The sequence below is a fragment of the Choloepus didactylus genome, chromosome 4, assembly GCF_015220235.1.
Source record: "Choloepus didactylus isolate mChoDid1 chromosome 4, mChoDid1.pri, whole genome shotgun sequence".
In the NCBI taxonomy this organism is placed as follows: Eukaryota; Metazoa; Chordata; class Mammalia; order Pilosa; family Megalonychidae; genus Choloepus; species Choloepus didactylus.
This window is the reverse complement of record NC_051310.1, coordinates 71,165,515-71,373,680: the sequence shown is the minus strand read 5'-3', so window position 1 is coordinate 71,373,680 and position 208,166 is coordinate 71,165,515. Positions and strand designations below refer to the sequence as shown.

General features: G+C 39.6%; 3 long non-coding RNA genes, 45 other non-coding genes and 2 pseudogenes across 48 annotated transcripts; 49 read left to right on the top strand and 1 right to left on the bottom strand.

Moving 5' to 3' along the window:
• The first annotated feature begins 34,308 nt into the window (after positions 1-34,308).
• On the top strand, positions 34,309-34,388 carry LOC119533618. Its single transcript, XR_005216740.1, has one exon. It is a non-coding gene; the product is annotated as a small nucleolar RNA SNORD115 (small nucleolar RNA).
• Positions 34,389-54,145: 19,757 nt separating this feature from the next.
• Positions 54,146-54,223, top strand: LOC119533626. Its single transcript, XR_005216748.1, has one exon. It is a non-coding gene; the product is annotated as a small nucleolar RNA SNORD115 (small nucleolar RNA).
• A 5,148-nt stretch (positions 54,224-59,371) lies between these two features.
• On the top strand, positions 59,372-63,036 carry LOC119530859. The gene is made up of 4 exons (XR_005216153.1): positions 59,372-59,503; positions 59,792-59,917; positions 61,111-61,238; positions 62,907-63,036. It is a non-coding gene; the product is annotated as an uncharacterized LOC119530859 (long non-coding RNA).
• On the top strand, positions 59,556-59,634 carry LOC119533583. The gene has a single exon (XR_005216707.1). It is a non-coding gene; the product is annotated as a small nucleolar RNA SNORD115 (small nucleolar RNA).
• On the top strand, positions 61,290-61,367 carry LOC119533602. The gene has a single exon (XR_005216725.1). It is a non-coding gene; the product is annotated as a small nucleolar RNA SNORD115 (small nucleolar RNA).
• A 48-nt stretch (positions 63,037-63,084) lies between the features above and the next one.
• LOC119533600 lies at positions 63,085-63,163 on the top strand. Its single transcript, XR_005216723.1, has one exon. It is a non-coding gene; the product is annotated as a small nucleolar RNA SNORD115 (small nucleolar RNA).
• A 4,949-nt stretch (positions 63,164-68,112) lies between these two features.
• LOC119533587 lies at positions 68,113-68,191 on the top strand. The gene has a single exon (XR_005216711.1). It is a non-coding gene; the product is annotated as a small nucleolar RNA SNORD115 (small nucleolar RNA).
• Positions 68,192-70,410: 2,219 nt separating this feature from the next.
• Positions 70,411-70,489, top strand: LOC119533577. Its single transcript, XR_005216701.1, has one exon. It is a non-coding gene; the product is annotated as a small nucleolar RNA SNORD115 (small nucleolar RNA).
• Positions 70,490-71,541: 1,052 nt separating this feature from the next.
• LOC119533627 lies at positions 71,542-71,617 on the top strand. The gene has a single exon (XR_005216749.1). It is a non-coding gene; the product is annotated as a small nucleolar RNA SNORD115 (small nucleolar RNA).
• A 12,089-nt stretch (positions 71,618-83,706) lies between these two features.
• On the top strand, positions 83,707-90,832 carry LOC119533232. Its single transcript, XR_005216610.1, has 7 exons — positions 83,707-83,730; positions 84,443-84,513; positions 85,735-85,859; positions 86,217-86,256; positions 88,562-88,688; positions 89,060-89,099; positions 90,785-90,832. It is a non-coding gene; the product is annotated as an uncharacterized LOC119533232 (long non-coding RNA).
• LOC119533576 lies at positions 85,911-85,989 on the top strand. Its single transcript, XR_005216700.1, has one exon. It is a non-coding gene; the product is annotated as a small nucleolar RNA SNORD115 (small nucleolar RNA).
• LOC119533607 lies at positions 87,005-87,083 on the top strand. The gene has a single exon (XR_005216730.1). It is a non-coding gene; the product is annotated as a small nucleolar RNA SNORD115 (small nucleolar RNA).
• Positions 88,739-88,817, top strand: LOC119533582. Its single transcript, XR_005216706.1, has one exon. It is a non-coding gene; the product is annotated as a small nucleolar RNA SNORD115 (small nucleolar RNA).
• LOC119533595 lies at positions 90,478-90,556 on the top strand. The gene has a single exon (XR_005216718.1). It is a non-coding gene; the product is annotated as a small nucleolar RNA SNORD115 (small nucleolar RNA).
• An 8,062-nt stretch (positions 90,833-98,894) lies between the features above and the next one.
• LOC119533585 lies at positions 98,895-98,973 on the top strand. The gene has a single exon (XR_005216709.1). It is a non-coding gene; the product is annotated as a small nucleolar RNA SNORD115 (small nucleolar RNA).
• A 404-nt stretch (positions 98,974-99,377) lies between these two features.
• On the top strand, positions 99,378-159,618 carry LOC119531511. Its single transcript, XR_005216321.1, has 46 exons — positions 99,378-99,579; positions 100,746-100,844; positions 101,923-101,962; positions 104,622-104,714; positions 105,794-106,611; positions 106,778-106,872; positions 107,228-107,317; positions 108,065-108,191; positions 108,410-108,472; positions 109,688-109,968; positions 110,190-110,229; positions 110,587-110,676; positions 111,424-111,550; positions 111,769-111,831; positions 113,012-113,149; positions 113,434-113,532; positions 114,742-114,869; positions 115,088-115,150; positions 116,498-116,633; positions 118,752-118,876; positions 119,249-119,288; positions 120,140-120,212; positions 127,933-127,972; positions 129,663-129,725; positions 130,919-130,979; positions 132,686-132,798; positions 133,157-133,219; positions 136,171-136,298; positions 136,657-136,719; positions 139,686-139,802; positions 140,021-140,207; positions 141,743-141,859; positions 145,261-145,388; positions 145,769-145,809; positions 147,040-147,319; positions 147,484-147,574; positions 148,789-148,916; positions 149,286-149,324; positions 151,048-151,087; positions 152,253-152,377; positions 152,735-152,797; positions 153,932-153,971; positions 154,309-154,416; positions 155,193-155,321; positions 155,680-155,741; positions 156,539-159,618. It is a non-coding gene; the product is annotated as an uncharacterized LOC119531511 (long non-coding RNA).
• On the top strand, positions 100,496-100,574 carry LOC119533593. Its single transcript, XR_005216716.1, has one exon. It is a non-coding gene; the product is annotated as a small nucleolar RNA SNORD115 (small nucleolar RNA).
• LOC119533591 lies at positions 101,618-101,696 on the top strand. Its single transcript, XR_005216714.1, has one exon. It is a non-coding gene; the product is annotated as a small nucleolar RNA SNORD115 (small nucleolar RNA).
• Positions 104,764-104,842, top strand: LOC119533581. The gene has a single exon (XR_005216705.1). It is a non-coding gene; the product is annotated as a small nucleolar RNA SNORD115 (small nucleolar RNA).
• On the top strand, positions 106,513-106,591 carry LOC119533623. Its single transcript, XR_005216745.1, has one exon. It is a non-coding gene; the product is annotated as a small nucleolar RNA SNORD115 (small nucleolar RNA).
• Positions 108,243-108,321, top strand: LOC119533580. Its single transcript, XR_005216704.1, has one exon. It is a non-coding gene; the product is annotated as a small nucleolar RNA SNORD115 (small nucleolar RNA).
• LOC119533622 lies at positions 109,870-109,946 on the top strand. Its single transcript, XR_005216744.1, has one exon. It is a non-coding gene; the product is annotated as a small nucleolar RNA SNORD115 (small nucleolar RNA).
• Positions 111,602-111,680, top strand: LOC119533579. Its single transcript, XR_005216703.1, has one exon. It is a non-coding gene; the product is annotated as a small nucleolar RNA SNORD115 (small nucleolar RNA).
• Positions 113,185-113,263, top strand: LOC119533578. The gene has a single exon (XR_005216702.1). It is a non-coding gene; the product is annotated as a small nucleolar RNA SNORD115 (small nucleolar RNA).
• Positions 114,921-114,999, top strand: LOC119533584. Its single transcript, XR_005216708.1, has one exon. It is a non-coding gene; the product is annotated as a small nucleolar RNA SNORD115 (small nucleolar RNA).
• Positions 116,680-116,758, top strand: LOC119533615. Its single transcript, XR_005216738.1, has one exon. It is a non-coding gene; the product is annotated as a small nucleolar RNA SNORD115 (small nucleolar RNA).
• On the top strand, positions 118,929-119,006 carry LOC119533592. The gene has a single exon (XR_005216715.1). It is a non-coding gene; the product is annotated as a small nucleolar RNA SNORD115 (small nucleolar RNA).
• Positions 119,847-119,923, top strand: LOC119533619. Its single transcript, XR_005216741.1, has one exon. It is a non-coding gene; the product is annotated as a small nucleolar RNA SNORD115 (small nucleolar RNA).
• LOC119533601 lies at positions 127,612-127,690 on the top strand. Its single transcript, XR_005216724.1, has one exon. It is a non-coding gene; the product is annotated as a small nucleolar RNA SNORD115 (small nucleolar RNA).
• Positions 129,356-129,434, top strand: LOC119533597. Its single transcript, XR_005216720.1, has one exon. It is a non-coding gene; the product is annotated as a small nucleolar RNA SNORD115 (small nucleolar RNA).
• Positions 131,101-131,179, top strand: LOC119533603. Its single transcript, XR_005216726.1, has one exon. It is a non-coding gene; the product is annotated as a small nucleolar RNA SNORD115 (small nucleolar RNA).
• On the top strand, positions 132,850-132,928 carry LOC119533608. Its single transcript, XR_005216731.1, has one exon. It is a non-coding gene; the product is annotated as a small nucleolar RNA SNORD115 (small nucleolar RNA).
• LOC119533612 lies at positions 134,600-134,678 on the top strand. The gene has a single exon (XR_005216735.1). It is a non-coding gene; the product is annotated as a small nucleolar RNA SNORD115 (small nucleolar RNA).
• On the top strand, positions 136,350-136,428 carry LOC119533594. The gene has a single exon (XR_005216717.1). It is a non-coding gene; the product is annotated as a small nucleolar RNA SNORD115 (small nucleolar RNA).
• On the top strand, positions 138,124-138,202 carry LOC119533599. The gene has a single exon (XR_005216722.1). It is a non-coding gene; the product is annotated as a small nucleolar RNA SNORD115 (small nucleolar RNA).
• On the top strand, positions 139,854-139,932 carry LOC119533596. The gene has a single exon (XR_005216719.1). It is a non-coding gene; the product is annotated as a small nucleolar RNA SNORD115 (small nucleolar RNA).
• LOC119533611 lies at positions 141,490-141,568 on the top strand. Its single transcript, XR_005216734.1, has one exon. It is a non-coding gene; the product is annotated as a small nucleolar RNA SNORD115 (small nucleolar RNA).
• LOC119533590 lies at positions 145,440-145,518 on the top strand. Its single transcript, XR_005216713.1, has one exon. It is a non-coding gene; the product is annotated as a small nucleolar RNA SNORD115 (small nucleolar RNA).
• On the top strand, positions 147,217-147,299 carry LOC119533616 (annotated as a pseudogene).
• Positions 148,968-149,046, top strand: LOC119533574. Its single transcript, XR_005216698.1, has one exon. It is a non-coding gene; the product is annotated as a small nucleolar RNA SNORD115 (small nucleolar RNA).
• Positions 150,739-150,817, top strand: LOC119533605. The gene has a single exon (XR_005216728.1). It is a non-coding gene; the product is annotated as a small nucleolar RNA SNORD115 (small nucleolar RNA).
• LOC119533589 lies at positions 152,429-152,507 on the top strand. Its single transcript, XR_005216712.1, has one exon. It is a non-coding gene; the product is annotated as a small nucleolar RNA SNORD115 (small nucleolar RNA).
• On the top strand, positions 153,614-153,691 carry LOC119533606. The gene has a single exon (XR_005216729.1). It is a non-coding gene; the product is annotated as a small nucleolar RNA SNORD115 (small nucleolar RNA).
• On the top strand, positions 155,373-155,451 carry LOC119533573. The gene has a single exon (XR_005216697.1). It is a non-coding gene; the product is annotated as a small nucleolar RNA SNORD115 (small nucleolar RNA).
• A 10,045-nt stretch (positions 159,619-169,663) lies between the features above and the next one.
• LOC119532684 lies at positions 169,664-170,281 on the bottom strand (annotated as a pseudogene).
• A 3,273-nt stretch (positions 170,282-173,554) lies between these two features.
• On the top strand, positions 173,555-173,632 carry LOC119533604. The gene has a single exon (XR_005216727.1). It is a non-coding gene; the product is annotated as a small nucleolar RNA SNORD115 (small nucleolar RNA).
• A 5,943-nt stretch (positions 173,633-179,575) lies between these two features.
• Positions 179,576-179,651, top strand: LOC119533621. Its single transcript, XR_005216743.1, has one exon. It is a non-coding gene; the product is annotated as a small nucleolar RNA SNORD115 (small nucleolar RNA).
• Positions 179,652-181,335: 1,684 nt separating this feature from the next.
• On the top strand, positions 181,336-181,412 carry LOC119533624. The gene has a single exon (XR_005216746.1). It is a non-coding gene; the product is annotated as a small nucleolar RNA SNORD115 (small nucleolar RNA).
• Positions 181,413-183,097: 1,685 nt separating this feature from the next.
• Positions 183,098-183,175, top strand: LOC119533629. Its single transcript, XR_005216750.1, has one exon. It is a non-coding gene; the product is annotated as a small nucleolar RNA SNORD115 (small nucleolar RNA).
• Positions 183,176-186,357: 3,182 nt separating this feature from the next.
• On the top strand, positions 186,358-186,435 carry LOC119533610. The gene has a single exon (XR_005216733.1). It is a non-coding gene; the product is annotated as a small nucleolar RNA SNORD115 (small nucleolar RNA).
• Positions 186,436-208,166: the final 21,731 nt, after the last annotated feature.

The window sequence follows — 208,166 nt, the reverse complement described above, 5'->3', positions numbered from 1 at the left end:
TCAAATATGTTAGAGAAATCAAACCCTTCTTTTTCTCCCTCTGAAGTCTTATGAAAATTGTATTTTTAAAATCATATTACAAAATTCAGAATTTACGAAAGGGTATCCTATGAAAGTAATCTGCCTTCTCAATTCTGTTCTCCCTGGCCACCTGTTTCCCCATCCCTAGAGGCAACTAGTGTTAGCAGTTTCTTGTTTTTCCTTTCACATGTGCACATGTGGACACACACATATATACGACTAAATGTGTGTATTGGTGTATAGGTAATTACATCTCCATATACTTTTATGTTGTTTTATAACTTTCTTTTACATACTTATGTGATATAGAAATATTTAGTATTTCTAGCAGACTTTCATATCTGTATGTTAGTAGCTTCCTTATTATTTTAATGTTTTATATTTATATATAGGTAAAATTTAAATAGAGTTGAGCAGTACATAAATATTAAATATTTCTTAAAGTATTCCCATATAACTACTGCCTTATTGAAGAGATAGACTCTTTTTATCACTTGAGAACTTATCTTCCTGCCTTCTTCCAGCCAAGCCTAATTCCCAGATGCAACAATATTCAGATTTCTATCACCATAGATTCGTTTTGCCGATTGTAATATAAATGGCATTGCATGTCATGTTTCTGGTTTCTTCTACTCATCATAATTATATTGAGATTTATCCATATTTTTCCCTATATCACTAGATTTTAAAATTTTCTTTTTAATTGCCAAGTCATATTCCATTGAATGGACATACAATATTTTATTTATCCATTCTTCTATTGGTGGACACTGGTTGCTTCCAGTTTTTAGCTATTTTGATTATGTTAGCAGATCTTTTATGTAATTACTTATAAATGGAATTTCTTGATCATAAATTAGATGTTTATTTTTATAAGAAATTGCTGAAGAGTCTTTTAAAAAGGTGGAAATTTTTCACAATCTAAATCAGCATTGTATGACATTTTCAATTACTATACATTAGCACCAGAATTTGAAATTGTCAGTATCTAAAATCATATCCATTTAAGTGGATGTGAGGTGTATGTTACTGTGACTTCAGTTTGCCTGTTGTGTACTTATGAAATTAAGCAATTATTCATGTGATTATTGGCCAGGTGTAAGTCTTCTTTAGTAAAATTTCTCTTTAAAATTTTTCCAAACTTTTAACTTTTTATTTTGAAATAATTTTAGATTTACAGGAAAGTTTCAGAAATAGTGCAGGGTTCTTGTATATTCTTTACTCAGCTTTCCAGAAGTTAATATCATATATAACCATTATTATAGCATTTTTACATATAATAATTGAAACAAGGAAGTTGACATCAATATAATACTACTAACTGATCTGAAGGCCCTATTCAAATTTTGCCAATTGTCCAACTGATGTCCTGTTATTCTAGTTCAGGATCCTATTTACGATCTCACATTGCATTATTTGTCAAGTCTCCTTTTGACACCTCCAATCTTGGAGAGTTCTTCAGTCTTTTTTTATGTTGCATAATCTTGCCACATTTGAGGAATACTAAACAATGATTTTGTGTGATGTTCCTCAATTTGGATTTTGTCTGATATTTTCTCTTGATTAGATCAAGGCTATGCACTTTTGATAAAAAGATCAGATCAATAAAATTGTGCCCTTCTCAGTGGATCATATCAGGGGTACATGATGTTGATATGTTTTATGACCGTTGATGTTAAATATGATCACTTGGTTCAGGTGGTGTCTACCAGGTTTGTCTGCTACAGAGTTACTGTTATCTCTTTATAATTAATAAGCACTTTGTGGGGAGATAACTTTGAGATTCACAAATATTTTCTTTCTCATCATATAGTCACTCATTAATTTTAGCATTCATTGATGATTCTTGCTGAAGCAATTTTTCTATGGTGTTTGCCTAATGATGATTTTCTATTTCTTGGACACTTTCTGTATTTATTCTCTGGAATTCTACTGTAAGAAAGAACTATCCCTTTCTCTCCATTTGTTTGTGTTAATTTGCATCAGTATGGACTTAGAAGTATTTACTTTGTTCTATGAGTCATTATACTACTCAATCATTACTTTTATTTCTCATATTGTCCTGGATTTGACCATTGGGATGTTCTTTTAGTTTGCCCTTATATTCTTTGGACCTGTTTCCATAATTTTTTTGAGTGGTTCCTTACTTTTTGGCTCCACAAGATGTGCCAGGCTTATCTTGTATTTTCCTTCCCCAAGCCTGGGGCCATTTCTTCAAGGAACTCTGTTTTTTTGTTTTTCATTTGTTTGGGTTTTTTTTTTTTTTTTCCTAAATAGCATTTAGAGACAAGATCTGAATGTTAGATGTGCTCATTGTTACTAGAGTGTCCTTGCTTCTAGGCCCTGTCAGCAGACAGAGCTGGGAAATACGGTGGGTTTATTCACACTCACACACATGCGCACATATATGTTTATTTCTCTGTCCATCTTACATACACTAAACAGCATGAGTTCATACGGATACTTCGGATTACCATGAAATACCACCGGGCTTATGTTAGCCTCCCCCCTTTTCTTACGTATAACTCCTTTCTCCAACAGTGAAAGACCTACCTTTCATTATCTGCAATATGTTTTCTTGTTTCTTTAATCCCATGTACATGTAAAGCAGTTTCAGACATGCTAACCTGTACTCCTTTGAAAAACAAAATCACTGACTTGAGTACAATATTTAAATATAGTTCTTTTTATTCTTTATCCTTATAGTATCCTGTCAACATACTGTTTTCCAAACTTACTTAAGTAAGTTGTTTTTCTTTTCCTACACCCTGAAGTATGGTTATCTTACTCTTTGTAATAAAATCAGACATTTTTGTTACTGTTTATATTCCATTTTGGGTTCACCTGTATCATGGTTGATTTTAATTAGTTGCTCTGGTTCTAAGGATCAGAGCTGGGAGACGTTTCACCCCGTAATCACCCGATTATACTGTTCTGATTCCTCCCTTCCTTCCACCCTATTGTCACCCAACCGCTGGAGGTAACTCCTCTCATTAGTTTCTGGCTTATCTTTTCTGTGTTTCTTATTCACAAATGAGCACATACACGTATATTTTATCATATCCACTTCTTACATGAATGGCGACATTCTGTAGATGCTCATTTGCAGTTTGTCTTTTCCACTTAGTATACCCTAGAAATTACTCCGTCTAGATTCAAAGAGATCTTCCTCATTTGTTTTTGCTTGGTCCTCAACCCTGTAGATGCATCACAGTTCATTCAACCACTGTGCTCTATGGGAATCATTTCTGATTCTTTCAAATTGCAGGCAATTGTAATTGGGTTGTTTACTCTCTGTTCATTTGTAAGGGTTCTTTATGTTTTTGGGATACACATTTCTTGCTCAATATGTATTGCAAATATTTCTCCCAGTAAGTAGCTTGTCTTTTCTTTCCTTCTTTCCTCTTTTTTAAAATGGCTATGTGGTCCAAAGTGTTAACAACCTGAGTTTTCTAATAGCCCGAATCCTTAACTACTGCTGTTTATTTGTTTACTTTTGCTTTTGTAAAAAAAAAACTGAGGTGAAATTCACATAACATAAAATTAGCCATTTTAAAACGTATATTCAGTGACATTTAGCACATTTACAATACTGTGTTACTACCTTTATCTAGTTCCACCACATTTTCATTACTCCGAAAGAAAACCCCATACCCAGTAAGCAATCAGTTCCCAACCTCCCCACCTTTTCATTTTTAATGGTGTCTTTTGTTAAGGCATTTTTCATTTTGATGAAGTGTATCAATTTTACTTATTTTTTAGTGCCTATTTTGAATGCAAATATTGGCTTGCTCCACATTTCTGAATATATTTTTCTGTTTCTTCTAGAAAATTTGTTTATCACTTTTGTACATAAGTCTATGATTCATCTCAAATCACTTTTTATTCATGATGTGATTAAGGGAGATTCATTTGTTATGCATTTTTCCAGTTGTTCCAGAACCATTTCTGGGGGAAAAAAAAAAAACTGTTTTTCTATTGATTTACTTTGTTGCCTTTGTTGAAAATAAATTGACCATATAAGTTTGGATCTATTTTGAATGTTCTACTCTATTCATCTGTTTTTTCCCCTTTTATGCCATTCTTTTTTTTTTAAATTCAGTTTTATTGAGATATATTCACATACCATACAGTCATCCATGGTGTACAATCAACTGTTCACAATACCGTCATATAGTTGTGCATTCATCATCTCAATTAATTTTTGAACATTTTCCTTACACCAGAAAAAATAAAAATAAAAAGTAAAAGTATAAAAAGAACACCTAAGGCATCCCTGCCATCCCACCCTATTTATCATTTAGTTTTTGTACCTATTTTTCTACTCATCTGTCCATACACTGGATAAAGGGAGTGTCAGCCACAAGGTTTTCACAATCACACCATCACCCCATGTAAGCTACATTGTTATATAATCGTCTTCAAGAGTCATGGCTACTGGATTGCAGTTTGATAGTTTTAAGTATTTACTTCTAGCTATTCCAGTACACTAAAACCTAAAAAGGGATATCTATATAATGTGTAAGAATGCCCTCCAGAGAGACATCTCAACTCCATTTGAGATCTCTCAGCCACTGAAACTTTATTTCCTTTCGTTTCCCTCTTTTGGTCAAGAAGATGTTCTCAGTCCCCCAATGCCAGGTCTGGGCTCATCCCCAGGAGTCATATTCTCTGTTGCCAGGGAGATTTACACCCCTGGGAGTCAGGTCCCACGTAGCAGGGGAGGGCAGTGAGTTCACCTGCCGAGTTTATGTCATCCTTTTTTATCTGAAGCTTCATAGTAAATCTTGAAATAAAGTAGTGTGAGTCCTTCAACTTTGCTCTTCTATATCATGTTTTTGTTGTTTCTTTTTTCTTTTTTCTTTTTTTTAACTATTCTAGTTCCTTTTATTTTCATTTACCTTTTAAAATCAACTTGCCAGTTCTCTGAAAAAGAAACCCTACTGTGATATTGATTGTGATTACATTGAACCAATAGATAAATTTAGGGAGAATTGACATTTTGACAAGGTGGAGTCTTCTGATCTATGAAAAAGATGTGTTTTTCCATATCTTAGGCCATCTTTAATTTATCACAGAACTCTTCTTTAGTTTCCAATATTGAAACATACATTGTTAACCATTCATCCCTTTGATTTATGGTTTTTGATACCAATGTAAATGAAGATTTTAAAATTTTATTTTCCACATTTTATTGCTTTTATACAAAATACAACTGTTTTTGCTATATTGAGCTTCTGTCCTGGGGCCCTGCAAAGGTAACATATTAGATCTTGCATTTATTGTGTTTGTTCCTTTTGTTTTTCTACATAAGCAATTGCATCATCTGTTAATAAGGTTTTATGACCTCTTTTTGACTCACTATGACATTTTCTTGCGTTATTGCATTACTTGGGGCTCCTGGGACAATTCTGAACAGAGTGGTGCAAGTGAATATCCTTGCCTTTCTCTCAGTCTTAGGAGAAAAGCATCCAGTTTCTCACCATTAAATAAGATATTAGCTGTCTGTTCTTTGTAGATGCCCTTTACCAGATTGAGCAAGTTTTCTTCTAGTCCTAGTTTGCTAATATTTTTATAATAAATATATATTATATTTATTAAATGCTTTGCCTACAATATTGAGATAATCATGTTTTTCCCCCCTTTATTCTCTTACTATGGCTAATTGCATTGATTAATTTTTTTATTGTGAACCTAACATTTTCTTCCTGAGATAAACTCCATTTGGTCATTATATCCTTTTTATAGTCATAAGTCAATTTCCTACTAGTTATTTAAGGATTTTTGCATCTATGTTCATGATGACTGTTAACCTATGATTTTCTTTTCTTTAAAATTTTTGTCAGATTTTGGTATCAGGGTTTTACTGGCTTCATAAAACAAATTGAGTAATGTTCCATCTTCCTCTGTTTTGCTAGTATTTCTTCCTGGAATGTTCTTTTTAGCATTTGTCCGTGAAATGATCTGGGCCTGGAGTTTCCTTTGTGATAAGATTTTAAATAATCTCTATTTAATTATAAGGATTTTTCAAAGTTACTGTTTCATATAATGTTAGTTTTAGTAAGTTGTGTTTTTAAAGGAGTTAGTCCATGTCATTAGCCTTGTCAAAATTCATTGGTATAAAAATCTACATAAGGTTTCCTTTTTATCCTCGTGATGTCTCTAAGATCAGTAGAGATATTACCTTTGGATTGCTGATAAGGTAATATCATTTTTCCCTAGATCAACTTTTTCCAAGTTTTTTCCATTTTTAAAATTTCATTTAGAAGAGCCAGTATTTACTTTGCTGATTGTCTCTATTGTTGGCTTCTTGTATTATTCATTTCTGATCTTATCTGTATTTCCTTATTTCTTTGTACCTTGGTTTTAATATGCTCTTCTGTGGTAGCTTTTTTTTTCCTTTAAATTCATTTTATTGAGACATACTCACATACCATGCAGTCATACAAAACAAATCATACATTCAGTTGTTCACTGTGGTAGCTTTTTAAGGTTGAAATTTATATTATTGATTGTAAACCTTTCTGGTTTTCTACTTTAAGCATTCAAGGTGTTAATTTTTTCTCCACGCCATGTGTTAACTGGATCCAACAAATTTTAATATGTTGTTTTCATTATCATTCAGCTCAAATGTTTTATTTCCTTTGGTATTTATTTTGGCCTATTGTTTATAAGTGGCTTGATTAATTTTCAAATAGTTGGACATTTTTTTCAGTAACTTATTGTTATTGATTTCTATTTTAACTGTGTTATAGTTAAAAGAGTATTCTGTATCATTTCAATTTTCCATTCTTATGAATCTCAGGTTATGATCTAGCATATGGTCTAACTTGGTGAAAGTTCCACATGCACTTGATATGTGTTTTTGGCAGTTACTGAGTATAATCTGTAAATGTTGGTCAATGCAAAGTATTTGATAGTGTTCAGATTTTCTATATCTTTAGCCATTTTTTCTTGTTCTGTCAGTTACTAAGTAGTGTTAAGATTTTCTGCTTGTGATTGTGAATTTATTTCTCTCTCAGTTGCTTGTCATGCATTTAAAGATTGCATGAATTTGTTCTTTTCCAATTTTGACATGACAGCCATTTATTTTGGGTAATATTTCTTGTCTTGAGTCTCCTCTGTCTGATATTAGAATAGTAATACTAGCTTAATTGTGTTTACTCTGTCCCTGGTATATGTCTTTCTAACCTTGTATTTTTAATTTGTTTGCATCTTTATATTTAAAGTGTTTCTGTTTTAGACAGCGTATGGTTTGGTCTTGTATTTTGATCCAGTTTGACAGTCAATTCCTTTCAATGGGAGTTTTTGGTCCATTATATTAAATATAATTATTTATACGATTAAATTTATGCCTACTATCTTTTTATTTCTTTTCTATTTGTCCTATCTAGCTTGTTCCTTTATTCTTCCTTTACTTCACATTTTTGGGTTAATTGAATCATTTTTTTTTTTTTTTTTTTTTTTTGGTATTCTGTATTTTAGCTATTTCTGTGTATTTTTGTTTAGGGGGTTCCTTATGGATTATAACATGAAACTTTAATTTATCACAATTGTGCACTTTATGTAAATATTGTGCACTTCATGTAAAATGTTAAAAACTTGCAGTTTTGTCCTCATTGTCATGTCATTTTACATATGCATATGGTATAAATATTTCCATTCCACATTTAGTAGTCTTTTAAATAAAGAGGATTAATACACATTTTTATATTTACCCACATATTACCATACTACCATTTCTACTTTTTGTTCTTTTCTGTATCCACCTTTGTCTCTTTCCCTCTGGCCTGAAGAACTAGACCATTCCTTGTAGTGGAGTTGTGGTAAGAATGTGTTCTCTCTTCTTTCATTTGTCTGAAAGTAGATTTTGTCTTCATTTTGAGAATATAAAATTCTATGTTGACATTTTGTCTTCTTTCATCACCTTAAATATGATGACCCATTGTTTTCTGGCCTCCATTGTTTCTGATGAGAAGTCAGCCATCTTTGTATCATCATTTGCATGTATTTAATATATACATTTTCCCCTATATCTACTTTAAACATTTTGTCTGTATTTTTGTATTTGGGTGCAGTTTTCTTTGTATTTCTCTTTGGTGTTCACTGAATGTCTTGATATGTAGGGTGATGTTCTTCCTGGTATTTGGGATATTTTAAGCCTCATTTTTCTTGCAGTATTTTTTCTGTTTCTCTTTTTTTCCTCCCTCCCTCTCTCTCTTTATCTCTCTCTGTCCTTTCATTCTGGACTAAATTATATTCTATATTAGAATGCTTTCTATTGCTGTAAAGATCACTGATGTTTTGCTCATTTTTTAATCTTTTTTTCCCTGTGTTCTCCCAATTGGATGATTTCTATTGAGCTGTCTTATGGTTAATACACCATTTCTTCTGTTGCTTCCAGTTTTACTTTAAAATTTTCATTTTAGTTATTGTCCTTTTCCAAACTAGACTTTCATTTGGTTCATTTTTATAATTTCCATTTCTTTGTTTATATCCTGTATCTGTTCACTCATTATGAGCCTCTTTGCTTTGAATTAACTAAACATATATTTAACGTCCTTATCTGCTAGTCCAACATCTGAGCTATCTTAGGATATGTTTCTATTGACATACAAGTATTTGGAATCTCAGAAGAAGAAAAGAGAGTGAGGCAGAAAAAATATTTTTAGAAATAGGTTGGTTAATTTAAAAGACTATTTTTAATCTTCTCTTTCAATATTTGAAATCAAACTATAATATGGGATATTGGGATTGTAACATAACTGTAACGTGTCTTACAACAATAATACACAGGATGGACAAGGAGGAACACAGATGAGGCAAGGATAAATGTAACTAGTGCATAATTCTTGTATTTTACATGAATGGGTACTTTATTAATTCTAAGTAGGCTATGATTAATTAAAGATGCCTATTATAACCCTAGAACAATCACTGAAAAGTGCAGAGAAATATAGGTAAAAAAACTAATAGCTGAATTAAAATGTAATAATAAAAAACATGCTGTATTAACTCAAAAGAATGCAGGAAAGGAACAAAAATACAGGCACAAATAGAAAATAAACAGCAAAATGGTAGACTTAATCTAACCATGTTAATAATTACTTTAACTGTACTCTTAATTTTACTTGCCTTGATTGGTCATGTACTTGGTCAAGTATTTTAAAGATCCTTTTGACTTCTGAAGTTTTCTTTAAATCCCATGGATTTTGTGCAATTTTGCTTTATAAAGTTTGTTGCTGTGTTATTTATTCTTCATGGGTTCAAATCAAGTTTATCTTCTTGTGGATTTTTTTTTTTTGATCACTTTAGAATGACCATATTTTTCTGATCTAATATTTGTTTATTCTCAAATGGCTCTTTTTTTGTAAAACATTTAGATATGTTTTTTTTAATATAAGGCTTTTTGAAATTGATATTATCCTTTTATTCTTATTATATGATAGTGTTGTTTATATTTTCCTTTATTTTATTTATATCATTTTATAATTCTCTGGGTTTTTAAAAGATGCTTTTCACTATTTCATGTGATTTGGATCTTTTTTTACATAGCTTGTGTTTCTCTCTTCCATTCCATTCATTTGAAACATATATGGCATGTGTTTTTGTAAGTTTAGGTTACTTACATGTCTTTAAATAATATGATGAAGCCAATATTGTTTTTTTATTTCTTCAACTCCTTAGAGGTTTCTTTGTTTGAAAGAAGAAAATAACTCATCACTATGGTTACCTTTTTCATGTAATAAAATAATTAATGGTTATAGTAATGAATGTTATTATTTATTGAATGCTTCCATAAAATTGGTAGATATTCTGTGCTGAAGTATTTGTAAACCTTGTATTTAAAATCATTTCCAATTATCCTGTGACATATGTAATATAATGTTATTAATTTTGCATATAAAATATATGCTATATGCATGCGTGTGTGTGTTTGTGCGTGTGCTCCTATATAATGAGGTTAATCATATTCTCTGCCTTAAATTGTTCATTTGAGTATTAAGTGACTCGGTAAAGTGGCTTGGAGTAGGTTTGGAACATAACAATAACTGTAGTCATCATAATAATTGGTTTAGGCAATATTTGAACCCAGGTGTATCTTACTGCAGACCTGTGTGGTTAACCATTATGCTTTGATGCTTTCCACAGTCTAGCCACACTTAGTTGGCATAATCTGGAGTTTCAATCCCATGGTCACATATTACATTTGAATGACTAGATTAAATTACAAAATATATACAAATACAGTAGATTATGTCATCATTGAACTTATTTCATGGTCACATTATGTTTTGCAGCAATAAATACTATAGAATCAACAATTAATTACATAACAAACATAAATTGGTGGTCACCTTTTGCTTCATGGTAACAAGTTCATGTCATTCTTTATCTTTTTTCATTGACATTATTATTTTCTCAAGAAGAATTATTCAAGAAGCACTCAAAAAATGTAATTCCTCAATCTTTGTGCTATTGGCCCTTCTTTGCTTTTCCCTAGAATTACTTTGGTCAGTCAGATCTCTTAGTACTAAGTAAAAGATAACACAAAGTGTGTTAAAGGGAAAATGAAGGGATTCAAAAACTTCCATGACTGTGATGGGCCTGACTTCATACTCAGTGGCATCCAGTATCTGCAGAAAAGTCCCTGGCCTTTTGTTCCCTTCCATCTCTTAGTCCTACTTTTCTCTTTTTCACTTAATTCTGCAGTCATTTTTATCTCCATATGATTGCCAAAAGGACCATTTGCAGCCTGGGGATTAAGTTCTTATGTTTAAAATCTCAGTTAAAAGTAAACGTTTCTCTCTTGTTTCCATATAGAAGTCCAAGTCTGAGTGGATGGGCTTGTTTTGGGTAACTAAGTGTCTTAGTTTGCCAGGGCTACTGTAATAGTTCCACAGACCAGTTGTCTTAAACAATACGAATTTGTTTTCTCATGGTTTTGAAGGTTAGAAGTCTGAAATCAATGCATCAGATTGAAGTCTATATAGCTTTCTGGTGGTGGCTTGTGGTTCTCCATAGCTCATTCTGCCTGCCTCACATGGCCATTTCTCTCTCCATCTTTCTCCTCACCCCCGTGTCACATTTCCTCCGCTGGGGAGTGAGAACTTTAACAGGTCTTTGTGGGGGGTGTTATTCAATCCATAACACTGAGACATTCACTGACCCAGGAATGGGAACTCTGGGTAGCCCTGTCTTAACTCCACTGGAGACTTGGGACCACATGTACATCAGCTGCACTGGAGTGTCATGGTCGGCTGGAAGAGAATGTCCTTACAGAGACAGGAAAAGGGAGTTGCATACAGGCAGCTATAAACCATCACTGGTTTGCTAAGTATTGTAATGTGAGTCTTTATCCCATATGTCATATAAATAATTATCATCAGCTTATATTCTTAAAGGATCCTGCCTATAATCAATAACATAAGCCTTGTGGACAGCAGCAAAGTCTTTCCCCTGAAGTGAGTTCATTGGTCAATTTGACCAGCTGTTCCTGTTTTACTTTTGTGGTAGAGCTCAGTTCTCTAAGTACCTTAGAATTTGCAAGATAACAGTGGTGGAGCATTCTTCCATTGGGACAATTATGGTTTAGATATTGTATCAGGGTTTCAGGGAATTGCTGTTTCTTGTTGGTTAGGTTGTAGGTTTCTAATTTGCTTATGGAATTCCCTTGAAGTGCCCGGCTGCCAGACAGTTTGATCGAGGCCCCATTTCTAATCATGGTACTTGAATTGGGACGCCACCTTTAAAGAAAAGGACATGTTTCCTTCCTTCTTGGCTTCAGGCTGCAGAAGTGCATTTTAAAGCATTTGTCTTCTTCCTGAGGCATTTTACTTCCTTCCTGAGGTGATAACCTCCTGGATGGACAGTTTTAAGGGTGTGTGGTACAGCTGAAGGTATTGGAAAGGGTCTCTCCCATCTCACTCTAGCTTGGGAAGAATACAGCTATTGCAAATTTTCTAGCTTCCAACCATCTGACCTCTAGGTCCTTATGTTTTGTCTGTAAGCAGAAAAGCCTTCCTCAGAGCCGCAGGCTGTTCCTTGCTTCCATAAAGGCAGCTTAGAATGGCACTTAAAATGGCATTTAATTTCTTTGTGGCAGCACAGGTGAAAATAGCCCCTGCACCATTAACCTCATGACATTTTGGATAAAGACTGAAGACTCCAGGCCTTGGATACACAAAATGCTATTTTAGTATTCTCATATCTCACAACAACTGACAGTTGCCCAGTGTTGGTGGAGGTGTTTTCAGTGTTAAAACACTACAACTCAGATCTAGTACGTCACACTACTTACATTGGCAACACCCATCTTATTGAGGCATCAAGTTTGCTATTATTCACTGCTCTTTTTTTTCCCCAAGTGAAAGTAATCAGCTCAGGATCCCTTAAAAAAAGGAAATTTGATGTCTTGTATTGGGGAAATTGGGGGAAAGTAGGCCCACCAAAGTGGTTAAACAATGTAATTGAGACTTTATCTGTCTCCATTTCCCAGCACTTCTCCCTTAGGTCTGCTTTTCAATCCTGCCTCACATTCTCCTGTCCAGTTTAGGCTAACATGAGAAGTCCAGTATCAATCCCTGGGTGACTTGTGTAGCAGTGCTTGCATGCTGTGCACACACCTGTAGCAAAGGAAGGGGCAGCTTGGTTGACAGCCCTACCAGGTCCACGAGGAATATGCTGGAACTTCCTCAAAGGAAAGAGAGGAGTGAGGAAGGGAAAGTGTGCTAGATGCAAAAATTATTGAAGTTTACCTTTCATTCCTTTCCACTGAATTATGTGTAAGCCTTCTCCTGCCCTAATCTCAGCTCTGCCTCCCTCCCCTCCTCCAACAGCCTGTCCTTCACCTCAGCTGTGCCTTTTTCAAGACAGTTGTGTGAGGGAGTATATAAAATTAAATGAGCATTTCTCTTCCTAAAATTTGTTAAAATAAGCATAAGGACCAAATTTGAGAAGGAAACTCCCTCTCTGATATAGAAATAGGCCTTTAGCCTGTATACAGATGGAAGGGGATCATCCAGTTGAATGAAAATAGTTCCAGTGAAGGAGAACACTGGTGGCCATCCCAATTCTCTAATTGCAGTTGCAGTGCGGATTTCTTCATTTAAGTCTCAGGCATATAACTATGTATAAATACACTATTACCAGCTCTCAACTGGATAGGCCACAGGGGAAACAGTAGCAGCTGTGTGTTTTATTTACACAATTAAAACTGGCAATCCTGGGTATTTTCTGTCTCTGTTTCCTCACCGGAGATTTCTACTCAATAGAGGGATACCTGGTGTGAGATAGTAGGAACTGTCTTCAGCATGTTGCAGACTTTTCAGGGAGGGACTGAATTTCCTCTCCCCTCACACAGAGAATAGTCAGATGCATCATTAACAAAGTTAAAAGTATAAATTAAGGGGGAAAATGAGAAAAAAAATTCTGTTTTCTAAATACAACTTCAGGAAAAAGTTGTATTGTCAGTCTTAGAACCAGTTTGTAATTTCATCCCATTTTTCATTTTCATTTTAATCACTGTCAAATTTCCTTTCAACCCTGATAAGCTATGAATTCCTTGAGATTGTCTTTTTATATTCTGATAGCAGTGCTTCACATACTTTCTGATTCATGGCATGTACTCAATAAATTCAATTTCAAAGCTTGGAATGTTTTATTGAATGACTGAAGAATGGGAAATTATATATATTATATACACAGCCACATGCATGTGTATATATACATATATGAACTATATATAAAAATCTATACATAGATTTTTGTATCTATCTTATATATAAGCCATCCATTCCTTTAGTGCTATGAGTTTTATTGAGTGTGAGCAAATGTGTAAAGCCCAAAGATAGAGTGAAGGAAGAGTCTTGAAAGTGAGTATCAGAAATGCAGATGGATGTCATATGGAGGGTAGAAGGGCACTGACCTATTCATAGCCACTGTCAGCACTGTACTGACTTTCCATAGAGCATCCCGGAGTCATGTTCTTCATGTTGTGTTTGGCAAGGCCTAGCACAGAGAAGATGCTACAGCAGTGTTTGCCTATTGAATGAATCACCAAAAGCATGAATGACTGAATGAATGGGCAAGAAGAACGTTCTCTACCTTTCATGGGAGTTTCTTATAGCTATGACCTCCAAGAAAGAGGGAATCATCTGGAGAGACTCCATAGCTAACATTGTGAGATTTAACTTTTGAGGTCACAATGGATCTGTTTGTTTTTTTTGACATACCATCAATGAAGACCATTATAAATATTAGACTGTTTTGCTTCTGTTGGCATCATCTCTTCACTTTGAGGAACTCTTTGTTGTTTGATTTATCTTCTATATTGATTGAGCAAATAGATGCACAAGTAAATGTGGTAATACCAACAATCCTATCATTGCCATTTAATGAGGCCTTGTTATATGCCAGCCACATGCTACACTGCATCTGTGTCGTCTTTCTCATATGCATCTACATGTGTGCATGGGACTTAGACCATTTAAATAAAGAGAAAATCTAATGCTTAAAGATAAAGCCGGGTGCCTTATGACATACATTGACCTAGTGAAAAACCCACTTACCTCTAAAGCCTCTGAGCAGAATCCCTAATACAATAAAATAAAAGCTTAACCCTCACACACTCTTCCCTGCCTGCTTTCCTCTGCTTTTCATTCTTAATCCTGACTGGGAGGTGTTAGGCATTAATTATTGCAATCCATTTCTGTGTGTAGTATCTGGACACTCAAATAGAACCTCCCAAATTAAAAAAAAAAAACTAAAAATAAAAATAAAATATAGAATAGCTTCTTGTATATTATTGAACAGCCAAAGACAAGATGAAGGGTACAAAAGCAGGGAATGTGCCACTTAATGAAATCATGTTCAGGGAAGAAAAATACTAGGGTGAAAACAATGTAAGAATTATAACAACAGACACTATTTTGTAGCACCCAGTCTATTCTAGCCCCCATGGTTGCTGCTTTATGTGATTCTATATAATGTTTACATCAAACCTAAAAATAGATATTTTTATTATTATTTCTTCCATTTAAAGTAAGAGAAAGCCAAGGCAAATAGTAAGTGGCACATGTATTATTCTAACTCTGAACTTCTAGACACAAAGCCCATGTTCTAGGATGCCACTCTATGTACCAACATGCAGTATATTTTCAATTCATCCACTCACCCTAAAAAACTATTTGCAGAGCACGCAGTATGAGGTAGGAACATTCTAGGCAGTTAGGAAACACCTGTAAGGAAGATAGCAATAATGTAAACAGAATACTTGGGTAGTTACAACCCTATACTCATTAAGGAAATGAGTAGACTGTCTGGGTTCAAATTCTCATTCACCCTGCTTTCCTTCCTGTGTCTGTGCTGTGGATCTAGAGTGGAAGCTGTCTACATTTCATGCAATTGTCTACTCAATCTAAAAGTCTTGGGTAGGTGTCCTTCCAAAGACCATCTGCTTTTGAGGAGTTCCTAAGATTCCTCTGCTCGAAGTGTCCAGTAATGATTCCAGAATGTTTTATGCCTCTTTGATTGCAAGACACTCCAAGAATCAACTTCTTGGAATTTTACTTCTGTACTAGTTAACAGTACCTGTCAGGATCCTTTCCATAGAAGTTTGAGGGCTGTAGATCATGTAAGGATTGCTTAGAAGGATGTTGAGGAGAGGCTGCTTGGACCTCTCGATAATAAGACTGAATGAATTGCATGAGTCACTTGCAATATTTGACCATGACAGCTTGCATTAGTGTAGAGTCTGGAAGCAGAGGTGATATTCCTAGACATGGGGTTCCCAGAAGAAGCTGAACTCATTAAAGCACATGGTAATAACTTAGGCCATGGGAGTTTGAGAGACTCTTGAGAATTCTGCCAATTTGAGTGTCATGGTTTCCGTTTATCCTTTCTATCTTCCTGAAGATGGGGGCAGTATGGACAGTAGGGTTACTGTATGACTGGCAGAGATTTTCAGAGCTCTTTAATGACAGTTCCAGTAAAATACTTATGCCTGGTACTATAGAGATAGTTTGGGAATACAAAATTAGGTAATTTTTTGCCACTGATAGAGCTGGAAATCTCCAGCACAACTTTAGTACATCCCTCAAATAAGCAAACAGTTATAAGACATATTCAAAATCAAATACAGAAGTTATCTGTGAAATCCATTTGAAGTGTTCAGAGGGACCTTGAAATTTGTGCTCTTATCCATGCCCCACCTTTACAGTTTTACCAATTTGTTACAGTAGCCAATTTGTTCTTGATTGGGTATGTAAATTTGTGTTAAATTTTTGCAAGTTGCTGTTTGAGGTCCTCTGGAACAACCAAGCAGCTATCCTGAGAGTTCCAGAGATAATTCTCATGGAATTTACCTGCAGATTTCTCCCGATGCATCTTTACTGACTTTAAAGCCAATTGCTGGCATTCTAACACCCTTTGAACCTCTTGAAATATTTAATATCTTGGATGTCATGAGGCTACAATCTTAGTGAGTTCTGCCTGCTGGGGCATCCTCTTTAGCCTCTCTATTATCCACTTTTTAATGAGAGCTTACTTTTATAATAGCTACTACCTCTTTAGAGAGCTTCAGATCACCCAAGCGTTATTTAATTTGCTGACTATTCTTGAGATTCCTGCTGAGATCAAGAACCCAAAAGTTTTGTTCCCAAAACATTCCAAAATCATGGATTAAACTCAAAGCATAACTACTATTAGTGGTTATAATTGGTACACCTTCTCTCTTTTTTAAAGGATCAGCTCTGGAAAGTGCAGTGAGTTCTGCCATCTGGGCAGATGTTGCCTCTGGCAACAGCATACACCATCTGATATTCTCTTGGTTCAGTCTTAAACTGTAGCTCACAAACAAAAAAAGATTAAATCTGGAAGTAAAGGGGTTTCTGAAACATCGATTCAAGGCATAGATAGTTCATAAGCAGAAGTTAGACAGTCAAGTTTAGACCATATTGGAAAAAATGAGTAGCAGGTTTCAAAGTATTACAGTAATGAATAGATATCTGTGAGGTAAAGGGATTTCATAAGAGGTCAAGCCTACATACTGAGAGAAGTATGTGTTTTCAGTAAACAGCAAAGATTATCAAGCATGAAGGACCTTCGGGTTTAAAGGAAACCCTGAAATCAAGCCAGCAGAATCCTCCACTAATATAGCTGCGGTGGCAATTGCCACTAGATCAAGAGAGAAACTTTTGTAACTTGTTGCTCTCTAATGCTTCTCATGAAGTTGAGTTAGAACACAAAGGATTTGTTCATATTACTTATACACAAATAAGAAAGATTTAATGATAATTAGGCAGGCCCAAAGAGGGAGGTTGTTGAAGGGCTAATTTTTTTATTCAATTTTATTGCAATATATTCACATACCATACAGTCATCCAAAGAGTACAATCAGTTGTTCACAGTACCATCATATAGTTGTGCATTCATCACCCCAAACAATTTTTTGAACATTTTCCTTGTACCAGAAAAAGTGAAAATAAGAATAAAAAATAAAAGTAAAGAACACCCAAAATACCCCCACCCTATTTTTCATTTAGTGTTCTGTCCCCATTTTTCTACTCATCCATCCATACACTGGATAAAGGGAGTGTGATCCACAAGGTTTTCACAATCACACTGTCACCCCTTGTAAGCTACATTGCTATACAATCATCTTCAAGAGTCAAGGCTGCTGGGTTGCAGTTTGATAGTTTCAGGTATTTACTTCTAGCTATTCCAATACATTAAAACCTAAGAGATGTTATCTATATAGTGCATGAGAATGCCCACCAGAGTTACCTCTTGACTCCATTTGAAATCTCTCAGCCACTGAAACTTTATTTCCTTTCATTTCGCATCCCCATTTTGGTCAAGAAAATAGTCTCAATCCCATGATGTTGGAACCAGATTCATCCCAAGAGTCATATCCTGCATTGCCAGGGAGATTTACACCCCAGGGAGTCAGGTCCCATGTAGGGGGGAGGGCAGCGAGATCACCTGCTGAGGTGGCTTAATTAGAGAGAGAGAGAGAGGGCCACATCGAGCAACAAAGAGGCACTCAGGGGGAGACTCTTAGGCACAATTATATGCAGGTTTAGTGAAGGGCTAATTTTAACCAACAAAGGTTTGTTCCTGTTTAGGTTCTCAGAGAAGAAGTTTGGTTACCAAAGATTGAGTTAAGTCAGAGAAATAGGGCAATTTCAGAAAATTTGGGAGCCCATTGCTTGCCATAGCCAATAAGACCTGGAATCCTCTTAACTGTCTCTTAGTTATAGCCTAGAAAAGTTTTTAATGGCTTGTAATCTATCAAAAGTGGCCCAAATCATGCCCTGAGTAATGAACTTTACTTTGACAAAATTCTTAACTTTTCTTTGGAAATTTTATGCCCTTTCTGAGCTACAACAGAAAGTAGATACATGGAATCAGTCTTAGAGCTCACTTCATCTTTAAAATGCAACCATGGATCACCATCCACATATGGAATAAGAGGAGACTCACAGGGAAATTGAGGGTCCTTGAGGTCCTTGTGAAAAGTAGGTAAATCCTTGAGACATAAGGTCCAAGTATGTTGTTAACTTGCTAGGAAAAGGCAGACACGTATTGACTATATTGATCCAAAGGGAAACAAAAAACAAAAACAGAATACAAATCTACAATTGTATAATATACAGCTTCAAGGAGGCAATTTCGAATGTGGTAATGAAGAGAAGAAGGGAATGCCTGTTCTCTTTATGACTCTGAGACCCCCAAGAAATCTATCTCTCTGCCAACTGGGTGTTTGTACTTAGAGGGTAGAAGCATTACAGGGACTGGTACAAGGTTTTTGGTTTTTTTTTTAATCCTTCCAAGGGTCCAGATTTTAGACAATTCTGTACAAGTTTGGGTAGCAGTGTAGATGGATAAATCTGAAACTTCATGGTTTCATCCTCAATTATCCTACCTATATTAGTAGAAATTTTGTCACAAAACTGTTCAGCACTTCCTTGAGATACTTGATTTGGGCTTGATTTAGATACAAAGATACTGGTAAGTCAATATCCAAGTTAGCCAAGGCCTCTTTATGAGTAGGGGAGTCCACAGGGATTTCAAGGATGAGCTCATCCAGAGAGCATTTAACTGCAATTCCAGTGGCAATAAATCCTTCTCTATCAGTCGACTGGAAAGAGGAAGGAATATAACAAAGTCCAAGTGCGACTGCAGTGTGCAGGGACATAGAAAATGCCTGAGGATTATTGGAGAAACCTACCACCTGTGTAATTTGTTGTCTCTGAGAAACAGGTTGTTTAATGGTGGTAAAAATTCTCAAGATTGTCCTTGAATATTTAGAGAAATTTTTCCTAGTGACTTTAAGGGTAAAATTAGGTGCTTGCTATCCACTGGAAGCATCTTGATTGGTTATGTTTGTTTGTTTTTTCTTCAAATTCTTCTAATGCAAGACAATTATTTTTCCAATATCCTTTATCAAGAGATCCCCTCATTCTGGGTTAAATGTTTAATGATAATGGGGCTGTGGCCCATTCTAGTCTTTTTCATGCATATTAAATGCTCTCTTTGTGGCTTAAGCTCATTTATTATAAAATGAGGAGAGATGTTACTGGGCTCACATCTGTTTCAAGATCTACTTCTGAATGCTGTCCGGAAGTGTTAAAGATCCATTTTCTTATGTCTCTAATGGACATATCCTTCGTTGGATTGCAGAACTGAATTAGAATCCAATCTATTTTCATGGGAAAAACTTTAGGGATAACTTCCAAAAGACCTTGTCCAACATCTAGAGATCTGGGAACCTGGGATTATAACTTCCTAAAGATATTCTGTAATTCTCTATAATTTTTTTCCATGCTATGCTTTGAAGTCCCATATCTATACAAACTACTTCATCTTTTAGTGGAAACCTCAGATGCAAAATAAAAAGTGCATGAAAACACAACAGGATGACCTCAGTGGTGACATAAAAGACCCCAAATTTCATAGGAAACCAAAAGTTTTTAGAAAAAGTAGATGATTTATTCAAGGAACTCTTACTCCTAGGAGACAAAATCTCAGTATTTGGGAAGCTCAGTAAAAAGAAATTGGAGTTCAAACCCAACTTAAGACTGACTGAACACACCAATGCAGTCAGAGAGACCCCTGACCAGGGGCTAAAGGGATTCCTGAGGAGGACACCGTTTCTGTGTTGGGAAATTGGACATAGGCTGCAAGGAGGACTCCATCTTTGTTGGATCTTGGTGTGATCTCCAAGATTGTTGAATGCTGGCTTCCTCAAAATGCCACCTAAATTGACCTTTTTCTTTTTCATTATTAATAGACTTTTTTGGGGGGACAGGTAGATTTACAGCAAAATTGAGCAGGAAGTACAGCGTTCCCATACACAACCTCCTGCCCTCCCCACTGTTTCCCCTCCTATTAATATCTTGCTTTAGTGTGATACATTTGTTACAGTTGATGAACCAATACATGATTGTTATCTACAGCCCAAAGTTTACATTAATATTCACTTTTTCATATGTTGTAGTTATATGGGTTTTGACAAATGCATAATGTCAAATATCTGCCATTACAGTATCACACAGAAAAGTTTCACTGCCCTAAAAATACCCTGTGTTCCACCTACCCATCCCTCTCCCCAAACCTGTGGCAACCACTATTTTTATTGTCTCTTAAGTTTTGCCTTTTCTAGAATGTCATATAGTTGGAATTAGGTAGTGTACAGCTGTTTCAGACTGGCTTCTATCAGCAATATGCATCTAAGATTCTAATAGTATGTTGATAAGACACAGCTGAGTTTATTCTCACTGTGGTAAGGAAGAACAATCCCAAAAAGATCTTAGTAGCATCTATTTTTAAAATTCAATTTTATTGAGATATATTCACACACCATATAATCCATCCAAAGACTATAATCAGTGGCTCACAGTATCATCATATAATTGTGCATTCATCGCCACAATCAATTTTAGAACATTTTCATTATTTCAAAATACAGAAAAAAATAAAGATAAAAAATAACACCCAAAATATCCTATCCCTCTATCCCCCTTATTATTTATATTTTTGTCTGCCCATACACTGGATAAAGACAGTGTCAGTCACAAGGTTTTCACAATCACATGGTCACACCTTAAGAGCTATATAGTTATACATTCATTATCAAGAATGAAGTGTACAGGATTACAGTTCAACAGATTCAGGTATTTCCTTCTAGTTATTCTAATACATTAGAAACTAAAAAGGAGTATCTATATAATACATAAGAATAACCTCCAGATCTCTACTCTTTTCAAAATCTCTTAGCCACTGAAACTTTATTTTGTTTCATTTCTTTTCCCCCTTTTGGTCAAGGAGGCTTTCTCAATCCCATGATGCCAGAGCCAGGCTCATCACTGGGGGTCATGTCCCACATTCCAGGGAGATTTACACCCCTAGGAGTCATGTCCCACGTAGGAGTGGGGGAGGGTAGTGAGTGTTGTTTATTTGTGGTGTTGGCTGAGAGAGAGGCCACATCTAAGAACAAAAGGAGTTCTTTGGGGGTGACACTTAGGCACAATTATAAGTAGGCTTAGCTTCTCTTTTGCAGGAATAAGTTTCATAAGGCCAAGCCCCAAGATCGAGGGCTTGACTTATTAAATTGGGAGTCCCTAAAGCTTGCAAGAATATCAGGAATTCCCCAGGTGAGGAAGTTTAATATTTGCACATTTCCCCAGTTCCTCAAGGGGACTTTTCAAATACTTTTTTTTTTATTTTCTGCCCCAAATACTCTGGGACATAATCTAATATATTAACCCGTACAGAATAACAAGATCTAATTTCCATTCTAGGTTCCATGTACTTATGTTGTTTAAATAAACTGACCATACAGGTTAAATTAGATAATGTGCTACAGAGAATATAGATTTTGTACCAAATAAGCATCTCTCAAATAACTGTTACAACTCAAGAATACATGTGACTGCTGCAAAAGCTTACAGTCTAGGAATTTTATAAGTTTACGAGCATCTTAAAGACAGAAGGGCAAAGTTGGAATACTTATGAGACTTTGAAGTCTTGTTTAAGGTGGGAATTTGCTGAGGCTTGATTAGGATTGGGTAATGATCATGACAAAATAATTGAGAGTTTGCAGACATAGTGAAGTGAGGATTTTGAGGTGAAGGATTCAAAAAGTCTTGGGATATAAACTGTTGTTTTCTACTGATGAGTCGATGCACTTTTTAGAAAGGTCCTGTAATGAATAAGTTTATTTGCAACTACCTTCTTGCTGAGCAAAGGTTTCCTGTAATAGTAATGTTATATTAATGAAGATAGTAGAAAATTTAAATTATGTTAAAGGAGACAAACTATGTGGGTGTACATGATTTTGTTTCTCACATGTGTCAGTATCACCCTGTTTCTCAACCTCTCCAATAGTTGACTGTTGTTCATGGAAGATGCCCACAGAATGGCCTGTACAACTGGCCCTGGCCACGTCCCCTCTCTGTCACCACTACTCACTGTTCCAGGAACCAGGAGGTCTGCTCCCGCACCAGATTCTCTCCTGATCTCAAGCACCTTCCACCAGAGAGCTGAATGCTTATCCCCAGTCCTCCAGCAGATCTCAAATTAGGCCTTTCCTTCTGACATGTCAGTATCTACAACATTGCTCTATATCCCTTCCCATGAATTTTAGCATGTAGCATCATCTAACATAAAGTATGTTGTGTTTTCTTAATGAATGCCTGTCTCCTTGCATTAGAGTGTAAACATGCTGAGGATAGGGATTCTTGCCCAAGTCTTTTACTGCCCTGACTGAAAGAAATAAAAATTTATTCACATCTGAAAATTAAAAGTTAAGTTAACTTCAGTGTCTTGTCTGGTAAGGGAGAAGCTGCAAGAGAAAAACAGCTGAATTTTGCTAGAGAGGCAACATTATATAGAACCTTGGGTAAGGATGAAAATTAGATTAAATTTATAATAAGGAATATTTTTATTAGATCAAAGCAAAATGGAGCTGATTGGCAGTGTCAGGTTAGTTCAAATAATATTTGCTGATTGGGGCTTTAACTTAAAACCAAGTTTGAACAGTTTTGCAGTGGTCTGTCCTCCACGCGGGAGTAGAATTTGTGACTTATTCTGTATACGTGGCTCATGCCCTTCAGGCAAGAGTGGCATTTTTCTCCATCACCACCAAAGCCTAGAAAATCACAGTGAACATAAAAGTGGGAACATAAAACACTTTGCATGGTAATCTAGCTACTCTCTTTGTCCTTATACATGATTACAATTTTTCATAATTTAAAAATTTAAAAATACTTTTGAAGAATAAATTATTGCACATCATTTAAAAATATTAATGAAATAAGCAAATTCTAAAACACAACAAATGATAAAGTCACAAAAATAATTAGAAAATATAAATAGTCCTATATCTGCTAAAGACATTGAATTCATAATTATAAAGCAAATAATACTTCTGGCCCAAATATTCTAACTAGTGAAATTCTCCAAATGTTTAAAGATAAAAAAATGAAATTAACTTTACAAAATTCTTTTTAGGAAATAAAAAATGAGAGGACATTTATCAAATCATTTTATAAGAATAGCTTAATTCTAGTAACTGACGATAACACTATAAAAATGCAACGTATAGAGCATGGGTGCTATGAATATAGATGCAAATATCCTAAACACAATACTAGTAAATCAAATTAAGTGAAATATTTGAAAAAATATATAATGGCTCACAACCATGAGAGGTGTACTTCAGAAATGAAAGAAAATTATTTATTTGTTTATTTAATACTCAAAAAACCATTCAAGACTTCTGGTTTCACTTCCACCATTTGAGAAGCTTGGAAGACATCACCTTTTTCCTTAAAACAAGGTAAAGCTGGATGAACTGAGGGTCAGTGATTTCCTTAGCCATGTCAGAGAGCCAAAGCTTCAGGGAAAACTGCCACCCTAAAATCTGTGGCCATAGCCTAATCCAGAGAGATCCTGCCGAGGTCTGCTCAGCTGGAGCAGAGGCTGGAGGAGGTATAAGCTGGGAGGAACATGTAAATGGTAGTTCTGATGAGTAGTTGGACTGAGTGTGGACTAGTGCAAACGTGCTGAACTCTTGGGGAGCACAGTCATAAGGGGCTGCCACACTTTTGTAGACTTTACCTTCAAGAACCCTGCAAATTTCTCAGGGTGAAGAGTTGAGAATCTTCCGCTGATGGTTCTGGCTGGTGAGAAGAGTAAGAACTGTGAGACAAACCCCGAGTGCTCTCCAAAGCAAGGGGAAAGAATTTTGTGGGAATTTTGTGGGTAATTTTGTGGGAGGCCTCTCTCAGCTGGGGGGAAGGCATTCCTACAAGTCCAGTCTCCTCTATGCTTCCTGTTTTACCAATAAGAAAAAGAAAATAAAAGAGAAAGGTGTATAGAGATTTATTCAGAAGATTATTTAACAGGTCTCCACACCTCACCACCTGATCAGCAGGGGTCCAGTACAATAACAATGGATTAGAGCTGATAGAGCTGCAGGACACTTACTTTCTTTGAAGAAGAATACTTAGGGCAGTTAAAAGTCAAGAAGGGAGACCAAACCAAGACAGTAGGGGATTTCAAGCTTCTGGCTTGTATATAATGGCAAACAGTAAGCATAGCTCAGCTCCTAGCCAGGTTACCATAAATCCTCACAACAGAGGCCTTTTAACCTCAGTTCCCAATATCCTACTAATACCTCAACAAAAAATTACCCTGCATGCCATATGATGAGAGAAAAAGACAGTCTGAAGAGACAAAGCAATCAGCAGAACCAGAATCAGCTAGGACACAGAAGCTGGAAATATCATATAGAGAATTTAAAATAACTATAACATGTTAAGGGCTCTAACAGAAAAAGTAGGCACTATGCAAGAACAGATGGGTTATGGTAGCAGAGATATGGAAAGTCAAAAGGAAATTCTAGAAATAAAAATACCATAATGTAAATGAATAATATTGTCAATGGCCTCATTAGTAGACTCAACACAGCCAGGGAAAGAATCAGTGAGCTTAAAGATAGGTGAATAGAAATTTTGCACACTGAAATGCAAAGAGAAAAAAAAATTAATAGAACAGAACATAACACCCAACAACTGTGGAACAATTTCAAAAGGGGTGACATAGATGTGACTGGAATACCAGAAGAAGAAAGAGAATATGGAACAGAAATAGTCCAAGTTATAATGGGCAAGAACTTTCCAAAATTAATGGCAGACACTGGATCTGTCCAGGCAGTCCAGAGAATATCTAGCAGGATAAATGAAAAAACAAAACAAAACAAAACAAAACACAAAAAAAGACAACAAAACAACAAAAACAAAACCCAAGCCATATCGTATTCAGACTGCAGGAAACCAAAGGCAAAGAGAAAATCCTGGAAGAAGCTATAGAGGAATAAGGATAAGAGTTACAGTGGACTTTCTTGTCTGAAACTGTGAAAACAAAAAAGCAAGTAGAGTGAAATATTTAAAGTGTTGAATTGGGTAAAAAAAAAACCTACCTAGAAATCTATATTCAGCAAAATTATCCTTCCAAAGTAGAGGAAAAATAAACTTTCTCATACAATCCATAAATGAGGGAATTCATTGCTACCAGATCTACTTGACAAGAAATGTTAAAAGTTCTTCAGGCAGAAGGAAATTACAGAGGTCATAAATTTGTATCTCCATCTATAAAGAAAAGAAAAAATTGAAGAATGAATAAATGAAAGTAAAATAAAATATATTTCCCTTATTCATAAATAACCTAAAAATTTGTTGTTTAAGGTAATGATACTAACAATGTATTGGGTGATTATAGCACATGGATAAGTAAAATGATGACAACAATATCCACAAGAGATGGGAGGGAGAAATTGGCAATACTCTGTGTCCTAGTCTGCCAGGCTGCTATGACAAATACCACACAATGGCGGGATTGGGAATATATTGGCTCACAGTTTTGAGGCTAGAAGTCTCAACACTAGATATTGGCAAGGCTTGCTTTCTCTCTGATGACTACAGAGTTCTGGTACTGTCTGCTGGCAATCCTTGTGGCTCCCTCACTTTTTGGTCACATGGAAATGTTCTCTCCTTTTTTTCTAAGTTCCTGCTTACTTTCAGCTTCTCCCTGTGTACTTCTCTGATCCTGGCTTCCAGGTTCTTCTCTGTATAAGACCTCCAGTAATCTTGGATAAGGCTCATCTGCTTCAGTTACCCACACCTTAGTTCCTATTTACAATAGGTTTGCACCCACAGAGAATTGGATTAAGATTAAGAACCTGTCTAAATTGAGGTACATATTTCAATCTACCTACACTCTGTTATTAAACATCTGCTGTATACACTTATTGTTATTTGAAAGTAGTTTAGATTAATTAAAAATGTATGTGTAAATTTTAGGGCAGCCATTAAACATTTTTAAAAGGAAGTATGATTTGATATGCCCAGAGAGGTTATAAAATCGAATCATATAAACTAGAACCTGAGAATTCAGTAAAATAGAAGGGGAAGAGTGAAGAAATCAACAATAATGAAATGACTATAAAACAGTTACAAACATGGTAGACACTTATCCCACTATTTCATTAATTGTTTAAATGTGAATGGTCTAAAAGCACCAGTTAAAATCCAGATTTTCACAAGGGATAAAGAAACAAGACCTGGCTATTTGATGTCTACAAGAAACTGACTTTGAACTTAAAGATTTAGATTGGTTGAAAGTAAAGGAATGGAGTAAGATAAATCATGCTAATACTAATCAAAAGACAGCCAAATTACCTATACTGACTTCAGACAAATGGACTTCAGAACAAGGAATATTATCTGGCATAAAGAGGGGCATTACATAATGTTAAAGGGTTACTTCTCAAAGAAGGCATAATAATCCTAAATGTGTATTCACCTAACAAAAGAGTGTCAAAATACATGAGGCAAAAAAGGGCTGTAACTGAAAGGAGAAATAGGTAAATCATTATTATTGTGAACCTACATACCCCTCTGTCAGTAACTTATATGTCAAGCAGGCAGAAAAAAGAAAGTATGTAGATGACTTGAACAGCATTATTAATTAACTTGATCTTACTAACCCTTATAGAATACTTCAACAATATCAGAGTGCACACTCTTATCAAGCGTGCATGGAATGTTCACTAAGAGAGATCATGCACTGTGCCATAAAACACATCTTAACAAATTATGAGAAAACTATGTTCTCAGACAACAATGAAACAACAATAAAAATTAATAACAGGAAGATATAGTTAGGAAATATTTGGAGATTAAATAATGCACTTCTAAATAATAGAAAAGTCAAGAAGATAGCATTAGAGAAATTAAAAATTATTTTGAACTAGGCCCAAATGAAAATATCACAATTTGTGGGATGCAGCTAAAGCTGTGCTTACAGGGAAATATTTAGCATTAAATGAATTTATAAGTAAAGGGAAAAGCTCTAAAATCAATCATCTAAGCTTCTACCTTAGAAAACAAACTGTAAAACTAAAGTAAACTGAAGAAAATAAATAATAAAATGTGATTAGAAATCAATGAAACTGAAAACAGGAAAGCAATAGACAAAATCAATTAAAAAAAAAAAAAGCTGGTAATTTAAAGAGATCAGTAATATGGATAAACCTCCAGAAAGGCTAACCAAGAAAAAAGATAGAAGACATATATGTCCAATATCATAATAAAGAAAGGGTCTTCAATACTTTCCCAAAGGTCATTAAAAGAATAATAGCATAATATTAGAACAACTGTAGACCCACACATTTGATAACTTAGATGAAGTGAACCAATTTCTTGAAAGACTCAAACTACCAACACTCACACCAGGAGAAATAGATAACCTGAATAGCCCTATATCTAGAAAAAAATGAATGAATGATTGATAACATTACAAAAAGAAAGCTCCAGGTCCAGACCGTTTTATTGATGAGTTATACCAAATATTTAAGGGATAAATAATACCAACCCTCCACCATTGCTTCCAGAAAATAGAATCAAAGGTAAACACTACCTAACTCATTGTATTAGGCCATTATAACCCTAACAACCAAACCGGATAAAGATATTACAAAAAAGGAAAACTACAGATGTATATTTCTCATGAACGCTGATACAAAGATCCTCAACAAAATATTAGCAAATTCAGTCCAACAATGAACAGAAAAAGACACACATCACAACTGAGTGATAAATATTCCAGATATGCAAGGCCATTTCAACATTCAAAAACCAATCAATTTAATCCACTGCTTCACCAGGTTAAAGAAAAACAATCATATTATTATATCTATTGATGCAGAAAAAGCATTTGACAAAATCCAACAACAATTCATGATAAAAACAATCAGCAAACTATGATTATAGGGAAACTTTCTCATCTTGATAAAGAACATCTGCAGAAGAAAAACCCTACAGCTAACATTATACCTAGTGGTTTGAGGCTGTATGCTAAAATCACGATCAAGGCAAGGAGGTCTTCTTGCATCACTTCTATTAAACGTCTCCTGGAGTTCATAATGAGTGTAGCCAGGTCACAGCATACAAGAGGTCCAAAGGGAATTCAAAGAAAGAACAGACTTTTCAATAAATGGTGAAAGAATGAAAGGATTTCCATATGTAAAACAAACAAAAAATAGTGAACCTAGAAACTCACCTTACACCTTTTGCAAAAAATAGGTCAAATTAGATTATGAAACAAAATATACAATGAAAAACTATGGAACTTCTGGAAGAAAATGTAGGAGAAAATCTATGTGACTCTGGGTTTTTTGATAAGTTTGTAGATGTAGCACTAAAAGCACAATCCATGAAAGAAAAAATTGGTAAGTTTTGCTTTATTAAAATTTAAAACTTCTGCCTTGAAAAAGACATTGTTAAGAATGAAAAGACATTTCACAGTCTGAGAAAATATTTGCAAAACACATATCTGAAAAAGATTTCTATCCAAATATACAAAAACTCTTAAATATCAACAAGAAAATAAATAAAATTAAAATTAAAAAATAAATTAAAAAATAGGGAAAAGATATGAACAGACACCTCACAAAAGAAGATATAAAGAGACCAATAAGCATATCTAAAGATGTTCAACATTACTTGTCATTATGGAAACAGAAATTTAAAAACAAGCTATGACTACACAACCTAAAAGAATGGTTAAAATATAAAGAACTGAAAATGTCAGTTGCTGGTGGGGATGCAAATCAACAGAAACGCTCATTCATTGATGGTGGGAATGCAAAATGGTACCATCACTTTGGAAGACAGTTGGGCAGTCTTTTATAGTGAATAATATTGTCTTTCCATATATCCAGCAATTCCTAGGTATTTACCCACTGATTTGAAGAATGAAATCCATACAAAATCCATCATGTGAATGTTTATAGCAGCTTTATTCATAATTGCCTAAAACTGGAAGTAACTAAGATGTCCTTCAATACATGAACGGATAAACTATTATATCAATAACAATGGGTTAATATTCAGTAATATAAAAGAATGAGCTGTCAAGCCACACAAAAGCATAGATATATCTTGCATGCATATTGCCAAGTGAAAGTTGCCATTCTGAAATGGCTACATATATTATGATTCCATTTATATGACTTTCTGGAAAAGACAAAACTATAGAGGCAGCAAAAATATAGCGGTTTTCAGGGGCTTAAGGGGATGACGATTGAATAGATAAGACATAGTGACTCTATTCTGAACGATATTGTAATGGTGACTACATGACTGTGCAATTTGTCACAACCCACAGAACTTTACAACACAAATTTTAAATACAAATGTTAAATGCCATTTAGGAGATTAGGGAATACCAGGAAAGAATTCAAAAGGAACCATACGTAAGCACTGTACTCTACTTGATAAAGCTTTTGCCCATGGGTGTATGGATTAACAATTCCAAAACCACTATACATGTATACCAGAATTGAATGATTAGTGAAATGGACGGCATATAGTGTAAGCTAGATTTCTCACTGTTGGAGTGGAAGATAACAGACAAGACAGGGGAGAAAGCTAGAATGATCCATGTAAGAATGGATTAGATTTGAAAACATCAGTATGAACTCATTTAGCATAATATGCATATAAGTGGTTACATGTAGAAATATTTGTAGATATATGTATGTACGTAGTTATTGTAGACACATATATTTCCTTCCTCTGTTGACTCTTCACTAGCAACAAGCACACTTAGCATCTAATACTAAACTAAGCACACTTAGTTTCTAATACCGTTCTCCAATAAAATGGGCTCCTAGAAGAATGGCTGATTCTAGAAGTGGAGCAGGAAATGTAAAAGATGAGCCTGAAGCATTTTGCAGAGCCAAAAAGTAAGGAAGTACTTAAAAAAAAAAAAAAAAAAAAAAAAAACCACCACTTGATGGGAGTATGACAAAGGGACACAGGAACCAACTAAAACAGCTCCCAGTTGTGAAAGCTGGAATAGTGTGAGCAACAAAACAAATAGCATATTGGATTATAACCCAAAGTATAAAATAAATACCTATGAATTCATACTCATACAAATAACTGAATAAATAAATAAATAGTGGATAATGGACAAATTTCTTGTACAGACAAATTCCAAATTATCTTGCAGATACTTCCCTTCTTAGGAGGTGCAGCATAGCTAGGGGTGTGTGTAGTGACTTACTTCCCAAGACAACAGTGTAGAAATGGCAGGCAGTGGGGAAGGGAAATGTCACCTTGTAATGGAGAAACTTGAAACAAACTACATCAGCCAGGTAATCAAGGTTAGCATCGACAATGACAAATCATGTTGAAGATATATGTCCTTGATATGATGTGATGGCAGTGGCCCTTTATTTCTATGATCTTTCTCCCAAAAACCCATAATTCTACTATAATCATGAGAAAATCATCTGACAAATCTCAATTGAGAGACACTGTGCTAAATACCCAATCAATTGTCCTCAAAACTATCAAGGTCATCAAAAACAAGAGAAGTCTGAAAAAGTGTCACAGCCAAGAGGAGTGTACATAGATATGGTGACTAAATGTAATGTGGGATTCTGTATAGAATCCTGGAACAGTAATAAATTAAATAAAAACCATGAAAATCTGAAAAGAGTATATACTTTAGTTAATAATAATGTATCACTATTAGTTCATGAAATATGACAAATGCACCATGGCAATGTAAGATGTTAATAATAGAGGAAACTGGTAATGGGATATTTGGGAAATCTCTAAACTATCTTTGCAAATTTTCTGTAAATTTGAAACTATTCTAAAATAAAAAGTTTATTTAAAAATGAATTAAAAATCATTCAATATAATTCACCACAGTAACACAAGAAAGGAGAAAAATCATATGATCATCTCAAAAAATAAAAAAAATGCAGTTGATAAATACAAAACATATTCCTAATAAATTGCTGGGAACTAGGAATTGAAGGTAATTCTTTAATGAGGTAAAGAGTATTTACAAAAGAATTATATTGCAAACATTATTGATAATGGAGATATCAAAAGTTTTCCCCCTGAGGTTGGGAATAAGACAGGAATTTTCTGTCAATATTTCTGTTTGACACTATATTGGAGCTCCTAATCAGTGCAATGAATCATGGAAAGGGAAGAAAAAATGTATAAGGATTAGAAAAGTTTAAATTCCATTGCTCACAGACAACAGAATAGCACAAATACAAATAATCCAAAATAATCTGAGCATGATTTAGCAAACTTGCTGGATTAAAAGCAAATAAACACATTGAAATAATAAGTGAAAAATGGAATTTAAAAAAGATTACCTTTTCATGAACATCAGAAACATCAATTGCATAGGAACATAAATAAAATATGTGGAAAAGGTCTATATTCAATATTACAAACATGTATCAAAAGGAAATAAATAATACCTTACAAATGGAAGGATACAATATATTAAAAGATTGGCAGAGTCAATAACATAGATGTTAATTCTCCCTCAAATTCATTTAAAAATTAAATGCAATAACATTCCAAATCCAAATCACATAAGGCTTTTTGGACATTTCATCTGGTTTCTAGAATTATATAGGATGCAAAGAGCCAAGCAGAGCCTAGAGAATCTTGGTGAAGAGGAGCAAAGTTGCATGAGTTATCTGTCCAAATTTCAAAATAAGATTGCAGTAGTTAGGACCATTACTGACAAAAAATAGAAAACTTGCCCAGTGAAAAATAACTCCACAAACCCTTAAAGTGCCACTGCTGCATAGTGAGGAAAGGAAGGTCTGTTCAGCATTTTCCTAGATCTATTGGATATCAATATGGAAAAAATGGAGTCCTGTTTCAAACCATCCAAAGAAATCATTTCTAGAAGTAATGCATATGTATGCAGGACAGGCAAAACAAAAAAAGTTTCTTGAACATTACATGAGTGTCATCATAATTTTGGAGAAGGGGAAAAATTAAAATAAAATGCCACTATCACTAACCATAAAGGAAACTATTAATAAACTAGTTTCTATCAAAATAAAAGTTTTATTCATCAAAATTTATGTTAAATGAAGGACCATTATACAAAAGACATAATAAACTTTTTTTTTTTTTTGCCCCCATTTTTCTACTCACTCATCCATACACCAGACAAAGGGGAGTGTAGTCCATATGGCTTTCCCAATCACATTGTCACCCCTCATAAGCTACATTTTTATACAGTCATCTTCAAGATGCATGGGTTCTGGGTTGTAGGACATAATAAACTTTTACATGTCAAAATGTGAAAGATAAGACATTTAAAGAACTACTTCACAAGATGTGGTATCCAAAAGGCCAATAAGAAAATGAAAAGTTACTCAGTGTCATTAGTCACAAGAGATATATTAGTTCAAACAATAATTAGATAAAATCAATACCCACCAGGATATCTAAAATTAAAGCATCTAAATATGTTTGTATTTAGAATACTGTCAGTACTTACTAACACTCAATGGCAGCAGTGTGTTTCCAGGTGTATTTACAAAAAAGCAACCATTTTTGCCTAAAATAAATATACACAAATGCTTCTAGCAACACCATTTCTAACAGTAAAAAACAAGGGAAACAAGCAAAACGTCTATCAAGAGTTTAAGGGACAAGTACGCCTTGGAATATGTACACAGTGAAGCCCCAGATACCTCCTGGGTAAATGAAAATGGAGAGGCTAACATACCAGTGGAGAAATGCAAGAAGAGCTGTCATCAGTAGTTTCTCTTTCCCTGGGATCCTCAATCTCAGTCTGGGCAGGAGGCCGACTAGCCAAGCTTTGCATTTGCAGAGGACATCTGGAGAATGGGTGAATGACCACATACAGAAATTTTGGGGGCTGAACCAACAAACATGACACTGATTTACCAAATTCTGGGTTGCAATATGGTGGGATAATAAGTACCTAGGCAAAATGGAGTAGAGCTAAATTGAAGAATCCTGTAGATCAGTATTCATCCACAGTATTCACAGCTGAGTGGAAAAAGGAATCTGCATTTGCAACAGGTAAGAAAAACAAGCAGAATGAGAATTACCAAAAGTAAAAATTAGTCTCAATCCTCCTCAAACATTATAAAGAGAAACAATTCCTAATAGACCCTTGGACTAGTGAAGACTGGCCTATAAGTTATTTATCTTCATTCTCTCTGGGAAATGGTTATTATTATGTGTGACCCACAGAGATGATAGGATCCTTGTGAGAAAAACTTTATTGAAAAATTTACTTTAAAACCTTACTTGAACTTTGCTTTGATCGAAAGTTGAGAAATTCTGTGATTCATTGGTATCATCTCCATGGTACAATATTTGGTTGGATCATGTGGCTTCATTATTTCATTTTGAGATTTATATGCTATTAATGATGCCAATTGTTTCTGCTCTGGCTTCCAGGAAGATATAGCCAAGAGCTGCCTAAGTTTAAGGTTTTGTTTCTGTATGAAGGCCGCTGACAGGTTTTGAGGTCATGGTATCTTGTTTGCTATGGCTTTACTGTACTTGGAGAACAACTGGTCTGTAGTCAAAGGACTGGCCATTTTTTTTTTTAAGAAAGAACAATCAATATCTCTCTTGCAGAAATCATAGTAACAACACATGAGTAGTGTGCACACAAGAAAAATAGTTCTTATCTTGGACTATTGCCCTAATTCTATCTACAAAGACAAAGTCAAATGGAGAAGAGACTCTTTATCCTACAGTCCCTGGGCTCCCAGTTAACCAGTGCACCATGCACTGAATCTACCAAACCTCCAATTCACTTTGGGATCATGGTTTAGGGATGCCATCTCCAGTAAAAGATTTCAGGACAACAGGGTTGTAAATGTGTGGAGTGCCATGATTTGAATGAATGATAAAAATTTATCTTGCTTGAGGAAATGTGATGACATAAAAATCATTCTCATTAGGATTATGCTAAGGTGCAACCCAGATGACAGTGGAGGGTTCTTGGCTCCATTAAAGTAAAAATGCCATTCAAGGGCTTCAGATAATAAATCCCTTTTGGGAAATTGTAATGAAGGCTCAGGGAGGTCCCTGATAAAGCTACTTCTGGCCCTAGGTTCAGAGCATGCTACCTGAAATGGCTGAGAATTTTCCAAATCATCAATTTCTTGTTTCTTTGTGCTTAAAATTCTGTTTTCAGCTTATCTCTTCCACTGTCTCCTCAAATATTCTTCCTAACCCTTTACTCTTCTCTTCTTCTGGGAAACCTATGATTCTCATATTTGTACACTTTGTGTTATCCATCATTTCCCTAAGATCCAATTCAAATTTTTCCATCTTTTTCTTCATTTGTTCTTTCCTGTGTTCAAATTCAGTTGCCTGTCCTCTAGTTTGCTTATTCTTTTTTCTACCTCTTCAAATCTGTTGTGTGTGTCTCTAGTATATTTTTAATTTGATCTATAGTATCTTTCATTTCTGTAATATCTGCTATTTTTCTATTTATTCTTTCAAATTCTTCTTTATGCTCTGCAAGTGTCTTCTTGTTATCTGTTATTTCTTTAGCCATCTCATTGGAGTTATTTAGATTTGTTTGAACATCTTTGATTAGTTGTTCCAAATTCTGTGTCTCCTCTGGCTTATTATTTTGATCATTTGGGTTGGCCATATCCTCTTGCCTCTTTATGTGCCATGTAATTTTTTTTTTCTGATTTCTCAGCATTTGATTATCATGATAAGGTTATTTTGAAAGTAGGTTTCCCTCACTCATTTAAGACTTTGTTATTGCTTGTGTTTGACACTTGACACCAGGGTGGTGTGTCATGCATGTGGTGCAACCCTTCTCTGAAGTCTGCCAAAGGCTGTGCTGGAAAGCACCTTGCCAGCCTGCACTTTTCCAGTCTTCTCAGCAGATGGTGCTGTTGGGCTACCTCATCCCCACAACCCCACCTCTCCCTGACTGCAGCATCCCACTGGGCAGGGTCCCAAGCAGGTACTAATCCAGTCAAGGCCACAGGCCCTTGTGAGTGCTGGAAGCTGCTGGCCCTGGGATTGGGGTGTGGGTACTGCGCACCTCAGCAAAGTCAGCATGTCAGCACAATGGGTCTAGTGATTCCCAGACTCCTGTGTGAAAAGAATCTTGACTGTGGGACTGAGATGTTCAACTTCCCCACCAGCTGCCAGCCCAGAAGGGCAATACTTTTTGCTGGCCCACACAGCCCAGGCCAGAGTGCACCTTCTGGTCTCAGATGTGAGGGGAAGGCACCTGGCATTGCAATGCAGTTCCCTTGCCCCACCTCTCCACTTGTGCACAAAGTGAATACCTGGGCCCTCATGGAAAATGTTCAAGGCAGCAGGATCCAGAGTGTCTCTCACTGGACAATTGATTGCACTTCTCTGTGCCCCTCCTCTCCTGCCAAGGGGAGGACTTTCCAGTCTCCCCCAGTACCAGGCACTCTCAGTGGCCTGTCTCAGGCTGGGCGGTTGGCACTGGGCACCACAGCAGGGTCTCTGTTTGTAGATAAAATGAGTTTGTTTGTTCCCAGCTTCCCCCACTGGAATTCTAGGCACTGTGTGAGTGGGGGGGGGGGGGTTAACTCCTACAGTTGGCATCCAAAGTAGGGATGTGCTGCTTTTCCACTGCCTGATTTTGCTGGTATGCCATGGCAGGACTTGGGAAGGCCATGAATGAGTACACTCACCCCACTTTCTCAGTCATAGTTTCTCTGCTTTTTCATCCAGGTTTTCCTTATATAATGCAGCAGTCCTTCTCTGGTCACCCGAAGCCAGGAACTGCTGCTTTGGTCATTTTCTGTCTATTCTCTAGTGTATTTTTAATTTCATCTATTGTGCCTTTCATTCCCATAAGATCTGTTCTTTTCCTTTCTATGTTTTCAAATTCTTCTTTATGCTCAGCCAGTGTCTTCTTTATCTCTTTAGTCATCTCACTGAATTTGTTTAGGAGATTTGCTTAAACATCTTTGATTAGTTTTCCAGGTTTTGCATCTCCTCCAACTTTTTGATTTGCTCCTTTGACTGGGCCATACAAATCTTTCTCTGTCTTCAAATGGCTTATTATTTATTTTTTGCTGATATCCAGACATCAAATTATTTTAGTGACTTTATTCTGAAGGTAAAAATTCTCTCTCGTCAAATTTTTTGTGTTGATTGTGTTGTGCTCCTTCTTGACACTTGGGTCATCAGTATTCATCAGCCTGGGCTGGGCCAGGGACCATGAAGGGGTCACACACCAACCTAAAATTGCCTAAAAGCCTTTAATTGTATCCTCCAAGGGTGCACTTTCCTGGCCTGCCCAATGTATGTCCCTATTCACCATTTTAGAGGTCTATTCAGAGTTGCACTTTCCTCACCTGCCCGCAGATTGCACTCTTTGGAAACCTATTCCCCTCAGCCCTCAGAAGGCTGAGAAGCTCCCTGATGACTCCTGACAGTGGAGTTGGGGAGCCACACTGGGCAGATATAAACCACTGGTGGTGCCAGCAGAGCAAGTTCATGGGCCAAAAAATGGCATAGTGCTAGATAATGTCCCATCCCATCCTTGGGGGAGTGGACCTCCACTGCCCTTTCAGTCTGGAGCTGCCCACCTGCCAGGGATTGGAGAACCAGACACTTTCTGTTATACCTGCCTTTTCCTGGGTGTTGCAGAGCACTTCCCCTGATCTCTAGATTCCCAGATTCATTGTTGCTGACAGTTTCTGCAGTATTCCTAGTCGTTTTTCTGGGAAAAAAGTGAGCTCAGCCTCTCCCTAATCAGCCATCTTGGTTCTTCCAGCTTGTAAATTTTACTGATGTCTGGGCATCTGATTATCTTGTTGAGTTAACTCTGAAGGCCAGTTTGTCCCTCTTGTCTATGGTTTTATTGTTGATTGGCTTTTCATTAAGGCTCTTCTTTGACACCTGATCCAACTTACTCTGGACCTTCAGGAGAGCCCATGTTTAACTGCTCATATTTTCTGAGCTCTTCTTTATCTGTTTCTCACCCTATATATGCAGTGCAATTTTTTTTGAAATTTAAATTGCAAATTTTATTAAGAAATATTGACATACCGTATAATCCATCCAAAATATATAATAAATGTCTCACAGTATCATCACTTAGTTGTGTATCATCACTATCAATTTTAAAACATTTTCATTATTCCATAAAGAGAAATAATGTATAGACATAAACAAAGGAAACCTAAAACAATGCATACTCTTTATCCCCCTCCCATTATGACCCTAGTATTGATGTGGTACATTTCTTACTGTTGATGAAAGAATATTAAAATACTACTGTTAACTGTAGTCCATAGTTTGCAATAGGTACTTTTCCCCCTATACCACTCTGTTATTAACTATTTGCACAAAGGTTGTACATTTGTAGTAGTTCATGAAGAACATATTTATATGTGTATTGTTAACGATAAGCATCAACCACCACAAGTTTCACTGTGTTATACAATCCCATATTTTAACCTCTACCTTTCCTTCTGGTGACCTACGTAACTCTAGCAATACTTTTCAACCATATTCACCTACATTTCAGCGCTATTACTTATAATCCAAATAACAAGCTACCGTCTCTGCTATCCATTTCCAAACATTGAAGTTCAACCATGTTAAAAATTCTGTAAAAATAAAGCAACTGCTCTGCATTCTCTAGCCCTGTTCTATCTCTTGGTAACCTATAGTCTTTAAGTTTTATGACTATGAGTTTACCTATTCTAGTAGTTCATATTAGTGAAATTATACAGTGTGTGTCCTTTTGTGTCTGACTTATTTCACTCAGCATTATGTCCTTGAGGTTTATCCATGTTGTCAATTGTTTCAGGACTCCATTCCTTCTTACTGCTGAGTAATATTGCATTGCATGTATATACCAATTTTGTTTATCCATTCATCAGTTGATGGACACTTGGATTGTTTCTACCTTTTGGCAATTGTGAAAATGCTGCTATGAACATTGGTGTACAAATGTTTGTTCATGTCACTGTTTTCAGATCTTCTGGGAATATACCAAGTAGCAGAATTGCTAGGTCATAGGGCAATTCAATATTTAGTTTTCTGAAGAAGCACCAAACCATCTAACATAGAGGCTGTACCATTTTACATTCCCACTAGCAGTGAATAAGTGTTCCATTTCTCTGCCTCCTCTCCAACACTTGTAGTTTCCTGTTTGTTTAATAAGGGCCATTCTAATTGGTGTGAGATGATATCTCATTGTGGTTTTGATTTGCATTTCCCTAATAGCTAATGTAAAGGAGCATCTTTTCATGCGCCTTTTGCCACCTGTATTTCCTCTTTGGAAAAATGTCTATTCATATCTTTTGTCCATTGTATAATTGGTTTTTTTTTTTTTGTCTTTTTATTGTTTAGCTGTAGGATTTCCTTATATATTCTGGATATCTAACCCTAATCAAATATATGGTGTTTTGGTATGCTAAAGCTGCTATTATGCAAAATACTAGAAATGAATTGGCTTTTATAAAGGGGATTTATTTGGTTACAAATTTACAGTTCCAGGCTATAAAAGTAGCCAAACTAAGGCATCAACAATAGGATACCTTCACTGAATAAAGGCCAATGGCATTTGGATCATATCTGTCAGCTGGGAAGGCACATGGCTGGTATCTGCTTGCCCTTTGCTCCCAGATTCTGGTTTCAAAATGGCATTCTCCAAAATGTCTTTGGGCTTATGTTTCTCTTAGCTTCACTCTCTCAGCTCCTGTGCACTCACTTGTTCACTCAGAGTGTTTCTCTCTAAGCATCTGAGAGTCCTCTCTTAGCTTCTCATGGGCAAACTCTGGGCTTCATCTCTTAGCTTAGCATCCCAAATGTCCATCTGTCTGCATCTCCAAGTGTCTCCAAGCATCTGGGTCTGTGTCAGCTCTTAACTTCTCCTGGGGGCAAACTCTGGATTACATATCTTAGCTTCTCTCCAAAATGTCTCTCTCATAACTTCTCCTGGGGGCAAACTCTGGATTACATATCTTAGCTTCTCTCCAAAATGTCTCTCTCAGCTTCTCTGAGCTCCTTCTCTCTGTGAGCTCTCTTAAAAGACTCTAGTAAACTAATCAAGACCCATCCTGAATGGGTGGGTTCACATCTCCATGGAAATAATTTAATGAAAGGCCTCACCCCCACTTGGGTGAGCCACATCTCCATGGAAACATTCAAAGGGTCCCACTTCACAAGATTGGATTCAAGGGTCATGGCTCTTCTGGGGTCCTTAATTTCAACATGTTCCTACCATACCCCAAGAAAGTTAACAAACCATATCCAAACAGCTTCAAATCAGCACATGTGGTTACCAAATATTATCTTCCATTAAGTTGGCTGCCTTTTCACCCTTTTGGAAAAGTCCTTTGAAGCAGAGAAGTATTCAGTCTTTAGGAGATCCCATTTATCTATTCTTTCTTTCATTGCTTGTGCTTTGGGTGTAAGAGCTAAGAAGATACCTTCTATCACTAGGTCTGGAAGATATTTTTCTGTATTTTCTTCCAGCAGTCTTATAATACTGGCTCTCAAAATTAAGTCTTTGATCCACCTTGAGTTAATTTTTTGTATAAGGTGTGAGATAGGGGTCCTTTTTCATTCTATTGGCTATCCAGCTCTCTCAACATTATTATTGAAAAGATTATTCTGTACCAGTTTAGTGGATTTGAGGGCCTTGTGAAAAATCAATGGACCATAGGCCTGGGGGTCTATTTTTGAATTCTTGAGTCAATTCTATTGTTTAATATGTCTATCTTTATGCCAGTCCCATGCTGTTTTGATTTCTGTAGCTTTGTAATATGCTTTAAAGTCAAGAAGCATGAGTCCTCCAACTTCCTTTTCCTTTTTCAAGATAGTTTGACATTCTTGGGTATGGTAGGATCATGCTGGAAGCAATGTAGTTATTTTAGGTTATTTTTTTTTTTCTTATTCCTTTGTTTTATTGGGGTTTGTTAATTTTCTTGGGGCATAGTAGGGACATGTTGGAAGCAATACAGTTATTTTAGATTAATAGTTTTTGTTATTCCTTTGTTTTGTTTTGTTTGAATTGGTTTTTTTAAATTTTTTGATAGAGTAAAAAAAGCTATTGCATTAAAAATTAGCTTCAATGTAGTTATCTTAGGTTATTTGGTTTTTCTTTTACCTTTGATGATGGTTTGTTAATTTTGGGGGGTATGGTAGGAACATGTTGGAAGCAATGTAGTTATTTTAGATTATTTGTTTTTTGTTATTCCTTTGTTTGGATATGGTTTATTAACTTTCTTGGGGTATGGTAGGAACATGTTGAAAGCAAAGTAGTTATTTTAGGTTATTTGTTTTTCTTAATCCTTTGCTTTGTTTTGCTTAAAACGTGTGTGTGTGTGTGTGTGTGTGTGTGTGTGTGTGTGTGTGTGTGTGTTTGCTGTTTGCTTGTTTTAATTTTTTGCTAAAGTTAAAAATTTTTAAAAAAGATAGTTTAGGTTATTCAGGGCCCCTTACCTTTCCAGGTGTATTTTATAACTGGCTTTTCCATTTCTGAAAAGTAGGCTGGTCTTGCATTGAGTATGTTAATTTGGTTTTGCATTGAATATGTTGATCAATTTGTGTAGAATTGACATCATAATGAAATTTAGTCTTCCTATCCATGAACACAGAATGTCTTTCCACTTCTTTATGTGTTCTTTTAGCAATGTTTTGTAGTTTTCTGTGTACAGGTGCTTCATATCCTTGTTTGAGTTTATTCCTAGATAATTGACTCTTTTAGTTGCTATTGAGAATGAAATTTTTTTTTCTAAATTATGTCCTCAGACAGCTCTTTACTAGTGTAGAGAAACACTACTGATTTTTGTGCATTGACCTTCTATCCTGCCACTTTGCTGAACTTTTTTTTATTAACTCAAGTAGTTTTGTTGTAGTTTTTTTCAGGATTTTCCAAGTATAGGATCATGTCATCTGCAAATAATGTGAGTTTGGCTTCTTCCTTTCCAATTTGCATGCCTTTATTTCTTTTTCTTGTCTAATTGTTCTAGCTAGAACTTCTAACAAAGTGTTGAATAATGGTGGTGACATGGGCATCCTTGTCTTGTTCCTGATTTTAGAGGGAAGGTTTCCAGTCTCAGTGTTGAGTATGATGTTAACTGTGGGGTTTTCACATATTACCTTTATCATGTTGAGGAAATTTCCTTTGATTCCCACCTTTTGAAATGTTTTTATCAAGGAAGGATGCTGATTTTTGTGACTTTTCTGCATCAATTGAGATGATCAGGTGGTTTTTCCCTTTCAATTTGTTAATGTGTTGTATTACATTAATTGATTATCTTATGTTGAACTGCCCTTGCATACCTGTGATAAAACCCACTTAGTTGTGGTGTATAATTCTTTTAATGTGCCATTGGATTCGATTTGCAAGTATTTTGATGAAGTATACAAAAATCTATACATACATATATATTTTTGTATACTTCCCTATACAAAAATCTTCTCTCCATATATAAATAGACATTTTCACCAACACTGCTCCCTATATGCCTTTGCTCTATATATCCCATGCCTATCTCCAGACAATGACATCTAATCTACACCAACTAATAAAAGGTAATTGAGAATACACATTTTTAAATGCTCTCAAAAAGTGTAAGAGTATTCCTTTGGATTTTCAAAAGAAGTCTATATTTTCAGACTTAAATTTAATAGTTTTAAAGTATTCTTAGTCTAATTCCTGTTTTATCAATTAGGAAACTGAGAGTCATCTTACAAGTTAAGTGGTATGACCACATTTACAATCAGCAAATCAGAAAAATCAGGCAAGTATTTTCATTTTCTGACTTCTAGTGTTTCAGAAAGAATGCCATACCATAAACCTGTGTTATCCATTTGAAATAGAGTGAAAGAAATGGTAGTATGGAAAAGGATGTGATACCAAGTATGTTTTCTCCTTCATAATGTCACCATTCTGCAATGTCTGTTTATTCCTCTCTGAAATATGGAATTAAAAATAATTTAATATAGGGTTGTGTCTTATGATGACTGTAATGATAATAAAGCCAAACTTATATTCAATGGTCACTATATGGCTTAAAAAATGCATCTTCATATAATATTATGGAACCTTTCTCCATATTCTCTCTCCTTTCTTTGTTTCTCTGTTGGTAGGGCTTCTTTAGTATCTCAAGTAGGGCAGGTCTTTTATTAGCAAAATCTCTCAGCATTTGTCTGTGAAAAATTTAAGCTATCCCTCAAATTTGAAGGAGAGCTTTGCTGGATAAAGTATTCTTGGTTGGCAATTTTTCTCTCTCAGAATTTTAAATATGTCATGCCACTGCCTTCTCGCCTCCATGGTTGCTGAGTAGTCACTGCTTAGTCTTATGTTGTTTCCTTTGTATGTGGTGAATTGCTTTTCTCTTGCTGCTTTCAGAACTTGCTCCTTCTCTTCAGTATTTGATAGTCTGTTCAGAATATGTCTCAGAGTGGGTTTATTTGGATTTATTCTATTTGGAGTTCACTGGGAATTTACGCTTTGTGTATTTATGTTGTGTAGAAGGTTTGGGAAATTTTCCCCAACAATTTCTTTGAATACTGTTTCTAGACCTTTACCCTTATCTTCCCCTTCTGGGACACCAATAAGTCTTATATTTGGACTTTTTATATTATCTATCATATCCCTGAGATCCATTTTTTTCCCCATTCTTTCTTTTGTTCTTTCATTTTCTGTTTTGTCATACTCCAGGTCACTGATTCATTGTTCAGCTCCCTCTAGTCTTGTACTATGAGTATCCAGAATCTTTTTAATTTGGTTGACAGTTTCTTTTATTTCCAGAAGATCATCTATTTTTTATTTACTCTTGCAATTTCTTCTTTATGCTCTTCTAGGCTCTTCTTCATGTCTTATATCCTGTGCCATGCTCTTCTTCATGTCCTTTGTATCCTGTGCCGTGCTCTCATTGTTTGTCTTTAGTTCTTTGATTAATTACTCCAAGTACTACATCTCCTCTGATCTTTTGATTTGGGTGCTCAGGTTTGGGTTATCCATATCATCTGGTTTTTCATATGCTTTAAGATTTTCTGTTGTTTTTGGCCTCTTGGCATTTGCTTAACTTGATAGGGTTCTTTTAGGATATGTATGTGAGTTCAAAGACTTCTCTCTAATTTGTCAGATCTACAGCTTTGTAGCATACACTTTCTCTAACAAAACAGCAGGTGGCATCTGCAAGCCACCTATTCCCCTCAAGCCAGTTCTCCCCAAATTTGTCTTTGTGGTGTGTGTGGGTCTGATTCTTGTGGGGTACAATTGGTTCACCAGTTTTGCATGTGTAGTTGGTGCTGTCTGCCCTGAATATGGGGTGTGTGTCTGAGCAGTTAGGTGGTGAGGGTGGGTTTTACAATCAAACCTCCCATGTGTTCCTGGAGGTTTAAGGCTGTTCCAAGAGTCTAAACCTTCAGTTTGGTCTCACCACAGATTGTCTCTGCTGACCCACAAGTCCTTGGTATTGGCGTATGGTCCCTGGGATTTCTGAGTGGGTCCCTCTTCCAAGCTATGCCCTTCTAGGGCCTCTGCTGAGGGAAGGTTGTGCTACATCACAAGTGTGCACCAACCCTCAAGGGAAGTTCTGGGCTGCCAGGCCATGTAGGGGCATTCCCAGCCTGCTGAAGGGATGGCTGAATGGGGCATGTTAATTTCCCTTTTTTCACACCACTCTGCCTTCCTAGCTCTGGGACAATTAGCTGCAGGTGTGTGAAAGGCTATTGTCCACACCAGATATTGTGGCTGTGCGCACATTGCTGGAAACACTTCCCATCACACTGGGCTTTTTGGCACAGCTCTGGGCTGTGGTGCCAGAGCTGGGCAGGAGCATTCCCAGCCCACCAGGAAGATGGCTGTAAGGGGCATGGTTTTTTCCCCTTTTGGCTAACCTCTGCCTTCCTAGCTCTGAGAGGATTAGCAGTGGGTGCATGAAATGCTATCATCCACACCAGATATTGAGACATACTCACAGGTTGTGGAGATGCCATTCCTGTGCACTTCCCTGTGTGGTTCTCATTGCCATATCTGCAGCCATTTTTGGGTTTTTAAAAAGAACTGGTCTGACTCCAAACAACAACCCACGTTTTCCCCACACTGCAGTGTGGCTGCCGGATATTCAGCAGGCTTATTCACTTGTTTCAGAATGCAGACTCCCAGTTTCACCAAGTGCATGGTCCCCGTGGATTTAGCAGACCTTGTCCAGCTGGTGCATCATGAACTGGAGTTCTGGGTGACTTTCTAGCTTTTATCTAGTATTTTTCATGGAGGTGTTTTTTTGCCCTGTCTCTCCTAACTGCCGTCTTCTGGAAGTCAGGACATTACTTTTGACTCCATTGAAAAAAAAAGATTATAAAATGATACTATTAATAACTGTATGCCAATAAATTAGATAACCTAGATGAAAGGTACAAATTCATAGAAGCATACAAACTACCAACATGGACCATTTTTTAAAAGTGTCTGGAATGTCCTATGTCTGGTTCTCATTGATGGTTTCTAATTCTTTAATCTTTTCCTTTGCCTGGGCTATTACTTCCTGTCTCTGCAATTTTATAAAACCTTTTGTTGAAACCTGGACATTTTGATGTTTTAATGATACTTTAATTTCCCTCTCAGGACTGCCTTTGCTGCATCCCATAAGTTTTGACGTGTTGGAGTTTCATTGTCATTTGCTTCAAGAGATTTACTAATTTCTCATGTAATTTCTTCCTTGGCCTGCTGTTTAAAAGTGTATTGCTCAGCCTCTTATATTTGTGAATTTTCTGGACTTCTACCTTTCATTTATTTCCAACTTTATTCCATTATGATCTGGAAAAGTGTTTTGTATAATATCAACATTTTTAAATTTATTAAGACTTGCTTTGTTACTCAACATGTGGTCTATCCTGGAGAATGATCCATGTGCACTTGAAAAAATCATGTAGCCTGCTGTTGTGTGGTGTAGTGCCATTTGCTTTTTCAAACTTTATAATTCTTCATTATGATTGCCCAGTGCATTTTTTATATCCTTCATCTCTTTTGCCATATCTTACCTCAGCTTGTTGATTTGATGTTTGAATTGATTTAGCATGTTTGTTTGAACATGTTTAATTGGTTGTTTCAACTCCTGTATCTCATTTGAAGTATTAATTGGTTCCTTTGACTGGGCCATATCTTCATTTTTCCTAGCGTGCTTTGTAATTTTTTGTTGGTGTCTAGGCATTGGTTTCCTGATTACTTTATTCTAGAGGTAGTTTTCACTCTTTTATTTTGGGTTTTCTTGTTGGTTGGCTTTGTTTATGGATCATTCTCAAGGATAGACCTCATGTTGGGTCACAAATCAAGTCTCAATAAATTTAAATTTATTTTTCTTTGGTGTTCAGTTCAATTTATTCTAGACCTCTAAAATAGCTACTGTTTAACTGTTGAGAATTTTTTAGCTCTTCTTATTTTGGTTCTTGCCTTGTATCTCTTATTGGCCAGTTGTCAGATTAGCTCTGCCCCTCAGTCTTCCCCTATAATAACCATGTGTGCACAACAGCCTGCTTCTAGGAGGGTAGGTACTGGGAAATACAGCAACTTCTCTGTGTGTGGGTAAAACAAGTCTGCTTGCTCCCAGTGATGTTCCTTTTTTCACAAGCCAGCAAGCCCTGGGTTTGTTTTAGACCACTGATTTAACTGCTGGGTCATCCTTATTTCTTAATTTAAGAAGAGCCAGTTTCATGGGCAGGAGGTGTAGACCAGTTCCACGGGGTCTGGGATAATGTCTAGAGAAGTTTTAAAAGTCCTAAAATTCCCTTACACCTTCCTGTCTGCCCAGCAAGTGGTGCTGTTTGGTGACTTCATTGTCCTCAGAGTTGTTTTCCTTCTGGATCCAAGGTTGTGTCTGACCAGGCAAGGCTGAATTTCCTCTTGCAGCTCAGCTGTGTCTGGCTGGAATGGATTAAATTACCCCTTAGATCCCAGGTGAATCTGGCTGAGTGGAGCTAAATTACTTCTTAGAGCCCATCTGAGTTTTGCTTGGTGGGGCTCTATTATCTCTTAGAGCCCAAGTGAGTCTGGTTGGATGGTTCTGAATTGCCTACTGGTGCCCTCTCTGACTGGGCAGAGCTGAACCTGTGAGTTTCCTGCACCCTCACTTTATTGCATAAAGTCTGATTCAAGGTGGAGCTGTGTCCCCCTTCCCTCTGTAGCAGAGGACTCCCCCAGATGCAGCAGTATTCAGTCATCACCCAGGCAAGTGTAAAGCCACTGACTACTATGTTCCTAAAGGGTGGTGGAAGGGCTTTCAGAGTCAGGGCTAGAAATGGCCTCTGCCTATGTTTTCTCAGACTCTTTATCCATCGCTGATCTGGGCCTGGAAGTGTCTTCTCTTATTCCACTGATGTCAAAACTATGGGGATGTGTCTTACTGCTCTGAGAGATTTTTTTAGTCTGTGTTCCTGATGGGAAATGAGAGGAATCCTAATTGCTGGTTCTGTGTTACTTTTGCACTGCATGAGACTGAGTGCAGTGTAGAGGAGAGGAACTGTCAATCTGGAATGGAGTTTTCTTACCTTATATCTGTCTTCTTCAATTTGGCATCTGTAGGGCCATTCTACCATCAGTTCTGTTTTCCAGAATTCAGAACAAATCAGGGTCATCTCACTTTTTTGCTGAATATCTGTGGAGAAGTTTTCAACAGCTGTTTACATCACCTGTTGATGACATCAGCTGCATCACTTAAGTTTTGACATGTTGTTGCCTCATTTTAATTTGTCTTAAGATGTTTACTGATTTATCTTGTACTTTCTTCCTTGATTCATTGGTTGTTTAAAAGTGTGTTGTTTAGCCTCCTTATATATTTTTTATTTTCCTGCCTGTTATTGATTTACAACTGCATTCCATTATGATCTGAGAAGGTGTTTTGTATAATTCTGATCTTTTAAAATTTATTGAGACTTGCTTTGTGACCCAACATGTCTGTCCTTGAGAATGATTCATGAGCACTTGAGAAAAATGTGTATCCTGCTGTTGTGGGGTGCAATGTTCTGTAAATGTCTGTTAAGTCTAGTTCATTTACCATGCTATTCAATATCTGTTTCCTTATTGATCCTCTGTCTCAATGTTCTATCTATGATGAGAGTGGTGTATTAGTCTCCAACTATTACCATAGAGGTGTCTACTTCTCCCTTCAATGCTGTCAGTGTTTGCTTCATGTATTTTGGGACACTCTAGCTTGGAGTGAATATTTGATTGTTATGTCTTCTTGATGAATTGTCCCTTTTATTAATACATAGTGTCCCTTTTCTTTTTTAATTGTTTTACATTTGAAGTCTAATTTGTTTGATATTGGTATAGCTTCTGCTGCTCTTTTCTGGTGGTTTTTTGCATGAACTATCTTTATCAACCTTCCCTTTCAACCTGTTTTTGTCTTTGTGTCTAAAGTGAGTTTGTGGTACACAGTATATAGATGGGTTCTGTTTTCTAATGCATTCTGCCAGTATATGTCTTTTTATTGGGGAGTTAAATCCATTAACATTTGATGTTATTAATGTAAGGGCAGCACTTTCTTATTCCATATTGTCTTCTGGATTTTAAATATCATATCTTATTGTTTTCTCTTTTTGCCCTTACTGATAATCTTCATTTCTACACCCTCCTCCAAAACTATCTCTTCTGTCTTTTCCTATCTGCCTGTACCTCTCCCTTTAATATATAGTATAGAGAAGGTCTCTTTTTGACAGCCCCTCTCAATTTGATTGTCTCAAAATGTTTTAAGCTCTTCCTCATTTTGGTTGGCAGATTTTCTCTTTCAGTAACTAAAATATATCATACCACTGCCTTCTTGCCTCCATGGTTTCTGCTGAGAAATCCAAACATAGTCTTATTGAGCTTCTCTTGTGTGTGATGGATTGCTTTTCTCTTGCTGCTTTCAGAATTCTCTCATTGTCTTTGCCATTGGACATCTGTTTGGTAAGTGTCTTGGAATGCCTCTATTATGGACCTATTCAGGGGTATTCTGTGCTCTTGGATCTGAATTTTATGTCTTTTATAAGAGTTGGGAAATTTTCAGTGATTATTTCTTCTATTATTCTTTCTGCCCCCTTTCCTTTCTCTTCTCCTTCTGGGACACCCATAACATGTATATTCATGTGCTTCATGTTGTCATTCAATTCCCTGAGACCCTGCTCATATTTTTCCATTCTTTCCCTATGTGTTGTTTTGTGTTTAGTATTTCAGATGTCCTGTCTTCTAGGTTACTAGTCCTTTCTTCTGCCTCTTCAAATCTCCTGTTGTATGTTTCCATTGTATTTTTCATCTCTTCTTTTGTCCCTGTCATTCCCATATGTTCTGCAATTCATTTTTAATTCATTTTTTAAATTGAGATTGTTCACATACCATACAACTATCCAAAGATCCAAAGTGTACAATCAATTGCCCATGGTACCATCATACAGATGTGCATCCATCACAATGAATTTTTCTCAATTTTGAAAACATTTTCATTACTCCAGAAAAGAAATAAAGACAAAAAAAAAGGAAACTCAAATCCTTCCATATCCCTAACCCCACCCCCTCCATTGTGGATTCATAGTTTTGGTGTAGTACATTTGTTACTGTTGATGAAAGAATGCTAAAATACTACTAACTGTATTATATAGTTTGCAATAAGTATATATTTTTTGTATATGCCCCTCTATTATCAACTTCTAGTTATAGTGTCATACATTTGTTTTAGTTCATGAGAGACATTTCTAATATTTGTACAGTTAATCACAGACATTGTCCACCACAAGATTCACTGTTTTATACATTCCTATCTTTTAACCTCCAACTTTCCTTCTGGTGACATACATGACTCTGAGCTTACCCTTTCCACCACCTTCACACACCATTCAGCACTGTTAGTTATTTCTACAACATGCTAACATCACCTCTGTCCATTTCCAAATGTTTAAGTTCACCCTAGTTGAACATTCTGCTCATAATAAGCAACTGCTCCCCATTCTTTAGCTTCATTCTATATCCTGGTAACTTATATTTCATGTCTATGAGTTTACATATTATGATTAATTCGTATCAGTGAGATCCTGCAATATTTGTCCTTATGTGTCTGTCTTATTTCACTCAATATAGTGTCCTCAAGATTTCTTCATCAATCCATTTTTTAAGATGGTTTTCTTCACACACCATACATTCTGTCCTAAGTAAACAACCGTTGGTTCCCTGTATAGTCATGTATTTATGTATTCAGCACCATTGCCACTATCTATATATGGACATCTCCATTTCTTCTACAAAGAAGGAGGAAGAGTCAAAGAAGGCAGGGAGACAAAAGAAAAAGAAAAGAGAGAGAGAGAAAAAAAACATTACAGCTAGCAAGCAATGAAAGGAAAGATAGCATTAACCTAAAGTAGAATAAAGAGTCAGGCAACATCACCAATGCCAGGAGTTCCATACCCTTCCCCATTCCCGCCATATGCATTTAGCTTAGGTATATTGCCTTTGTTATATTAAATAAAGCATAACACAATGTTTCTGTTAATTAAAGTCTCTAGTTTGCATTGATTGCATTTTCCCCCAATCCCACCATATTTTTAACACCTTGCAATGTTGACATTCATTTGTTCTACCTCATGTAAAAATATATTTGTACCTTTTATTACAGTTGTTGAGCACCCTATGTTTCACTGAGATATACAGTCCCAGTCTTTATCTTTTGCCTTTCATTCTGGTGTCCCACATGGTCCTAACCTTCCTCTTTCAACCATACTCACAGTCATCTTTGTTCAGTGTACTTACATTGCTGTGCTACTATCTCCCAAAATTGCTTTCGAAACCTCTCACTCCTGTTTTTTTCCTTTCCATCTGCAGTGCTTCCTTTAGTGTTTCCTGTAGGGCAGGTATCTTGTTCACAAACTCTGTCATTGTCTGTTTGTTAGAGAATATATTAAGCTCTCCTTCATATTTGAAGGACAGTTTTGCCAGATATAGGATTCTTGGTTGGTTGTTTTTCTCTTTCAGTATCTTAAATATATCACCCACTTCCTTCTTTCCTCCATGGTTTCTATTTTAATTCATTTTTATTGATATATATTCACATACCCTACAGTCATCCACAGTGTAAATCAATTGTTCACAGTAGCATCATATAGTTAGGCATTCATCACCAAAATAAAGTTTTGAACATTTTCATTACTCCAAAAACTAAAGTAAAAATTAAAAATTAAAAAAAACAAGAATAAAAATACAAATAAATAAGAAAACCCAAAACATCTAATCACCCATACAACCTTTTATTCATTTAATTTTTGTTCCCATTTTTCTACTCATCTGTCCATACACTGGATAAAGGGAGTGTGAGCCACAAGGTTTTCACAATCTCACAGTCACACTGTGTAAGCTACACAGTTATACAATCATCTTCAAAAATCAAGGTTACTGGGTTGCAGTTCAACAGTTTTGGGTATTTCCTTCTAGCTATTCAAATACTCTAAAAATTAAAAAGGGATATCTATATAATGCATAAGAATAACCTCCAGAATGACCTCTTAAATCTTTTTGAAATTTCTCATCCACTGAAACTTTATTTTGCTTCATTTCTCTTCCCCCTTTTGATCAAGAAGTCTTTCTCAATCCCACAATGTTGGGTCCAGGCTCATCTCCAAGAGTCATGTCCCATTTTTCCAGGGACATTTACACCCCTGGGTTTCATGTCCCATGTAGGGAGGAGGGTAGTGAATTTACCTGCTTAGTGGGCTTAGAGAGAGAGAGATACCACTTCTGAGCAACAAAAGGCATTCTTTGGAAGTGACACTTAAGCACAATTATAAGTAGGCTTAGCCTCTCCTTTGCAGTAACAAGCTTCATAAGGGCAAGCCCCAAGATCAAGGGCTCTGCCTTCTAAATTGGTTGTCCCCAATGCTTGTGAGAATATCGGTAATTCCCCAGGTGGGGAAGTTCAATATTTCCACATTTTCTGCTAGGCTTTCACAGGATCTTTGCAAATACATTTTAATTCTCTGCCCAAATTGCTTTGGGATATATGGGGTTTTCATACTAACCTGTACAAACCAACTAGATTTCACTCCTTATTCAAAGTTCCATGTATTCATGGTGTTTGAGTAAACTGACCATACAAGTTAAATTACCTGGTGTGATACAGAAAATATAGATTTTGCACCAAGTAAATATACCTTCCTTTCTTCTCACACAAAATTTGAAGTTTTAAAACAAAGTCAATATCTTCCTTTACCCTTTAGTCTGTCTTGCCTTAGTCCTAACTGGATCTGCTTCATTCGTATCTCTAATTGAATTCTGAACTCTTTTTTTTCTTTTTTTAACAGTTGATGTATGGGATAATACTGACATTCATGGCTGCCAAATTCTTGTTCCAAGTCTCAGGTGTCACACAGATACTTGAAATTCTAAGGACAGATGAGGGTATACAAAAGAACTCAGCATCTCAGAATTTAGAGATAACCATTACAACTCAAGAATAGATGTGACAGTTGTAAGAGCTTACAATCTAGAGACCTTTACAGTAAACCTTTCCCTGATAACCTGTGCTCTAAGAGTCAATTCTCAGAGTTTATACATTATAGTTAGTCCATATTAGTGAGGTATTATTAGGTATGTCTTTTTGTTTCTGCTGTACTTCACTCAAAATGTTGTCCTCAAGATCCATTCATCTAGTTATGTTTCTCACAACTTCATTCCTTCTTCATCTGCTCAATATTCTATAGTATGCAAACACCACAGTTCACCATTCTGTTCATCAGTCAATGTACCCTTAGGCCACCTCTATCCATTGTGAATCATGAATATTGCTGCCATAAACACCACTGTGAAAATGTCCATTCACATCCCTGCTGTCAGTTCTTTCAAGCATATACCTGATAAATGATGTTGTGGGATCTTATGACAACCCCATACTTAGCTTCTTGTGGAACCACCACACTGCACTCCAGATGGGCTGTACCATCCTATTTCCTCAGAAGCAGTGAATAGGTACCTCCCTCTCTCTATGTTTTCTAAAGCACTTGTATCCCTCTGTTTATTTTTCCCCTGAAATTTTATTTAGATATATTCACATACCATACAGTCATCCATGGTGTACCACCAACTATTCAGAGTATCATCATATAGTTGTTCATCCATCACCACAATCATCCCTTGAACACATTTATTGCTCCAAAAATATTAAAATAAGAATAATAAAAAAATAAAAATAAAATAAAATGATTAAAAATAAAAGTGTCAAACACCACCACCACCACCACCACCACCACCACCAGTAATCCCATACCATTCCCTTATATCCCCATCTTATAGATATGTAGCTTTGGAATATTGATTTGTTGCAGTTAATGGAAGCATATTACAATATTCTGTTAACTGTATATTCTAGATTTCCTTGATTATATTTTTCCCCAATACCATCCCATCTCACACTTTGCAAAGTTGACATTCATTTGTTCTCCCACATGTAAAAACATCTTTATATTTATACATTTAGTCACCATCACTGACCACTCTCAATTTCACTAAGTTATACAGTCCTAGTATTTATCTTCTATCTTTCCTTCTGGAGTCATACATGTCCCTAGCCTTCCTCTTTCAACTTTACTCACAGTCATCTTTGTTCAATGTGCTTACAATATTGTGCAACCATCACACAGTATTGTGCTATCCATTTCTGGATCTATACAATCAATCCTGTTGAACATTCTATACTCCTTCAGCATCAAATGTCTGATCTCCACCCTCTTTCTATCTCCTGATAACCTGTGTTCACAGTGGTAACTCTCAAAGTTTGCCTATTAATGTTAGTTCATGTTAGTGAGACCTACAGTACTTGTCCTTTTGTTTTTGGCTAATTTCAATCAACATAAAATCCTCAAGTTTCATCCACCATGTTACATGCTCTGTGACTTTATTCTGTGTTATAGCTGCATAATACTCCATCGTATGTATATACCACAGTTTTTTATCCACTCATCTGTTGATGGACATTTGGGCTGTTTCTTTCTCTTGGCAATTGTGAATAATGCCACTGTAGACATCATTTACAAATGTCCATTTGTGTCTTAGCTTCCAGTTCCCCTGAGTAAATACATAGTAATGGAATTGCTGGATTATATATCAGTTATATACTTAGTTTCCTGAGGTATTGCCACAGTCCATCCCAGAGTGGCTGAACCATTCTACATTCCCACCAACAGTGAATAAGTGTGACTCTTTCTCCACATCCTCTCCAGCACTTGCAATTTTCTGTTTTCTTTTAATCATGACCATTCTAGTAGATGGGAGATAATATCTCATTGTGGTTTTGATTTGAATTTCCCTAATTTCCAGTGAAGTTGAGCATTTTCTCATATGTTTTTGAGCCATTTGTATTTCCTCTTCAGAAAAGTGTCTGCCCATGTCTTTTACCCATTTTACCCAGAACAAACACTGGGCTATCATCTCCAAAGTGTCAGCAAAAGTCTGCTTTCAGTGGCCATCTCCAAAATGTCTCTCTCAGCTGCTCTGAGGTTCTTCTGTTTCTGTGCTCTTTGATAGGAATCCAGTGATTAAATCATGATCCACTCTGAATGGGCAGGGCCCATATCTCCATGGAAGTAATCCAATCATACATTTCAGTCACAGTTGATTGAATCACATCTCCATGGAAACAATCAAATGATTCCAACCTAATCAACACTAATATGTCTGCCCCCACAAGACTGCATTAAATAATATGGCTTTTGGTGGGATATAATATATCCAAACTAGCACAGGGTCAATGATGAGGATTTATCCTGTTGAAGACAGATGATAACATAAAATCAAGCTTACTAGAATTATGATGATGCTGAGGGGCAATTAAGGTGCCTTGTTTGGGGATCCTTAATTTTCATTCTAGTATAGTGATTAGTATTGAGACATGAGAAGAATTGTGGTAAATTTGATTTTCCCTGCCTACCTGTATATTTTTATGGAAGCCATGCTTTTTCTGCTTGAAGCTTGCCTTCTCTATTCCATTTTTCCTAGCAGTATGTTCTAAGTCTGAGGCCAATCAAAAGCAGTAGTCTTTGACTACTATTTTTAACTAAATTCTTACAAGGATAAATGTTAGCTAGTGAACCCTAACAATTAAGCACTTACTTAACTAGTTCGAATAACATGAAAGGCATGATCAGAGGTTGTTCTAAATTTGAATAAGAATAATTGAGGAGCTCATCTTGACTCATTTGTTAACTTGATGGGATTTGGATTTGAGGAGGTATTCAACCCATTTGTATGCCCAGGGGAATACTCCTCAATATCAGTTCCTTGGTGGGGTCTAAGTTATTGTCAATTCAACACGTATTTCAATAAATTCCTGTACTTGAGGGAAGCTGGCTTATATGACAGAAAATACCAAGATTACCAATGTATAAATGGAGGAGAAAAGAGATAGCAGAATATAGCCCCAAAGTACCATGTCATGTAAGTCACTTCCCATTATGGAAAGAGCATGGTAAGATTTATGCTGGTTGGTCAACAAATATCATAGAGACCAGTTAATTGAAGAATTCAGCAAGATGAATCACAATACAGCTTGAAGCTTTCAAAATTGATTAGGAGTTCTTTTATTTTTTTATTTTTGCAAGAACAATTTTCTTTTATTGAAATACAGGGAAAAAACATTAAGACATGACAGGATTCAGGGTTAACTTCTCTCCTGAGCATGATTTTGGGTCCGATATAATGGAGAATTGTACTGACCTTAGCATTTTTGTTCTATCAGAATAGTATGTGAAGTAGTTGGTGCATTGTAAACAATCAAATCTTGAAACAAGAGGACTCATGCTTCCATGAAATTCCTGCATTTCTTGGGACATATTTCAAGGACTTATGGAATATTGCACCAAATTTGTATGCAACATTACAGGCATAGATTCCAGATATGAAAATTTTTGCAAAATGCCTAGTATGAGAGAGACAGAAGTTGCTGGCATAGAGAGGAGTGGAAGTTACTTAGTCCTGCCAGAGCAACTAATAAAAAAAAACCAGGAACAACTAGTAAAAGATCTAGAATAACTGCTGGGAGATGATGGCTACTGTTCACACATTGTGCAGCAATCTGAATTGGGAGAAATGCCTGAGATCACAGCACAAAATCTGAAAGTAAAACTGTGGACATGATTTGAGAACCCCCTCTCTCACAGCAGCCTGAACTTCAAAACCTTGTGGTGCTACAGAGCAGCACTCTCTGAACAAGCAAATATACCCCAGCCCAGCTCCAACTGGGGATTTAATGTTAACCACTCAATACAAACTATGAATCCCCAACAAGCAGAGGTTTTTGGTGATGACTGACCCTGGAGAGTCAGGGGAAGTATCTGTCTTGGGATGGGGAGCCCAGAGGGTAGGGTGCTATCTCTGGCCAATGGGTGAATCTGGGGGCCATAGACTGATCCTGAAATGGACTTTCTGTCCCTTTCTCTCTCTCTGAAGCTGGGTGGCTCAGTGGAGAAAGCTTCAGCCATTTTCAGCTAGCAGTGTTCTGCAGTAGAGAAAGCCTCAGCTATTTTAAACTTACAGCACTCTGACCCAGACAAGGGTGGAGGTAGCAGAGTCAGAGAAAAAAAGAATCTCTTTATATTCAAATGACCTCTCTCTCTAGGGGGCATATCTTCCTAAGAGAAAAGAGGTGGGGCCCAGCTCTACTACTCACCTTCCATTCAGAACCAGACCCCTGGGGGAAAACAGCCACCGGTCACACCTCCATAGTCTGGAGTGACAGGCTGACAGGTGCCACCTGCTGTGCAAAAAAGCCCAGGGTGTGTCAATCCTCTAAGATACACCATCAGGGAAGCTGGATACTGAATATTTCTTCCTTTTGGAACCTGAGCCTGTTCTCATCTGGGAAAACCTGATTAGGGTGGCCAAGGAGGGCAGATGCCTAGACAACAGAAAACTACAACATGCACTAAGAAAAATGAAGTTATGGCTGAGTCAAAGGAACAAACTTACACTTCAACTGAGATACAGGAATTTAAACAAGTTATGCTAAATCAATTCAAAAAGTTTAGAGAAGATATGGCAAAAGAGATACAGGCTATAAAGGAAACACGGCATACATAAGGCAGAAACAGAGTTTGAAAAAACAGCTGGCAGAATCTATGGAAATGAAAGGCACAGCACAAGAGATGAAAGACATAATGGAAACATACAACAGCAGATCTCAAGAGGCAGAAGAAAGCACTCAGGAACTGCAGAACAAGGCACCTGAAAGCCTACATACAAAAGGACAGATAGAGAAAAGAATGGAAAAATATGAGCAACATCTCTGGGAACTAAAGGACAAAACAAAATACAGGAATGTACATATCATTGGTTCCCAGAAGGAGAAGAGAAGGGAAAAGGGGCAGAAGCAATAATAGAGGAAATAGTCAATGAAAATTTCCCATCTGTTATGAGAGACATAAAATTCCCATCTCTTAGGAGAGACATAAAATTACAGACCCAAGAAGCACAGCATAATCCAAACATAATAGCAGCAAGAGAAAAGCAATCCGTCACATACAAAGGAAGCTTAATAAGATGATGTGTGGATTTCTCATCAGAAACCATGAAGGCAAGAAGGAAGTGGTGTGATAAGTTTAAGATACTGAAAGAGAAAAACCACCAACCAAGAATCCTATATCTGGCAAAACCGTCCTTCAAATATGAAGAGAGTTCAAAATGTTCTCTGACAAACAAACAATGACAGAGTTTGTGAACAAGATACCTGCTCTACAGGAAATACTAAATGGAGCACTATAGACTGATAGAAAAAGACAGGAGTGAGAGGTTTGGAACACAATTTTGGATGATGGTACAACAGCAATGTAAGTACACTGAACAAAGATGACTGTGAGTATGGTTGAAAGAGGAAGGTTAGGACCATGTGGGACACCAGAAAGGAAGAGGAAAGATAAAGACTGGGACTGGATAACTCAGTGAAACCTAGAGTGTTAAACAATTGTGATAAAATGTACAAATATGTTTTTTCATGAGGGAGAACAAATGAATGTCAACCTTCAAGGTGTTAAAAATAGGGAGGTATTGGGGGGAAAATACAGTCAAGGTAAGCTAGAGATTATAATTAACAGAATTATTGTATTATGCTTCCTTTAATGTGACAAAGACAATATACCAAGGTAAATGCAGATAAGAGGGGAGCATAGGGCAGGGGTGTGAGACACTTGGCATTGGTGGTGTTGTCTGAGTCTTTATTCTACTTTGATCTAAGGTTATCTTTCCTTTTGCTGCTTCCTAGCTATCATGTTGTTGTTGTTTTCTCTTGTTTTTCTTTTTCTTTTGCCTGTCTACCTTCTTTGATTCTTCCTCCTGCTTTGTGGAAGAAATGTAGATGTCCTTATGTAGATAGTGGTGAGGGTGGTTAACACATAATTATGTGATGGTACAGGGAACCATAGATTGTTTACTTAGGATGGAATGTATGGGAAATGAACAAAACCATCTTAAAAAAATGGGTTGATGAGGAAACCTTGAGGGCAATATACTGAGTGAAAAAAGCCAGACACATAAGGACAAATATTGCAGGGTCTCACTGATTGGAACTAATCATAATATGTAAACTCATAGACATGAAATATAAGTTACCAATGTATAGAACAAGGCTAAAGAATGGGGAGTGGTTGCTTAGTATGAGCAGAACATTCAACTAGGTTGAACTTAAGTGTTTGGAAATGAACAGAGGTGACAGTAGCATGTGTGAGAATATCTAACAGTGCTGAATGGTGCATGAATGGGATGGAAAGGGTAAGCTCAGTGTCACATATGTCACCAGAAGGAAAGTTGGAGGTTAAAAGATGGAAATATATAAAACAGTGAACCTTGTGGTGGGCAATGTCCAAGATTAACCATACAAATATTAGAAATCTCTTCCATGAACTAGAACAAATGTATGATGCTACAACTAGAAGTTAATAATAGAGGGGCATATAGGAAAGAAATATATACCTATTCCAAACTATATACTATAGTTAGTAGTATTTCAATGTTCTTTCGTAAACAGTAACAAATATACTACACCAATACTATGTGTCAACAATGGAGGAGGGTGGTTAGGGGTATGGGAGGATTTGAGTTTCCTTTTTTTTCTGGCTTTGTTTCTTTTCTGGAGTAATGAAAATGTTCTAAAAATTGAACAAAAATTAATTGTGGTGATGGATGCACAGCTGAATGATGGTCCTGGGGCCAACTGATTGTAAACTTTGGATCTTTGGATTAACTGTATGGTGTGAGAACATCACAACTAAAAAAAATGTCTATTATGAGAGTTCAGTTGAATTCACAATGCCATATTAATATTGCATGACCCTTGAGAATATAGGTTGATGATATCAAGGGATGAGCTAATGGAATATGAAATAAAAAGTAACATATACAGAATATAGAACAAGTTATAGTCTCCCCTTCAACTTCACTGACAATGGTGTAAACCCTACTAAGGTGTCCCATTAGAAGAGACACTGTGGTGGCTCATAGCACCATAAATTGAGGAAAATAGTTTCTGTAGCCTGGCAAATGATCACATTTCCAAATGGGGGCAGATCAAGAGCTTCTGTGAAATTCCTATCAATACCTGGCCTAGGTTTCAGGATCAGGGCACGAGCCATGCACAGAATGATACTGGAGATACTGCTCCTGACTTTGTCGGGTTGGCAAAATCCCTAATGTGAGATTCCTGATGCATCCCCAATGCCAATATTCCACCTGCTTCACCCAGGTACATATTGGCTGGGGGGATGATGTGATGGCCTGGAGTTACATGAAAACTCTATGCACCCTTTAATGCAAGAAACCTGTCATGTCCTCCACTTGGTGTGTCAATATCCAGGGCCTCGACCCGATTATGTGGGTCTCTTTACAAGAGGGACAAGTTAGTCCATGACATTTTGGAAGGCAGAAGCAACACCCTGGAGGGCCTTGGTCCATCTTTAACTTAGGTCTTACTGATGTTGCCCTAGATGGAGAGCCTGTGGAAATGCAACAGTAGATACCTGACCTGTGCCAATGATATTCCCTCTTTGTATGTACTGCGACAAATTAGAAGAACTCCAATGTGATGTCACACAAGATTTTCAGGAAGGAATCTCTGGTAAGCATTTGCTATGGGAAAGGGACTGTATGAGTGGAGAGACTCCAGGCCTGGGTCGATGATGAGAACTGATCTTGTTGAAGACAGATGATGACATAAAAGTCATGCTCAATAGGATTACGCTGAGGCCCAGATCTCGGAGATGAAACAGGTGCAGGAATTCAGGATCCTTCGTTTTAACTGTAGTGCAGGGATTGGGATTGAGACATGGGAAACATTGTGGCAAATTTGATTTTCTGCAGACTACTGGTATATTTCTACTGAAGCCATCCATTTTGCTACTTACAGCTGCCTTCCATGTTCAAGTTTTCCTAGGCAGGTGATAAAATCTGTGCTCAATACCCAACAGTGGTCTTGTCAGATGTGTCTTTCGGAGGGAGGAGCTGTGGAAGGATGACCTCTCCATAATGGAAGGTGAGTGATTTATTTTTGACTAAGGTGTTGCACATGGGGTTGTTTGCTAGTGAAGCCTTCACCTGAGGCTTCTACTTGGTGTTTGAATAATATGATTGGCAGGACCAGAGTTTGTTCAAAATGTGAATTTGAATTCTTGAGGCAAACCTTCTGAGTAACCCTTGATACATTCGTAAACTTTTTAGGCTTTGTATTGGAGGAGGTATTCACAGCTTCTTGTAAGCCCAAGGAAATATTTCTCCTTATAAATCCCTTGCTGAAGCCTAACGTACTCCCCATTCATTGCATATTTAGATTGATTTGGTGTTTGGCATCAATGCTAATTCCCAGCTGATGGGAAGTTGTTCTATAGGAGAGGAAAAGCAAGGGAGATATGGCATGGTTTACATGGAGGAGTAGAGCGATAGCAGAATTTCATCTCACAGGTACTGTGATCCTTAAGTCCTTCCCCTTCCAGGAATAGCATGGCAAGACGTATGCGAGTTGGCCATCAAATTTCACAGAGAACCACTGATTGAACTGCACAGGCAAAATGAGTCCCAATAGAGCATTCCTTTCTGAGAATCGATGGTACACGATTTTGATGTTTTCATGAGAACCGTTTCCTTTTCCCGAAATTAGAGGGACACCACATTAAGTCATTTCATGTGAAGGTTGAACTTCTCTCCTGAGCATCTTTTTCATCTGACTTGGCAGATCCCAGCCTCCTGGTTCCATCTGGCTGGTTTGAGTAGCTGGTGGTGCATCATGCACACTGAAACTTCAAAATATGGTCATGTGCTGTGCTTCTCTGACATTCTTGTATTTCCTTGGGCCATGGTTCAGGAAAGTTGCCCCCAAATTGCATGCAACCTTATTGGATACCCAAGCCCAGAGCTGTAAGGATTTGCAAAGTCCCTAATATGAGAGTACTGTTGCATTCCCACTGCCAACATTACCCTTGTCTGACCCAGGTGGAGACAGATGAAGGATATCAAGGATTGTTCTGATGTTATGTGAAACCACCTGGAATGCACTCTAAATACATAACCTGTTATGTTTTCCTCTTTGGGTTCTCTGACCCATAGTCTGAAACCTTTTAATATGTTCTATAAGAGAGTTACCATGGTGGTCCATGTCATAAGAGAATACAGGAGCAGTGCAAAGGCAATAGTACTGTTCAGTTTAACCACTGTCTACCCATGTTGTTGTAGATGAGGACCCTGTAGTAATGCAACTGAAGACACCCATTGCAGAGTTGATTCCATCTCCCCATCATAATGCAAGGATGTTGTAGAACTCCAATACCATGGAAGCCCAGGCTTGCAGGAAGGAGTCCCTGGTAAGCATTTGGAGGTCAATGGGAAAGTATGAGTGGAGAGAGGCCTGGCTTGGGTTGATGATGAGAATGGATGTTGTTGAAGACAGATGATGACATAAAAATCATGCTCAATAGGATAACACTGAGCCCTGTTATAGGTGATGGGCTGAGCCACCCAGGTGTAGGAATGAGGTGTCCTTCATTTTGATTCTCTTACACTTATCAGGTTTGTGATACTATAATAAGAAAGACTGTGGCAAATTTGAGTTTCCCATGCATACTGGGACGTTTCTATGGAAGTCAAACATTCTGGTAGTTGAAGTCTGCCCTCATTCCTCTGTTTGCCATAACAGTGTGGTACCAGTCTTTGCTCAATTCGTTGCAGATTTGTGCCTGGTGTCTTTCTGAGGGGATAGCCAAGGAAATTGTAGCAGGCCATGAATGGAAAGTGAGTGAATTATTGTGAATGACCTGTTGCCAGTTGAATGTGAGCTGGTGAACCCTACCCCTTAGGCCCCTGTTGTGTCATATTTCCATAACCTGTATTCATCATCAAAGGTTTGTCCTGAATGCAAGTTTGAATAATTGAGGACTTCCTCTTGTGGAACCTCAAATTCCTGCTGGACTTGATAAGATTGAGGTTTGAGGAACTTTAGGCACCACTTTGTATGAACATGGGGATATGCCTAAGTAGCAAGTTATGGCTGATGTCCAGTTTCTTCTCAGTTCATTAAAATTTTGAACTGAGTTGCTGATTTTGTGGGTCAATGAATATTTCCATCTTGGGAGACATTGTAATATACATGAGAGAATGTCAGTGTTCCAAAGCCAATTCTGTGTGAAACCTGGCATTACATTCATGGATGAGGAAATGTATAGCAAAGTTGCTACCTCCAACGTTAAAGAGATTTCATTCTCTTATTCTTAGGGAAAGAATAGTTGATTACTTGTGAGCTCTGCTATTCAAATGTCTATGAGAACATCTGATTCAAGTGTGTCCCCTACTTGAGTCCCACAATGGCTTTATCTCTCATAAGGCCTTTAGACTGTTCTTGGCATCTTCATGAGAAACACTGCTTTCTCTGAAGTTACATGAAAATTACACTGAAACATATCAACTTACAGGGTTACCTTCTCTCTTGTTCTGTTTTTTTTTTTTGTCTGAAGAAATGAACAAGTTTAATGAGCACTCTCTTATTTTTCCTTTTATGTGGTCTTGGAGAATTCGTGTAGCCAAGCAAATACTCATGTCTCTGATAGGGGGCAGATCAATGGCTTCTGTGAAATTCCAATCAGTACCTGGTCTGTTTTTCAGGAACAAAGCATGACATATTCACCAAATGTTATTGCAGGTGTCTGTCCAGACTTTTGTGATTTGGCAAAATCGCTAATATGATTATTTCTGATGCATTTTCAATGCCAGTTTTCCACTTGATTCACATGTGTGCTTATTGGCTGGAAAACAATGGGATGGCCTGCTGTTATATGAAAATTCTCTATACATCTACTCTAAAGCTAAAAATTTGTCATGACCTCCACTTGGTGTTTCCTGATCCATGAGCTCAACACAATTAATGGGTCAGATACAAGGAGGACCAAGTTGGTACATGACAAGTTGGAAGGCAGGAGCAGCACCCACTGGAGAGCCTTGGTCCAAATTTAACCTCATTCTTATCCATGTTGTCCTAGACATGGACCCTGTGGACTGCAGTGGCAGATACCTGATGTGTGGCAATTTCATGATCTCTTTGAATGTACTACAGTGAATTAGAACTACAATGTTATGTCATCCAAGGCTTCAGGAATGGGACTCTGGTAAGCATTTGCCATGGTAAAGATACTGTATGAATCGAGAGACTCCTGGCTTGGGTCAATGATGAGACCATATCTTCTGGAAGACAAATGATGACATAAAAATAATGCTTAACAGGATTACACTGAGGCACAGAACTTGAAGATGACACGGGTGCAGGAATTCAGGATTGTTCATTTTCATTCTTCTTTTTTTGTTTTGTTTTTCTGTTTTTTGTTTTTAAATTAAAATTTTATTGAGATTGTTCAGATACCATACAACTATCCAAAGATCCAAAGTGTACAATCAATTGCCCACAGCACCACCATACAGCTGTGCATCCATCAACACAATTGTTTTTTTTTCAATTTTTAGAACATTTTCACTACTCCAGAAAAGAAACAAAGACAAAAAAAAAAGGAAACTCACATCCTCCCATACCCCTAACCACACCCCCCCTCCATTATTTATTCATAGTTTTGGTATAGTACATTTATTACTGTTGATGAAAGAATGTTAAAATACTACTAACTGTAGTATATAGTTTGCAATAGGTATATATTTTTTTCCCTATATGCCTCTCTATTATTAACCTCTAGTTATAGTGACATACATTTGTTCTAGTTCCTGAGAGAGATTTCTACTATTTGTAGAGTTAATCATGGACATTGTCCACCACAAGAGTCACTGTTTTATACATTCCCATCTTTTAATCTCCAGCTTTCCTTCTGGTGACATGCATGACTCTGAGATTACCCTTTCCACCACCTTCACACACCTTTTGGTACTGTTAGTTATTCTCATTATATGCTACCATCCCTGCTGTCCATTTCCAAATATTTAAGTTCACCCTAGTTGAACATTCTGCTCACAATAAGCAACTGCTCCCCATTCTTTAGCCTCATTCTATATCTTGGTAACTTATATTTCATGTCTATGAGTTTACATATTATAATTAGTTCATACAGTGAGACCCTGCAATATTTGCCTTTGTGTGTCTGTCTTATTTCACTCAATATAGTGCCCTCAAGATTTCTTCATCAACCCATTTCTTTTAAGATTCTTTTGTTCAAACACTATATATTCTGTCCTAAGTAAACAATTGTTGGTTCCCCATATAGTCACGTATTTATGTATTGAGCACCACTGCCACTCTCTATATAAGGACGTTTCTTCCACAAAGATGGAGGAAGAGTCAAAGAAGGCAGAGAGGCAAAAGAAAAAGGCAAGAGAAAGAGAGAAAAACAAACAAGCAAACAAAAAAAAAAACTTGATAGCTAGAAGGTGACAAAAGGAAAGACAGCATTAACCTAAAGTAGAATAAAGAGTCAGACAACATCACCAATGCCTGGAGTCCCATACCCTTCCCCTATTCCCCACCCCCCATATGCATTTAGCTTTGGTGTATTGCTTTTGTTACATTAAAGGAAGCATAATACAATGTTTCTGTTAATTCTAGCCTCTAGTTTGCATTGATTGTATTTCCCCCCTCCAATCCCACCCTATTTTTAACACCTTGCAATGTTGACATTCATTTGTTCTACCTCACGTAAAAACATATTTGTACCTTTTATTACAATTGTTGAGCATCCTAGGTTTCCCTGAGTTACACAGTCCTAGTCTTTATCATTCGTCTTTTGTTCTGGTGTCCCACATGATCCCAGCCTTCCTCTTTCAACCATATTCACAGTCATCTTTGTTCAGTGTACTTATGTTGCTGTACTACTATCTCCCAAAATTGTTTTCCAAACCTCTCACTCCTGTCTTTTCCTTCCTGTCTGCAGTGCTTCCTTTAGTGTTTCCTGTAGAACAGGTTTCTTGTTCACAAACTTGGTCATTGTCTGTTTGTCAGAGGATATTTTGAGCTTTCCCTCATATCTGAAGGACGGTTTTGCCAGATATAGGATTCTTGGTTGGTGGTTTTTCTCTTTCAGTATCTTAAATATATCACCCCACTTCCTTCTTGCCTCCATGTTTTCTATTGAGAAATCCACACGTAGTCTTATCAAGCTCCCTTTGTATGTGAATAGATCGTTTCTCTCTTGCTGCTTTCAGGTTTCTCTCTTTATCTTTGATATTTGATAACCAGATTGTTAAGTGTCTTGGCATAGGCCTATTCAGATCTATTCTGTTTGAGGTAAACTGCACTTCTTGGATCTGTAATTTTATGTCTTTCATAAGAGATGGGAAATTTTCATTGATTATTTCCTCTATTATTGCTTCTGCCCCTTTTCCCTTCTCTTCTCCTTCTGGGCACCAATGACACGTAAATTCTTGCTTTTCATTTTGTCTTTAAGTTCCCGGAGACGTTGCTTATATTTTTCCATTCTTTTCTCTATCTGTTCTTTTGTGTGTAGGCTTTCAGGTGCCTTGTTCTCCAATTCCTGAGTGTTTTCTTCTGCCTTTTGATATCTGCTGTTGTATGTTTCCAGTGTGTCTTTCATCTCTTGTGATGTGCCTTTCATTTCCATAGATTCTGCCAGTTGGTTTTTTGAACTTTCAATTTCTACCTTATGTACATCCTGTGTTTTCATTATATGGTTCATCTCTTTTGCCATATCTTCCCTAAACTTTTTGAATTGACTTACTATTAGTTGTTCCAATTCCTACATCACAGTTGAAGTGCAAGTTTGTTCCCCTGACCGAGCCATAACCTCATTTTTCTTGGTGTAGTTTGTAGTTTTCTGTTGTCTAGGCATGGTTTCCTTGGTTACCCCAATCAGGCCTCCCCAGACCAGAATGGGCTAAGATCCCAGAAGGAAGAAATATTCAGTATCCGGTTTCCCTGAGGGTGTGTTTTAGAAAATTGCTCCACCCTCTGATGCCTCCCATCACTGTGCTTTTCTGCCCAGCAGGTGGCACCTGTTAGCCTATAATTCTTGACTGGTGTGAGTTCTGAATGAAAGGCAGGTAGTAGAGCTGGGCCCCACCCCTTTCCTCTTAGAGAAGATAGACGCCCTAGGGGGAGGTCATTAATATTTCAATGGTCTCTCTCTGCCTGTGCTACACCCTTGTCTGGGTCACAGAAGTGGGAACTGAAAATGGCTGAGGCTTTCTCCACTGAGTCGAAAAAGGAACAGAGCTAGTCCAAGGTGACCCTCCAGCTCTCCAAGGTTAGTGGTCACCCAAAGCCTCTGTCTATTTGTTGGGGATTTGTACCTCGTAGTCAGCAGTTCACACTTGCTAATTAAAACCCCAGTTGGAGCTCTTGCTGGGAGAAAGCTTCTGTCTGGCACCATGAGGCTTTGTAACTTGGGCTGTGGGGGAGGGGTCTCCCGATTTGGAGCCACAGGTTTTACTTACAGATTTTATGCTGTGATCTCGGGCATTCCTCCCAATTCAGGTTGGTGTATGATGAGTGGACGGTCACATTTGTCCCCCTGCAGTTATTCTGGATTATTTACTAGTTGTTTCTGGTTTTTTTTTAGTTGTTCCAGGGGGACTACTTAGCTTCCACTCCTCCCTATGCCACCGTCTTAGATCCTCCCTCTGTTCATTTTCATTCTAGTGCAGGGATTGGGACTGAGACCTGGGAAATGTGGAGAACTGGATTTTCTGTGGCCTACCTGTATACTTCTAATCCATTTGCTACTTACAGCCTGCCTTCTGTGTTCAGTTTTTCCTAGCTGGGTGGTAACAATCTGTGCTCAATCCCCAACAGTCGTCTTTCCACCTGTGTATTTCAGAGGGAAGAGCAGAAGGATGATCTCTCCATAATGGGAGGTGAGCAATGTATTTTTGACTGAGCTATTGCAAATGGGGTTGTTAGCTGCAAACCCTACATCTGAAGCCCCCTATTTCAGTGTATGAATAATGTAAATTGTATTGTCAATATTTGTTCTGAATGTGAGCTTTAATTCTTCAGGTGTTCCTCTTGAGGAACACTTGATTCATTTATAAACTTAGGCTACAGATTGTAGGAGGTATTCACAGCCCTCTGGAGGCCCAAGTAAATATTCCTCCATATCAATCCCTTGGTGAAGCCCAATATAGTTGCCAGACATCACACATTTAGATCGATTTCTGGTGTTTTAGTGAGATGCTAATTTCCAAGCAGTGGGACACTGGTCTTAAGGAGAGGAGAAGCCAGGATGACCTATGTACTTCTACATGAACTACGGCTTGGTGTACATTCAGGAAGAATGACAGCAGAATTTTATACAACAGAAACCGTGATCCTTATGTCCCTTCACCCTACTGGAAGAGCACGGCAAGACTTATACCAGTTGGTCATCAAAATTCCCAAGACCCACTAATTGAAGTGTTGAGGCACAATGGGTCCTAATAGCAATTTGTCTTCTCAAAATCAAAGGCATATGGTTTTGGTGTTTTCATGAAAACTATTTCCTTTTCCTGAAATTAGGAGGATACCACATTAAGATTTTCAGGATCCAGGTTTATCTTCTGCCCTGAATATCTATGTGGGTCTCATATGACAGAGAACATTACTGACCTCAGCTGTGTGTTCCAAATAACTGGTTTGGGTAGCTGGTTGTGCATTATGCACACTCCAACAACAGATTATGGGTATGTGAGCATGTCTCTGACATTTCCGAGTTTCCTTGGACCATGGGTCAGGGAAGTTGCACCAAAATTTCATGTGACCTTATTGGATTCACAAGTCCAGATGTGGAAGGATTTGCAAAGTACGGTTGCATTCCTGATGCCAACATTGCCTTGTTTGACTGTTGTGAACGTAGGTGAAGGATATCACAGTGTTGGCCTGGTGTTTTCTGTAACCACAGGGAATTCACTCTAAATACAGAAGCTGTTATAGTCTCCCCATTGGGTTCACTGAACAATGCTCTGAAGCCTATTAATGTGTCCCATTAGGAGAATGACCACAGTGGTCCATGACATGGGGCAGCACACACATTAGAGCACTGTTCAAAGTTTAACCACAGTCTGACCCATGTTCTCATAGATGAGGAACCTTTTGAAATGCAGCAGAAGACACCCATCCTGGAGTTGTTTGTATCACCTCATGATAATTCAAGAAAGTAGTAGAATTCAAATTCCATGGAAACTCAGGCTTGCAGGAAGGAGAATCTGGTAAGCATTTGGAGATCAATGGGAATGTATGAGTGGAGAGATTCCCGGCTGGGGTCGATGATGATAACTGATCTTGTTGAAGACAGATGATGACATAAAAATCATGCTCAATAGGATTATGCTGAGGCCCAGACTTTGGACAAGAAATGGGTGCAGGAATTTGGGATCCTTCACTTTCATTCTAATGCATGGATTTGGATTGAGACATGGGGAACATTGTAGCAAATTTGATTATCTGCAGCCTCCCTGTGTATTTCTACTGAAGACATCCGTTTCACTAAATATAGCCTAACTTCCATGTTCAGTTTTTCCTGACCTGCTGGTAAAATATCCACTTAATCCAAAACCATGGACCTTTCACTTGTGTCTTTCAGGGGGAAGAGCTGTGGAGGACTGATCTCTCCATAATGAGAGGTGAGTGATTTATTGTTGACTAAACTCTTGCAAATGGGATTGTTAGCTAGTGAACCCTGCATGTGAAGCCCCTACTTCAGTGTTTGAATAACGTGAATGGGAGTCTCAGAGTTTGTTCTGAATATCAATTTGAATACTTGAGGCATTGCTCTTGAGAAACTCTTGATAGATTTTAAACATTTTAGACTAGGAATTTGAAGAGGTATTTGCAGCTCTCTGTAGGCCCAAGGGAATATTCTTCCCTATCAATCCCTTAGTGAAGTCCACAGTAGTCTCCATTCATCACATCCTGGTGTTTTGTCATCAAGGCTAATTATCAACTGGTGGGACAAGGTCTATAGGTGAAGAAAAGCTAGGATTTTCCATGGCCTACCTGTAACTTCTACAGAAGCCATCCATTTCACTACTTACAGTCTGCTTCCATGTCCAAGTTTCCTAGCTGGGTGTTAAAATTCTGTGCTCATTTGACAACAGTCATCCTTTCACCTGTGTCTTTCAGAGGGAAGAACTGTGGAAGGGTGACCTCTCCATAAAGGGAGGTGAGCCATTTATTTTTGACCCAGCTGTCACAAATGGGATTGTTAGTTCATGAACCCTATACTGGAGACCCTACTTCAGTGTTTGAATAACATCAATGGCGGGGTCACAGTTTGTTTTGAATGTGAGTTTGAATACTTGAGGCACTGCTCTTGAGGAACCCTTGATCCACTATGAACATTTTATGCTAGGATTGTTGGAGATACTTGCATCTCTGTAAGCCCAAGGAAATATTCCTCTATATCAATCCCTTGGTGAAGCCCATAGTAGTCCCCATTCATCACATGTATAGATAGAATTGTGGTGATTTGATGTCAATGCTAATATTCAACAAATGGGCACTGGTCAATAGGAGAGGAAAATCCAGGATCACCTATGTCTTTCTGCATGAAATATGGCATGGTTTACATGGAGTAATAGAGTGATAGCAGAATTCCTCCCACAGGTACCGTGATACTTATGTACCTTCCATATCCAGGATGAGCACGGCAAGACTTCTGCCAGTTTCTCATCAAATTTTGCAAAACCCACTAATTGAATTGTTCAGGCAAAATGAGTCCCAATAGGGAATTCTCTTCTCAAAATTGATGGCACTCGGTTTTGTTGTTTTCGTGAGAACCATTTCCTTTTCCTGAAATTAGAGGGACACCACATTAAGACATTTCAGGACCCAGGTGTAACTTCCCTCCTGAGCGTCTCAAGTGGGTACTACATGACAGAGACATCACTGAGCCCAGCCTTTGTGTTTTCAAACAACTGCTTTCTGTAGCTGTTGTTGCATTATGCACATTCCAACTTCAACTTATGGGCAGTGGCTCTTCTTGGCAGATATTCGTGTGTTTCCCTGAGCCATGGTTCAGGAAAGTTGCTACAAACTGCATACAACCTTATTGGATTCACAAGTCCACATGTGGAAGGATTTGCAAAGTCTCTGTTAGGAGAGTACAGTTGCATTCCCACTGCTAACATGACCATTGTCTGACTCTTGTGAATAGAGGTGAAGATATCCCGGGGTTGGCCTGAGGTTTTCTGTAACCACAGGGAATGTACTCTAAATACAGGACCTGTTATGCTTTCCCCTTTGGGTTTATGACCAATGGTCTGAAGACTATTAATCTGTCCCATTAGGAGAGGAACCACAGTGTTTCATGGCATAGGGGCAGCACAACCGTTAGAGCACTGTAAAATGTTTAACCACTGTCTGATCGCTGCTCTCTTAGATGAGGACCGTTTTGTAATGCAACTCAAGATACCAATCCCAGAGGCAATTGTATCAGCCCACCATAATAAATAAAGCAGTAGATCTCAAATTCCATGGGAAATCAGACTTGGAGGAAGGAGTGCCTGGTAAGCATTTGGAAATCATTGGGAATGTATGAATGGAGAGAGGACTGTCTTGGGTCGATGATGAGAACTGATCTTGTTGAAGACAGATGATGACATAAAAATCATGCTCAATAGGATTACGCTGAGGCCCAGACCTTGGACATGAAATGGGTGCAGGAATTTGGGATCATTTGTTTTCATTGTTGTGCAGGCATTGGGGTTGAGAAATGGGAAACATTATGGCAGTTGTTTTTTTCCTGTGGCCTACCTGAACTTCTACTGAAGCCATTCATTTCACGACTTAGAGCTTGCCTTCCCTGTTTGATTTTTCCTAGGCCGGTGGTAAAAGTCTGGGCTCAATCCAAAACAGTTGACTTTTCACCTGTGTCTTTCAGAAGGAAGTGCTGTGGAAGGATGACTTCTCCATAACGGGAGGTGAGCCCTTTATTTTTGACTGATCTATTGCAGTTGGGATTATTAGATAGTGAACACTACATCTGAAGTCCCTACTTCAGTGTTTGAGTTATGTGAATGGCAGGGTCAGAGTTTGTTTGAATGTGAGTTTGAATTCTTGAGGTGCTCCTGCTGAGGAATCATTTATCCATTTATAAACTTTTTAGGGTGGGGGTTTTAGGATGTATTCACAGCTCTTTGTAGGCCCAAGGAAATATTCCTCATCATCAATCCCTTGGTAACACCTGAATATGAGTTTTAGTAACTGAGTACTTCTTCTTGAAGGATTTCGACTTCATGCTGGACTTGATAAAATTGGGATTCGAGGGGCTTTGAGCACCAATTTGTATGTCTGTGGGAGTATGTCTCAATAACAGTTCATGGCTGATGCCCAATTTCTTCTCAATTCATTAAACATTTTAACTGATCTGCTGGTGTTTGTAGGTCAGCCTGATTAATGTCTCTTTACAAGAGGGACCAAGTTGGTCCATGAGAGTTTACAAGGCAGTAGCAGCACCCACTGGTGAGTGTTTTCTCAGCTTTAACCTCTGTCTTATCCATCTTCTCCTAGACTGGGCCCCTCTGAAATGCAATGGCAGATACCTGACCTGTGCCAATTGTATGACCTCTTTATATGTACTGCAATGAATTAGAACTCCAATGCAATGTCACCTAGGGCTTTCAGGAAGGGGCCTCCAGTAAGCATTTGCTATGGTAAAGGATCTGTATGAGCGGAGAGAATCCCAACTTAGGTCAATTTTGAGAATTTATCTTTTAGAAGACAGATGATGACATTAAAATCATGCTGACGATTACACAGATGCCCATACATTGGACATGATCCTGGTACAGGAATTTGAGAGCCATCATTTTAATTCTAGTGCATGGATTGTGACTGAGACAAGGAGGACACTGTGGCATATTTGATATTCTGTGGCCTACCTGTATATTTCTACAGAAGGCATCCATTTTACTACCTGCAGCCGATCTTCCATGTTCAGTTTTCCCTAGTTGGCTGGTAAAACCTGTGCTCAATCCAAAACCATTGGCTTTTCACTTTTGTCTTTCAGAAGGAAGTTTTATAGAAGGATGACTTCTCCACAATTGGAGGAGAACCATGTATTTTCGATTGAAGTGTTGCAATGGGATTGTTAGGTAGTGAACCTGCACCTGGAAACCCTACTTCAGTGTTTTGAATAACATGAGTGGCAGGGTCAGAATTTGTTCTGAATGTGAGTTTGAATTCTTTAGGCATTCATCTTGAGGAACAATTAATCCATTTATAAACTTTTTAGTGTGGGGATTGTATGAGGTATTTGCAGAACATTGTAGGCTCAAGAAAATATTCCCCAACATACATCCCTTGGTGATGCCTTGAATATGATTTTTTAAAGACATTTTTATTCATGCATCATACATTCCATCCTAAGTAAGCAATCAATGGTTCCCTGTATAATCATGTTGTTATGCATTCACCACCACCAACACTATCTATATAAGGACATTTCCATTTCTTCCATAAAGAAAGAGGAAGAGTCAAAAAAGTAGAAAGACAAAAGAAAAAGAAAGAAAAAATGCAGCTAAAATGCAACAAAAGATAAAATTAAAATAATGCACAATAAATAATGCCAGAGATAGTACCTGCTCCTCAGACAACATCAATGCCAAGAATACCATACCCCTCCCTTATATCCCCCTTATATAGGCATTTGGCTTTGATATATTGCCTTTGTTACATTAAAGGTAGCATAATACAATGTTTCTGTTAACTATAGTCTCTAGTTTTCATTGATTGTATTTTCCCCCTAATACCACCCTATTTTTAACACCTTGCAAGGTTGACATTCATTTGTTCTCTCTCCTGTAAAAACATATTTGTACATTTTATCACAATTGTTGAACACTCTAGGTTTCACTGAGTTATACAGTCCCAGTCTGTATCTTTTGTCTTCCTTTCTGGTGTCCTACATGCTCCTAACCTTCCTCTTTCAACCATACTCACAGTCATCTTTGTTCAGTGTACTTACATTGCTGTGCTGCCAATCACCCAAAATTGTGTTCCAAACCTGCCACTCTTGTCTTTTCCTATCTGTCTGTAGTTCTCCTTTTAGTATTTCCTGTAGAGCAGGAATCTTGTTCACAAACTCTGTTTGTTTGTCAGAGAATATTTTAAACTCTCCTTCATATTTGAAGGACAGCTTTGCCAGATATAAAATTCTTGATTGGCAGTTTTTCTCTTTCAGTATCTTAAATATATCACACAACTGCCTTCCTGCCTCCATGGTTTCTGCTGAGAAATCCACACATAGTCTTACTCATCTTCCCTTGTGTGTGATGGATTGTTTTCTCTTGCTTTCAGTGTTCTCTATTTGTCTTTCACCTTGGATAATCTGATTATTAAGTGTTTTGGTATAGGTCTATTCAGATCTATTCTGTTTGGGGTACTCTGCACTTCTTGGATCTGTAACTTTATGTCTTTCATAAGAGATGGTAAGTTTTCAGTGATTATTTCCTCGATTATTGCTTCTGCCCCATTTCCCTTCTCTTCTCCTTCAGGGACACCCATGACACATACATTCATGCACTTCATGTTGTCATTCAATTCCCTGAAATGTTGCTCATATTTTTCCATTCTTTTCCCTATCTGTTATTTTGTGTGTAAGATTTCAGGTGTCTTGTTCTCCAGTTCCTGAGTGTTTTCTTCTGCCTCTTGAGATCTGCTGTTGTATGTCTCCATTGTGTTTTTCATCTCTTGTGTTGTGCCTTTCATTTCCATAGGTTATGCCAGTGTTTTTTCAAACTTTCAAGTTCTTTTTTATGTTTTCCAATGTTTTCTTTATACCCTTCATATCTTTTGCCCTATCTTCTCTCAACTCATTGAATTGGTTTTTGAATTGATTTAGGATATTTATTTGAAGATCTTGTGTTAGTTCTTTCAATTCCTGTATCTCAGCTGAAGTGTAAATTTGTTCCTTTGACTAGGCCATATCTTCATTTTCCCTAGTGTGATTTGTAGTTTTCTGTTGTCTAGGCACCTGGTTTCCTTGACTACATCAATTAGATTTTCCCAGACCAGATGGGCCCAGGTCTCAGGAGGAGGCTGTGTTCAGTATTAGGTTTTCCTGAGGGTGCATCCAAGAAGATTGACAGATTTTCCTGTTAGGCCTCTATAAGCTGTGCTTTTCCTATCCTGTCCAGCAGGTGGTACTTCTCAGCCCTGCAGCTCCCCATGGGTGTAAAGAGGTGTGGACCCTTTAATTCTCAGCAGACTCTGTCCTGGCCAGAGACTGAGGGTGTCAGAAGCCAAGCTTAATTTGTTTCTAGTTTGATTGTTTCTCTCCTGACCCTGGGGCCTGAGTTCTGAAAGGAGGGCAGCCACTTGAGCTGGGCCCTGCCTCCCTCCTTTTAGGGAAGTTACAGTCCCTAGGGAGTTATCTTCTACACTTGAATTACTCCTTTGTCTCTCTGACTCTGTCAACTCCACCCTACCCTGGGTCAGCAGCCAAGAACCGAAAATGCCTGAGGCTCTCTCCACTGAGCCACTCAGACTGAGAGAGAAAAAAGGGAGAAAGAGAAAAAGCCCCTTTTCAGAGCCAGTCCCCAGCCCCCCAGTCTCGTACATCAGCCAGAGATAGTACCTGCTCCTCTGTATTCCCTTTCCTGGGACACAGCTGTTCTCCAGCACTCTAAGCTCAGCTGTCTCCCAAAGCCCTACTTCTTGTCTACTGGACCTCAGGGTAGTTTTCTGCTTGTTAGGGGCTTATCTGTTTGTAGCTTGTATTCAGTAGTCCACATTTGTTAATTAAAACTGCAGTTGGAGCTTGGTTGAGTTATATTTGCTTGCTCCCGGGAGGGACTGCTTCTTTCTCCCACAGCAAAGTTTTGCAGCTCAGCCTGCCAGTGGGGGTGGGGCACAGGTTCTGCAGTTTTTACTTACAGCTTTATGTTGTGATCTCAGCCATTCCACCCATTCCTGACTGGTGTACAATGTGTGAACAGTGACGGTTGTCCCCCAACATTTGTTCCAGACTCCTTACTAGTTGTTCCTGGCTATTTACTAGTTGCTCTAGAGGACTAACTAAATTCCACACCACTCTATGCTGCCATCTTGCCCCCTGAATATGATTTTTAGTAACTGAGTACTGATTCTTGAAAGGTCTTGAATTCTTGCTGGACTTGATAAGATTAGGATTCAAGGGGCCTTGATGACCAATTTGTATTTCCATGGGGATATGCCTCAATAGAAATTCATGGCTTGTCCCGGCCGGCGGGACGTTCAACGGAGGCTCCGAGTCCTGTGAGGGAGGAATGGTATGGGACAAGAGACACGAGGAATGACAGCAAGACAGGTTTCTGATCAAGCTGCAAAACTTTATTGAAGAGGCAGGGTATATATACCCTAAGGTAGAGGGAGTGGCTAGTACGAACGGGTGGCGGCCTAGGATTGGCTGCTGCTGTTGCTAGGGCGGATGGCAGATGTAAGGCTAGCACAGGATTGGTGGCTACTGTTGCTGGGATAGAAGGCAGGTAGTAAAGCTAGCACTCTAGATGTGAATCTTAGGCGCAAACGGCTATCACTTCCATAGAAGGCTGAGGGTAACTTAAACTGCTATTGCATCAGCCCCAGCTGTCATGTTGCATATCTCCGGCATCGCTGAGGGTGGATTTTATACATGCTACCTTAATTGTCCCCAACATCTCCTCCCTTTGTTTTTCAAAAGGATGGAGGAAGAATGCTGATCGAGCACTCTTTTGGCATTAACCTGCTGGGGGAAATAGAGGCCTCATTCCCCAAGTTGTTTGTGGCTCTGTTTTTCTGGGGAGGGGAGATTTTGGCAGAGCAAAACCCCTATGCAAATGAGGCATATTTCTCAAGGAGCTCGAAAATGGCCTTTAATTGCTTTGGCCCTCCTTTGCAGTGCTTTGCCTCGCACCCAGCGGTACCAATCATAGCATACGCTAGAAGCATATTTTCAAGTTATATGCTGCTCCCGTAGGAGGGGGTTTCTTACCCATAAGGGTGGGTAGCAGTCAGATGATCTGGATCCAAACCCTGGTCAGCGAGGTGAAGCCGGTGATAATGCACTTGAATAGGCTTGCTTAGGGCAGAGTCAATTTGATCCTTAACTAGCTGTATTATTCTTTTTATGGCCCAAGGAGCAAAAGATATTATAAGGAGTATGGTTACTAAGGGGCCTAATATAGGGAGGAGGTAAGGGAGGATTCCATTAAGCCCCCAGGAGATACCCCTTGGGTTTCTCGCTCACGTTTGCGATTTTCAATTCCTTCCCTAAGTTTGGTCATAGAATCCTTAACTATGCCAGAATGGTCAGCGTAAAAGCAACATTCCTCGCTCAGCGCAGCACAAAGCCCTCCTTGCTTAAGGAAAAGCAGATCTAAGCCTCTCCTGTTTTGGAGAACAACCTCCAATAGGGACGTAAGGGATTTTTCAAGATGGGTAATGGAAGTTTCAATGCGGGCTAAATCTTCGTCTATAGCAGCTCTTAGGTGGGAGAAGCCTTGGTTTTGGAGAACGATAGAGGCAATTCCGGTGCCTAGGCCAGTAATACCTAAAAGAGAAGCAATAGTAACAACCGTAACAAGTTCTCTTTTCTTTCTCAGCGTGGCTGGAGATTGCACGACCAAGTGGTGATAAAGGTCTTCCTCTGTATGAAAGAGGACATGGGGTAACACAGCCACTAAGAGGCACATTTCCCCTGTTTCAATTAGGGCTTTTGCTGATACGCAAGGAGTAAGCCCCGTAGAAGAGCACAGCCATTTTGCCCCTGTTGGGGGGATATAGAATTTACCAGGCGATGGAAAGGACGACTGTGCACAGACTGTTTTTAAGGAGGCAGAAATATTACCAATACAATGCCCAGAGTGAAGAACGGATTGCATAGTGAGACCGATTTTTCTTGCATTCCAAGGGCATTGGGAAGGATTGTCTTCATTAGAAGTATTAAATGTAACATTAAGAGCTATAGCATCATAATAAGGAGGCTTGGCAGAGAAACACAGCCAACAACTACGAGTAAAATTAGGCTGGGAGGAGTTTAGAGAGAGAAAGGTGGCTTGGAGTAGTGGCCAAAGCGGGCTGTCAAATGATATGGACGGGCTTGAGGACGACAATATTGGGATGTTAATAAAAGGGGGAGTAGTGGGGTGGATTTTGGAAAGATTTTTGCTTGGCGTGCTCGGGATAGGAGGGGTAGCTGGAGGCGTGGGTTCTATATTTGGTCCAATGGCAGAAGGTTTTTGCTGTACTGCTTCCTTCTTTATTAGAATAAGGCTTCCTGGGTCGGTCCCTTTCATGTAAATCTTAAAGCCCCAAGTTCGACCGAGGAGCCAAGAGGGATCAGCAGGGAGCTGCACGGTGAGATTTAAATGTGAACAGCTACCTGTAGGTGCAATGTGGTGATGACTTCCATAGATACCCCAGGTAATGGGTTCTTCAGGTGGTTTGCAGTTCAAGGGGGCCCATTTTAGAGTTAGGTAATGATCAGTGGCGTAAGGCTTCCAATGAGTGGCTAATGTTTCACACCCCCAGTATGCACAATAGTACTGGTTGGGAGTATTGCAATATTGTTTTCTGGGGTTGGAGGCCGGGCACATGTAATATTGGGCTTTGTTAAGGCATGGTGTGCCGTCTGAACATTTAATTAGATCACTGGCATAAACAAGGAAGGAGGGGCATCCTGCTGTAACTTGGGTTTGTATAACTGTGGAATCTTCCCATCGTGCTAAGGTCCATTTCCAAGGCTGATGGGGGTTGGAGTTGCCGAAGGTGGCATGCACACTTTGCAGGAGAAAATATAAGGCGGCAACTTTAAATGGCAGTAGGCATAACAAAGCCATACTAATAGAGGCTATAGGTTCTTCCCTGTTAAGGGAGACAAGCTAGCAAAGTAATACACCCTACAATGCACAAATATGCTATAGCAAGCAGGAATCTTTCTAACAGATTCCAATCCTTTGGGGCAACAGTTGCTAATCCGGCTGCAAACAGCAAAGCCAGAAGACCAATTAAGAAAAGCCAATAGTAATTTAAGTGGTAATTCATGTGATTAGTGATGGAATAAACCTGTAAGCAGGACTTCTTTTCACTTCCGGTTGTGTGCGGACTGGTTGTCTCCGGATGGGTTATAGCAGGAGTTATTGATGCGCTGGAAGAGAAAAGAAAGACATTTTTCTCAGGGAGAGGCTTCTACCCTGGAAAGGTTATTATTAAGAGGAGGGGAAGGAAGTGTTTCAGGGGTTTGTTTCGGCAATGAAGAATTAATGTGTTTTATCAGCCGTTCTGGAAGCCAGCGAGGGCCTTCCCTCTTTTGATCATATATGCAAGCAGAGCCTCGTCCCCAAATAATCACGGGGTCAGGCCCATTCCATTCTGACGTTAAGGGGTCACGCCACATAACAGTGGCTTGTTGCGTTTGCGTTTTGGGATGCCAATGTCTGTCAGCTGCAGATTGTCCTTCATCATCCAGAGTTAGGAAGTTAAGAACAAAAAGAGCGTGATGTAAAAGGTCTCGAGGTCGTTGTTTGGTGAGATTGAGAGTACTTTCGGCTAAACGGCACAGGGCATTTTTTAAGGTGCGATGTGCTCGTTCTACCATTCCTTGCCCCTGGGGGTTATACGGTATTCCCGTGATATGCTTAATTTGTAATTGTTGACAGAAGGTTTGAAAATTTTTTCCAGTATATCCAGGCCCATTGTCTGTTTTAATGATTTTAGGTTGGCCTAAAATAGCGAAGCAGTGTAGCAAATGAGAAATAACATGCTTCGAAGCTTCTCCTGTTTGCAAACTAGCTTGAATAAATCCACTATATGTGTCAACGCAAACATGAATATATTTAAGTTGCCCAAAACCGGCAAAATGGGTGACGTCCATTTGCCAGATTTCATTTGGAATGAGTCCTTTTGGATTAACTCCCAAATGAGGGACTGGCAGTTGGGTTACACAGTTTTTACAGGTTTTAACAATTTCCCTTGCTTGTTCCCTCGTAATATTGAATTTTAAGCGAAGGGTGTTTGCATTTAGGTGGTGTTGAGCATGGGCTTGAGAAGCTAAAGTTAGAGAATTAGAAAAATTGGGACATATTAATTGGGTGGCAGCATCTGCCATTGCATTGCCTTCCGTTAGAGGGCCTGGCAGGTGCTGGTGGGCACGGAGGTGTCCTATAAAAAAGGGACGCTGTCGTTTAAGAATTAGTTTTTGTAACCTTGAGAATAAGGGCACTGCATTGGTGGATGGTTTGATAAACGGAGTTGTTTCTAATAGCAGTACAGACTGAGCTATATACGCGCTATCAGTATACAAATTAAAAGGTTGGTCTTGGAGATGGGAAAAGACCTGCAGGACTGCATAGAGCTCCACAAGTTGAGCGGAGGTATAGGGAGAGGGCATGGAAAATGCCTGGCCTTGGATGACATATGCTGCGGTCCCATTTGCTGAACCGTCAGTAAAGACTAAAACAGCAGGGTTTATTGGTTTTGTTTTGGTGACCTTTGGGAAGGTAAATTGATGGATTTTAGCGAATTGGATTAACGGATCGCTGGGATAATGGCTATTAATATCACCCAGAAACGAAGAGCATGCGATAGCCCATTCGTCGTCGGTTTGGAAAAGCCAATGGATTTGATCTTGGGTGTACGGGACGATAAGGGAATCAGGGTCTTTTCCAAACAGCTGGCGACTAGTTTGTCGGCCTTTAGTTATAAGCGCAGCTATAAGAGAAATATACGGTGAGAGCACCTTTGTTGGAGTAGCAGGGAGGTGAACCCAGAGCAATGGGTGACCTCGCCCGTTTGGCTGTTTTAAATTAGATTGCCAGAAGACACCTGTAGGTGTGTGGGTTGTGGCAAGAACGATAAAGACTAAAGGCTGGTGGTAGCTTATTTGATAGCAAATTTGATTTTGAATAGCCTGATTTATGATGGTAAGCGCCTGCATTGCTTCTGGAGTTAGGTTTCTGGGAGAGGAGGGGTTTGCGTCTCATTTTAGAATATTATTGAGCGGCACAAGAGTTTCAGTGGGTAGCTTTAGATAAGGGCGAAGCCATTGAATATCTCCCAAAAGTTTTTGGAAGTCATTCAATGTTAAGAGATGGGAGATTCGCAGTTGAATGCGGGGTGCTAAAACTTGCTGGTGCCAAAGTTCGAATCCTAGATAGGAAAAGGGATCTGAAGTTTGTATCTTATTAGGGGCTATTTGAAGACCTTTTGCTGTTAGATGTTTAAGAAGGCTCTGAAAGCAAGAATGCAGTTTAGATATGTCCTGGCCTGCTAATAGAACATCATCCATATAATGGAGAATATAAATTTGTGGCCATAGTTGTCTGACAGGGTTAACGGCGTCAGCAACAAATTTTTGACATAAAGTTGGACTGTTGGCCATGCCTTGCGGTAAAACCTTCCATTGAAATTGAGGCATAGGGCCTTGAAAATTAATTTGGGGGACACTAAAGGCAAAATATTGTCTATCTTCCGGGTGAAGGGGGATGGAGAAAAAACAATCTTTTAAATCTATAACTATCTTGTGAAAATTAATAGGGATAGCAACCAGTGAAGGGAGGCCAGGTTGCAGTGCTCCCATAGGTACCATAGCTTTGTTTACAGCTCGCAAATCTTGCAACAATCTCCATTTACCTGATTTCTTTTTTATGACAAAAATAGGAGTGTTCCAAGGGGACTGAGTAGGTTCAATGTGTCCGGCATTAAGCTGTTCCTGTACTAACTTTATAGCCGCTAGGGTCTTTTCCTGAGTCAGAGGCCATTGATCAACCCACACTGGTTCCGTAAATTTCCAGGAAATTTTTTCAGCATGGGGTACAGGAATGTCAATGGCCATTAGGATAAATTTTGGGAGAATCCAAGTCCTGTTCTAGCTATATTAGGTGTTACAGAGATGGGCAGTTTTATCCCTTGATTAGTCTTGCCCAGGCCTTTGCCAGGGAGAAAATTCATTTTAAGCATTTGAGTAGTGACGGTATCACTAGGGCTGCACATAAAAACCTTCATTTGAGTTAAGATATCTCTACCCCATAGATTAGCGGGGATATGGGGGATAACATATGGTATAACTGTACCAGTGTTTCCTTCCTCATCCTCCCATTTTAGGGTTTGTGAACTTTGTAAAGGATTTGTGGTTTCGCCTATTCCTTGTAAGTAGGTGGCAGCGGCTGTAAGAGGCCAGGATTTAGGCCAGTGATTTGAGGATATAATTGTGGCATCAGCCCCTGTGTCTAAAATACCTTCGAATGATTTACCATTTAATTTTAATTGTAAGATGGGCCGATTATGGGATATTGGCTGTGCCCAAAAGATATCGGAAGATCCAGGGGCCTCTGTAGGGCGCTGGAGTTTTTTGAAGTTCGAGTTGACATGCTGAACGGGGAGTATTATAAGTTGCGCTATTCGAGTGCCAGAAGGAATAGAGATAATATTGTTTGAGGTGGCTGCGATTATTTGTATTTCACCTCTAAAGTCATTATTTAGCACACCTGGGGTGATCTGAACTCCACGCAGGGTGAGACTAGCTCTTCCTAGAATGAGACCAAAGGTATTAGGGGGTAAAGGTCCATAGACTCCTGTTGGTATGAGGAGAGGACTGTTTTCTGGGGTTAATATTGATTCGGTGGCGGTACAGAGGTCCATTCCTGCGCTCCCTGCTGTTGCTCTCCATAAGTCTGAGATATAGCAGTGTGGTTTATGATTGGGAGCGCAGGTACTGCGACTGGGGATGGCTGAACAAACCGTACTGCCCCTGGGTTCGTTCTGGTCGGGGCCTGGGGCCGGCCCCATTGGAAGTTTCCCTGAGGCTTAGGCTTAAGGGGTTGGCCGTTTATGTCTGTCTGAGAATGGCATTCAGACGCCCAGTGAAACCCTCTTTTACAGCGGGGACAAAGAGAGGGTGGCAATAGGGGTTGGTTGATAGTGGGTAAGGGGGAATTAATTCGCAGCACAGGACAATTTTTTGAGAAATGACCAGGTTGCTTACAGTTATAGCATGTTGGGGGCTTTGCTTGTGCCGTAAAATTTTTATGCTGCGCTGCAAAATTTTGAAGAGCGGCACCAATAGCTATTCCAAGGGTTTGAGTGGGCCCGATGCCAGAACAAAGCTTTATGTAATTATTAAGGCTAGTATTACGAAAGGGACGGATTGCTGCTTGGCAGGCAGCGTTAGCATTCTCATAGGCCAGGTGTTTAATAAAATCACTTTCGTTTTCGCTAGCCCCAAATAAGCGCTCAGCCATGTTTTGCAGGCGGCTAAGGAAATCAGTATACGGCTCATCAGGCCCCTGTCTTAATTTAGCAAGAGAGGCAGTGGCGGCGCCCTTTTGCGGAAGTTTTTTCCATGCTCTAAGCGCGGCCGTTTGTATTTGTGCTAAGAGACCTGGGGGGAATTGAGCCTGCTTATCACTTTGATGGTAGGGACTTTGACCTAAAAATTTATTTAAGGTCCAAGTTTTAGAAGTGGCCTTACGGGCATTGCGGGTGGCATATTTTTTACAATGCTCCTCATAATCAGATTTCCATAACAGGAAATCACCGCCAGACAAGGCAGCTCTGGCTAGCTGGAACCAATCGTTAGGAATAAGTTCCTTTTCACTAAGGCTCTCCAGCAGGGCGAGCGTGAAGGGAGCGGTAGCGCCATAATCACTCACTGCCTTTTTTAATTTCTCTAGATATGTTAGACTAAGTTTTTTATATTTAGCAGTTGAGGTGGAACTAGCTTCCTTCTGCTCTCCTTCGCTAGAGTCGGGGGAATCTGATTTATTACTCTCTTCACTATCGCTACCAGAATCGTCATTTTTGGAGCCCGCGACACCATGGTGAGAACCGGCAGCGCCATTTTGGGAGCTGGCGACGCCATTTTGAGAATCTCGAGTCTGACTACGCGTAACCGGAAAAGCATAGGTGCAGCGAGTACAATGGAGGCGCGATGAGCGGGCATTTTCTGGAAGCGAAAGGGCTGCAATGCTTTGAGTTGCCGACCGGAGGTCGGCGAGCAGATCGGCGGTATACTGCCGCTCCTGTTTAAAAGTTTCTCTAAAATTATCGGCGTGTAGCCGGAGATTTTCTGTGGCTTCTTCTAAAGCATGAAACTGAGATAAGGGCATGACTGGATAAAAATGAGAATATGGTTTGAGAAAATCGGGTGCATAAGGGGGTGGCCGAAACGGAGGAAGGGAGTTACTTTCTAAAGAGGGAGAAATTTTAACCTCCGGTCCCTCCAAAGAGGGAGAAATTTTAGCCTTTGGTTTGATTTCATACTGATCGGGTGACAAACTGACTTGACTGGTTGGGGTATTTGGCCTATCCCTGTTAGAATTTTCGTTTAAAGGATATTCAGGCATGTTAATAATTACTGAGCCGCATGCTGAAGCAGGGCGAGAGTGCTCTCTCAAAGCTTCCTCTCCTAATTTACAGAGGTTTTGAACGTCTGGAGCTGAAGAGTGGACTTTTAGAATTTCATTAATTAGGTTCCAATAAGAAAAGGCAGTAACCGGGACCTTTTCAGGACCAAAGGTTCGAAAATAATCTTTTAAACAATCTCCAACTCTTAGCCAGCACTGGTGATCTATAGTACCTTCTTGAGGGAACCAAGGGCAGGTTTGTAACAGGAAATTAAAAAAGCGCGTGAGATCTTTTTTCTTAACTCGTTTTCCTCGTGCCTTGAGTGATTGCTTAACTTGACTAACATATAATTCGTGTTGGGAAATTCCTTGTCCCATGATAAGGGTGGGGGGGGCTTACCTTTTGTTGCTTTCTTTTCTTCTTCTTCTTTCCTTTTGCCGGCACTGATCGACTGGTGAACGGATCTGTCTCGTGAGCACGCTTCCCCGCGGTGATCCCTGGTGTGGTTTTCTTTCTTTCTTTGACTGCTGAACGGATCTGTCTCGCGACCGAGTTTATTCGCGGCGATCCCGGGTGTGGTGAGTGTGAGGTACCTCTCTCCTTGAGTGCGGCGTTCCGTCTCTCACAGAATTCAGGGCCCCACGTTGGGTGCCAGTTTGTCCCGGCTGGCGGGACGTTCAACGGAGGCTCCGAGTCCTGTGAGGGAGGAATGGTATGGGACAAGAGACACGAGGAATGACAGCAAGACAGGTTTCTGATCAAGCTGCAAAACTTTATTGAAGAGGCAGGGTATATATACCCTAAGGTAGAGGGAGTGGCTAGTACGAACGGGTGGCAGCCTAGGATTGGCTGCTGCTGTTGCTAGGGCGGATGGCAGATGTAAGGCTAGCACAGGATTGGTGGCTACTGTTGCTGGGATAGAAGGCAGGTAGTAAAGCTAGCACTCTAGATGTGAATCTTAGGCGCGAACGGCTATCACTTCCATAGAAGGCTGAGGGCAACTTAAACTGCTATTGCATCAGCCCCAGCTGTCATGTTGCATATCTCCGGCATCGCTGAGGGTGGATTTTATACATGCTACCTTAATCGTCCCCAACAATGGCTGATGCCCAATTTCTTCTCAATTCATTAAACATTTAAACTGAGTTTCTGATGTTTTGGGATCAATACAATTAATGTGTCCTTTTTGAGAGGGGCTGAGTTTTTCCATGAGTGTTTGCAAGGCAATAGCTGCACCCACTGGCAAGCTTTGTTCCGGCTTTAACCTCTCTCCTATCTATGTTCTCCTAGTCTGGACCCCTGAATAATGCAACAGCAAATACCTGACCCTTGGCAATTGAATGACCTCTGTAAAATGGGAGGTAAGCAATTTGTTTTTGACGGACCTGTTGCAAATGGTATTGTTAGCTTGTGAACCCTACACCTGAGGCCTCTACATCAGTTTTTGATTAACGTGAATAGCTGTTCCAGAGTTTTTTCTGAATAAGAGTTTGAATACTTGATGCACTGCTCTTGAGGAATCTTTGATCCATTTATAAACATTTTAGGCCAGGGATTTTCAGAGATATTTGCTGTTCTTTGTAGGTCCAAGGAAATATTCCTCTGTATCAGTCCCTTGGTGAAGCCTGTATTAGACCCCATTCATCACATATTTAGATAGAATTCTGGTGTTTTTGTGTCAATGCTAATTTTCATTGTTGGAACACTGGTCTATAGGAGAGAAAAAGCCAGGATGACCTGTATACTTCTGCATGAATTATGACATGGTTTATGTGGAGGAAAAGGGTGATAGCAGAATTTCATCCCACAGATACTGTGATCCTTATGTCAATTCCCCTCCTCGATAGTGCACAGGAAGACTTCTGTGAATTGCTCATCAAATTTCACACAGACCCACTAATTGCAGTATTCAGGCAAAATGAGTCCCAATAGACCATTCCATTGTAGAAAACGATGGCATGCAGTTTTTGTGTTTTCATGAGGACCATTTCCTTTTCCTGAAATTAGAGTCACACCACATTAAGACATTTCAGGATCCAGGTATAACTTCTTTCCTGAGCATCTATGTGAGTCTGACATGACACAGAACATCACTGACCCCAGCCTTGTGATTCTGAACAAATGCTTTATGTAGCTAGTGGTGCATTATGGACACTCCAACCTCAAATTATGGTCATGTGCTCTTCTCTGACATTCCTGTGTTCCTTGGGCCATGGTTCAGGAAACCTGCTGCAAAATAGCATGCAACCTTATTGGATTCTAATGTCCACATGTACAAGGATTTGCAAAGTTTCTATTATGAGAGTACAGTTGCATTCCCACTGTCAACATGAACCTTTTCTGACCCTTGTGAATAGAGGTGAAGGATATCAAGAGGTGACCTGATGTTTTCCATAACCACAGGGAACATGCTCAAAATACAGACACTATTATGTTCTCCCCTTTGGGTTCATTGACCAGTAGTCTGAAGCCTACTAATATGTCCCATTAGAAGAGTGACCATGGCGTTCCATGGCATAGAAGCAGCAAATCTAGTAGAGCACTGTAAAAAGTTAACCACTTTCTGACCTGTGTTCTCCTAGATGAGGACCCTGTGGTAATGCAACTGAAGACACCAACCCTGGATGTGATTCTATCCCCCTGTGATAATGCAAGAATGTAGAACTGCAGTGCCATGGAAGCTAAGGCTTGTAGAAAGGAATCCCTGGTAAGCATTTGGAGATCAATAGGAATGTACGAGTGGAGAGAGGCCTGAATTGGGTCGATGATGAGAACTGATCTTGTTGAAGACAGATGATGACATAAAAATCATGCTCAATAGGATTACGCTGAGGCCCAGACATTGGACATGGTACGGGTGCAGGAATTTGGGACTTTTGATTTTCGTTACCGTTCATGGATTGGGATTGAGACATGGGAAATTTGTGGTAAATTCGATTTCCTGTGGCTTACCTGTAACTTGTACCAATGCCACCAATTCATTACTTACAGACTGCCTTCTGTTTTCAAATGTTCCTACCTGTGCTCAATTCCCAACAATTGTCTTTTCACATGTGTCTTTCAGAGAGAAGAGTTGTGGAAGGATGACCTCTCCATAATTGGAGGTGAGCAATTCATTTTGACTGATCTCTTGCAAATGGGATTGTTAGCTAGTGAACCCTATATCTGAGGTCCTTCTTCAGTGTTTGAATATCATGAATGGCAGGGTTAGACTTTGTTCTGAATGGGAGTTTGGATTATTGAGAAACACTTGATCTGTTTATAAACATTTTAGGCTAAGGGGTATAGGAGATATTCACAGTTCTTTGTAGGCCTAAGGAAATAATTCCCCACATCAATCTCTTGGTAAAGACCTGAATGTGAGATTGAATATTTGAGTACTTCCTCTGGAAGAATCTTGACTTCTTGCTGGATTTGACAAGACTGGGGATTGAGGGGCTTTGAGCACCCATTTGTATGTCTGTGAGGTACACCTCACTAGCAGTTCATGGCTGATGCCCAATTTCTTCTCAATTCATTAAACATTTGAACTGATTGCCAGTGTTTGTGGGTCAACCTTATTAATGTGTCTCATTAGAAGAGACGCCAAGTTGGCCTATGACAGTTTGCAAGGCAGGAGCAGCACCTGCTCTTTCTTATCAAGGTTTAAACTCTTTCTTAGCAAGGTTTTTCTGGTCAGAGCCCCTGTGGAATGCAACCGCAGGTACCTGACCTGTGGCAATTGTATTACCTCTTTTTATGTACTGCAAAGTATTAGAAGAACCCCAGTTCAGTGTCAGCCAAGGCTTTAAGGAAGGAGCCTCCAGTCAGGTATGCTATGGTGAAGGAACTGTATGAACCAATTCCTGGCTTGGGTCAATGATTAGAATTTTTCTTGGTGAAGAGAGATGATGACATAAAAATCATGCTCAATAGGATTGCACTGGGGTACAGACCATGGAAAAGAAATAGATGCAGGAATTTGCAATCCTTTCTTTCTAGTTAAGGGATTTTGATTCAGACATGGGAAACATTGTGGCAAATTTGATTTTTTGAGGCCTACCTGTATTTCTCCCAAAGCCATCCTATTTGCTACCTACAGCCTAACTTTCACGTTCAGTTTTTCCAGTGGGCTGGTAAAATCTCTGCTCAATCCAAAACAGTCATCTTTCCCCTGTGTATTTCAGAGGCAATAACTGTGGGAGGGTAATCTCTCCATATTGAGAGGTGAGCTATTTATTTTCTACTGAACTGTTGCAAATGGGATTATTAGCTAGTGAACCCTACACCCGAGACCCCTACTTCAGTGTTTGATTAAAAAGAATGGCAGGTTCAGAGTTTGTTCTGAATGTGAGTTCCTCACTACTTTTGAGGAACCCTTGATCCATTTATGAATATTTAGGGATTGTCAGAAGTATTCATAGCTCTTTTTTGGGCACAAGGAAATATTCCTCCATGTCAATCCCTTGGTGAAGCACATAGTTGTCTCCATTCATCACCTGTTTAGATAAATTTCTGGTGCTTTGGCATCAGTGCTAATTTTCAACTGGCAGGACACTGGTCTATAGGAAAGGAGAAGCCAGATCACCTATATACTTCTACATGAAATATGGTTTACCTGGAGGGATGGAGTTATAGCAGAATTTCCTCCCACACATATGTGATCCTTATTTCCCTCCCCTTCTGGTAAGAAACCGGCAAGTCTTCTGCCAGTTGCTCATCCAATTTACCATAGACCCCTAAATGAGGTGTTCAGGGAAAATGAATCCCAATAGAGCATTTGCTTTTCAAAATGGACAACACTAGGTTTGGTTGATTTCGTGAGAACTGTTTCCTTTTCCTGAAATTAGAGGGTCCCCACATAAAGTAATTTCAGGATCCAGGTTTAACTTCTCTCCTGAGCATCTATGTGGGTCCAACATAGCAGAAAACATTACTGACCCCAGCCATCTAGTTCTGAACAACTCCTTTGGGTAGTTGGTTGTACATTATGCATACTCAAACCTCAAATTATGGACATGTGCCCTGCTTCTATGATATTCCTGTGTTTCATTGGGCCACTGTTCAGGAAAGTTGTTCCAATGATGCATGCAACCTTATTGGATTTGCCTGACCAGATGTGGAAGGATTTTCAAAGTTTCTGTTAGGAGAGTACAGTTGCATTCCCACTGCCAACATGTCCCTTGTCTCACCCTTGTAAATACAGGGGAAGAATATCACAGTGTTGGCATGCTGCTTTCTGTAACCACAGGAATGAACTGTAAATAGAGGACCTGTTCTGTTCTGCCCTTTGGGTTCACTGACCAATGGTCTGAAGCCTACTAATGTGTCCCATTAGGAGAGTGACCATGGTGGTCCATGGCATAGAAGCAGCTCACCTGTTAGAGCACTGTTCAAAGTTTAACCACTGTCTGACTCATGTTCTCTTAGATGCAGATCCTTTTGTAATGCAACAGAAGACACCCATTCTGGAGGTGATTGTATCAATCCAACATAATATAGGAAGCAGTAGAATTCCAATTCCATGGAAACTCAGGCTTACAGGAAAGCATCCCTGGTAAGCATTTGGAAGTCAGTGGGTTGTATGAGTGGAGAGAGGCCTAGCTTGGGTCGATGATGAGAACTGATCTTGTTGAAGACAGATGATGACATAAAAATCATGCTCAATAGGATTATGCTGAGGCCCAGACCTTGTAAAAGAAATGTGCAGGAATTCTGGATCCTTCATTTTCATCCTAGTGCAAGGATTGGTATTGAGACATGGGAAACATTGTAGCAAATTTATTGTCCTATGGCCTACCTGTAACATCTACAAGAGACATCCATTTCACTACTTAGAGCCTGCCTTCCATTTTTAAGTCTTCCTAGCCAGTTGCTAAAAGTCTATGTTCAATAACCAATATTTTTCTTTTCACTCATGTCTTTTAGAGGAAGGAGCTGTGGAAGGATGACCTCTCCATAATGGCAGGTGAGTGATTTATTTTCGACTGACCTGATAGAAATGGGATTGTTAGCTAGTGAACCTGCAACTGAGGTCCCTACTTCAGTGTTTGAATAACATCAATGGTAGTGTCAGAGTTGGTTCTGAATGTGAGTGTGAATTCTTGAGGCATTCCTCTTGAGGAACCATTGATCCATTTGTAAACATTTTAGGCTAGGGAGTGTTGGAAGTATTTGCAGCTTTTTATAGGTCCAAAGAAATATTCCCCCAATGCAATCCCTGTGTAGCCAAATGTATTCCCTACTCATTGCATATTTAGATCAGTTTCTGGTGTTTCAGTTTCAATGCTATTTTCCAACCAGCAGGACACTTGTTGATAGGAGAAGAAAAGCCAGGATCACCTGTGTATTTATGCATGAAATATAGCATGTTATACATAGAGGAATAACGATAGCAGGATGTCATCTCACAGGTACCATGAGCCTTATGTCACTTCCCCTTCCAGGAAGAGCACGGTAAAACTTCTGCTGGTTGCTCGTCAAATTTCCCAGAGATGCAATAATTGAAGTGTTCAGGCAAATGAGTCCGAAAACGACTTTCCCTTCTCAAAATCGACAGCACTCAGTTTTGGTGTTTTCATCAGAATCATCTTTTCCTGAAATTAGAGGGATACAACATTAACATATTTCAGAATCCAGGTTTATCTACTCTCCCGGGCATCTTTTTGGGTTTTTCATGATGGAAATCATGACTGACACTAGCCTCATTGTTCCAACCTACTCGTTTGGGTAGCTAGTCATGCATTATGCACACTCAAACCTCAAAACACAGGCATGAGTTTTGCTTCTCTGACATTCCTGTATTAATTTGGGCCATGGTTAAGGAAAGTAGCACCAAAATTGCATGTTACCTTGTTGGATTCACAAGTCTAGATGTGAAAGGATTTGCAAAGCCTCTGTTATCAGAATACTGTTGCATTCCCACTGCTGTCATTACCCTTGTTTGACCCTTGTGAAAATATGTAAAGGATATCAAGGTTTGACCTGATGTTTGATGAAACCACAAGGAACACACTCTCAATAGAGAAACTGTTTTGTTCTCCTCTTTGGATTAACTGACCAATGGTCTGAAGTCAATTAATGTGTCCCATTAGGAGAATGACCACAGTGGTCCATGGCATAGGAGGAGCAAATGTGTAAGAGCACTGTTCAAATTTTAACCATTGTCTGACCCATGTTCTCCTGGAAGGGGAGAATACCCATCCCAGAGGCAATTGTATCACCCCATAATAATGCAGTGAAATAGTAGAACTGCAGTACCCATGGAAGCCCAAGCTTGCAGGAAGGAATCCTTAGTAAGCATTTGGAGATCAATGGGAATGTATGACTTGAGAGATTCCCAGCTTGGGTCGATGATGAGAATTGATCTTGTTGAAGACAGAGGATGACATACAAATCACGCTCAATAGGATTATGCTGAGGCCCTGTCCTAGGAGATGACCTAGGTATAGGAACGAAGTGTCCTTCATTTTGCTTCTTGGGCACTCATTGGTTTTGTGATAACAGAGTAAAGGAAAGACTGTGGCAAATTTGTGTTTCCTTTACATACCAGGACATTTCTATGGAAGCTGGGCATTTCAGTAGTTGAAGCCTGCTTTCTTTCTCCTATGTTGCTTAGCAGTGTGGTACACATCTTTGCTCAATTCATTGCAGATTTGTGACTGATGTCCTTCAGAGGGAACAGCCAGGAAGGAGACGTGGTCCATGATTTGGAGGTGAGTGAATTATTTTGACTGACTTGTTGCCTGTTGAATGAGGCTTAGTGAATCCTACAATCTCAGGCCCCTGATGTGACTTGTTTCAATAACATAAATTCATGATTGGAAGTTTGTCCTCAATATGAGTTTGAATAACTAAACTTCCTTGTGAGGAACCTCTACTTCCTGCTGCACATGTTAAGATTGGGATTTGAGGGGCTTTGGGCACCCACTTTTATGTCCGTGTGGATATGCTTCAATAACAACTCATGGCTGATGCCCAATTTCTTCCCAATGCATTAAACATTTAAACTGAGTTGTCATTTTTTTGTGGGTCAATTAATATTTCCATCCAGGGTGACACTGTGGCATAGGTGAGAGAATACCAGTGTTCCAAAGCATGAAACTCGATTTACATATATGGATGAGGAAATTTATAGCAAAGCTTCTTCCTCCAACAGTGATGAGATTTCATTCCCTTCTTAGAGAAAGGGTAGTGGACTACTTATGATCTCCACTATTCAATATCAAGATCAACTGATTCAAGTGTTTCCCCTACTTGAGTACCAGTATGACTTTATCTTTCTACAAGGTCTTGGGAGTGTTTTTCATATCTTCATGAGAAACATTGCTTCTCTGATGTTATATAAAAATTACCCTGAGACATATCCACTTACATGGTTACCTTCTCTCCTGACCAAGTTTTGGTGTCTGCAGAGATAAACAGTTTTACCTGAGCACTCACTTATTGTTCCTTTCATGTGCCTCAGAGAATTCCTGTAGCCCAGCAAATACTCACATCTCCTATTGGGGTCAGATCAAGGGCCTCTGTGAAATTCCTATCAATACTTGAGCTGGGTTTCATGAAAGGTACAAGATATGCACAAATGTTATTGAAGGTACAGGTCCATATCTTGGTGGTTTGGCAAAATCCATAATATGAGATTTCTGATGCATTCCCAGTGCCAACATTCCACTTGCCTCACCTTTGTGCTTGTTGGCTGGAAAGACCATGGGATGGCCTGTTGTTATATGAAAACTCAGTGAACCTACTCTAACATGAGAAACTTGACACATCCTCAACTTGGTTTTTCATGATCCATGGGCTCAACCCAATTAATGGGTCCCGTTACAAGAGGAACCATGGTAGACCATGACAGTTTGGAAGGCAGGGGCAAACCCACTGGAATGCTTATTCCAGAATTAACCTCAGCCTTATCCATTGTGATGGTTGGGTTCATGTGTCAACTTGGCTAGGTGGCCTAGCTGTCTGGTCAAGCGGGCACTGGCCTGATGATTCCTGTGAGGCTATTTGAGGCTGGTTGGTTTGTCGGATCATCAGTCAATTGACTGCAGCTGACTGATGACTCATCAAGGGGCGTGCTTCCACAGTGAGAGAGTGCAATTGGCTGGATTTGGTCCAGGTGATCAGTTGGAGACTTATAAGCCGGACGGTTAGAGAACCTTCACTTCTTCTTCAGCTGCTCAGTGAAGCTTTTCCTGGGGAGCTCGTCGAAGTTGCCAGTTCGTTTCCTGAGGAGTTTGTCAAAGTTGTCGGTTCGTTTCCCGAGGAGTTCGTTGGACGTCTTCCTTGGAGTTGACAGCTTGTTGACGGCTCTGCAGAATTTGGACTCGTGCACTCCCGCAGTTGCGTGAGTCACTTTTACAATTTGATAATAAGAGACATCTCTCATTGATTCTGTTTCCAAGGAGAACCCTAACTAATACAACTTGGTACCGAGAGTGGTTCTTGAGAAACGGAATCTTAAAATGGGCTTTTACAACTTGTTTTCTACTCTGATTAGATTCAGAGGCACTAATGACTCTATTTCCAATAATCAAGAGGGTACTAATAGTCCATGGCAGGAGTTGGCAAAGGAAATACACAAAATAGCACCATTTGATTCTCCTAATTGTGCTCTAGTACGAAGCGAGGCTCTGGGTGACAGCGTTTTCGACGCTTTCACGGAGTTTTGCAGTATTAAGAGGTATAATGATGTTGGCTGGCTGCTCTTAGATACTTTGGATACAGTTGTAAGAGAAAGGGATGAGCTAAAGGCTTCAAATTCAAAACTTGAATGCTGTATGACAGATGTAAAGGGTTCTATCTGTGCCCTGAAAGAAAATCTTATTTCCTGTGCCCGCAGACTGGAGGTTTCTGAAAATCAGACGCAGTCTCTTATTGTGCGAGTAGCACATTTACAGCATAAACTAAAATCTCAACCTCTCAGGGTGTCTGCTGTTAAAGTAAAGGCATTGATTGGAAAAGAATGGGACCCAGAAACTTGGGATGGAGACATATGGATTCATAATAATGACAGTGAGGACATTGGAACCCTGGATTCTGCTGGGTCATTGTTAGATTTACCTGTAGAGGGCTGTCCTGGGGAAACAGCTTCTCTGCCTCCAGTCTGCCCTAAGGAGCCTGCCACACAACTCCCACCTAAGGAGATTGACCCTTCAATGCCTGCTAATCTTGTAATCACCGCCCCTGAGGAAGCAGCCCTCACTCTTTTGTCTGGAGAGACTAATCCTGTTTTAAGAGATGAAAATGCAACAGAGTGCCCTGAGGTGAATGGCTTGAGAGATAATTCTAACTCTTTTCATGACCCACCCCCACCACCAGTTTTTGCTTCAAGACCTATAACTAGGCTCAAGTCCCAACAAGCCCCAAAGGGTGAGGTACAAAGTGTGACCCATGAGGAAGTACGCTATACTCCAAAAGAACTGTATGAGTTTTCCAACTTATACAGACAGAAACCAGGGGAATATGTGTGGGAATGGATATTGAGAGTGTGGGATAATGGTGGAAGGAATATAAGGTTGGATCAGGCTGAATTTACTGATATGGGCCCACTAAGCAGAGATTCTGCATTCAATGTTGTAGCTCGAGGGGTTAGAAAGGGTGTTAACAGTTTGTTTGGGTGGCTGGCTGAAACATGGATCAAAAAGTGGCCGGCATTACCAGAAGTTGAAATGCCAGAACTGCCCTGGTATAATGTGGAGGAGGGGATTCAAAGGCTTAGAGAGATTGGAATGTTAGAGTGGATTTATCATGGAAAACCTGCTCACACAGCCCTGGAATGTCCAGAGGACACACCGTTTACCAGGACTGTAAGGAATAAATTTGTGAAACTAGCTCCATCATCCCTGAAGAGCTCTGTAGTCGCCCTTCTCTGTAGGTCAGATATTACTGTAGGAACTGCTGTCACTGAACTGGAATCCTTAAACACAATGGGGATAATCGGGTCCCGAGTCAGCAGAAGCCAAGTGGCTGCAGTTAATCGCCACAGACAAGGTGGACAGGGCTACCATAATAGAAAACAGGCTCAAAGCAGCAATCAAAATAATATGACTCGCAGAGACTTATGGCGTTGGCTAGTGGATCATGGAGTACCAAGTAGTAAAATAGATGGGCAATCGACTAAATTCTTGTTTGAACTATATAAGCAGAAGAATTCTAGGCCACGTGAACAAAAATCTCCCTTGAATTACAAAAACAGAGAGTCACGGTCCCTTAATCAATTCCCAGACTTGAGACAGTTTACAGATCCAGAGCCTCTTGAATGAAGGGAAGGCCGGGTACCCTTGGAGAAGGACCCTGTCACACTGCCAAAAATTTACACTGTTAATCTTCCTCCCAGCCTTCCCCAGGGGGACCTACGGCCTTTTACCAGGGTGACTGTGCACTGGGGAAAAGGAAATGATCAGATATTTCGTGGATTATTAGACACTGGGTCAGAAGTGACATTAATTCCCGGAGACCCAAAACGTCACTCTGGTCCACCAGTCAGAGTTGGGGCTTATGGAGGTCAGATGATTGATGGAGTTTTAGCCCAGGCCCATCTCACAGTGGGTCCAGTGGGTCCCCGGACCCATTCTGTGGTTATTTCCCCAGTGCCGGAATGCATAATTGGAATAGACATACTCAGCAACTGGCAGAATCCTCACATTGGTTCCCTGACTCCTGGAGTGAGGGCTATTATGGTGGGAAAGGCCAAGTGGAAGCCACTAGAGCTGCCTCTGCCTAGCAAAGTAGTGAACCAGAAGCAATACCGGATTCCTGGAGGGATTGCAGAGATTAATGCCACTCTTAAGGACTTGAAGGATGCAGGGGTGGTGATTCCCACCACATCCCCATTCAACTCTCCTATTTGGCCTGTGCAGAAAACAGATGGGTCTTGGAGGATGACTGTGGATTATCGTAAGCTTAACCAGGTGGTGACTCCAATTGCAGCTGCTGTCCCAGATGTGGTATCATTGCTTGAGCAAATCAACACATCCCCTGGTACCTGGTATGCAGCTATTGATCTGGCAAATGCTTTTTTTCTCAATTGCTGTCAGCAAGGACCACCAGAAACAGTTTGCATTTAGCTGGCAAGGCCAGGAGTTTACATTCACTGCGCTACCTCAGGGTTATATCAACTCTCCAGCCCTATGTCATAATATTGTCCGCAGGGATCTTGATCATTTCTCCCTCCCACAAGACATCACATTGGTCCATTATATTGATGATATCATGTTGATTGGACCTAGTGAGCAAGAAGTAGCAACTACTCTAGATTTGTTGGTAAGGTATTTGCATGGCAGAGGATGGGAGATAAATCCAACAAAAATACAGGGGCCTTCCACCTCAGTAAAATTTCTAGGTGTTCAGTGGTGTGGGGCCTGTCGAGATATTCCTTCTAAGGTGAAGGATAAGCTGCTGCATCTGGTCCCTCCTACAACCATAAAAGAGGCACAACATTTAGTTGGCCTCTTTGGGTTTTGGAGACAACATATTCCTCATTTAGGTGTGCTACTCCAGCCCATTTACCGAGTGACTAGAAAAGCTTCTAGTTTTGAGTGGGGACCGGAGCAAGATGAGGCTCTGCAACAGGTCCAGGCTGCTGTGCAAGCTGCTCTGCCGCTTGGACCATATGATCCAGCTGATCCAATGGTTCTGGAAGTGTCAGTGGCAAATAGAGATGCTGTTTGGAGCCTTTGGCAGGCTCCTATAGGAGAATCACAACGCAGGCCCTTAGGATTTTGGAGTAAAGCTTTACCATCCTCTACAGATAACTACTCTCCATTTGAGAAACAACTGTTGGCCTGCTACTGGGCCTTAGTAGAGACAGAACGCTTAACCATGGGCCACCAAGTTACCATGAGACCTGAGTTACCTATCATGAGCTGGGTGTTATCTGACCCACCAAGCCATAAAGTTGGGCGTGCACAGCAGCACTCCATCATAAAATGGAAATGGTATATACGAGATAGAGCTCGAGCAGGTCTTGAAGGTACAAGTAAGTTACATGAGGAAGTGGCCCAAATGCCCATGGCCCCCACTCCTTCCACCTTACCTTCTCTTGCCCAGCCCACAGCTATGGCATCTTGGGGAGTTCCTTACAGTCAGTTGACCAAGGAAGAGAAGACTCGGGCCTGGTTTACAGATGGTTCTGCACGATATGCAGGTACCACCCGAAAGTGGACAGCTGCAGCACTGCAGCCCCTTTCTGGGATATCCCTGAAGGACAGTGGTGAGGGGAAATCCTCCCAGTGGGCAGAACTTCGAGCAGTGCACCTGGTTGTTCACTTTGCTTGGAAGGAGAACTGGCCAGAGGTGCGTCTGTATACTGATTCCTGGGCTGTTGCTAATGGTTTGGCTGGATGGTCAGGGACTTGGAAGGAACATGATTGGAAGATTGGTGACAAAGAAGTCTGGGGAAGGGGTATGTGGATAGACCTTTCTGAGTGGGCAAACAACATGAAGATATTTGTGTCCCATGTGAATGCTCACCAGAGGGTGACTTCAGCAGAAGAAGGTTTTAATAACCAAGTGGATAAAATGACCCGTTTGGTGGATACCAATCAGCCTCTTTCCCCAGCAACTCCTGTCATTGCCCAATGGGCTCATGAACAAAGTGGTCATGGTGGTAGGGACGGAGGTTATGCATGGGCTCAGCAACATGGACTTCCACTCACCAAGGCTGACCTGGCCACAGCCACTGCTGAGTGTCCAATTTGCCAGCAGCAGAGACCCACACTCAGTCCCCGATATGGCGCCATTCCCCGAGGTGATCAGCCTGCTACCTGGTGGCAGGTTGATTACATCGGACCACTTCCATCATGGAAAGGGCAGCGATTTGTTCTTACTGGAATAGACACATACTCCGGATATGGGTTTGCCTTCCCTGCACGACATGCTTCTGCCAAAACTACAATATGTGGACTTACAGAATGCCTCATCCACTGTCATGGTATTCCACACAGCATTGCTTTGGACCAAGGAACCCACTTCACAGCAAATGAAGTGAGGGGATGGGCACATGCTCATGGAATTCTGTGGTCTTACCATGTTCCCCATCATCCAGAAGCAGCTGGGTTGATAGAACGGTGGAATGGCCTATTGAAGACTCAATTACAGCGCCAACTAGGTGGCAATACCTTGCAGGGCTGGGGCAGTGTTCTCCAGGAGGCTGTGTATGCTCTGAATCAGCGTCCACTCTATGGTGCTGTTTCTCCCATAGCCAGGATTCATGGGTCCAGGAATCAAGGGGTGGAAACAGGAGTAGCACCAGTCACTATCACTCCTAGTGATCCACTAGGGAAATTTTTGCTTCCTGTTCCTGCAAGTTTAAGCTCTGCTGGTCTACAAGTCTTGGTTCCAAAAGGAGGAGTGCTTCCACCAGGAAACACAACAATAATCCCATTGAACTGGAAGTTAAGGCTGCCACCTGGCCACTTTGGGCTTCTTATGCCTCTGAATCAACAGGCAAGTAAGGGGATTACTGTACTGGCTGGGGTGATTGATCCTGACTATCAAGGGGAAATAGCACTGCAACTACACAATGGAAGTAAAGAAGAGTTTTCCTGGCATACAGGAGATCCCCTGGGGCGTCTCTTAGTACTACCATGCCCCGTGATTCAAGTCAATGGAAAACTGCAACAACCCAATCCAGGCAGGAATACCAATGGCCAAGAAACTTCAGGAATGCAGGTTTGGGTCACCCCACCAGGCAAAGAACCACGGCCAGCTGAAGTGCTTGCTGAGGGTAAAGGGAACATGGAATGGGTAGTGGAAGAAGGTCGTGATAAATATGAACTACGGCCACGTGACCAGTTACAGAAACGAGGACTATGATGATATGAATATTTCCTCCTCGTTTTGTGATGATTATGTTTGTATTTGTCTGTGAAGAAAATATTTTTGCTTTCTTCTCTGTCTTATCCCCTTATCATATGGCATAAGCTGTAATGTTCATTTTGAAGATATGGTTTTAGGTGATGTGTACGACTGCCAAGTTGACAAGGGGTGGACTGTGATGGTTGGGTTCATGTGTCAACTTGGCTAGGTGGCCTAGCTGTCTGGTCAAGCGGGCACTGGCCTGACGATTCTTGTGAGGCTATTTGAGGCTGGTTGGTTTGTCGGATCATCAGTCAATTGACTGCAGCTGACTGATGACTCATCAAGGGGCGTGCTTCCACAGTGAGAGAGTGCAATTGGCTGGATTTGGTGCGGGTGATCAGTTGGAGGCTTATAAGCCGGACGGTTAGAGAACCTTCACTTCTTCTTCAGCTGCTCAGTGAAGCTTTTCCTGGGGAGCTCGTCGAAGTTGCCAGTTCGTTTCCTGAGGAGTTCGTCAAAGTTGTCGGTTCGTTTCCTGAGGAGTTCTTCAAAGTTGCCGGTTCGTTTCCTGAGGAGTTCGTCAAAGTTGTCGGTTCGTTTCCCGAGGAGTTCGTTGGACGTCTTCCTTGGAGTTGACAGCTTGTTGATGGCTCTGCAGAATTTGGACTCGTGCGCTCCCGCAGTTGCATGAGTCACTTTTACAATTTGATAATAAGAGACATCTCTCGTTGATTCTGTTTCCAAGAAGAACCCTAACTAATACATCCATGTTGTCCTAGTTAGGGACCCTGTGGAATGCAACAGCAGATACCTGACCTATGGCAACTGTATGACCTCTTTCTATGAACTACAGTGAATCAGAAGAACTCCAATGCTAAGTCACCCAAGGTTTACAGGAAGCAGCCTCTGGTAAGCATTTGCTACAGTAAAGTCGTATGTGTGGAGAGACTCTCAGGTTGGGTTGATGATGAGAACTGATCTTGTTGAAGACAGATGATGACATAAAAATCATGCTCAATAGGATTACGCTGAGGCCCGGACCTTGGAGGTGACACAGGTGCAGTAATTCTGAATCCTTTATTTTCATTCTACTATAGGGATTGGGTTTGAAACATGGGAAACATTGTGGCAAAATTGATTTTCTGCAGCCTACCTGTACACTTCTTCCAAAGCCATCAATTTTGTTACTTACTGCCTGCCTTTCATGTTCAATTTTTCCTGGTTGGTTGGTCAAAGTCTGTGCTCAATCCCCAACAGTTGTCTTTTCACCTGTGTCTTTCAGAGGGAATTGTTGTGGAAGGATGACCTCTCCATAATGGGAGGTGAGTGATTTATGTTTGACTGACCTGTTGCAAATAAGATTGTTAGCTAGTGAAACCTACACCTGAAGCTCTGACTTCAGTGTTTGGATAATGTGAATTTCAGGACCAGAGTTTGTTCTGGACATGAGTTTGAATTCTGGAGGCATTCCTCTTGAAGAATGCTTGAACCATTAATAAATGTTTTCTGGTGTTTTTTTGTCAATGCTAATTTCCATCTGATGGAACACGGAGAGGAAAGCCCGGAACATCTGTGTACTTCTGCATGAAATACGGCATGGTGTACATGGAGGAATGGAGTGATAGCAGAAATTCATCCAACAGGTATGGTGATCCTTATGTCCCTTCCCCTTCAGGGAATACCATGGTTCATTTGTCATCAAATTTCACAAAACTCATTAATTGAATCATTTAGGTGAAATTAGTCACAATAGGGCTTTCAATTCTGAAAATCAACTGCACACAGTTTTGATGTTTTCATGAGAACCATCTCCTTTTCTTGAAATTAGAGGCCCACCACAATAAGATATTTTAGTATCCTGGATTAACTACTCTGCTAAGGATCTTTTTGAGTCCAACATGATGGAGAATTTTACTAACCCCAGCCTCATGGCTCCAACTGACTGGTTTGGGTAGCTGGTGGTATATTATGCACACTCAAACTTCAAAATCAGGCATGTGCTGTGCTTCTCAGACATTCCAGTGTTACCTTAGGCCATGGTTCTGGAAAGTTGCACCAAAACTGCATGCAACATTCTTAGATACACAAGTCGATTTGTGGAAGATTTTTCAAAGGCTCTATTATGAGAGTATGGTTGCATTCCCAAGGCCAACCACACCCTTGTCTGACACTTGTGAATGTAGTTGAAAGATATCCTGGGGTTGGCCTGAGGTTTTCTGTAACCACAGGGAACCCACTGTTCTGTTCCCCTCTTTGGGTTCATGACGAATGGTCTGAAGCCTATTAATGTGTCCCAATTAGGAGAGTGACTATGGTGTTCCATGGCATAGGAGCAGCTCATCCATTAGAGCACTGTTCAAAGGTTACTGTGTCTGACCCATGTCTTCTTGATGAGGACCCTTTTGTAATGCAACTGGAGATACCCATCCTGGAAGCAATTGTATCCCCCCACCCTAAAATAGGAAGCAATAGAACTCTAATTCCATAGAGACTCAGGCTTGGAGGAAGGAATCCCTGGAAAGCATTTGCAGATCAATGGGAATGTACGAGTAGAGTCTTGGGTCAATGATGAGAACTGATCTTGTTGAAGACAGATGATGACAGAAAAGTCATGCTCAGTAGGATTACGCTGTGGCCCAGACCCTTGACAAGAAATGGGTGTATTAATTTGGGATCCTAGTTCAGGGATTGGGATTGAGACATGGGAAACATTGTGGAAAATTTGATTTCCTGTGGCCTACCTGCAACTTCTACTGAAGCCATCCATTCCACTACTTACGGCCTGCTTCTTGTTTTCATGTTTTCCTAGCCAGGTGGTAAAATACTGTGCTCAATCCCCAACAGTTGTCTTTTCACCTGTATCTTTCAGAGGAAGAGCTGTGGAAGGATGACCTCTCCATAATAGGAGGTGAGCAATTTATTTTCTACTGACCTGTTGCAAATAGGATTGTTAGCTAGTGATCCCCATAACTTAGGCCCCTACTTCCGTGTTTGAATAACATGAATGGCAGGGTCAGTGTTTGTTCTAAATGTGAGTTTGGATTCTTGAGGCATTCCTCTTGAGGAACCCTTGATCCATTTATAAACATTTTAGGCTTGGGATTGTAGGAGGTATTCACTTGTTCTTTGAAGGCCCAAGGAAATAGTACCCCATATAAATCCCTTAGTGAAACCCTGAATTTGAGTTTGAATAACTGAATACTTCCTCTTGAAGAATATCAACTTCTTGCTGGACATGAGAAGATTGGGATACGAGGGGTTTTGAACACCCATTTGTATTTCCATGGGGATATGCCTCAATAGCAATTCATGGCTGATGCCCAATTTCTTATCAATTCATTAAATATTTGAACTGATTGCCAGTGTTTGTGGTTCAACCTGATTAATGTGTCTCTTTACAAGATGATCAGCTGGTCTATGACAGTTTGCAGGGCAGGGGCAGCACCCACTGGTGAGCTTTGTTCCAGCTTTAACCTCTGTCTTATCCAGGGTGTCCTAGTCCAGGTCTCTGTGGAATGCAATGGCAGATAACATGACCTTGGCAGTTGTATGACCTCTTTGTATGAGCTGAAAAGAATTAGAAGAACTCTAATTCAAAGTCAGCCAAGGCTTTCTGGAAGGGGTCTCTGGTAAGAGTTTGCTTTGGTAAAGTTTCTTTATGACTGGACATAATCCCCGCTTGGGTCGATGATGAGAACTGATCTTGTTGAAGACAGATGATGACATAAAAATCATGCTCAATAGGACTACACTGGGGCCCAGACCTTGGAGATGACATGAGTGCAGGAATTTGGGATCCTTCATTTTCCTTCTAGTTCAGGGGTTATGACTGAGACATGTGAAACATTGTGTTCTGCAAAAAATTGAACATCTGCAGCCTACATGTATTTTTCTACTATACCACCCATTTCACCACTTACAGCCTATCTTCTGTGTTCATTTATTCCTAGCCAGTGGTAAAAGTCTGTGCTCTATTCCTCTTTTAGAGGGAAGAGCTGTGGAAGGATGACCTCTCCATGATGGGAGGTGAGTGACTTATTTTTGACTGACCTGCTGCAAATGGGATTTTGAGCCATGAACACTACACACGAGGCCCCTACTTCAGTGTCTGAATAATGTGAATGTCAGGGACAGAGTTTGCTCTGAATATAAGTTTGAATTCTTCAGGAGTTTTCATCATGAGGAAGACTTCTTCAATTTATAAGCTTTTTAGGTTTGGGATTGTAGGAGGTATTCACAGATCATTTTAGACCCAAGGAAATATTTCTTCATATAAATACCATGGTGAAGCCCAATGTAGTCCCCATTCATCATGTATTTAGATCAAATTCTGGTGCTTGGCAACAAAGCTCATTTCGAGCTGGTGAGACAGTTGTCTATAGGAGTGTAAAGCCAGGGTTACCTATGTCCTTCTGCATGAAATTTGTCATGGTATATATGGAGGAATAGAGTGATAACAGAAATTCATCCAATAGGTACCATGATCATTATGTCCCTTCTCCTTAAGAGAAAGAGCATGGCAGGACTTAGTCCAGTTGGTCATCACATTTCACAGAGACCCACTAACTGAAGTGTTCAGGCAAATTGAGTCCCAATAGGGCTTTCCTTTTCAAAATTGCTGGCAACACTATACTAATTGATCTTACCAACACTATGCTAATACTAGGGGTGAATAATTAGCAGCTCATAAGAGCTCTGGGATGTATTATGTTATGGTAATTGTTTAAAGTTGAGAGTGATGATGATTGTACAACTAAGGGAAGATAATGTAAGACACTGACCATTTATCTTGGGGTAGAATATAGATTAAGTGAAATTAGGAGCCCATTAGTTACTAAATCAAGCCCTCAACCTGAGGCTTGCTCTTGTGAAACTTAAGGTTGTAAATGGGAGGCTGAGCTCTCCTATAATTATTAAGCCTAAGAGGCACTCCAGGGAAACTCTTTTGTTGCTCAGATGTGGCCTTTCTCTCTCTAAGCCCAACTCAGCAAATAAATTCATTAACCTCCTCCCACAAGGGACATGACTCCCAGGGGAATGAATCTCCCTGGCAATATGGGTCATGACTCTGAGGAATAAGCCTGGCCCTGGAAGCAAGCAATTTAAAATGCCTACTTGACCAAAAGGGGAAAAAAGAAAGGCAATAAGCTGAGGTCACAGTGGCTGAGAGATCCAAATAGAGTCGAGAGGCTATCCTGGAGGTTTCTCTTATGCAAGCTGCAGGTAGACCTCCCAAATGGCCACAGTATGCCATGCCATTTCCAAAAGTAGTCCCCAAATACCTAGGTCCCTACCTGAGATTCTATAAAAGATTCACTCACTAAGTTTTATCTCTCAGCAACTTAAATCTTTCAGAGTGTTCCTAAGCCAGACAAGTCCTAAAACTCAGAGACAAGAGCCTCTTTAAGAACAACAATCAGATGCAGTCCCCTTCACTATACTGTTGACACCCCCTGTCAATATGAACAAGTTAGGGTGCTCACTGCCTAGACACCTCTGAAGATGGAGAAAAGGATTAAGTGAGAGGAAGGGGTAGCAACTAACAAGATAAAATACAATAAAAGTCTATGAATACTGAAACTTTATATATGTATATTTAGATGCTGGGGTGTTGGAATAGCTGGAAGGAGGTAAATGATAATGGCAGAACTGTAACCTATAATATCCTTTGAAATTTTCTTTATAGCTGCTCATTGAATTATGCTTTGAAAATCTTTGCCTTTCTATATATACCCTACATTGCATAGTAAGAAAAGAATTGGAACTGTGAAATTGTGAGCCGTAACAATTTTTGAAATTACCTGTATAACTGCTTATTGAGCTGTACATAAAAGTTAACACTTTCTGTATGTATGTTGTATTTTACAATGATGGAAATAGCTGAAGTTGTGGAACTGTGACCCATGATATTCTTTGAAATTTGCTCTCTAACAACTTGTTAAATTGTATTTTGGAAGGTATCACTGTTATGTATATGTGTTAAAGTTCACAATAAAAGAATGCATTAAAAAAGAAACACAACAAAGGAAAAAAGTATACATCTATTTATAAATACATACATAAATTTAAAAAAATCAATGGCACAATGTTTTGTTGTTTTCATTAGAACATTTTCCATTTCCTGAAATTGAGGGACACCACATTAAGACCTTTCAGGATCCAGGTTTAACTTCTCTATTGAGCATCATTTTTCATCTGACATGACTGAGAATATTACTGACCCCAGACTCATGGTACCAACTGACTGATTTGGGTGGCTGGTGGTACATTATTCACAGTCAAACCTCAAAATACTGACCTGTTTTATTCTTCTCTGACATTCCTTTATTTCCTTGGGCAATAGTTCAGGAGAGTTACACCGAAATTGCATGCAGCCATATTGAATTCCCAACCAAGAGGTGGAACAATGTGCAAAGTCTCTATTAGAGTATTGTTGCATTTCCACTGCCAACATTACCCTTGCCTGCCCCTTGTGAATATGGGTAAAGGATATCAAGGTATGGCCTGATAGTCTATGAAACCTCAGGAAGCACACTCTAAACACAGAACCTGCTATATTCTCCCCATTGGGTTCACTGACCAATGGACTAAAGAATATTAGTGTGTCATTAGAAGAATGACCACCATGTTCCGTGGCATTGGTGCATCACACCTGTTAACAAGTGTCTGATCCATGTTCTCCTAGATGAAGACACTTTTGTAATGCAACTGAAGACACCCATCCCAGAGGCGATTATATCACCCTATGGAACACCAGGCTTGCAGGAGGAAGTCCCTGGTAAGCTTGGAGATCAATGGGAATGTATGAGTGGAGAAAGGCCTAGCTTGGGTCAATGATGAGAACTGATCTTGTTGAAGACAGATGATGACATAAAAATCATGCTCAATAGGATTATGCTGAGGCCCTGTCCTAGGAGATGACCCGGGTGTAGGAATGAAGTGTCCTTCATTTTGCTTCTTGGGCACACACTGGGTTTTTGATAGCAGAATAAAGGAAATACTGTGGCAAACTTGTGTTTCCCTTGCATACCAGGACATTTCTATGGAAGTCAGACATTTTGGTAGTTGAGGCCTGCCCTAATTTTTCTATATTACATAGTAGTGTGGTACAGATATTTGCTCAGTTCCTTGCTGATTTTGTAACTGTGTGATTTTCAGAGGGAAGTGCTGAGGAAGGAAGAGTGGGCCATGAATGGGAGGCGAGTGAATTATTTTGAGCAAACTGTTGTAGATTGAATGATAGCTAGTGAACCCTACCCATCATGCCTGACATGATTGTTTCTATAACATGAAGTCATAATCAGAGGTTTGTCCTGAATGCAACTTTGTATATCTGAGGACCTCCTCTTGAGGAACCTCGATTTCCTGCTGGACTTGATAAGATTTGTGATTTATTGAGCTTTGGACACCCATTTGTATTTCCGTTGGGATACTCCTAAACAACAATTCATGGCTGATGCCCAAATTCTTCTGAACTTATTAAACATCTGAACTGATTTGCCAGTTTTTTGCAGTTCAATGAATATTTCCATTCAGGGAGACACTGTAATATATGAGAGAGAAGTTTTTTTGTGAAACAAGGCTTTACATGCATGGATGAGGAAATGCATAGAAACGTTGCTGCCTCCAACAGTGATGAGATTTCATTTTCTTCTTCTTTGGGAAAAAGTAGTAGACTGTTTATGACCTCCATTATTCAAATATCAAAGAGAACATCTGATTCCAGTGTTTCCGGTACTTGAGTCCCAATACGACTTTATGTCTCATATAGTCTCATTATTGTTCTGGGCCTCATCATTGGAAACATCGTTTCTGTGAAGTCATTTAAAATTCACACTGAGATTTATCCACTCACAGGGTTACCATCACTCCTGACCAAGTTTTGGTGTCTGAAGAGAGAATTTTACTGAGCACTCACTTCTTGTTCCTTCAGTGTGGCCTTGGAGATTTCCTGCAGCCCAACAAATGCACACATTTACAAATGGGGACAGATGGAATGCTTCTGTGAAATTCCTGTCAATACCTATGATGGGTTTCAGGATCAAGCCACAAGACAGGTTGAATGATATAGGAGGTATTGGTCCAGATTTTGGTGGATTGGCATAATCACTTGTATGAGATTTAGGATGCATTCCCAAGGCCTCAACTTTGAACTAATCAGCTGTGAAGACCATGGGATAGCCTGGAGTTATATGAAAACTCTATGCACCTACTATAAAGCCAGAAAGTTATCAATTCCCCCACTTGGTGTTTCCAGATGCATGGACTCAAATCTATTAATGCATCTCCTTACAAGTAGGACAAAGGTGGCCCATGACATTTTGGAAGGCAGGAGCAGCACTCACTGAAGAGCTTTGTCCGAGCTTTAACCAAGGTCCTTCCCATGTTATCCTAGACAAGGGCCCTGTGGAATGCAACAGCAGATACCTGACCTGTAGCAATTGTAAGAGCTCTTTGCATGTAGTGCAATGAATTAGGAGAACTCCAATGCTATGTCACCCAAGGCTTTCCAGAAGGGGTCTCGAGTAAGCATTTGCTATGGTAAAGGAACTGTGCGACTGAGAGACTCCTGGCTAGTGTCTATGATGAGAATTAATCTTGTTGAAAACAGAAGACACCACAAAAATCAAGCTGGATAGGATTACACTGAAGCCCAGAACACGGAGGTGAAAACGGTACATGAATTCATTATCCTTCATTTTCATTCTAGTGCACGGTTTGTGACTGACTTGGGGAACAATCTGCAAATTTGATTTTCTGTGGCTGCCCTGTATTTTTATACAGTACTATTCATTTCACTACTTACATCCTGCCTTCCATGTTCCATTTTTTCCTAGCCAGGTGGTAAAATCTGTGCTCAACCTCCAACAGTCCTCTTTATGCCAGTGTCTTTTAGAGGGAAGAGCTGTATAACCATGACCTCTGCATAATGGGAGGTGAGCAACTTATTTATGACTGACCTGTTGCAAATGGGATTATTAACTAGTGAACCTTACACCTGAAGACCCTAATTCAGTGTTGAATGATGTAAATGGAACGGTCTCAGTTTGCTCTGTATGTGAGTTAGAATTTTGGAGGAGTTCCTCTTGAGAAATCCTTGATCCATTTGTAAATTTTTTAGGCTTGGGATTTTAGGAGATACTTGCAGCTATTATAGGTCCAAGCAAATATTCCTCCCTATAAATCCCTTGGTGAAGCTCAATGTAACCCCTTTATGGCATATGTAAATTGATTTCTGGTGTTTTGTTGTTAATGATCATTTCCAACCTGTGGGACAACGGTCCATGGTAGAGGAAATCCGGGATCACTTATGTCCTTCTGCATGAAATACGGCATGGTGTACTTGGAGGAATAGAGTGACAGCAGAGTTTCATCCAATAGGTACCGTGACCATTATGTCCCTTCCACTTACAGAAATGGCCCATCAATACTTATGCCAGTGGGTTTTCAGTTTCACAGAAATGCACTAATGAAAGTGTTCAGGCAAGACTCCTAATAGACTTTCCCTTCTCAAAATCGATGGCACACTCTTGTTGTTTCCATTAGAACCATTTCCTTTTCCTGAAATTAGAGGGACACCCCATTAAGACATTTCAGAATCCAGGGCCATCTTCTCTCCTGAGCATGATTTTGTGTCCATTGTGATGGAGAACATTACTGACCCCAACCTAATGTTTCCAACCATCTGGTTTCAGTGGGTGGGCTGCTTTATGCACACTCAAACCTCAAAATACAGGCACTTACTCTGGTTCTGTGACATTCCTATATTTCCTTGAGCCATGTTCATGATATATCATACATTATTGGATTCACAAGTCCAGATGTGGAAGGGTTTGCAAAGCCTCCATTATGAGGCTACTCTTTCTTCCATGGCCATCATTATCCTTGTTGGCTCTTGTGACTATCTGTGCAGGATATCAAGGGGAACCTGATGTTTTATGAAACCACAGGGAACACACTCTAAATACAGAACATGTTAACTTCTCCCCTTTGTGTTCACTGACCACTGGTCTGGGCCCATTACCTGTGCCATTAAGAGAATAACTACAGTGGTCCATGGCATAGGAGCAGCATACCTGTTGGAGCACTCTTCAAAGTTTAAACACTGTCTGAACCATGTTCTCCTAGATGAGGAACCTGAGGCAATGCAACTGAAGACATCATCCTGGATGCAGTTGTATCACCCTACAATAATGCAAGGAAGTACTAGAACTCCAGGACCATGTAACCCAAGGCTTGTGGTAATGAGTAGCTGGTAAGCATTTGGAGATCAATGGGAATGTATGAGTGGAGAGAGGCCTGGCCTGGGTCGATGATGAGAATTGATCTTGTTGAAGACAGATGATGACATAAAAATCATGCTCAATAGGATTACGCTGAGGCCCTGTGCTAGGAGTTTACCCAGGTGTAGGAATGAAGTGTCCTTCATTTTGCTTCTTGGGGTCTCATTGGGTTTTGCTCAATTCATTGCAGATTTATGACCAGTGTTTTTCAGAGGAAGGTGCTGAGGAAGAAGGGGTGTGCCATGGATGGGAGGTTAGTGAAAAATTTTGACCAAACTGTTGCCAGTTGAGTAGTAGCTAGTGCACCCTACCCGTGAGGCCCCTGACATGGTTTGTTTCCTTAACATGAAGTCATGATCATATGTTTGTCCTGAATGTGAATTTGAACATCGGTGGACTTCCTCTTGAGGAACCTCGAATTCCAGATGGACTTGATAAGATTGTGATTCGAGGTGCTGTGGATATCCATTTTTACTTCCATGGGGTAGCACTAATAGCAATTCATTGATGATGCCAATATTGTTCTGAATTCATTAAATATTTCAACAGACTTAAAAGTTTTTGTAAGTCAATGAATATTTCTACCCAGGGAGACACTGTTACATGTGAGAAAGCACACTGTTGTTCTGAAGCTAGGTCTGTGTGAAACCTGGCACTGCATAAACAGATGAGGAAATATTGCTGCTTCTGACAATGATGACATTTCATTCTCTTCTTCTTAGGGAAAAACTAGTGCTAAACTAATTATGACCTACACCACTGAAATACCAATGAGAACATCTGATTCAAATGCTTCTACTTCTTCAGTCCCAGAATGGCTTTATCTCTCATTAGGTCTTGTGAGTGTTCTGGGCATCTCCATGGGAAACACTCCTTTCTCTGAAATTCAATAAAACTTATGCAGATATTTATCCATTTACAGGTTACCTTCTCTCCTGACCAATATTTGGTGTGAAGAGATGAACAATTATACCAAGTGTCACTTGTTTTCCTTCCATGTGGACTTAGAGATTTCCTATAGCCCAGGGAATGCCTACATCTCCAAGGGGGCACACCAAGGGCTTATGTGAATTTCCTATGTATACCTGTGCTGGTTTCAGAAACAAGGCACAAGATATGAACCAAATGTTACTGGCCCTATCAGTCCAGAGAGTTTTGGTTTGGCAAAATCCCTAATAGGGTATTTTGATGCATTCCCAATGATAGTGGTCTGCTTCCCTCACTTTTGTGTTCATTGGCTGTAAATACCTCGGGATACCCTGGTATTATATGAAAACTGTATGCACCTACTCTAAAGCCAGAAACTTGTCATGTCCTCCACGTGTGTTCATGATTCATGGGTTCAAACCTGTTAATGTCTCCTTAAATGCAGGGCAAAGGTGGTCCGTGACATTTTGGAAGGCAGGTGCAGCACTCACTGGAGAGCTTTGTTCCAGCTTTCACCAAGGTCTTATCCATGTTGTCCTAGATGAGGACCTGGTGGAATGCAACAGCAGATACCTGACCCATAGCAATTGTACGACCTCTTTGTGTTTACTGCAATGAATTAGGAGAACTCCAATGCTCTGTCATCCAAGGCTTTCCAAAAGGGGCCTCCAGGAAGCATTTACTATGGTAAAGGTACTGTGTGACTGGAAAGACTCCTGGCTTGTATCAATGAGGAGCAGTGATCTTGTGGAAGACAGATGATGACACAAAAATCATGTTGGATAGGATTACACTGAGGCCTAGACCATGGAGGTGAAAGCGGTACATGAATTCATTATCCTTCATTTTCATTCTAGTGTAGGGTTTGTGATTGACTTGGGAAACAATCTGCAAATTTGATTTTCTGTGGCTGCCCTGCATTTTTCTACTGTACCATCCATTTTACTACTTATATCCTGCCTTCCATGTTCCATTTTTTCCTAGCCAGGTGGTAAAATCTGTGCTCAATCCCCAAAAGTCCTCTTTTTCCCTGTGTCTTTCAGAGAGAAGAGCTGTGTGATGATGACCTCTGCATAATGGGAGGTGAGTGATTTATTTTTGACTGAACTGTTGCAAATGGGATTGTTAGCTAGTGAATCTTACACCCGAGGACCTTAATTCAGTGTTTGAATGACATGAATGGAAGGGTCTGAGTTTGTTATGGAGACTAGTTAAAATTTTGGAGGAGTTCCTCTTGAGAAATTCTTGATCCATTTGTAAACTCTTTAGGCTTGGGATTTTAGGAGATATTTGCAGCACATTATATGTCCAAGCAAATACACCTTCCTATAATTCCCTTGGTGAAGCTCAATGTAACCCCTTTATGGCATATGTAAATTGATTTCTGGTGTTTTGTTGTTAATGATCATTTCCAACCTGTGGGACAACGGTCCATGGTAGAGAAAATCCAGGATCACTTATGTCCTTCTGCATGAAATACGGCATGGTGTACTTGGAGGAATGGAGTGACAGCAGAGTTTCATCCAATAGGTACCGTGATCGTTACATCCCTTTCACTTACAGAAAGGGCTCATCAATACTTATGCCAGTGGGTCATCAGTTTCACAGAAATGCACTAATGAAAGTGTTCAGGCAAGACTCCTAATAGACTTTCCCTTCTCAAAATCAATGGCACACTCTTGTTGTTTCCATTAGAACTATTTCCTTTTCCTGAAATTAGAGGGACACCACCTTAAGACATTTCAGAATCCAGGGCCATCTTCTCTCCTGAGCATGATTTTGTGTCCATTGTGATGGAGAACATTACTGACCCCAACCTAATGTTTCCAACCATCTGGTTTCAGTGGGTGGGCTGCTTTATGCACACTCAAACCTCAAAATACGGGCACTTGCTCTGGTTCTGTGACATTCCTGTATTTCTTTGAGCCATGTTCATGAAATATCATACTTTATTGGATTCACAAGTCCAGATGTGGAAGGATTTGCAAAGCCTCCATTATGAGGCTGCTGTTTCTTCCATGGCCAACATTATCCTTGTTGGCTCTTGTGACTATCTGTGCAGGTTATCAAGGGGGACCTGATGTTTTATGAAACCACAGAGAACACACTCTAAATACAGAACATGTTAACTTCTCCCCTTTGTGTTCACTGACGACTGACCTGGGCCTATTACTTGTCCCATTAAGAGAATAACTACAGTGGTCCATGGCATAGGAGCAGCATACCTGTTGGAGCACTCTTCAAAGTTTAAACACTGTCTGAACCATGTTCTCCTAGATGAGGAACCTGAGGCAATGCAACTGAAAACATCATCCTGGAGGCAATTGTAGCACCCCACAATAATGCAAGGAAGTAGTGGAACTCCAGGACTATGTAACTCAAGGCTTGCAGTAACGAGTAGCTGGTAAGCATTTGGAGATCAATGGGAATGTATGAGTGGAGAGAGGCCTGGCCTGGGTCGATGATGAGAATTGATCTTGTTGAAGACAGATGATGACATAAAAATCATGCTCAATAGGATTACGCTGAGGCCCTGTCCTAGAAGATGACCTGGGTATAGGAAGGAAGAGTCCTTCATTTTATTTCTTGGGCACTCATTGAGTTTTGCTCAATTCATTGCAGATTTTTGACCAGCGTTTCTCAGAGGAAGGTGCTGAGGAAGAAGGGGTGTTCCATGAATGGGAGGTTAGTGAAAAATTTTGACCAAACTGTTGCCAGTTGAATAATAGCTAGTGCACCCTACCCATGAGGCCCCTGACATAGTTTGTTTCCATAACATGAAGTCATGATCAGACATTTGTCCTGAATGCGAGTTTCAACATCTGTGGACTTTCTCTTGAGGAACCTCAAATTCACTCTGGACTTGATGAGTGTGATTGGAGGTGCTGTGGATATTTTTATTTTCATGGGGTAAGAATAAATAGCAATTTAGTGATGATGCCTATACTGTACTGAATTCATTAAACATTTCAACTGACTTACCCATTTTTGTGAGTTAATGAATGTTTCAACCCAGGGAGACCCTGTTTCATGTGAGAGAGCACACGGTTGTTCTGAAGCTAGTTCTGTGTGAAACCAGGCATTACATACACAGATGAGGAAATGGATGGAGAAGTTGCTGCCTCCAACAGTGATGATATTTCATTCCATTCTTCTTAGGGAAAGAGGAGTACACTAATTATGACCTGCACTATTCAAATACCAACGAGAACATTTGATTCATATGTTTTCACTTCTTCAGTCCCTATATGGCTTTATCTCTAATAAGGTCTTGGTAGCATTCTGGGCATCTCCATGGGGATCATTGTTTTCTCTGAAATTATATAAGTAATTAACATGAGATTTATCTGTTTACTGGTTACCTTCTCTCCTGAACAATATTTGCTGTCTAAAGAGATGAACAATTACACCGAGTGCTCACTTGGTTTATCCTTCCATGTGGACTTAGAGATTTCCTGTAGCCCAGTGAATGCTCAGATTTCCGAAGGGATCACACCAAGGGCTTGTGTGAAATCCCTATTTATACCTGCACTGGGTTTCAGGAACCAAAGCACGAGAAATGTACCAAATTATTGGCCAGTTCAGTTCAGATTTTTGTTGTTTGGCAAAATCCCTAATATAAGATTTTGATGCACTCCCCATGCCAGTGTCCTACTTGCCTCACATTTGTGTTTCTTGGCCATAAAGGCCGTGGGATTTGCTGGTGGTGTATGAAAACTCTACACACCTACTGTCAAGCCAGAACCTTGTCATGTCCTCCACCTGGTGTTTCTTTCCAGCAGGACATGACATTTTGGAAGGCAGGAACAGTACTCTCAAGAGAGCTGTGTTCCAGCTATAACCTGAGTTATCCATGTTGTCCTAGATGAAGACCCTTTGGAATGCAACAGGAAATACCTGACAATTTATGGCCTATTTATATGTACTGTAATGACTTGGAAGAACCACAAAGCAATATCACCCAAGGCTTTCAGGATGGGGCCTCCAGTAAGCATTTGCTATGGTAAATATTTGTATGACTGGAGAGATTCCTGGCTTGGGTCAATGATGAGAACTGATCTTGTTGAAGACAGATGATGACATAAAAATCATGCTCAATAGGATTACACTGAGGCCCAGATCTTGGAGATGAGAGAGGTGAAACATTTTGGGACTCATCAGTTTCATTCTAGTGCAGGGATGGTTACTGAGTCATGGGAAACATCATGGTAAATTTGATTTTCTTTTGTCTATCTGAATATTTCTATTGAAACCATCCATTTTGGCTTCCATGTTCAATTTTTGCAGCTGGGTGGTAAAATCTGTGTTCAATCCAAAATAGTGGTGTTTGCACCTGGGTCTTTCACAGGGAAGAGCTGTGGAAGGATGACCTCTCCATAATGGAATGTGAGTGATTTACTTTATCCTGACCCTTTGCAAATGGGATTGTTAGCTAGTGAACCGTATACCTGAAGCCCATAGTCAGTGTTCAAATAACGTGAATGGCAGGGTCAGAGTTGGCTCAGAAAGTGAGTTTGAGGAATTCCTCTTGAGAAACACTTGATCCATTTAAAACCATTTTAGGCCAGGGATTATAGGAGGTATTTGTAGCTCTTTTTAGGTTTAAAGAACTATTCCTCTAAATCAATCCCTTGGTGAAGCCCAATGTAGTCCCCATTCGTCACATATTCAGATAGATTTCTGGTGTCTTCCATCAATGCCAATTTCCAGATGGTGGAACAGCAGTCTATAGGAGAGGAAAATCCAGGATCACCTATCTCTTTCTGCATGAAATATGGCATGGTTTACATAGTGAATAGAGTGATAGCACGGTTTCCTCCAACAGGTACCAGGATTGCTATTTCCCTTCCCCTTATGGGAAGAGCAGAGTAAGACTTATACCAGTTACTCGTCAAGTATCAGAGACCTACTAGTTGAAGTGTTCAGGCAAACTGAGGCCCAATAGGGCTTTCTGTTCTCAAAATCAATGGCACAGCATTTTGTTGTTTTCATGGGAACCATTTCCAATTCCTGAAATTTGAGGGACACTGCAGTCAGACATTTCAGGATTCAGGGTTAACTTTTCTCCTGAGCATCATTTTGTGTCCAATATGATGGAAAATATTACTGATCCCAGCCTCATGGGACCAGCCAACTTGTTTGGATAGTTGGTGGTGCATTATGGACACTCAAAACTTAAAACAAGGGTATGTGCTCTGCTTCTCTGACATTCCTGTTTTTCCTTAGTCCATGTTTCCAGAAAGTTGCACCAAAATTGCATGCAACCTTATCAGATTCACAAGTCCAGTTTTGGAAGGTTTTGCAGTCTATTATGAGAGAACAGTTGCATTCTCGCTGCCAAACTTACCCTTGTATGACCCTTGTGAATATAGGTGAAGGATACCCATGGATGGCCTGATGCTTTATGAAACCTCAGGGAACACACTCTAAATACAGAACCTGCTATGTTCTCCCCTTTGGGTTCAATGACCAATGGTCTGAAGCCTACTAATGTGTCCCATTAGGAGAGTGACCTTGGTGTTCCATGGCATAGGAGTAGCTCACCTGTTAGAGCACTGTCAATGGTTAACCACTCTCTGACCCATGTTCTCCTAGATGAGGACTCTGTGGTAATGCAACTGAAGATGCTGACCCTGGAGGTGATTGTATCACACCACCATAATGCAAGAATGTAGTAGAACTGCAGTACCATGTAACCCCAGGCTTGCAGGAAGGAGTCCCTGGTAAGTGTTTGGAGATCAATGGGAATGTGTGAATGAAAAGAGATCTGGCTTGGGTCCATGATGAGAACTGATCTTGTTGAAGACAGATGATGACATAAAAATCATGCTCAATAGGATTACGCTGAGGCCCTGTGCTAGGAGATGACCCAGGTGTAAGAATGAAGTGTCCTTCATTTTGTTTCTTGAGCACTCATTGGATTTTCATCAATTCATTGCAGATTTGTGACTGGTGTTGTTCAGAGGGAAGTGCTGAGGAAGAAGGAGTATGCCATGAGTGGGAGGTTAGTGAAAAATTTTGACTGAACTGTTGCCAGTTGAATGGTAGCTAGTGAACCCTACCCCTGAGGCCCCTGACATGGTTTCTTTCTATAACATGAAGTCATGATCAGAAGATTGTTCTGAATGCAAGTTTCAATAACTGCAGTCTTCCACTTGAGGAATCTCTACTTCCTGCTGGACACGACAAGCTTGTGATTTGAGGGGCTTTGGACACCCATTTTTATGTCCATGAATATACACCTAAAAAACAATTTGTGGCTCATGCCCAAATTCTTATGAGTTTATTAAACATCTTAACTGAATTCCTGTTTTTTCAGGTCAATGAATATTTGCATCTGGGAAGACACTGTAATATGTGAGAGAGAAGGCCTCTGTTCTGAGTCTAATGCTGTGTGAAACTGGGTATTCCAGTTTGCTAGTGCTGCTGTTATGCAAACTACCAGAAATGTATTGGCTTTTATAAAGGGGAATGGATTAAAGAAAATGGCCTTTCTTGGGGTACCTAACATTTTCAAAACAGCACACTGGGTATTACATAAATGGATGAAGAATTGGATAGAAAAGTTGCTGCCTCCAACAACGATGAGATTTCATTTTCTTCTTCATATGGAAAGAGTAGTGGACAACTTATGACCTCTGCTATCCAAATATAAATGAGAACACCCTAGTCAAGTGTTACCACTACTTATGTCCCAGTCTGGCTTTATCTTTTATAAGGTCTTGGGAATATTGTTGGCTCCTTTATTAAAAACATTTCTTTCTCTGAAGATACATGAAAAATACACTGAGACAACCATTTACAGGGTTACCATCTCTCCTGATAAAATTTGGGGGTCTGAGGAGATAACAGTTTTACCAAGCACTAACTTATTGTTCCTTCCTTGTCACCTTGGAGATTCCTGTAGCCTGGCAAAGGCTCACATCACCAAATGGGGGTAGATCAAGGGCTTCTGTGAAATACCTACCAATACCTGTGCCGGGTTCCAGCAACAAGGCACAAGATATGTAATGAATGTTATTGGAAGTATCTGTCCAGAATTTGGTGATCTGGAAAAATCCCTAATATGAGATTTCAGATGCATTTCCAATGCCAGTTGTCTACTTGCCTCACTTTTGTGCTTATTGTCTGGAAATACAATGGGATGGTCTGGTGTTATGTGAAAACTCTGTACCAACTGTAAAGCCAGAAACTTGTCATGTCCTTCACTTGGTGTTTCCTGGTCCATGGGCTCAACCCTATTAATGAGTCTCTTTTCAAGAAGGGCAAAATGACATTTTATATGACAGGAGCAGCACCCATTTAGAGCTTTGTTCCAGCATTAACCTTGGTCTTATCCATGTTGTCCTAGATGGGGACACTGTGGAATACAACAGCAGATACCTGACCTGTGGCAATTGTATGACCTATTTGTATATACTGCAATGAATTAGAAGAACTCCAATTCAGTGTCAACCAAGGTTTTCAGGAAGGGGCTTCTGATAAAGGTTTGCTATGGAAAAGGTTATGTTTGACTGGAGAGACTCCTGGCTTTTGTCAATGATGAGAACTGTTCTTGTTGAAGACAGATGATAATATTAAAATCATGCTCAACAGGAGTACACTGAGGCCCAGGCCTCAGAGATGACACAGGTGCAGGAAGTCAGGATCCTTCATTTTCATTCTAGTGCTGGGATTGGGATTGATACATGGGAAACACTCTGGCAAATTAATTTTCAGTGGCTTACCTTTATATTTCTACTGAAGCCATCTGTGATGGTTAGGGTCATGCGTCAGCTTGGCCAGGTGATGGTGTTCAGGTGTTTGGTCAAGCAAGCACTGGCCTAAACACTGCAAGGACATTTGTGGCCAGTTAATAAACCAGAAGGCTGGTTTTTTAAATCATCAGTCAATTGACTGCAGTTGTGACTGATTACCTAAAAAAGGGTGTGCTTTTGCAATGAGAGAATTCAATCAGCTGAATTTAATCCAATCAGGTGAGGACTTTTAAGGAAGAGAGAGTGAAAACCTTCACTTCTTCAGCTAGCCTCCGAAGTGTTTCCTGAGGAGTTCATTGAACACCTTCATCGGAGTTGCCAGTTCGCTGCCTGGGAAGTTCATTGAACACCTTTATTGGAGTTGCCAGTTTGCTGTCTGCCCTATGAATTTTGGACTCGTGCATCCCCACAGTTGCATGAAACACTTTTATAAAATCTTACATTTACAGATATATCTTGTTGATTCTGTTTCCCTAGAGAACCCTAACTAATACACCATCCATTTTGCTACTTACAGCCTACCTTCTATGTTCCATTTTTCATAGCAGGGTGGTAAAATCTGTGCTCAATCCCCAAAAGTCATCTTTCCACCTGTATCTTTCAGAGGGAATAGCTGTGGAAGGATGAACTCTCCACAATGGGAGATGCACAATTTATTTTCGAGTGACCTGTTGCAAATGGGATTGTTAACTAGTGAACACTACACTCAAAGCCCCATCTAAGGTTTGAATAATGAGAATGGCAGGGTCAGAGTTAGTTCTGAATGTGAATTTGAATTCTAGGAACCCCTCTGGAGGAACACCTGACTCATTTATAAATTTTTAGGATAGAGATTCTAAGAGGTATTTGCGGCTCTTTTTAGGCCCAAGGATATATTCCTCAATATCAATCCCTTGGTGAAGCCAGTGTGGTCCCCATTCATTGCATATTTAGATCCATTTCTGGTGTTATAGTGTCAATGCTAATTTCTAACCAGTGGGACACTGGTCCATTGGAGAGGAAAAGCCAGGGTCACCTATGTGTTTCTGCATGAAATATGGCATGGTTTATGAGGAGGAATAGAGTGACAGCAGCATTTCATCCAGCAGGTTCCCTGATCCCTATGTCCCTTCCCTTTACTGGAAGACCACTAATGCCAGTTGGCCATCAAATTTCACAGAGACCCATTATTGAAGTGTTCAAGAGAAATGAGTCCCAAAAGGGCTTTCCTTTCTCAAAATCGATGGCACACAGTTTTTGTTACCAAGAAAAAATTCCTTTTCCCAAAATTAGAGGGACAGCACATTAAGACATTTTAGTATCCAGGGTTAACGTCCATCCTGAGCATCATTTTGGATCCAACATGATGGAGAATATTACTGATCTCAGCTTCATGTTTCCAACTGACTGGTTTGAGGAGATGGTGGTGCATTAAGCACACTAATTCCTCAAAAGAAGGCCATGTGCTGTGCTTCTCTGACATTCTTATATTTCCTTAGACTGTGAATGAGGAAAGTTGCAACAAATTTGCAGGCAAACAAATTGGATTCACAAATCCAGATGTGGAAGGATTTGCAAAGCCTCTGTTATGAGAGTATTATTGCACTCCCACTGCCAACATTAGTCTTGTCTGACACTTGTAAACATAGGTGAAGGATTTCAAGGGGTGGCCTGATGTTTTATGAAAACTCATGGAATGCAGTCAAAATACAGAACCTGTTCTTTTCTCCTCTTTGGGATCACTGACCTACAGTCTGGAGCCTGTTAATGTCTCCCATTAGGAGAGGGAACACAGTGGTACATGGCTTAGGAGCAGCACAACCATTAGAGCACTGTTCAAAGTTTAACATCTGACACATGTTCTTTTAGAAGAGGACACTGGGGAACTGCAACTGAAGATGCCCATCCCAGAGGCAAGAGTATCACTGAACCATAATTAAAGAGCAGTAGAATTCCAATACCTGGAAACCCAGACTTACAGGAAGGAGTCCCTGGTAAGCATTTGGAGATCAATGGGAATGTATGTGTTTGGGAGACACCTGCACTGGGTCAATGAAGAGAAGTGATTTGTTGAAGATGGATGACGACATAAAAATCATGCTCAATAGGATTACACTGAGGCCCAGACATTGGAGATGACAGGGTTGCAGGAAATCAGGAAACTTAATTTCAATCTAGTGCAGGTATGAGGATTGAGACATGGGAAATATTGTGGCAAATTTGATATCTGCGGCCAACCTATATATTTCTACTGAAGCCATCAATTTTGCTAAGTACAGGCAGCTTTCTGTGTTCAATATTTCCTAGACAGGTGGTAAAATCAGCGCTCAATTGCCGATAGTCATCTTTCCACCTGTGTCTTTCAGAGGGAAGAGCTGTGGAGGGATGACCTCTCCATGATGGGAGGTGAGTGACTTATTTTTGACTGACCTGTTGCAAATGGGATTTTGAGCCATGAACACTACACACGAGGCCCCTACTTCAGTGTTTGAATAACGTGAATGTCAGGGACAGAGTTTGCTCTGAATGTGAGTTTGAATTCTTCAGGAGTTTTCATCATGAGGAATACTTCTTCAATTTATAAACTTTTTAGGTTTGGGATTATAGGAGGTATTCACAGATCATTTTAGGCCCAAGGAAATATTTCTTCATATAAATACCATGGTGAAGGCCAATGTAGTCCCCGTTCATCACGTATTTAGATTGACTTTTGGTGCTTGGCAACAATGCTCATTTCCAGCTGGTGAGAGAGTTGTCTCTAGGAGTGGAAAGCCAGGATCATCTATGCCTTTTGGCATGAAATATGGCATGGTGTATATGGAGGAAGAGAGTGATAGCAGAAGTTCATCCAACAGGTACTTTGATTCTTATGACCCTTTCCCTTGTGGAAAGAGCACTACAAGACTTATGCCAGTTGTCAACAGATTTAACAGAGACATACTAATAGAAGTGTTCATGCAAAATGTGTCCCATGAGAACTGATCTTGTTGAAGACAGATGAGGACGTAAAAATGATGCTCAGTAGGATTACACTGAGGCCCTGTCCTAGGAGATGACCTGGGTGTAGGAATGAAGTGTCCTTCATTTTGCTTCTTGGGCACTCATTGTGTTCCTGATAGCAGAATAAGGGACAGACTATGGCAAACACGTTTCCCTTGCATACCGGGACATTTCTGCGAAAGTCAGGCATTTTGGTAGTTGAAGCCTGTCCTCATTCTCTTATGTTGCCTAGCAATGTGGTAAAGGTCTTTGCTCAGTTTATTGCAGATTTGTGACTGGTGTCCTTCAGAGGGAAGTGCTGTGGAAGGAGGAGTAGGCCATTAATGGGAGGTGAGTGAAATATTTTGACTGACCTTTTGCCATTTGACTGAGAGCTAGTGAATCCTACAACCTCAGGCCCCTGCCATGACTTGATTCCACAACATGAACTCATGATCAGAGGTTTCTCCTGAAGGTGAGTTTATTTAATTGAGGACTTCCTCTTGGGGAACCTCAACTTCTTGGGGACTAGATACGGTTGCGTTTGGTGGGGCTTTGGGCACACGTTTTTATGTCTGTGGGGATATACCTAAATGTCCCGGCCGGCGGGACGTTCAACGGAAGCTCCGAGTCCTGTGAGGGAGGAATGGTATGGGACAAGAGACACGAGGAATGACAGCAAGACAGGTTTCTGATCAAGCTGCAAAACTTTATTGAAGAGGCAGGGTATATATACTCTAAGGTAGAGGGAGTGGCTAGTACGAACGGGTGGCGGCCTAGGATTGGCTGCTGCTGTTGCTAGGGCGGATGGCAGATGTAAGGCTAACACAGGATTGGTAGATGCTGTTGCCGGGTAGAAGGCAGGTAGTAAAGCTAGCACCCTAGATGTGAATTTTAGGCGCAAACGGCTATCACTTCCATAGAAGGCTGAGGGCAATTTAAACTGTTGTTACATCAGCCCCAGCTGTCATGTTGCATATCTCCGGCATTGCTGAGGGTGGATTTTATACATGCTACCTTAATCGTCCCCAACATCTCCTCCCTTTGTTTTTCAAAAGGATGGAGGAAGAATGCTGATCGAGCACTCTTTTGGCATTAACCTGCTGGGGGAAATAGAGGCCTCATTCCCCAAGTTGTTTGTGGCTCTGTTTTTCTGGGGAGGGGAGTTTTTGGCAGAGCAAAACCCCTATGCAAATGAGGCATATTTCTCAAGGAGCTCGAAAATGGCCTTTAGTTGCTTTGGCCCTCCTTTGCAGTGCTTTGCCTCGCACCCAGCGGTACCAATCATAGCATACGCTAGAAGCATACTTTCGAGTTATATGCTGCTCCCGTAGGAGGGGGTTTCTTACCCGTAAGGGTGGGTAGCAGTCAGATGATCTGGATCCAAACCCTGGTCAGCGAGGTGAAGCCGGTGATAATGCACTTGAATAGGCTTGCTTAGGGCAGAGTCAAGTTGATCCTTAACTAGCTGTATTATTCTTTTTATGGCCCAAGGAGCAAAAGATATTATAAGGATTATGGTTACTAAGGGGCCTAATATAGGAAGGAGGTAAGGGAGGATTCCATTAAGTCCCCAGGAGATACCCCCTTGGGTTTCTCACTCACGTTTGCGATTTTCAATTCCTTCCCTAAGTTTGGTCATAGAATCCTTAACTATGCCAGAATGGTCAGCGTAAAAGCAACATTCCTCGCCCAGTGCAGCACAAAGCCCTCCTTGCTTAAGGAAAAGCAGATCTAAGCCTCTCCTGTTTTGGAGAACAACCTCCGATAGGGACGTAAGGGATTTTTCAAGATGGGTAATGGAGATTTCAATGCGGGCTAAATCTTCGTCTATAGCAGCTCTTAGGTGGGAGAAGCCTTGGTTTTGGAGAACGATAGAGGCAATTCCGGTGCCTAGGCCAGTAATACCTAAAAGAGAAGCAATAGTAACAACCGTAACAAGTTCTCTTTTCTTTCTTAGCATGGCTGGAGACTGCGCGACCAAGTGGTGATAAAGGTCTTCCTCTGTATGAAAGAGGACATGGGGTAACACAGCCACTAAGAGGCACATTTCCCCTGTTTCAATTAGGGCTTTTGCTGATACGCAAGGAGTAAGCCCCGTAGAAGAGCACAGCCATTTTGCCCCTGTTGGGGGGATATAGAATTTACCAGGCGATGGAAAGGACGACTGTGCACAGACTGTTTTTAAGGAGGCAGAAATATTACCAATACAATGCCCAGAGTGAAGAACAGATTGCATGGTGAGACCGATTTTTCTTGCATTCCAAGGGCATTGAGAAGGATTGTCTTCATTAGAAGTATTAAATGTAACATTAAGAGCTATAGCATCATAATAAGGAGGCTTGGCAGAGAAACACAGCCAACAACTACGAGTAAAATTAGGTTGGGAGGAGTTTAGAGAGAAAAAGGTGGCTTGGAGTAGTGGCCAAAGCGGGCTGTCAAATGATATGGACGGGCTTGAGGACGACAATATTGGGTTGCTAATAAAAGGAGGAGTAGTGGGGTGAATTTTGGAAAGATTTGTACTGGGCGTGCTCGGGACAGGAGGGGTAGCTGGAGGCGTGAGCACTACATTTGGTCCAATGGCAGAAGGTTTTTGCTGTACTGCTTCCTTCTTTATTAGAATAAGGCTTCCTGGGTCGGTTGATGAAAATAAGTAGATTCTAAAGCCCCATGTCCGACCGTTTAACCAAGAGTTATCAGTGGGGAGTTGTACGGTGAGATTTAATTTTTCACAATTTGAGTCACCAAATGTAGATAAGGTGGTGCGTTTACCGAGTGTGCAGCCAAGGGGGGACCATTTTAAAGTTAGGTAGTGATCAGGGGCGGAAGGTTTCCAATTGGTAGCTAATGTTTCACACCCCCAGTATGCACAATAGTACTGGTTGGGAGTATTGCAATATTGTTTTCTGGGGTTGGAGGCCGGGCACATGTAATATTGGGCTTTGTTAAGGCATGGTGTGCCGTCTGAACATTTAATTAGATCACTGGCATAAACAAGGAAGGAGGGGCATCCTGCTGTAACTTGGGTTTGTATAACTGTGGAATCTTCCCATCGTGCTAAGGTCCATTTCCAAGGCTGATGGGGGTTGGAGTTGCCGAAGGTGGCATGCACACTTTGCAGGAGAAAATATAAGGCGGCAACTTTAAATGGCAGTAGGCATAAGAAAGCCATACTAATAGAGGCTATAGGTTCTTCCCTGTTAAGGGAGACAAGCTAGCAAAGTAATACACCCTACAACGCACAAATATGCTATAGCAAGCAGGGATCTTTCTAACGGATTCCAATCTTTCGGGGCAACGGTTGCTAATCCGGCTGCAAACAGCAAAGCCAGAAGACCAATTAAAAAAAGCCAATAGTAATTCAAGTGGTAATTCATGTGATTAGTTATGGAATAAACCTGTAAGCAGGACTTCTTTCCACTTCCGGTTGTGTGCGGACTGGTTGTCTCCGGATGGGTTATAGCAGGAGTTATTGATGCGCTGGAAGAGAAAAGAAAGATATTTTTCTCAGGGAGAGGCTTCTACCCTGGAAAGGTTATTATTAAGAGGAGGGGAGGGAAGTGTCTCAGGGGTTTGTTTCGGCAATGAAGAATTAATATGTTTTATCAGCCGTTCTGGAAGCCAGCGAGGACCTTCCCTCTGTTGATCGTATATGCAAGCAGAGCCTCGTCCCCAAATAATCACGGGGTCAGGCCCATTCCATTCTGACGTTAAGGGGTCACGCCACATAACAGTGGCTTGTTGCGTTTGCGTTTTGGGATGCCAATGTCTGTCAGCTGCAGATTGTCCTTCATCATCCAGAGTTAGGAAGTTAAGAACAAAAAGAGCATGATGTAAAAGGTCTCGAGGTCGTTGTTTGGTGAGATTGAGAGTGCTTTCGGCTAAGCGGCACAGGGCATTTTTTAAGGTGCGATGTGCTCGTTCTACCATTCCTTGCCCCTGGGGGTTATACGGTATTCCCGTGATATGCTTAATTTGTAATTGTTGACAGAAGGTTTGAAAATTTTTTCCAGTATATCCAGGCCCATTGTCTGTTTTAATGATTTTAGGTTGGCCTAAAGTAGCGAAGCAATGTAGTAAATGAGAAATAACATGCTTCGAAGCTTCTCCTGTTTGCAAGCTAGCTTGAGAAATGGCCAGGTTGCTTACAATTATAGCATGTTGGAGGCTTTGCTTGTGCCGTAAAATTTTTATGCTGCGCTGCAAAATTTTGAAGAGCGGCGCCAATAGCTATTCCAAGGGTTTGAGTGGGCCCGATGCCAGAACAAAGCTTTATGTAATTATTAAGGCTAGTATTACGAAAGGGACGGATTGCTGCTTGGCAGGCAGCGTTAGCATTCTCATAGGCCAGGTGTTTAATAAAATCACTTTCGTTTTCGCTAGCCCCAAATAAGCGCTCAGCCATGTTTTGCAGGTGGCTAAGGAAATCAGTATACGGCTCATCAGGCCCCTGTCTTAATTTAGCAAGAGAGGCAGTGGCGGCGCCCTTTTGCGGAAGTTTTTTCCATGCTCTAAGCGCGGCCGTTTGTATTTGTGCTAAGAGACCTGGGGGGAATTGAGCCTGCTTATCACTTTGATGGTAGGGACTTTGACCTAAAAATTTATTTAAGGTCCAAGTTTTAGAAGTGGCCTTACGGGCATTGCGGGTGGCATATTTTTTACAATGCTCCTCATAATCAGATTTCCATAACAGGAAATCACCGCCAGACAAGGCAGCTCTGGCTAGCTGGAACCAATCATTAGGAATAAGTTCCTTTTCACTAAGGCTCTCCAGTAGGGCGAGCGTGAAGGGAGCGGTAGCGCCATAATCACTCACTGCCTTTTTTAATTTCTCTAGATATGTTAGACTAAGTTTTTTATATTTAGCAGTTGAGGTGGAACTAGCTTCCTCCTGCTCTCCTTCGCTAGAGTCGGGGGAATCTGATTTATTACTCTCCTCGCTATCGCTACCAGAATCGCCATTTTTGGAGCCCGTGACACCATGTTGAGAACTGGCAGCGCCCTTTTGGGAGCCGGCGACGCCATTTTGAGAATCTCGAGTCTGACTACGCGTAACCGGAAAAGCATAGGCGCGGCGAGTACAATGGAGGCGCGATGAGCGGGCATTTTCTGGAAGCGAAAGGGCTGCAATGCTTTGAGTTGCCGACCAGAGGTCGGCGAGCAGATCGGCGGTATGCTGCCGCTCCTGTTTAAAAGTTTCTCTAAAATTATCGGCGTGTAGCCGGAGATTTTCTGTGGCTTCTTCTAAAGCATGAAACTGAGATAAGGGCATGAGTGGATAAAAATGAGAATATGGTCTGAAAAAATCGGGTGCATAAGGGGGTGGCCGAAACGGAGGAAGGGAGTTGCTTTCTAAAGAGGGAGAAATTTTAACCTCCGGTCCCTCCAAAGTGGGAGAAATTTTAGCCTTTGGTTTGATTTCATACTGATCGGGTGACAAACTGACTTGACTGGTTGGGGTATTTGGCCTATCCCTGTTAGAATTTTCGTTTAAAGGATATTCAGGCATGTTAATAATTACTGAGCCGCATGCTGAAGCAGGGCGAGAGTGCTCTCTCAAAGCTTCCTCTCCTAATTTACAGAGGTTTTGAACGTCTGGAGCTGAAGAGTGGACTTTTAGAATTTCATTAATTAGGTTCCAATAAGAAAAGGCAGTAACCGGGACCTTTTCAGGACCAAAGGTTCGAAAATAATCTTTTAAACAATCTCCAACTCTTAGCCAGCACTGGTGATCTATAGTACCTTCTTGAGGGAACCAAGGGCAGGTTTGTAACAGGAAATTAAAAAAGCGCGTGAGATCTTTTTTCTTTACTCGTGTTCCTCGTGCCTTGAGTGATTGCTTAACTTGACTAACATATAATTCGTGTTGGGAAATTCCTTGTCCCATGATAAGGGTGGGGGGGCTTACCTTTTGTTGCTTTCTTTTCTTCTTCTTCGTTCCTTTCGCCGACACTGATCAACTGGTGAACGGATCTGTCTCGCGAGCGCGCTTCCCCGCGGTGATCCCTGGTGTGGTTTTCTTTGTTTCTTTGACTGCTGAACGGATCTGTCTCGCGACCGAGTTTATTCGCGGCGATCCCGGGTGCGGTGAGTGTGAGGTACCTCTCTCCTTGAGTGCGGCGTTCCGTCTCTCACAGAACTTCGAGCCCCACTTTGGGCGCCAGTTTGTCCCGGCCGGCGGGACGTTCAACGGAAGCTCCGAGTCCTGTGAGGGAGGAATGGTATGGGACAAGAGACACGAGGAATGACAGCAAGACAGGTTTCTGATCAAGCTGCAAAACTTTATTGAAGAGGCAGGGTATATATACTCTAAGGTAGAGGGAGTGGCTAGTACGAACGGGTGGCGGCCTAGGATTGGCTGCTGCTGTTGCTAGGGCGGATGGCAGATGTAAGGCTAACACAGGATTGGTAGATGCTGTTGCCGGGTAGAAGGCAGGTAGTAAAGCTAGCACCCTAGATGTGAATTTTAGGCGCAAACGGCTATCACTTCCATAGAAGGCTGAGGGCAATTTAAACTGTTGTTACATCAGCCCCAGCTGTCATGTTGCATATCTCCGGCATTGCTGAGGGTGGATTTTATACATGCTACCTTAATCGTCCCCAACACCTAAATAGCAATTTGTGGCTGATGGGCACTTTCTTCTCAATTCATTAGACATTTGAACTGCCTTGAGGGCTTTGTGGGCCCATGAGTAATTCCATCCTGGGAGACACTGTCATACATGTGAGAGGGCACCAGTGTTTCGAATCTAGTTGTCTGTGACACTGGGCATTACAAACATGGCTGAGGAAACAGGTCTTTCTCATCTTCTTAGGGAAAGTGTAGTGGATGATATATGACTTCCAGCATTCAAATATCAATGAGAACTGATTGAAATATTCCCACTAATTCAGTCTGATTTCGGCTTTATCTCTTATATGTTGTCGGGTGTGTTCTGGGCATCTTTATGAAAAACATTGCTTTCTCTGAAGTTATATGCAAATTACACTGAGATGTATCCACTTACAGGGTTACCATCTCTCCTGAGCAAGTTTTGGTGTCTGAAGAGATGAACAGTTTTATCGAGTGCTCAGTTACTGTTCATTCCCTGTGGCCTAGGAAAATTCCTGTAGTCTGGTGAATGCTCAGGTTTCCAAATGTGGGAAAATAAAGTGCTTCTCTAAAATTCCTATCAATACCTCAGAAGAGTTTCAGGGAAAAGGTACAAGATATGAACTGAATGACTTTTGGGGTTTTGGTCCAGATTTTGGAGGTTTGGCAAAATCCCTAATATGAGATTTCAGATGCATTTCCAGTGCCAGTATTCCACTTGCTCTCCTTTGTGCTAATCAGCTGGAAAGACCATGGGGTAGCTTGGTGTTACATGAAAACTCTACGTACCTAGTGTAAAGACAAAAACTTGTAGTGTTCTCAACTTCCTATTTCCTGGTCCATGGGCATAAACCTATTAATGGGTCTCTTTTCAAGAAAGGAAAAGGTGGTCCATGACATTTTGGAAGGAAGGAGCTGCCCCCACTGGAGAACTGTGTTCCATCTTTAACCATGGTCTTATCCATGCTGTCCTAGTAGGGAACCTGTGGAATGCAACAGCAGTTACCTACCTGTGGCAACTGTATGACTTCTTTGTAAATACTGCAATGAATGAAAATAACTCCAACGCAATGTCAGCCAAGGCTTTCTGGAAGGGGCCTCCAGTAAGCATTCCCAATGGTAAAGTACTTGTATGACTGGAGAGAATTCTGGCTTGGGTCAATGATGAGAGCAGATCTTGGTGAAGACAGATGATGACAAAAAAATTATGCTCAATAGGATTATGCTGAGGACCTGAACTTCAAGATGAAAGGGGTAAGGAATTCAGGATCCCTCATTTTCATTACAGTTCAGAGATGGGGATTGAGACATGGGAAACACTGTGGCTAATTGGATTTTCTGTGGCCTACCTGTGTATTTGTACCAATGTGATCCATTTTGCTATTTACGTCCTGCCTTCTGTGCTCAGTTTTGCCTAGTCAGATGGTAAGTCAGTGCTCAATCCCCAACATTTATCTTTCCACCTGTGTCTTTCAGAGGGAAGAGCTGTGGAAGGATGTCCTCTCCATAATGGGAGGTGAGTGATTTATTCTTGACCGACATTTTACAAATGGCATTGTTAGCCATGGATGCGACACATCAGGCCCCTACGTCAGTGTTTGAATAACGAGAATGGCAGGGACAGAGTTTGCTCACAGTGTGAGTTTGATTTCTTCAGGAGTCCATCTGGAGGGACACTTGATCCATTTATGAACATTTTAGGCTTGGGAATGCAGGTGGTATTTGCAACTCTTTTTAGGACTGTGGCATTATTCCTCCATATCACTAGTTTGGTGAAGCCCAAGGTGGTCCCCATTTATAACATATTTAGATTGACTTCTGGTGCTTGGCAGCACTCCTCATTTCCTGCTGGTAGGACAGTTGTCTATAGGAGTAGAAAGTCATTATTACCTATGTTCTTCTACATGAAATATGGCATGGTATACATGGAGGAAGAGAGTGATAGCAGAAGTTCATCCAACAAGTACCATGATTGTTATGTCCTTTTCCATATGGGAAGAGCATTGCAACACTTATGCCATTTGGTCATCAAATTTAACAGAGAAACACTAATAGAAGAGTTCATGCAAAATGTGTCCCAGTAGGGCTTTCCCTTGTCAAAATAGATGTCACACAGTTTTGTTGTTTCAGGAGAGTAAGCTTTTTTACTTGAAATTGGAGGGATACCACATTAAGATGTTTCAGAATCCAGGGTTGCCTTCTCTCCTGAGCAGCATTTTGCATCTGATATGTTGGAAAATCTTACTGATCCCAACCTTGTGGTACAAAATGACTGGTGATTCATTATGGATACTCAAAACGCAAAATATAGGCATGTGCTTTGCTTCTCTGTCAATCTTGTAATTCCTTGGGCCATGGTTCACGGAAGGTGCACCTGAATTGCACGCAAACTTATTGGATTAGTAAATCCAGAGGAGGAATGATGTGCAAAATCACTATTATGAGAGTGCTGCTGCAACCCACTCTCAGCATTATGTTTGTATGCCCCTTGTGAATATAGGTGAAGGATATCAAGGGTTGGTCTGATGTTTTATGAACCAGAGGGATGCACTCTAAATACAGATCTTGTCCTGTTCTCCTCTTTGGGTTCACTGACCAGTGGTCTGAATCCAATTCATTTGTCCCATTGTGAGAGTGACCACAGTGGTACATGTTTTAGGAGCACACACCCTTTAGAGCACTGTTTAAATTTTAGCCAATATCTGACCCATGTATTCTAAGATGAGGACCCTGTGGTAATGCAACTGAAGACACCCATCCTGGAGGCGATTGTATCACCCCATGATAATGCAATGAAATAGTAGAACTCCAGTACCATCCAAACCCAGTCTTGCAGGATGGAATCCCTGGTAAGCATTTGGAGATGTATGGAATGTATGAGTGGAAAGAGGCCTGGCTTGGTTCGATGATGAGAACTGATCTTGTTGAAGACAGATGATGACATAAAAATCATGCTCAATAGAATTACGCTGAGTCCCTGCCCTAGGAGATGACCCAGGTATAGGAATGAATTGTCTTTCCTTTTGCTTCTTGAGCACACATTGTGTTTGTGATAGCAGAATAAGGAGAAGACTGTAGCAAACTTGAGTTTCCCTTGTATACCGGGACATTTCTATGGATGTCAGGCATTTCTGTAGTTGAAGCCTGCCCTCATTCTCCTATGTGGCCTAACAGCGTGGTTCACATCTTTGCTCAATTTATTACAGATTTGTGACTAGTGTCCTTCAGAGGGAAGTGCTGTGGAAGGAGGAGCAGGCCATTAATGTGAGGTGAGTGAAATATTTTGACTGCCCTTTTGCCGTTTGACTGAGAGCTAGTGAATCCGACAACCTCAGGCCCCTGCCATTACTTGATTCCATAACATGAAATCATGATCAGAAGTTTGTCCTGAAGGTGAGTTTGTATAATTGAGGACTTTCTTCTGAGGAACCTTGACTTCCCAGGGACTAGATATGATTGTTTTTCAAGGGACTTTGGGTATACATTTTATGTCCGTGGGATACAGCCAAGTAGCAATTCATGGCTGATGGCAATTTATTCTCAATTCATTAGACATTGAACTAGCTTGATGTTCTTTGTGGGTCCATGAATATTTACATCTAGGGAGACACTGTAATATATATGAGAGAACGCAGTGTTCTGAATCTAGTTCTCTGTGAGCAGGCATTACATACATGGCTGAATACACAGGTAGCCAAGCTGCTATCTGCAATATTGATGTCATTTATTTCTCATCTTCTTAGGGAAAGTGTAGTGGACTACTTATGACCTCCAGTATGCAAATATCAATGAGAACTCTCTGATTCAAATATTCCCACTACTTCATTCTGACTTCAGCTGTATCTCTCAAAAGTTCTTGGGATTTTCTGAAGTTATATGAAAATTACACTGAGACATATCCTCTTACAGGATTACCATCTCTCCTGACCAAGTTTTGTTGTGTGAAGAGATGAACAATTTCATTGAGTGCTCACTTATTGTTAATTCCCTGTGGCCACAAGAATTCCTGTTGCCTGGTGAAGGCTCACATTTCCAAATGGGGTAGATCTAGTGCTTCTCTGAAATTTCTTTCACTACCTTGGCTGGGTCAGGGACAAGGCACAAGATATGAACTGAATGACACTTGAGTTATTGGTCAAGATTTTGGTGTTTTGGCAAAATCCCTAATATGAGATTTTTAGATGCATTTCTAAAAGCAGTATTCCACTTGCCTCACCTTTGTGCTAATTAGCTGGAAAGACCATTGGGTAGCCTGGTGTTATATGAAAACTCTACGCACCAAGTTTAAAATGAAAACTTGTCATGGTCTCAATTTCCTGTTTCCTGGTCCATGAGCTCAACCCTAATAATGGGTCTGTTTTCAAGAATGGTGGAGGTGGTTCATGATATTTGTATGACAGGAGCAGCATCCATTGAAAGCTTTGTTCCAGCATTAACGTTGGTCTTAACCATGTTGTCCTAGATGGGGACCCTGTGGAACACAACAGCAGATTCCTGACCTGTGGCATCTCTGTGACCTCTTTGTATGTATTGTAATGAATTAAAATAACTCCAATGCAATGTCAGCCAAGGCTTTCAGGAAGGGGCCTCTGCTAAGCATTTGCTATGGTAAAGAATTTGTATGACTGGAAAGAATTCTGGCTTGGGTCAGTGATGAGAACTGATCTTGTTGAGAATAGAAGATGACATAAAACTCATGATCAATAGGATTATGCTGAGGCTCTGACCCTCAAGATGAAATGGGTTCAGGAATTTGGGATCCTTCCTCTTTATTCTAGTGCAGGGATGTGGATTGAGACATGGGAAACACTGTGAGAAACTGGATTTTCTGTAGCCTTCCTGTATATTTCTACCAAATCGAAGCATTTTGCTACTTACATACTGCCTTCTGTGTTCAATTTCTCCCAGCAAGATGGTAAAATCTCTGCTCAAGCCCTAACAGTTGTCATTCCACCTGAGTTGTTAGAGGGAAAAGCTGTGGAAGGATGACCTCCCCACAATGGGACATGAGTGACTTATTTTTGACTGACCTATTGCAAATGGGATTGTGAGCCATGAACCTACACAGGAGGACCCTGCTTCAGTGTTTGAATAATGAGAATGGAAGGACAGAGTTTGCCCCGCATGTGAGTTTGTATTCTGGAGGAGAACATCTTGAAGAACACTTGATCCATTTATAAACATTTTATGCTTGCGATTCTTGGAGGTATTCCAAGATCTTTTTAGACCCAAGATAATATTCCTCCATATTAGTATTTTGTTGAAGCCCAGCATATTCACCATTCATCACATACACAGATTGCCTTCTGGTGCTCACCAATATGGTTCATTTCCAGCTTGTGAGATGCTTGCCTGTATGACTGGAAAGTCAGGATCACCTATGTCATTATGCATGAAATATGACATGGTGGATACGGAGTAAGAGAGTGACAGCAGAAGTACATCCAACAGGTACTGTGATCATTGTGTCTCTTCCCCTTATGGGAAGAGCACTGCAAGGCTTATACCAGTTGGTCATCAGATTTAACAGAGAAACACTAATAGAAGTGTTCATGCAAAATGTGTCCTAATAGGACTTTCCCTTCACAAAATTGATGTCACACAGTTTTGTTGTTTTAGGAGAACAAACATTTTCCTGAACTTGGAGGGGCACCACATTAAGATATTTCAGTATCCAGGGTTACCTTCTCTCCTGAGCATCTTTTTGCATCCAATGTGTTGGAAAATATTACTGACCACAACCTCATGGTATGAACTGACTGGTTTGGGTAAATGGTGGAGCATTATGGAAACTCAAAACACAAAATTCGGGCATCTGCTTTGCTTCTCTGTCAATCTTGTATTTTCCTGGGCCATGGTTCAGGAAATGTGCACTAACATTCCATGCAACCTAATTGGATTAGTAGGTCCAGAGGAGGTATGATGTGCAGTGCAGAGTCTCTCTTACGAGCATAATGTTGCAACCCACTCTTAACTTTACTGTTGTCAGCCCCTTGAGAATATAGATGAAGGATATCAAGGAGTGGCCAGAGGTTTTATGAACCAGAGTGCTACACGCTTTAAATAGAGATCCTGTCCTGTTCTCCGCTTTGGCTTCACTGACCAATGGACAAAAGCCTGTTAGTGTGTCCCATTAGGAAAGTGACCACAGTGGTTTGTGTTTTAGGAGCAGAACACCCGTTAGAGCACTGTTCAAAGTTTAACCAATATCTGACCTGTCTTATCCTAGATGAGGACCCTGTGGTAATGCAACTGGAGGAGATTGTATCACCCCATGATAATGCAATGAAGTAGTAGAACTCCAGTACCATCCATGCCCAGGCTTACAGGAAGGAGTCCCTGGTAAGCATTTGAAGATCAATGGGAATGTGTGAGTGGAGAGAGGCCTGGCTTAGATTGATGATGGGAACTGATCTTGTTGAAGACAGATGATGACATAAAAATCATGCTCAACAGGATTACACTGAGACCCTGTCCTCAGAGGTGACCTGAGTGTAGGAATGAAGTGTCGTTCATTTTGCTTCTTGGGCACGCATTGTGTTTGTGATAACAGAATAAGGGAAATACTGCAGGAAACTTGAGTTTCCCTTGCATACTGGGACATTTCTATGGACATCAGGCATTTTGGTAGTTGAAGCCTGCCCTCTTTCTCCTCTGTTGCCTGATGGTGTGGTACAGGTGTTTGCTCAATTTATTGCAGATTTGTGACTGGTATCTTTCAGAGGGAAATGCTGCGTAAGGAGAATCACGCCATTAATGTGAGGTGAGTGAAATATTTTGACTGCCCTTTTGCCATTTGAATGAGAGGTAGTGAATCCTACAACCTCAGGCCCCTGGTGTGACTTGATTCCATAACATGAATTCATGATTGGGGTGTGTTCTGAATCGGAGTTTGTATAATTGAGGACTTCCTCTTGGGGAACCTCAACTTTCTGGGGACTAGATATGATTGTGTTTTGAGGCTTTGGGCACACATTTTTAAGTCCATGGGTATACACCTAAGTAACAATTCATGGCTGATGGGTACTTTCTTCTCAATTCATTAGAGATCTGAACTGCCTTGAGTGCTTTGGGGGTCCATGAATAATTCCATCCTGGAAGACGCTGTAATATACGTGAGAGAATCCCAGTGTTTCCAATCTAGTTTTGTGTGACACTGGGCCTTATAAACATTACCAAAAGCTTCTATCTCCAACATTGATTACTTTTCTTTCTCAACGTCTTAGGCAAAGTGTAGTGGACGTCCACCATTCAAATATCAATGAGAACTCTGATTGAATTATACCTACTAATTCAGTCTGACTTTGGCTTTATGTCTTGTATGTTGTTAGGTGTATTCTGGGCATCTTCATGGAAAACATTGCTTTCACTGAAGTTATATGCAAATTACACTGAGAGGTATCCACTTACTGGATTACCATCTCTCCTGAGCAAGTTTTTGTGTCTGAAGAGGTGAACAATTTTATCAAGTGCTCACTTATTGTTTATTCCCTGGAGCACAGGAAAATTCCTGTAGCCTGGTGAAGGCTCAGGTTTCCAAATGGGGGAAGATCAAGGGCTTCTCTGAAGTTCCTATCAATACCTCAGAAAAGTTTCAGGTAATAGGTATGGGATAGAAACCAAATGACTTTTGGAGTATTGGTCCAGATTTTGGCAGTTTGGCAAATCCTTGATATTTCAGATGCATTTCCAATGCCAGTGTTTCACTTGCTCTCCTTTGTGCTAATCATCTGGAAAGACCATGGGATTGCCAGGTGTTACATGAAAGCTCTACACACTTAGTGTAAAGACAAAAACTCATCATGTTCTCAACTTCCTGTTTCCTGGTCCATGGCATAAACCTATTAATAAGTCTGTTTTCAAGAAAGGCAAAGGTGGTCCATGCCATTTTGGAAGGCAGGAGCTGCTCCCACTGGAGATGTTTGTTCCATCTTTAACCACGGTCTTATCCATGCTGTCCAAGAAGGGAACCTGTCGAATGCAACAGCAGATACCTGACCTGTGGCAACTGTATGACCTATTGTAAATACTGCAATGAATGAAAGTAACTCCAATGCAATGCCAGCCAAGGCTTTCAGGAAGGGGCCTTTGGTAAGCATTTGCAATGGTAAAGTACTTGTATGACTGGAGAGAATTCTGGCCTGGGTCAATGATGAGAACTGATCATCGTGAAGACAAATGGTGACAAAAAAATCATGTCCAATAGGATTATGTTGAGGACTTGACCTTCAAGGTAAAAGGGGTAAGGAATTCAGGATCCTTCATTTTCATTCTAGTTCAGGGATGGGGATTGAGACATGGGAAACATTGTGGCAAATTGGATTTTCTGTGGCCTACCTGTATATTTCTACCAAAGCCATCCATTTTGCTACTTACATCCTGCCTTCTGTGTTCAATTTTTCCTAGTCAGATGGTAGTCAGTGCACAATCCCCATCATTCATTTTTCCACCTGAGTCTTTCAGAGGGAAGAGCTGTGGAAGCATGACCTCTCCATAATGGGAGAAGAGTGAGTTATTTTCACCTGATGTTTTGCAAATGCGATTGTTAGCCATGGACACTACACATGAGGCCCCTACTTCAGTGTTTGAATAACAAGAATGGCAGGGACAGTTTGCTCTGCATGTGAGTTTGAATTCTTCAGCAGTCCATCCTGAGGAACACTTGATCCATTTATGAACATTTTAGGCTTGGGAATGCAGGTGGTATTTGCAACTCTTTTTAGGACCAAAGAAATATTCTTCCATATCACTAGTTTGGTGAAGCCCAAGGTGGTCCCCATTTATAACATATTTAGATCAACTTCTGATGTGTGGCAACAATGCTTATTTCCTGCTGGTAGGACAGTTATCTATCAGAGTAGAAAGCCATTATCACCTATGTTCTCCTACATGAAATATGGCATGGTATATATGGAGGAAGGGAGTGATAGAAGTTCATCCAACAGGTACCGTGATCATTATACCATTTCCCTTAAGGGAAAAGCACTGGAAGTTTTATGTGAGTTGGTCATCAAATTTAACAGAGAAACACTAATAGAAGTTTCATGCAAAATGTGTCCCAATAGGGCCTTCCCTTCTCAAAATTGATGTCACAGTGTTTTGATGTATCAGGAGAACACGCTGTTTTCCCTGAAATCAGAGGGACACTGCATTAAGATATTTCAGTACCCAGGTTTATCGTCTATCATGAACATCATATTTCATCTGATGCGATGGAAAATATTATGGACCCCACCTTCATGGCACAAGCTGGTTTGGGTAACTGGTGGTTCATTATGGATACTCAAAACACAAAATACCGGCATGTGCTTTGCTTTTCTGTCAACCCTGAATGTCCTTGGGCCATGGTTCAGGGATGTTGCACCAAATTCCGTGCAACCTTATTGGATAATTAAGTCCAGAGGAGGCTTGATGTGCAGAGTCTCTCTTATGAGTGTATTGTTGCAACCCACTGTCAACATTACTCTTGTCTGACCCTTGGGAAAATAGGTGAAGGATATTAAGGGGTGGCCTGATATTTAATGAAACCAGAGGGATACACACTCTCTACACAGATCCTGACCTGTTCAGATCTCTTGTTTCACTGACCAATAGCTGAAAGCCTATTCATGTGTCCCATTAGGAGAGTGACCACAGTGGTGCATGCTTTAGGAGCAGAAAACCAATTAGAGTACTGTTCAAAGTTTAAGCAATATCTGACCCATGTTCTCCTAGATGAGAAACCTGTGGTAATGCAACTGAAGACACCCATCTTGGAGGGGATTGTATCACCTCACGATAATGCCAGGAAGTAGTAGAACTCCAGTTACATGGAAGCCCAGGCTTGCAGGAAGGAATCCCTGGTAAGCATTTGGAGATCAATGGGAACGTACGAGTGGAGAGAGGCCTGGCTTGTGTCGATGATGAGAACTGATCTTGTTGAAGACAGATAATGACATAAAAATCATGCTCAATAGGATTACACTGAGGCCCTGTCCTAGGAGATGACCCAGATGTAGGAATGAAGTGTCCTACATTTTGCTTCCTGGGCACGCATTGTGTTTGTGATAGCAGAATAAGGGAAAGACTGTAGCAAACTTGAGTTTCCCTTGCATACCCGGACATATCTATGGAAGTCAGGCATTTCGGTAGTTGAAGCCTGCCCTCATTCTCCTATGTTGCCTAACAGTGTGGTTCACATCTTTGCTCAATTTATTACAGATTTGTGACTGGTGTCCTTCAGAGGGAAGTGCTGTGGAAGGAGGAGCAGGCCATTAATGGGAGGTGAGTGAAATATTTTGACTGCCCTTTTGCCATTTGACTGAGAGCTAGTGAATCCTACAACGTCAGGCCCCTGCCATGACTTGATTCTATAACATGAAGTCATGATCGGAGGTTTGTCCTCAAGGCCAGTTTCTGTAATGGAGGTTTTCCTCTTGGGGAACCTCGACTTTCCAGAGACTAGATATGATTGTTTTTCAGGGGCATTGGGCACAAATTTTTATGTCCATGAGGCTAAACCCAAATAGCAATATATGGCTGATGGCAAATTTCTTCTCAATTCATTAGACATGGAACTAACTTGATGTTCTTTGTGGGCCCATGAATATTTCCATCTAGGGAGACACTGTAATATACATGAGAGAACACCAGTGTTCTGTACATAGTTCTCTGTGAACAGGCCTTATATTCATGGCTGAGTAAACAGGTAGCCAAGCTGCTATTTCCAACATCGATGTCATTTCTTTCTCATCTTCTTAGGGAAAATGTAGTGGGCTACTTATGACCTCCAGTATGAAATATCAATGAGAACTCTCCGATTCAAATATTCCCATTTCATTCTGACTTCAGCTGTATCTCTCAAAAGTTGTTGGGAGTGTTTTATGGGTATCTTCATGAGAAACATTGCTTTTTCTGAAGTTATATGAAAAATTACACTGAGACATATCTTCTTACAGAGTTACCATGTCTTTTGACCAAGTTCTGTTGTGTGAAGAGATGAACAATTTTATCAAGCACTCACTGATTGTTAATTCCCTGTGGCCTCAAGAATTCCTGTTGCCTGGTGAAGTCTCACATTTCCAAATGGGGTAGATCTACTGCTTCTCTGAAATTCCTATCAATACCTCAGCTGGGTCAAGGAAAAGATGAGATATGAACTGAATGACACTTGGGTTATTGGTCAAGATTTTGGTGGTTTGACAAAATCTGTAATATGAGATTTTAGATGCATTTCCAAAACCAGTGTTCCACTGGCCTCACCTTTGTGCTAATTAACTGGAAAGACCATTGGGTAGCCTGGTGTAATATAAAAACTCTACGCACCAAGTTTAAAATGAAAACTTGTCATGTTCTCAATTTCCTGTTTCCTGGTCCATAAGCTCAACCCTAATAATGGGTCTGTTTTCAAGAAGGGTGGAGGTGGTTCATGACATTTGTATGACAGGAGCAGCATCCATTGAAGGCTTTGTTCCAGCATTAACCTCGGTCTTATCTATGTTGTCCTAGATGGGCCCCTGTGAAATACAACAGCAGATTCCTGATCTGTGCATCTCTATGGCCTCTTTGTATGTACTGCAGTGAATTAAAATAACTCCAAAGCAATGTCAGCCAAGGCTTTCAGGAAGGGGCCTCTGCTAAGCATTTGCTATGGTAAAGCACTTGTATGAATGGAAAGAATTCTGGCTTGGGTCAGTGATGAGAACTGATCTTGTTGAGGACAGAAGATGACATAAAACTCATGCTCAATAGGATTATGCTGAGGTCCTGACCCTCAAGATGAAATGGGTTCAGGAATTTGGGATCCTTCCTCTTTATTCTAGTGCAGGGGTGTGGATTGAGACATGGGAAACACTGTGAGAGATTGGATTTTCTGTAGCCTACCTGCGTACTTCTACCAAAGGCAACCTTTTTGCTACTTACATACTGCCTTCTATCTTCAATTTCTCACAGCCAGATGGTAAAATCTCTGCTCAAGCCCTAACAGTTGTCATTCCACAGTTGTTAGAGGGAAAACTGTGGAAGGATGACCTCCCCATAATGGGAGGTGAGTGACTTATTTTTGACTGACGTGTTGCAAATGGGATTGTCAGCCATGAACCTACACAGGACAACCCTGCTTCAGTGTTTGAATAAGAATGGAAGAACAGAGTTTGCTCTGCATGTGAGTTTGTATTCTGGAGGAGACCATCTTGAAGAACACTTGATCCATTTATAAACTTTTTATGCTTGCGATTGTTGGAGGTATTCCAAGATCTTTTTAGACCCAAGGTAATATTCCTCCATATTAATGCTTTGTTGAAGCCCAGCGTATTTGCCATTCATCACATACACAGATTGCCTTCTGGTGCTCGCCTATATGGCTCATTTCCAGCTGGTGAGATGCTTGCCTATATGACTGGAAAGTCAGGATCACCTATGTCATTATGCATGAAATATGACATGGTGGATACGGAGTAAGAGAGTGACAGCAGAAGTACATCCAACAGGTACTGTGATCATTGTGTCTCTTCCCCTTATGGGAAGAGCACTGCATGGCTTATACCAGTTGGTCATCAAATTTAACAGAGAAACACTAATAGAAATGTTCATGCAAAATGTGTCCCAATAGGACATTCCCTTCACAAAATTGATGTCACACGGTTTTGTTGTTTCTGGAGCACAAACTTTTTCCTGAAATTAGAGGGACACCGCATTAAGATATTTCAGTACCTAGGGTTACCTTCTCTCCTGAGCATCATTTTGCATCCAATGTCTTGGAAAATATTACTGACCACAACCTCATGGTATGAACTGACTGCTCTGGGTAAATGGTGGTGCGTTATGGACACTCAAAATACGGCACGTGCTTTGCTTCTGTCAGTCTTGTATTTTCTTGGGCCATGGTTCAGGATATGTGCACCAAATTCCATGCAACCTAATTGGATTAGTAAGTCTAGAGGAGGAATGATGTGCAGAGTCTCTACTACAAGAGTACTGTAGCAACCCACTGTCACCATAACTGTTGTCTGACCCTTGTGAATATAAGTGAAGGATATCAAGGAGTGGCCCGAGGTTTTATGAACCAGAGCGATACACATTCTAAATACAGATCCTGTCCTTTCATCCCCTTTGGCTTCACTGACCAATGATTTGAAGCATACTCATGTGTCCTCTTAGGAGAGTGACCACACTGGTGCATTCTTTAGGAACAGAACACCCATTAGAGAACTGTTCAAAGTTTAACCAATGTCTGACCCATGTTCTCCTAGATGAGGACCCTGTGGTAATGCAACTGAAGACACCCATCCCAGAGGAGATTGTATCACCCCATGATAATGCAAGGAAATAGTACCATGGATGCCCAGGCTTTCAGGATGGAATCCCTGGTAAGCATTTGGAGATCAATGGGAATGTATGAGTGGAGAGAGGCCTGGCCTAGGTCGATGATGAGAACTGATCTTGTTGAAGACAGATGATGACATAAAAATCATGCTCAATAGGATTACTCTGAGGCCGTGCCCTAGTTGCTGACCCAGGTATAGAAGTGAAGTGTCCTTCATTTTACTTCTTGGCCACTCATTGGGTTTTGCTGAATTCATTGCAGACTTCTGACTGGTGGCTTTCGGAAGGAAGTGCCATGGAAGGAGGAGCAGGCCATTAATGTGAGGTGAATGAAATATTTTGACTGATGTTTTACCATTTGACTGAGAGCTAGTGAATCCTACAACCTCAGACCCCTGCCATGACTTGATTCCATAACATGAAGTCATGATCTGAGGTTTGTCCTGAAGGTGAGTTTGTATAATTGAGGACTTCCTCTTGGGGAACATCAACTTCCTGGGGACTAGATATGGTTATGTTTGGTGGGGCTTTGGGCACACATTTTTTGTTTGTGGGGATACACCTAAGTAACAATTCATGATGGATGGCCATTTTTTTTTCTCAATTCATTAGATATTAAACAGACTTGAGGGTCTTTGTGGGTCAATGAATATTTCCTTCCAGGGATACAGTATAATATACAAAAGAGAATGCTAGTGTTCCGAATCTAATTCTGTGAAGCTGGGCATTACATACTTGGCTGAAAAACAGGTAGCTAAGCTGCTACCTCCAACATTGCTGTCATTTATTTCTCATCTTCTTAGGGAAAGTGTAGTGGACTACTTATAACCTCCACTATTCAAGTATCAATGAGAACTTTCCAATTCAAATATTCCCACTGCTTCACTCTGACTTTGCCTTTAGCTCTCATAATTTGTTGGGAGTGTTCTGGGCATCTTCATGAGAAACATTTCTTTCTCTGTTGTTATATGAGAATTATAGTGAGATGTATCCACTTACAGGGTTACCATCTTTCCTGACCAATTTTGGTGTCTGAAGAGATGAACAATTTTATCAAGTGCTCACTTATTGTTCATTCCCTGTGTCCTTGAGAATTCCTGTAGCCTATGGAAGCCTCATATTTCCAAATGGGGTCAGATCAAGTGCTTCTCTGTAATTTCTGTCACTACCTCTGCTGGGTTTCAGGGAAAAGGTATGAGATATGAACTGAATGACATTTGGTGTATTGGTCCATATTTTGACAGTTTGGCAAAATCCCTAATATGAGATTTCAGATGCATTTCCAATGCCAGTATTCTACCTGCTCTCCTTTGTGCTAATCAGCTGGAAAGACCATGGGATAGCCTGGTGTTACATGAAAATTCTACATCCTAGTGTAAAGACAAAAACTCATTGTGTTCTCAACCTCCTATTTCCTGGTCCATGGGCATATCCTATTAATGGGTTTCTTTTTAAGAAAGGCAAAGGTGGTCCATGACATTTTGGAAGGCAGGAGCTGCTCCCACTGGAGAGCTTTTTCCATCATTAACCCTGGTCTTATCCAAGTCCTAGTAGGGAACCTGTGGAATGCAACAGCAGAAACCTGATCTGTGGCAACTGTAGAGTCTCTTTGTAAATACTGCAATGACTTAAAATAACTCCATTGCAATGTCAGCTAAGGTTTTCAGGAAGTGGCCTCTGGGAAGCATTCACAGTTGTAAAGTACTTGTTTAACTGGAGAGAATTCTGACTTGGTCAATGAAGAGTACTGATCTTGTTGAAAACAGCTGATGACATAAAAATCATACTCAATAGGATTTTGCTGAAGCCCTGAACTTCAAGATGAAAGGGGTACAGGAATTTTAGATCCTTCGTTTTCATTCTAGTGCAAGGATGGGATTGAGACACAGGAGACATTATGGCAAAGTGGATTTTCTGTGGCCTCCCTGTATATTTCTACCAAAGCCATCCATTTTGCTACTTACACACTGCTTTCTGTGTTCAGTTTTTCCTAGCTGAATTGTAAAATCTGTGCTCAATCCCCAACATTCGTCTTTCCACCTGAGTCTTTCAGAGTTTCAGAGGGAAGAACTATGCAAGGACGACCTCTCCATAACAGGAGGTAAGTGACTAATTTTTGACTCACCTGTTGCAAATGGGACTTTTAGCCATGAACCTACACATGAGGACCCTACTTCAAGTGTTTGAATAACAAGAATGGCAGGGACAGAGTTTGCTCATAATGTGAGTTTGATTTCTTGAGGAGTCCATCTTGAGGAATACTTGATCCATTCATGAACTTTTTATGCTCGGGATTGTAGGAAGTATTCTCAGCTCTTTTTGGGCCCAAGGAAATATTCCTCCATATGAATACTTTGGTGAAGCCCAATGTAGTCTCCATTCATCATGTAGTTATGTTGACTACTTGTGCTTGGCAACAATGATCATTTTCAGCTGGTGAGAGAGTTTTCTATAGGACTGGAAAGCCCGGATCACCTATGTCCTTCTGCGTGAAATATTGCATGGTATATATGGAGGGAGAAAGTGATAGCAGAAGTTCATCCAACAGGTACCATGATTGTTATGTCCCTTTCCCTTATGGGAAGAGCATTGCAAGACCTATGTCAGGCCCGCAGGATGCCAGCTCTGAGGAGGAGGTTGTGGGGGTTTTGTTGGCTACACTACTTTCTCCAGGGTCTGGCCAAACTGGTCTGCTTGGAATCCATGGAATGTAGTACACCATGACTTTTTATTAGTTACTCATCCTCTTTTCCTTGCTGGAATTTCCTGTAAGCCCTACACATCGTCCAGGGCTAGAATCAGTGTCACCTATTGTGCAAAGGTGCCTTCCTGATCAACAGCAAACATTCATCTCCACCATTTTTCATCAAATTTTCACATTGCTCAATGTGAGTTTCCCTACAAAACATTGATAACAAAATTTAAAAAGACCTAAATAAATTATAGGACATTCTGTGTTCATGGATTGGAAGACTCAATATTGTTAAGATGTCAATTCTACTTAAGGTGATTTACGGAATCAACACAATCTCAGTCAAACTTCCAACAACTTTCTTTGCAGAATTGGAAAAGCCAATTATCAAATTTATATGGAAGGTAAGGGGCCCCAAATAGCCCAAAACCCTCTTAAACAGGAGAATGGAGTTGGAGGACTCACCCTACCCTACTTTAAAACTTATTGCAAAGCTACAGTAATCAAAACAGCATGTTATTAGCACAAGGACAGACATATAGACCAATGGAATCGAATTGAGAATTCAGAAGTAAATCCTCAGCTGATGTTTGACAAGAGGGCCATGTCTACTCAATGGGTAAAAAATAGTCTCTTCAAATGGTGCTGGGAATACTGGATATCTATATGCAAAAGAATGAAGGTGGAAGCATACTGCTTGCCATAAACAATAATTAACTCAAAATGGATCAAAAACCTAAGAACCAATGCTTTTAAACTCCTAGAAGTAAACATAGGGTAGTGTCTTCAGGTCCATGTGTTAAGCAGTGGTTTCTTAGACTTCACACTGAAAGTATAAGCAACAACAAAAAGTATATAAATGGTCTTCACCAAAATTAAAATCTTTTGTGCAATAAAGGACTTCACCATGAAAGTGAAAGGAGAACCTACTGACTGGAAGAAAATATTTGGAAACTACATATCTGATAAAGACTTAATATCCAGAATATATAAAGAATGCTTACAACTCAGCAATAAAAAGAAAAACAATCCGATTTAAAAATGGAGAAAAGACTTAAATAGACATTTTTCCGAAGAAAATTTGTAAACAGCCAGTAAGCACAGGAAAAGATGCTCAGCATCATTAGCCATTACAGAAATGCAAATCAGAACCACAGTGAGGTACCATTTCACACCCACTACAATGGCTACTACTAAAAAAAAAAAACAAAACCAGAAAATAAGTGTGGGAGAGAGTGGAGAAATAGAGACTCTCATTCACTGTTGGCAGGACTATAAATGGTACAGCTGCTGTAGAAGACTGTTTGGTAGTTCCTCAGTAAGTTAAGTATAGAAATACCATAGGACTCGGCAATCCCACTTTTAGGAATGTACCCAAAAGAACTGAAAGCAGGGACTCAAACAGATATTTGCACACTGATGCTTATAGAGGCATTATTCACCACTGCCAAAAGATGGAAACCACTCAAATGTCCATAAACAGATGAATGGGTAAACAAAATTTAGTATAAATACAATGGAATGTTGTTCAGGCATAAGAAAGAATGAAATTCTGACATATGTCAGAACATGGATGATGCTTGAGTGAAATAAGCCAGACGCAAAAATATGGGATCTTACTGATAAGCAATAATTCAAATAAACAAATTCAGACTTAAAAACTAGAATACAAGGGCAGGGATAGGAAATGGGGATTTAATGCTTAATTGCTACAGAGTTTCTGCTTAGGTGATGGAATAGTTTTGGTAATGGAGGACAGAATTGGTAGCAAAACAGTGTGACTGTAATTAACACCACTGGAATATATATTTGAATGTGGTTAAAAGAGGAAATTTTAGGTTGAATATATCCTACAAGAATAAAAATTTAAAAAATCTGTATAATACAAATGTGAACCCTAATGTAAACTGTGGACTATGGTTAATAGCATAATTATAATGATACTGTTTCATCAGTTTTAACAAAAGTAACATACTAATGCAAAGTGTTAATAATAGGGAAAACTGTGTAAGTGAGGAGGAGTATTTGGGAACTCTATCTTCTGCATTATTTTTCTATAACCTACAAATTGTCTAATAAAAGATAAATAAAAAAAAAGACATGCCAGTTGGTCATCAGATTTAACAGAGAAACACTGATGGAAGTGTTCATGCTAAATGTGTCCCAATAGGGCTTTTCCTTCTCAAAATCAGTGTCACAGTCTTGTTTCAGGAGAACAAGCTCTTTTTCCTGAAATTGCAGGGATACCACATTAAGATATTTTGGTATGCAGGGTTTTCTTTTCTTCTGAGCATCATTTTGCATCCGATGTGACAGAAACTATTACTGAATCCTGCCTCATGGTACTAACTGACAGGTCTGGGTAACTTTGTGGTGCATTATGGACACTTCAAATACGGCATGTGCTTTGCTTCTCTGTCAATCTTTTATTTTCCTGGGCCATGGTTCAGGGAAGGTGCACCAAAATTCCATGCAACCTAATTGGATTAGTAAGTCCAGAGGAGGAATGATGCATAAAATCTCTATTATAAGAGTACTGTAGCAACCACTGTCACCATTACTGTTGTCTGACCCTTGTGAATATAAGTGAAGGATATCAAGGGGTGGCCTGAGGTTTTCTGAACCAGAGAGATACACACTCTAAATACAGGTCTTGTCCTGTTCTCCCCTTTGGCTTCACTGACCAATGTTCTGAAGCCTGTTCATGTATCCCCTTAGGAGAGTGACCACAGTGGTGCATGCTTTAGGAGCAGAACACCAATTAGAGCACTGTGCAAAGTTTAACCAATATCTGGCCCATGTTCTCCTAGATGAGGACCCTGTGGTAATGCAACTGAAGACAACCATCCTGGAGGCGATTGTATCACTCCATGATAATGTAAGGAAGTAGTAGAACTCCAGTACCATGGAAACCTAGGCTTGCAGGAAGGAGTACCTGGTAAGCATTTGGAGATCAGTGGGAATGTCTGAGTGGAGAGGGGCCTGGCTTGGGTCGATGATGAGAACTGATCTTGTTGAAGACAGATGATGACATAAAAATCATGCTCAATAGGATTACTCTGAGGCCCTGTTCTAGGAGATGACCCGGGTGTAGGAATGAAGTGTCCTTGATTTTGCTTCTTGGGCACTCATTGTGTTTGTGATAGCAGAATAAGGGAAAGACTGTGGCAAACTTGTGATTCTCTTGCATACCGGGACATTTTTATGGAAGTCAGGCATTTCCGTAGTTGAAGCCTGCCCTCATTCTCCTATGTTTCCTAGTGGTGTGGTACAGGTGTTTGCTCAATTTATTGCAGATTTGTTACTGGTGTCTTTCAGAGGGAAGTGCCATGGAAGGAGGTGCAGGCCAATAAAGTGAGGTGAGTGAAATATTTTGACTGACCTTTTTCCATTTGACTGAGATCTAGTGAATCCTACAACCTCTGTCCCCTGCCATGACTTGATTCCATAACATGAAGTCATGATTGGGGTGCGTTCTGAATGTGAGTTTATATGATTGCAGACTTCCTCTTGGGGAACCTCAGCTTCCTGGGGACAAGATAAGATTGTGTGTTGAGGGGCTTTGGACACAGGATTTTTTGTCCATGGTGACACACTGAAATAGCAATTCATGGCTGATGATGAATTTCTTCCAAATTAATTAGACATTTGAACTGACTTGATGGTCTTTGTGGGCCTATGAATATTTCCATCTGGGGAGACATTGCAATATATGTGAGAGAACACCAGTGTTCTGAATCTAGTTCTCTGTGACACGGGGCATTACACACATGGCTGAGGATATGGGTAGCAAAGGTGCAGCATCCAACATTGATGATGTTTTTTCTCATCTTCTTAGGGAACGAGTGGTGGACTATGTATAACCTCCACTGTTAAAATATAAATGAGAACTCCCTGATTCCAATATTCCTGCTGCTTTACTCTGACTTTGGGTATATTTCTCATCAGTTGTTGGGTGTGTTCTGGGCAACTTCATGAGAAACATTGTTTTCTTTTATATGATATGAAAATTACACTGAGATGTATCCACTTATGGGTTACCATCTCTCCTGACCAAAATTTGATGTCTGAAGAGATGAAAAATTTTGTTGAGCACTCACTTATCGTTCATTCCCTTTTACCTCAGAGAATTTCTGCAGCCTGTTGAAGGTTCACATTTCCAAACGGGGGGCAGATCAAGTGCTTCTCTGAAATTCCTATCAATACCTTGGCTGGGTTTCAGGGACAAGGCAGGATATATGAACTGAATGATATTTGGGTATTAGTCCAGGTTTTGGCAGTTTGGCAATATCCCTAATACGATATTTCAGATGCATTTCCAATGCCAGTATTGCACTTGCCTCACCTTTGTGCTAATCATCTGGAAAGACCATGGGATAGCCTGGTGTTATATGAAAACTCTATGTACCTAGTGTAAAGACAAAAACTTGTCATGTTCTCAACTTCCTGTTTCCTGGTCCATTGGCTCAATTAATGGGGGTCTTTTCAAGAAGCGCAAAAGTGGTTCATGACATTTTGGAAGGCAGGAGCAGCTCCCACTAGAGACCTTTGTTCCATCTTTAACCATGGTCTTACCCATACTGTCCTAGAAGGGGAGCCTGTGGAATGCAACTCCAGACATATGACCTGTGGCAACTGTAGGACTGGTTTGTATGTACTGCAAAGAATTAAAATAACTCCAGTGCAATGCCAGCCAAGGCTTTCAGGAAGGGGCCTCCAGTAAGCATTGCCAGTGGTAAAGTACTTGTATGACTGGAGAGAATTCTGGCTTGAGTAATGATGAGAACTGATTTTGTTGAAGACAGATGATGACAGAAGAATCATGTTCAATAGGATTATGCCGAGGACCTAACCTTTAACATGAAAGGGGTAAGGAATTCAAGATGCTTCATTTTCATTCTAGTTCAGGGATGGGTATTGAGACATGGGAAACATTGTGGCAAATTGGATTTTCTGTGGCCTACCTGTATATTTCTACCAAAGTCATCCATTTTGCAACTTACACACTGCCTTCTGTGTTCGATTTTTCCTAGCCGGATGGTAAAATCTGCACTCAATCCCCAACATTTGTCTTTCTTCCTGAGTCTTTGGGAAGAACTGTGGAAGGATAACCTCTCCATAATGGTAAGTGGATGACTTATTTTCAACTGACCTGTTGTAAATGGGATTTTTAGCCATGAGCACTACATAGGAGGACCCTACTTCAGTGTTTGTATAAAGAGAATGGCAGGGACAGAGTTTGCTCACAATGCGATTTTGAATTCTTGAAGAGTGCATCCTGAGGAACACTTGATCCATTTATAAGCATTTTAGACTTGGGAATGCAGGTGGTATTAGCAACTCTTTTTAGGCCAAGGAAATATTCCTCCATATCAATACTTTGGTGAATCCCAATGTAGTCGCTATTCATCACATAGTTACAGCAATTTCTGGTGCTTGGCAACAATGCTCATTTCCATCTGGTGAGACAGTTGTCTATAGGAGTGGAAAGCCAGGATCACCTATGTCTTTCTGCTTGTAATATGCTATTGGTATGTATGGAGGAAGAGTGTGGTAGCAGAAGTTCATCCAACAGGTACCATCATCATTGTGTCCCTTTCCCTTATAGGAAGAGCACTGCAAGACTTATGCCAGTTGGTCATCAAATTTGACAGAGAAACACTGATGGAAGTGTTCATGCTGAACGTGTCCCAATAGGGCTTTCCCTTCTCAAAATTGGTGTCACACTTTTTTGTTGTTTCAGGAGAACAAGGTCTTTTTCCTGAAATTGGATGACACTGCATTAAGATATTTCAGTATCCAGGGTTTTCTTTTCTCCTGAGCATCATTTTGCATCTGATATGATGGAAAATAATACTGAACCCTGCCTCATGATACTAACTGACAGGTTTAGGTAACTTATGGTGCGTTATGGACACTGAAAATATGGGCATGTGCTTTGCTTTTCTGTCAATCTTGCAATTCCTTTGGCCATGGTACAGGAAATGTGCACCAAAATTACATGTAAACATATTGGATTAGTAAGTCTGGAGGAGGAATGATGAGCAAAGTATTATGAGAGTACTGTAGAAACTCACTGTCAAGATTACTGTTGTCTGACCCTTGTGAATAGAGGTGAAGGATATCAAGAGGTGGCCTGATGTTTTATAAACCAGAGTGATACACACTCCAAATATAGATCCTGTCCTGTTCTCCCCTTTGGCTTCACTGACCAATTTTCTGAAGCCTATTCATATGTCTGCTTAGGAGAGTGATGAGAGTGGTACATGCTTTAGGAGCAGAACACCCATTAGAGCACTGTTCAAAGTTTTACCATTATCTGACCCATGTTCTCCTAGATGAGGACCCTGTGGTAATGTAACTGAAGATACCCATCCTGGAGGTGCTTGTATCACCCCATGATAATGCAATGAAGTAGTGGAACTCCAGTACAATGGATGCCCAGGCTTGCAGGATGGAATCCCTGGTAAGCATTTGGAGATCAATGGGAATGTTTGAGTGGAGAGAGGCCTGGCTTGGGTCGATGATGAGAACTGATCTTGTTGAAGACAGATGATGACATAAAAATCATGCTCAATAGGATTACGCTGAGGCCCTGTCCTAGGAGATGACCTGGGTGTAAGAATGAAGTGTCCTTCATTTTGCTTCTTGGGCACGCATTGTGTTTGTGATAGCAGAATAAGGGAAAGACTGTGGCAAACTTGTGTTTCCCTTGGATACCGCCACCATTTTTATGGAAGTCAGGCATTTCTGTAGTTGAAGCCTATGTTTCCTAGTGGTGTGGTACAGGTGTTTGCTCAATTTATTGCAGATTTTTGACTGGTGTCTTTCATAGGGAAGTGCCGTGGAAGAACGAACAGGCCATTAATGTGAGGTGAGTGAAATATTTTGACTGACCTTTTTCCATTTGACTGAGATCTAGTGAATCCTACAACCTCAGGCTCCAGCTGTGACTTGATTCCATAACATGAAGTCATGATCGTAGGTTTGTCCTGAATTAAGTCTGTATAGTGGAGGACTTCCTCTTGGGGAACCTCAACTTCTTGAGGACTAGATAAGAGTTTTTTTTGAGGGGCTTTGGGCACACATTTTTATGTCCATGAGGATACACCCAATTAGTAGTTCATGGCTGATGGCCAATTTCTTCGAAATTCATTAGACACTTGAACTGACTTGATGGTATTTGTAGGTCATTGAATATTTCCATCTGGAGAGACACTGTAATATACGTGAGGGAATCTGGTATTCAAATCTAGTTCTCTGTGACCCGGGGCATTACAAACACAGCTAATGAAATGGGCAGCAAATGTGCTACATTCAATGATGATGACGTTTCTTTCTCATCTTCTTAGGGAAACTGCAGTGAACTACTTATGACCTCCATTATTCAAATATCAATGAGAACTCTCTGATTCAAGTGTTTCCACTACTTCATTCCCGCTTTGGCTTTATCTCTCATAACTTCTCGGGAGTGCTCTAGGAATCTTCATGAAAAACATTGCTTACTCTGACGTTATATGAAAATTACACTGAGACATATCCAGTTGGAGTGTTACCATCTCTCCCAACCAAGTTTTGGTATCTGAAGAGATGAACAGTTTTACCGAGTTATCACTTATGGTCCATTCCCTGTGGCCTTGGAGAATTCCTGTAGCCTGGGGAAGGCTCACATTTCCAAATTGGGGTGGATCCAGTGCTTTTGTGATATTCCTGTCAATAGCTAGGCTGAGTTTCAGGAACAAGGTATGAGATATATACCAAATATCATTTGTGGTATAGGTCGAGATTTTGGCACTTTCAGAAAATCCTTAATATGAGATATCAGATGCATTCCCAATGCCAATATTCCAATTGCCTTGCATTTGTGCTAATCAATTCAAAACACTCTTGGATAGCCTGGTTTTGTGTTAAAACTCTATGCACGTATTTTAAAGCCAGAATCTTGTCATGTCCTCAACTAGGTGTTTCCTGATCCATGGGGTCAATCCTATTAATGGGTCTCTTTACAAAATTGTGAATGAGGTCCATGACATTTTGGTTGACCAGATCCTCTCCAACTGGAGAGCTTTATTCCACCTTTAATATCAGTCTTATCCATACTGTGCTAGATGGGGAGCCTGTGAAATGCAACATCAGATATCTTACCTGTGGCAATTGTATAATCTTTTTTATGTACTAAATAAGTTAGGTGAACTCCAATGCGATGTCACCCAAGGCTTTCAGGATGGGTCCTCCATCAAGCATTTGCTATGGTGAAGATACTTCATAACTGGAGAGTCACCCAGCTTTGGTCAATGATGAGAACTTATCTTGTTGAAGACAGGTGATGACATAAAATTCATGCTTAATTGGATTATGCTGAACCCTAGACCTTCAAGATGACAGGGGTGCAGGAAGTTGAAATTCTTCATTTTAATTCTAGTGCAGGGATGGGGATTGAGACATGGAAACATTGTGGCCATTTTGATTTTCTGCAGCCTACCTGTATATTTCCATCAAAGCCATCCATTTTGCTGCTTAAGCTTGCCTTCCATGTTCAGTTTTACCTAGCTATGTGGTAAATCCCCAACAGTTGTCTTTCCACATGTGTTTTTCAGAAGGAAGAGCTGTGGAAGGATGACCTCTCCATAATGGGAGGTGAGTGATTCATTTTCAACTGATCTGTTGCAGATGGAATTGTTAGCTAGTGATCCCTGTATCTGAGGTCCTACTTCAGAGTTTGTTCTGAATGTTAGTTTTAATTCTTGCAGCATTCCTCTGGAAGAACACTTGACCTATTTATAAACTTTTTAGACTAGAGTTACAGGAGGTATTTACAGCTCTTTGTTGGCTAAAAGAAATATTCCTCCCTATCAGTCCCTTGGTGAAGCCCAACATAGTTCATATTCTTCACATATTTAGTTTGATTTCTGGTGATTTGGCATCAATGCTACTTTCTGACTCACAGGACCCTGGTGTATAGGAGAGGAAAATCCAAGTCACGTATGTCCTTCTGCATGAAATATGGCATGGTATATGTGGAGAATAGAGTGATAGCAGAATTGCATCCAGTAGGACAGTGCTCATTATGTCCCTTCCAATTATGAGAAGCTAGTTAGCCATCAGATTTCACAGAGACCCACTAATTGAAGTATTCAGGCAATATGAGTCCCATTAGGGCTTTCCCTTCCTAAAATAGATGGCACACAGTTTTGTTGTTTTAATGAAAATAATTTCCTTTTCCTAATAGTATAGGCATACCACGTTAATTCATTTTAGGATCCAGGGTTAACATCTCTCCTGAGCATCATATTGAGTCTGATGTGATGGAGAACATTACTGAACCAAGCTTCATGGTTCCAACCAACTGCTTTGGGTAACTGGATGTGCATTATGCACACTCAAACCTCAAAATAAGGGCATGTCCTGTGCTTCTCTGACATTCCTGTATTACCTTGGGCCATGTTTCAGGAATGTTCCACCAAAATTGCATGCAACCTTATTGGATTTGCAAATGCTGATGTGGAAGTATTTGCAAAGTCTCTGTTACGAGAGTACTGTTATATTCCCACTGCCAACATTACCCTTTTCTGACGTTGTGAATAGAGGTGAAGGATATCAAAGGGTGGCCTTGAAACCTCTGGGAAAGTGCTATAAATACAAAGCCTGTTATATTCTCCAATTTGGGTTCAATGACCAATGGCCTGAAGGCTGTTAATGTGTCCCTTTAGTAAATTGCCCGGAGTGGTCCATGACATAGGAGCAGGACACCCATTAGAACACTGTGCAAAGTTTAACCAGTGTCTGACCCATGTTCTCCTAGGTGAGGACCCTGTGGTAATGTAACTGAAGACACCCATCCCAGAGGTGATTGTATCACTCCATGACAATGCAAGGAAATAGTAGAACTCCAGTACCATGGAAGCCCAGGCTTGCAGGGAGTCCCTGGTAAGCATTTGGAGATCAATGGGAATGTGTGAGTGGAGAGAGGCCTGGCTTGGGTCGATGATGATAACTGATCTTTTTGAAGACAGATGATGACATAAAAATCGTGCTCAATAGGATTACGCTGAGGCCCTGTCCTAGGAGATGACCCAGATGTAGGAATGAAGCATCCTCATTTTGCTTCTTGGGCACACATTATGTTTGTGATAGCAGAATAAGGGAAAGACTGTGGCAAACTTGTGTTTTCCTTGCATACTGGGACATTTCTATGGACGTCAGGCATTTCGGTAGTTGAAACCTGCCCTCATTCTCCTATGTTTCCTAGTCGTGTGGTACAGGTCTTTGCACAATTTATTGCAGATTTGTGACTGGTGTCCTTCAGAGGGAAGTGCTGTGGAAGGAGGAGCAGGCCATTAATGTGAGGTGAGTGAAATATTTTGACTGACCTTTTTCCATTTGACTGAGAACTAGTGAATCCTACAACCTCAGGCCCCTGCCATGACTTGATTCCATAACATGAAGTCAGGATTGGAGGTTTGAAGACATGAACAATTTTACTAAGTACTCACTTGTTGTTCATTCCCTGTGGCGTCCAGGAATTCCTATATCCTGGTGAAGCCTCACATTTCCAAATGAAGGCAAATCAATTGCTTCTGTGAAGTTCCTATTAATATCTGGGCTGGGTTTCAGGAACAAGGTGTGAGATATGTACCAAATATTATTGGAGGTATCAGTCCAGATATTGGCAGTTTGATAAAATCACTAATGTGAGATTTTAGATGCATTCCCAGTGAGTGTTCCATTTGCCTCACATTTGTGCTTATCATCTAGGAACACTGTTGCAGTCTGTTATTATTCGAAAACTTGATGCACCTACTGTAACACCAGAATCTTGTCATATCCTCAACTTGGTGTTTCCTGGTCCATGGGCTCAACCCTATTAATGGTCTCTTTACAATAAGGGCAAAGGTGGTTCATGACATTTTGAAAGGCCAGAGCAACTTCCAATGGAGAGCTTTGTTCCAACTTTAATCTCAGTCTTATCCGTATTGTCCTAGATGGGGTTCCTGTGGAGTGCAACAGCAGATATCTTACCTGTGGCAACTGTATGACCTCTTTGTATGTAATAAATGAATTAGAGAAACTCCAATGGGATGTCACCCAAGGCTTTTAGGAAGGGTCCTCTGTTAAGCATTTGCTATGGTAAAGACATTGTGTAACTGGAGAGTCACCCAGCTTGGGTCACTGATGAGAACTCATCTTGTTGAAGACAGATGATGGCATAAAATTCATGCTCAATTGGATTATGCTGAACCCTAGACCTTCAAGATGACAGGGGTGCAGGAAGTTGAGATCGTTCATTTTCATTCTAGTGCAGTGATGGGGATTGACATGGAAACGTTGTGACATATTTGATTTTCTGCAACCTACCTGTATATTTCTACTGAAGCCATCCATTTTGCTACTTACAGCCTGACTTCCTTGTTCAGTTTTTGTAGCTGTGTGGTAAAAATGTGTGCTCAATCCCCAGTAGTTGTCTTTTCACATGTCTTTCAGTTCAAAGAGCTGTGGAAGGATGACCTCTCCATAATGGGAGGTGAGTGAGTATTTTTGACTGACCTGTTGCAAATGGGATTGTTAGCTAGTAAACCCTGCATCTGAGGCCTCTACTTCAGTGTTTGAATAATGTGAATGACAGGGTCCGAGTTCTTGCTGATGGTTAATTTTAATTCTTGAGGCATTCCTCTTGAGGAACTTTTGACCCATTTATAATCTTATTCTAGGGATTATAGGAGATATTCACAGCTCTTTGATGGTGCAAAAAAATATTCCTCCATATCAGTATCTTTGTAAAGCCCAATGTGTTTCCCATTCATCACATATTTAGCTCAATTTCTGGTGTTTTGGTATCAATGTTATTTTCCAACTCACAGGACACTGGTCCATTGGAGAGGAAAAGCCAGGATCACCTATGCCTTCTGAGTGACATAGGGCATGGTTTACATGGAGGAATAGAGTGATAGCAGAATTTCCTCCCACAGGTACTGTCTTCTTTATGTCCATTCCCCTTACAGGGAGAGCACAGAAAGACTTAAGCCAGTTGGTCATCAAATTTCACAGAGATCCACTAATTGAAGTGTCCAGGCAAAATGAGTCCCATTAGGGCTTTCCCGTCTCAAAATCGATGGCACAAGTTTTGTTGTTTCAATGAGAAGAATTTACTTTTCATGAAATCAGAGGGACGCCACATTAAGACACTTTAGGATCCAGGGTTAACTTCTCTCCTTGGCATCATTTTTGGTCCGACATAATGGAGAACATTACTGAACCAAACCTCATGCTTCCAGTCAACTGCTTTGGGTAGCTGGTGTTGCATTATGCACACTCACACCTCAAAATAAGGGCATGTGCTGTGTTCTCTGATGTTCCTTGTATTAACTTGAGCCATGTTCCAGGAACGTTGCACCAAAATTGCATGCAACCTTACTGGATTCACAAATCCAGATTAGGAAGGATTTGCAAAGTGTCTATTATGAGTACACTGTTGCATTCTCACTGCCCAAACTACCCTTGTCTGACCCTTCTAAATATAGGTGAAGGATATCAAGAGATGGCCTGATGTTTTATGAAATCTCAGGGAACATGTTCTAAATATAGTACCTGTTATATTCTCTCTGTTGGATTCACTGACCAATGGGCTGAAGCCTGTTAATGTGTTCAATTAGGAGAGTGATCATGGTGGTGCATGGCATGGGAGCAGCACACCCTTTAGGGCACTGTTCAAAGTTTAACCAGTGTCTGATCCATGTTCTCCTAGGTGAGGAATCTGTGGTAATGCAACTGAAGACACCCATCTCCAGAGGCGATTGTATCACCCCATGGTAATGCAAGGAAGTAGTAGAACTCCAGTACCATGGAAGCCCAGGCTTGCAGGAAGGAGTCCCTGGTAAGCATTTGGAGATCAATGGGAATGTGTGAGTGGAGAGAGGCCTGGCCTGGGTCGATGATGAGAACTGATCTTGTTGAAGACAGATGATGACATAAAAATCATGCTCAATAGGATTACGCTGAGGCCCTGTCCTAGGAGATGACCCGGATGTAGGAATGAAGTGTCCTACATTTTGCTTCCTGGGCACGCATTGTGTTTGTGATAGCAGAATAAGGGAAAGACTGTAGCAAACTTGAGTTTCCCTTGCATACCGGGACATTCCTATGGAAGTCAGGCATTTTGGTAGATTAAACCTGCCCTCTTTCTTCTATATACCCTAGGGATGTGGTACATGTTTTTGCTCGATTCATTGCAGATTTGTGACTCTTGTTTTTCACAAGGAAGGCCCAGGAAGGAAGCGCAGTCCATGAATGGGAGGTGAGTGTATTATTTTGACTGAACTCTTGGCAGTTGAATGGGAGCTAGTGAACCCTACCCCTCAGAGGGTTCAGTAGGCCCACCTGCTGAAAATCCTATATCTCAGATCCTTGACCAGAGTCATTTCAATAACATGAAGTAATGATTGGAAGTTTGTTCTGATTGTGAGTGTGAATAATTGAGGGCTTCCTTTTGGGGAACCTCGATTTCATGGGGACTGGATAAGATTTTTTCAAGGGGCTTTGGGCACACATTTTTATGTCTACGGGGTTACACCTAAATGGCAATTTATGGCTGATGACCAATTTCTTCTCAATTCATTAAGCATTTGAATCAACTTGCTGGTTTTTGCATGGCAATGATTATTTCCATCCAGTGGGTCACTGTAATATAAGAGATAGAATGTTCATTTTTGAAGATATTTCCATGTTAAACTTGGTATTATATTGATTTTTGAGGAAATGGATAGCAAAGTTGCTCCCTCCAACAATGATGCGACTTCATTCTCTTCTTCTTTGGGAAAGAGTAGAGTACTACTTATGACTTTCAATATTCATATATCGAGAACTTCTGATTCAAGTGTTTACCAGAATTGTGTCCCAGTATGTCTTCATCTCTCATATATTCTTGGTCATGTTTTGACATCTTCATGAGAAGCATACCCTTCTCTGAAATTATTTGAAAACTACATTGAGACTTGTCCAGTTACAAGATTTCCTACTCTCCTGACTATGTTTTGGTGTTTGAAGAGATGAACAGTTTTACTAAATGCCCACTTTTTTTTTTCTTCCATGCAGCCTCTGGAGTTCCTATAGCCCTGAGAATGCTCACATCTACAAATGGGGGCCGATCAAGTGCTGTTGTGAAATTCCTTTAAATACATTCCCTTGTTTGCTTGACGATGGCACATTTTATGCACAGACTATTTTTCTAATTATCAGTCCAGAGTTCACAGTTTGGCAAAACCCCTAATAAGAGATTTCTGATGCTTTCCCAATGCCAATATTCCACTTGCCTCACCTTTGTGCATATGTGCTGGGAAGACCTTGGGATGGCCTGGTGTTATACGGGAACTCTATGAACATACTCTAAAGCCAGAAACTTTTCATGTTCTCCACTTTGTGTGTTCTGATAAATTATGTTCAACCCAATTAATGAATTTTTTACCAAGGTGACCATTGTGACCATTACATTTTGTAAGGCAGTAACAGCTCTTCCTTGAGAGCATTTTCCAGCTTCAACCTAGATACCCATGTTGTCCTGGATGGTGACTCTGAGGAAATACAATTGCAGATACATGACTTCTGGCAAATATATTACCTTTTTGCAGTGCAATTAATTATTAAACTCCTATGAGACATAACCCAAGGTTTTCTGAAGCAGCCTCTGCAAAACTTTTCACACATTGAGGTTATCTTTGTGTCAATAATCACAGCATTTCTCATCAAAAGAGATCATGGTTGAAAAATCAAGTGCATTAGGATTATGCTAATATTACCCAATGTTGCTAATCAGTATTGTGATACCAGGATTTTGAGAAAAGGAAGAGTTTTTTTTGTTTGTTTGTTTTTAAGAAAGGCAAACAAGGGGACAGTTGTAAAAGCTCAACTCTGTCTCCCTGGGACTACAGACCTTAAGGCTTTTATGGGATGCAAACAAAGCTTTGTGGAGATGGTTTCATTATTTAACTTGACATATATTAATTGGTTATGTTTTGGTTATAACTAATAGGGAGTGTGCAAGTACATTCCTGAGAAGTCTTTGAAATCTGACCAATGGCCTCTGTGGTATGTGTTAACTGGCTGTGAATGAGTGTTGTAAATGAGGACCAAACTTCTGTTTACAGCAAAAGGCTGTAACTGTTTACAGTTTTAAGTTACTCAACGTAAGATAACAATTATAATAATAGGTAAAATAAATAAGCTAAAATAACCACTACAATTACAAATAGAACTGCTGTAGTCACAGACAGTGCTTAAACTTAGGCCCAGACCTTGATGGTGACACAGGTGCAGCAATTTGGGAACCTTTATTTTCTTTCTAGTGCAGGGATTGGTATTGAGATGTGAGAAACATCATGGCAAATTTGATTGTCTATAGCCTATTCTATATTTCTACAGAAGCCATCCATTTCACTACTGGAAGCCTTTTATGTTCTGTTTTACCTAGTGGTATGTTGTATATCTGTACTGAATAGTAGTTTTTCACCTCTGTCTTTCAAGGAAAGAGCTGTGGAACAATGTCCTGTACATAGGGGGAGTTTGTTTATTTATTTATTTATTTATTTATTTATTTATTTATTTATTTATTTATCTCAACTAAAAACTGCAGTTTTTAATAATGGAAACAACTGGCCATTCCAGAAACAATTTTAGGGGAAAAAAATCTTCCCTATAAAAAATAAAATTAAACTCATCAAAATTATAAATATTATAACTTTTTACTTCTGCAATTTAAAATGCTCCCCTGCAATACTACCCCTTCACTTAATATCTTTCCTGTACCAGCACATATTGAAGAGAAAACAGTATTACAGCAAAGCTTACATAGATTAACATAAGAATTTGTAAAATTAGTTTTAAAAATTTTTCTTTGGCCTTAGTGACCTTTTTCTTCTTTTAAACATTAAAAATGCTGCTGCAGTAACCAGAGTTTAGGAGAGAACATCAGTCTTCCAAGAACCGTGGATTGACAGAATTTCAATACAGTAACTTTTCCAAATCACAACCTGTAGTGCACATGACAGTAATGAGGTTCTGGATAATACAGATGAGGATGCCTATTTCAGACAAGCTACTTCAAGTAAAAAAAAAAAAAAAAGAAATTCACAGATACCCATCAGCTACCGCTTTAGGTTCTAACAGTGTCTTAGTCTGAGAAACAAATGCTTCACAAAATATAAACTTACAGATGAACAGGGTGGGTAATTGAAAGACCAGATGGTTGATAACAGGATCCTCAAACCCAAGCCATAGTCTGAATAGTAAAACCATTCTAAAAATCATGAAAGCATTCCCTGAATGATAAAGTGTTAGGTGACAATGTCACTAAAACCTCATCGATGCACTAAAAAGAAATTACATGCAAAATGAAACAAGATGTGCCGTACATATTTCATAGCTAGTTCTACTTTTTTTTTTTTTTAACTTTCCTTAAAATCTTAGGAAGGTATGATTTGTCTCAGTAACTTGTTTGACACAGCAAAAGCAGCACTTGAATCTGCCTCCTACAAGATGGGTATTCTTCGAAAAGTCAGAAGAGAAATGTAATAAAAGGCACAGTTGAGTGATTTATTTTTGACTGACCTGTTACTGCTGGAAATGTTAGCTAGAGAACTCTACCTCTCATGCCCCTATTCAAGTTGTTTGAATAACAGGAATGTCAGGCTCAGTGTTTGTTCTGAATGGGTGTTTGAATTATTGAGGGCTTCCTCTTGAGGAAACCTTGACCCATTTATGAACATGATATGACTGGGTTTGGATGTGGTATTTGCACCTATTTGTATGCCCAAGGGAATACTTCTTCTCAATTTCTTGGTGAAGCTCAATTTATTCTTAATTCATCACACATTTCATTCAATTTCAGGTTTCTAGGGACAATGATTATTTCCAAAAATGGGATGCTGTTTTATATTTTGGAAAATGCCAGGATTACCAATGTAATTTTGCATGAAATATGGCATTATATATATGGAGGAGTATCTATGTAGTACAAATCTGTGTACAATCCATGTAACTTTTTTCTCCTCTACCTCTCAGAAGGAAGATGTGTGTATTATGTGCTCTCTATGATGGGAAGTGAGAAAATTATTTTTTTTTTATTTTTTATTTTTCTGCAAATTTCCTGTGCTGACTTTATTAAAGGAGATGTCCCCCTTTGCCCCTCCCCTTTGTTTTTCTTAAATTCAATTTTATTGACATACAGTCACATACCCTACAGCCATCTATGGTGTACAATCAGTTGTTCACAGTACCATTATATAGCTGTGCATTCATCACTACAATCGATTTTTGAACATTTTCATTACCACACACAATAAAGAATAAAAATAAAAGTTAAAGTAAAAAAGAAAACCCCAAACATCCCATACTCCCCATCCCTCCCTATTATTCATTTACTTTTTGTTCTCATTTTTCTATTCATCTGTCCATACATGGTATAAAGGGAGTGGGAGCCACAAAGTTTTCACAATCACAGTCACACAGTGTAAGGTATATAGTTACACAATTGTCTTCAAAAATCAAGGCTACTGGTGGTATTTCCTTCTAGCTATTCCAATACACTAAAAACTAAAAAGGGATATCTGTATGATGCATAAGAATAACCTCCAGAATGACGTCTAGACTCTATTTGAGATCTCTCAGTCACTGAAACATTATTTTGTTTCATTTCTCTTCCCCATTTTGGTACAAGAAGACTTTCTCAATCCCATGATGCTGGGGCCAAGCTCATCCCCACGAGTCATTCCATGTTGCAGGGAGATTTACACCCCTGGGAATCATGTCCCACATAGGGGGGAGGGCAGTGAGTTTACTTACAGAGTTGGCTTAGAGAAAGAGGCCACATCTGAGCAACCAAAGAGGTTCTCTGGGGGTGACTCTTAGGCACAAATATAAGTAAGCTTAGCCTCTTCTTTGCAGTAACAACTTCATAAGAGCAATCCCCAAGATTGATGGTTTGGCCTTCTAAATTGGTAGCCCCCAATGCTTGTGAGAATATCATTACTTCCCCAAGTGGGGAAATTTAGTATTTCCACATTTTCCCCCAGTCCTTCAAAGGGGATTTGCTCAAATTGTTCTGGGATGTATCAGGGCTTCACATTAGCATGAACAAACCAACCAGATTTCACTCCCTATTCAACATTCCATGTAATTATGTTTAAATAGGCTGACCATGCAAGTTAAATTACACAGTGTGTTACAAAAAACATAGATTTTGCACCTAATAAACATTTCTTCCTTAGGTCTCACACAGAAGTTGAAGTTTTAAAAACATTGTCAATGTCATCCTTTGCAGTTTAGTCTGATTTACCTTAGCCCTAACCAAGTCCATTTTGTTCATATCTCCAATTGAAGTCCGATCTCTTTTTTCTAACTCCTTTTCATTTGCTGTATGGGATAATGCTGACATTTGTAGCTGCTGGACTCAGGCTCTGAGTGTCAGGTGTCACACAGATACCCAAAGTTCCAGGGACTGACCAGGTTATACACAAAGAGCTCAGCATCTCAGAATTTAGAAATAACCATTACAACTGAAGAATAGATGTAACTGCTGTGAGAGCTTAGAATCTAGGAACCTTTACAATAAGCCTTCCCCTAATAACTTATGCTCTCAGACCGACTTCTCAGAAGTTTCACATTATCATTAGTCCATGTTAGTGAGGCATTTATAATGTTTTTCTTTTCATTTCTGGTTTATTTCACTCAACTTACTGTCCTCAATGTCCATTCACCTCACAATTTTACTCCTTCTTGTAGCAGCTAAATATTCCATTGAATGTATACACCACAGTTTGCCACTCTTTTCATCAGTTGATGTACCCTTAGGCCACCTCCATCCACTGCAATTCGTGAATACTGCCTCCATGAACCCCAATGTGCCAATGTCCATTCATGTCCCTCTTTTCAGTTCTTCAAGTTTATACCCAATAACTAAGTTGCAGGACTATATGGCAAGCCTATGCTTAGATCCCTGTGAAACCACCACAATGCCCTCCAGATGGGCTGCATCATACTACTTCCTCACCAAAAGTGATTAGGTACATCCCTTTCTCCACATTTTCTTCAGCACTTTTATTCCTCTTTTTATTTTTTATATGGTTTTATTCACATATCATACATTCCCTCTGAAGTAAACAATCAGTGGGCCCCTGTATAATCACATAGTTATGCATTCACCACCACTATGTATATAAGGACATTTTTATTGCTTCCACAAAGAAAGAGGAAGAGGCAAAAAACATGAAAAGAAAAAAGAAATAGTAAAAAAATGACAACTAAAAAGCAACAAAAGAAAAAATAAAATTAAAACAAAATACAGTCAAAAAGTCAGATAACAACCCCAACACTAAGACTCCCATACCCCTCCCTTGTATCCCCCTCTTATAGACATCCTCCTATTAGCTTTGGTATATTGCCTTTGTTACAATTAATGGAAGCATATTACAATGTTATTATTAACTATAGACTCTAGTTTGCATTGATTGTATTTTTCCCCAATACCATCCCATTTTTAACACCTTGCAAAGTTGATATTCATTTGTTCTCCCTCATGTAAAAACATATTTGTACATTTAATCACAATCATTGACCACTCTAGGTTTCACTAAGTTATACAGTCCCAGTCTTTATCTTTCCTCTTTTGTTCTGGTGTTTCCTTCCTCTTTCAACATACTCACAGTCATCTTTGTTCAGTGTACTTATTGTGTCACCATCACCGAGTACTATGCTCCAACCTCTCTCTCCTGTCTTTTCCTACCTGCCTGTAGTGCTCCCTTTAGTATTTCCTGTAAAGCAGGTATTTTCTTCACAAACTCTCTCATTGTCTGGTTGTCTGAGAATATTTTAAACTCTCCCTCATTTTTGAATGTCAGTTTTGCCTGAAATGGAATTTTGCTTGGCAGTTTTGCTCTTTCAGTATCTTAAATATATCACACCACTTCCTTCTCACCTCCATGGTTTCTATTTAGAAATCTGCAAATAGCCTTATGAAGCTTCCCTTATATGTGATGGGTCACTTATCTCTCGCTGCTTTCAAAATTCTCTCTTTGTCTTTGACATTTGATAATCTGATTATTAAGTGTCTTGGTGTAGGTCTATTCAGACCTATTCTGTTTGGGGTATGCTGAGCTTCTTGGATCCATAATTTTATGTCTTTTATAAGAGATGGGAATTTTTCAGTGATTATTTACTCTATTATTGTTTCTCTCCCTTTTCCCTTCTCTTCTCCTTCTGGGGCACCCATGACATGTACGTTCATGTGCTTCATGTTATCATTCAATTCCCTGGGATGCTGCTTATATTTTTCGATTCTTTTCCCTACCTGTTCTTTTGTGTGTAGGATTTCAGATGCCCTGCCCTCTGCTCATGAATCCTTTCTTCTGCCTCTTCAAATCTGCTGTTGTATGTCTTTTTTATCTCTTCTATTTTCATAGATGTGTTTTTCTTATCTTCTATTGTGCCTTTCATTCCCATAAGTTCTGCCAATTTTTTTTCCAACTTTCAAGTTCTTCCTTATGTTTGCCCAATGTCTTCTTTATATCCTTCATGTCTTTATCCATATCTCCCCTCAACTGGTTGATTTGATTTTTGAATTGATTTAGCAGATTTGTTTGATTAAAAATTAGTTGTTTTAATTCCTGTGTCTGAGTTGAAGTGTAAGTGTGTTCCTTTGACTGGGCCATATCTTCATTTTTCCTGGTGTGATTTGTAATTTTTTGTTGTCTAGGCATCCGGTTTTCTTGATTACCCAAATCAGATTTTCCCAGACCAGAGGGGCCCAGGTCTCAGGAGGAGGGTAATTAGTATCAGGCTTCCTGGGGGTGAGACTGAACAAGTTGCCAGAGTTTCCTGTCAGGCATCTAGACTCTGTGCTTTTCCTATCCTGCCCATCAGGTGGTGCTTGTCAGCCCTCAGCTCCCCACTGGTGTAAAGAAGTGTGGTCCCTTTAATTTTCAGCAGACCCTGCCCTGGCCAGGGGCCGAGGGTGTCAGAAGCCAAGCTTAAGTTGTTTCTGTTTTGTTTTTGTTATTAATTCCACCCAGACCCTGGTATCTGAATTCTCTGAGGGAGAGCAGCCACTTGAGTTGGGCCCCACCTCTTTTTTCTTATGGAAGATACCCCTTTTAGGGAGTTATCTTGTACACTTGAATTCCTCCTTTGTGTCTCTGACTCTGTTAACTCCACCCTTGCCTGAGTCAGAGCTGACAATTGAAAATGCCTGAGGCTTTCTCCAATGGGCTACTTAGGATGAGAGAAAAAAAGAAAAAGAAAAAGAGAGAAAGCCCCTTTTCAGAGCCAGTCTCCAGCCCCCCCAAGTTTCACAGGTCGACCAGTGTTCATATCTAGTTCTCTGTGCCTTCCTTGGGACACAGCCATTTTCCAGTATTCTGAGCTCAGCCATCTCCAAAAGCCTCCATTTTTATTTATTTATGTATTTTTTTCTGTCAGTCCTGCCTGCTCACTGCTGGGAGGAAACTCAGGTTCCTTTCCTGCTTGCTCTGGGTTTATCTGTGCTTATAGCTTATACTCAGTAGTACAAATTTTGTTAATTAAAACTGCAATTGGAGCTTGGCTGTTACTTTCACTCACTCCAAGTAACCTGCTTCTTTTTTCCACAGGGAACTGTTTCAGCTCAGCCTGCTGTGCCAGTGTGGGAGGGGTGCTAGCTCTGCAGTTTGGGAAACTTTACTTAGAGTTCTGTGCTGTGATCTCAGCCATTCCATCCATTCCAGGCTGGTGTACAATGTTGTCCATTCACAGATGTCCCCCAATAGTTGTTCCAGACTATTTACTAGTTGTTCCTGGCTATTTATTAGTTGCTCTAGATAACTAACTTGAGTGATTTATTTTTGGTTGACTTTTTGTTAGTTGAAATGTTTAGTGGTGAACCCTAGCCCTTAGCCACATATCTTGAGTTTTTGAATAATATGAATATAATTATTGGAGATTTTTCTGAATGTGAGTGTGAATATTTAGTGAGTTACTCTTGAGGAAACCTTGATGTATTTTTGAATTTTTGATGTGATTTGGATTTGAGTAGGTATTTGCACCTGTTTGTATGCCTATGGGATTACTCCTTATTTTCAATTCATTAGTGGCACCCAATTTATTACAATTCGTTACATGTCTTTATTGATTTGTGGTTTTAAAGAGGCAAGGATAATTTCTAACATTGGTGACACTGGCTTATGACATAGAAAATGCTAGGATTATGAATGTATTTCTGCATGACACATGCCAATATATACTTGGATTATTAAAGTGATAACAGAATTTCAGCCCTCAAATATTATGATCCTTCTGTCATTTCCTTTTATGGAATGAGCATAGTTTTACTTATGACAGTTATCCGTAGAGAGCAACTAATTGAAGTATTCACCCAAAATGATTCCCATTATGGCTTTATCTTCCCAAATTGATTTAACAGGTTTTTCTGCATTTTCATGAAAACAATTTCCTTTTTTAAAAGGCATGTGAAAATTACATTAAGACATTTCAGGATTCATTGTTAACTCGCTCCTGAGCTTTTCTTTCGTCTGAAGTAATGAAGAATCTTCCTGACCCCAGCCTTGTTTTTCCTTCCATATGGCTTTGTGTAGCTGTTGGTGCATGGTGAATACTCAAACCTCAAGTATGGGTAAGTGATGTGCTTCAATGAAATTTCTTTAAATCCTTGGGCTTGTTTCAGGAAAATTGTACCAAATTTTATGCAACATTATTGGATTTACAGGTCCAAATTTTAAGGGATTTACAAAATATCTGAGAGTTTGTTTGAATTCACAACACTAATATTAAACTTGTCATGCTCTTGTAAATATAGGCTAGGGATTACCTGATTTATTATGAAAACTCAGCTAAAATACTCTAAATAAATAATCTGTTATGTTCTCCACTTTGTGTTCACTGATGTATGTCTCAACTCTATTAATGTGTCTGATTAGAAGTGTGACCAAGGAGGTCCATCCCATAATGAAGGCAGGATCTCACACTCTTTGGAACACTGTTCAGACTTTCTCCTGTGTCTTATTCATGTTCTTCTAGAGGAGGACTCAGTGGAAGTTCAGTTGAAGATTACAGTCCCTGGGGCAATTTTATCACCACTCTGTACCAAAATGAACTGGTGGAACTCCAATGCTATATAACCTGAGTCTTTCTGAGTGTGGACTCTGGTAAGAATTTGCAAGTCAAAGTGAGTGTGTGCCTGGAGCTATCCTGGGTTTCGTTGAATGATAAGAACTTACCTGGTTGAAGACATGATGTCATGACAGTCATGCTTAATAGGGTTATGTGGAGGACTGTTCCTGCTTGTCAATGCAGGGAAATTAATTAGTGATTCTTTTATATTCTAGGGCCATGTATATGGTTATAGACAAAACATTGCAGCAAAATAGAATTTCCATTGCCAATTAATATATTTCATGGAAGCCACAGATTTCCTTCCTTGAGGACTGCCTTCAGGGTTCTATTTGTCTTGGTAGTCTGAACTACATCTGTGTTTAATTCACAACAGGTTTTTCACCTATGTCCTTCATGAGGAAGAGCTGTGGAGGGATGAACATCCATGATTGAGGTGAGCAATTTATTGTTGACTGACTTAATGCAAGTTGGAAAGTCAGCTAGTGTACTCTATCCCTTAGGTCCCTAGCTTGATTTGTTTAAATAACATGAGTGTCATTATGTGAGTTTTTCATGAAAGTATGCATGAATAATCCATGAGTTCCTTCCCTTACTTTCTGAATTTGATATGATTAGTATCTGAGAAGGCTTTGGCTCCCATTTATATGTTCATGTGAATTCTCATTAATATCAATATATTGAAGATAACCAATTTTAGATAAAATTATTAAATGCTTGAATTGATCCACTCTCTTTTTGGGAACATAATGAAGTTCCAACCTAAGGACCCTGGAATATAAGAGAGAAAATGTGAGGAAAAGGAAAGATCTTCTACATAAAGCATGGAATTAACTACATGGATGAGAAAGGTTACAGCAGAATTAGGCCCATGAATACAATGATCATTAGTCTCTTCACCTTATGGAAAAAGCATGATATCGGTTTTGGCAGTTAGTTAACCAGTATCATGGAGTCCGTTTGATTTATGTGTTCAGAGAAAATGAATCCCAAAAAGGCTTTCCTTGTGGTTTCTCCTTTTATTTATATACTTTTTAATACAAGTTTTTATCTGGTGTATTGTGAAAAATATGTATGTACAGCAATGGTCTATTTTTTTTCAGTCAAATAATTAATTTTTGGATCTTTTAATAGCCAAGTCATAAACAATTACAGAAACCACAAAATTTATCTTATTTCTGTGTCAAAATTAAAAATAACACTGACTAGACCATTTTTTGCAACAGATGAGCCATAAGGCTTACACATTTTTGGTGGGGGCTGGAATCTATGGATATTTTTTACTGAGAATAAAGGATATATGTATGTGTTATGTCATTTTGAAAGTAGGAAAAGGTATGGGGAAATAGTGAGCCTCAAGTGTACTCCATCTCCCAGCTGCCTAATTCCCCTCTATAATAGTAACCTTTTACTTTAAATATTTTTATATTTTTTATTCTGTTACCGTATGTACAATCTAACTTTCCCCTTTTAATCACATTTAAATATGTATTTCAGTGCTGTTAATTATGTTAATAATGTTGTGATACTATCACCATCATTACCAGAACTTCCCCATCATTGCAAATAGGAACACTGTATATTTTAAGCCTTAACTTCTCATTCTGTACCCCTACCCCATCCCCTGCTAACCTGTGTTCTAGATTATGACTCCATGAATTTGCTTATCACAATTATTTCAAATCAAGGAGATCATAAATATTTGTACTTTTGTGTTTGTCTTATTTCACTCAACAGGATGTCTTCAAGGTTCATCCATGTCACATGTATCAAGACTTCATTACTTTTCATTTCATTTTCCTGCCTAACTGATCTGGCAAGACTTCCAGTACAATTTTGAATATCAGTTGTGACAGTGGATATCCTTCTCTTGCTCCTGAACCTAGAGGGATAGCTTTCAGGCTTTCTCTGTTAAGTAGGATGTTAGCTGTGGCTTCTCATATATGCCCTTTATAATGTTGAGGAATTTTCCTTCTATTCCTAGTGTTCTAAGTGTGTTTCTCAAGAGGGGTGTTGGATTTTGTCAAATGTGTTTTCTGCATCAATTGAGATGATCATGTGGTTTTATTCCTTCATTGCATTAATGTGATGTATTATATTAATTGATTTTCTTATTTTGAACCAATCTTCCATAGCTGGGATAAATCCCACTTGATCATGGTGTCTAATTATGCTAATATGCTGCTGGATTCAGTTTGCTAGTATTTTGTTGAGGATTTTTGCATCTATATTCATAAAAGTTATTGGTCTGCAATTTTCTTTTCTTGTGGTATATTTATCTGGCTTTGATATGAGGGTGATGTTGGCCTCAAACCACCATTAGAAGAATGAAATATGACATGGTCCAAGTTTTGTCTTAACTCTCAATTAGGAAGTGTTCCACCCTCTTCAGTTTTTTGGAAGAGTTTGAGTGGAATTGGAGTTAAGACTTCTTGGAACATTTGTTAGAATCCCCCCCTGAAGCCATCTGATCCTGGCCTACTCTTTTTTGGGAGTTTTTTGTTGTTGTTCTTTTTTTTTTTTTTTAAGTTTTACATTGTTTAACTTGACATCCAGAAGTGTTTAAGAAACCATAATGCATTCTTCATATGTTAGTTAGTTAAGTGAACAGAGAAATGAGCATTTTCAGCATGAAAGCAATTCATGGGTCTTGTAATGAGAAAGTACATACAAGATGACATTCTGCTTTGATGTGAAAACTTAGTTAACCTGAGTGAAACAAAAACTGTAAAGAGACAAATAGTTTTAAAAATAGAAGCCAGATTGACACTAAGGGTATGCTTGCTTAAAAATCTTTGCTCCTGAAGTAAACATTTGGCCACCACAGTGATTAGCAGTTAAAGCAATTTCAACAAAATAAGAAGTCATAAAAAATGGACTATTGTATGAAAGAGCAGTACTTATTATAAAGATTGAACTTCATGGCTCAGCACGACCATTTCCAAAATTTAATTCCTATTATCTTTGTATAAACTAAGGGAATTTCATTTGTGTTTCATAGGGCAATGACCAAAAAAAAACTCAGAACAAAACAAAAAATAAACCCTCATGCCTAAATTTAGAATATTGTGTTGTGTAGCAATCTAAAACATTCAAAACAAATTAACTAGCTTAACTTATTTGACAGGCATATAAGCATTTCAAAATCATAATGAATTCCAATTATGTAATGCATATTGTAGAAAAGAATGGAGTCTACCATTATGCTGGCATTTTCTAAATAAAAGCTCCCTGTAGAACATCTTTATATATATAAACATGGGTAGGAAACGTGCAGACTAGTTCTGTAGAACCTTTTTGAAATTGAGGGTCTGAAGCACAATAAACTTTTCAGGCAGGCACCAAATAATCCTTAAAAAATTTTCATGTTGGTTATTTTCATCAGATACTCTACTCATGTCAACAATACATGTGATTTGCCAAGAAAAAAAATCCTCCAAAACCGAAACACCATTTCAGATCTGGTACACTTAAATATATCACTCTCATTGGAAGTGCTACCAGCATAGTCTGCAATAAGCCCACAGCACATATTTAAGAAGTTTTTATAAGTTGTTTGTGATATTCATATGTTTAATTCTAATGCCAAACCGCTTTCTGATGAAGACAGCATTGTGCTTTATGTCAGAATGGAAACCTCAAAATAATCACCACAAAGCTTCTAAGACTTATAAGAAAATAAACTAGGATGGTCCACATATATAAGATGAACTCCACAGTGTTGGAATTATAAATGTTTAGAATGGCCCAGACTACAAGACAAGCTCAAACCACCATTAGAAGATTGAAATATGACATGGTCCAAGTTTTGTCTCAACCCTCAGCCTGAATTGTGAGGACTGATCAGCAGAAACTGTGCAATTTTCCATTGCATTTATTGTACAGACTATGTACATTCTAGAAGTTTCCTTTAATGCTACACTGTTGTACTTTTTGTCCAAGGAATTTGAAGGTATGCAAATTCCACGAAATCATCAGTAAGAAAAGGCCATTCTCCTTCTTCATCATAATTAGACACATCATCTGCAGTCATTGTACTGAAGTCTAAAAGACGATTCCAAGTATCTTTCAGTATTGATGTTTTATGATGCTCCAAAAAAATGTATTCCATAAGTCTAAGAATTTAAATCTTCCAATATGCACTAAATTCTGTAGTCAATGGCCATTTCTAGATCTAATCCTTTTTGTCCTGGATTCTTTGCAAAATTAAAAGTACACTGGTAAAAATCCTTAAATCGTCTTGGTTCTTTCAGTTCTTGTTCCATCTTGGTATCTGGGCCTTTAGTTTTTCTGTGCTGTCACACCCTAATTCTGTCATACCATCCATGGACTCCATTTTGGAGAACTCACACTGTGTTGCTGCTCCAGAATTCCACTCAGTGATCAACACACTAATGCTGGCTGGATCGAGTGCCAGGTCACACAGAACTACTGTATACCGTCTATTCCAATTTTGTTTTCATCTTGAGGACCTTTGTATCTATTGTACAGTTGTTCTAAGTTCTTTCTGTCCAATGATCCTTTTACACTCTCTCATATATAAAGTTCAGGATTTTGGAAATAATTGCCTGTTGCAACCTCTAATTTTGTTTTGAGACAGACAACTTACTGCTGTTTTTTCCCTAGATTGCGTGAAGATCGTAACTGACAAACTTTATCCTTCTGCGATGATTTCAGCTTGCTCATGTTGGGGTCCTCTGGGCCTTTCTCCTTCTCCTCTGACTCAGCGGTGAGTAGACAGCGGGGTAGTGGCTCCTCTCATAGGCTCCTGCTCATGTGCAGTGTGGGGCAGCCCCAGAAGGCAGCCTGCGCCGTGGGGAGTGGAAGGGATGGGGGCGGGAGGGCACAGGGTGCTGCGCACTGGGCCTCCCCAGAGTGTGGGGTCCCTTGTTGGGAGGTTTTTGATTACTGATCCAATCTCTTTAACAGTAATTGGTTTGTTGAGATCTTCTATTTCTTCTTGAGTCAATGTAGGTAGTTTGTGTGTTTCTAAGAATTTGTCCATTTCATCTAGGTTGTCTAATTGGTTGGCAAACGGTTGTTCATAGTATTCACTTAGAGTCCTTTTTATATCAGCAGGGTTTATAGTAATGTATCCCTTTTCATTTGTTTTCATTATTTATATCCTCTTTTTTCTTTATCTGTCCAGCTAAAAGTTGGTCATTTTTTCTTTTCAGAAAACCAACATTTGGCTTTGTTGATTTTTCTATTGTTTCTTTCTATTATATTTATCTCTCCTCTAATCTTGGTAATTTCCTTTATTATGCTCACTTTGTGTTTTGTTTGCTTCTCTTTTTCTAGTTCTTTCAGTTTTGAGATGAAGTCTCTGATTTGACATCTTTCTTCTCTTTTAATTAAGATTTTAGAGCCGTAAATTTCCCTCTTAGCAGTGCTGTTCTAGTTTGCTAATGCTGCCAGAATGCAAAACACCAAAGATGGATTGGCTTTTAAAAAAGGGAGTTTATTTGGTTACACAGTTACAGTCTTAAGGCCATAAAATGTCCAGGGTAACACATCAGCAATTGGGTACCTTCACTGGAGGATGGCCAATGGTGTCTGGAAAACCTCTGTTAGCTGGGAAGGCACGTGGCTGGTGTCTGCTCCAAAGTTCTGTTTCAAAATGGCTTTCTCCCAGGACATTCCTCTCTAGGCTGAATTCCCTCAAAAATGTCATTCTTAGTTGCACTTGGGATATTTGTCCTCTCTCAGCTTCTCTGGAGCAAGAGTCTGCTTTCAACGGCCATCTTCAAACTGTCTCTCATCTGTAGCTCCTGTGCTTTCTTCAAAGTGTCCCTCTTGGCTGTAGCTCCTATTCAACTTAGACACACCCCGAATGGGTGGGGCAACACCTCCATAGAAATTATCCAATCAGAGTTATCACCCACAGCTGGGTGGGGTGCATTCCAAAGAAACACTCAAAGAATTACAATCTAATCAACACTGATAACATCTGCCCACACAAGATTACATCAAAGATAATGACGTTTGAGGGACACAGTATATTCAAACTGGCACAACTGCCTTTGTTCTACTCAATAAATTTTGTAATTCATTTTCATTTTCATTTGCCTCAAATTATTTCCCAATTATGGTTATTATTTCCTCTTTAACCCATGGGTTTTAACAGTATATTAATTTCCACATATTTTTGAATTTTCCATTTCCCCCATTATTGATTGCTAGCTTCATTCTGTTTTTGTTGGACTATATACATTGTATGATTTCAATATTTTTGAATTTATTGAGACTTGTTTTGTGACCTAACATATAGTCCATCCTGGAGGATGATCTACATGCACTCAAGTAGAATGTGTATTCTGTTTTTGTTGGATGAAGTGTTCTAGATGTCTGTTAGTTATGGTTGTTTATAGCATCGTCTTCTATTTCCTTATTGATCTCCAACTAGATGTTCTATCCATTATTGAAAATAATGTATTAAAATCTCCTACTATTATTGTAGAACCATCAATTTCTTCCTTCAACTCTGTCAGTATTCGCTTCACATATTTTTGGGCTCTGCTATGTGCACATGTATTTATGACTGTTACCTATTCTTGTTGAATTGTCCCCTTCATCAGTATATAATGAGCTTCTTTGTCCCTCATAAGTGCTTTTGAATTAATTTTATTTACCTTATATTCATATAGCTACCACAGCTCTCTTTTCATTGATACTTGCATGGAATATTTTTGTCCATCCTTTCACTCGCAACCTACTTGTATCTTTGACTTTAAGGTGAGTCTCTTGCAGACAGCATATAGTTAATCCGTTATGCAATCTCTGCCTTTTGACTGGTTTTTGCTCTTATTTATATGTCCAAGTGAATATTCATTAATGTCATTAAGTAGAAGATTCCCAATTTATCTCAAATTACATTTTTAACTGATTTAGGCTCCTCTTCATTCAGTGAAGAATTTATCATAGATTCCTTCATCCAGGAATCTATAATAAAAATGTGAGAATTAAAAAGATCTTCTGCATGATACACAGCACTGGATATGTGGATGAGTAAAGTGACAGCAGATTTACAGATCTTAAGTATCAGAACATGTCTTCTCCTTAGGGAATGTGCATGGTATTAATTATGGTAGTTGGTAATCAAATATCATAGAGACCAACTGATTCATTTTGTGCATACAAAATAAGTCCCTATATAACTCTATCCTCTTAAAATTACTTCAGCAAATTGTTGGCCTCTGTATGAAAATAACTTCCTTTTTCTGAAATTACATAAAAATTATTTGGAGACTTTTCTGGATCAAGGATTACCTCCTTTACTGAGAAATTTTTGCATCTGAATAGGCAAAGAATTATACTGACCCCAAACTTGCTGTTCTTTCAATCTGGTTTTGGGTTGTTGTTCATGCATTTTGAACCCAAATAGGGACATTTCAAGAGTTTATGTGAAATTCCTATGAATACACAGATATATGACTGAGAAACTGCAACATATATGCACAGCATGTTATTGTATTTGTAGATCCAGATTTTGAATATTTTGCAAAATCTCTATTAAGAGAGTTCAGTTGAATTTAGCAAGTAAATATTACACATTGAACACTTGTGTATATTGGCTAGGGGAGATCTTATGATGACCTGGTTTTATAAGAAAACTAAGTAAGTATGTTCTAAATTAAGAAATCTGATATATTCTTCACTTTGTATTCACTGATCAAAGGTCTCAACCATATTAATGTGTCTTATTAGAAGAGTATCCAAGGTGAAAAACATTATAGAACTCAGGAGCAGCACATGCTTAAGAAAAGTTTGTCTTATGCATGTTCTCCTAGATGATGATTCTGTGGAAATGCAACACTAGTTATCTGTCACTGGGGCAATTATCTCAACTGCAATGAATCAGTATAACTCCAATGCAACCTAACCCAAGGCTTTCAAGAAGGAGTCTTTGGTAAGTATTTGCAAGTCAAAGGGATTTTATGCCTGCAGAAAGCCCGGCTTGAGCCAATGATGAGCACTTACCTTGTTGAAGACAGTTGATGACTTAAAAATATGATCAATAGGATTACGCTGAGGCCCACTCCTAGCAAATTATACAGGTGCAGGGATTAGGGATTATTCATTTTTATTATAATGCAGTTAATATGGGACTTAGGCAGTGTATACATTGTAGCAAACTTGAGTTTCCCTGCCTACTAATACATTTCTGTGGAAGCCCAAAATTTCCATACTTGAAGCCTTCTTTCAGTATTGTTTTTCCTAGTAGTGTGGCTTACGTCCATGATCAATTCATAGCATTTTTCCACCTGTGTCTTTCAGAGAGAATTGTGGAGTGAGGAGCTTTCCATTACCAGAAGTGAATGATGTATCATTGACTGACCTGCTTCATTTAGTGAAACCTACCCTTCAGGGTCCTAGCTGAACTTGTTTAATAACATGAGTGTCATAGTGGGAGTTTTTTTCTGAACAGGTTTGAGTATTGATTAGTTTGCCTATAGGCAACCTTAACTTATTTTCTGAACTTTATATGATTGGGATTTAAGGAGTTTTGACTCCTATTTTTACATCCATGTGAGTATTCATTTGTCATGTCAGCTGAGAAATAACAAACTGAGCTGCAAAGCAACAAAGGAGTTTATTTGGGGTCTTAGAATTGCAATTCTGGGAGCACAGATTTAGGTAGCAAGCCAAATTGTGTCCCATATTGGCACTTCCAGGCAAAGGTTTTAAAAGGAAAAGAAGAAGATTAGAAAAGTTGTTTGTGAATATTTGGTGTACTCAAAGTGTACTTCAGGTTAGATAGTTTACTAAGTTCTTTATCTTGTGCTTTGTTTATGGCATCTGGATGTCCTTAAGGTTTTGAGGAACACTGTTGCTTGAGGCTTTGCATACTTTGGCATTTGTGATATATGGCTGATATTTGCAGAAGAGTAACATCCAGAATGACCTCCAACTCCATTTATATCTCAGCAGTAGTAACTGTACTTTTTTTTACATCTATTTTGATCAAGAATTTTCTTAGAAAGCATTATTTATCAACATTTGATATTAATCCCTTGGTGCTGGGGGGGGGGGTTAGTGAGTTTGTTTACAGAGCTTGCCTTAGAAACGGTCCACATTTCAGCAATAAAGAGGTTTTCAGGGGTGACTCTTAGGCATTAATTATAATTAGGTTTAGTTTTGTCATTACAGAAATAAGTTTCATAAGTGCAAGCTTCAAGATAAAGAGTTTGGTGCATTCTCATGTCTCAGGAAGTATTTGTGGTTGTTATTCTGGAGGTGAGGCAATGAATAAGAGATACTGTAGTGTTTATAATAACAAAAAGCACTAGGAAGGTTTGAAATATGCTATGAATCCAGACTCCCCAAGATCCCAAGATCTAGCCAACTAAATAAGTCTCAAGTTTCAGAGTTCCTTATTTTATGTAATATTTGAATGTTCTCTTTGATGTTTTTAATGTTTATCTAAGTTTGAATGCCTATGGGTGTGACCAATAACTTTGGCCCTTCCATGGAGTCTAAATTAGCACAGAACCAGCAATTTGATAGATTGCTTAGGTCAGCAGTCTTTGTATGGCTTGGAAAAATGATGATGAATGTCAAGGGACAAGGAAGAGAGGGTAAGGGTGATAATATGGAGTTTTAAAACAAGTAGGATTCATTATGTTCATTATGGGCGGGATATAGATTGACTAGGGCACAAAAGAAGGGATGAGGGAGGAATAAAAATGTGAATAAGAGTGTTAATAGGAACAATGAAGATAATAGCGGGTGTTATTGAGTTTATTTCACTTTGATGAAAATCAGGTCTTGTCCTGATTCTTGGGTTAGCTGTCTACTTCTGGGTGACTACAGCCTAAGATCACCAATAAGTATTAATTTTACAAGCCTGGTTCTAGATCTTTGGATGCTTACTACATCTGATGCCATCTACTTCTGATTCTTGGTAATTTTGAGCCCTTAGGTCACCAGTAGGAATGGATTTCCAGGAAGGTCTATGAGCTTTTTGTAAATGAGAAATATGAATCCAAGAATCAATAGCTTCTAACTTAGCTGCATAGGGTCCCTTCCAGCAAGGATGGAGTGCATTCTTATTGAGGTGTCTTTTCCAATATATAAAGTTACCAGGTTGAATATTGCAGTTTTGAATATCTTATCTTCCAGGAGTACACTGTTAAAGGATTGGTCTATCAAGTTTCATTTTTTTGAAGTTATGATTGATATCTGATAGTAGGATAGCATATTTTCTTTTATGAGGCAGGGGTCATACATTTCAGAGTTTATTTTCATAGGTCTCTGTAATATAATTTCAAATGGGTATAACTTATGTTTTCCACAATGAGTGGATCTTAGATTTAATAAGAATATATGTAAGGATTTTGGCGATGGTAGATGGAGGGTTGCCATGAATTTAGCTAAAAGAGTTTTAATTATGCCATTTGTTCTTTCTATTAAACATGAAGTTTGAGAGTGATAGGCACAATGAATATGTTGAAAAATAGGGCATATTTTGCATATTATTTTCATATTTTCCTATAAAGTGGGTTCCTCAGTCACTGTGAAGTTTTGAGGGAATTCCCCAATTTGAGATTACTTTTTCTAATAAATATTTCTACAGTAGCAGCAGTAGCTTGTCTGCAAGGAAAGTCTTCAGTTTAATGGGAATACATACAAATAATTATTAAAACACATATATAGCCTTGAAATGGAGGTAATTGAATAAAGTCCAATTGTCAAATTTCAAAAGCTATAGGTGGTAAGGGAAAATGTCCTTGAGAACCATGGAAAGGTTTTTCTGAATTGTGTTTGGGACAGGTTAAACAATTATGATATATTTTCATGGATATTTTAGGGGATGGTTTCCAGAAATATTGCTCTCCTCAGCCTACCATTTTATCAGTATTCTGGGGAGACATATTGTGAATAATTTCCAAAACTTTTTCCTGTTGGCAACCAGGGAGGAGAACTTGTTTACCATTAGTGCCAAATCCTGATTTAACTGCAGAGTTATAAAAACAGCCAGCATTTTTCCATTTTTTTAAATCTCTTGAGGAAGAGCATTTTGTTGAACCTCAAGGAGTAATGTTTATTGGTTTCTGTGCTGGTTTGAAGCTGTTATGTACCCCAGGAAAGACTGCTTTTAACCCAATCTTGTGGGGGCAAACCTATTGTGGGTAGAATCTTTGGATTAGGTTGTTTCCATGGAGATGTGACCCACCCAACTGTGGGTGGAACCTTTTGATTAGATTATTTCCATGGGGGTGTGACCTCATCCACTCAAGGTGGGTCTTCCTTAGTTTATTGGAGTCCTTAAGAGAGCTCAGAGAGAGAGGGGCAGAGCTCAGAGCCAAGAGAGAGAGATGTTTAGAGAGAAAATGCACAGAGACATTTTGGAGACAGCCTGAACCCAGAACCAGGAGAGAAGCTCAGAGATGAAATCCAGAGTTTTCCCTGGAGAAATTAAGTGAGATCCCCAAGATGCTTAGAGAGAAGCAAAGATACAAAGGAGCCAAGAGAAAGAAGCTGAGACAGAAGCCCTGAGACATTTTGGAGAAAGCAACAGAAACCAGAAGCTAATCCTGGGGGAGTCCCAGCAGACTTTGGCCATGTGCCTTCTCATGTGACAGAGGAGCTCCAGATGTCATTCGCCTTTCTGTATCCTCTTGTTGATGCATTACTTTGGATGCTGTTGTGGCCTTAGAACTGTAAATTTGTACCCTAATAAATCCCCTTTATAAAAGCCAATCCATTTCTGGTGTTTTGCATTTTGGCAGCTTTAGCAAACCAGAACAGTTTCCAATAGAATTATTTGGTTCAAAAGTCATTATAGAAACAGGAATAGGATTATAATTTATTGCTGCAATTTTTACAACTCTATCTGCCATGTGGTTACCGGTGCATCCCTCCATATTTGTCTGAGTGACTAGGAATTTTAATTATGGCCAAAGCCTTGCTACCATATACCATTTAACAATTCTATAACATAAGAGCTGTTTTTGTTTTACTCCACTGGAGGTTAAAAAACCTCTTTGTTTCCATAACATCCCCAAATCATGAACGATCTTAAAGGCACACTATCATTGTAGGTATTTGCTGTTTTTCTTTCCACAAGTAGGTACTGTGAGGGCAAAAAATTCAGCTTGCTGGGATGACATAGCATTAGATAAGGAATTTGCTTCTAGTATAGATAAATTCCTGAATTATCTTTAAGTTGGGAACCATCTGTATACCAGATAAAATGTACGTTATCAATTGAGGTTTCTTACAAATCTATTTGAGGGGTTAATAATTGATTAATTAAAGCTATGCAGTCATGAGGAGTTTCATAAGAAATAGTAGGAAGTAAGATAGCAGGATTAAGTTTATGAAAATGAACAAGAGAAAATGGGAGGAGAAAGTAAGAGAATTTCATAAGAAGTTAATCTGTTTAAAACTGAGTATCATCTTTCCTTTCCAGTGAAACAGAAAGAAAAAATTTAAAATAAACAGGAGCAAAATTACAATAGAGAATGTCAGTTCCAAATAAGATATTACCAGGCTCTGCTGATTCTCCTATCAAGTGTCAGGGCTCAAGTTATTATCAAGAGAGAATTTTATTTCAAAACTGTCATCTTAAACTGTAAGGATATCCATCATACGTCATAACTAAACATGCCAAAGGAGAAGCCATGTTGTCAAAATGCCCACTTAACCCACCAAAACATCTCAAACCTACCCTTTGCTGACCTTCTATAACCTCACTTGTAAGGTTGACACATAAACTTAACCATCACAGAGAGTTTGTGATATCTGGCTGATATTTGCTGAAGAGTAACCTCCAGAGTGACCTTCTGACTCTATTTTATATTACTTAGCCATAGAAACTCTACTTTGTTTTATTTCTTTTTACAGTATCAATTAATTGATTATGACCAATTTGGTCAGAAATTATAAGTGTTTTGACTAATCTGTATTTTTTTTAATCAATATTAATTTCCTACCTGGTAGAAACTAGAATATAAGAGTGAAATTCCCAGAATTGTGAGTATTCTTGTGCATGAAACATTGCTTTATATGAATGGATGAGTAACCTGATAGCAGAATTTCACCCCTCAAATAGCATGGACTTTCAGTCTCCTCCTCTGCTGGAAAGAACATGGTATTATAATGTCATAGGGACCCACTGTTTAATTTCTCACCCTAAATGTGTCCCAAGATGGCTTTATTTTCTCTAAATGGGTTAAGCAACTCTTGGTATCTACATTTGAGCCATTTGCTTTTTCTGAAATTACAGAAAAATTACCTTAAGACATTTCTGGATCAAGGGTTACCCTCTATCCTGAGCTATTTTTTAGTCCTAATAGTGAGCCCAACCTTGTTGTCCCTTCAGTTTGGTTTTGGGTAGTTGTTGGTATATTGTGAACATTCATAACCCAAAACAGGGGTATGTCAAGTGCTTTCATGAAATTCCCATAAATACATGGCCCGTGTTTCAGGAAAATGTCACCAAATACGTGAAGAATATTGTTGGATTTGTAGGTCCAGATTTAGAAGTTTTGTAAAATCATATTTTGGGAGTTCATTTGAAGACACAATGTCAACATTACACTTGTGTCAGCCTTCTGTATATAGCTGGGGATGATCAAGGGATGACTTCGTTTATATTAACACTCAGCTAACATACTCTAAATTCCACAGTTGATGATGTTCTCCACCTCGTGTTCCCTGCTTTATGGTCTCAATTCTATGAATTGTTCTGATTAGAAGAGTGACCATGGTGGTCCACGAGATTACAGAAGGTGGGATGAGCACACCCTTGAGAGTGGTATTCAAACTTCGACTTCTGTCTTACCCTTGATCTCTTAGATGAAGACTCAGTGGAAGGGCAATCTACAGTTTCCAGCATTGGTGCATTTACATCCCCACTCTGTACTGAAAAAAAATAGTGGCACTCTAATATGATGTAGCCAAGGTTTTCAGGAAGGTGTCTCTGGTAAGCATTTGTCTGTGAAATTGAACACACACTTGGAGGAGCCTTGGCTGGAGTCAATGATGAGAACTTATCTAGCTGAAGTCAGATGACATAAAAATCATGCTCAGTAGGATAATACTGAGGCAGCATCTTAGGTGACAATCCAGGGACCAGAAATAGTGATTCTTCATTTGGATACCAGTGCAGTTAACATGGGATTTATGTATTTAAAGCATTCTTCCAAATTTTATATGTCGCTTGTCTACCTTTATATTTCTCTGGTAGGCACAAAGTTTGTTCCATGAAACCTGCCCTCAGTGTTCAGTTTTCTTAGCATTCTGAACTCCATCTGTGCTCATTTAACAGCAGTTTTTCACCTGTGTCTTTCAGAGAGAATAGCTGTGTAGGGATGAGGCATCCCTGATGAAAGGTGAGTTACTCATTATTGGCTGACATATTGCAACTTGAAACTTCAACTTATGACCCTTACTCCAGGATGCACCTAGTTTTACTTAGTCAAATAATATGGTCCATTATGGCTGTTTTTCTGAATGTGTGTCTGAATAATTGATCAGTGCCACATGAGAAAAACTTGACTTATTTCCTGAGCTTGATATGATAGGATTTGAGGAGCTGTTGGCTTCTTAAATGTCCGTGTGCATATTCATTAATATCAATAAATTCAAGGTGCCCAAATTTGTCTCTAATCATTAAATTATGTAAGTGATTTGGGCTCTATTTTGGTCAATGATTTGTTTTTCCATCCTGTTGTCCATGGATTATGTGAGATACAATGTGAAATCATGAATGTTCTTGTCTTAAACATGGAAATATATATGGATGAGCAAAGTAATAGTAGATTTTTGGTTCCAAATATCATAACCCTTTGGTCTCTTCCTCTTAAGGAAAAAGCCTGCTATTATGACTGATGGCTATTAACTGTCATAGCCACCAAATATTTCAACATGATTCCCAATATGACTTTGGCTTCATGAAAGTGATTAAGCTATTTCTTTATGAGAACTTCTTTTTTTTGAAATTGTGTGAAAATTACAGTAAGACATTTTTGGATCCATGGTTACCTTCTCTCCCTGAGTTACTGTTGGGTTCTAATAGACAATCTTTTCAACCTGACCTTGGTGTTCCCTTTGCAGTGGTTTTTGATAGTTATTGATATACTGTGAAGAAACACAACCTAAAAATATGGGAATTTCCAGTGCAGTTGTGCAAATCTTGTGAATAAAATTGCCCAGGTTTGTGATAAATGGCACCAAATGATAATGACCCAATTGCATTTTAGATCCAGATTTTTGGAAAGTTTTGCAAAAATCGCTAAAATGGGAGTTCAATTGAATTCACCATTCCAATAATTAGTCTTGCCACTCATTTGTGCATATAAATAGAGAAGATCAAAGGGATGAATTGTTTTCTGCATAAAACTCAACTGAGGTACCCTAAATTTGAGAAACCTGTACATTTCTCCACTTTGTGTTAACTTGTTAATGGTCTCAACTCTATTAATGTGTCATAGGTGAATACTGACATAGGCTGTCCATGACATCATAGAAAGAAGGAGCTGCACATGCTTATGAGCTGTGTTCTCACTTTGACCTATTTCTTATTCATATTCTCCTAGATGAATACTTCTGTGGATGTGTAATATGTAGTTTTTTGACCCTAGGACCCTTTTAGGACAACCCTGTTCTGCATTGAAAAAGTGGAAATCTAATGTCATGTTGCAGAAGGTTTTCAGGAAGGGGTCTTGGGTAAGAATTTGCAATTCAGAGTAAATGTATGCCTGGAGAGAGCCCTGGCTTGGGTTTATCTGGTTGAGACAGAAGAGAGTTTATCTGGTTGGAGACAGATGAGGACACAAAAATCATGCTCAATAGGATTAAGCTGAGGCCTAGTCTTAAGAGACAATCCTAGGGGTAGGAATTGGTGATTCTTCATTTCTATTGTCCTGAAGTTTATGTGAGACCAAGACACTAAAAACATAGAGGCAATTTAAGTTACCCTTGCCTACCTATGTATTTCTATGGAAGCCGTAAATTTTTGTCCTTGACCTCTCCTTCAGTGTTCTCTTTTTCCTAGAAATCTGGCCTGCCTCTGAGCTCAATTCATAACAGTATTTCAACTGTATCTTCCAGAGGGAAGAGCCGTGGACGGATGAACCACCCATGATTGGAGGTGAGTGATTTATTGTTGACTGACCTATTGCAAGTTGAAAGTTCAGGTAATGAAACCTACTCCTCAGCTTTACGTATTCAAGTAATGTGAATAATAGGGGATTTTGTTCTGAATGTGTTCCTCCATAATTTCCCTTGAGTAAATCCTGACTTATTTTCTGAGCTTGATATGATTGGGCTTTGAGGAGGTTTTGGCTCCCATGTGAACATTCATTAATATTGAATAATCAAGATGCCCAATTTTGTCTCAAGTCATTAAATATTTGAACTTATTTGGGCTCTTTTTGGGTCAATGATGAATTTCCAACTTGAGGGACCCTTAGAATATATGAGAAAAATGTAAGAATTATTAATGTTCTTTAGCATGAGATGTTGCCATATATCCATGGGTGAAAAATGATAACAGAATTTCAGCTCCAAATATCAGAACCTTCAGTCTCTTCCCTTTACATGAAGGGCATGATATTAATTAATCAAATGTATTCAAGTGGTGATCAGATGTCATAGAGACCAAATGATTCCTGTGTTCCTAAAATATGAGTCCCAGTATGGCTTTATCTTTTCAAAACATGATTGAGAAAAACTTTATGGGAAAAAACTTCATTTTTCCTGAAATTACATGAAAATTTCAGTGACACATTTCTACATTCGTGCTACCTTATCTCTGCAAGCTATTTTTGGGGTCCAAATCAATGAAGCATCTTACTGACTCCGACCTTGTTGTTCCTTTAGATCTGATTTTGGGTATTTGTTGGGACCTTGTGAACACTCACAACCCCAAAAGCAGTGTATTTCCATGGTAGGAGGAAAATTCCTGTTTGTATAATTCCAGTGAATCATGAAGTGTCACCAAATATGAGCCTTCTACTATTTAATTTTTAGACCCAGATTTTTGAAGGTTTTAGACCCAGATTTTGAAGATTTTACAAAATCTCTAGTCTGAGAGTTCTGTTGAATTCACGATCCTAATTGTTATACTTTGTTCACATTTGTGTACAAAGGCTTGGGAAGACCAAAAGGATTGACTGCTTTTTCATGAAAAATCACGTTGTAAATTTAGTAAACTTGAAATGTTCCCCCCCTTGTGTTCCTAATCACTGGTCTCAAGCTTATTAGTGGGTCGTATTTAAAGACGGACTGCGGTGGTCCACAACATTATAGGAATCAGGAGATGCACATCCTTCAGAGCAATGTTCTCACATTGACAAGTGTATCACCCATATTTCCCTAGATGAGGGAATGTGCAATCTGTAGGTTCTTTGTTCCCAAGCAATTTTTTGCAACTGGTATGTAAGGGAAGGAAGTAACAGAATTCAGATTCAATGTAGCCCAGTGATTTCAGGAAAAAGCCTCGGTTAAGCATTTGCTAGTGAAAAAGGATGTATGCCTTGAGAGTCCTGGCTTGGATCAAGGATGAGAACTTACCTTGTTAAAGACAGCTGATGACATAAATATCATGCTCAGTAGGATGCAACATAATCCAATTCTTGATGACAATCCAGGGACAGGAGTTACTGACTCTTCATTTCTATTCTAGTACATTTTATAGTCTATTGAGACAACATAAACACTGTAGCAAATTTGAGTTTCCCTTGCCTATTTGTATATTTCTGTGAAAGCCACAAATTTTGGGTCTTGAAGCCTGCCTTATATGTTCTATTTATCCTAGCAAAATGGCCTATCTCTGTGCTCAATTCTTAGGACATTTTTTACCTGTGTCTTCCAAAGGGCAGAGCTGAGGAGAGATGAGCCTTCCATGGTGGGAGGTGATTTACTGTAGTTTGAAATTTCAGGTAGTGAACCTTACCCCTCAGGCACCTAGCTTTTGTTTTTTAAAAAACATGAATGTCATTATTGGAGTTTTTTCTGAATGTGTGTCTGATTAATTGATGATTTCCTCTTAAGGAAACCATGACTAATTTTCTGAACTTGATATAATTGGGATTTGAGGAGATTTTAGCTCCCATTTTTATGTCTATTGGATATTCATTAATATCAGTAAATTCAAGATGCCCAAATTTGTCTCAAATAATTAAATATTTTAACTGATGGGCTCTTATGAGTCAATGATGAACTTCCATCCTGAGGGACACTGGGATATATAAGACAAAATATTAAAATCACAAATGTTCTTTGACATGCAACATGGCAGCAGACACATACATGAGGAAAGTAATAGCATGATTTTAGTCCCCATGTATCATAACTTTTCAGTCTCCTCCACTTAAGGAAAGTACTTGGAATAATTATGAAAGTTGGTAATCGAATGTGATAGACACCAACAGATTCAAGCATTCAGACAACGTGAGTCCCATTGAAACTGGACAAAAAGCAGATTTGCTGCCCGATGCTCTTAATGACTGGATTCTGAGACCTCGGGATTTCAAAGAGAGAAAGAACTTTTAACTGTGGTGTGCAGTGCAAGGAGAACAGGAGGCTAAAACCTCATCTCTGCCTTACCGGGCTGCAGAAGCTTGGAGAGCTTTATACAAGTATTCAAACAAAAGCATATAGGCTTAGGGAAATGAACAAGGTGGTTAATTCTGTCCTGACTCATGTTACCTCATTAATATTTATTAAGGGGGCTACCTACAGGGGTATCAGGCTTCCGAATTGTAAAATAAGGTAAGAGGATACAAATGGGGCCATGAGTTGTCCTGTTGCTGTCTGGTTACATAAATTGAGATAGGGGAGCCTTGGCAGAGCCAATCATGAGTTACAATGTAAGATATCATTATCCAAACATTCAGGCATCTGGGTTATAGTTTAGTGCCTTATAACAGTTACAAGTATTTGCTACTTCAACGCTTAACAGACATTAAGACAAGATAGATGTTTGCTAAGTTTGCTGGCAGAGCCAGTCATGAGTTTTCAAGAAATGTTACACTCTTCAAGAAGGATTACATTTACAGATAAGATTTATATATTTATACAATAAAGCATTATTATCAAAGCATCCAGGCATCTGGGTTAGAGTCCAGGGTCTTATAGTAGTTACAAGTTTTTGCTTCTGGCTACTTAAAAAGGTTGCAGACCTCAAGACTATAGTTCAGTGAGGATTTTTATATTTTAAGTGTTTGCCTTCTGATTACATCAAAGGTTAGCACATTTTTGGGTTACGGTTAATTTCTGTGTACTTCTACAGTGCATTTCTGGCTATTTCAAAAGGTTACAGACCTCAAGACTATTTTACTATATGTATATATAAAATATACTATATATAATATATATTATGTATATAAACGTAACAGGAATAAAAGTTTTAAAATAATTCAGTTGCTACAAAAGATAATACAAAGTTGCATGTTTCAGAACATGGCTTGTGAGAATGAAATGGTAGTTTTACCAACCAACTTGATCTGTTTGAACTCCCACTTTTCCCAAAAATCTAAGGAGAAGAAGCAGAAAAATAACTGAAGCAGGCTGACATACCAACGATCCATTGCAGTGCTAATTAAGACTCCTGCCTCAATGGGAGAGGAGGAACTGTGATAACAAGTCATGCCAATCCCGGCAAGTCTGCTTATTTTCACTGGATAAGCTCATTGCTACATAAATATCCTTCCAGGGTATTTTTTGCAAATTTATGGTCCATGACCTAAGGACATCCTGCCCCAGACAACTCACATAGCTCACGTACTCCTTGACCACCCTCCCCATTCCCCCATACCCTTCCTTTGTTTTAATCAGCCATACAAACTCTTTCCCCTCCACTTTGCTTTGAGCAGCGACTTTCTTTAGTTCTGCTCCACACACATGCCATTTAGCTCAATAAACTTATTCTGCACCTTGGTTTTCAGAGTCTGTGCATTCCGTTCTGAACTCAACAGGCTTTATCTTTTCGAAACTTCATTGTGCTAGTTCTTGGCATCTTCATGAGAACAACTTACTTTTTAAAAATTCATCAAAACTGCAGTGAGACATTTCCAGATCAATGATTGTCTTGTCTCTGTGAGAGATTTATTGGGTCTGTTGTTCACTTCATTCTAGTTTGCGGTAGTTCTTGGTGTATTCCGAACACTTACAATGCAAAAAGAGGGACATTTCCTGTGAATAGGAATGGTTTCAGAAAAATGCCAGCAGCTTATTTTTGGATTTTTAATCCAGATATTTGAAGGTTTTGAAAAACCTCTATTATGAGAGTTTAGTTGAATTCACCATGCTACTAGTTATGCCTCTCACATACTTGTTTATACAAGTTAGGGAAGATCAAAGGAATAAACTGGTCTTTGCATGAATACTCAGGTCAGATATTACTAATTCAGGAAATCTATAATGTCCTCCACTTTGCATTCCCTGATCAAGCCATTTAATGGGCCATATTTGTGGACTGTTCATGGTGGCCCATGACCCAAGAGGAAGCAGGAGCAGCAAAAGCTATGAAGTAGTGTTCTTACATTGAGCAATGTCTTACCCATGTTCTCCTAGATGAGCACTTATGTGGAATTTTGGGGCAATTTTCTCCACAGTGTGTACTGCACTGAAGTATTTGAATTCATTGTGATGCAGACCAATGTTTGAGAAGGAGACCTTTGTGAGCATTTGAAATTCAAAGGGAATGTCTGCCTGGTGATAGCACTGGCTTGTGCCAATGAAGAGAAGTTATCATGCCCTGGCAAGCAATTGCATGTCACAGAGTATATATTGCTGGAAAGATCTGGCTTGGGTCAGTGGTGAGAATTTATCTTGTTGGAGATGGTGATGACATAAAAATCATGCTCAATAGAATTATGCAGAGGCCTAATCCACAATGACCGCCCAGGGACAGCAAGTCATGATTCTTTATTTCTTAGATTCTAGTGAGGTTTCATCAGTGTTCATCCATTAAATGTTGTGAGAAATTTGATTTTCCCTTTTGTACCAATATGCTTATATGGAAGCTACATATGTTGGTTCTTGAATCCCCTCTTGAGTGTTGTATTTTTCCAGCAACAAGGCCTACCTCGGGCTCAATTCACAGCAGTTTTTCATCTGTGTCTTTCAGAAGGAAGAGATGTGGAGGGATGCAGTCTTCCATGATGAGAGGTGAATGATTTATTTTTGACTGATATATTGCAAAATGAACCTTCAGCTAGTGAACCTTACTCAAGAGGGAGCTAACTTAACTCATTCAGGTAACACAATCTTATTATGGGCTTTTCTTCTATCAAGTGTCTAAATAGTTGAATTCCTCTGAAAGAAGCTATGACTTTTCTATGAAGTTGGTATGATTGAGAACTGAGGTGTTTTTTGAACTCCCATTTATATATTCAGGTTACTGTTCATTAAGGTCAAATATGGTCAAGATGCCCAGTTTTGGGGCATTTGTATTTAAATGATATTAATTGATTCGGACTCTTTTTGGGTCATTGATGAACTTCCATACTGAAGGACCAGAATATGAGAGAAAATGTGAGATTCACAAGGATTATTCTGCATGAAATATTGCAATTCATATGGGATGTGTAAACTGAGAGCTGAATTTCATCCTCCAAATATCATAACCCTACATTTTTCCTTTAAGGGAAGAGTATGGTATGATTGATAACAGTTGGTAATTAAATACCTTTAAAGACCAATTGATGCAAGACATTCAGACAACGAGAGTCCCAATATGGCCTTGTCTTCTCATAAGGTGATGGAGCTAGTTCATTGCTTCTTCATGAAAATAAATCCATTTTTCTTATTTACATGAAAATTATGATGCTGCATACCCAGATCCATTGTTACTTTCTCTCTGTGAGCTATTGTTCGGGACTGAATAGATGATGAATTGTACTGACCATTATATTATGTTGTTGTTGCCTTTGTTATCATTTTGGGGAGTTGTGGGCCATGGTGATCACTCACAACCTAAAAAGAAAAGCATTTCTAGTATTGGTGTGAAATTCCTGTGAATCCATGGAACAGGTCTGGAAAATGGTTCTAATTTTCAGTGTCCTAATACAGAATTTATAGATCCAGATTTCTGAATGGCTTGCAAAAACTTTTTGTGAGAGTACAGTTGAATTCACCATGAAAATATTAACAGATGTCACTAATTTTTTGTATAGGTTAGAGAAGATCAAAGGGTATAATGGGATTTTGCATGAAAACTCAGGAAGGTACTTTTAAATCAGGAATCTTCTGATGTTCTCCAGTTGGTCACACCCTATTAATGGGTCACTGTAGAAGATGGATTACAGCAGTCCATGCCATTATAGAAAGTAGGAACAACACACCACGAGATTAGTTTTCTCACTTTGACCCAAGTCCTACTCATGTTCTCCTATGTAAGGACTATGGTGGAAGTGTACACTGCAGCCTTTTATCCCTTATGCAATTTACACCTGGGTGTCCTATATTGAAGTAGCCAGAAATATACTGCATTATAGTCCGAGGCTTTTAGGAAGAGCTCTCTGGTAAGCCAATGCAAGACAAAGAGAATGTATGCCTGTGGAGAGTCCTGGCCTGGCTCAGTGAGAGAACTTGTCTTTTTGAGGACAAGTGAGGACTTAAAATTTTTTCTCAAGAAGTTTATACTAAGCCTCAGTCCTAGGTGACAATTCTGGGATAGGAATTTGTGATTCCTCTTTTTTATTTTAGTGCAATTTACATGGGGTGGGGACAATGAGAACATTGTAGGAAATTTAGTTTTCCAAGCCTACCCATATATTTACATGGAGGCCATAAATTTTGGTCCTTGAGCCTGCTTTCAGTGATATATTTTTTCCCAGCAATTTGGCCTACTCAGGGTTCACTTTATGGCACTTTTTTCCTTTTGTGTCTCTCAGAGGGAAGAAATGTGGAGGATACAAGCCTTCCATTATGGGATTTGTGTGTTTTATTGCTGAGCAATATATTGCAAAGTGAACCTTCAGCTAGTGAACCATACCCTCAGCCACTGGCTTTAGCCATTCGAGTGTGTGAATCTCATTATAGGCTTTTCTTCTGAGTGACTGTATGACTAATTGATGAGTTCCTTTTGAGGCAACCTTAACTTTTGATCTGCTCTTTATTTGATCACATTTGGGTTTTGGAACTCCCGCTAATATATTCAGGTGGTTATTCATTAAGGCCAATAATTTCAAGATGCCCAATTTCTGTGTCATATCATTCAATGTTTTTAAATGATTGGGCTGATTGTGGGTCATACATGGACTTTAATATTCTAGAGCCCCAGCACATTTCCTCTGCAGTTGTGAAATTCCGGTAAATGCATGGCCCAGGTTTCTGGAGAAAGTCTCCAATTCCCAATGGCCTAATATGGCATTTATAGATCCAGATTTCTGTATAGCTTGCAAAATCTTATTTATGAGAGTTCATTTGAATTCATTACGCCAATAGTTGCAGATATGGCTGACAGTTACATAAGCTAGAAAGGATCAAAGGAATGAACTGGTGTTTGTATTGAAATGATATTAATGGTTTTGAACCCACAAAATTGTGAACTTACTGGCCACAAGTATAATGTAAACAAACTGAGAAAACCCTAAAAACTTGTAACCATGTTGACCACAGTTGGAATGTCAATGAATTGAGAAAAGCATGGCTTATAAAAAGTGTTAACCAGGCATTCATGCGAGGCTACAATACTGACCTGCTTGATGTCGGCCAGAGGGGCACTTTCTATAAAACCCAGTGAGGATGCCTCTTCAATGAGCATCAAATAGAGATATGCTCACACCCACTCGCTCTGACTTGCAACCCCAATGACCATACTGTGATGTGAGATTGCTGCCATCTTTGCCACTGCAATGCAGCTAGACCAACGCCTCCTGCCTTATTCTTTGGAGCCTCTGCTGATGTTTCATCTGACCTGTATCCTGGAATCTCTCATTAAAGGTTCCTACATGCAACTCATAGGCTCTCTGGCCAATGGACTTTAGAGACTCTGGTAACTTCCACCTTTCAATATGTTTTGTGCACTTGACTTGGATATTGTGCATTGGTTGTAATGGAAGCTTTTGATTAAGCAGGAAAATAAATTGCATTGGTTATTCAAACTATCGTTGATTCAAATCTGTTTTCAAGTGCTGGATTTCCTTTGATTTCTATCTGCTTTCAGTTTGTTTCTACAACTACATTTACATTACATTTCATGTACTCTGCAGGATGCAGATACCAAAACAAATACCTTGCTAAAGCACTTCAATGGAAATTTCTTTTTAAATTCTAAGATAAAAAAAATGTATAGGAAGTGATAATTGTTTGGTCCCTGGATGAAAATGAAAAACTGCTCCCTTATCATGCACAGATATCAAAAAGGTGCATGTCGATTTAAAGAAATACCTTATGAAAGAGATAATTGAGCATAGGTAGTACACTGATGACACAGTGCACACCCCAGCCTAAAGAAGAATCCTGTAAAGGGGATGGTGAAAACTGCTAAGAACAATGATAATGATGACCCTGTTGCAGTAACATAGCAAAGGGTACTTTCCTGATGATAAAATATAAAATTAAATCAAGATTTCCCATAATGTGGTGAAGCAACTGAAATAGTGGTTATTACATCTATGATCCAAAGGAGTATATAACTGCCACTAACAGGCAGTGACATAACACAGTTAAGGAACATATCTAATGATGCTAGACTGAACCAAATACTTAGAAATTTTAGAAAAAATCACTTGGAAATTGAGAGATCATTGTGTGATTGGATATCTAGGACCTGGAAATTAAGGTGGCCCTTACCAAATTTAATGGTGGTAAAAACATGGATGTGGTCCTCTGCTGCAGATGCCATTAATTTCTTGATAGAGCTAGGGCTATCGACTATGATTTATGATGGTCTCACCAATAGTTCATTAGCATCAGAAGACACAAACCAAATTAATAAAGTTATACTGAAATCAGCATCAAGAAATGAGAAAATAGCTCTGTTTACAATTTTCACAGATGCTCATACAATTGGTGAATTGATGCAATTAGAACTTCTGAGGTGTAAGAAAGGAATAAGTTTCGTTTTCACATAGAGACAGCATGGAATAAGGGAAATGGAGGCAAAACCAGTTTAAACAAGCCCCAGACAAAGAGAAGAGAGAATCTGCCTGATGTAAAGAGACATGAGGTAGTATCAGAGGCGGGAACTCACAGCAAAAAAAATAAAAATTTGGGGGGGGCATTGGCTAATCAGTTCAAAATCTCAATAATGAGCTAGTTGGCTCTCTGGGATTGGCTGTACAAATTAAAATCTCAAAAGATGAATTAGTTAGTGTTCTCGGATAGGCTGTAACCTCTGTAGTACCCAGTCAATGGGGAAACAGGGGAGGGACTTGCGAATTAGGAGTAGGAGATTTAAACATCGCCATTCTCTTCCTCTGGTGCGCCAGCCTCCCGCGTGTTTGGCTGGACGCCCCATCTTGCAAGATCGTAAATAAATTCTTTTCTCCTCCAGAACCGAGAGAGCGTTTATTCCCTTACAGGCACCGCTTTATTTCCGACAACTTGGGGGCTCGTCCGGGATCCAAAGCTTCGGAGGAGGACCCCCGAGGTGGACAAAGGGAAGGCGCGCCCCGCTGATTGAGCGGTCTCGGACTCCGCCATTGGGGGCCCATCTCCGGCAGCTAAAGGGCCCGAGACCAGACGCTTGGATCTGCCGGTTGTGGATGAGAAAAGGGGGAAAGGGCTTGCCTCTGTTTGACCAGGCAACTCCGTGCACGGACCAAGGTAAGGAAAGTAATATATTGCCTTGGTGGTCGGGAATTCCTGATGAGTCTGGAGCTGCTTGTGTGTGACTGAGACGTGCGACATACTGCACGAAGCGAGTGCGGAGTCTCAATCTGCGGTTCCCTTCTCCCGCGAGGGAAAGGGCCAGAGACAGACGAAGCGAAAGGAACTGAGAGAAAGAAGCCCAGACAAGACTCGGGATGGGAAATAGAGGCAGTTGGCTGGCTGGGGAAGAAGAAAAGGGGGCACCTATAGAGTCCCTCGGGGACATCCCTCCAGATAGCCCACTAGGTAGGATGTTAAAATATTGGACCGATAGCGATCAGACCAAGGGAAAGGACAAAAAGAAAATGATTAAATACTGTTGTTACATTTGGACTGAAGAAAGCATTTCACCGCCAGATGTATTCTGGCCAAAGTATGGGTCAGAGGAGGACTGGCTCTGTGCCAACCTTGTAATTTATGTTAATGAGAAGAAACCCTTTTCTAAGGAGGAGTCTGATTATGCCACGTGCTGGCTAAAGAACAAAAAAACTCCCCTTTACCTTGTGAAAGATAAAAACCCAAACTTGGAAGATGAGTTGGTAGAATCTAAACCCTGGGACCCCTTATTAAGCCTTCCTCCTCCCTACTATTCCCCTCCTCCCCCAGGGCAGAGATTGTTAGAGTCTGAGGACCTAATAAGGTCCGCACAGGTTCCAGGGGAATCAGGAGGCCCATCGGCGCCAACTGCCCCACCAGATATGACCCATCAATGGTTGAGGAAAGAATTAACACAGTGCAAAAAGGATGTACAGAATTTTCCATTTCCAAAAACTCTTGAAGGAAAGAGAGTAAGGGAACATCACCCTGTTAAATCCCTTTACCCCTTGAGGGAGGTGCCTATGGGGCCAAAGGAAGTCGGGTATGTAAATGCCCCATTAATGAGTGCAGAAGTAAGAAATTTTAAGAAGGAGATGAAATTGCTAATAGAGGACCCAATGGGGCTGGCTGAGCAAATAGATCAGTTCCTAGGCTCTAGCCTATACACGTGGTCTGAACTTATGTCCATATTAAACATCCTCTTTACAAAAGAGGAGAGAGGAATGATAAGAGGGGCTGCTATGAAAGAATGGGAAAAGCAACACCCGCCAGGGCAAGGGGTGATGGCAGCAGAGCAAAAATTTCCAAATACTGACCCTGATTGGGATAATAATGATAAAGAGGATAGGGCACAAATGAAGGATCTCAGAGACCTCATTGTAGAGGGAATAAAATTGGCGGTACCCAAATCTCAAAATTTGGATAAGGCCTTTGAGGTAAATCAAGAGAAAGATGAGTCTCCCTCTGCTTATCTACAAAGATTGAGAGAACAAGTAAGGAAATATTCAGGTATGAACCCTGATGACCCTGTAGCCCAGGGAATGTTAAAGGTCAGCTATGTGAAGGGATCTTGGCCTGATATTCGGAAAAAGATTCAGAAAATAGATGGATGGATGAATAAGCCATTGGAGGAGTTATTAAGGGAAGCACAGAAAGTATTTGTAAGAAGGGAGGACGAAAAACAAAAGCAGCAGGCTAAAGTCATGACAGCCACTGTTGACCACTTGGTCAAGAAAAGATTAGAAACAGGAAATGGGGGATGCAGACAGAGGCGAGATAGGGGAGGGGGCTGGGCTGATTTAAAAAAAGGAGCAAGGAAAATGCAGAACTCTGCAGGGTGTTATCATTGTGAAAAGCCTGGCCATTTCAAAAGGGAGTGCCCAGACTTACAGAAGGAGGGTCGAGTTATACCGCTAATGAATTTTGAAGACTAGGAGAGTCAGAGGCTCCTCATCTCAGAAGCCCACCGGGAGCCTTTAGTAAATTTAAAGGTGGGCCCATATCAAGAGGAAATTACATTCTTGGTAGACACTGGAGCAGCTTGCTCCTCTGTAAATCATCTTCCAAAGGGGGCCAGGCTCTCTGGCAGTTCCCTCACCGTCACAGGGGTAAAAGGGGAGGGATTTAAAGTTCCCATTCTTGAACCTACTAACATTTGTTGGGAAAATAATCAAATCATAGCTCCCTTGTTGCACATCCCAGAAGCTGGGAGTAATTTATTAGGAAGAGACCTAATAATACCTATGGGACTGGATTTAGAGGTAAGGAATGGACAGATTGAGGTTTTGGCCCTGCTCACTGAAGAAGATGAAAGAGACATTAAGGAGGAGGTATGGGTAAAAGAAGGAAACGGGAGGGTTGCAAATTCCCCCAATTAAAATCAAGTTAAAAAAGGAAGGGGAGGTCGTGTGCCAGAAACAATATCCTATTCCTCTTAAAGGAAGACAGGGACTCCAACCCATCATTGAGGGTCTCCTTCGGGATGGACTCTTGGAAACCTGTATGTCCTCTTTTAATACTCCCATTCTCCCCATTCAGAAACCAGATGGTAGCTGGAGAATGGTGCAGGATCTAAGGGCCATTAATAAAATTGTCCAGGTTCGACACCCTGTAGTTCCTAATCCTTACACTCTCCTGAGTAAAATTCCCTTCCATCATAAGTGGTTTAGTGTAGTAGATTTAAAGGATGCCTTCTGGGCCTGTCCCCTTGATCCAGAAAGTAGAGACCTGTTTGCCTTTGAGTGGGAAGATCCCTTCAATGGGCGAAAGCAGCAATACAGATGGACAGTCTTACCTCAGGGTTTCACGGAGTCCCCCAATCTCTTTGGGCAAGAGTTAGAGAGGGTACTGGAAAAATTTCCAGTCCCACCTGAAATCACCCTTCTGCAATATGTAGATGATCTATTAATATCAGGTAAAGAAAGGCAAGTGGTGGCTCAAGCTACGAAAAATCTACTGAACTTTTTAGGGGAACAAGGATTAAGGGTATCTAAAAGTAAACTGCAATTTGTAGCAAGGGAAGTTAAGTACCTAGGCCACCTCATAAGTGAAGGAAAAAGAAAAATCCATCCAGAAAGAATCCAGGCCATAGTAGAGTTGCCTCTTCCTCAAACAAAAAGAGAGCTAAGAAAATTCCTGGGATTGGTAGGGTACTGTAGATTGTGGATAGATTCTTTTGCACCTCGAACTAAAGAGCTATACCAAAAATTACTAGAGGAAGAGCCTGACAAGATAGAATGGGAGGAAGTGGAAATAAAGGCATTAAATGAACTCAAGCAGGCACTGGTGCAAGCTCCTGTTCTAGCACTTCCTTCCCTCGAAAAACCCTTTCACCTGTTTGTTACAGTAGATAAGGGAACAGCTTTGGGGGTCCTAACCCAAATCTGGGGAGGCCAAAGAAGGCCGGTGGCTTTCCTTTCGAAGGTTTTAGATCCAGTCTCTAGGGGGTGGCCTGGGTGTGTTCAAGCCATTGCAGCAACTGCCCTTTTAGTAGAAGAAAGCAGGAAATTAACCTTTGGAGGGGCATTAGTAGTTAGTACTCCTCATCAAGTGAGAACTATTCTGTCTCAAAGGGCAGGGAAATGGTTAACTGATTCTCGAATCTTAAAATATGAAGCAATCCTAATGGAAAAAGATGATTTGGTCTTAACAACAGATCATAGCCTAAACCTGGCCTCCTTCCTCTGGAAGAGGCCTGAGCAAGTAGAGACCCCTGAGCATGACTGTTTAGACCTAATTGAATACCAAACTCGAGTCCGACCTGACCTAAGGGATCTTCCCCTGCACTCGGGGGAAAGACTGTTCATAGATGGATCCTCCAAAGTCCTAGAAGGAGAAAGGCACAATGGCTATGCAGTTGTGGATGGGATAACTTGTGAAGTAAAAGAAGCTAGCCGATTGCCCAATAAGTGGTCAGCTCAAACTTGTGAATTGTATGCACTAAATCAAGCCCTCAAATTATTAGAAGGAAAGGATGGTACAATATACACTGACTCTAAGTATGCCTTTGGGGTAGTCCACACCTTTGGAAAGATCTGGGAAGAAAGGGGATTAATCAATAGCAAAGGAAAAGAACTGGTTCATGGGGAATTGGTGAAACAAGTATTAACCAATCTACTCTTACCTAGAGAAATATCAGTGGTGCATATAAATGGACACCAGAAGGGACCTACTTTTGAGGCAAAAGGCAATAGGTTGGCTGATGAAAAGGCTAAGGAGGCCTCTCTCTACCCCCCTTTAAAAATAATGATCCTAATACCCTCTATCCCTAAGGAATTTGGGGTCCCTACATTCTCTGCCAAAGAAGTAAAAGAGTTGAAACAGTTAGGAGCAACCTTAAATGATCAGGGGAAATGGTTTCTCCCAGATGGCAGACAAATGTTAAATAAACAAATAATGAGGGAGATATTAGCAGTCCTACACCAGGGGAGTCACTGGGGGGTACAAGCCATGTGTGATGTAGTACTTAGACAATTTGGATGTGTAGGCCTTTATACAGTTGCTAAACAAATCTGTGAGCGGTGCATAATTTGTCAAAAAATTAATAAAAAGGTTTTAAGAAAACAGGTACAAGGGGGAAGAGAGCCGGGCCTGAGACCATTCCAGAGCATTCAAGTTGATTATACTGAAATGCCACCAATCGGTCGTTTAAAATATATTTTGGTAATTGTCAACCACCTCACTGGATGGGTGTAAGCCTACCCTCTATCCTCAGCTACAGCATTGGGAACTTCTAAAGTTATCCTTGAACAAATCATTCCCCGTTATGGGTTAGTGGAAAATATAGACTCTGATAATGGCAGTCACTTTACCTCCTGTGTGTTGCAGAATGTCATGAGAAGCCTGGGTGTCACTTGGGACTTCCACACTCCCTGGCATCCACCATCCTCTGGGAGAGTGGAAAGAATGAATCAAACCATAAAGAAACATCTTTCTAAATTAGTTTTGGAAACAATGTTACCTTGGATCAAGTGCTTACCTATAGCTCTACTAAGAATCAGGACTGCCCCTAGAAAAGAACTTGGAATTTCCCCTTATGAAATGCTTTTTGGTTTGCCTTTCCCCAGGTGGACTGGAGAGCTCCCCTCCCTAGACACAAAAGATCTTTTTCTTAAGAATTATATACTGGCCTTGTCTTCTACTTTATCATCTCTCAGGCACCGTGGACTGCTGGCTCAGACCCCGCCTCTTGAATTTGCTGCCCATCGACATCAGCCTGGCAGCTGGGTTCTGATCCGGTCGTGGAAAGAATCCAAACTTCAACCGATCTGGGAAGGACCCTATCAGGTCTTGCTGACAACTGAGACGGCAGTCCGAACGGCAGAAAGAGGCTGGACTCATTACACACGAGTGAAGGGACCGGTGCCTGAACCAGACGATAAGTATCCAGCAACTCAACCTGAATCCTGGAAAGTGACTCCTACCTCAGATCCCCTAAGGATCACTTTAAATAGGCAACAGTTGAAAGAACATACTAGGAGGGAGGAAGGGCTGAATTAAACCCTATGTTTGCATTGTGCTCTGTGTATAGCTTAATGATGAAATTGCTTATACTGATCATAATGTTCTATATTCAAGGAGTAACAGGTTCTGCTAAGCTGGTTATAAGTGTAGTCAAAGGCTTAAAGTCTCAAACTGTACAATTTGATGTTTGTCAAGTAATGAGCTGTAAAAATCTAAAACGTCAGCAACAACTGAGTGAGGAATATAAGCATTTATGTAAGCAGACTGTTCAAATAGAAAGCAAGATTGTTGGGGGGCGAACATTTGAGAGTATAACTTATGAGACACCTAACCCCTGTTATTCTTGGGACACTGCTTGGTGGACCACACAGTATGAGGGATGGGTCTTACCCAGGTTGGAGGAAAAACCATTAAGGGAAACTTGGCTGGAATTTAACTCTCCAGTTCAAATTGACCCCAAGGTCATTAGAACACTTAAGACCAAGGACTTAAAGCAAACCACAGAAATAGAGACAGGTTATGGAAATACAAATGCCTGGGTAGAATGGGGCAAACATACCATCCAGAGTCTAAACAGAAGTGACTGTTATGCTTGTACAACCAAACAACCCACTGTTCAGATTATGCCCTTCCCCTTGGGGATGAAAAAGCATGAAAGGGAGTTTAAATGTATAACACTCCTCTTTCAAAATGCTACTCCTGGTGAAAGTTGTAGTACGTTGTCCTCCCTTTTCCCTCCAGTCCAGAAGGGAAGTGTCAAAGCCATACCAGCGTCTCACCTTGGTCCCAGAAACCACTCTGCCTGTCTCTCCAGATGGGAAGAAGGGCTCCAGGATCTTGGTACCATGGCTTTGTGTACACAGGTGTGGAATGTGAGCAAGGATAGTACTGGCAACTTCTCCAGCCTAACTATACCCCGAGCAGACCTCTGGTGGTACTGTGGGAAGGGCATCCTCTGGCCAACACTACCTGAAAGGTGGGGAGGAACCTGTGCTCTGGTTCAATTGGCTATCTCATTCACCCTGGCATATGAAAGTAATAAAGTACCAACCCAAGGCAAAGGAGAAAAGAAAAATGTACAAAGTGTACCTAGTTCCTTCAATAAAAAAATGTTTGTAGATAGTATAGGGGTTCCCCAGAAAGTTCCTAATGAGTTTAAAGCTAAAAATCAAGTAGCTGCAGAATTTAAATCGTCCTTATTCTGGTGGGTCACCATCAATAAAAATGTCAATCATCAGCTAAAATTTATCAACTATACCAGGGATGTCATTAAAGAAATAGCAGAACAGTTAGATGCCACTAGCCGAATGGCATGGGAAAACAGAATGGCCCTAGACATGATGCTAGCTGAAAAAGGAGGCATCTGTGCTATAGTTGGGGGAAATTGTCGCACATTCATCCCCTATAATACCGCGCCTAATGGAACTATCACCAAAGCCCTACAAGGCTTAACAGCCTTATTTCAGAAACTAGAAAAGAATTCTAGCATTAACAACCCACTCATAGAATGGTTGGAAAATTGGTTCGAGAAATGGAAAGGAATTGCAACATCTATTTTAATTTTCTTTATCATTCCAGCCAAAATGTTTATAACAGCTGGGTGCTACATAATCCTGTGTGCTCAAAGGCTAGTTCAAAAACCCATCAAAACCACTAGAATCAAAAATAAGAAAGATCCGTATGATGAGGAATGTGAAAAAGCCCTTAGCAAATTTGAGAATCTAAAATGTGAAAACTAAAAGTGTTTAAAAAAGAAAGAGGAGGGAATCTGTAAGAAAGGAATAAGTTTCGTTTTCACATAGAGACAGCATGGAATAAGGGAAATGGAGGCAAAACCAGTTTAAACAAGCCCCAGACAAAGAGAAGAGAGAATCTGCCTGATGTAAAGAGACATGAGGTAGTATCAGAGGCGGGAACTCACAGCAAAAAAAATAAAAATTTGGGGGGGCATTGGCTAATCAGTTCAAAATCTCAATAATGAGCTAGTTGGCTCTCTGGGATTGCCTGTACAAATTAAAATCTCAAAAGATGAATTAGTTAGTGTTCTCGGATAGGCTGTAACCTCTGTAGTACCCAGTCAATGGGGAAACAGGGGAGGGACTTGCGAATTAGGAGTAGGAGATTTAAACATCGCCATTCTCTTCCTCTGGCGCGCCAGCCTCCCGCGTGTTTGGCTGGACGCCCCATCTTGCAAGATCGTAAATAAATTCTTTTCTCCTCCAGAACCGAGAGAGCGTTTATTCCCTTACAGGCACCGCTTTATTTCTGACATGAGGTATTAAGTCAGGGTAAAAATTATTCATTCAAAGCACTTCTAGGTTTGAAAAACCATGGAGCCCACCCCCATTTAATCAAGATATGTGAAAAACATATACCTATAGGGAGAATGCGGAATCAAAATTTTAGGGATGCCTTCACTAATTTGAACAGGGGATAAAGGCAGAAAAGAAACAATGGTGGCAGCAGACTGGACTTTAGATCATCTAGAACATCTTACATGACTAGAAGAGGAGTTAAATGCAAGACAAATAAAAAAAAAAGGATGGAGATGCATAGAAACCTTAACTTGCCAGGATCCATCTCCTGGCAAAAGCTGGAGACAATCGCTCATACATAAAAAGAAAATAACATAAAAGGTTATGTTGAAGTTCTGGGAGGCAAAATGTTTATAAGAACTTGTGTCAATGAATGTATTATAATAGAAGAAATGGAACCATGAGAGCAAATGCCTAATACCTAATTTGAAAAAAATATTGGGAATGGACAATAGGGACCTTATGAAAAATAGAAATAAAGAATGTACAACACCTGCATCAGCAGAGGCTAAATGGACTTCTGCAGTGTTACCAGATGCTAAAAATATAACTAACACACCAGAATATAATTCAAAAGGAGGATCCCAGATATTTGTAAAAAGAGACAAAAACTGCTGGATGAAGGCATAATTATCCCTACTATCTCACCTTGTAATAATCACATTTGCCCATTTAAAAATCCATGTGAATTTTATGGATACACAGTCTATTTTAGAAATCTCAAGGAGCCTTCTCCTAAACTTGAGGGGGCATTACCAGATATCAGTACGAATCAATAAATTTACCACAAGAAAGAGTACATGGTATACAATCATAGATATTATTGTAATAGCTATTGCTAGTCAAAGCCAACCCATGACAGCATTTTCATGATAAGGAAGGAAATATATATTCAGCAGATTATGACAAGGATATATAAATAGCCCAGTAATAACACACAGATAACACAAGATTTACATTCATTTTTCAAAATCATATCCACACCAGGATACTATTTTATCTTACATTGATGACATCATTATAATTGGAAGAGATAAAAGAGAAAATGAGAACACTAAAACACAAATAATTTCTTTCAGACAGAAAGAAGCTGGACTGTAAATACTAATAATGTTAAAGGACCAGATACTATTGTAAAAGTTTTAGGAACATACTTTTTCTCAGAAGGACAAACTATACCAAATCTGATCATCAACAAATTACAACAGTTGCAACTACTCAAAACAAAAGAATAGGCACAAAAACAGAGAGCTATATTTGGCTTTTGGAAACAGCATATACCATATAGGTATATTCTTGAAACTAATATGAAACAACAAGGAAAAGCAAAACATATACCCAGGGTAAAAACATGAATTAGCTCTATTAAATGGTGCAATTACAACTGATCAGACATTAGCAACAATATTAACAGACTCTAAATTTAGATGTGAATGTATATTTATACAAGGCTTTGCCACATGGTCATTATGGACCAAGGCATCAAAATACTCTAAATCATATCCAGTAGGTTTATGGACTAAAAAATTTCCATAGTTGAGACAAGATACTCTGCATTATAAAAGTATGCCTGGGCACTGTATGAAGTGCTACAACATACAGAGCTGTAAATAGAAATCAAAGCATATTGCTAAGAATCTCACAACTCATACTGGCAAGGGCTGAACAAACACCAAATGAGCACAAAGTAATTGTGCCCAGTCAATGGATTCTCAAATGAAAATGCTATATTTCTAAGCAGAACATTCAGACAGAAGTCCTGCCATCTGCAGTAACTGAAGTAATCTGAGGCGGCCAACTGTGGCTTGCCAGAATTTCAAGGAATAAGTTGATCCAAATACAAGTAGTTGGCAACGGGAACAAACATGACCCAAATCACTTGAAAAATCCATAGTTTATGGATGGTAGAGACCCCATGACTTCCTCTGGGGTATGCTGGAACACTACAGCTTTGAGACCCAGAGATGCAAAATCTCTAACTATTGAGGGGGCAGGGCATTCAGCACAATATGTAGAATTAGTAGCAATCTGGTTGGCAATTAAACAAATGTTAAAAGGGAAAAAGAAGAGAATATATATTTACACTTTAATGTCCAGTACCTAACAGAGTGCCCTTTGTTCTGGAAACTGAATAATTGGCAAATTAATAACCATGAAATTTGGGGGCAAAGAAATCTGGTATAATATGGCTAACTCAAAACTGGATACCATGATCACATATGTATTAGTGCATCAAAAGGGCAAATATAACACAACAAAACAGAGTAATGCAGTAGAGAGGTTAATTACGATAGAAATACAGCATTGGACAAGTATTTCTAAGGCAATAATAAAGAAAGAAAAAGGAGAACGGAAACTAAAGCAAGGTGAAATAACACTAAAGAGGAATATATATAACTGGATTCATGAACAGACAAGACATAAAGGATTATGTGGAACAATTAAGTGTATACAAAAGAGGACTTTACTTGCATACATACATATTGCAAGAGATGTTCAAAAATGTGAGATGTATAAAATATTTTATGCATGGAAATATAAAAACATTATATTTCCAGATAAATACAAGATACAGCATTTCAAATAATGTGAATTGAAAATATAGGTCCAGTGCCGCTAACAGAAAATAAACCTTACTTTTGTAAGATAGCAGACTCATGGTAGGGAATTGGAAAGCCTTTTCCATGTAAAAAGAAAGATCAGAAATCAACTATTAAACCTCTACAAACATAGATAGACTATGGAAACCCTGTAAGCATAGGATCAGATGAAGGAAGTCATTTTTGGAAAAGAAGCACAAAAATGGGCAGAGGATGAGGAATATGCTGGAATTATCATTAAGCATACCACCCCACAGCAGCAGGAAGCATAAAGAGATATAATGGATTATTAAAAAGAAAAATTGAGAATACTAACAAATAATGCAGATCAGAAAGTTGGTCTAAACAACTTTGGAAGACCACTAAAGCCTTAAGTGATAGGGAATGGTTGAATTGTCCTAGCTCTTTAGACATGAATAGAATACAACTCACTGAAATAAAAATAGTAGATACTATAGGACAGACTGAAAAAGGAATAGAAAGAAAAGTGTTATTTAGAAGCACACTCCAAAGTATGTAGATAGGAAAATTTGTAGCACCAGCCTCATGCAAGACTTAACAGATACCCCTAAGAAAAGGACACGTAGCACAGGTTATACTGATATAATTTATTTACAGCTTGCATATGTGTTGCAAGGCACTAATCACAACAGTCCTGGTTGGACTATTCATCTTTTTGATCTGCAACCTTGTTGGGAAGCCAAATTCAACACAAGAGTGGAGGAGAAACCAGCAGGAAGACTTCCACCCTCTCCAACTTCTGCAATATCACTATCTGTCACACAGCCAAACAACTTCATATCTATCGAGTCCAAAGATAACCTGTGCATCCTGCTGCACCAGCCCACATCACAGTCACTCAAACACTTTTGAGGAGTGGAGAGAAGCAGTGGAGCAAAGCCTTGTCAGTGTAAGCAGCTGTTGACAAGCAACTCCAGGACCCTGAATGGAATACTGACCATGTCCAGCGCCAACCAGGGGCACTGAGAGCTTTGATAATTCCACTACTGAAGGTGCTGAGACAGGGTCTCCTAAACATTTTCTGGTTCAGCTAGATGAAGTTGTAGGCTCTATTCAAGTCTTTAGCTTACAAGCCAGATTGGCACCTGGTTTGGTTTCTATAATCACAGACTGCGGTGAAAGAGACTGTGCATATTACACAATGTTGGTGCTCTAGAACCATCACAAGCTCCAAAGGAGGCAGCTGAAAGGGTTCTAGAAGCCAGTTTGCTGCCAGAGTAGCTTCTGTTTAGGGAAACTAATAATACAGCCATGGGGAATACCTTCTAATTGCTCTAAAGGGCTATATATCTTGTTGTTTAGTGTTATGCTTGCTATGTTTTTTCTGATGATAGTTCCAATAATACTGATCATGGGAGTTATGGTTTAAATGTGACTGGTAACTCTCTTAGTGAAACTACAACTATAGTCATAACAACCAAGAACTCAATTATACAAATTAAAGGAAAATATTTAATTTCTGGCTGGCTATACTGATGAGCAGAAACAAATAGCATTCACCTCACTATACCTATATTTGAATTAGAACTTTTAATCTTTCATGCTTTCACAGATTACTTTGGCCAATATTTCTGGTGAAAATGTTAGAATACTTTGAAATACTTAGGTAGATATGGAGATCACCACCATAAACACATTAAAGTCCATAATCTAACCACATGGACAAAGCACTAAATGCATTAGTGCAGCTATGGCTTACCGACAATGGGAAATTGCCAAACATTTCTGGGATGTGCTATGAATATTTACCATAATCTTGTAGGCCAAAATATGATATTTTATAACAGAAATTATCTTACATGACCCCCAAAAATAGGAAAAGTTTTGAATGGTACTTACAATTGGCAGCAAGATGTTTACACCCTTTGGGTGTGCCCCAATGGAGATCTGAGGAAATTAATGATAATGATTATGATGATTATGATTATAATAAACAGAGAGGAAAAAAGGAGACAATGAGGCAGAGAAGGAAAGGAGCATTATAACCAGCACCTCACCACAACTCTGCCATCATATCTGTAACTCTCATACAGCAACAATTATTAACTTCTACAAAAAAATAGTCTAAGATTAATGTGAAATTACCTTCATTACCAAAAATTGAGATAATGAGAATAGGGGTATCATGGGCTATCATACAACAAATGATGCTCACGTAACCCTTAAGTCACAGTCCAATATGTTCCAGAATGGAAATATGACTATAAAGGAAACTGAATTACCCACACCAAAGCTGAAGTATTTAAATCAGAATTATTCTACAGTGGTTTGATAATGAACTTCCTTATGTAGAATTACAATGACAACATAGGGTATTTCCCTTAGCATTAACCATAGTCAATTTTGTGGAATATAAGAATTTTTGAAATATAGAAAAGAATTTACAAATTGACCATACCTACCAGATATTCATGGAAGATTTTGAAAAATCCTCTGCCATCAATGCAGACAAATTCATAACAGATACTTTCACAATAAGAAATTGTAAAATGAGCACTGGAAGAAGGACACTATGGAGAACATGCACCATGGGCTCTTCTAAGGTAGTGAACAAACACTGGCCACTGGGCTATGAAATAAGGACCATATGTGAAATCACCCACTGGGAAATAGCAACAGCTAACATCTCTGCAGGACCAGACTCAATAGGACCCTTCACACTATTTGTGAATGACCACAAATATATAGTTATGCCATACACTAAGACTAGCATTAATACTGCAGTGCTGATGAATTGAAAAGCTGATGAACAAATTTGCAATAAAAGGCCAATAAGACCTGCAGAGGGGTTAAGATATCAATATGGGATTCACCACTCTTAATTATACCCATAGGGCATTGACCAATATAGCTGGAAGAGATGCTTATAGACTTTGCAAAAATAATACAATGGCACAATTAGGGGAGAATTAAAAAATGATAATGGTAACCAGTTATGCACAGCATGGTGATATTGCTGATATACCAGGCAGTAAGTGATATCATCAAACTAATTTAAGAGAACTAGACAAGTGGGAGAATATAATTTCATATTATGGGTTACCTCATAATGATTATTCAGAACTTTGGAACACAAAACAAATGCCTAATATACATAAAACAGTAACGTCAGGATTGGTAACAGGCACGGAAGTTTCCATGTCTTTTAGGAATGAGTTCACAGACTGAACTGTTAAAGACAAAGTTTTGAAAAAAGCTATAGCTGAAAATTCCATAGCCTCATTTGACTTGATAACCTTATTCCATCACCTTGAAACACACTTGGGCATAGTTAAGAATAAGTACATAGACCAAAATTGATTATTGGAAGCATTATTCTGTTATAGTATAAACCTTAGATCCCTGTAAAAATTCTGCAAAGGGATCTGTGGACTTTATGTATAACTTTGCTACAACAGGTGAACCATGAAAAGTATGTAGAGGAACAATATAGAATAAAGACTATTATACAGGACATTTACCCTAGTGGTATGATGCCAATTATTTCAACTCCTAGAATTTGAGAACCTAACTACTTTCAAAAGATATAATTACTCAACTACAGAGCATATACCTTATAATTTAATAAAAGAAAATTTATGCCTAGTGCAAGAGCACCAAAATGCAGTAAATACCCTCAAGAACCATATAGTCTACTGTTTGTGTTTTTACCACTTAAACAGAAGTATAAAGCAGGAATCCTCTGCAATTCCTATGAGGACTAGTAGGAGGATTGACAGGGTCCTTGCTATCACAGTACTAGATTGAGGAAATGGATGTAAAATTGGAATATTTTTAAGTAACACAGTAGGATTTCAATGCCCATGCCATGGAAGCTCTATCACATTTAAGAATTTAAATTAAAAATATGTATGAAATTGTAAATTATATTCATGAACATAGGACAAAGGTAGAAGAATCATTGGACACTTTAAAAACACAATAGGATGGTGGATTTTAATATTCAAAAGATTAGGAACACTATTGACAGCTAAAAAACCAATGTAACATACTGCAACAGAAACTAACATATGGAGGATATTTAAAGACTAAGACTTGTAACAGTTACATATTGGGTACCAAGCATTGCTGATAATCTGATTAAATCCAAATTATATATGATTTATGATGCTGGGTGAGATTACTTGGAGCATGTGAAATATGAATATTAGCCTTAGAGGGAGGAATTTGGAAATTGGGGTATTACACTATAGCAATACTCCAACTTAAAACAGGAGTTGGATGCCTAGAATAGATCAAACAACCACGGAAACAGAAGGTATACAGATAACAGCACAAAGTGTGGAAGAGTGGACAGTAGGCACTGACCTAATCCTTAGCTACACAGACAGAAAAGGAATAAATGAAATACCTATGATTTCAGCTGAAAAGCCAGAAAACCCCAAGTATGTAAACTAGGTAATGGGACTATGATAGTATGTTCTGAAAATGAAAGAAATAAACTTATTTGAATAAGGGTAGGAATATGGAATTTCTCCTACAAGGTTGTGTCAAATTTCAACAAATTACAAATATTATGATTGATGGAAAAATTCATTGTAATGGTCTGTAAAAGATAAAGGAACTCTGATGTTGAACAATTAGGCATATAATATTGTTAAGAAGGGATTCACTCTAACAGAAATGAAACATTGGCAAAATGTGATCAGGTGAAACAACAGTTAGAGAAGAGACAAAACAGATCCACTCCTTACTATAGAAGGTGGAAAAGGATCATGAGAGACATGTTCCAAAAAATAATGGCTGCACTAAATACTCTTTATATGGCAGCAGAAAAATCTTTGCAGCGTACTATAAGCCCTTGCATGCCTATCAGCAAAATACAATGATATTTCCTTTGAAGAAAAATTATCAAAGTACATATTTGCATAGTTTGGAAAATTAAGCTTTTGGAAATTTTAACATGTTTGAACATGCTAAAGAAACTATAGCAGGTATTATATTGATTGTATTACTATAGTGTTAAAATGCTTATAAAAAGGGTGTGCACAAAAATATTGTGATCCAAGATGAAAGAGTGGATAGTACTTTACTGAAATGCTATTAATGATCTTGAATCCCCAAAACATGTTGAAACCCCGTAAACATGTTGACCATATTAGAATGTAAATGAATTGAGAAAAACAGGTTTTATTACAAATGGTTGACAGATATATGGGCAAGGATGTGATATGGACTGGAGTGATGCAAGCCAGAGAGGGACTTACAAAAACCCAGAGCAGATGCCACTTCAGTAAGTGCCATGTGGAGGCAGGCTGCTACCCAGTCCTGGGACTCTTGGCTGTGGCTCCTGCTCTGATGCCTGTGATTGACTGTGAGACTTGCAGCCATCCAAGCTGCTGCACTATGACCAGTTTAGGGTCACTCACCACCCGACTTTGGAACCTCAGCTGAAGCTGAGTGCACCTGGCTCCGAGACTCCTCATTGAGGGCACCTACCTGCAGTCCATCAATTCAAGTGCTGAGGACTTGAAAGATTCTGGTTTTCTACACCTTCAAATGGGTTGCGTAATGTTGACCTCTATACTATGCATTGGTTGTATTGGTAGCTTGTGATTAAGCAAGCAAATAAATTACAATGAATATGCAAACAAGCATTGTCTTGAATCTGCTTTCAAGTGTTGAATTTACTTTTGTTTTTGATCTGCCTTTGGCTTGTTACAATGACTGTATTTACACAACTGGATTTCATGAAAACTCAGGAGTCACACTCCTAAATCAGGAAAGCCGTAAAGTTCTCCATCTTGTGCTTCCTGGTCATTAAAGGTGATTAATGGATTATATCTGAAGACTGACTGCAGCCATCCATGGCATTACAGAAAGCAGGAACAGTGCACCCATGAGAGAGGGTTCTCATTTTGCCCAGTATCCTGCTCATATTCTTCTAGGTGAAGACTACTGTGGAGGTGCAATCTACACATTTTTGGCCCTGGGGCAGTTGTACCAGCTGTGCATCCTCCGCTGAAGTAGCTGGAACACTTCTGCACAAGGATGAAGTCTCTGGAAAGCATACGCAAACAAAGAGAATGTATAGATGAAGACGCACCCTGCATTGAGTCAATGCTGAGAGCTCATCTTGCTGAAGTCCGGTGATGACTCATTAGGATGGCACTGAGGTTCAGTCCTAGAAGACATTCCTTCCACAGGAATTTGTGATTGATCATCACAGATTATATAGGATTGAGGGAAAAGATTGGGGGAAAAGATAACCCTACTTATATATTTTATGGAAGGAACAAATTACAATCCTTGAAGCCTGCCTTCAGTGGACTATTTTTTTTTTTTCTAGTAATTTGGCCTACTCAGGGCTCACTTGATGGCACTTTTTTCTCCTGCTTCTTTGAGAGGGCTGAGGAAGGATTCAGTTTTCCATAATGGTAGGTTATTTGAGCTTTTTGGGGGTCAATGATGCACTTACATACTGAAGAACTCTGGAATATGTTAGAAAATGTGAGATTCATGAATGTTCTACTGCAAGAAACATGCCAATGTATAAATAGATGAGTAAAGAGATGCTGAATTTCAGGCCCTGAAACTTGGTTTTAGTTTTCTGTATACAAGTCCTTTAAACTTTGGTTAACG